This window comes from Ciconia boyciana, chromosome 2 (genome assembly GCF_034638445.1).
Source record: "Ciconia boyciana chromosome 2, ASM3463844v1, whole genome shotgun sequence".
NCBI lineage: Eukaryota > Metazoa > Chordata > Aves > Ciconiiformes > Ciconiidae > Ciconia > Ciconia boyciana.
The window spans coordinates 117,665,662-117,913,816 of NC_132935.1; the positions used below are offsets into that span (position 1 = coordinate 117,665,662).

Consider the following 248,155-nt stretch of genomic DNA (forward strand, 5'->3'; position numbering starts at 1 on the left):
AGCACTACTTAGCAACAACTAAAACCTCCCTGTGTTATCAACACTGTTTTCAGCACAAGTCCAAAACATAGTCCCATACTAGCTACTATACAGAAAATTAACTCTATCCCAGCCAAAACCAGGACAGTATGACAGCAAAACTGTGCCCATTCCTAGTTGTTCAAAACACTGAGCTTCCATGCCATTTCTCCATACCTGTGTGTGCCAGCCAGAGACAGCCACACTGAGCACGACCATATGCCTCTGACACTGCCCCACTCCTATGGGGTAGGTAACTGAGCCTGATCTTTTAAGTGTTTCAGGATTTGGGATCTTGGAGTAGAAGGAAAAATAAGCCATCTAAAACAAGGCTTAATAGGCAAATGCAATAGATCCCCTTTGTCAGGGCAGGCCACCACTTTGGACTTGGTGGGCTTGATTTGCTATGAAAGGACTTCAGTGCAACACACTGAAATCAGGCTGAACCGAGGTGCCACCAGCTGTGCCACAGGTGGATCAGGGTCAGCATGCCTGAAGGTCAGAGCAAGGTCTGGGAGATGGACAGGTTACCAAATTGCTTCTTGAGTTCCCATGAACTTCAGCCTCCTCTTGGATAAATTAGTGATAATATCCATCTTTGTGAAATAGGCTTAGGCCCTTTCTTAGACTGCAATCAATTAACTAACATGTAATTTGCTGCCCAGATAGGGAAGCAAGCCTCTCCCACAGCAAGTGGCTCCCATCACAGCCAGCTTAGCCTGGGTCTGGCTGGTGTGTGTGCCAAGGCAATGCCTGTTTGTTCCTAGTGGCATAATACAGCCCTTTATAGGGCCATATACAAGTTTTTGTTTTTTAAACACTCACACAGAGACCATACATAACAGCATTTCTGCTACGGTTTTCCCAGAAGTATTCTGCAGCCTGTTAGACCTCACTGCTGGGAAATATCAGCCCAATGTTCAACCTAGACTCCATTTCATTCTGTGTTCCCATGTTAGATCTTCTCAAATAATACCCATCCTTGTATTCCCAAGCTGTCACACCTGTAGGCTGCTTGGTCATCAGCTGACAGGCTGTAGGACTTTAATCTCTCTTATGTCAGATCAGCTTGAAAATCTGATAAGAGCCAGCCCTGCTTTATGATAGAAAGGTAAGACGCAGTAAGAAGTTCTTGAAAGGGTCCTGTCTCTTCCTGGGGCAGAACAAAGGGCTGGATGTGACAAACTTGAAGTGTCACTGCCACCCCTACAGTTCTGTGATTAAGTCAAGTTACATGTTTTCAGTCTGTTCCCCTGTTATCCTTTTCTATGCAAAGAGGCTGAAGTAACAGGGAATGCAGCTTACTCTCTTGTAAGGGACTAGGGGGATTATCTAACCTCCCTCTCTTTGTATTAAGACATCATTTAGCCTATGAGTTTGCTTACAAAGTCACAGAAGAATCAGACAGATACTTAGCTGGCTGATTGTTTTGGTCATATAATAAGCATGGACAAAAAAGTCCCATCATCAAGCTGTTATACAATTACTGCTGTGCCACAGATCACATAACCAAGCTACTAAGGGTTAAGGAAATAATTATTGTGGGGCTGAGAGACTTAGTAAACAGCAGAAGTTCAAGGCTGAACCAGATTTGTTGATCCCAGCAGAGAACTACAATTAAGATGTAATATTTCCTTAAGTTCCCCCCCCTTACTGTTTATCAGTATTAAAAAGGCAATTTATACTTTGAGGTTCTTTAGATCAGCCAGTGTATCTTACCAGCAGGCAGGTAAGATTAAACTGTCCATCACAATAAGCTGTCCTTTCCCTGTTCTTATATTATCAAAGCCTATTGAGAGTAAAGCCATAGGAAATGGGAGGAAATGCATTCATTCGCTTCAAGTTCATAGGCTTATGAAGTTCAATTCCTACACACCTGTGGTCATCTTTAATAGAAAAAGCAAAATCCCAGAAGTTCCCTCAACAGTAGTGGAAGAGTTTGAGAAACATTATATGCATTTGCTGAACTCACTCATGAACATCATAAAATATCTTCCCAGGATGCCCTAAAACAGCAGACAGTCAGAAAAGAAATATTTCTGGGGCTGATCTGTTTAAAGAGGAAAAGTACTTACTCCACTTGGCAAGATGGAAAGGAAGTGGATTTGAGCAGCTTTCCCTTCCACAGGACTCTTACCCAGCCTCTCCTGCACATACCAGTCAGCAGAGTGGTCTGAAGGTGAGAGACATTTCAAAATGCTTCACTGCTCCACACATCATCACCCAAAAAAACCCCATTTTTTACTAAGAGTCAATACTACAGCTTTACTATATCAGTTATGCATGATCAATCATACTGATCTCAATAGCACATGTGCAAGGTGCTTCTAGATTCATTATTGGTATGCTCCTTCCTAGGTTTGAAAACCAGAAAAGTCTCTGTATTGTGCAACTGCCTCATGTTTGTTCTCCAGTCTAATACTCTTATTCTCCATTCACTTCATTAACACTCTTCAAACTGCACCTATCATGCCAGCTGTAAATTCTCTAGGACCAGAACACCCACTTGTCCTGTGACATAGCGCTCCTTGTCAATCAGTTGAGCCAATTTATTTGGAAAAAAGTCTTTGTGCTTTCCTTGTGGTTGAACAGAGACTATAAAGCCAGGGATGACCACGCTAGAATTTAAAAAATAAATACATCAGTATTGCCAGCAAGCTCAACATAGCTATTGCCTTTTCACAGGCAAGACCAAGCACTCCAAAGGTATTTGTATCTGTCCAGAAGCAAACTTTTTTGACTTGGTTCCAAGTCGTGTTGAACACCTGGGGTAAATCACAAACACCTGTGACTCAGAGCCTTCAGGTTAGTTAGTCAGCATCAGCTAATTCAAGTGGCAAAACTCGCTGGGGCATCCTGACAGCATAATAGTGGGAACAACCTAAGGGACAAAGTAAAGAATTAGTGGCTGCACAGAGAAAGCTACTGCTGGGAGCTCCTTGTAGAGCTCTGTGCAGAGCCCAGGTACGCACCAGTTTTATTTGTGGTGTAAATGAGATCTCTTTCTTTCTGGAACTGTGCTCAAAAAGCAGAGAAGTGACCCTTCCAAGCTCAGAGCAATACATGGAAAGAAGGCCCTCTAGGATGCCCACATCTTTTTGTGCTGCCTCCACAGACCAAACTCTACCTTCTGGATGCTCACTGACACAAAGCCCTATTAACACACAACTGAAGGAATTTAGGGGACCATTTTTCTTAGAAGCCTTTACTAGATACTCTTTATCATTCCTACTCAAAAACATCTTCCTTCTACTCACTAAAGCCCCCTGCTACTTGAAAAGCAGAACTGCCTCAGGACATATGTGTCCCTATAAAGAAACCGCATAACACAGACTTTGTGTCCATCCCTTTGCTGACGAGTCATGTCCTCAGGGGTGACAGTCAAATGCAGAGAAATTAAAAGCTTTCACAGCTTGGAGAACAGAGTGAAAAGGCAGAAGAGAGAAGGGCTGAAAATATTTGCTCCTCAAAAGGGTTGATTTTTAAATTCTCTGCTTCACCCATATTAAGCAGCAGCATGAAATCTTGTCTATGCAGATGTATGTTTCAGTCAGGAGGAACAGGCTCAATAACTCCAGCAAACAGGAAACTACTGAGGACAGGTAGGCATAATTCTTTTTCCAGCTCCAATGTGCTAACTGATAAAGTATACAACTACTTGTGGTTCATTTTTCTCCCCCTTTTAACAGGGATTGCACTAGCTACACATCCTTATGAAACTTCTCAGCAGCTTTAGACTGCAGGAGCTGGGGACTGAGGGAAACCAAGCCTTCCAGTTTCATGAACAAATTGGAGCTGGGTGAGGATCTAAACCAGTACTATGGTGGCTGTTATTTTTGCAGGATAAGGCCTCTAGACAGGATCTAAATCTAGATGCTTCTGTTTCAGAAATAGGAAAAATTCATGTCCTTTTGCTTTGCCTATCTCCCCTCAGCAGCTTCCCTCCCACTCTTAGGTCTGGTAGTCCACATTGTGGCCTCTGTCTGAGGACCTCTTTGTGGGAACAAGCAGATCTTGTAGCAATCATATTCAAGTTGATTGCTGCTGTTGTACTTAAGCTCAACACTGACCTGAGGTGCCCGAGTATGTGCCCCTCCCCTCCACACAATAAGCATTCCCTGCCTTTTGCAGGATACTCAGCTCTAGATTTCACTGTCCGTGTAGCAGCAGCTTTCCTTTGAAGCTGTGCCCACGTAAATCTCAAACAAGAGCATGTCCCACTGATGATTGATTAGTAGTAATGCAGAAGACCAAAGGTATCAGAAAATGGATTCCTCCGTCCTAGTTGCATTTTCTAAAGGAAGTACTGCTGAAATGCGTGTACCCTTGTCAAGATGAGACTAGCTTTCAGTACTGGTACAGCAAGATGTATTGGTGAAAAACATTTTCAGCAAAGGTTCATTTACCAGAGCAGACAAGGACTGATACTGCAGAAGCTAGCTTATTTAAAAAAAAAACCAAACAAAAAAAACCACCACACACACTAGCTATGAAGAATATGAGACTTTTTTTCTTGGCAGGATACAGCAAATGATACGTTACTTACTGCAATGCACATAATTGCTCACACCAAGCACAAACAGAAACAAGGAGACAAAGCCAAGAAGAGACTCTAGTATAAGTTCATGGGGAGCTTTTACACAGCAGGGGGACATGTGTGAGATTAACAGAGAAGCTGATTAACAGTAAACCACCTCTCTGAATTCACAGCAATGTCAAATCTAATGAGCAGAGGCAATGCCGTAGCAGCAATCCACATCAAATCGCAATAGCCAGAGCACTGGATCCCAGGAAAGACCCCAGACCTCAAGGGACGCATGCTAAGGGTGCACTGAAACCTATTGCTAATCCTGTCTGCCCATCCAACATTTTCCAGCAGCAATCACCACGGCAGTCAGTCTACCTGTTAAAGTACACAGACAACAACAGAAGAACCAAAAAAAGGTTTCCAGGAAGATATAGTCCTAAAAGAAACAAACCTAGCAGTAAGGAAAAAAAAAATAAATCCCCATCCAGCCCTGTTGAGAACCAGTCTCCCTGCATAGATGTTAATGGGCAATAATCAAGAATTTTAATTCCCAGAGACTTCAGGTGTTCAACCCTAATCAAATATACCTACAGAAACATAAGGAATAAGAAAGAAAAACAAACCCTGCGTTGTGACAGACATCCATAGCACTTTCCTGGTCAGGTTAACAGCTGGGCAACCAGCAAAGAAACCATCTGGGAGGTAGCCAGGCTTGTTATCCTGCAGCAAAGCTGCTGTAATTTAGCAGGCACCGAGAGAAATCAGCAAGATTTATGAGACACCTGAGAGACCACAGATATTTTGTGACAAAGGAGGAGAAAAATCCTGATTTTTCAGGTGATGAATGGAAGGGGTAGGAGAGTGGTGCAAACACCTGCAGACATCAGCAGCTCTGCAGTCACCAGCCCTTCATACCTTTTGTGGGAGCCACAAATTAATCCACAAGGAACCCATATGCAGGAGCAGTGAATCCAACCTGAGCTCTCTAGCTCTGAAATGAACTGTAAATGACTAATTAAAGGCCAAATAGTATCATCATTACTCACATTGCCTGGTATCTTACACCATGAATGGTCCCTTTGGCTTCAATTAGTTGCTATCCTGATGGGTGCTGACTAAATAGCAGATAAATGCCCAGTTTGGAAAAATTCTGAAATACTGTCCGAGTGACTTCTCCTACCGGATGCCTGGTTGCATTACAGCTAGTTACCTCACTCGAAGAGCGCGACCCGGAGCTTTGAAAGCTCTCAATGCCACCCTTCTTGCTTGAGAAGTCTGCTTTTTCCTGGAGATGAACCCTATGAACCGTACCTGCACAAGTCTCAGCAGGACCTGGAGGAGCAGCTGGCTGAGGTGCAGCCTCAACAGAGGGGCTGCAAAGTTCATGGAGTGCCTTCCCTCACCTCCTGCAAAGGTGCATTTTTTAAAAGCCCACACTGCTAACCAAGAGTGGCATTTGGACTGTGACCTGGGGGAGTACACTGGAGAAATCATTTTTTATGTTTCAATTTTAACTTGTAAGAGAGGCAGGATAGATGCCATAATGTCAATTACGCCTCAGCGCCGAGCCTGCTCAGAAGCCTCTGAAATGTTCCAAAGAGGCATTTTGGAGCTACTCGTCTTATACATACCTTCTGCATTGGGCTGCATGAATGTCAAACACAGGCCAAAACAAAAATACCCAAGACATTTATAAACCCCCAGGAAGGAAAATTCATAAGAATCAGCTGATTCTTTTTTAATTTTATAGCTTTTTGAGTAACTTTAGTAAAAGGGGAGAGAAATCTTATTTTTTATGGCTTCCTGTAGGGTGTTAAACACAGATTGAATGCTTTGTATTTATTGCACAGCCATTCCAGCTTGCACAGGAATAAGACATTGGTTTGCGTTAATTTTTTTTCCCTAATATCTGTATTTATATATAGCATTGATCTTGCTCCATAGCAAGACCAGATTGATATGATGTTCTAGAAAACTTAATGTCTTTCAATTTCTGGAAAAAAAAAAAAAAAAGACCAATTTCTTTTTAGTTTCTCCTCCTCCTCCACCCCCTCCTCAATAGACAGAGAGGTTTTCCTATGACCCCTGTGACCACAGGCCAACAGAGGGTCATTGGGAGAGCAATCCTGGGAGCAGCAGCATTACAGGAAAAGTTGAATTATTTGATGAGAAGTTCCCCTTTCCAGCTGTAACTTCAAGCTGTATCAATTGCTCAAACTGCTTTTGTCACCTCAGGTGACTTTGCCGAGCAGTGTGGACTTCTTCAGTTCCAGAGTGCCCAGGATGACCCCAGAGGTCCCCACAAAGCTCCAGGCAATACCTGTAAGGCAGGAGAGGGACAAGCACACTCCTGCAGAGACCAGGAGGTCACATACAGCTCGTTTCCAGCTTCCTCACTGCGCTTATTTGACAGTCAGGTAAGAGGATTTGTCTCCCCTGTGGTAAGTAGGGAAGCTACACGGGAGCTCAAATTACAGAAGTTTTAAATATCTCATGAGCTTTTTTCCAGCTTGAGTCTTAACTGGTTGTCAGACAAGCAGCAGGTGCCTTTGCTAGCAAGATACAGGGGAAAGGGGGAAAGCACCCGAGTGAAATAAGAGTAGGACAGGCTTGGCTTACCCTCACGTGTCCCTTCCTCAGATCTTCCCTGTTGCAGGCTCACCATTAGAGGCCAGACTGGCTATAAACTGGGGACAGCAGCCCTGCTAACCAGCCCCATCTTGAAACCAGCACTTTTTTTTTTTTTTTTTAATATGACTAAGCCAGTAGCCAAGAAAGCTGCCAGTGAAGATCTAGAGGTCACATTAGTGACACCACCTGGGGCAAGGAAACACAGCTGATAAAAATGTGAAGTATGTGTAGGTACATCTGCAAAAGATCATCAGAAGCTGAGGGCCTGAAGGAGGGGAAAAACACAAGTTATTCAAAGCATGAACCAGGCACTTCCTAAGCAGCCAGTCATGGAAATAAATGGACCCATTTTGATTCTCAGCCATTTATAATCACGGAGAAGAATGAAAGTCTTGCTACTTTTGAAGCCTGTAGCCATTTAACCGTGCCAAGCCCCATCATTCTTCAAAACAGTTGGCCGACTGGCTCCTTTCCTCAGCTGATCTCTCCCAAAACCCTGAACCTTGGTCTGTGCATGCACAGCTCAGTTCAGAGCAGTGAGACCTGAAACAGCCCCAGCAACAACAGAGCATCCTCCTTATTCACAGAGGACTTTGGATGACCCAGGAAAGCTCGTAAAACAAGACAAACATAGCAAAGATTTTCCTAATTAAATGGAGACCATCAAAAGTAATTTAAGTTTTTAAAGAAATGTTACAGTGTTTATAAAGGGAAGCTGACGCTGTTCAAATGGCTCCTGAGAGGGCCATACAAACAGCAAGTTTGCAGCATCTAGAGTATGTTTGTCCACCAGATACTTAGTAATATATCTATGTACCCTTATTAAAAGTGAAAACATACACAAACCTTGGCAGTCTAGACACCCACTGTGCATTTAACACATACTGTTCCTAAGTCTATTTATTTTCTCACATGCCTAGAGCACCCCCAGTAAAGCCCAGAAGGCTTCAAGCAAAACCTTCTAGGGTGCAATACCACTGTCATAGGCAGAGGTAGAAAATAAATTACTTCAGGTGCTTTGGGAACATTAGTGGTGCTGCAGGCAGAGAGGCAGGCAGTGGAAAATAAATACAGCTAAACAGTAGGAAACAGATTACTTTTGCTCCTTCAGGCTTCCCACTGGGGAAGTGGATTAAAAATACAAGGCTGGAAAGGGCTCCCAGAGTTACCAGCACCCCTAAATGAGGAAACTATCCTCTTTCCTTTTAAATTCTTCAGCTCACCCTGCTAACACTGTGAAAACCAAACAGCAAGCTGTGGTGAAATCCTGCACTGCTGCCACGGCCCACACCTGGGCTGCCTGAGGACAACCAGCTCCAGGGCCAAGATGGCTTGGTCAACAGGGAAAAGTAAGGCATCAGGTTAAGATCTCCTTGAGTTACAAAGCAAATGCAAAGGGGACTGGGGGTTTACAGACCCTTTGTAAGCAGCCAGCCTTGCAGGCACTATCATTCTGTAGGTAAGCGGGAGACAGCACCCATGTCCCCCTCTCCTGCAGGGACCTCTGGACCCTTTTCAGAGGGGGATCTCATTTACCCTGTTAGATTTCATCCACAGAGACCTCCTTGAGAGAGCTCATGAACACAGCTAGTCTCGACTGCTAGCAGCACAACACTTGCTGTTTCAACCTTTCAACCTGAGCAGCACACACTTTTCAGAAGAAGAGACAGCTCCTGCGTAGCCACCACTGAGCGGGCATTCACAGGCTAGATGTAACAGAGCGAGCAGGCTAGCACTGGACATGTAGTCAGAGCAGTGCAAACCCCAGCAAAAGCCTCAAATTACAGTGTACCTGGTCAGGTTTTGCCCCCCATGTTGGGACTAGCCCTAGCACAGACCCAGGCACCCAGTGAGATGGCACGCACACACATACCTGCGTGACCCACAGCAGCAAAAACCAGCTACTCCCAGGGGACAGGCAGTAATCCAGGCTGGGCTGAAATGGGGCTCCTGGGAAGTGGTCAGGGGTGGGGAAAGACCCCAGGTGGGACCAGTTGGGTCCATGAAGGGGCTGAGAGGCTGATGTGGTCCTGGAGGCACTGCCTCCGTCTGGTGCTTGTTTGCTGCCCATGGTCTCCAGTCAGAAAGGTCCAAACAAAGTGGAGTTCATTGCTTTTTAGTTGGACAACAGGAAAATAGGCCACCTCCCTGATCCGTCCACGTGAGCCACTGGCTGTGGGCCTACCCTTGCAGAGGTGGCTGCAGAAGGAGGTCCTGCATTTGCTGTGAGCGCTGATTGGGAACCACCTCATTCGGACAGTTGCAGCCGCATCCCTCCAACCTGCTTTCTTCAGGGATTAAAATTCAAGTCCCAAAAACTGGCCTGGTACTTCTATCTTTTCTGGTGTTTAGAAGCAGCAAATCCTGTTTGCCAAGCCTTTTCTACTTTTTAATCAAACGTATCTTAATGATATTAAGAATGTTTTCCTTTCTTCCATATACACTTTTTGAAATACTTTGGAAATACTTTTTGGAAATACTTGAGTATTTCCAGCTCAGCGAAGATACTACACCTAGGAACAGTTAAACTGCTCTAAGTCAATGTTAATCTGCCAAATTGCCCCATATCAAAGGCTCTATGAGTCCAAATACGTGACCTTTCCTTGATTTCTTCCCGTGCTCCTAAGGTCTTTGGGTGAATCACTGAATCAATGGATGCCAGCAGCTTCTCCATTAAAATCATAAGCAACTTAAAAAGTTATGAGTTGTATTTGATTCTTAGCCTTCTTTATGGAGATATTTTTGAAATAGCACTGTAAAAACACAGCAAGGAATTTTAAAAAGTAGCGGTTTGCATTATTAACATGAATGAATTTTAAAACTGCAGATTTACTTTTAACTTATTTGCTTTTCCATTATTAACTTTCCTGTATGCTGTACTCGGCATAGCCCCATGTAGAAATACGCTGAAGTAATTTAATATGAAGATCGAAAAGGCTTGGATAGTTAGGGCAAGTTCACATCCATCTATAGTAAAAACGGTCTTGCAATCTTTTTGACAACCAGAAATGAAAGAACACCCCTACATCTATTCTCATCCGGAGATTTCGGAGCAACTGAGGATCTAGCAAGGTTCAGGAGGGGCTGTCGGCATGACCCTAAGTCAGAGGAGTGCAGAGCAGTACGGTCCATCCTCCCAGGAGCAGCCAGACCCACCTTTACTCAGAATAAGGCATATCACCCTGTGCAGCAGAATGGGCTTGAAAAATGGGTGTCTGCAAAGGAAAAATGTGAGATATGGAAAGCACCGTGTTTGGGGTTACCACTCGTCTGGGAGCACTCAGGGGTTGCCTGTCCTCACTCCCAAACTGGCTCTGACTCCAGCTGTCCCCTGTCAGTGGGAGGTGCCGGGCTGGCACGCTCCAAAGCTTGGAGGGTCACGTCAGCGCAGCGGTACAAGCCCTGGGGTGAATCATCCCTGGCGTTGTGCTATCGGCACCCATCGCTTCCAGTTCAAAAGCTGCCCCCAGCTCTGGAGCAAGGTCGGCTGCTGGGAGGTTGGGGCTTCCCACATGCAGCATCGCAGCACGGCGCAGGCAGGTGTGCAGAGAGAGCGGGAGGACATCCAGCAGGGTGCAAGTGGAGAAAACCTTCTGTAACTCAGAAAAATAAGGTTTCATTACACCATGCTGCTAACACTCAGCAGTGGTGAGGCTGGAACAAGCTGTATGTATTTAGGGATGAAAGGGGTTTTATTTTTTTATTAAAAAAGGAGGAGATACTCAATTTATTAAAATTTTACTTTTAAAACTGCCTCTCATGTAGAAGTGGAATATTTAGCAAGCCGAGAGGTAGCTGTATTGAAACAACATGGCCGAGAGCAGGCTGAATTCCTCTGCAGCAGCCAGAAATTGTTTGTTTTCTGGGTAAGAGAAGGTTAAAAAAACCTTCATGTGGAAGCGAGAAGACTTTATGGCATTTACAGAATTAGCACAGAGGAGAAATCTATGGTTCAGGATATTTCCAGGACGGACTGCAGCAGAACTGCAGCGAAAAAGAAAAAGGAAAAAACAAAAGCTTTAAAAACATATATAGATAAGGTACCTAAACAGTGAAAAATCAAAACACTTGGAAGGTGTAAAACTCTCCACATTGCAATGGTTTAAACAAAAACAATTAAAAAGAGATTTTATACTGGGTACTATGCCAAAATAGAGCAAACATTAATTAGTGGCTATTCAAGAAGGGTACTCTGAAAATGTTAATTAAAAAGGGCTTTCAATTAACAGAACACAATTTGTAGGGAGATGCCTAGGAAACAGATTAAGCCTTTGCTTTTGGGTTTATGGAAACAGTCATGAGGTCTCATCTGGAAGCCATAATCAGACCATATTGCTCACTTCTGATCTGCTGGAGCTCTTTGGGGGGAAAAGGTGATCCAAGCCTTCCAATACTGGCGAGCTTCTGAAGATCCCTGTTACCAGGAATAAGACACTATTAAACTGAATTTGCAGCCCCAGGTGAGTCACAGAAGAGAGAGATCAGCATTTTCTAGCGTGAGCATTTGATATGAGGCAGAAGTGTAATTTGCTTCACGAGGGGCTGACTCCAATTCGAAATACAACCCTGCCATTCTGCAAAACACGTTCCTCCCTTCAGTCCTGCCTGACACGACTACAGCATGGTCATATTCAGATACCACAAAACTTTATTTAAAAGCAAGTCCATTTGCAGATGAGATGTCATTTGAGAAGCTGCATTCTGCTATATGCAACGCATTAGGGAAAAATACGTTGCAGAGCTAAGCTCAGGCACTGTGAACGTGTTGTAGCTCTAATATGAGGGAAAACAGGGCAGAGGAAGAGAGCAACTCCTCTCGGGGGAAAACCACTCTCACTGATGAATGAGGTAAGACAATTAATAGCTAAAGGAGAGCAGATCAAAGGCTGAAAAGTAAAATCAAAGTATTAACACAAGCTGCCCAGGCAGGTGCCAAAAGCACAGACTGTGGTACGCAGACCAGGGCAGGCAGGAAAGAAAGAAGCAAGCTAGCTTGCTTTTGACCTCTCTTTAAAATGGGAGAAGAAAGAAACCTGAACGTCAGGCTGCCACACAGAGGTGTGTGGGAAGAATCACAAGCCTCAAAGTCTGACCTGAGCATGTTTCATGCAGGTAGCAATAAGGGTCCTGTCTTTGCCATCTCACACAGCCAACCCAAATGAGGGCCCTGGCTTCACTAGCAAAAGGCATTTCATGACCTTTCCTCAGGACAAAGAACACTGGAGCCTCAGGACACTGGCACACACACGTGTGCACGGTCTACTGTCTGAGAGCTGATCACCTCCCAAGACAGGCTTTAGGAAGCTTGAAGACTTACTGGGGAAGGGCAGAAAGTTTGATTTCAAAGCTGTCAACAGAACTTGCACCAGAGCGCTTGAAGTACAAATATCCTTTAAACAATAATGCCGACATGCACTGGACTGTTAATAACAAATATATACCAGAGATAGAAAACACTCATCTCCTCAATGCTGCTGGGGCTAAAGGCTCTATGAACGTCATCGGGTGCAATGATGCTGGCTACAATGAAGTGTGCACCTCAGCAAAGACAAAGTACAGCAGTATTGTCAAAGGAGAAAAAAAAAATCACGTGTGAAACATAAAACTCACATAGGTCTTGGTACTGAAGTTTAACAGCACTGTTTGAGCCAGATGCAGCTGCTCATTGGCCTTGAGTTTTGTACACAAGAGGCACAAAAGCTAGAGAATTGTCTTGCCAGGTAAGCATCCCTGCTAAGTAACCCTGATTAATCCATCAAATTATGACAGTGTTCTGAAAGGATGAGCAATGCTGCGAACTTCACGGTTCAAGGCTTCACAGTTGAAAGAAATGATCTCTTGTCAGCCTTCCGCAGGCTCAGTCAACTCCACAGATACTGTATCACATAGGTTGAAATCCCATTTCAGTTAATAAATGCCCTTGTTGGCTGGGTCTAGAAGAGTGCCTGGGAAAATTTATGAATGAGGTATTGCGTGCTGAATGATGCCCTCATGCACAGGAGTGCCTTTGAGGGATGCACAGAGGACGCGAGAAAAATACTCTATCCATTGAAGAAACAGGAGGTGAAGCTGAAAGGTCTTAAACGTGGTCTAAGTCAGAAGTGTATGACATGGGAATCAAAATGTCTGCTCAAGGGGATTAGAGAACAGAGCAACAGGGCACATGGGGTGTGCTTGCACCGGCTGTCACCGCAGAAAGCACCGGGTGTCACCGCAGTCTTTCCTGGTTGCCAGATTTCCTCACCACCAACAGTAGAGCCCCAAGCTGCAGAACTGCCACATGAGTTGGTGGCTTGGGCTGGGACTGGATACCCAACGCTGGATACCCAGAGCAGACTTAGGAAAAGAAGAAAGCTAACAGGGAAAGGTATGAACAGAGACTATCTAGCCGGACTATGTGAACTACAGAGTTTTGAACGTGCTGATACAGTCAGAAAAATAGTCTCTATTGGTTCTCACCTCCCCTGAAGCCTACACATAGACATTTTCATTAAGGTATTAGGTACAGCTCATTAAAATGGTGTCAGGATGTTTGATCAAGCATTACTGTTTACAGCACGGGAAGAGCACTAACTAACAGGAAAACTGGAGGTTCTTTTTCAAAAACACTGTGACTAGCAAGCCCCATACTCCACAAAAAAACCAAAGCTTTTTTCAGAGGGAACAACATGACCCCATTGTGACAGTACGGATGTTTCCCCATTTTGCCTGGACTGCAGACACCAAAACAGTTTTCAGCGCAACAGCATTTATCTGGGTATCTTTTAGTTCACTGAAGCAAAAGCATCCCAGATTTGTCAGATTCACTGAAGTTCATGTTGAACAGCCAACAAGCTTTGGAGAAAAACAAAACTTTTTTTTTTTTTTCTGGCAAAGCAATGGGGCAAGTTCTTGAGTAACATTGTGGAAGTAAAGCCACAAAAGAAAAGCATGATGTGAGTAAAGGCAAACTTGACCTGTACTTGAAATCTAGTTTTCTGCCAAGGAATTATTTAAGGTTTCTCCAAGACATCTTCTAGCAAAGATACTACTGATGCTAGAGGTATGAGATGCATCAAGATACAGCAAGGTATTCCAATTAGCTGTACCTTTCAGATGTCCCTTAACCGCAACAGGTAAGCATTGGCCAGCTTGAAGGGAGCTGTCTGCCAAAGGAGACCCTGCTATGGACTCTCCCTTGCACTGGTGATACCTGCAGTTTATCAAGGTGACACATTGAAGCTTCAAAGCAGGTCCCGGGTCCCCAGTTTTCCTCCTTTCTCGCTAGTCAGTTTACAGAGGCTGATTGCATTTACAGCTTTGATGAGCTCTGTGCATTTGTGAGACCACAAATTAAATATTGCTTCAGCCCACGTGGGATATAAGAAGCCATTTTGGCACTTTGGCATTTTACACCCACTCTAGCAGGAGGATCACCTTTCCACCTCTCAGACACCTTCTTTCCCAGATCACGTGTTGCATTAGGAACTCACTCCTGGATCTGTAGTAACTTGTAACTTGCATATAATGAGAGATATCTGCTCTGAGAGCTCTCTCAGATTGAACCTGCTTAGGCCCCCCTGCGGTGATCCCTCCACAGTGATCGTGGGACAAAGCAGTACCAGTCCTACACCAGCCCACACGTGCCCCCCAGATGGAGCAAAAAGGATGCTCTCTGCCCTCCCATCCTTTTCTGATGCCATAACCCATATCCCTCCCTCTACAGCCTCACCCACCCAGCCCCTACCTCCTTAGCCACATGCAGACACCTTGCTTGCACTAAAAGCCCACGGACCTGGGCCTTGGGAGCAACATTTCCACCCCAGCTGGTTCATAGGCATCACTTGCTCACGTGGAGAGCATCCTCCTGCAGCCCAATGGCTACAGACAGCTGGGAACTGCCTCCTCTTTTGTTGCAAAGCCCTTTCTAAGAAATATGAGGTCTAATTGCTGCTCTTGTGCTGCTGAAGTAGCAAAACGCTTGGCAGGGTGACTGGCAAACGGGCACTGAACCACTGGACACGACATGCACAGCTTCTCGGAGGTGAGATGCCTGAGGCATTGTCTGGAGAGAGGCATGCTGGCTGAGGAGAATCTCTTATAAAAAGCTATATTAAAAAAACTATTTAAAACCTTATAAAAAAAGGTGAGGGATCTGAAAAGTACAGAAAAGGAGGTGTAACAAGAGGTCTGTGACAAAAAAAATGGATAGCAAGGAACAGAGTAAGTATGTAAGCTCATTGGAGGTTGGTTTTCTTATCACACGAGCCTTGCATGTTTTGTCAGTAGAGCCTGTACCTGCATCCAAGCACAAAGCGAACCCCCACAAATCATCTATAGTGCCACTAGGTAACTTCATCACCTGAGCTTGGGTTAGAAGATGCTTCATATCAAGGGGGAAAAAGAAAAAAAAAAAAAAAGAGAAACACATTTTTGGCACAGCACACCAATGCACTTACATGTCTTGCCTAAAGCCAAAATGTCAAGCAAGACCGTGGTAGGCAACCGCTCAGATTACCTTGTTTTGAAATTTGGTTTCCTGAAAATGATCTGTAGTGCTCTGGAGGGGGCCGAATTTACAAGCAACTTGATCAGAAAGTTGCTGAAAAACAACATCTCACACAACTGTCAACTGCCTACAGATCAAAAGGGTAAGCAGCCAACTCAGCTGGCTATACTGAGAATTTTACTGATTTTTGCATGACTTTGTCCAACGGGAAGTAGGGCTGTACTTATGTTTGGAAGGAGGTGAAGGGATTGTTATGCGTCTGTGTTTCATGTGGAAGAGCCTGAAGCATACTCAGTGACGCTGCATTTCGCTTACCTTTAAACTCCGAATCTGCCTCTGGGGACCATGAAGTTCGTGCTAAGAATTAAAACAGCAGAAGAAAGAATATTCTGAACCCACATCAAAATCTGATGGGGAGGTAGAGAGCACAGGAGCTCGCAGTGCAGCCCTCTTGTCAGGATTCTTTCAGAGAGAGGTGGATCTAGCAAATTAATGTTACTGGGATGGTAAAATTTGTATCACACTGGGAAGGAAAGGGAAATATCCCAGTAGCAAAAACAGAGATGGGAAAAGATGTTGAGTTCTTCACTGAAGCACTTTATCTTCTTGTAATGTTTTCCCCACATCTCTATGTACTGGTGCTTTTTGATCTGTGTCCTCCTTTATGTCAGTTTACAGTGGGCTGTAAAGGGGACACACAGCGCAGAGCAAACCAACTAGCTCACATGCAGACTGGAAGGAGACGGAGATTCAGACTCCAGGGACTGACACAGCAAGAGTAAAAGGTGCCTTGGCCTTTGTCTACTGGCATCCTGATGCTGTCTGTAGCACAAAAACTTTGAACCAAAAAGCATTTTTATCTACATTTCAGGAATGCCTGTGCTATTGTTCTGCCCAACTTAGAAAATGCCAAGTAGACTGATCAGGTATTCATGTCAGCTACTGAAAGGCACATTTGCCAAAATGATAAGGCAGAATCTAAGACTGGTGATGCTTCAGAGAAGAGAGAACAGCAACAACCCACCGACACTAAAAGGCCATCTGGAGAGAGGAAGAGGCGCTCGGAACCCACCGACACTCAGCCATCACAGGGTACTTACACAATGTTTACACCTAATGACTGCACCAGGCTCAGAAAACTCTTTTTTTCCTTTATTTTGTATTTTTTTCTTTCTTTTTTCCTCCTTTCTTCTTCTTTTTTTTCTCCCTTCCCCCCCCCCCCCCCCTTTTTTTTTCTTTTTTAAATCTGGGACAGTAACAAACATATGAAAGTAATTTCCAAGTATGCTGCACAGCCTGACTTCACCTGCCTAACCTTTGCCAACCTGTCAGCCCCACCAGGCTGCATAGACAGTGCTAAGCAAACCATCATTCTCCACTCTTCACCAGCAACCTGTTTCCTGGACTTGTGAGCAACAGGAGGGTCTCCTGGGTGACATGTTGCTCGTGAGCTACAACCAACAAACCACACAACCACCTCCGTCATGAACCTGAACTCCTACCTGACACCCTGCTGGCTAAATATTTAGTACTAGTTAGCACAGATGGCAACCGTTATCACATGTTTGGGAAGGATGAGGAAAATCAGAATTTAAGATTCTTGCACAGAAGGGTCATTTCGTCTCTGACCCCTGGTGGTAAACAGTCACAGTTAGCAGAACTTAAAGACCTTAGAAAATACACAGGTGACTGAAAAAAAAATCCCATCATCTCCTTGTGCAAGCAAGCTGCTGTACCGGTGATCTGACAGGTAACTCGGCAGCATGCCAAGCACTGCCTGAACCTGCTCTGCTGAGGAGCAAGTTTCAGCCGCTTGTCTGCGTATTAACTTTGCCTTCAGCTTTCCACGAAACGGTGCCCTGAATTCTGGTAAAGCTGCTCTAACTAAGTGAAGAAGAAACTTCAGATTTTTGCTCAACCCCTAATGCTCCAAACTGGCCACAGAAGGAACGCTGCGGTTTCGCTCCCAAAGGAGCAAGGCTGGCTGCACGCTCCCCGGGCACCCCCTGCCGCCTGAGCCCCACCAGCATCCCTGCAAGCCTCATCCCTTTGTTTAGGTCTCTTATAACAGTGCTGTAAAGGAAAGACAGACCTTGTCCAAAATGAAATTTTTTTTTTTCTTCTTTTTTAGGAATAAGCTAACCACTTCCATCGAGAAATATTAAAGATTTTTGATAGTCAATAACAAAGGCTGAAATTTGAAATCTCATTGCAGCTTCAAGTGTTTTAGCATCTTGAAGATTAGCTCAGTGTATTCCTCCAAAGGTTTGCTGGTGCAGAATTAACCAGAACATACATCATTTCTTTTCCAGGCAGCATCGTTTCTGATATCTTCGGAGATAACCACACGGATCAGGAGGATTATTGTGGCATTAACTTCTCTGATTACATTCCCTACAGTTTAATAACAAGAGCACTGAGACTGTAGGTGTATCAACAGAGTTTTGGATTTGTGAGCAAAGAAAGTTGGGAGTTATTAGCAGAATGTGAGAAAAGAAAAGGTCACACTCTCAAATGTGCCTCTCAGGATATGGCTGACATAGTCTGTGGGGCAAGAAAAGTGATTTCTTAATACAGCATCGTGAGTTTTGTGATAAGAAGCAATAGGGACTTTGTTAGGAAAGCTGTAGATCCATCTTGTCACATCCAGAGTGCTTTGGCTGTGAACTTAACCCATAAAAAATAAGGCAACTGCATTTTGCAATATCTGCCTTTTAAAAATATTAGCTACAGTGCGTGCAGAGTTTATGTTCCTATTTATCTGCTGGTGTCTACAGTGATAACTGCACTAGCGCCTGGATTTTTTTAATCAATAAGCAGCAGCTTACTTTCATTGGAAATAAAAAGGTAGAAAACGGGGTCTTGGCAGAATGGTGGCTGTTAGCTGCACTGTTGTTCCTTCTGCCTAATGTTTTCCCCAAGGAAGTATCCTGCCCTCTCCATGGAAAGTTTACAGTTGGTACTTCATGGGGGAAAGCACAGGTAGCTGAAGAACCTTACAGCCAAAATTACAAGCTACCAATGAGATTAAACATATTTTTCCCAGGCACATTTACTGAAGATAATACAGAAGAAGTTTACAATTCTATTGTTCCAGCTCCCTGTGCTTGTTAAAGTGCAGAAGACAATCTGTAGTTGCTTATTTTGTATCTAAGCAACTGTCAGACTCTGTATCTACTAATAAGAAAGGGTATAATTATATGCTGCTACTTTAATTAGCAGCAGATGCCTATGTTTATGAAATAAAATGTAAGATTTTCTGAAGTGCAGTCTTGCTTACAAGCAAATTGCAAGAGCACTTTTGTAGGCTCCTACAGGCTTTGTTTTGCTGTGGCAGCTTGCTTGGGGCAGGGCACAGGGCATTCACAGCCAGTTGCTGGTGCACCTTAGACCACGGGCTCAGAGCCCAGCTGTCCTGAACTCCCATTTGGGAGAGCTGCAGGGCAAGGATAAATCAGGGTCTAACGTGCCTTTTTGACACTCCCAGTGCCGGTGTGAAGCCGGTGCTTGCCCCTGATTCAAAGACCAAGAACTGCCAGAGCACAGCCTGCTTCGGGCTACCTATTTCAGTGCCCCAGGAGCTGCTTTCTGCAGGACATGGTCGCAGAGCAACCAACACAGGGGAAGAATCCTTAACATGAACTTCTGATCTTGTCGAAGTGCTTCAGCAGCACATAGGGATGCAATGCAGCATTTTTCTTCAGAAGGAATAACAACAGGGGCTATTGCTGAGGGTCCTTCTTTGCATATAAGAGAGTAGCAACAAAACAAAATAAAATCCACAGTCTTTCAGAAACCCATGAAGACACACGCAGACAGAGCATACAGATGAGAATAACCTTGTCCAGGATAGAAAATACTTGCTAGATGAGTCTCTAATTTCCATTATTCAGTATTTTTAGCCTTGTTTCCATGGAAACAGCACTTGGGCGATGATGCTGTCCTGCAAGGAAGTGAGTGGATGCACACGTGTGTATGTACATCTGTGTATTCTTCTCCTGGCCTTCAGCAACTTTGAACAAATTTGCTGGCAAAGTTGAGGTTCCAAGGATAATTAGATGCAAACAGTTTTGTGAAAGCATCCAGGTAAGGGAGAAGTGATTTTGTAAGTTCTCCAGCCAAAGAAGTCTCATTAGACAGTAGAAAACCTGCATGAGAGGAGAACAAGAGGCGACCCCTGTAGTTGCTGCCATCTCCAGAAGGTGCTTCAGTAGGAAAGCTCGTACTTGCTTGGACATCAAACACCGTGACACGCTGCCTGCCACAAGGCACAGATCCATGGGAAATCTGTTCTTGGTTTTGGAAGTCAAGGCTCCTGTTTAGAAACGGTCAAAATGGAAGACATCCTGCCTGAAGGTTTAGGATGCCGACAGAATAACTACCATCTGTCCTGCCTGTTTGTCCATCTTTTAGGGTGCCTTGCCCTGCCACCTGCACTCTTCAGAAAAAGAAAATGAAGTAGTCACCCAAGTTTGCTCATCTCTTCATTCCTCTAAAATGAGCTACCATGCTGCCTTTCATAGCCATGTGCACAAGAAGAAAGGACAGGTCGGATCATCAAGCTGAATTAAGAAGAAATGCTGAGCATCCATCACTACATTCCTCATTCCAGGAAGATATTAAATCCTTTAGTGTACCTTTATATTCATAGTTTTTATGCCCCTCTGTCACTGTTGCTAATCCAATTGCAAGGACTAAGTCACACAAGACTGCACCCTAGTAGGCTGCAAGAGCATGCAAGCATATAACCCGTACCTTTGTCTTCTTTTACTACACTTTCTAATCTCTAATCCACTCTCTGCAAGAACTGGCAGCCATTTCTCTGCTCGCTGCAGTAGAGGCTGTCAGCAGAGACACACACCAGATGCTTTCCCGCAGAGCCCGATTTTGCTCTCGCCCTTACTCTGTGTCTCTCAATCACGATTCAAGGCCATTCAGATCGCAAATTCCTGTTTGTATTTGGTCTTCCCCACGCACAGCGTTAATGCACAGTATGCAAAGCAATGCTGCTACAACAGGTATTGCTCAGAGCACCTTCGGAGGCAGAAGGATCTGGTTGAACAAGACACCTGCTAGCTGGAGCATTTGCATTTATTCAACAGCTTTAGGGGCTAGTTTATTGTGTAGGGTATTTGTGACAAAGCCCTGTCAGCCTCATCTTGAATATGCTTTAAGAAATCATCCATGCTTAAGGTTAGCTGCATAAAACCACTGTGACCTGTATTAATCAACACTCTAGGAGATGAAAACTCTATTTACACCTACGGTCATTTTCAAAGTGACCTGTATGACTGTTGAGTATTTCAGGATTATCGTCTTCGCAACAGGGGCTTTGTACCTCCTGCTACACACACAGACAGTTTTAATAACCTGTGTGTAGGTAACGTTCAGTAACAGGTAATAATCTACTGAGTGTGCTCCAAACGCCAGCACATTTTCTGTGCTGTGCGATACGAATATTATTGCAGCTGTGCAGGGAACAGATCTCCTCACACCACCCTGAAAGACAGTGAGCACAGCTCCAGGGAACAGTACACCAAGGCACAAGAAGTTTCTACTTATATTACCCTGAGTTTCCAGCTCACATCCTCACGCTCCTCGCCATGGTGGATGAGAGGCCACACGAAATGCAGCCACCACGAAGCCACAAGAGGTAAAAAAATTAGACCAGGTAAATTCACCCAAGGCACACACACTTCCTCTGCCATAACCAGCCTGCTATAGCGTGCACAATATTCAGGGTCCCGCTGTCAGCTCTACATCATGGCAGAAACCAGTAAGCCACCAATAGCACGGTCACCTTCAGGACACTTTGCTTTTGCTACCCAACAGCATAAGCAGTTATCCAAAGTGGTGGCCCTTGTCCAGAAGGGAGGAACAGAGGAATGAGAAGACTCCTACGTCCACTATTACTTCCTCTTTAGAGATTAGGAGAAACATTTTATACTAGCAAGGTTATTAACTGATGATGTAGGTCATTGCTGTCAGTATTTCACACAACCTACTGCCCTTCTGTCCCTTAATTAAAAAAAAAAAAAGGGCATGAGGTGTTATTTCATGGAAAATTGGGGTGGGGCTGGAGGGGCTCCTTTGTTAAGCCCCACTGACAACCCTGTGGTGAAGTACCACATGCTTAACATAGCCGAAGGTGGGAAAAAAAAAATCTCTAAATCCAGAAAACTGTCTTCTAGAGACTTACAGGAAGCATTTCGATTTCTCTAATATCTTCATAACAGCCTCCTTTTGTAGCATAGCAAAACTTTGTCTTCCATCAGCTTGTATCATTTCATCTTGACCCTTAACAATGCTGCTCAAAATTTTCCACACAAACCTGATGGTGCCGTTGCAGGGATTTAGCAGCAGTGCAGTACGTGTGGGACAATCTGGGTTTATGTTATGTCTTTCCATATAATGCCACCTAGTGTGCATTATATAGAAACGGCCAGACATCCTTGGTTAGTTATTTCTTCCTTACATTTGGGGATTGGAAGTGCACTGCAAAGTTTTGTTTACTTCAAAGCAACACAATCACAAAAAAGTGATTCAACGTGGCCATAGGACAACACTGGAAAACAGCAACACACCAGGCAGGGTTGGTTTTTTTTTTTTTCGCTGGATCTACATCTGTTTCTGTGCTAGATCACATACTCCTTTCCTGCTTATGGAAATTAATACTTGCTGGAAACTACTGACTGATGAAAAATTTACTAATAGAATATGAAATGCTCCTTCACTAATGAACTATAACTAGTGGCAGCAAGAGGCTGAAGAGAGAAGAAAGTCAGCTTTCTTACTTAAATAAGAAACTCCATTTGCTTTGAGATAATCCTATCTGCCACCAGCTCTTGGGCTCTTGCACCTTGACCTGCTGTCTCTCCTTTCCTTTATAGGCTGCAGGGTTCACATCACCCCTTTCTGTCTCCAACACTGGAGACTGGCACATAAGCACCTGCCTTGATTCCTCTACTCAGATTAGTCACTCCATGGATGATCCTACTCATTTCTAAGACCTAACTTCCCGTTAACAGCCAGACTGTGCCAACATTGTCAAATCCCCCTGACCTGCTGTCTTCCCTCCTCCCTTTTAAAGACCCTCTCTGCCCATCACCAGTTCCTAGCTTTCACCCAGCTCTCCAGATCTTCAGACCCACTGGAAATCACCTTCTTGATTAACTCCTTTGCTTACCATTACACTTCTCCCCTCACCCAAGGAGGAGGGGAAAAAAATTCATTTCCTTCACCTTTAAATTCCTTTTCTGAACTCTCCCTTGCTGCACAGCTAAAGCTATGTCTTTCTTCCTTATTTTTACTACCATTGCTCTTTCTTCTGTTTCAGTTAATTGTTAAGCCCTTTCAACTTGAATTCTGTTTTCCTTGCACCACCCAAAATGTTACGATTTATGACTTCATGCTGTCAAAATCCTAAGGCCTTTCTTCCATGCTCCCTCCTCTTCCTAAACTCACTTGACAAGCCCCCTCTTTCCTCAGCCATCAGCTGTCCCGCAGCTTTCCTTCCACTTTATCCTGGCTCTTTCTCCTCTCTGACCACTTTGGCACCTTCCCTGGTGCAACATCTGCTGTTAGTGTTGTAGCTGCCCCACAGTGACAGAACTGTTACTGCCAACATGCTTTTCTCCTGCCAGCAACACATGCTCCTTTTCTGCACTCCCACTCTCAGAATGGGTCACGTTAACACCCGCCGTCCACATTACTTCAGTGTCACTTCATCGCAGCAGCTGTTTAAGCCTAATCAGATAACTTTGCACTGCGCCAGGTAAGGAGCGCACGCGTCACCTTTTACTTATCACATCAGATGAGGGGGATGAGTTTAAACCACACTGGGTTGGATTCAGAAAGAGACTGTCCAGGTATGTAGAGTAAGGGTAGAAAATAGCCAAAAGCTACATAACCCTTGCAGAGCAACAAAGAAAGCAGTTTAGGATGACCGTGAAGTCTTACCTACCCCTTCACCTTTGCAGCACAGCACTCCAAGTCCAGTTTGCAGCTGGTCAGGATGGTGGATGCAAGTTGGGCAGCTGACACAGTTGTCCCTGCGCTTGGCTGGTTCTACGGTTCAGGCTCCAGGTCATCGATCAAGGAGTTTTCACAATATCTACATGCACTTAAAATTGGCAATGCTTAATTAAAAGCAATTTGCCTGTCCTTCCACCAACATGAACTCAAACTCTCTTTTTGCATAGTCGCACCAAAAAGATCTGTTAGCAACGTAGAGCATTTCTCAGTTACACGATTTCAGCCTGCCCTCTGCTGCAGGTTCAGCACACAGCACCATGTCGCTGCACATCCCCTTGCCATTTATTTTCTGAGAACGCTACACAAATATACAACCGGCCTTATCTTACATGAATATACAACTCAGAAAAGTTTAGTTTAAATCAGCAAAAATTAAGAGGTCCAACAAGGTGTGACAATGGGGAGACTTAAAGATCCTTAGTAGGAAATACAAAGCAGAGAAACAGGAGTTGTGTAGGCACATCTTCAGACAGACAGCACTGCCGTTAATCCTCCCGTTTGAGGTAGCTTACATTGACACCGCCGTTTCCCCCCAGTATGCTATGTACGCTCACACTGTCACACCATGAAAAGCGGTGTGCAGCTTGGCAACAGGTTTGCCAAGATGGCAAACCCCAATTAAATGCTATAACCGGTAAACACTGTACCACACAAAATATAGGGCAGTCTTCTATTTCAGGCAACCGCTCCGTTCCAGTGGAAGTCAGCATTAGTAAAACCTGGACAATCTAACTCGCACCACACAAGTGACAGCTCTCCTGTCCTCTGCCTTGGCCCTGGGTTTTATCTCCGCAGAGGAACCCGCCACCAACACCGAGGCCAGAGGACACTCCCGCTGCTGGCAGTGGCCCTGAGGTGGGGCGGGAGGAGCTCGAGCTTGGCCACAGCACAGGAAGCCATTTGCCCCATATTCCTCATCCAACAGCCCCACGGTCTTTCCGCCCAGATCATGCAACGCTGCTTCTCCCCAACGGTTTCCAAGGCGGATTTCCAGAGTGAGCCCCATCCAGGCTGTGTCATGGGACAAAGGTTACTTGAGGTCAACGGTGACTTTCTAAGGCAGATTTCCAGAACAAGACCAGTCCTGCCTTTGTCATAGGACAGAGGTTACTTGAGGTCAGAGGGTAGGGGCTCCTCAAGGTCAAATGTTGAGGTCACAGGACAGAGGTTCCTCAAGGTCAAAGGTTCCTCGAGGTTAACAGAGGTTCCTCAAGGTCAAAGGTTCCTCGAGGTCAGAGGACAGAAGTTACTTGAGGATAAAGGTTACTTCAGGTCACAGGACAGAGGTTACTCCAGGTGAAAGGTTACCCTGAGTCAAAGGTTACTTAAGGTCAAATCAGGTTTTGGTGTAAATCTCACGAGTGTCCACACTGGAAACCAGAACCAAGTCTCCAACGTGTTTTTGGCACCCAGATGCTACCAGCTGTCGACATGCAGGACGCATGCAGGAGCGCTTTAATTTAAAATTGTAAATGCAGTCAGACATCACCATGCAGAATCCCTGAATTAATTTAAGGTGAAAGAGCTAAAGGAAGCGATAGCAGTAATTTGCGATGAAGACTTGGTACTGATTTCGCCATGGCAGTCATCTCTTCCCTTTCATGGTTGATAGTAAAGTTTTTTCTTCACATGTAGTTAATAAATTGGTGGCCAGCTTCTCCCAAGGATTAAGAAACATCACCCCATTTTATTAAAGAAAAGAAGAAAAAAGGATACAACAACTGAGACACAGTTGTTACCATCAGGGACTATTACAAAATCGGGAAATTAGATACAAGACTGAAGTCATCATTCAGCATTAACAGTAACTGTATGCTTGCCAGTAAAGGTTACTATAGTTCCAAATTTAGGTCCAAACCAGAAAAATCTCAACCTGAGTATAAAGTTTTTGGCTATTTGTCAGAAGAAAAGCATAAGGGAAAGTACTTAGAATGGTTAAAAAAGTCTTTTTTTTTAAAAAAAAATCTAGCAGTATTTAACTATCATGACAAACAGGATGTCAACTTTTTTAAAATAATAAACAGAGTAAACTTTTGTCTCCACACAGCAATTGCAATAAGCATGATACTATACAGTCTTTTTCTAAAAAAAATAATTAAAAAAAATTAAATCAACTTCTTGGAGTGTCCATGGGGGCCATTTATCTGCTGGGAAAAGTTAACTGCCCTTACAAGCCTTTAATCGCTTTGCCTGGCATACCCATGCTGCTGTGAGTCATACGAAACCCAGCCTAACATGAGTTCATGAAAACAAACTTTGATTCAAAGTTTCTGAAGGCCTTACCATTTCCTCCTCATATAATCAAAGGGGAATACACTACATCAGCTTTGGAAATAAACACAACTACCAGGATTTAAACATGGCTGTTATTACAGAGCAGCAGCTGTACTGTAAAGCACCTGCATATACACAGGCTACTATTTCACGCAGCAGCTGATATGCTGAGTACCTTCACCACAGCACAAACTTACCTGGGGGCCCGTAACTTATTTATTTCCATCCTTTCCAAGGTAACACTTGTCTGAAGCCAAAGGACTCAAGAGAAAAGCCATGAAATCAGGTTTTCTAACTGATTTTTTTTAATAAACTATAGAAGAACAAGATAACATTTCAACCAAAGTCATGACAGCTGCATGCTTAAAAGCTGATACATACATGTCTCTGGATTTTTCTGCTCTCTTTAGGAGAAAAAAAAAAGATAGAAAAACGGTCATGTGAAAGCTGAACATAATGCATAAATTTCTATACATATTCAAATAATAGCAGACTAAAGCCAGCAGTAACACAACTAGAAAAAGTGTTTTAACAGTAATTCCAGATCTACTAAGTTCTAAAAAGGAAATTTCAGTTCTAGGAATCTTTCTTTATGCTGAACAAGTTACATTTTTATACAGCATTAAGATAAGCTTTATGAATTGAGGCACTAGAAACAAACTTACTTACACAATAGCTCAAATGCATCTAATGTGCAAACTGAAAAAAAATCTATAGACCATAGTATACTAGAAACTTAGAACTTAAAAGGTTGCATTAGACTTGCACTTGCTCACATTGACACAGTGAAATTAGTGGAAAACTACTGTTTTTCCAGTTAGAGTAAACTCACGTTCTGATTGTTGGTTCCAAACAGTTATCTTCCTAGCTTTTTCTCATTGTCTTCGCTTGCCTCTTACATACTATCATCAGGGGAAAAAAATTGGAGAGGTTCCTGTGCCACCTCATTCAGCAATGTTTATAAAGAAAGGCAAAGTACCTGTCCTTGTGCACAGTTGTATCTACGGTGCTGTATTCCCCTACTTCATCCTGTTCCCCCACATCACTGAGCTTCTACAGGATTAATAAATTTGTTTAGAATTAGATAGTCATGTTCTACAAGGGATACTTATTTTTACCTTTTGATCCGCATTTTCTATGGGGGTCAGGGAGTATTAAAGTAGTCTTCACAAATTAATCAGAATGATCGCATAGCAAGAAGAACTTGAGACAGAAAGAAAGGAGCTCATATGGATATGTATGCTGCTTTCTTTATGAGGAAGAGTATTCAGGATCCAGTGAGGTTTCCACCCAGATGCTACAATAGCTGGCACCCTCTAAACCCCTACATTAAAATATACCTCAATATTTTAATCAGGCACTTAAATAGAAAAATAAAGCAGTAACATTTAACATAGGTATTGTGATAGCTATTCTGTAAGGCCAGAACATCTTGTATGAAGCACTCAGGAAATTAACTGTCCCACAGAACCAAGTAACTCATGTCAAAGGGCTAAAGGAATGGAGAGTTCCTTACTAGACAAGCATGTTTAAAAAAAAAAAAGAAAAAAGACTGAAAGATGGTTAGCAAATATTTGGTAGAAGCCATTAATCACAATTTTATTCTTCACTATCTAATGCAAAAGGTAGTGCAAGGTTATTAATCCCTTGAGCAGATGGATGCAGAAGTAAACATTCAATGTACTTTAATTTACAAGATACTATTTTTTTTCACCACAAAAAAAAGTTTCTCAACTGATAACAAGATCCCTGAGGGAATACATGAATTTTTTCAAGGGAAAAAAAGCAATAATTTAAAAACATAATCTGAAAAGCTCCAACAATCAATAGTTGCCCTATTTTGAGCCATAACACATTTCTGATCAACATTTCTTTGGAAAACATGGGTTGGACCAAGCAGTCGCTGGTCCTCTAAGAGGGACCCTAGTCTCCCTTCTTTTAAGTAGTATTCTGGAGATGAGAGTAACCATTCTTTTAAAACGGTAATGAACATATTTTAGTCCAATACACTTCAAAGTTATAGGAACATTCTACCTGCAAGACTTCATCTACCAAGATGTAAAATGGTTAATTATAGATTCTGTCACAAAAATACAGAATCAAGGAAAACAGGTGGAAATTCAGTTGTAAGGCTAAACACTTGAGAAGTTATCTTTATATTATGCAAGTCAAGGGACAAATGAAAGAATCTACAGACACACGAAACATTTTTATGGTAATGAGAATGCCAGGTGCTTAAACCATTCTTAAGTAATTTATTTTTTTACTGATGATTTACAAGGCCTTGATTATTAGACAAAATAGCATATTTTAACTAAACTCAAAAAAATACAAACCAATAGAGTATAGAAGGAAATGCTGTATGGTTCCATAGAATATATCACACCCAGTGCACACACTGCTTCATTTTTCTCATCTGAACCCATTTGTTACTTATAAGATTTTTGCAAAGAAATATTTTGGTCTAGCTAAAATGTAGTGTACAGTTTCAGACCACTGAATTAGGCTCTAATTCTGGCATTAGTCTACAGCCTAAACCACTGCAGCAGACCTTTCAAAGTGTTTAGTGTAATCAAAAACTGATGTAGACATTTTTGAGCAGTTAACAATAAACAGGAGTTATAGACTGCATACAGTTCAGTATGGTACATTAACTGAAGCTAAAAGTTTTAGTATGCTTATTGCCAATTTCTCCCAGATTTTCACAAGCAGAACTTCTTTGCAGATGCATTATTGCTGAGGGTAATAAGGCTGTTGAGGAAAAGGGTATCCAGGTTGTTGAAGTGCAGGATATGGTGCTTGTCCAGGGTTTTGATACACAGGTGAGGGTGCATATGGCAGATTATACTGACCATACATGTATGGATTATAGCCCATTGGCATTGGCATCTGGCAATACCTGTCGGGGGGGAAGCATACTTTAGTTGTAAAACACTGATGAAGTTAATTTGCAAATAAGAACTCATCAATAGATACAAAAAGACATGCAATCGCTACAAATGCTTTCCTTTCATTTTCCTTTTTGTGCAGAAGAAAGTATAGTAACTTTCAAGGATCAAACATTAAAAAAATTATAATGCGTGGAACAGAAATGCAGACAGAAGGTAGAGTAAAGGCGAATTGCTGGAACTAGAACTGATCTAAATTGATCTTCTTATGTTTAATATCATTGTACATATTTTAACATTTGCTGAGCCTACTATTGAAGGAGAGAGCAGCTGCCTTCAATTCCTTGTGATGACTCCAGAAAGATGGAAAAAAGCATCAGAAAAGCACACTGCTCAACTGGAATTTTTTCTGTATTTTTTTTATCATCTTCAGCAAGATACCAAGATTTGAAAAATGAGATATGCCAACACTTTTGAGATGAACAACACCAACTGATTATGCAAGGGCTGGCAGTAGTCCACAAAGCACAGTTAAGGAACTGCAGTCCTATCTCCCTTCTCCTTTAAAATAGCCAAACTACAAAAACCTAAAATGAACGCCCCACAAATGGTAGCAGCAAATGATTCCACAAGAATTACATGATTCAAACTATAAAAAAAAAAAACACAAAACAACCAACACCAACCAACCGAACCAAACCCCCCCAAAAAAACCCATCGTGCCTCAAACACTAAACACATCTTCAATTGTAACAATAACCTATTTTAAAGCGTCACATGCAACAAATAAGTGCTTTTAGATAACAGGATAACAAAGAACTGCTTAAGTACTCCCATAGCTTACCCTGGGTAACCTGGATAAGTTGGGTAAGGAGGTCCCTGTGCCTGTGAAGGTGCAGTGCTTGATGCAGGTGCACTGGTTCCTGGAGCTGAAGCAGGAGCAGCAGCAGGAGGTGCAGCTGTTCCAGAGGGTGCTGATGCAGAAGAGGAACTGCTTGCTGCAGAAATCACTGGTGGTGGTGGCCGTGCTGGTGGCTGTGGTTTAGTCCCCTAACAAGAGAAAGTGAATTAAGCTGGAGCTTCTTTCTAGAAGTCTTGGAATCAAAAACTGTGGTTATATGATTGGTTGATTTTTATTTTTATTTTCATTTTAAACAGACATTCTATATTTACTCTAAGCAGATAATAATGCAAAGCATCTAAAAAGCAATAAGCTTTCCATTTCAAATCTATAAATTATGAACAACAGTAGTACATAATACACCTCTCTGCAAAGTCTTTAGACTTTGCCCTCTATTTCACTTCAACACATTTCCAAATACACCAATATATTAAGGAGTGATATACACAAATTACAGATCGGTTTGGAGTTCCAAAGTATGGACCTTCTATTTTCAACCCACTAATTCCATAGCATATATTTACCACCATGGTTCTGGGTGCTGGAGTAGGAGTCGACGATGCAGCAGGTTTACTTCCTCCAGCTGATGTGGTCTGATATGTAGGCAGGGGAATAGAGGGAGCACTGGGTTCCCTAGCAATGCCTTGCTGCAAATCTCTATTAAAAACAAACAAGCAAACACACAGCTTAGTTTAAGAACTGTTTGTTATACGCTTCAGCAAGCTAAGCTAAAGAGATACAACAGAGTAAATCTAGTATTTAAAGCATGATCATTGAGCTAGCTCAAACTAAATTTGGAGTCCAAATCACTTCCACAGAAACAATCCTCTAGCCAATCCTCTGATTAACTGTTACATTTATTTTCTAATAATGTCTTTATGTTCCAACTCAATCCTGACTATAGGTCACTGAATTAGCCAAAAGCTTTGGGATCAGAAATTACAGACTAGTCATAACATTTAGCAACTTGGAAGCTTTCCTGAGAACCTAAGGAAACCTCAAGGCTATGGAAAAGGATAAAAGTAAGTTTCAGTAATTTTGACATGTAAAGAGATGCTCAAATACAGAAGAAAAGCAATGTCATATCACTTGCAGGTTGCCCTAAATTAAATAATATTGCATGCAAATACCACACATCTAACAGAACGGTAAAAAAAAAAGTCTGCTAGGTAGTCTGCAATATCATTTATATCTGGGTAAGCATAACTATCAAAAAAACCCTGGCAAAAATCTGAATGGCTCAGCACATGAGCTTTCAAGTTCTCTGTTCTGCTACCTCTACTGTTGGAATGACTCTTGGTCTTTGGTAAGATACAAGGAGGCTTTGGTGTCATGTTGTACTACAACCTGCCATTAAACAGCATAATTTTACAGTCAGCTTGTCATGAAAACTCCAAGAAAGCAGTTCTAAATTACATATTCAGAGGAATGTACTGCATTTCACTATGCAAAGACTCAATATGTGAGACTGGGCAGATTCTTCAGAGAGACTTTAGGAAGCATTTAAAAGTTCAGACAATTTTGCATAAAAATGATAGGTGAGCAATATGTAACAGCTAGAAGTTGATAGCTGGCATTCTGAAACTGAAGACAAGGGAGACTGACAAAGGTATACAGTCTAGTTAGCAACAAACTACAGGCTCCTCTTACATAGCATGCAACGGTGAGCTCCAAAGGAGGAGAAGAAAACTGACAACTTTTGTAGAAACTTGGTAGAAAAAACAAGACAAACAAAAACTCCAATAAAACTGTCGTTGCAGTTACCCCTGCAGTAAAAAATAATTATGGAGAAAAAGCTGGAAATATTGTCTCGATGCTCCATTACATATGCTTATGTATATCTCAAACTGTTTGTTGCAGATAGAGGAGTAACTATTCAACACTGTATTATACTGAAACTAACAAAACCAAAACTTAACATCATAGAAGATGATATAAGGGATGGAAGTAACAATTTTCTTCTTAAAATTATGCTGCAAAGACTGATGGCTTACAGAACAGTGGTACCATTCAGAGTGAAGTACACTTTTGACCACAAAGCGACCAAACACATTAAATGTGAAGCTTAAAACACTATTAGAACTGATCCTCCAATGGGCGATCTTGGGGGGGTGGGGAATATGTCTAGTTCTAAATGAGAAACCATCTAAACAAATTCATTTTCACTAAGTGAAGATACAGCCCCCAATCAATATGGGGGGGGAGGGGGGCGCCAGGGGCAAAACACATTTTATTCACTCAAACTGTGGGTTGGACACACTGAGAAATACATTTTGTAGACATATACTACAAATAACCCAAATCTGGCCATTGCCCCTAACCTTGACGGAGTTTCATGTCAGCGAACGCGAGGCAGTAAAAGATATCATGGCAAGATTCAGCTGAATGTTGCATCACCACTAAACCTACAGCTTTAACACTGAACGTTAACATATTAGCGATGCGAGATATTCAGACCTAAGCCTTGGTTAGGCAGCCTACAGCTTCCAAATTGCATGAATGTAGAAAGAGGAAAAAAGGTGGAAGAGGTTGCATACAGTTACTAAGAATTAATTTGCAAGCACAATGGCCAACTGAAAAAGAACAGTTCTACAAAGGATGAAGTTAGGAAAGGTAAAATTTGAGGGCTGAGCATCCCATTCACAACATGGTATATGCACACAACAACTGCAGTTTCACCAACTGAAACTTTAGTAACAACTAGCCCTTTTTATAAAAGGCTACATGCTTTGCTAAAGAATACCGATTAAAAAGCAAGTCTTTTCAGTTATGCTTTCTTCTTAAAAGGAGAGCCTAAAAAAAAAAAATCACAGCTGAAGCATACTATACTAGCCTGATCACATGTGGGGGACAACGGCACCATCAGACACTTTCCTTCACGTGAAGGACAAAACCTACTTCTCTCCCCAGCAGTGTAGGCAACCCACATACCTCAACAATGATAAAATATCAGACTAGATCAGACCATGAGCAAAGGTGGAATACCAGTGTTTTTCCCCCCATCACACCGGGCACATGGAAGGCAATCATATGCTGAAGCATTTATCTAATTTCTCAAACCAAAATGACAGAAGCAGCAATGGGCAGAAATCAGAAGTTCAAAGGAAAGAATAAAATGAAACGATTAACAGACACATGCCAAAAAGAACTGAGAGTGAAATCATGGTAAGATGAAACAGATTCATGCTAAACTATATAGAGGAACAGCAGAGCAAATTTCAAAGTAGATTTTTGTATTTCTCCTATCACTTTCTTCTTTTTTCAGGGGAGGGTAGAGTAGGGTTAGCATTAAGGCAAAGAAGAGGTGATAGGCTTAACATACCTATTCTCCCTTTCTCATTTCATCAAGTACCATAATAAACATGTCCCCAAAGATTAATTTCTGATAAATACTTAACCATTTCTACAACTCAAACAAAATATTGAAATCTTACTTGAGCAGTTCATCTCTCTCAGTCTTGCGAGCAAAGACAATGTCACTGCATTTGTTTTGGAATTTCAGCAGAATTTCCGTCAGCTCATTGTAAAACTAGTGAAGAAAAAAAAATGCTCAAATGCTCAATCAATACTTTCAGACTCCATGCTAGCATATTGATCCAGTTATAAGGCATTATATTATTACACTGCCCAGAACCTGCCATTCCAGTAAAGTTTGCTAGTGCATTTTATTCTGCTTTTCAAAAACAAATGTCAGCTGTTGTCCATCCCTGTAATATCATACAATTTTTTTATATATATATGTCTGTGTGTAAATATAAAAACAGTTTAAAACAACTAGAAAATGTATTAAAACCAGAACAAAACTAGATCACTTCTGGTGATTAAAAATAAATAGTTAAATGATAATTTTTTCTTAATTTTATTGCCTTCAGTCAGTTCCATGCATTTCATTTATACAGACATTTCAGAGTTTTATTTTCTTTTTTCCTCTAGTGAGCTATCAATAAACCAGCAAAAAGTACTTAATATAGAAGCAGTAAGACACCTTCCAGAAGCCCAGATCAAAAGCAGCAAGCTAAATAAAGCCCTCCTCACCTCTCCTCATGTATGCAGTACCAGTATATAAAACACAAATTTGATAAGGTGATTAAATACCATGGAAGAACAGATGAAAGAATTCTTCAGATAAAATGACTCATCTGGGTACTTCAGCATCAGTTACTCAGCTGTAATTATATTTTCCTATTTTAATATAAAGCAATGCTCAGAAAAGCTTACTTTTCAAATAGGAACAAACTGTCTAAACAGTCAAACAGCTAAACAGCTGTCTAAATCAAAATTCGAGCAACTCGCTGTCCTCACTTCACTAGTAAAATCCTCAAAAATGTACCTCTCATCTAGCATGTCCGCAAAGTTTATTAGGATTTTGATTCACGTCTTATTGTGCAAATAAATTTTTTTAAAAAGTTCTTCCAATCCCTTAAGCGTTACCATACCTTTGTGCCTTCTTTTAAATTGGCTACAAGTTCCACGAAGTTGTCATTTGCTACAGCTAAGTTCTTCAAAACTTCCTCTCTTAAATTAGATTCATTGTTGGATTGTTTCATCTTTGAAAAATCCTGGTGTGCATTCTTAAAAGAAGGGAAAAAATAAGCAGTGAAAATAATGCAACCGAGGTCCATGTAAGATTCTGTATCTTTGGGGGTTTTTTTTCCTTCTTACTCATTGCTTCTACGCCCTTTTCCCAACACCTGCCTTTCCTCACCTTCTAGCCACACACTGTACTTTCCGATACTTGCTATCTGCCAAGTGTAGTGGCTATTTCAGAACTATACATATATTAACTCACTAGCAGTAGGTACCAGCTAATTATCTGTTCCGTTGTGGGCTGCCTTCAGCTAATTCTCAAGTTCATACTGCAGACTCTCTTTCAGAGGCTATACTAATTAGGATCTCTCTCGTAGTACCCTCCACTGACATTCAAAAATACTAACTTTCAGTATGATTTTATAAGAAGCACTACCTCAAATATGGTTGACGTTGGCAAGCTATTAAAAGGACAGCAAAGTAGAAAACTGACAGAAAGATCACCTACGTCTCATTTCTCTTGGGGAAAATAAACAAACAAGCAAACTTAAAGACCACTTCAGCTGCCAGAGGCAGCCAAACTTGCACTCCAGGACATTCAAACATCAAAGTAATATCCATCAAGATTTTAAAAGTATGTATGTTAAAAGATATCTGAATACAAAATCCTTGATAAACATGAGCCATATGGTCATTTAGAAACTATTTTTTCCCTTTCGGAAAAGTCTCCTATTCTTGCAAACGCAAGTTGCAGTCAGAAGTTGCAAGTAATCTTGTGCACAAATAGGCCCCATCATTACTCAAGTCACTACTGCTACTTGTCCAAGCACTAGGACTTCCTCTTTTGCCAGATGTTTCAGGTACCTGTCTCTGGTGTTACTGACAAATTAAGGCTGAATTTATAAATCAACTTTGGGAAATTCTCATTAATTTTTACTTTGATGAGCTTTGCACATGCTGGAAGTCAAGCACATTGTAAATAGCAATTAGGAATAAACCAAAACGTACTTCGGAGACCCAAAATGTCTTCTAGTAGACAATAAGGACAGGTTTGCTGTTATCCCAGAAACAAGTATTAAGATGGGATTGAGGGGAAAAACCAAAACAAAACCAAAAACTTCTTAACACACCAGTTAAGCTTCTTTCAAGGGCAAAGCCATCTGCAGAACTGGGCCAAGAAAAGGTCCAAGATAATTTACACTTGAGTTCTGGGAGAGTCTGCTAAAAGTTCACATTTCTTTCCAGTGAACAAAAAAAAAAAAAAAAAACACCAAACCTGTCTTTTTCAGTGATCAGAGTAGTAAAGGAGTATCAACTGGCCTATGACAGAGTAACAACCAAAACAGAGTAGAAAGCAAAGTAAGATTTCTAAAGCACTGGAGAGGTAGAGGAATCATTGCTCCTTAGTTTAAGAGGAAGGAAGGAAGACATACAAGGTGTTGTACCTGAATGTTTTTGAGAAGTTCTTCCTGCTTTTTTACAGACTCTTCCACTTTCTGTTTGTAACTTCCATAAATTCTGTCCAACTCAGCCAGAGAGATAGCCTCCTCATTTATAGCACCATCCTGTGCAAGTGCAGTCAGGAATTTGCCTGTCATGTCAAAATTTACAGATTTCAGGTCATTTTCCAGTTGTTCTCTCTCCTTCTTAACTTCATCCAGATCGGCCAGCAAAGTTCTTAAGACATTAACAACCTAGGCAATAAAAATTGTCAGAAGTTAGCATGTTTAGAGGAATTATTGCAGAAGTATACTCTATTACTTGTTTCCTTACATCTTGCACTTCTCACTGATGCTGGTAACACTACTGCATGAGTATTTGTTTATAAGTGTGTTTAAGATGACAAACCAGGACAGAATACAATGAAACAAAGATCTTCAAGCATTTCTTAAGCTATATTCTCCTCTAAAGATTTGCTTCCACTAACAACACTGAATTACTACGATTTTTAATTTATTTTTTTTTAAACTGATCAGATACCTTCCAATAGGTTATTCTAAAAATGGCAGTCAAAAACATTGACTTCAAATCGCTTCTATGAGAAAAATAATCATATTGCTGTAGATGAGCTATGACTTTCTTGGAAAGCAAGTTGGTGCAATTGCCTAATATTTTAAAATACTAGGCCATGTCTTTTACATTGCCTAATTGCCCTAAGAACCTGAGCACTACACCCCACCACCCTACATAAAAATATTCATCAAGGATTGCTCCTTTTATAACAGTCAACCAGTCTTGCTGTCCACGGGGATTGAACTTGCTCACACTAAGCATAACAAAATACACTCAAGCAGATTTTAAACCTAAAGACAACTTCTTTTCCAAATGTTAGTTACCTCCTGTATCAATTGTGACAGCAACAAGAGCAGCTAAGGATCAACTTCCACACCAATTCACACAAGTTTACTTTGTTAGACAAATAGCACTTCTATTCAAAATAGAGACAAATTTCAACACTTTACCTCACTTCCTTGTAAAGTTTTTGCTGGGTTAGCAGAAGGAATGGCTGCGTTGAGTTCTGACTCTGGCTTACACAGAAGTGCAATCGTATCCCGGTGAGACTGATAGCGCTCTTTAACCTGACCATCTGCTTGCACAGCTCTATTCAAAAAATTATGGTAATTGGCTCCCTCTGGTGGTGCGAGGAAAAAAAGGGTGTTTATATCATTTCAAAACCTGTTTCATCCAAGCCTTGCACCAGAAGAGTTTTAATGCTTTTCAGTAAGTCTTCACGCGTTTTTATGAGCCTGCACATTATTACATTATTAAGACTTATAAATAAAACTTAAGCTTCTAAGTTATATTTTAAATAGTGCATAAACTAGGCACCTATATTAATTCTCCAGAGAAGCATTCAAAAGTATATGAATGAACATTGGTTTCAGCTGCTCTCCAGATTTAAACCCCTGTAACTTTGCCAAACTAAGGCAGTGGTATCAGTCCCTTGTTAGCTTCAAAACAATACATATTAAACGCAGAGAAAACATGCTGTAGTGATGGCCCTAAGTAGTTTGACTAACTGCTGGGGGAAAAAAAACCAAAACAAAACACCAAATCAAAGAGAAAACACCACCTTGATGGGAAATAAAGAAAAAGATGTTAATATACAGAGAAAAAAAAACACCACACTAAAGTGTTTAAGAGGTAATTGCAACCAGATTCTTAGGAGGGCAGCCATTTTTCATTGCCTGTGCCCTCCAGGGGTGCAAAAGCAGCAGCAAGTTCTCTGCTATCACATCATCTCTCAACTCCAAATAATGGTGCAGACTGCAATAAGGATGTTTTGGCATAATCTCTCCTAAACAGAAATTTGTATCTTTAAAGATAGTATCAGAGCATTAAAAACTACTTTAATTTACACAATGAGAACAGACATTTTTAGAGCATCCCCAGAATCCAAAGCATGAAACATGAACTTTACCTGCCCTTAAAGGTTTATAGAGCTCGTTGGATGGTGTTCTCTGCCAGCGTTCTTTCAATTTTGTTCGCAGGTCATTGTCCGTAGTTTCTTCTTCATCTAATAATCTTAGTGACTACAAGAGGAAAATGTTACATGCATTACAAGCCGTTCTAAACATGAAATAGCTACAAAATATACAGCTAGCGTAGAAAATAAAGAAAGCTTATACATACTTTATAAATTTAATTTGGCAAATAAAACACGGGCATGAAAGGCACAAATCACCCAAATTTCTTTAGCATCCTTCCCCCTCCCAACAATTTGAAAGACAAAATCCTTGTCAGGGAACATCCACAGTGACAGCACAAGTTTTTGTATAGACTAAACACTTAAATGGCATATTTTTGAAGTGCTACTAAAGTTACAAGCATTTTTGGTAATCGTGCACTTTTTCTATTGCCATTTAAAGACAAAAAGTTCAGTGGTGTTTTTTTTTTTTTTTAAGAATGTTTTAGTGTTAGTAGTTGCTGAGCTTACTTCATCTAAAATTTCTTTGTTCCTTTGTAGCAATTCAGGCAGTTCTTTGATCAGCTGATCAACAGTCTGAATTCCTCCTTGTTCAATCACAGACCTGGACTTGTTCAAAATAGACTGAGGAACAGTATCACCAGACACATCTTCGATAGCAGCAGGAAGATTGAGGGAAGCCAACACACTGAAAAAGTCAACATGTTAAATAGCAACTTGTTTGTACTATTAGATGGTTTTATCCTGTAAATAACATTGCTATCCAAACAAACAATCACACAGTCAATTATAATGGAAACAGAGTATAACATACGCCTGGACAGAAATTTCAGACTGAAAACTCTAAACTTATTCCTAGCGTATATCTCACCAAAAATACGTTTCAAAGCTCTTAAAAAGCTAAACAAATCCTAGTTTTTTAGCACTTACAAAATATAGCAAACATTTTCAGTAGTAACTACCTGGTAAATAAAGAACCAACTGCCTGGAGTTACATTCCTACCTTTCAGCTTGATATAAATTTTATTATTATTTATTTTAAAGAACAAAATTTTGGGGGAAAAAATATCATGTATTGAATCACTGGTACAATCAAGCTGACCACTGGAATGTGAAAATCCTTCTAGATTAATGGTACTGGAACTTTTTCTGAGCAAGTGTCAGACTCCTAAAAAATGAGGACAGACTGAAGAAAATTCAATGCTATTTGTTCTTAATATGCTTTCAGTCTTAACTTCTGCAGAAAAGTAGTTCTAAATACCCCTTCCATGGCTTAAGTTTGCCAGTCTACCACACAGTAATAAAAAAACGCTGCTATAATCTGGGTGTCTGCAGGCTGCAAGGCAGCCAGTGTTTATAGGCTGTTCCATAACTCCTCTTGAGAAATTTAACAAGGACTCATACTTACCCATTTGCCATATTTGTGGCTTCTCTCATCTGGGCTATTAACTTGTTAACTAGATCTGCCTTTCTCTGGTTATAAACACTCACAGATTGCTGAATTTGCAATGGAACCATCTTCTCAAACAGGTCTGCAATTAAAGTAGTATAAATTACTCAAGTTGCACTGAGGAGGTAAAAGGACACACACATCTCCACAGCTCTTTTGTACAGGTTGTACTACAGAGACTGATCTGAACAGTTTAAGATACTCTCCCCCACTTCCCAAGATGTCTTAAAAAAAATTCTATTTCTACAGGTCTTTAGATTAGATTTCAGTTTTTAAGACTGAAATTGAGTTAGACATAATTTAAAGGCATTTTAATTAAAACAACTGTGGAATTACAAATCAGGTTTTCCTTAAGGCTTCATTTCTAATTTTGCTTCTTTAAAGGAAGAAAATGAGAAAGGGAAGAGAGGATTATTTTTCAGGACTCCCCTGTACAGCCAACAAACTGAAATTTTTCAGTTTTATGGAAGTCCAGCAACTAGGTTAGTTAAGATTGTACAATTTGATACCTTTCTCTTATACTAGTGTTCCTTCTGAAATTAAAAAGGTTGGTTTAATATAGAAAATACAGTTGCTGAGAAAATCTTTAAGAGAAGGGCACATTGCAGATAATGATTTTCATTACGTGTGGTTTATTCTTCCAGTACTTTTTATCATCAAGTAGTAGAACAACAAACTGGAAAAGACAAATGGCACTTTCAAAAACACTGCTGTACACTTAATACAATTCAAAAGTAAACATTTACTTTTTCATGGTACAAATGAACTTTGGTGGCCATGTGTTTCACAAGGTAACAAGTACCCTGTGTGCTCCACACACTTCGCTTACCAGTGAATTTCTGACTGAGGGGAACAACAACTGGAGTAGACTTCACAAGACTGGCTTTTCCAATGGATTCCAAATCCTTCAGGTCAGGAACCCGGTCATGGTAAATGAAGTCATTGTCTTTTTTGGCAGCTGTAAGTGCACGGTTGATTTTGTCAACCAGATCTTTAACATTTATATATTCATCATAACGAGATGCCACTGTTTTCACCAAGTCTGCTGCATGCTAAAAAAAATTAAAACACAGTTAAAATTAAAATAATAACTTTTCTTTCTGCCTTTCATATATACCTAAGAAAACAGATGAGCTTCCCGGTTAGCCAAGTAACTACTGCCAATGCATATGATCAATATTATTACTTCCTTAAGAAAATATTCTCCTCTTATGTATCAAAAAGGAAAAAGGAGATTTTACTCATTAAAATAGTTCATTGAAAAAAAAAACCCACAAACCACTAACCAAGTTAATATCTCACAGTAGTCTCACTGTGACTCCCCAAAATCCAAAAGAAGTGATCATGAGTTAGAGGCAATAACACTTCAAACACCCATTCACAAAAAAAAAAAAAGCCACCATGTCATTTTCATGTTGTTTCATGAAACCCACAGCTTGCTTTTGCAGGTACTACAAATTGTTTCTCAAACCTTGCTCACTTGCTTACATTCATGAAGGGAGAGGCCCGAGTCCTGCTCTTCAGATCTGCCACTAACATGCATCTAACCTTGAGCTCAGAAGCTACGGAAATTATGCTGGAACCCTACTGCAAATGAAAATAAAATACAAGGTCTGCTGTCTCTTCAATTCTGTCTGCTCAGCCTACATGCAACCCTGAGGTATCTGGTTTTCCTACATCCAATTTACTGCAGGAGACATGCAAGACAAAACATTGTCCTTTGATCGCATCTGTTCCATCCTGATCACATTTGTGTTGTGAATGTGTAAAACAAAATACTAAGAAGCAGTGTCAGTTGAGGTTTACATAAACTCACAACTCCTCCAAAACTCAAAGTTCTTGGGATTGTGGAGTGGAACCTGAGCTACATTAGAAGTGAAGTATATTTGAAGTTTGCCGAGATTTTTTTGCCACTTTCTATTGTGCCATAAATCACACAACAGTAGTTTTGGTTTGATACAATACTATAGTCTAACTACCATTTGCCAGAAACAGAAAATGAGAGAAGAAACAGGGGTGTGCATATATACTTTAAATTTGGAAGAATTTGCATTAATCTCCCCCCTAATTTAATCCATCTTTGTTCTAGCTTTTTAAAAGGTGAAATAAAAAGAGAGTATTACTTTATAGCAACTGCATTTTTCAAAACTTCATCAAAAAAAGATACCAAACCTCTAATTTAGATTAATTATGGAAGCAGTATTTTAATAACTATGGAGAACAGGATTTAAGTTTCAATGTACTAAATGTATTAAATAAGATGACACAGGATTTTAATTTCTGACTACATGCTGTTAATGAAGCAGTGCTAAAATAAATAATAATGGAGTATTTCCCCTCAGGCTTCACTAAAGAAAAAAAAATCTAACTACTCAGCATGAAGGGATGCTTCCTGTAACACAACATGAAGAAAAATCATGGTCACAAACTAATTTGCTATACAACTTAACAATGATAGTAAATTTGATATAGCCAGACCTGTCAAGGGTGAGCACTTAAAAAAGGCATTAATGTTCTATTTCTAGAGTCCTAGAAAAAGGAGGTCTGCTAGGCAGATTTGAAACTCAAGCATAAACAACAGATAAAACTTCGTCCATCACCTAGTAATGTAGTCATAATGTAACAACTTGGTATTAGAAGTTCATATAGGCACTTCTTTGTCACGCAAGCACAGAAGAAAAGTTTCAAGCTCCATCCCGTACCAAGTCAATAAATGCATAATCAGAACTTTCAAAATGTCAACATGATAGTCTCATATAAGTCCTTCAACTCTCCTGCATATCAATAAAGAGATATTGCACATGGATTCTACAAAGTCAGTCGAAGCGGCACTTTATTTTTTCTTTTTTTTCCCCCAAGGACCAGGGGACTTGAAGAAAGTAGTTATTTTTAGCCTTTTTTTTCCCCTACTGTACTTATAACACAAGAAGACCTTACTCATTACAACATCTATATTTGAGTCCCTCTAGAAACCAGATATAGAGGCAAAAAACTATAAAGACTAAAAATACAACTGTTTGTATGTTTTTCAAAAATGATTCAGATTTAAATCAGGATTGCAGGAAAGGAGTTAGGTATAGACCAGGCAGAATTTTAATGTTTTGGGGATTTTTTCAATAACTTCACTTTGGAAAATTTATTAACAAATCTGTTACATTAGCTATATTGAGATAAGAAGTCTATGCAAACAAAGATACAGGCTTAACATGTCAAGCAGTATCAAACTGCCCAAAACTCATTAAAATACATCTTTATAAAAGCTACAGATATACCCTCTCACCTTTGCAGCTGCTAATAATTTGATTCATGTGATAAACATGCTCTGCAATTTTTTAGTAAGTTTGTTTCTTAGTTATTTGAATTTTAGAACTCTGAGCTAGCTTTTCAGTGTTTAAAGTTTCCCCATATTTTTCAGAGAAGAAAAAAAAGTTACCCACCTGTAACCTCCCAATTTCTTCACCAAATTTCTTCTGCTGTTTTGCCAGGATAGATTGATGATATTCTGCATTGGCCTGCATAATGCAGTGCTTTGCAGCCAGAACAGGAAACACCTCCTGGAAATAAAAATACTGACCAGGGGAAAGTCCAACCACATTAACCACCACAGACAACATGGGATGCAGGAAGAAAAAGGAAGAAGAAAAGGAAATTAGAATCACCCAATTAATGGTTTAGATAGGTTATGTAAATGTCAGAGACCATGTGACTTTCCATGGATTTAATCCAGTCTTTTTTTTTTTTAATCTGTTGTTCCAAAATTCTTAGTGTCTGTTATTTTAGATGAACTACAATTTACATTCAAGCCATGAAGTCACAACATTTACTTCAAGGATCAGAAATGCATGCATATATTAGAAAGGATAGTTGCAAGAACACACCCAAATGCCCCCAAGACAAAGCCAAGACAAAGTATTCTGAAAAGATGGGGAAGGGGGAGAAGACAGGCTTTTTTCTTTTTTCTTTTTTTTTCCTTTCTTAGGTTTAACAAAGCAATTACACTTAAAACAGCAGCAGGCCTACCAAGAAAGTAACTCTGAAGTTATGAAAGCAAAGAACAAGTAAAGAGGACCAATAACTATTGACATGGAAAGCAATTTAAAAGTCATTTTTAGACTTTTATATAAATGCACTTATCTTTGCAGGAGTACCAACCAAGACATGAAGAAAACATTATGCTGCAGCCCACAGTATAGGCAAGGTCTCTGATCAAGGATTTGGCCTTACTGTTTTATTTCTTAAATCAAGGAGCACTGGAAAACCCGAGTGATGTTTTAAAGACCTCAGTATATAAAGACCTGCTTCTTCACATTTGTGCAAACTTGCTGCCTCCACAGAGATGAGGGGAAAAAAAAAAAGACGGTAAATTTGGAAGAAAAAGCTGTCTGTGAGGCCTTGCAACTGGAGTCCGACACATCAAGTCAACCTCTATTTCACACTCCTAAACATGTAACTGCTCTCAGAGCTGGTGTTAATTCATGGAACCAGCAAACCTTATTACGTTCTTTCAAATAATCGATTGACAGATTACTGTGCAACTGGAACAGGGAGCAGATCTATGGCTAAGAAAGGTCCACAACAACAAAAGACAAAGCAATGGCTTTATTACATCTCATTGCCTTGCGGAAATCAATCATAAACATAATAAGTGAGAAATTGTAAAATGCCACAGAATGCGTGAGAAGAAATATGTGCATATATAAAAGAATCTTTCAAGTTGCAGCCAAGCAAGGTATCAACTGAACTTTGAAAAACTTTTTTTTCAAAAATATATATAAAAAGTCACTGACTGGCCTACAAAGACATTTGTATAATTTATTGCTTAAGAATAAAAATGCATGCTTTTACTTTAGTACAGCAGCCCTTACCCCATACAGTTCCTATCATTATCAAGATTCTATTCTGCATTAGAAACCAGAGGGGAAAAAAAATTACCTGATTTTTTTCCCCAGAGGGAATAAAAGTGCCTTCAGCAAATACTTTGGCAATTATTTGACTAAGATTGCATATTAAGTTATAGGACCAGACATCAACCACTTCCATTTATCACTGGTAAAAATATTTTTAGTAAGTTTTCTAGTGTATTTTTAGTAAATCTAGTATATTTCACATTTTATTTGTAAGAAGACTGACCGCTGCAAGCTGGAATAGTTATTTCAGAGTTTTGAAACTATTAATGAATGAAAAATAACTATGAATTAGCAACAACGGATGCTTCCCAGGGACATTCACAAAAAAGCACTATGGAAGACAAATCTCCTACTTCGCTAGATATAAATTTCAAGAGTCCAACCATATCAAAAGTAAATATATCTTATCCAGCTTTCACATTTATAACACTCACAAAAGGTTTTCTACTGTTTTATGATTTGAACATAATTGATATTTGATACATTGAAAACCTGCTAATTTTTAAAGTACCTGTTATACAGTATATATTCAAAGAGCATGAAAAAAAGATCCTTCTGCATCTTCCAAAACCAACAGCACTCAAATGAACAATCAAGACTAAGTTGAGATAATTTACAAGTATCAAGATTGTTTTGGGGTGGATGAAGAGGAGAAGGCAGGCAGAAGGACAGAGGACACACAATGACTTCCAGTCATGTTTTTCATTAACAGGTAAGTGAACAGTACCACTGTATTCATGCTGTCAACACTAAAGCAAATTTCACATGAAAACATTGAGACTAGAAGTCAATTAAGCCCCATTAGAAAGTGTTAGTTTGAAAAACAGATTTAGTAAGGCATTAAGTACTAAGAAGGCTATCATAAATGTCATCATAAACATTTCAAGTTCACTTTAAATGAAATGTGTTGCAAGTAAACACGCTTCATGTAATAAGATTTTACTTATTTAGAAAAGACACACTATCTTTAGCATCCTAGCTTCTTCACTGTTTTTCAAATTACAGGTTCATTTCCCTTAAATGTAGCAAAACATCAGCTTTTCTTGAGGATACGTTAAGTGTATTTCATCAAGTACACTGTAAACAATAACAGTTATTCACAATAACAGCAGATCCCCGATTATTTCCATGAGAGTTACTAACCTTGGGCAAAGTATCTTTATATTGACATTGTTTGTAAGCATCACCATAGTAATCTGCAGCTTGATTAGCTAGTTTAGCTATGATACCATCTTTCATTTTATCTGGGGGGAGGGGGAAAAAAAACAAAGAACAATTATGATTCTCATCAGTTTTTACAAGCGAACAGGTAAATTACTTCATCTCCAAACAGCAGCAACTGCATTCTAAGGGTATAGCTTTACATTATAGCTCAAAGGTGGAATCCCATTCTTCTCTCTTGACATCCAGCAGCAGTTTCCAGATTTTCTACTTCAATCACAACACTGAAGGTTCTGTCAGTTGTACAAGAAATCTTTTGGCAGCTGCTGGCATTTATGCAGGATTAAGGGTCTTTACCTCAGACCAATGGCAAGCTGCCAATAAAAGCCGCAGTCCCACTCTAACTCCAGCAGCTTGTTCCCAGCCCTTCCCTTGTGCCAGCACAAGCATTTGTGCAGCCATAGTCAAAGAATTTAGCTAAAATCTAGTTAGCAAAAAATAGTTAATTTTCCGTAGGATCTGTTCTCTAACTCAACTCCATGTCAGGACTCAAAAAATTTGCAGAAGTGCAACAGAAGAGAAGGGACTGGTCCTTTTCATAGCAGTCCACACCACTGTTAGCTTACAGCGAGTATAGAAACGCCATTCCTAGACACAAATAACCACAGTTCCTCCAAGTGGTATCCACTACTTCATATCAGAGCCGCATGTGCCTAGTGGCAACGATATTCCCTCCCTCACATCCTCACCCTGTTCCTGAAGCCAAAACTGTTAAAATAGAAACATGCTGCATCTATCTTTATCCCCTTCTATAATCACCTCTGGCCTGCACTAGCAATTCAGCCTTCCAAAAGAAGGCAGGCAATCAATGCAAACATTGGCCATCCACTCTAAACAGCTACCCTTACAAACAAGTATCCTCTGATTCAGGTGATTTTTATGTACTGCCAGATTGATAAGCATGAGTGGGGGGTATGGGGAGATTAGGAAGTTCACAGACTTAATTGCCAAAATTAAATCAAAAGAATTCCCAAGTGGGCTGCTCATTCCAGCATATTCACACATTTATCTACAACACTTCAGGCATGAGCTATGATGTAATACATTTACCTTCTATGCAGTAAATGCATTTAAGGTATGCCAGAAAGATCTTTTCACGGTGGAACAGGATTTAGATGATAAATGGACAGAAAGGAGCTTATGAGATCTAGCAACTTCTTTGCTAAAATGTTTCTGTCCAGTGCACTAAATATTTAATAAAACCAAAACAAATAAAATCTAAATAGACTGTCCTTCTAGCCCCACCTAGTGTGTGGTAGTTGCATCTTCCTTCATGGAGCTTAAACTCGAAGAAAAGAAAATAAAAAATATTGGTGTATTAACTACATTTCTATTAAAAAAGGAAATGTTAGGGGAGACTCATTTGTCCATGCAGACAACGCAGAATAGATCTTTCACCATCAGAAGCTTTAGTTTTCACTCATGTATCTTTAAAATATTGCAGTTACCATGCAAGCCTTGAGATGGAGTAGCGAGCACGTGCAGACTTAAAGACACTTAAAGAAAACATTAAGAAAGGGTCAGAAGTTAAAGAACTGATCTGAAGTTATGCAGTGGAGTTAGATTTGACTGACCAATTTGGTTTTTGCCAAACACTTCCACTTTCTTTCAACTTGTGAAAAAATTCAGTTCTATCAGAAGTAACATTATCAGTAGGTAAGCTGATAAATGGACTGTCTCACATGAGAGAAAAACCAGAAAATTGCAAGTAAGGTAAATAGTCAATGCAGCAGGAACCTAAATTTGAGTTTTGAGATCAAACTTTGAAACATTTCCACTTGAAAAATAGGTTTCTGATGTTAATCATGTTGTCAAACGTGATTCTTCACAAAATGTCTTTCCTCCCAGGGAAAGAAACCTCTCTGCATCTGGCAAAATCTACAGCCTCCATAGTCAGGTGATTATTAACCTTACTGCCCTTCTAAAACTGGCAGACTTCTGGTGTTGCGAGTAGTCACAAAAATCTTCAGTTCACTGGGCACATGTGGGTTTTGGATTAGCCTTACTTTATCTTTTTCATGTTTTGAATAACAAGAAATCATGAAGGTGACAGAAAGATCTATTTCCATACAAAATGAGTTAAGTGTCTGCTCCTGCTCTGAAGAAAAGTTTTAGGCATGTTATACAAATTTCTTTCAAAGCAACATCCAAATAACCAGAGACTAAAATAGTGCTACCAGCACGATAAAGAACATAAACATAATTTATCAGTTCACTGAAGGACAATAGTTTCTCATTGAGATTCTCCTAAAGGCAGTAAGGCTACAAGAATTTTCAGGGATCTTCCCTGTGAAGAAACATCCCAGTTAAGATAATCCGCCTTCCCCCATTGCATTCCAAACAACATGGGGAGAGAAAGGAGTTGGTGGGCGATCACATGTGACCCCTATGTCCTTAGTTCTTCTTTTAGGTATCTGTAATTTGTAGATGCACAATTTCTTGTAAATACAGAGAGAAGAGCAGAATAGCAAAGAGTAAGAGATCCTGTACCAAAGATAGTTCTGTTCCACAGGAAAATTCTTTGAAGCATATGTTCTTTAATAGTTTTATTAAAATATGCAGCCTCTGAATCAGTATTTCACAGTCAGCCTTTAACAGTTAGGGATGTAATTCTTTGTTCTACCTGCAGAATTTCACTTCCCGAGATAAACGGGGCATTCTCAAAGTTAGACTGGGTCAAAGAGTTCCTCTCTTAAAAACAGGAGCGATCAAATAGAATTTGTTTCCCCTAAACTCTTATGAAATTTCCTTTGTTTCCTAGCACAGTCATATCTTTCTTTCTAAATTCTCATGAAATCATTCCCCAGACAGCGGAGGAAGGGAGTAATGGTAAAACCCCTATGCACCATTTCTAGTACTCTCAGTTCTTTTAGAGAACATCTTTTGTTCTCAAGGGGGAAAAGGAAAAAATATAAACCAGCAAAATCCTTTGTAAAGATGAAGACTAATGGTTTTGGACATAAAAAGAAAGGAAAGACAAATGGGACAACTGCATTGTCAGGTGAACCTTAGATAAATTCTGAAGTGGCACCTCTAGTTTGTGTTTAATGACCGTCCACCATGGGGGGGGGGGGGGGGGCGGATCAGTAAAGGCAAAAATAAAAACTTCTGAAAGGCCCTTTACAAGCTCTTAATAACTTAAAACACTTCTAAGTTTTTGTGGAAGTTAGTAATAAGTACATAAATATACAAGCCAAAAATTAAGATATACCTCTTGTAGCTTTCAAAAAAAAGACTTCTTGGGCTTGAGCTAACATAATAAGACTGAGGGTTCCAACTGTGTCTGGAGAGATGTCCACTGTAGGTTCTCGATTCAAGGCTGACAAAACTGTGTCTTTAATGTGTTGGAAAGCACCACTCGCAAACTAAGTAAACAAAATAATATATTATCATTCATGTTTCCAAACAGGCTCTCTTACAAATATAATACATACAACAATTAAAAAAAAATAGAGCTTTTTTGGTATATGGTCTCCCACTTATTGTTTAGCCACTGAAAACGATTCCTTGTGACTTCTTGTTCTTGAAGCCACTTACACCGAGACATTTATCAAGATGGACTATAAGTAAAGGTATATTGGCTACACCTAATGACATAAGAACATGGAAATTTTAATGCATTCCACAAAGAAGAAAGAAAGATATTATTCCTGTATAACTTGTTAAAACTAAAATTTATATTAGCTAAAATTATTACATCTTAAGCTGAAGGTTATTAGTTACCAACACACTTGGGGGAAGGGGTATGGGGAACTGTATGTAATTAAATCCTTCAAAGCTGGTGAGTAAATATGAGCCAAGACCAGGTACTTAGCCAATCCACCTCTGTAATTAAGAGGGGGAAAATACGTGTATATATATTTATGTATGTGTATATATAGCTTTAAAATTGAGATACTTATTTGATGTTCCAAGATTAATAATTCTGAATTCCTAAGCATAAGCAGGGAGCCTCTGTACCTGATAGTGCTTAGCTGCAGCTTTCAGTCCTTCATCGTTATCTAGATTCTGTTCTGCTGCAATCTGGCTTGCCAATGCTCCACAGTTGAACAAAACACAGGTCTTCTCATACCCCAAACTTGCCAGAGCTGCAATCAAGACAGACAGTTACCCATACTGTTGAGAAAATAAACTTCAGTACACTAGCATCCTACAGATGAGGCCAACACAACTTATATCTGTACTTAAAGATATCAACAGTTTCAAGCAAAAAAAAAAAGCACACACCACAATCATACTGGACTTTTAAAGTCAGTCATCTTCATTCTGAAGGCTTTACATAGTCTAATTTAGTACTTCCACAAAATGTTTTGATGTGAGGAACTACAGAGTGGCATAAAGCATAAAAGCAGTAGTATGAAAATCTACACAATACACAAAATAATTTGAAAGTCTTTCTAACTAGTGTGCAGCTTTTTGGTTCCCGAAGATATAGAAACACAGGCATTACTGAAGGATAATCTGAAATATGAATTTCCATGCATTAATCACTTTGCAATAACTGCCGAATTACATGCTCTTACTGCATCTTGAATGTAATATTAACTACCCTTCTCTCACTGAGGCCAAAGATTTTTACATGCTCTGTCTTACTATCTATTGAAATGCAGGGAATTTTTCACCTCTCAAAGCTATTGTTTCAGACTGAAAATGCTGACAAATATCTTTGTTATACACGTACTGAAACAGCTAAGGATTTACTTAATTAAAACTTGTGCTCACTAGACAGGAGTGTGGCCTGTCCAGACTCAACTCCTGTAGTACTTCATAGTCCCAGAGGATGGAGCCCGCACTTCTAGAAACAGTAGTATCTGAACAGGAACCATTTTGAATCTATTAATTGCTTTCAAAAGGTTATTGGCCATATGCAAGCGCTGGAAAATCTAAAGACTGCAGATATTAGTTTCCTACTACTGTTAAAAAGCATCTAGACACTCCTCTTGGAGAATACAGAAAACTCAACTAGTGAATTTTCCATTTCACAAACCCAGGTACAACTTCTAAGTTATCCTTAAAACATGAAGGTACTAGAGAGGCACATTTGTTTCATTTCATTAACATCCAGCCTCCTTATACAGCTACATAATTATCTAACATATCTCAAGTTTCTATGTTAGCACTCCCTGACCTGCACTAAATTTTCAGACAAGCAGCCACAAATCTGACATGCCATTTTTCCCATTTTGTTTCCCTGAGTGAAAAGCGAGTTACACAGTCACTGTATTTCATCAATATAATAGTCATTTATCTAGAGCATCTCTCTTCTGTAGTTTATTTTCCAGAATTTTTCTAAAAAGATCTTGTACAACTTCCACATCATTCAAAAGACTAAAACACACACAAGAAAGGAAACAAAATATGGCTTTAAAGTTTCTGAAGTGCAAAATTGCTTTATATGCAGAATTACTTTATACTCTGGACTGCATCTCGAGTGTGATTTACTACAGTGAGAACAGCTGTTTAGCAATATAGATTTTCGTCAGACTCATCTGTTTATAGCTCTACCTATTAACTTAAGCCAACATATTTCAGATTACATGGCATGCCGTGAACTGGGTCACTTTTCAAGCAGCCACAGTATCTGTCAGCTACCCCTGTGATATAGACTTGGGATTTAGGGGAAGACGGGAAGAAAACAGTTTGTCACCACAGCAAGAGCCAGAACTCTCAAGTCACACCCCTGCATCTTGCCCCCATGAAAGTCAAAGGAGTTACACTTTGAACTTCCATCTGGAGACAGGATTGCCTCCTCCTAGAAGTCAACAGAAATTTTGCTCCCTCAGTAACTGAAAACTTTGCTTTACACTGAGAAACCCCACTGCTAATTCTCATCTGAAATAAAGAGATACACACATGCTATAGTTAATCTGGAGAGCAGCATCTGGATAATCTGCAATACGGCACTGTAAAAATATATTCTAAAAGACTCCTTTTGTTAATTTCTTTCCACTAAGATCTGCTTTAAAGTTTCAAAATAAAACTTATTCCATTGTTTGTTAACTGAGCATTACTCACATCTCAGTTAAGAATTTCTTTGATATTTCACATGGACTGCTGCATAAATCTCTGGCCATCTGCCTCACAGACTAGTATATAATTAACCTGCAGACAAGCAAGCTTTCTCAAGCTGCTGTAACATCACATTCATTCATATTCTCAAGGTAATCATCAATGTTATGATTACGGACTCTTTCTCTCACAATTATTACAAATCTCTGGCAATTCACAGACTATGTTTAAATCATAATTAAATATTCTGAACTTTACTATGAAACAGGTTCAATCATCATGAAATGCTAGCCCCAAAGAAGACAGAACGAACCAAATTCTGAGAAAAAACACAGCAACTTCAGGAAGGTCTCCAATTATCCAGAAGGACTTCTTAGAACAGTTAGAAAATAAAGCAAGAAAAGGTGTACACCACCTGCTTATGCATAGGAATGCGGTGTATTGTTACACATATAGTTCACACAAGCACAACTTTAGCACATGTATTCAGAACATGAAAAACTGCAAAGACTTTCAGTATTTGCTAACAGAGAACTATATAAAGGGCACAAAAACTTTAAAAAACCTAAAAAGATAATAAGTACTCTAACATTTTTTCAGGCTCTGTCTGGAGCTTCAAAATTGCAATGGTCATCTTGCAATGCTAGTCATGATGAACACTTAGGTATAAATAGAAACACTAAAGAATGATGACACATGACTGAAGAGCTCCTCACTTAACTCAAAAGGATTTAGTCTTAGTTTCTCTATTGGCAAGTGTTCCAAATCCATTTAATGATCCTGAATTTGCAATGCAGAATTGTCCCTATATGACTGAAACCAATCACAGACTCAAACTCCTTATGTTTGCAGGAAACAAATACAATTTTTTTTTCTTTCCAAGTGTTCAAATCTGTATGAAAATGCTTTAAAAAGAAGTGACAGGAGAATCATTTCAGGGTACGGGCAGATCCTTCTATTCTCTTGAACAAAAGATGACAGACCAGGTTCCTGAAACCAGTTACCATCACTCCCCTTCTATTCTACTGGAGGGGACTCACTCACTCACAAGCATATGTCATGAGGATCTTATTCATTTAGAACACTAAGAGCTGGAATACCAAAAACCAACTACTGAAACTTAACGTTAACTTGAACAATTTTGATTAATGACAGCTGGGATTGCTCCCAGAAACAGTCCAAGGAGCAGAAAGCACAACTATTATCAGACCGCACATGTATTTGTGCTTCTGGAAAACTAATATTAAATCTCAATTTCATAAAAATTCTTTGTATGGTGCCCATTTATTCATTACCAATGCTGAAGTGATTAATCTGTTACCAATGTAGTTGAACTCATTTGAAAGATATGTTGAGAATACTAGAAAGACTATTAACAATTCAGCTATATAAAAATATTCTCAAAATTTAGTATCACTAATACTTGCACTTTTGGTACATTCACATACCCAGTTTGGCAGATCCTCCAAAAAGTGATCCTTTATCAAAAGCATCTTTCCATGTAAATGTTACACAGACCTGAAAGTTGTGAAAAAAAAAAAAATCTTTAAAATTAAATATTAAATCTTCAGAAAATATCCCAAATTCACATATTTATCCTTTTATATTCTAATTGCATAAAACATTTAATTCACTTGTAACATTACAAACATTCTGGAAGTTTCAGAAAATCAACAAGAGTTATTTAAAAAAAATTATTCTACCTTTTCTCCTTCCTGTTAGTTTGGCTCAAAACATTTCAAGCAGACAAGACAGAAATTCTCAAAATAATCTTTCAGCTCTGCTCATATTCTGAGTGACAGATAAATTTATTTCCAAACCAAGATATTCCTCTCCCAAGAAGTCTGACAGTCAGGTAGAGTCACAGTTAAAGGAAACCACCCAACCAGGCAGTTTCCACTGTTCCAAATCACTAGCATATTTGGAACTGTTTTGTAATACTGAAATTCACTCATTTTTATGAGTGAATTCAATAGTGCTATTATCAGGAAATGCACTCAGGAAAGAGAATGCAGGTAAAAGTGTATTTTATATTACACTTCCAGCTTATATTTCACAGACAATGCAAACAGTTCACAGAATCTGCTCTGAAGTTCCACAACTTCATTCCTTATTCAGCTGATCAAACTAGTTGTAGGCAACTAGTATCAGATCAGAAAAGACAGCAAAATTCCTCATTTTAAAGTGGTTGTGGAGAATAACTTAAGAAAGAGCACAGTACTGTTCGTTAATGTATTTTCCTCTAACACCAATGCTAGTTCAGGAAGTTCTGGTCCCCAGCTGTTCATTGCTGCTTCCACTGACAACTACTTCCCTTTGATGGAACAGTTTACAGATCTGCAGAACTTGCTCCTAAAGTTTTCCAGTTTTCCATGTCTCAGGGTTTGCAGATCACCATATCAAAACATTTGCACACTAAAAACCAAAGCACAGTTCTTGGCTACAAGTGAATGCAGCTACATGCAAAACTCAAATCAGCTTGAACTGCATTAAAACTACTCCCTTACTCATAATCTCTAAGTCTGAAAGAAACCTTTTATTTTAATCATAGCGTTACCATTTAAATATTATTTGATCAGGAAAGAAATGGAAATTCTGTCTTCTTTGGATGCGTTTACAAATAGAATCTACATTTTTTCCACCAAAATACAGAAGCCTAAAGATCTATTCCAATCTCCACCTGAGGAAGACTTCAACAGGCAGGAGTTAATCTGAATTTCTCCTTAGAGACAGGATTCTAAAGAAATATGGTAGGAAAAAAAAGCTTAATGAACACCATGTCTATATAAAAATTATGTAATTTGTAGATGCAGAGACAGGAATAAAGTGGTAAACTCTTAAGTGGGCTTACTCTGCTAGCTGTTGTGAATGAAACTTCTGTTCTACTTCAAAAACAAAGATCATATTCCACCCATTCCTAAAGGTTTTCCCATAGAAATTACATTTTTAAAAGCCTTTACAACTTAGTATGAAATTGACTTCTTGGAAAAAGGAGAGTTGAAGAAGAATCAGCACAGCACAACTCCTTCTGACATAGACCACAGCGACCACTAGCCAAAGTCTAAACGTTTCTGAATCTGTAAAACGAAGGCAATTATGGCCATTAGAGGTGACGTTGCAATATAGGCTATGTAAGCACTGACTAGAAAATAAACAGAGAAGAGGAAAATAAGGCTCAAAGACATTAAATGCCTTGCCCAAGAGAAGTACTGTTTAGTGGATTAGGTACAGTGGATTGGAAGTCATACATCGTCGGTGCCATGATTCAGTTTAATGGTTTGATAAGTCGTCTTACCTGATTTTCAGAGAAAGGAAACTTTGGTTCAATTGAACACAGCTGATCATAGTATCTACAAAAAAAAAGGAAGAAACAGCTATTAGATAAATCAAATTAAGAGTTGTGTCTTACACTGGCACATAAGAAAAAGGGTGCAAAAATCCCACACACAAATAAGTTGTGACGCTCATTTGTAACTACGGAGGATTTGCAGGACAGACAGAAATTCTGCCTAAAGGGATTTTTTTCAGTAGAGGAACAAGTTCAATAGGAGGTAGTCTTCCACAGACCATGTGGAAACCCTGTCTTGCTCAGAAATAGAAGAGTATCACAGACAAAGCTGACCCATTCCACTTTCTGATGGAGGGTGGATTAGAAAAGACTGTCATGCGAAGAGGTCCCTGTATACATACAGGAAGACAAAAAGTACATTAGACATTAAGTCACGCTGCAAAAGTAAATTAAGTACAGCACTTAACATAATATTAACAAGCTACACTGCTTTCTCTTGATCTGAACATTATATCCCACTCCCCTACAGTTACTGACTCATCTGTTTAAAATTCAGTGTCTTTGAAATAGGTGCCATTTGCCTTGCACAGTATCAACTGGAGAGCCTAATCCTTGACAAAATTCTTTAGTTGTAAACTTAGTTTTCATTAGAGTATATTGTAGTAGTCACAGTGAATTAAAACCAGAAGTTTCTCTGTGCCAATATTTTGTCTACTCACAGTGGAAGATATTTAGGAAAGAATGCCAGAAAGATAATATAGCAAGTATAACATAGTCCCTCACACAATCTATCCAGGCAACAGTTAGCAATTCAAAGTTTTCCTAAGTTGTACCCTACACTTGTTAAACACAACAGGCTAGATGCAGAACAGAAAACCTTTAAACTGCCAACTGCTGAGAACACACATGTGAAGCCTGTTTCCTATGCTCTTCCTGTAGCACTTGCCACATGGACATAGACCCAACATTATATTGGTCAAATTCTTTTTTTAACCACTTACATTCCCAATATACAAAACACGTTGTAGTAATGAGTTTCACAGTCTGTGAAACAGGGTTAATATTGTTCCTGCTTCCTTATATTACATTATTAAATATTAATCACTATTGATCTAGACATGAAGCAACGTACAAGGCCTATGTTCTGCAGGCAATAAATGTTTGTTTAAAAATTCAAGAAGCATTTTTAAAAGTCATATACAACAATAAAAATAGTGTTAGCATATTCTTCAGTGCATTATATCTGTCAATGTATATCATACTACAGGTTTCTGGCTTCAACTGAGCCACTGCAATTTAAGACACAATATACTAAACCATATTGGAAGCTACATTAATCTGCAACAGTAACCCAGCACTTCCACTTATAATTGAGTTGAGAGAAATTGCTCCTAAGGTAAAAGAAAAAAAAGTCTGCAGATGTCTACTGTGACAGCAGTTTAATCAAGATTAATTCTTACTTTTAACAACTTAACAAGTATGTGAAAGGTATCATTAAAAAAAACAAACCACAAAAAACAAACCTTAATGTGGATTTTAAAGCTAATGACAATTTTTCTGACTATTTCTCATAAATCTATGAATCTCTATTCTATTCTTACCATACTTCAGCCTTAAGGTTGCTAGTACAAAAGCAGCCATTATGAAGTCAGATTTCAAATATATCTCCACTGAGAGACTTAACTTTATAAATCAAAGGTGTTTTTCAGAAAGAACTAAAATATTGGCAAATAACAGAGTCTGATAAATTTAAACTATGTGATAGTACAGTAACTAATATCTTCCAACATTTATGAAACTAGCACATAAAAGGTACTGGCTTTAAAATAATGTATATTTATTTTCTGTAAAAGATTTTCATTTGTCTGTTTTCTTCATCTTTCATTTGATAGCCATACCTTGAAAGCACATACCACTTGAAAGGAAGCAATAGTTAAATATAGTTTAGTTACAATTTTTTTTTTTAAGTTACTTTACATCCAAGGCTTGATCTATAAAAATTGTACAGAACAGCATCCCTTTTGTAGTAAAGAAATTCAGCTTTGCATGTTGATGCTCTCTCATCGTTTTAAGTTTGGTCTGATTTATCACACCATCACACTTCTTTTTTTCCCCCATTTCCTAACCTAATCGGTTTCACTGATACAGATTAATACAAGCAGTACAAAAATTAGTTCAGTACTAGCACTGAAGATCACTTCAACCAATATATTTACATGTACTTCCTTCACTGCCTTCGGCTGGTCTCAACACAGTCGTTTTCACATAGTATCACAAAGACTTTCCACGCTGTCTCCTCCTGCCTCAATTTATTTTGATAGCCAAAAGCCACCAATAAAGCCAAGTTGCCTTCCCACATTCCACGATTACTCTGTCCTCATCTGCCACGAGGGTAGTCAAGAAGCAAAGCATGTTAAATGGCCTTGTGAAGTCTGGCACACTTAAGCATTGGCAGTCTGCAAACAGACTATTCTCTGTACATCAACAGAACCACAAAGAAAAAGAAAATAAACCAAGGAGGTGTATGTTCCTCCCAAATGTGCACATTGCTGCATTTAACATCAATGAATACCAACACCACAGGGCTTTTTGGCTGGTTGGTTTTAAACAAGTTCAGAACTTATGTTACTATTGTCTTTACTATTTTAAGCATGTGGTGTCATTTATTTTTATTAAAGAGTTTGAAATTCTACTCAACATTTAAGAGCTTTTTAAAACTCTGCAAACCAAAAAAACCCCACATAAAATCACTTAGTTTTGTTTAGCAGTAGCTAAACATATAAAAATATAATGGTATATATAAACTAAGCATATATAAATAAAATGGTAAATGAAGATGTTAACCACAGAACAGTGTAAACTAGCAGTACAAAGAAAATAAATATCAAAGGAATGGCTACATCTGATGCACAAGACAGTTACACGTTGAAGGATGAGGGTAAAGATGACAGTGTCATTTAAAACAAAACTCACAGTAATCTCACTATCAAGACACAAGGAACAGAAGCTGCCGCACAACACAGATGAGCGTTGTGTGTCTGGCTGTGCCAGAGTGATGAACTACAGAAAACCATGCAAACATATCAACTGCCTGAGTTCCAACTACAGCAATGAACAGGAGGGCAGATGTCAGCAACACAGATCTAGTTCTCAAAGTACAGCAATCTTTCACCAAAACAGACATTACACACTCCTAAATGCTAGTAAAAATGAGTTACAGCAGTCAAATGAGTTGGAAGTCAAGGTTTAAATTAGAATTAAAATATAAGTATATGTATTGCATTAAGAACCTCAAATCCTGTTCCTCCTTCAAAGAATCATAAAGAAAAGTCTCCTTCAAAAGAACATGAGACCAAGACCTGCCTTCACTATTCTAGATAAGAACTGCAGCTGGAAACCAGAACTGCAACTTTCAGCCCCCAGAGAATTTGACCATTCAAAATAAAACCACGCACCTCTCCCTCCCCCCCCGCCCCCACTTTTCTTTTTTTAAAAGAACTGCAGGAGCTGTTAGAAAAATTAAACCAATTAAACTCGCACCACCACCCCATCCCTCCAGAAAACGGAAATGAAGTCCAGGCTATCTTTAATATTAAGAGAGGAAGCAAGGAACCCCTCGAAGCTATAATTACACTCCGAAGAAAAAAAAGAAAAAAAAACACCACACCAAATCAAATCTGCTATGACAGAATTTAAGGGGAAACATCTGTACCAAGTTCACCTACGTCACCTTCAGAGCACTCAGATTCTCAGAAAACAAAGAAAGCTTGGAAGCAGGCTGGGGTCCTTCCCAGTTACACTGTGCCCCTTTTCAGTGGGTACCTCAAGTACTTCTCTAAGGGAAGCATTTGTGTTCATCAGTCAAACAACAGCGCACCATGCACTTTCAAAGCTTTACTGATCAGTGTTTGCTTAGGAAATAGGGCTGCAACTGAGTTCATTTCTTCCATAAAAGAAAAAATTCTGCAGTAACTACTCAGCAAAACAAGGCTTCTACAGATTACAAAACCGTGGGCAAATCCTAGATTAATTAGCAGAAGATTAAGCCCTCATTTCTTAACAGTTAAACGGTCTACAGTGCTCTACTAGGTATTACGGTCTATAAAAAGCCGCAAAGAAGTAAATGTATGCAAAGGGTATCCACATTGTAATTAGCTCTTCCAACATTACTTCACTAACAAACCAGTTTTAAACTCCAACTTCAACGAAAATCTTGCTAAAGTTGTTACTTAAACGTAAGACTGAGTACAACTCAAATAGCCACAGGAAAATATTGGAAGTTGGAGAGGGAAGTGAATTTTCAGAGGAAATGCAAGGCACTAAGATGGTTGTGCTCTTTCAATCATAAGCTCAGCTGGATACTTCAAACTTCTGGGTGTGCAGACAGTCTGACTTTTTAAAGTAACTGCTCCTTACAGAATATCAACAGAATATATGCCAGAATATTCTTACGGAATAAGAACAAAGTTATTTTCCAGTAACTGTAATGAATATAAATGGTCAGACAGGGACAAACCACTCATAACTTGTTAGGGAGAGAGGAGAACATATATATGATTGTTTTATTTTCTCTAATTTACAGTTAATTCAGACCTTCACCTTATCTCACTTCCTCTGTAAAGGGAACAAATATTCTCAAATGATACAATCTAAAATGCAGGTATTTTATGAGAAGCTTCTGTGTGGCAGGGATATCACTTCTTGTTCACACATAAGGTGACACCAGTGCAGAGCCACATTCAACACCTCGTGACTAAGTGCAACAGCACCTGGGCCAGCCGAAGTCATCTGCTGATCACTGATCAATAGCAAAGAAAACAGATCACTGCATGTGGAATTGACTCAAAAGGAAAACTGGTCATTATGCAATCACAAGTGGTTTCCCTTCATTATTCTGAGAGAAAACCTGAAGTGAAGTTGCATACTATGGCTTGAATTAATTTAATGACCTACTAGCACTAAAAGAGGGAGGTCCTGCTCAGCCCCTTGGCTTTCAAGCAACACTACTTTTATCCTCTTTTGCGCCAGTCCTCATACTCATCTGACCTTCCACTGAACTCATTCAAGTTGCTCACCTGTCAGAACGGCATGTACACCTTTTGCCTTCCAGAAATGGCGTAAGAGAAGGACCAGAACTGAAGAGAGGGCTTTCTTTTGGCAGTGTACAGCTGTTAGATAGGGTGAAGTCATATAACGTGGCTGGGCCAAACAGGGATTTCAGATAGAAACTAATCACAAATCTGATTGGCACCATCAGAAAAGGAAGCTCAATTCCAGCATTCAAGGGAAGATAATACTATGCCTTTCAATTTGGCTAGCAAAGGCCCTCTTTCAGTTCATAGACGCTCATTATTTCCCTGACCTTCAAAAGGTATACACAATAGTACCTTCAAAAGGCATATGCAGTAATAAACAGGAATAGAGCAGGGAACTACAAAGACACTGTAAAACATGATCAGTATAGTCATCACTTGTATAGCCCAAACACCCAGTGAAAGGTTGATAAGCTCAAAAAACACCAGTAACTCATTTTACAAATGCCTTCTTTTTAATAAGTTGCTTGTTTGCTTTCCATTCCTCTTTAAGTAATAAATTCTAGTGAACATCAAATATATTTGTACTTGTTCATGATACTACAGAAATGTGTCATGTCTACAAGTATAATTTCTCCCTACACTAGAAAATCCCTCTATCTTTTTTCCTTCTTTAAAACAAAACAAAACAAAAAACCTTGCTGCCACTATGCAAAAAACTCATATTCTGGTACTGCAAATCTTTGACCCCAGCTTTGCAAAGAGAAGTGTAGAAGTGTGTACCTAGTATTAACCTAGTGAATGAATCACAGTGACTAGATGAGCTACAAATAAATGGGCTCAAAGTGTTTCCAACATAGAGAAACAGAACAACAAGATTACCACAGTAAGTCAATCCTGCAATCCATAAATGTTCTAGAGACAGGAAAGAGTGAGTGGTTTTGTAGGTGATGGAGCAGTTAAAAAGCAAGCTTTATGCAAGCTTGACGCAGTTTACCGGGCAGAAGGCACAGATTAATCTTTTGCTTATCTAACCTATGATAATTCTAGCACAACAGAGGTACCAATAAACTTTCTGATAGCAAACTAAGTGTGTTAAGTAGAAAATAAGGATGTGACTTTGCAAATACATTAAAAAGCTGCTAAACACAGAAAACAGAAGGAAAACATGACAGTAAAAAAAAAAAACAAAACCGAAGAGAAAGCTGTCAGCTGTAACAGCAAAATATAACACTGAAACAAAAGACACACCTGCTCCCTTCTGAGAAGCAAAATAGTCTGTAATTTCTACCTAGATCCAACCGCGACCGGCACGTTACAAACACTCGGAAAGGGAAGTTGATCGGGACAAGGCCTCCTCTCTACACCTCCCCCGCCAGCCTGCCGCACCAGCGGCCCTGCGCTGCTATCATATCACCCCACGACGCCCAACACCCGAGCCGTGCGCTGAGGGAGGGGGACCCCAGGATGCTGCAAGACATCCGAGCGCTGGGACGCCTGCCCCAGACGCAAGCCCGCAACGGGGAGGCGGGCACGCAACCCACAGGCCGCCGGAGCCGGCCCGGCAGCCCGGGCCGCTTCCTGCCGGCGGACCGCCCGCCCCGCCCTGCGCAGGCCGCCCACACCTGGGCCCGCCCGCACCCTGGGCCCGGCTCCGCCGCGCCCAGGGCCTGCGCCCGGAGCTGCCGCTGGGGCCCCTCAGCCGCGCAGGGCACCTGGGGAGAGGGAGGCGCGCGCCCAGCGCCCACCCCGCCGGAAGCGGGAGGAAAGGGGAGGGATGGCGGAGGGGGGGGCTAAGCCCGGCGCGGCGGGCCGCTGAGGGGGCCTGTGCCGGCCCGGCCCTCCCGCCCCTACCTGAGGAGGGTTTCGAGGGCGCTCTCGTGCTTGTCGAGCGGGCGGGCGAGCGCGCTCTTGCGGAGCTTGCTGAGCTCCTCGGCGGCGCGGCAGTGCTCGGCCTGGGCGTCGCCGCCCGGGTAGCTCTGCTGAATGAACTTGCACAGCGGCTTGGCCAAGTCCACCTCCGAGGCCTTCTTCAGCTGCACCGAGATGAAGTTCGTCATGGCCGCCGCGCAGGGGGCGGGCGGCCGCCGCCGTCACCGCAGCTTCGCGCTCCCTTTCCTCTCCGAGCGGCGCCGGCCGGCCGCGCGCTGCCTGCCGCCTGCCCAGACCGCGGCCCTGGCCCCGCACTTCCGGGATCGTCGCGCGCTCCCGACGCAGCGGTGTCCCCGCCCCCCGCTTCCCTCGCGCAGCCTCAGCGCGGCCGTTGCCGCCTCAGGGAGGCGCGGTCGCGGCGCTCCGGCCCGGCTGCCCCAGGGGAGGCGGCCATCGCGCTGCTCGAATAACCGCCCCGGGCGTCGGAGGGTCGGCATAGCCAGCGGGTCCCGCGCGTTTTTACCGAGGGCAGTGGGCCCGGCGGCCGCGGCGAGGGTGGGTGCTGGAGGAGGACGGTAGGGGGAGAAGGGGGACGTTTGGAGCCCGGGGCAGGCAGAGAGCTCGAGTGCTGCCTCTGGAGAAGCGCTCTTTAGCGAAAGATGTGACCGCGGAGCTCAGCTGTGGTAAGGGAAACTTCGCTAGCCGGTAACATAAGCTGTGACACGCCGGTAAAAGTAGTGGCTACTGGAAAGTTAGTGAGATGTTAGGCTTGTAAGGCGTGAGGAGGGAAGCAAAGGGTCCCATACTCAGCGCACCTAAGAATCGATATTGTAAATAAAGTTAAAAGTTACGTCTCCGCTGCAAATGTTTAAATGTCTCTATTGGCAGTAAAAGGCACAGATTCACGTGTTGCTGTAATTATGGGTCTGTCATCCACATCCCACTTGCTTTCTGCTGACTCAGCCCAGCATAACTCAAATAGGCAAAACAGGCAATCTGCAAGGCTGCCTTGTCTGAAGACCGAAAAGGGATATTCAGCCCATGTTCTCATTTCCCCCTTTCTTCTGCCACTTGTTCCAGACAGCTAAGGCTGTCAGCCTCCTGTTTTCTTTATTACGTAAGCCCCGAGGTGATGATACCATAAAAAGGAGTGGTAAAAGTGCTTTTAAAACTATGTAAAAGGGTTTGCTCTCATGTTGTAGCAGACCATGAGTTTTGCTGCAATGTAAAGCCGATGATCCCTTCCTACTGAAAGTGTACTATACTAAGCAGAGCTATCTTCTTTGTCATCTGATGAACATCTAAAGTGGTGGCATAAGAGAAAAAGGGTAGAGCCTGGGAAATCAGTCTTAACTGCTCCTGTCGCCGCTGGGAGGGGCAGCTCCTCCAGTAGTAACTGTCCCTGTACACAATCCAGAGATGCTGTGGCAAGAGCAGCTGGGCCCTCCCGAGCACTGGTGTGGGGAAGGAGGCGATGGAGTTGTCCTCATTCTGCTGCTTCCAGTCACCTTTGGTAGGGGCCAAGTGGTTAGCCTTCAGAGCCTTGCCGTTCTGCTTCTGTTACAAACCTTTGCTATATTCACAAAAAGTGAATATATATGTTAACAATTCCTTGGTGCACTCCTGCCTCCCTGCACTGAGTAAACACCCAGCTAAATTTCTCATAGCTCAATCAAAACAAAGTAATAGTTGACTTAATTTTACATTTGAAAAAAAAAAAGGATTTTTATCACACAATGAATACAGAAAGTAAGCTGTCCTGCCTTACTTGTATCTGGGTATGTATGTGAGTTCCTCACTGCTTTTTTTTTTCCCAGGTTTTATTGCCCACATACACTTGTAAGCATTTGGCCTCTTAGCCTGAGTCAGCCTTGCACTGACTGCACTTTCCTGTCCCAGGGAAAACCTCCACCCTCACAAGCTTAGATTTTGATCAGCCTTAAGATATAGTCAGCTGGGCAGTTGCCTCCCTTTGTTTCCAACATCAAGACTTTATGGGATATAGTTAGCCTACACATCATTACAAGATACATGGCTGTCTATATATGGAAGATGGAAGCCATCAATACTTTCCAGCGTAACAGTCGTAAACACGGAAAGGGTGTGAACAGGGAAGGGCAAAAACTGCAGCTATGAGATCATAGTTCTTCTTTGGAGCCATAGTGACCTTTAGATGGCTGTTGTTTAACAAATGCAATGACTGATCCTTTGGATTCCTAAACCATCCACCAACACAGCACAGAAATTTCACTTTGTCTTCAAACAAGTTACCAGAACCTCAAGCATACAGGTGATTTGCTTCTTTCCCACAGATTTCTTAACAAATCAGTACTCCTCTGGAGGCTTTGTTCTGATTATTACAATTATAATATTATAAGCAGTAATAACTTGTCTCCTTGTTACCTCTGACTAGTTAAGTACTATTTCCCAATTTAGAGATGAGGAAGCCACATAGTCAGTAGTTATCAGTGCAGGGGGCATAATCTACATATTCTGACTCAGAGTCCTGTGCTTTAAACAACAGACCATACTTCCTTCTTCAACAAATTTATGATAGTATCTAAGGGAACCACTTTAAAACAGGTTTACCTAAAATTTTTGAAGTAATGCAGCATAAACAAGTTATAGCCATATTTAAGCTTTACCAAGGTCACTGATCTATTTAATTTTAGTGTAGACAGATCATTAGATGTCCCCAGTTTTCCTCTTTTTCCTAAACAACCATTATGTATATGTAGAGCACCGCAGTTTTGCAAAAGCATTTCTAAAAGTCAGATTTGCTTTCAGTATGCAAACTGTCTTTTCTGCATGCTTCATGGGTTTTGTCTATGAGTTTTAGACAGAAAACTTTTCACTGAACTCTGATGTTCTATTTTATGCTTGCTTTCTGTTCACAAATTCTGTGTACAGATATTTCATTGAAGCAAGATTTTGTCCTGTATTTGCTGTGTTTTATTCTGTAGATTTTGATCATGCTGCTTCATCCATAGCGTAAGAGTTGCCCTGTAGTAGTTGTGCTAATTGGCAAACAGAAGCTATACTAAACAAATCAAAAATTAGCAAAAGGAAGTGATAAGGCAGCTAGTTGTTCATTTCATTAAATCTGATGGTCGTCTTACCTAAGGCTTCATTTAATCACTCAGATCCAACCCCATTTTGATACTCCTAACATAATCTTTTGGTGACATAGGGTAAGGACCAAGCCTTTTATCACCATTATCTTTTGACCATGAGTTTCAGGAGTGATTATCATCAGTTGTCAAAATGAGGGAATGCAGGAAACAAGTTGTATGCCAGAAGAAACTCTGGCTGGATCTAAATAACCCATCTAGTCCTACTGCCCATTTAGAAGAAAATGTAAAATTCTTATGAATGAAATTTCTCCCTAACAGCCCATAATCAAAAGCACAAGGAAGAATTCCTACCATTTCCTTCAAATTTGACACTCCTTTACCTTTTGTTTCAAAGTTTAGAGGAACTATCAATCCTATTTTCCTCAATTTTAATTTGTATTTATTAGAGTTTTATATTTCTCATAGGTGAGGAGGGACCTGAACCAGAAGATACACTGATAGCAAACTCATCTGGGCAGGGGCTGTGCTTATCTTTGTGCTTGTAGAGCCGCATTCACAAGAACGCTCAATATACCGTCCTCCTGCTGTTCCAATGCTAAATAAGAAAAACACGTTTGGTCTAAATTCCAGATATGATACAGGTCAGGATGAAGAAATGAGAGGCTGGAGAAGGGGGAAAACAGGTCTAAATCAATACCCTAAGTAGACACTTGTGTATAGTGGTAATTACAACAAAGGTGCCTTTCAACCACAAGCTAAATAAGGACGGTGATTATGTCTGATTTTTCCTTGAGGAGAGGGTGCTGGCACAATGGTCTAGAATAAGAAGGGCATCACATGCATAGCTAGTGGCACAGGAAAGAACCTTGTAGATGAAATAAATGGCAAGCAAGAGTAGAAGTGGGGATCAGAGAAGGCTAAAGAGAAGATGGGGTGAAGTAATACGAACTTAGATGAGATATGAAAGATGGGGAGATTATGCAAGGCCTGGAAATTGTTGACCTAGGTAAATAATTTTACCTGCTGCATTGTAGATGGACTAGAGCAGAGCAAACAGGGAACCCAACCAGCATTAGTGCAATATTTTCCATAAATGGTTACAAGAATATTAGCTATTAGGCCAGTTAGAGTGCGACCTAGAATTTTCCTCAAGTTTCAGCAGGCTTCAGAAATATGCCATATTGCTGATCACATAATGATAGTGCCTGTGCTTGTTACTCAAATACACCACATAAACAGGAAGAAACAGCTCTTCACTGTCCCACATCATGGTTTGTAGTAAGGGGTCTTCATAACAAGCACCAAAAGCATTGCTAAAGTATTCTCATATATCCTATTAAAAATCTGTGGTAAAATTATGTCCCACTCAAAAGGATTTATAAGATTTTTAGAATGTTATTATTTTTTACTGCTTATACTATTCACATCACTGTGGTTCTAGATTTACAAAGCAGAACAGCTTGTAGAAGACAGCAGCAACTTTCAGTTCAGTAAGAAATAGCTGAGAGACCCTTAAAACATGTTTCCCAAAAGCTGAAGGTCAGGATTAGTGCAAGGTGTATAAATACAAACATATGAAATGCTTTTTTATATGCATTGAATAAAACTGCTTGCTATTTAGCTATATTACCATAGTCCTGTATACCGCATATTAGGGTACAGTCACATGCTGCCTCCAGATACATACTCTCTACTTAAAAAGAGGCAATGTTTACATAGGTAATTATCCTGATACAAAGCAAAGCATAAATGTGCACTGCTATAGATATACTGATACAAGTCAGGTGACTAGTAGCCCCCAAAATGGGCACTTCTACTCTGAATGAGAGTGTTTGTGAGGATATAAATTTACACCCTGTTTCCCGTCTATTGGTTATGAGGCAACTATGCATAAGAAAGGGTGGAGGTAATAGAGAATATCAGTGTCATTTAATCCTGGGCAGATTGCATAGCTATTTACTGATCCAACCTTCCATATAAGTTTCTGAAAAATCCAAAGTCATGCACGAGTATTTTACTTAGATTTTGGCATGCAAACTCTGTAATCAACACATTTTGGTGCAATGTTTATGGTGTGCGGTTTGAAAAAAGTTCAGAGCTGCCTTCAAAAGTTTGTTGAAAGAAGGAAAAGGTTTGTTCTACCTTTGTTCAGTGTTGAACCGTTGATGTTACTTAGTAAATCATTAATTCTACTTTACATATATAAATTATGGAGTTTTAAATAATTTTTACCCTTAGGAATGGAAAACAAAGTACCTGTCATGTTGCATTAAAAGCAGATAAAAAATCAAACGTCTGCTTTTTGTGATAATGGACTAAATTTTGCCTTACACTGCACTTATTCTTGCTATGAACATTTCCTTGAACTGTCATAGGATTTCAGAAGCCCCAACAGGCAATGAGTAGTGTTCTCATGTTATCACATCTTTAATTAAAAGTTAAAAGAAGGGATTAACAACCTTGAAACACAAGTGGTTGGCAATATATCCTTCCCCTAACTATGCTGTGTTTTTACTGCTTCCAATTTTAAAATAATAAACAACTGAAACTTAAGTATGTGATTCTTTATTCATTCCAGAAGAGAGAAGAGTTTTTTATTTTACAAATTGCTCTTACAAGCTTGGCTAATTAAGCTACCCCGTAGGATTTGAAGGTCAGAAAGTTTTCACTTAAATTCTGTATTACTAAATAATGCAAATATATCAATAATGGAAAGTAACAAAAGAGATGAAAGATAACTGAGCAACTTTGAATCTCTCAATTATTGCAATATGGGGTATACCTAAAGCAATGGCTTTATTTTATTCAGCTTAAAACATTGCTTTCTTTATTTAAAGCATTGTATTTCACATTTTATAAATAATTTTGTCCAAACATGTCATCAATTCAATCCAAATACTTTTTGCACCAAAGGACAGAGTAGCCTTCAAAGAAGCAGAAATTAATATTTGTCCTTTGTTGGTATTTTACAATATGTAATTCAATTTTATATTGGTTTTGCCTGTATATTCAATGCAAGAAAAATGCCTTTTCCTGTTTATTACATTACAATTACAAGGCTTGACTAGAAAACTCCATGTATAATTTGAAGACTACTAGGTTTATTACATTGAAGATATGAAAGAAATTAAATCTGGTTAATTGAGGAAGATCCTTTATAAGTCATCATTGACTTAGCATTTATTTCAATATTATTTTCTATTTGGAGTGTTTCTTATCCTGAAATATCTTATAAAATATTCAAATAGAACTAATTTTACATAGCTTGAAAGAAGTCTGGATGGAAGTAGGGAATTAGGTAGTCAGTCATTATACAGCATAATGCTTGCTAGTATAGAGACATCACTTCTTGCTACATGGAACAAGCAGGACGGTAGATAAGATCCCAACAGAAATACCTTCACTTGGTAAATTTCACTAAAAAACACTGCTGAAATTCAGTTCTGTCATTCAACAGACTCTTTTTATAGCAAGTGAGAGGTTTACACCACTAAGCAGTCCTCTCCATTGAGAGTGAAGTATTTTATTTTCAGCATTTCAGGTGGAGAAGAGCCTGCAGTAAGTCGCAGTTCAAATATCTAGAACTCCTTCACCACACAAAGCAGTCTTGTTTTTTGAGAAGACAGTAATAAAATTTGTCCCTCTTGTGGGCTGTGTACATGTGCCCCGACAGAGACAAGCTTGTTGCTCCTGCATGAGGCAGGAAGCATTTGTCCTTTGGCTGTGGGCATGTGCCTCTTACTCGTGTGCCTGTAGCAGTGGCTGCCCAAATGTGCAGTGCAGCTCTTCGCTCGCTGCTAGGTTATTTGCCACCTGCTCACTAATTCAGGCAAACAATGAGACGCTGTGCTCTGCCTACTCAGGAAAGTGACGTTGAGGGGTTTTGAACCAAGGTGAAAGCCAGACATACTTTTGAGCACGCTTGTATGGGCCGATGCTCCGTATCCCCATCTGTGCATATCGCCATTGTCTCTGTGTAGATGGAATCTATTACGGAAAAGCATCTTACAGTCAGGGGGAAGAATTTGCCATTACATGCTGGACAGAGCAGAATCACACTGCTGGAGCGGCATTAGGAGACAACAGCAGGGGCCAAGGCCTAATTTTAGGTCCAAGGGGGATGACAAGCATGTAAGGAGGAAAGCAAGGACCTGATTTAAAAACTGTAAGTTCAAGGTTTCTTCTTCTAATGTGAGAATTGAATTAATTGTTCCCCAGAAACACAGTCCAGGAAGAACAGCTGTGGTCCTCATTCTCTGGAAACAACCCACTGCGGTGAATGACAGTCTGAGATCTTACAAAAAGGGAAAGATCAAACAAAAGATAGAAGACCCTGAGATCAGGGTTGTTCCATGGTCCATGCAGGGAGGGGTTTATGACTTTTCCCAGTTCAAAACATCTCCTGAACACACGCACTGACGAGCTTACAAAGAGCCACCTCTAATAACAATATAGGGAATCCACTTCTGAAAGCAGTGAAGATTGTCGTGTCCTGCTGTTAAACTTGTCTATAATATGAGGTTTTTATTTTACACATTCCAAACATAATGAATCAGAACAAAGTTTCTCTGTTACATAATGTAACAAACACCAGTACAGGCAGCTCTTTTGCAAAGTTTGGTCCGACCACAAAAATTTGGGGATAAAGAAATGGCGACAGGATTTGCCGACAACACTGCCAGAGGATTCCTCTTAAAATGCTTGCTTTGCAATGTTCAAAGGAGAAATGATAGACAAACTTGCACTGGCGCAGTCTACAAAAAGTAAGATGCAAAAAATGTGGTTTAATGTTGTATTTCATCATACTGCTGGCTCTGTATGGCTGTATGTGGTGCAAGCAGGCAACAAAATCCAGCATTAGCAGAGTGCTTTTGCACAAAAAAGGCAAGGGGAGGATGATTTGATCAAAGGCATTTTTACAATACATGCCTTTTTCTATTTTTTTTTCATCAAAGGAGATAACTGTGGCTCAAGTTGCTTCTAATTGTGGTAGGACATCCCTAGGACATCACAGAGTCTGACTCAGACATTAAAGGGGAGAGTTTGAGAGACACTGGATGAGCCAGTTTGTGTTATGAGACTGCACTTCAGTCAACACCTTTGCAAAAGTTATATAAATTAGGGCAGGTTTCAGTGCACTATTTGTCATATACGATTCATCCTGGCATAAAGTATCTGGACATGGCTTGACTAATGCCACTACCTAAAATGTTACAGTAAGCAATTTAGCATGAAAATTATGTTCTACAAGCTCAGGAGATTATCCCTAATACTTACTTCATGAATTCTCAGGTTCCTCTGCCTGACATTCCCTCTGAAGTTCCAGAAGGTTCTTACTGTCATATACACAAACTGAAATTTTTGTGATGAGTCACTTTTAGAAAAAAATCCCTTTTCTTAACTGATATTTTCTTCTGTGGAATCAGACATTCAGCTTATTTGTATATGCAACATTTCTTCCATTCACACTGACTGGTATGAACTGTAATGTTGCGTTCCTTTCAAACTAGTATGCCTAGCAACTTAACGCTGTTTCCTCTCCTTTTGGATACCAAGATGTTGACATACACAAGTAAGGTATTGCAAGGAACACGAGATAGTATATTCCTGCTTCAAATATTATGTTTAAATGAATGCTTAATTACGATCTCCATGGAAGCATTGACATGCTTATTAGCGGTCACTTTTGCAATCAGCTGGCACTACCTACAAACTACTTAGCTAGGAGTTTGATGATGACTAGGCATAACTGACATTAAATTGTCCTTGGAATCACTCTAGGACAGCAAGCAGATTTCACAAAGTAAAAAGCAAAGACTAAACGCTTCTTTACCGATAGAATTCTTCATGCTTCTGTAACTCTGATAACACCAGGTGTGCATGTGTCTGTCCACTTTCAGGCTTGTGTTTTTGTGTATCCTTTCTGTACCCCTATGTCTACATTTGTTTCTAGCATCTGCTTCCTCCACTTTTCACAGGGTTCAAAGAATGCGCTTCGGATGGGTTAGCTAAATGTGAGTCATCATAGCAGGTCAATTCATTTTCCCATGGCATGTTTTGTTCCACCTCATGACTGTCGTTTTTTCCATTTCGATCTTACCAGTATTACCTGCTCAGCATGGCAGTTTATCAGTGACTAATGAGATACCTATTTTCAGGGATGAAGCAGCTAAAGAATTTTTTCTTTACTATGTAGATGATTCAGTATGACTTTTCATTCAACGTACCTAGTGTTTATATGCTAATTATTTAAATGGTCTGTTTTATTGGCCAGAAATGTATGCAGTGATTCAACGGTAACCATCTCCATTTGTATAAAACTCATATAAGTTCTAAATACATGCACATCAAAATACATGTCCAAAAAATAGCTCAGTGAGAGATGGGAAATTTTACTGGTGCTGCATTATTTGTTACGAGCAAAGATAAAAATGAAAGATGAAAACTTAAGGCTCACCAGAAATTTTTTTTTGAAGTGCTATAGTTGTACCCAGTCATTTGGACTCTTGGGCTGTGACAGCATGCTGACACCATATCTCATCACTGACAAGCAAAAAGTTTGCTCCAACTTATTTCCCCTCCTGTTTTCTCATATACTTACACGGAAAAATAAACCATGTTTGAGAATGGCATATTAGCCAGATTATATGCAGGGAAACAGAGGAATTAAGAATGGTAGCTCTTTAGGAAATGGAAAAGGGAATGCTGTAAAGGATGGAGGACTGTGGGCAATTATTGCAAGCTGAGGTGATGACTCAGAATACTTGTGAAAAAGCATCAAGCTCAGGGTGTCCTGATTAAGATGAGTGCAAAATTTTTAGGGCTTTTACGTGTTCAACAAGGAACATAGGGACTGTGGTTTTATTTGCCATAATACCTAGTAAATAACTATAGGTGCATGCAAGGGTCTTTGCAAAGGTTTAGGAACACTTTGTAAATGTTAATTAAGTTAGACAATAATTGAAGCGATTATATATTAATAGACCTATCTTAAATATACCAGAGAAGTTATTTGCCAGAAGAACTCTCATGCCAGGCCCAGGAGAAGAACCAGGGATTTCTGTTTTAGTAGAATTCATTAACATATTGTGGCCATTAGCTGTCCCTGTCTCTCCCCTTTTACTTCTCTTCACATTCCCAAGAACACCTGTACCAGAAGAGGTCTTCCCAAAAAAATGAAGAAATTACTAGACTCATAGTATTTGCTAAAGATCTTTCCGTGTGCAAGCCAGCATGAAAGCAGTCTGAGGTGTGGCTGAGATATTCTTTGTCATGCATAGTGCTGAAAAGTCCTATGGGAAACATAGCAATTATGGTACAAGTTAGGGCAACTCTTAGGGTAGCTGGAATTTTTCCAGGGACCAAACTGGCCTGTGGCAACTTCAGAATGGAGATAGATAAGTACATATTTCTTGCCTTTGCTTTCTGCTCTGTACTACACCTGAAAGGAACTAAGCTGTCTGACATTGTCTCAATTTTCTACTGTTGTCAATATTACTGTACTGCAGAGGAAGAACACAACTGCATGAATTACTATACAAGCAGATAAAAAAATGCTGTCTGAAACAACATACAATTGTAAAGAGCCAACAGATGAAGACAGATGGAAATGTACAAGGTTACAGTGTAGAGATTCCTGATGTAGCCCCACCAGAACTAGTTCTCAAAGCAGAAGCCTCTAGGAGCACTGCCCCAAGCCAATTAGCTCTGTATTACAGTGCAGAGGTAGCCGTCATGCCACACTGTACGACCCACAACATTGTGACCATCAAGGAACAAAATGCTCTTTTTCCCTTCTATCTTAAAAATTCACTTATAGAAGGGAATGAAAAAACTTTTAAAAACAATTACCATGTAAAATCATGTTTCCACCCTTACACTCAGTGCGGCCTAAATAAACAGGGGATACTGACAGAAGTGATAGGGAGCTCATTTTTTCTAGCCACAAAATAAAGCTAAAAGTAATAATATTCATGCCACGCTTTTGACTTATTTCCTGAGAGGACTAGTGTATCTCTTGAATCTACTACCAACTGCAAATGCCATGCTGACAAAATTCATCTCTCACTGTCAAAAGATTACACTGTACAAAGCTATTATATATTAATTTAATATTGGATTTTCTCCTTGTTGCAGGATCAGCTCTCTACTTCATGAATACTGACAAGTGAAATAAAACACAGTGACCAGAACGCATTTGAAATTAAGTCAGATTTTATTGTATAATGGACTTTTATCAGAGTGGGAGAAAAACAGGACTCATAAAACCAACTGCTGGTTAGTGGTTATGGAGAGAAAGTCAATGTGCAATTAAACTATAATGGTGGTACATTAAATAGGAGTGAGTAGCCAAACTTACTTAATTAAATCTGGAAATATTTAAGATATCAGTAACAGTTTTATACTGAAACCATATGATGAGTTTTGGCTTGATTACTCTCAAGTAAGGCCCGCTGCTGTACAACCCTTCAGGCAAAACACCTGCTGAGATCTGTATGCTTATAAAGAGAGATTACAGACACATTTTAAAGCTGATAAAGACTGTCTGGATTCAAGCAATGATTACATAGCCATTGCCCAGTTCTGTGAGATACAGTGTGCATTATCTTTTGATGGGCTGTGCCTCTTTGTGGAAAAATATTGTTTAAATTAAATACTCATTTACATGGACTACTAGATGCAATTATGGCTCAGGAAAACTTTTTGTGGTAGTTGTGTTCTTGGATTTTCATGCAATGATCATGTCTTGGCATGGAAGGTACAGAGTATACTTGAAACTGTGTTCTGTGATCTCAGCTGTACCACCTTATTAGACTGTACACTGCCTGAGGCCAGAAACCCTGACTGTCCACTGTCAATTATTTATGCACACTCCCAGGCACTGAGAGAGTAACCTACTTAAGCTAGCAGAGGATCCTCCTCACATGTCCACCAGTACATGCAACGAGGAGGTCTGGGCTGATCTGCTCTCAAGCACTGCTGCTAGAACAACACATACCCTACGGGGGCACACCACAGCCTGCACCACCTGTGACGTGCTTCTTCAGACATTCTGCAGCACAGGTGGGATATTCAGCCGTCTTGTTTGCTAGGCTGACTACGCCATCACACCAACAGAGCACAAGAGAGGACATCACACCACGCTCCAGCTCCAGAAGGGGTAAGCTCTTAGTGAGTTGGAGCCAGAGTCTGCCTTGCACCTACAATGACAAGCAAAAAACAATGTTGGTAGTAGACAAGCACAGCCACAGCAGCTATACCTGTGTTTTCACTTTGGCTTTCACCTGCAGCTGCAGACCTTCCTCTAGCAATGCCAGCTGAACACTAAACCCTGGGACGCCAAGCACTGCCTAGCAAGACTCTCTGGAGCTGACTGTGACAGACTCTGACTACAACTTATGCTAGTAAGAACAGCAAAAGTATTTTGTATTGAATAACACTCCTTGAATAAAATTCCTGGCCTGACCAGGAATATGGTCATAACCATACAAATACCATGCTTCCTGAAATGGTGTCTTGGAGGCAGCTTTTGGTTTGCACAAACCCACATCTTTAAACACGTAAGGTTGCACAAATACGCACTCAAAAATGCTTTCAAAGCCAAAAGGTCTGGTTTCTTTTTCTGACATAGCTGTAGTGTATCCCTATGTATGGACATCCCTGTAATAGTCTGGAAGCACCCTGCAGTCTGCAGTGTGAACATGGATAGAGTAACCTCAAACGCAGCGTAGACATAGCCAGCGTATCTGCTTCATTCTCTAGGCTCAAGTTAGCATTTCTTGAAGCAGCATCAAGATATCAATTACATTGCGTCGAAGAAGGAAAATGTTGCCGGTCTAATCTGTCCCAGTGAAACCCAGAGAGCATGGTCTTTGTGAAACTTCCAGGATGCCGGGGAAAAGAAAGTAGTGCTACAAAATACCAGGAATGTTGGAACTTCTGTAAAAGGCTTCGCAGTTAGCAAAATCTGATTGATTGAAGTGTTTGCTTGAAGAAATAAAATGGATGATCGGGAAGCACTTTTACATACTTCAGAAAAATGAGATTGGGAGAATAATACATTCTTAGCCTCTGTTGAAGTATGTCTCAATTTTTTTTCCAAAAATACATATAACTGGATGCTAGTTTTGAAAATGTCATCATGCCCCAGGATTGCTTTCATAAATATGAGGAATTGTAGCCATTGCCAAGATGTGCTTCAATCCTATTTTTGGGCATACTTCAGAAGTTCATACTTAAGCAACACTCACTGCACTCAAGGGAAGTTGTGCTTAGGTAAGGACTGACACTAAGCCTCATCATAACAGGATTTTCTGGATTTCTGAATCTCAACCCAAGTCTACAGCTGAAGTTTTGAAACTAGTCCTTAGACTTATAATGGTGCATGACAAAACCACAGAGATTAATAGAAGTGAACTGTGGGTGGAAAATCAAACTCTATGTTGAAATTTTAGATGTTGTCATTCAGGTCCATCTCAAATTTAAATCTGTAGTTCAGATGACTGGTTCTACTGCTCTTACTCCTCCTTTACCACGTAGCTTTGTGACAGAAGTGGGATCCAAGTTCTCCTACATTCAGTACCAGATGTTTAAAGCATTTAAGACAAAAGAACACTGCCATTCTCATGCACATAAAGAAGCATGTATTTTTACACTTCAGAAAATGAAAGAGTATATATGGGGGTAAGAAATTAGTTTATTTTCATCGCAACCAATAAATCTGAGACCACACATATACCTTCAAATGCACAGTATGATGACCCTGGGTGCAGCCCCCCAGCAGAGGTCTGCCTGCCTGTGCTGAAGGCCAGCACCGGTGCGGTGTGGCTGTGTAACCTTGGATCAGATGGCTGTGAAAGATGGTGGGTGAGAAAGAGCTGCGACAAGCCCCGCTGGAAGCCTCCCTGCTTCGTTTGGGAGCTGCATTTAAGCTCCAGCTCTCGCCCTGGGCTCCTGCCTGAGGTACCTTGCGGCTGTGCCCGAGCCCAAGTCGTGTACCTCACTGAGTCAGACACCTGGCTTGACCTGGGACCTGCCTTGTGACTGCAGACCTGTCTGGCAGCCACCGGGCTGCTGGCTGACCCCGGCACTGCCAGGGGACCGCTCTGCTCGCCTTGCTCCGGCACGGGGCACAGTGAGGCCCCTGCCCCGTTGTTGTCACCCTGGGTCAGTGGCTTGCCTCCCCTACGGAGCTGCCTGCTCCGGCTGCGGTCCTCGCTGCAGTGATCCCTGTGCAGTTCACAGGATCCCATGTGAACCTAGAAGAACATCTGCTTGATACCAAGGTCCTTGAGTAAAAGTTACATTGTTGAGACCTAAGAATGAAGAATGTTGTTTTATTAAACACAACAAGCTACTGGTCACTAAATTGATATTATTTTAGCTGATATTTGATATATCAATCAAATATAATTGATATATATTTTAGTCTTTTCCTTCCCAAAGGATCGGGCTATGGATTGGCATTTAGTTTAAAATCAGCCAGCACATTTAACATAACAGGTATCTAAACTGAATGAACTTAAACTCTGGTCATAGATGATGTTTGGCTAATCACGCTCACTTTTAGACATTCTCAATTTCCTATGAGTGTCTGTCGTGACATCCATTAGAGTGAGTGCAGGGGAAGGTTCAGACATCCACCGCAAAGATGGCCGTGTACCGTGCTGGGGGTAGGGCTTTGCGTCTGTTGTCACTTCGAGCACTCATACACTTGCTCACTTATGCACTGGGCTTACGTTCTGGAAAATCCATAGCACAGGATACATTTGTATGCAGAAATACCCGTATGCAGAAATTTTTATTTCAATAGGGATTTACTTCTAAATAGGCTGCTTATTGTCTTTAAATGCTGGCGATGAATACAAGAATGTTTCTGCTATGAGTCATACAATATTAAAAAAAAGGGAATTCATAACTGAGGCATCACAGACACTATGGTTAGTCAGTTAAAAGCAGATTAAAAAGAGTCCGCTTCTGCTGCCACAAATTTGCATGATATTACTTTGGATTTTATAGAAAAAAGTTATATTATATTGTTGCCTATATTATGACATATTTTTCATTATTTGCCTGTAGTGAAATAGTCCCCCAGACCTGCAGTCTGGATAAGTGAGTTCTCTCAGTGGAAGGATAGACGCTCCAAAAGGGGAACAAAACCCCTATTCATCATTTGACTCTAAGAAATTTTGTCTGTTCAAAGTGCCTGTGTATCAAATCTGTACATTCACTTCTCTAACCATTTCCATTCTAGAACATAGAAATGGTGAAGTACCTAAAATTTTTATTGAAATACTGCTAAACTGGCACATAAATGTTGTTTTATGAAAGTCCTAACTGCAACTTTACGGATTAGGGTAAATGAATATCAAATTCCTTATATATGTGTGTCAAAAGGCATCTGCAAACATCAGATAAATTAGTGGCTATAGAATTGGTTGGGATGTAAACTGAAGATCTACATGGGTTCAATAAACACCAAAGAAAAGTTAGAAGTTGTTCTCAATAATTCTTTGAAACAGGTTGGTTTTTTAATTAAATTTGTGCATATATGTTTATATAACAGCTTATCATTTAAGTTCTGACAATTATATTACATTTGAATTATAAGAAACTTTTACTCATTTTTATTACTTCAATTAATTATTGTTTCCACATACTTTCTTTGAAAGATCCCATCAGTACACATCACATCAGTACCTCAACCTCTTCCTGCAAATAAAAAAAAAAGCAAAACAGCAAGCCCAATCCCTGATACTGGTCAGAACCATAGGATCTGAATCCAGCCTTATTTTTCAAAAATTGCCTAAATTTGAGTTGCTTGGATTCATGTGGTTTTGTTACTTTTTTCCCAGTTAGGTAACTATATGTGACTAAATGCTTTATTTTCTTGACAGTGAGCTATCTGTTGATCATTAAAACACTATGAATTAAACTACATTTAATTTAAACAGTCCACTTCAGAACCCACATGATACACATACACAAAACCAACCTCACTGTCTTCCCCCATAATCTACCTTACTTTTCCCACTATTTTACTTTACAGTGCTATTATTTTCCCACTATTTTACTTTACAGTGCTATTATTTTCAGAGCTGTATTTACGGCTATTATCTCATTTCAATTTTCATTTGAAAATGGTATAATTCACTCTTGGCGGGAAGATCTGGACAGGCCATCACTTTAACCATAGGAAAACAGGGAGAATCGGTGCACCCTCTGTATTCTTAGAAGCAACCTTCACACTCCCTTGTATTGGCTGGTGCAGAGGTACCAAAAAGCGTGACTCAGCCTCTCTCACAGGAGACATAAAGAGCCAGTTGCAATGACTCCACCATGTTGCGCAAGAGGTTTGCAGGATTTGTGGCTGCTGCTTTAGTCCCTGACGCTGCAGATCCACATCTTTTCCCAGGTGAGGTCAAGACTTGGGAGGGAGGGAGAATGTCTGAACCTCTTTTTCCAAACCCTTGGTACTCCTCCTGCACAGAGTGGGCGACAGTTCTGAACTGCAAAGCAATTTAGTAAAAACACACCCTTGTACAGCATAGACCCATAATAGTGGGTATTTGGGTCAAAGCTGCTGATGGCTGTAGTAAGTACAGTCTGCTTTAAACTGCATGTTCAGCAGCACCAACCCAGATCCAAGAGATTCTAAATTATTCTAGACAAGGACAGTAATTTATTCTTTTCAGGGTAAAAAATAAAATCATCCATGACTTGGTTGTTTTTTTTTTTTCCTAGAACACAGATGAATACTTACATTTTTTTCATATGCATACTCATTTACAGAAATTCCCCCAAAATACCAAGTGGTATTTGTGTCCATACCAAACCAGTAGGTTTCTATGTGAGAAGGGTGGACAGCCAAGCAGAAAATATGATCTACAACAACTGCTAGTTGGCTTCTTTCTTTTGCGGCCCAGCGTTATCAGTAATAGATACGGTAGGTAAAGTTTCAAGTGCATGCCTTTGGACGGGAATACTTGCGGAGCTGTTCCAGGAAAGTTTACCACAAGAGGGAGCTCTCAAGCAGCCAGACAAGTTTTTCTCGAACTACAGAGGAAAAGCACGTCAAAATTAGGCAACAGCCAAAAAATTCAGCCAGCTTAATCCCAAAATGTAAATGCATACAATTCTTTATGAAAAAAGTATTTTAAGCTTTAAAACCAGACATGAAGTCTGTAACTTTATGTATGCATTAAACTACATGTATGTAAGGAAAACTTCCTCTTTTTTCTGAGGAAGAACCCTGCAGCTTCTTCTTACCTGAGAAAACCTTTCTTGATCAAGACTGATAATGTAGGAGTTACTCAAGTAATAAATGGCTGCTGAATCTGGTCCTATTTATAGCAGGGTTTGCATTACAGAAAAAAAAGCAAGCCAAACCAGAGACTAACAAATCAGATCATACATGTTTTTCCCTTTCCCTTCTAATTCCCATGCAGTGGGAAGTGGGTTGCTTTGTGTAAATGAGTGCAGAGTCTGCCACTGCACTAGTGTCACTAGGAGGAATATCACCACACTGCCTGGCTTGGGAAGTAGTTTCTATGTAATGAGAAGGATACCATTCTGCATGGCTTTTTACATTCTTCAGTGCATTCACTGTCTTGCAAGCTTCCTGCAGATAATGAAAATGCCGTGGCTTGTTTTGCAAGAACAGAGATTTTGCCAGTCCAAGGCCAAAATACACCCAGCTACACGTCCCTTGATACTGCTGTGCAGTACACTGTGTGCTCACTAGTTTTTACTTTTCAGGTCAGATGAATCAAGTATTTTGGCTCCTTTTCTAGTTCTTTCGTACTGCTGTTACAAACAGTAGCATGATGATACAAAGGTAATTGCATCTATATTGAAATAATTCTCATAGGTTTTTTAACTAAAAGTTTAATCAATTTCTTAACAATTCAGAAAATTTTGTATTGATGGACTATTATGTTGAGCTATTGCATCCCAAATTTTTCCAGCATGACACAAAATCATTATACAGCAACATTATACAAAGGTTTTACACAGAACACTGGCATATCATATTCCACCACAGAAATTTAAACATAGAAAAGCATAATTGATCAAGGTCTAGCAAACTAACCTACTGCACAAAACAGATGCAATCATTCGCTTGACAAACCACAGTTAAATACTTCTACCACTAGAGACAAACATCTCTGCCACTGTACAAGAATGACATAAAGGAAACTAAGTTATGTAGCAGTGCTTTGAGTAATTATAGAAGACATGATAGACTAACATGATAAAAGAGATGTGGCCACTTACACGTTAATTCTGACATTATTTTCTTGATCTGTTATTACCATTTTTCATTACCCATAGTTTTTCATTTGTTCTTCCTTCTCTGTAACACACGTATCAAGAAAATTAGCAAATGAATCATAAAAGATTTATCAAGATTAATTATTTAATTGCAGTATCTACATGTTAAAACATATTTGACAGTAAGGAACAAATTAATGCCTCGGAGTAATCTGGTAATCAGGCATCAGTCTGGCCCCTCTCACGCCCCATTTCTGTAATCAAATTGACTCGGTATGTACAAGAAAAGTACCAGACTACTAGTTTCAACTTCTGACTGTTTTATAAATAAGCATATGAAAGCGATCTATATTAAATATGTAATTTCAAGGACATCCATGGCACAAGCCAAAATGTAGCAGAGTTCACTGAGTACATTTTTAATACAGTTACATCTAATTTAATCTTTATGGCCTTGTGAGAAAAATGGGCAATACTTCAACCAGCTTGGTACATATATTGCAACATCATCAGAAGAACTTTCCTTCGTGAATGAATTGATTTATGTTCAGAAGATATTTATTACTTCATTATTCTGATATTCTTCATTTCGGAGGGAGGAATTAGAAACAGTGATAAATTCAGCTTGAAAAGATACACATCATCCTTTTACAATTAATGTAAGAAAAGATGCAAAATAAATACCCATATGACATGACATGGATAACAAAAAAATGCCACATTTCTGCTTAAAATAGCACAATATGACACTATTATACCTCCTGACAGTATTGAGAAAAACCTCGATGTACTGATCTCCAACCTATAAACAAATAAAAGCCTATGGTTATTCCAGAATACGTTAAAAGGAGGTGGTATATGATTGAAGGACACCACATCCAAGACGCAATCCGAACATTTGCTTCAAGCCACCCAGGGTGGAACATGATGTAGAAGTGCTGTCCCGGCTGCTGAGGAATCCAACAGGAATGTAAGGACAACTTTCTCATAGATTTCTTCAGTGTCAACTTAGGCAAGTGTAATTTACGGGAACTGTCTGAGTGACTCATGTTTAAATTCACTCTATTTTTATTATTATGGCCTGTGCTTGCTATTCATGATAAAGAGACCTTTTAATCAGAGGGTTTTTAAGGGATTTTTATGGTTCTTTCAGTGATGGGATTACATATTCTGTATAGGAAGGATTTTTCAGAAGGGGAAGTCAGTCTGTGGAAGGAGCTTTCTGCTGGAATGACTGACAGGCCTGCTACAGAAGATCGATAACTGGCTTGCACGAGGTCTCAGCCTGTTAAAACTACTGCTAGGAAAGGAAAGAGCGTAGAAACAGAGCCTGAAACACAGTACGTGCTTTCTTATCAGCCAAAGGAATGAAGAGCACGGCATTCTCCCTCCCCAGCCTGTTTCTCTGTACGATTCTCTCCTTTTTCAGGACAGGATGTTACATGCGATAATTGTGCAGCACACTTGTATGGGATGGGGGCATAGAAGCAGGTTTGGTGTGCAATTCAGGTTGGAAATGCGCCTCACTGGATTAGTGTCGTTTACCTCAGGTCCTGCAGTAATCGCTCTGGTTGCTAGCAAGTCATATTGAGAAGACTGAAGGAAATTTTGATTCTGCATTCAATTACGGGGCTTAATTGCTCTACAAAATATTATGCATTGTACAAATATTTAAGAGTAGTGGATTTACGATCACATGCCTGCATATCAAAAAGACGACTGCATTCCAAAGGAAGCAATCTCCTTAACTGAGAATAAGAGGCTTTAAAAGATCTTTGGCTTGAATGAAAATGCCTTCTTTTTGGAGCCTAGCCCACATCCCTAGGCATAAAGTCCACCAGGACTTTGTGAGAACATTTAAAAACAAAACCGTGCCCTTTGTTCAAGCTGGAGGACTGCTCTAGATTCAACGTTCGAGTGCTACTCCTGCCTTGCTAAAAAAAGAAACAAGTATCCAGAAGCTCTATTTGCCACATCAAAATGCTGTTTGTTTGCAGAGGAAGAAATGAACTAACGTTTATTGATCCCACGATAAAGATAATTCTGTTCAGTGCTAGGATGTCAAAGGAAATTGCCTTGATCTTTTCAGAACACCTCAGCAATAAAAAGGCTACCAATTTTCTAGTGTTATATCAGTGTCCATACAGTATAAAGGCACTAGTGCTGGCAGGTGCAGGTAGCAACAGGATGAAATACAGTAGTCTAATCCTCTGATTTTACAGCGAGGCAATTATTTTCTCCTGTGTTTTCTAAGAAAACACTTATTGCATGAAATGGAAAAAAAAAAAAAGAAAAGCCACATATCCCAGCATGGCTTTTTGCCCTTAACATAGCTTTGTGATGCCGTCTTTGGGTTGACAAAATAGTTCCAACATTTCAAGTGTGTATCTTATACTTTACCCTTCTCCTCAGCTTCAATGCTATTCACAGCAATTAGATTACCTAATCAGTGTATTTGCTTTGAATCAAGAGAAAGTCAGAAAAGCTAGTGCCACGAGATTTACCCCCTCTTTTTGCTTAGGATTTTCTGTCTTAAGAGATTGACATTAACTGGGACTATAATGAAAGGTGAATTTTAAATTACTTGGTTTTTTTCAGAAAGTTTGGTGGACTGAAACTGTTTACAGTTCTTGATACTGCAAGAGTCCAGTATCATCTACTCAGTTCTTTTCTATTTAGCCAATCTTACTAGATCAACAGTTACTTTTAAAACTTTCACAGCAAGAAATTTGCTTTTTAAACTTACAACACCAGTGAATCAGAGTCTATTGCACTGAAAAAATGTAACAAGGCAGTTTCATTTTTCTGGCATTTATTTTTCCATTTCCAGCAGTTTCTTGAGTCCCATGTTCAATAAAAGCAATTAGTAATTCCATACCAAGTTTTCATAATCTATCTTCGTAAATGGCATTGCACACACAGGACAAGAACTATTCGGCTCCACCCAAAATTACGGCTCTTTATATGTGCACAGGGAAATCCATTGTGAAAACACAATGAGCAGTTCATAATCTTTTTGTAAAATTATAATAAGCTCAAAGTACAATACATATATTTCTATTTTAAAGGCATCTATAATGTTTTTAACCATCTTCATTATTGTAATGCTTAGGGACCGATCAAGCATGGGATCCCAAATTTGCCACATCACACCAAAATCAACAAAAGGCTGCTTGTGGTCTTGCCTTCTGCTATGCCTGTGGACGGAGATCTCTTTTTTTGCCAAATCAATTCCCTGAACTAGCCCTCTGCAAGGTCACACAGATGTCAGTGCACGGGTCAGAAAGGAAGTGCAGAATTCCTGCAAATGGAATTTGTGAGAAGCAGGCAAGTAGGACCACTGTAGCAACGATTTAGTTTGGTTTACACTGCTGTGAAACTGCAATTTGCAGGTGTGGTTCCTCGGTCAGTTTATACTTGTCTAAATCCTGCAGCCAAATGAAGGGAGTACCGCACTTTCCTGCAGACTTGCCCTTCCCCAGTGTTAGGACTAATGAGGCAAGCAAGACAGCCAGACCGTGCTGTCTTGAAAATAAGTTGAGCTTTCATGACACAATGGCTATCATTGAAAGAGGTCCCACCAGCCCTCGTCCCCCCCATCTAGCTTCTAGCTGTCTGCTTCTACTTTCCCTGCTCCAACTCTGGCACTTGCTTAACTCCAGAGTGAGGCAATTGAGGAATCTGAATCAGCAAAAAGCTAATTCTGGGGAAAAAAGGGGAGAAAAATAAAGAAAAAAACCCATCTCCCTAAATTGTTTACATTAAGTCAAATAAACACCAGCTCTGCTGTAAGAAAGGGAAGGATTGTATACATGACAGCAGGGGAAGAAAAGGACCGCCTGTGTCAACAGCAGCTTGCACTTCAGTGTAACATGAATCCTCCCAGTATCAGAAGGACAGCAGGCCGACATCGCTGTCCACTGCCGTTGACAGGGCATGTTACACTTCCCTTCTCCTGAGTCCCTTAGGACGTGTGAGCCAGCCCAACTCACTGATACCAACTCTGTCATTTAGCCCGATAAATCAACCCAAAGCGGTCAGTGAGTGCAGCACCTGGCACAGGGGACAAGATCGGGCCCAAGCAGAGCAGCTTGGGCATGAGGACAGGGAAAGTGACTTCCTTTCCTTTTCCTTTCCTTTCCTTTCCCTTCCTTTCCTTTCCTTTTCCTTTCCCTTTCCCCGCATGTGAAAACCACAGTTGTACTTTCAGGAGCCTGAGAGGCCCCACGAACACGCTGCTAGGACAAGGTGGAAGGAGAGAGTAGGACAGGACCGCCTTTCACTTTTCTAACATCAAGGGGATTTGGACCAGTTTAAACCGACCCTGAAACAACACCTCAAGTCACACTGCCGGCAGTAAAGGGTCTCTGTTTTAAATAAAGTCAGTTCCTGGTAGTCTGCATGTGGGTTAGCTACGGTGCAGAGATAAGCGCACCCTGCGTACTGAGTTGGCTCCCCGGGGGTCTCTCCACCTTAAACCAGGGCAGAGGGTAGGGCGAAAGAGGCTGCAGGGCACCACTTGAAAAAGTCGGGACCGCGCTGGAAAGGCAGCAGCTTCGTCTCCCCCTCCGCACACCTCTCTGCCTGTTCTACCGTCCCACAGAGCTCTGCTTTCCGCACTGTTCATTCTCTCACAGCTTCCTTCCCCCTCCCCTTCGCCGCGGTAAGGAGAAGCAGGCACCAGCCACGCTGAGCCACCTGGCTACCTACACCCTGCGTGAGGGAGGAGGAGAAAAGCACGGCGAGGCGCAGCAGCCAGCCCGGGCTGCCCCCACGCAGCGGCCTCCTCGCCCACCTCCCCTCAGCGCCGCCCCCACCACCTAACGACACGGGCCGCTCGCGCGCCCGCCAGGGGGCGGGCTTGCCCGGGCGCGTGCCGCCCGCCTCGGGCTGGAAGAGAGGGCAGACACTCCCCTCCCTCCCCCCAGGGCAGCCCTCTCAGTGCCGCCGCCGGCAGCCCGCGCTCCCGCCCGCGAGTGAGCCGAGCGGGCCAGAGGGTGGGGGGAACACCCCAGCACCCTTCGCACCGCTTCCCCTGTTTCTCAACACTTCCTCCTCCCGGCCCGCCGCCTGTCCCCAGGGCGCCGGCTGGCACGGCGGGGACGGGCCGCGCACCGCCCTCCCCTCTGCGGGCACCAGTGCGGCGGCCGCGGCCAGCTCGCCGCGCGGGGCGGAGGGCGCATGCGCCTCCCTGCCACAGGGCACGGCCCCGGAACGCTGGCGGGGGAGGGCGGGGGAGCGCGCGCGCGCGCGCGCGCTGCTCGCTCGCTCGCTCGCCCGCCCGCCCGCCCGCCGCAGCGCGGGGCGGGGCGGGGCGGGCCACATGGGCGCGCGCTCGGCGCTGGTAGAGGCGGGGGAAGAGGGAAACGCGGCGGGGGGCGTGGGAGGGGCGGGGCCGCTGAGCGCCACGCCCCGTCTAGCTGGCGCCGGCCGGGGCGGCTCGCGGTGGGGGACGCAACTTCCACGGGACGGAGGCGGCGCCGCAGCCGAGCGGAGGAAGGCGCGGTGGAGCGTGAGCGGCTCCGCGGGGGCTCGCCCGACCCGGCCCGCGGTGGGGCTGACGGGGAAGGGGAGCGAGCGGCGCTGAGACCCGCCGGGGCGAAGTTTCGAAGCTGCCCCGCGGGCGAGCAGGAGGAGCCGGAGGCCGCGGCATTGGGAGCATGAGAGGTTCGCCCCGGCCTCGCCGCTGCTGCGTCCGCGGGAGGACGGGCCGGTGCCCGCGGCGGTGAGAGGCGGCCCGGGGATCGCTCCTCGGCGCCTGCGGGCGGGAGGAGAGAGCGAGAGGCGGCGGCAGCTCCCGCGGGGACCCCCTCAGCCCGCGGCTGCCCGCCCTCCGCCGGGGTGCCTGCGAGCCCCCTCCGCCCCGCAGGGCGAGCTTCAGCGTTTGTTCTCGCTCTCCATTTCCCTTCCCCCGGCGGGGGAAGAGGAGGGGCGGCGGCAAGGAGCCCTCCGGGGATCCCCTAGGACGAGGCGGAGGCGGCTGGAAAGCCCCGAGCCCGAGGAGGCGGCTCCCACCGAGCCCTGCGCCCGCCGGGCCGCCGCAGCCTCCCAAGCGTTGCGTGCGCCCCCGCCTTCCCTTCCTACTTGAGGCTTCACCTTGCGGGCAGGCTCGGGGAGGCGGCCGGAGGAAGCCGCCCGTGCCCCTGTCGGCGGCGCGCGGTGCGTGCGCGCATGGAGGCGCCGGGCGCGGAGCCGGGGCGGAGAGGGCGAGGAGAGGCTTCATGAGCGCCGCGGCCCTGCCGGGGATCGCCGCCTCGCCGGGCGTTTCCCTCCCCCTGCCGCCCGCCCTGCCCTGGCCGCGCTTCCGACCCTGAAGCCGGTCGGCTCGTCTCCGAAAAAACTTTTCCGCAGCGGCCGAGGATGGAGCCTGCCGGTATGGATTATTTCTGCGACCAGGTACAGCAGAAGGACGTGGGCCGCAGGATGCAGGTCGGCCAGGAGCTGCTGGAGTACCTGAGCGACCCGGCGAGGTCCCCCGATCTGGAGCAGGACCAGCAACGCCTTGACAAAGTGATCGACGAATTAACAGGATGGGTCAGCTCCAGTAATTTTAAGGTAAGGCTGGTCGGCGAGGCTTGGTTCAGGAAGACCATGATTCATCATGGTAGGGAGGTACAGAGCTCCGGATAACTTTTTAATCGGATACGAGCAGAAATAAAACTACATTTACACCAGTTTTTACCCCTCCCATCACAAAGGGAAATTCAGAAATTTTGGGAAGGGTTGGTTAACATTTTTTTGTTTCTATTTCTCTGTCCTAAAAGAAGCAGTAATGGGTTTTTTGGTTTTGCTTTTGTCGTTGGTTAAACGTTTTTGTATGTAATATTAAAAAACCCTCACGCAACTATTTTACATACTCGGGTTATGTTTCTTATTCTGAAACAAGATAGGTGGTGATTTTCTTTTTCTTTTCTTTTTTTTTTTTTTTACTACCACTCCCTTTCCATGGTCTCTGTACTTGGGTGTAATGTTCTATGGGATTGCCAATATTTTCTGTAGGCCGTAAAGAGTGCTGTTTCACCGGGTTTGTGTTACACCGTGTGTGTGTGATACGATTTAATGAATAATTTGCTTCTTGGGGTTCCCATTGTAAGTTTAAAGCTGTTTATATCGTCTTCAGGTGACTTTCCTGTACGTGGGAAGTTATATAGTATCTTTATAGCAGCTCAATGATGACTCACGTTTCGCTGCCTTTTTTTTTTTTTTTCTCGTGCGTTTTAGGCTGAGCTACAGGAAAACGGCGATTACTCCTGCACACATCTCTTGCAATATTTGTAAATTTTTTTGACGTTGGTCAGCCGATGACACGATTGACAAGGTAGTTTTACTACCAAGGACAATCGTATTCGCATTAACAATTTTTTTTTTTTTAATTTTTTTTTTTGTGGTGGTGGTGGTGTGTGCGGTCTGTAGCTGGGACAGGTCTGCGCTCCCGTCGTCGGGTGGCGGTGTTGGTCTGCGATGCTGAGCTCGGGTCTGTTCGAGATCCGCCCTTCCCTCTCCACTTACTCCCTTACCTCGCCGTCTTGCCTTGTAAGATGATTGACTTGCACTTTGGGCCTTTGAACTTAATGCAGTGAGGATATTGTAATTTTTCCCCTATTTGCTCAGGCTCAGGAGGCAAACGTAGGAATAACTTGTAAGCACAGCATGTTCATGAAATTTTTTTTCTCCGTTGACTTTACAGTGCTGTGTACTTGCCGGTGTTTGCACATAGCACTTCTGAGTTTGAGGTCTGAGACTAATAAGGCTTAATTCTGTTTGCACGTATGATTTATTTTTTTTGGAAGTGTATTTGTCATTAAAGGTTAGGTTAGCTTGAGGAAACAAGGTTATGTTGGACAAGTATAATTTATGTGTTTTTAAATGCCTAATCTGAGGGCAGTTGTTGGTGATAATTGATTACTGTGAAACCTAGACAGGTCTTTAAAAATACCTTTTTGTGTAAAGAGGACTACATACTTACTTAACAGGGTAATGTAAAAGTTTTTTCCTGCACTTTTAAATTGTCAAAATTGGGCATCAATACTTGAAATTTGCTTTTCAAGATGTATTTTTCGTAATGCAAGATATTCTGCTTGTTGATGTAAGGTGACAACTCCTTGGCTGTTAGGACTGAAGGAAAAATGAGGAATATGCAGTACTCCAGATCACAAGCCTCAGTCATACAAGATGAGGTTGAGTATTACAAATTCTAAGAGTTTTAAAAATAGCTTGCGTAATAATTAATTTTTTTTTTTACCTCTTCTCTATGTCCGCTTACTGGTGGCTCTTTATACATATAACATTCCAGTTCAAAACATATTATGTACGTTATATTAACTGCAACAGCACAAGGTCTTGGATGTTTTGCTCATGATCAGTTCCAGTGTTCCTGGCTGTGGTGGTGACTAGCAGTGTCTGCTGCTTCAGAAAGAAAATTAAAAATATTCTGGAAGACTGTGGTTTGCATCTTACTTGCATATTTTTTCTTATGCAAGCATAGGTGTTACATGTTTAAATGTAGATTTGAGTTTGTTATTAAACTCAGGGCCTGAATGATATCATAAAGTAATGAGTACCACAGGCTTACATATATTCTCAAGAAAAATATTAAAGTAATCTTTATTTTTGATTACTGTATTTTTAATAATTTGTTGGTTACCCTTTCCTCTCCTGAGGAATGGCTATGTAGAGCACTCAGACAATTCTGTTTATCATCTCTTCCTATGTCTTGCTAAAGGTCTTGCAGGTCTTCAAAGTCCCCAAGTAATTAATCCCTCCTTGTTGACATGGCTGTTTAATGGAGCAGTGGTAATGGCTGGCTACTGGCTTATTTATCAGAACTGCTGGGCTGGATGAACTGGAGCGACAAGTGGGGAACGCTGGAGAAAGTTTTGAGGGGGAGTACTATTTCCACTGTAGGTGACCGGTATGGATAATGAGGGAATAACTAATGTAACTTGCCCCTGGATGCGCTCTTTCCTTTGGTGTGAAAACTCAGTTCTTGCATGCAATGCACTCTGCTGACCATACTGAAAGAGAAGATGGATGATGTGGGAGCTCTAGGCTCAACTCTGTGCTGTGCATGAGAAGAGAAAACTTCATATGAAATGCCACTTTGGAAAAGTTTCTGCCTCGCATAACCAGAAAGGAAAGGATCTGGAGGGAATAGGAATGGGAGGGTTGATTTGGCAGACTTGATAATGAGTGGGGGAAGAAGAGAATAGGTGTTCAGTAAACAAGTATGGACTTGTTATCAGCAAAGTTGAATTAACTTGTCTCAAAAAGATTTTGGCCATTTAAATAGTGCTTTTGCCTTTCTGAAGTTTGCAGCTGTTTATAGTGGTTTAATAAACAATCTGGCAGTTCCATGCTGAGAAAACAGATAAGAAGATTTCCGAGTTCATCTGGCTCATTGAAGTGGAAAACACAATTACCAGTTTGAGTTACTGATAAATCAAAAAGGTAGGATTAAGAATGTGTTGACTCATCTGCAAATGGTACGGAGTTCTAGTGAAAGTTGGTTGCAGAACACAGGGAGTGACCTAGAGAGAGAGATGAGTCATCTTTAAAGGCTGACCTTAATGGTGTGTTATGGGGACTTCAGTTACGATGCCTATGTAGTCAGTGATAAATTAGCTTCCAAAGACTGTTGAAAACTGTGCAACAGCAGGGAGTACCCAGATGATGTGCATCTTTTGGGTACAAAATAAGCTTTTATTTTGGATCTCATGAGAATGAAAGAGTTGCTCACTGAACTGAAAATTGTTTGCTTGGTGTCCTGGTACTGTGATCTGGTTCATTTCATATTGGTTGGGACTGACCTCTCTCCTCCTACAATATAGAGCTTTGGTTTTGGGGTGGTTTTTTTCCCAAAATGACTGTTTTCCCAAGGCTGTGAGGAATAGTGGAGAAAAAAAAATAAGGGCAGTGAATTCTGAAATCTTTTTAAGGAGCAGGTAAGTTGCATGCCAGGTATTAAGAGTTGGGTGATGGTATTATTCTGCTGGTATTTGTTCTCAAACTCTGAAATATTTGGCAGTCTCAGAAAATTGGAACAGTACTAATGTTTGAGTTCAGACTCTCAGGTGAACTTCAAGCAGTAAATTAATTCCCCATTCTGAGGGTATCGCTACTGATAGATATTTTCTGACTTTACTGGGTTAACCTGGACGTTCATCTAGGTATACATGAGTTTTAATTAACACATCTCTTGTGTCTCTCTTGTACTTGATAGTCACTTGAAATAATTACAAGATTATCTAACTTTATACAGTCTGGTGGCTCAAACTGTTCTGTGTCTGACTCGGATAGGTAATCTGGAAATCTGCTTTGAACCTCTGCTAAAGACGTGGGATTGAGAAATACTACTTTTCGAGTAGAGCTTTGCAAGTCTACTCTTGGCTGTTAACATGTTGTGTTTTTTTCTAAGTATGCCAAAATTGAATACTTACTCTCATAAAATTTATTTTTTGAACAATAAAGCCACACCTTTTGGTTCTTTATGCAAATCACACCTGATCAGAAGTAATAAAAACCAATGACTAAAATTCTGGTATTTTCTCAAGGTAATTTTATGTGAGGAAAGTAATCAGTAATGTTTGTGACTGTGAGTCATCTTTTGGATTTCTAACCTTTGTAGTCAATATTTTAGGTTGTTTTATTCCTCAACTGCAGTAGGAAAATAATAATCACTGTTTTTATGTCAGAGCAGCAGATTGTTTGCCATGCAAAGAAAAAAAATCAGATTTCAAGCTGTTTCTGATAGTGTGGATAATCTGTTTCTTTTAGGCAAATCCTTGGAGTTATCTTTTATTCTATGCTTCCTGTAGAGTGAGGTTTTTCTTAGCTTTGTTTGTCTCAACACCAAATACTGAAAGATACTAAAATATTAGTAATGTTATTGTTGCATTTTTGTATTTCCTTCCTTTGGCAAGTATTTATTTTGGTTTGTCTTTAGTTCAACAAAAGGCCAGCAGGAGGAGCTTTCAGTTTCCAGAAAAGAAGGGAAGATTTGAACTGTAATTTTGCAAATAGTTAAGACAAGTGGTTAGCATGTTCATCTGAAGTCCTTGCAAAGAGATAGCAGCAGTTATAACTTAGTTGACTGTGTGTGAGGTGGAAGCTAGAATTTAAAATGATGTGAACAAAGTGCAGATACTGAGGTCTGAAAAAAAGGAAAGTTCAGAAATAAAAAAAGTCCTGTACCTGGGTCGGGGCAATCCTTGGTTTCGATACAGGCTGGGGGATGATGTGATCGAGAGCAGCCCTACGAAAAAGGACTTGGGGGTACTGATGGACGAAAAGCTGGACATGAGCTGGCAATGTGCACTTGCAGCCCAGAAGGCCAACCGTATCCTGGGCTGCATCAAAAGAAGCGTGGCCAGCAGGTCGAGGGAGGTGATTCTGCCCCTCTACTCTGCTCTGGTGAGACCTCACCTGGAGTACTGCGTCCAGCTCTGGGGCCCTCAGCACAGGAAGGACATGGAGCTGTTGGAGCAAGTCCAGAGGAGGACCATGAAAATGATCCGAGGGCTGGAGCACCTCTCCTACGAGGACAGGCTGAGAGAGTTGGGGTTGTTCAGCCTGGAGAAGAGAAGGCTGCGGGGGAGTCCTTATAGCAGCCTTCCAGTACTTGAAGGGGGCCTATAGGAAAGACTGGGACAGACTTTTTAGCAAGGCCTGTTGTGACAGGACAAGGAGCAATGGTTTTAAACTAAGGGAGGGCAGATATAGACTGGAATTCAGAAAGAAATTTTTTACAATGAGGGTGGTGAGGCACTGGGACAGGTTGCCCAGAGAGGTAGTGGAGGCCCCATCCCTGGAAACATTCAAGGTCAGGTTGGATGGGGCTCTGAGCAACCTGATCTAGTTAAAGATGGCCCTGCTCTTGCCTGGGGGTTGGACTAGATGACCTGTAAAGGTCCCTTCCAATCCAAAGCATTCTATGATTCTATTAAAAAACAAAAAAGTGAAGTCCTACAATTTCAGTAAGAATAATTGAACATACAAATGCAGGATGTGGGGCATGTGATTTGAGTAGCCATCCTTAGGAAGAAAATGTGTGGGTTATTTTGGATCTGAAGTTGAGCACAAGCCTACATATGCTACACAAAAGGCAAATGCTGTAGTGAGTTGTAGGACTGTAACTTGCCGGACAGAAAAATGGCATAAAAGAGGATCCCCCCTCAACCTTTATTTTTCAGTTACTATATAGATCATGGTATTTCCGTAGTCTTTGTTAGCAAATAGTGGTAATTTAAATGTCTTTGTTGGAGGAGAAATGTTTGACTTTGAGCTCTTTGCTGAATTTCATTATTCCTTTCTTCAAGTTGTTTGTTTGATCTTGGCTATGTGGGATCTACTTCCCTTACTTCTATGTAATGAGAATGTGGTTCGACCTGTCCATGTATGAATCCAGGTTTAGTTTTCAAGCTCAATGATTCGATTCTTTTTCTTGAGTAATAATTATTATTTTTTTCATGTATTATTTGTGTTCTGTTCATAGAATGTTAAATAAACTATTGAATGTTAGCCAAATAATCAAGCAGATCTCCAGAAGGCAAGGGAAACTTGCAAGAAGTTTTAATTATTTGAAGTTTAATTAAAACTTATTTTGTCCAGCCTTTAATTAGGAATGTGGAATATATAGTCTCAAACTCTCAGGCATCTCCTCCAGAGGTGGAATTGACAGTTCTCAATTGCTTTGTAGCTTCAGTTTGTGTAATCCAGCCAAACTGTTGAAATAGCAGCTCTGCTTCTCCTGTGGCCAGGTATTCTCACTGTTGTTCTTGTGGCAATTAACTTTTTGTTGATGTTGGATTCATCTTCCAGTGATTCAACGAGCTGATTTGACTGATGCTACAGGAGATTTAAGTGCACCAGATCAAATATGCCTGCAAGTCGAGAGGGAGAACAGGGCTATCCTTTTTAGCCTGCAGTTTGATTGATTGGGGTGTGAATAGAGACCCTTTCCAAGCTCTGTGCAGTGTGCAAGAGGAGAGGTGCATCCTTCAGAATAGAATTGACAGCAGTCAACACGCGTGAGCCATACATAGCTCAACATGCGTTTTTAGCAGCATTGCTGATTTAAGCAGTTTCTTTCCCTGGCTGCTGAATTGCAATGGTGCGTTGTGCCTTCATTACTCTGATGCAAGTGCTTGTGAGGCTGCACGGTAAACAGGCTGAGGGAAGAGATCTGGCTGAGGGAAGAGATCTGGCTGAGGGAAGAGATCTGGCTGAGGGAAGAGATCTGGCTGAGAAGATGCTTTCTCTTGTTCATTTGTTAGACTGGCTTCCTAAAGCAGGTTACTATTCAGCTGCATGAATACTTGTCTCCTCACAGCAGAGGAGGTGATGCAAGGGTAGGAGTAAGTAGCAGGGAATGGGAATCACTGTACGTGTAATACAATTTAAATTAGAGGAAATAGGAAAGAAAATGAGACCTTGGGCACGAAAAGAATTATATTATTTTGGAAGAACTAAGTCCTAAAATGAAGTGTTTCTTTGTTTTGCTCTATCAACATGCTTAGAAAGGCTTTCAAGTGCAATTTTCTTTGGGGGGGGAAAAAAGAGCTATTTTTTAAAAATTATTTATTCTAAAGAGAAATACCATACATCTCATTTTCTTCCCACTGAGCCCTGCTTTTAAAGAGGCTCTGTCTTCAAACTTTTTCCACTGCTGCACATAAAGTTTAAGCCAGACAATCTCAAAAAGAAAATGTCTTAAAATGTCAGGCATTGCTGTATCATATACTTTTGTTTTATGCTTACTGTCCTTGGAACAATGTCTACGAAAAACTTATGACAGTGGTCAAGGGAGGAACGTTTAATGTACATATGAAGCAAACTGTAGATATTCCTGTAATGGATGAAGCTGGAGGCAGTACATGACATATTTTAGAGTACTGATCACTGAGTTGTTCTGTATTCTGTGGACAATACGGAGATCACGCTTTCAGTCTGAACTCGAGTCAGTTTGAAGATCATGAGAGATTTTGAAATAAATAATTGTAAACATTTTTTCCAGTAACAATTTTGAATGTTAAACTAATGTGTTCTTCAAAATTGTGTAAAAGTTTCTTAATTAATGCAAGGGGGGAGGAATGTTACAGTTCCCATCATGGGGAAAGGGAAGTAAAACAGATTTTTATTTTTTTTATAAGCTTTAAAATTTTTATGACAGTGCTATGCTTGCTTGTTTTGACTGCTACAGAAGAGGTCAAAATAACAAGGACCTCTCAGATCTATGCCTGTCAAGAAGGACCTCTGAAGCAACCAGGCCTTTTCAGTGGTGAACTATACTCATCAGTCTCTGGATAAATATGGGTGATTCATTCAGTAATCCTCTGGTAGTGTGGTTACTTGCACTGTGACGCTGAAATGATTTGTGGTTCGCCATCACAGAAGGATAATGAAAGGAAAATTATCATAAGCAGTTTGGTAGTCTATACCCATTTTGAGACTGTGAGGGTTGCAGCTGATGTATAGTTTTAACAGTAGCAAAGATTTGGTACACTCAGGAGAATCTTAGCTTGTAGTCCAAATTATAGTTGCAAAATACTGGTTTGAAGTCAGTAAACTTGCATTTTTAGATAGAGGAGGCTCTGCATTTGCTAAAGAACTTGCGACTCAAATTGTTGAGCTTGAAGACTTTATGTTAGATTACCAGCAACCTCTCTCTCTTCTTGCAATGTGAAGTGATGTGATATACATTAAAAAAAGAAAAAGTAGACTGTATACATCTTTGGAAGTGCGTAATTTGTACCCTCGAAGATGAAAGAAGCAAGAGAATGGAAATAATGCTTTCTTGTCAGCTAAAATATCTAAAGTATAGATGACGTGTGTTGTAGTTTCAGCAGCTGGGACTGCAATTTTGGCTGCCGTCAGCAGAGGCAGCTGCCCAAGTCATGCTGAGTGGGAGGATTGCAGCAATGCATTTTCTTGTACAAGGGAGAATAGAGTCTGAAGATGACGTGGCTGGGACTGGAGAACCACCTGGGTTGAAGAAATTACCCAGGAAAATGGAAGCTTCCTTCTGCCCATGGAGCCAGGGGCAGTTTTTGATATCTGCAAGCTTTTGGGTTAAGGGAGGGAATGGAGTATGGGGTAGATCTCAGTGAAGTGGGCAATGTGGAGAGAATTGGAGTGGAAAACAGTAAAGGGAGCAAAAAGTAATTGAGTTTCCTGTGAAATAGGGGAGAAGTGTATTCAGGGAGACAAGTAAGGATAACTAGGAATGATAAACTTCAAGACATGAAGCAGAAGAGACTGCACGTACATACATGTTTTTGTTTCATATTTAGCTACTTGCAAGGTGCTTGAGATTATTTGAGAATTGAGAAAGTACACCTTTGGGCTTGCCTGACAATACTTGAAAAAAAAAAAAAATCTCCTGATGTTCTTGCATATGTCTTGTTCCAGCATTGCAGCGCTGGAACAATGCTTGTTCTTGCAGAGTGTAGTTGTTTGGCATGCTGTATTGTGTTTGTCAGTTGATTATTAGTGATACCACAGCTGTCCCCATGGTGACAGGAAGTCCAGTGCCTGAACTTCATTCTTTCAGAGTTCCAGATAGCAACCTCCATAATTCCCCCATTAGATTCTCATGACTAGTTAGCAGATTGTGATCTGCAGAATCCGTATTTCCATATACACTTCAGAGATCCTATGACTAAATCCAAGGACGTTCGTATTAAGGTCATTTGGCAACTTACGTAACTAGAGATGGTTTACTGGTAATGTTCTGCCCCTAGATGTCCCCCACAGGGATGGGACGTTAGAGAATCACTGTGAGAATAATAGTAAGCATGCATGGTTAAACAGGTATGGTTTGAAGAACAGTATTTCTTTTCATAGCAAAGACTTGGATGCCTGGAAGTTGCCCACAGAAGAGCAGTGGCAGTGCTGGAAAGAGTATGTAGAAGGAGACCTGAAAAAGGAACAAGTTGCAGAGCAAGAAATAGGCTCAATTCCTAATCACCGGCTCAATTCATAATCACATTGTGGTTAGAACATCTTGATTTCACTAAAGAGTCTGGTCTTTTCAGAACAGATAAAATATTTCTCAGTTGGGTTGGCAATTTTGTTGTGATTTGAGAAGTCAAGGACGGTCCTGAACACTGGCTTGTTAGAGTAGCTCAACAACTAACCAACTCCAGTACAAATAAGCCTAAATTTCTTTTCCACTGTGAACCTCAAAAGCAGTGTTTAAATGCATCAAACAATAGTGAGCTGATGAATCAGTTCCAACATACAAAGGCTCTTTCTAGGCAGCACACAAAAAGCTTAATGAATGCAGAGTAAGAAACTGATCCAATGATTTTCATCCCAGAAGAAATACATCCCTCACTGAAGCTGATGGGGAAAGAGCCGTGATGCTTGTGAGAGGTTTTTCTGTTGATAGTGGAGAGCCTGTGTTGGTACATGGTCCCACACAGTGTCTGAGAGCTTGGAGCCGTTTTCTTGCAGATCAGTTCTGCCTTGACTTGTGGTTTGTTTGTGTTTTTGGTTTGGTTTTTTTTAATGCTGCTCATGTGACCCCATATCAATTGTTAAGGACTCCTTCCAAAGGGCTGCTTGAATACTGCATGGATGATACCTACCAGGGGATGCTGAAACTCAGAACATTGTGTATCAAAGCAGAGAAATGTTAAGACTGATTTACAAAAACAATAAGAGGTAGTTTATTTGGCATACTCTGTAGTGATATGCTTCGGCTGACTTGTTTTGAAATGTGGAATGAGAGCCAATTTTGTAGCTAGAGCAGTTTCCCATTACTTCCAGCCTGAGGTCACATCGTATTTTCTCACTCTACAGACGTCATGACATTTCATACCTGTTATTTTCTCAAAGTTGCGGACCATAGAGGACCTTGTATGAGCTAAAGAATACCTATCATGTTATAAGTAGAGGATTGCTCCTTTAAGACTGTAGTAACCTGTTCCTTTATGTCTTATCTGTAAAGGTTCTTGTTTAGTAGCTGTTAGAGAGATGAGAATTTCACAGCAGTGTTTGTTACTTTTCCATTTCTTAAAGTCAGGGTTAGTCTCATATCTTATGCTGACTTAGGTCATTTTTGAAAGCTTCATTTCATCCCATGCAGTCTGAACTATATATTTTCATACAATAAGGATGTCACAAGACAAAACTACCGATCAGGATATTTAAATTTATAGTATTTACTGAAGTGGCTTTTGTAGACTAATTATTGAAGGAGAACCCCTACTGCATTCATTAAGCAAATCTTTGACAGACAGTTCCAAAGAGCCAACACCATATTGACAACTGCTTGAATGGTTAATCAAGATAAATGTGACTTGCATTGTAAGAGGTGATTAAACTTTACCCATTCACAGGGAGGGATACAAAAATATGGAATATGTAGACATTATGTCAGGGCGTGCTCTTGATCAAAATAAAACACTCTTACACAAATGAAATACAAGTGATCAGATTCTTCGTTGGCAATAACAGTCATGGTAGGATTAATAGCCATTTCTCTGGAAATTATGAAGCCTCTGACCCTTAGGCATATGGAGATTCAGATAGTCCATATGGCTACTGTTTTTAGCCAGGTGAGACTTTTAAAACAGCAATCCCCCGCCTGCCCGCCCCCAACCAACCAACTGACAAAAAAGACAAAAAATCCCACAGAAACCCCTCCAAACCCTAGAGGCTAAGCACTGGAGGAATTAATCAAGAAAAATGCTCCATGTTACTCAGAAGTCTTCTTTGGGATTAGTAAAGAGTAGATCTCTAGTAAAAAACAGCCATGCATGCTTTACTTTTTTAAATCTCTGAGCTGCTGCTGTTCAGAATGGTAGAAGTCTTCAAGAGAGATTTTAGAAAGGTAATCAGATGTGCGGAGAACAGAGAGACTCTGTAAGTACCTTTACAGAAGGAAAGGCTGCGGTTTGTGCCTTAATAGACCCCAAAATACTTGCACGGTAAAGGTATCTTAAAAGTTGTCACTGGAAGACAAGTCTAAGGTCAGGCTTGTAGTCAGGAAACAGAAGCACAGGAAAACAATGTATATCCAGAATTATTTTATTCTTTCAGGCATCAATTATAAGTTATCAATTATAGTATTTTGTTTTCTCATCCTGAGCTGTATATGCAGTCACTTGTTGGCAATATATTAATTTAAGCCAGTGATGCCATCCACTTATATTTGCTATATTATCTGTTTTAGTATGTGATAAAATTGTGTAAATTTCCAAGTAAGTTGTACTAACTTGGAACTAAGTTTTGTACCTCCTTTTTAAAAGGAATCTATTGTACTAATACTGAATTTATTACAATCCACTTAATTATGCGGTTGCTTCAGATCCTAGATTTTATGGGGACCTTGTCTAGTTTCCTGTAGAAACAAGGCTCACGTGATCCTCTGTGCGTGGGCCATGTGTATTCATATTCATCTCCAGTCCATTTTTTTTGGCCTCTTGTCTAGTGTGGACAATTGTGACAGATAAGGATCTTAAGGAAACAGAGTTGTCCAAGAAAAAGTGGTTCCAAGTTTTATGAAAATAAACAGCTAATAGAGGGGAGTAATTCTGCTCATGTCTTCATGGGGAAAAATTTGCAGTGCCTGTCTTACTAGAAAATAAAGAGGAGGAAAAACTGTTATGAAAGCCCAAGCTTCAGGAGGACCTTCCTTTGGCATTGGCACCTTCATGGGCAGCAAATTGAGCTAACTACAAGATGTGAAAATGCAGGTTCTGGTGTTCATAATGAACTCTTATAGGAAATTAAGAATGAAGTCTTGGAACAGTATGCAGGATAGTTAAGGGTGAAAAAAAGTGTTCTTACTTGTTAAAATAATTTAGTTTAACTGATCACTTCTTGTCATGTTTTTCTTTCTATATTAGCGGATATTGTCCTCTCATCTAGTTTTTGTTCATAGATGGGAACTTCCTCACAATCCCGATAGTATTTTGAATTTCCTTTTGTTTTCTGACTTTTTTTTTTTCCTTTCTTTTAACAAGAGCAAATGAAGAGAAATAAAACTTCCCTCTCTTAACAAACAGTGGACAAATGGTGTGGTCTGAACTGCTAGGGAAGACAGTATGAGCTTCTCTCAGTTGTTTTCTTTTGGGAGTTTGGAAAACGATGTAATGACCTTAGTGGATGAGCCGAGTAGCCAGACTGAAGTAAGCTCTTAGCATCTGGGAAAGTGTTTACACCATGGTGGGTGGTGGGGCATTTTTTGGGTTTTTTTTTGTTTGGTTGGTTTTTGGTCCCGTCCCCCCCCAGTCTGTATTAGTACTTACGTTTGGGGGCTTAGTTAGTTTTGCATTTTGTTTGCTTTTTCTGAGTCTGGTAACTGCAGGCCCTCCCCCCCTTTTGTTGTTGTTGTTAAGGCATTGCTTTGTTTCTTTCAGCAGCTTATAAGGTAGAGGAAGGCCTAAAGCCTTACTGGCACCTGTTTCAAAGGAATTTTGATTTTCAGTTAATCCTGAGTTAGACCTCTAGAGTAATCTTTTAAAGAAAATGAGGGACAGAACTGCAGTCCTAATATATGATCCAGAGAGGAAAAAAGAGCTTCTTCCAACTCCTTAGTCCTCATAATTATTAATTTGAATTTAATAATTTGTAGTTGAAGATACTACAACATTGGATTTCTAATATTTATTTTCTTTCTGTTTTAAGACAAGTACTGAAAAATCTTAACTGCTCTGATATATGTAAATAAGTTTGGAATGGATCAAGTATATTCTGATAATTTTGTCTTCATGAAAGCTTTCAAGGAGTTATCAGCTTTCTAATTGGAACTTTAATTTATCTTTAGGTTAAGGTATAGTCTTTTAGCATGCTTGCATATGTATGTCTAATTTGTTTAAAATATATTCTAAAGAATTCTGTAGTGATCTGTTTTTTATATCTAACACTTTTCTTTCAACAGGTAGCATTACTGGGATTAGATGTTTTAGGTGCCTTTGTCGACAGACTATCAGGACGCTTTAAATCCTATATAGGAACTGGTAAGTGAAATATAACTTTCTTTTTCTTAAGACCAAAAGTAAAAGACACTTCCCCCTCCCCCCCCCCCCCCCCCCAGTAGCTGAAGTGGAATGTGTTGAAAGCTTTCTGAGCCAATTATAATACATTGGTAGGCATCGTATTGCTGTTGTTGGAATTTAAATAATTTTATATTAACTTGTAAATATTCATTTGTCGTGCAATTACTGATTTCTAGGTGGTGTTTGGGATTTTGTAAAGGTTCCAGGAATATCTTTTCAGTAATTAGTTTCTTGCTGTATAGTTGCTTGCCACTCCCATGCTATGTACTTGCTTACCTCTCCCCAAGACAGTCATCTAAAAATTACATTGGAACATAAGTGTTAGCTTTAACTTGTGTTAAAGTTGAAGGTTTTATTTGCAGATTACTTTAATTAGAGCCATATGTATGCTGAAGCCTGTGGTCTCAGAGGAGTATGTGGTCCACCTCCTGTTAGATAACTTGACTGTAGCTTTCAGTAGTCTAAACTTTGTATGGGATGAAAAAAAAGTGCTGTTATTCTTATGTGAAATGTTTACTCAAATGAATTTCAAATTAATGGATCTAAATGTGCCTGAGTACGAAACAGTTGTTCTGGGAAGTATGAGCAAACTATGCTGCTCAACTCATTTTGCTGCTGTCCTTGAAAACAGATAGTGATACTAGGGCATTAACATTGGTGTTGTATCACTGGCTATTTTTAACAGAAGTTTCTAGCTTAATGTCCTTTTCCAAAATTTGTGTGAATTATCTTGCATCTTGTTCCCACATGCCCAGCTATCTCAAACTGTCTGTCAAAATGTTGAGCTTCCTCCTCTTTACATGTCTACTTTTGTATTTAAGAGTTAAGAAATCAGCAAAATTTGAAAGTTCGGGAATACAAAGTATAGTTTATGACAAGTTACGAACTAAATTCATTGAAAGCATATTTCAGGATGCTGTAGAACTACTTGCAATAGTGCACTACAGAATTTAAATCTATTTTGTTGCAGAGGGTTTTTCTTTGGCTGGTTAGTTTTGTATTGGAGCAGTGTAAGGGAACTGGAGGCGTATTGTGCTATGCAGAATATGGATTTCTGAATAGTCTGCGTTTGTAGCTACAAACAGTGCTAGAGTGTTACCCTGTTTTGATTTATATTTTAGTGGTGTGTGTAACTTAAAATTACAGCAGCACCATTAAAGGTTGGAAAGCTTTTTTCATTTCTTTCGGTTTTGGGTTTTTTTTTTTTTAACTGAACTATTTGAGAATAGTTTGAAAACAGTATTTTTTTTTTGTCTCAATATTTGAGTCATTTGAGATTATGAGCAAATTAAAGATTTAAATTTCAGTACTCAGTAGCATTTCTATTTAAAGAAAAAAAAAGAGTACTGGCACTGGGTGACCATGGAACATGTTTAACATCAGTAGACATCTGAAGCTGTGTATTCCAGAAGTACTGTTTAGAAAAGCTGAGTAGTAGTGCCTTCAACTGAAATTGGTTTTCTGAGCATCTCCAGAATCAAGACCTGTAGAGTGCATTATGCTAAATATCCAAGTCACTGTTGTGCATGATCAGCTTTTATGTAAGCTTAACGGACACTGTAATGTTAGTCTCAGTAAAGGCAGAAAATAATCTTTATTTTAGATGACTTTTCAAAAAGAGTGATTTATAGGGTGAGTTCTCTTCAGTTGGTAGCTGTCTCTCCAAGTCTTATAACAAGATTTGGATCATTTTCAGTTTTTGTCAGTGAAGCAGTAATACAAAAACTTTATTGTAAATGTCTGGGAGTGTGGATAGTCTGAGGTTTACGAGAGTAATTAAAAACACACTGGTGAGCAAGAAAACGGCTTCCTTTGACAAAACTTAAAGAACCAGCAGCTTCCCAAATCATGTTCTGTTGACTCTGCAGATTTGGCTTCTGACATAATCTGAGAATGACTCCAGTAAGTCAGACCAAAGACTCGTGTCTGACAGTGATCTGTTTGCAGATGCCTGAGAAGAAAGTAAGGACAGGACAAACATGCAGTGATAACTCCTTCCGTATGACCCCCCTAGCTGTCAGCAGTCTTGCAGCTTAGGGACAGCTGAGGCAGATGGGATCTTCAGTGTCTCCCCTGTCACCCTGTTTTCCTACAGCTTTGGTTGGTTTTTGAACCCACATAGACCTTTGGCTTCTACAGTGTTCTGTAGTAATGCTTAATTATGCAAAACTCTTGCTTTGGACTGGCCGCCTGATAACTTGATGCTTGCTAGACCTTTTGTGTTAGAGAAGTGAGCCATCATTTCTTATCTTCTTTACTACCGGTCTTCATTATATGGATCTCTTCTGTGCCTCTCCTCTGCTATCCTTCCCCCCTCCCCACCCCACCCCACCCTGGGCAAGAGTCCCAGTCTAATTCTTTGTTGTATATACATGGTTCCGCAGCTTTTATTGTTCTTGTTTCCCCTTTCAGTGCCTTTCTGTTGTAGTGCTTTTGAGTTGAGGAAGCCATAGCAGCAGATACAGCATATGTTTATAGTGGCATAATTCTGTTTGGTTTTATTATGTCATGTATTACTTTCATAATTATTGATAACCTATTTCTTTGTTACATCGCTGCTTCCTGAAAATTGACCTAATATATTCATGAGGCTGTCTACTGTAACAACCTGTTTCCTGTGCAGTGATGGTGGATTTAGGGCCCACTGTCCAGGGAGGTGTCTCTTCCTCCCTGCCTTTATCATTATGGTACTTTTCTTCCTGTAATACTTTCCTTCCTTTCTCGAGAACTATGTGAAAATCCAACTGCACTCTGTTAGCTGAGTTACCTTCTGTACAGCTGTTCTGCAGAGAGCTCTTACAAGTTTGTGAGGTACCTCTTCTTTTTATAAAAGCTATTGTCTCTTCTATGCCATAGCTGGCTCTGTGTGTACCGACTCTAACTACGGTGAGTTCTCTACAGATGCCAGAAAAAGATAGAATCATAGAACCATTTAAGTTGGAAAAGACCCTTAAGATCATCAGGTCCAACCATTAACCTAACACTGCCAAATCCACCACTAAACCATGTCCCTAAGCACCACATCTACAGGTCTTTCAAATACCTCCAGGGATGATGACTCAACCACTTTCCTGGGCAGCCTGTTCCAATGCTTGACAACCCTTTCAGTGAAGAAATCTTTCCTAATATCCCATCTAAACCTCCCCTGGTGCAACTTGAGGCCATTTCCTCTTGTCCTATCACTTGTTATTTGGAAGAAGAGACCGACCCCCACCTCACTGCAACCTCCTTTCAGGGAGTTGTAGAGAGCGGTAAGGTCCCCCCTCAGCCTCCTTTTCTCCAGGCTAAACAACCCCAGTTCCCTCAGCTGCTCCTCACAAGACTTGTGCTCTAGACCCTTCACCAGCTTCATTGCCCTTCTCTGGACACGCTCCAGCACCTCAATGTCTCTCTTGTAGTGAGGGGCCCAAAACTGAACACAGTATTTGAGGTGCGGCCTCACCAGTGCCGAGTACAGGGGCACGATCACTTTCCTAGTCCTGCTGGCCACACTATTTCTGATACAAGCCAGGACACCATTAGCTTTCTTGGCCACCTGGGCACACTGCTGGCTCATATTCAGCCAGCTGTCAACCAACACCCCCAGGTCCTTCTCTGCCAGGCAGCTTTCCAGCCACTCTTCCCCAAGCCTGTAGCGTTGCATGGGGTTGTTGTGACCCAAGTGCAGGACCTGGCACTTAGCCTTCTTGAACCTCATACAGCTGGCCCCAGCCCATCGATCCAGCCTGTCCAGGTCCCTCTGCAGAGCCTTCCTACCCTCAAGCAGATCAACGCTCCCGCACCACTTGGTGTCATCTGCAAACTTACTGAAGGTGCACTCGATCCCTTCATCCAGATCATTGATAAAGATATTAAACAGAACTGGCCCCAAAACTGAGCCCTGGGGAACACCGCTTGTGACCGGCTGCCACCTGGAGTAAACTCCATTCACGACCATTCTCTGGACCTGGTCATCCATCCAGTTTTTAACCCAGCAAAGAGTACACCCATCCAAGCCATGAGCAGCCAGTTTCTCCAGGAGAATGCTGTGGGAGTACTTTTAGTTCAGGTTTTAGATGTAACCTCTTTGTTACATCTGGATGATGAAAATTGCTTGGAAATAGGAAAAAATAAGCTTATTTTCCCCCCCGAAACTTTGTAAAAGTTTCCATAGTTATGGATTTGAGAAGAATCAACTATTCTATGCAAACTGCCATTTTAGCATTTTTTTTGTATCTCGGTTGTGTCCAGTTAGGTCATTGTTTGATGTGAACATAGTTAATGAGGTGGGTAATCATGTATTGCAAATTTGCAATTCATACAGGTGATATGAGGAGAAAATAAAGATCATGGTATCAAGCCTGAAAATGTTGGGAAATTTGGAAGCAAAATACTTCAACTAAGTAACAAGGTTCTTATAGCCCCATAGGAAGTCTTGGTAGTATTTTACATGGTAGGCATTTACTTTCTTCTGTTTTGGTCAAATAAGTGTGAGTACATTATTTTTTGAAGACAAGCATAATAGAACTTTTGCAAAGTAATAATTAAATTGCCTGGAATATTCAAAATATAGTTAACTTCTCATTTACTGCAGTAAGTTATTGTAGGTACTTGCATTCTCACTGAAGATCAGGATTGCACCATGAATATAGCGAAGGAAGATGTATATGTAAAATACCGACCTACTGTGTTTTCTGTCTTTTTTTAAAATACAATGAATCCTATTTCCTATGTGAAATTTTACTTTTATAGCTGTATTTTGTCCTAAAATACCTGGAACCTTCAATGTATTTTTGTCTTAAAGAGTGTTACATTTTGGTGACCCTGAGGTGTTTTTATTAATGATTCAGAACTTGATGAATGATGGAAGTATAATAGCGTATTACCCAACTATAACATGGCAAAACACCCTCCCCCCCCCTTTAATTTCCTGTTCAGTTATGATGGGGATAGATTTCTTTAAGTGCAGAGAAAAATAACTTATGTGACTGAATATTCACCCACATAAGCATTACAGGCTTTTTGCTAAGAAGTGAAAAACACAAACACATTATTATTTCCATCTTCACAGCCTACACGTGTGCCGTAAATTAGATTTGAGCAAAATCAATACAACAGTTGTAGGACAGATGCTTTCCGATATTCTGAAGAGCATGTTAGTGATCTTTGTATTGAAGTATAATGCTTGATAAGAGACTTAATTCAGTTTCCTAGGCAACAATCTAATGTTGCAGTAACTTTCTTCCAAAGTATTATCCTTTTATGATTAACCACATTGCACGCTCTCTGCAGCTGGCATCAGTGTTCTGGGAAGTTGGACACACAAATGTGGAATCTCTTTTTTAGTACTTCCAGTGAAGATGCTTGAAAACACTTTGAAAGCAGTAAATACTGGGGTATGTGTTAGTTTATACGACTATGTGGCTATATTCTGGAAAAAATAAAGCAGATTAAGGAGTGTTTGAGTGTTACATCTTTCAGTATTTAACACTACTGCTTGTTCTGTGATTAAGAGATTACGTAAGAGTACATAATTACCCTGTCACAATCTCTTTTCCCAGGTGATGGCATTAATTATTAATACCATATATCAGAAATAAAAGAGAATATCAGAATTATGGGCAAATGTGACTGGGTGAATGCGTTTCTGGGAAAAGTCTCTACTCATACTTGTAGTTTTGTTTTCTTAAAGGAGTGAATGTTATTTTGTCCTCTCGTTGCTGTCAAAGGAATGGGAAAGAAAAAGTGTAATAAAGGTATATGGAATCTGTTTCAGTTTTAAAGGGGTGTTATATCATGACATATTTTTCTGCATATATTGAACTGTCCATTAGTCTATGATAAAATGATTTTGTCATTCATTTTCACATACAACCTTACAAGATGTTGCAAAATATATTTTAGTTACCTGCAGATTAAAGGACAGATACTTGGCACTTAAAGACCAAACATGGATACACGTGTTATATTTAAATATATACATATATGTATAAATCTGAATATAGACACACATTTTACACACAAAAACCCCATATGTAAATGTGTGTATATGTGTAATAGCAGTTTCAAATTCTTCTTACTGTAAAAAGAAATGAGTGGGCAAAAATAATTTTGGAAGATAGTTGTAGTGCTGTATACTAAGATGCAAAACCAATTTGAAGTGTTTAATTTCTTTCCCAGGTGGCTTCTAGAAGTGATGGAAGAACCTTTAAATTAGACTCTTCAGAATAATTTAAATGCTCTTTCAATTTTTTTGTCATAATTAAGTGTGCAAGTATGTTGCCTGATTTATTTTAAAGCAGCTGTAAGGCCTTGTGGTGTGCATTAATTTTTTGAGTGAATTGGGATTAAAAGTATTTGGTACAAGAATTTGGAAATATTTGTTTGAGTAAGACTGCATTTAGATAAGTGACACCCAAGTTCTTAATTTTTGCTTTTTCTCCTGCCTAATGATTGAAATTTTGGGGTTGAAAAGACTTTAATGCATAGTTTAATCAAGATGTGACTCTTCAGTAAGTGGTTTTAATGATGTATGGAGGAATCCTTTCCTCAACACCATGAAAACCAAGAACTGTTTTAGCATGAGCTACTATGGATATATAGCATGTAGAAAAACATTGTATCTTCAAGTTTTAGGGACTGACTGATTTTTATTCTTTTTTTTTTTTTAATTTTTATTAATTTCATTTAAATGTTGAGACTAATGGCATGATCTACTTAGGATTCCAGATTACGAATGCTTGCAGAACATCTAAACATAAAACCTGGAATAATTTAGGGTGGAAGAGACCTTCAAGATCATCTGGCCCATGTCTTTGCTTAAAGTATGGCCAATCTCAGATGTTAGAGAAAACTTTGACATTAAATCAAATAATTCAAGAAATTGAATTGCTCAGATAATGTAAAGCAAGCTTTTCTATTTATGTAAGAGAAGTCTTGTCTCAAAGATACCTTGTGGCATCTAAATGCAAGTCAAGTGTTCTGTCTGACATTGCCTTTTCATTTTACTTCTTACTGACCTCAGGAAAAGCTGTGTTGGATAGGTGTTGTAGGATTTTTTTAAACAATAAAGTGCTGAATATTTCAGACTTTTTTTTGGAAAAGGCTTTTAGAGGAGACTCCAATATTTGTATTTTTTTCTTCAGAATAGATGTTTTGAATAGCTTTTATATTTTCAAATTTAACAAAAAGATGAACTTCCTGCAACATGTCAGAAAATTCTTAAATTTTCTTTGGTTCCCTCTCATGATCATAGCTAATTGTCATAGCTGATTTAAGCTGCGGTTTTTTTCATCTTGATGACAGATTCCCTAAAGAATAATAAATAAAATAAATAAAGTAAAAAAATAAAATAAAAATCTATGCAGCCTTTTAAAGCTCTTTATGTCCTGGCTGGCTAGCACTGGCATTTATTATTAGTGGGAATAAATTTAATCTGAATGATCCATGCTTGAGTGATAGGCTGTGATTTAGAGTACCATCTGCTTGCTGTCTGTGGACATTTCACTGTATGACACCTAGAAATGCAGTGTCATTAAATAAAAGTAGAGAAATCCTAGCCTTCCTTGGTTTCTGTTTGGTTCTAATTAATACTAGTTCTGTAAAAACCTAGCCTAGAGCTAAAAAAATTCTGAAGATGACACGAACATTTGTTCTCTACCTTGTAGTTTTCTTGCTGGTCTAATACACCTCTTGAAACTCTTTGGACTTGAAGGCCCTCTTCCCGTGTTCTTGAGACTGAGACCCTGATAAATTCATAGATGTATCATGTAAAAAAAAAAAAAAAAAAAGTGTTTTTTTTCTTCCACTACTGGTGATGAAGAGTATATATCTCATTAATCCCATTAATGCTTTTCTTAGTTGGCTTCTGGAGAGACCCAAAGAAGCACATGAATGTCTGAGATGGCTTTTGATTAAACTTACTGTGGACTGGACTTTACCTTGAGGAGGGGAGCAGTGAGGCCCTCTCTGAGAGCCTGTTAATGATTCTTTGCTTAGAAGTAGTCCTTGGCCATCTGGGTCTGTCGGACCAGCCCTATTGCTGACCGCCATAGGAGCCTCTGTGGGATTCCTTTTTCTCCCATGCATCTTATCCAGAAGAAGAGACTGCCGTAATTGCAGAGGCAGCTGTTTCCCTCCCTCCTTTCTAATGGCAGCTGTTTAATGCTGTTGCCTGAGCTGGCAAGGTTTCTGAGAAAACTAGGACAATATTGCTGCCTAGGTTTAATCTGTTTCTGTCCTCACAGACTTTTCTTTTAATGTCAAAGACAAGAAGTTAGACTTTTTAGTAACATATTTTTTGCCAGCACTGATGTTGTTTCCTTGGTAAACATTCTTATTTGCTTAATGCTTTTTTGTAAGTCTTTGCAGTAGAGCAGACATGGACTATCGAAAGTTGGTTCACAGAAATGGGTAGGTGTGAGAGGGTATACATAAAATGGGCACTCACAAAGAGCAGGTATAAGTGGTCAAGAGAGAAGGAATAGAGAGGGAGCTGTGAGCGATAATAGAAACTGAAAAGCTCCATATTTGTGTCATAACAGAAGGAACTTTTGTTAAAGTTTAACAAAAGGAAATTGTTTGTGCTACCTATGGCATTCTTTGCTGCAGGGGGTCATACAGTTAAGCTGCTCGGGATTTTGAAAAATACATTGGGTGCCATTCTAGGCACTGACTTCTGTGATTTACTTGTTTGTCATCTTCAGTCCTGGTAGAGGAAATAAATATTTAATCTCTCAAGGCTGTACTCTGACTCTCCAGGCTGGTTTTGGCCTTAACTCTTGCATCTACTGTCCAACTAGTGGTGATAAATTCATTATGTGAATTTGTATAAATGAAAATTTATTTAGGTTAACTGAGCCAAGAGAAGGAAGACAAACAGTGGAGAAGAAACAGATGGGATAATAAGCTCTGTTGGGGATATAATAGAAAGGTAACTATTATGTAATTAGAAAGGAAAAAGGCATAAATAGCAGTTCATATGTAAATAGGTCAGTTTGAGGTAGATCTGGTAGAATTAATGTGTGCTATAGAATATATTTACTAACACTTCTAAGTTTTCTTCAGTAATCAAAACCTGTAAAATTGTGGTATAACAACGTAGAAATCTTAACAGGAAAAACTCAGGAGTGGCTGGTAGTGATAGGAAACTTTGACAGTATGCTAAAATGTGGCGAAAAGGCAAATTGAATGGGATATAGTGCTGCTTGGCTCTGCAAAAAATAACCAGCAACTGCAAAGGGAATCAGTGTCTCCTAAATGTAGTGTAATGTTTCTCTGCATATCAGCAGAAATAAATAAAAGGAAGAAAGTTGTCATGTTATTAGGTTTTCCAAAATCCCCTTGAAATAATTAAAGAAGCTAGGCAACAGAAGGAGTAAGATGGGTAAGGTTAATATAAAACAGTAGGAGTGTGTGAATCCATACTGAATTTGACAAATTATATACTTCACTGGGTAACTTGTTAGGAGACTACCACTTTGAATACTGCCTTCATGCATGGTCCTACTTCTCCTTCCTCACCTTTCTTTTAACTCCAACATCTGTTTGGGATTGTTGCATTTGCAGACTGATGCCAGAAATGACCAAATGCATATATTTGCACTGCAACATAAAGAAGGATGCTAATTTGATAATGCTGATGAGAAAGCATATAAAACTTAAAGGAAAAGTATCAGCCAAAATGATTGTTCAGTTGTATTTGGAATGAAGGTCGGGGGGGGGGGGGGGGGAGCATTATCTGTTGATGTATTTTCTGGTCATCCATTCTTTGGGATGTAGTGGTACTCTAATCTTCTAAAGCAGAGACTTGATTTTTGGTAAAGGGTGCCCTTGTATTGCAAGTGTGACTTCAGCTGTTCCTGCCTAAAGCTGGCCAAGGTAAAAATTTTTTAATAAAATCTTAGTGCACAAACACCCAGCAGATACTTCCTAAGGTGCCAAAACCTCCACAGGCTGTTCCTGTTGGCTCATTTCCAACATACCTCTCTTAGCTCATGCTTCTGATTGACATGCGTGTATCACCTTGAATGTCTGAGTATGTCCTGAGTTCGCCTTGTAAACAGACAAATACTGGTACAAGGGGTGGTACGGGCTGTGAGGGGGAACAGTGGTTGGGGTTGTGAGTAGGCAAAGCTGCTGCTTTCTAGTGGCAGCACTGGCTTATCCTGATGTAGAGCAAAAGCCTGTGTTGTACTGTCATCTCTGACGCTCCGCTGTTATTGCTGCTTTGGGTTCAGGTGAGGTTTCTTAGAGAATTCAAAGTTTCTGGTGGTCTTGTGATTTTTGTCTGGGCGGGACTAGAGAGGAGCAAGGAGAGGCCAGGAGGCTTGGAGTAGGGAAAAGAGAAGGGTGATCAGCAAAACAAGATGCTGGGATGGACCTGAGTGTCTCAAATGTTGTCAGAATTTTTGGGTAGAGAGATGTGTTTCCTACTCATTCATAGAAAGGACAGCCAACACAATTCAGCTATTTTTCACTGTAGCTCTCCCTAGACATGTCTAACATTTGGAGAAAAAGTGATGAAGGCATTAGGAGTTCAAATTGAAATATGTTTGGTGGAGATCCCTTTCTGGTTGAGCGTTCTGAAACTTCATCAATAGGCAACCAACTTCAGATAATTTCCTATTGGAGCTTATTCTGAATTACCAAACTGAAAACCAGCTGGTGGTTGCCAGCATTCAGCAGCCTAATTTCACTTGTCTTAGGCAAACAGAATTTATCATGCCTTATATGGGGTCTTACAGAAACTTGAGATTTAGGGTGGAAAAAGTCAAGCCTGCAGACATTTGGGCCCTTTAACAGCTCCCACAGCAGGTTGTCCCTCTGTCAGAGCTCCACGAGTAACAAAGGCTGGCATGTTCAGTAGCTACGCACGCTGAAATCTGCAGGCTGTGACATAGTTTAACTCGATGACCTCACCTCTGTTCAGCGGCTTCTAGTAGCTGTTCTCTGTGCTTGCCTTAGTGATCTGAGCGGAGCCCTGGTATCTGCAGCTCTGTCAACTGACTCGGCGTGCTAATTAGTCACAAAGGAGCCGTGTTCCCGCAGGACTGGCACGCGCTGTGTTTCCCTCCGCTGGAACAGCTTCTCAGTGGCTGTGTTTGTTGCCCTCTCTGTAAAGCAAGAGTTGCCTTCAGCTGCCCAGCAGTCAGGTTAGTTCACCAGTAACGTATGGTACGGGTAAAAGGACAGTTTAGAAGTGCTGAAAATAGTAATGAAAAATACTGTTGGGAAGAAAAACGTAATCACTAAGTATATAAATGATTTGGAAATTTAGGGGAGAGGTCAGCTGTGTACTCCCAAAATTCACTTCTTGAGTTCTGGATGTTTCTTCTGTGTTCACAAAATGGAAAAAAAAAACCCAAAAACCACCAAACAAAACAAAACCCCAAAACAAAACAAAAAAACCTCCACCCCACACCAACAAAACAACAACAGAAAACCCAAACCAAAACAAAAACCCCAAACCTTTCTCTTCAAACTGTAAAGTGAAGGTGGCTGTAATAATCTATTCGGAGGAGAAAGGGAAGAGAAGATAGATGAAAAATGCAAGAACTTGGTAATGGTAGCTAAAGATGTCAGTGGAATATCCAGAGCCAGTAGAATTAAATATTCAGATTAGGACAATTAGAAAGTGCTCAGATATAGCAGGAGGGGAAATTCAAACTTCAGCAGTGTATTTGTCCAATAATAATCATGGTACAGAAATGGCTGTTTTTAATGTGGGAACAGAGGACTGAGGAGACCTCCTGAGTTACTGATTCTTTTCCCTTTCTTTTGCTGGCAACACTGTTGTTTAGTTATTACTATAAAATCATTAAGTACTGTTAAAATTCTTTCAGATCTCCCTTTTGAAAAATAGGGTGATACAGTTATCTGTTCTCTGAGTAGAATAGGAAGATTAATTTTATAGCAGTCAGCAGCTGAGAGAGATCAGGCAGCAACTGTAAAATACTCTCAGGTGTTGAGAGATATAACACCAAATGCATGATTTTAGCTGTTACTGTATCTTTTTTGTTGGAATATGAGCAGTCTCCAAAAGACTTAAGGTAAACATTATGCTAGTTTTAGAAGTTTGGAATAAATGGCATGGTAATTGCAAACTTAGCCCCAGCTTAACTAGAGTGCAGGAGCAGAAGGATGGGCTGGGGTTGTTGTGGTCTGAGTAAGTTCCACCTAGGTTACGTGACTGATACTTGCAGCTCTTAGAAAACTGTGGATCAGATCAGAAACAAAAGTTAATGCAGAAGGTTGAGCTGCTGACAGGTGAATCTTACTGTTGGCATGTGACACTGCTTTTTCTAAATGTGGTGTTTCGCATGCTTATACTAACTTTAAAAGCACTGTCCCGTGGGAGATGACATCTCTGCCAATTCCATGTCAGTTGTACTTCCTGCGGGAAGACGGTGCACTCGGTGTCGTCACCCCTCGTTTTGAAGAACTGGTACCAAAAGTGCTGGGGGGGGGGGGGGGGGGGAGAGAATCTCCCAAAGCGTCTGTGTAGGCCCCAGATGGAGGACTGGGAACCAGTATAGCAGGATGTCTTGCACAATGCTGATCTAAGCCTTCATTCGGATAACTTTTCTAAATATCATAACAGTAATTGGTCTATCAGATGTAATGAGAAACTTCTCTCTGGATAAGCAAATGAAAAGAATTGGCGAGTCCTTTCCTTTTGAGTGAGTTCTGATTTTTAGGATGTGAAATCATCAGCTATCATGCAATTTTAGTTAAGTAATATTTGAGGACGCTCGTTTTAAAATAGTAACTTTTACTGATACTTTTGCTGAAGTAAGGCCGAGTTTCCAGAAGATACACTGTGTGAATAGGAGGATTTAAAACTTTTAAAGTTTTTGTAATTAAACAGCAAAATTCCACTGATTGGAAAATAGTCCTTTTTCCTGTCCCAATTCTTTCTCATGCCCCACGGCCTAGCATTATTTTTCAGAAAAGCCAGGCGTTCAGAAGCTACTAGCATACTTTTTGCAGATAAAATTTAAGTCATTCTTACAGTTTTTAAGATGGGAAGCTTTCTTTTTAGCCTGTTGGAAGACACTATTTTCTTCAATTTCAGTCCAATGCATTTGTTGTTAGTTTTGTAACATACTCAGAAATACATTTGAGACTTTAAAATATTTTGATCAACTTAAAATCAGATTTTATTTTTGAATGAGGTGTATCTTAAATCTGTTTCAGGAAATATCCTTAAGTATTAGAAAATCTTCATTGGGTGTTTAATCTTTTTTCTTTTTCCTTTTTTCCCCTCTCCTGTAGTTCTCCTGCCTTTGATAGATCGTATGGGAGATGCCAAAGATCAAGTTCGCGAGCAAGCACAGAATCTTATATTGAAACTGATGGACGAAGCAGCACCGCCCATGGTACGATTACTTAATGTAGATTCAGATGTAGGCCTCCAGTGAGCTTATGACTTATGCATGAGCTTGACTTTGAATATGTCACAATGTTATGGCTACTATTAATGGCATAAATGTTAAAGATATTCTTAATGGATTGGCACTGATGCATTGTTCAGCTAAAGGTAAAAATCTGGCACAGTGCAATTCTGCAGTTTTTGCATATCATAGCTAAATTCTGAGTAGATGTTTTCATATCATGTGGCAGGACTTCGTTAATTAAAGCATGTTTGAAGCAATCTCCTGGGTTTAAGTTTGCATAATGAGATTAAATAAGTTTATTTAGCTCTGAATTTATTTTAAAATTAGCTTTGTACTTTAACACGTAGGAGTAGTCCCTCAGTTGAGATGGTGCATTCTAACTTAGAAAATCTGGCTTTCTAGATGTATGACAAACATGCTGTGTGAACCTTTGACAAACTGAGGCAGGGATAAGTTTCCCTCTGCCTTGTCGTCTTAGGTTGAAGTTTGAGTTGAGCAAACCTTTTTACAGTTCTTAGCACTATGTGGCTTCCAAGTGCTAAATCTTGTATTTCTACTGCGTGAGTCTGAAAAATGTAGGATTGTTTAACAGGATTATATTGTTTGAGCAATGATGTTATTTGGAACTCTGGAGACCCTGGTTGTCAGTAGGAACTGTTATTTGAGCTTTTAATTTCCGAAGAAAATCTGTTTGAGTTTTCAGTGCAGAAGTTAATAGGGAACATCTCATTTTTTGTGAACAAAAATGAGGTTCTTTAGTATCCTAATTCCTGGCTTTGTTTCTTCATAGATACAGGTTTGAATGTTTGTGCACAGGGAATAAGATTTTGCAGACTTCATCTGCAATGAGAAAATTGTTCTCAATTGCTTTGTTTGCCTGATAGGAAAAACAGGTAACATGTTAGGCAACTATAGAAACATTTATCTCTCTTCAAGCTTGAGGTATTTTCTCACACGATTTGGTCACAGATCTGAGTGGGATTTAGGCATCAAATTCTAGTAGTGTCAACCACAAAGACATGCCTTTACCTTTTCCCAAGATCTAGTTTTGATCGTATTCATTGACAGGAGACATCGCAGCATTTTTTCGTGCCTAAGTGCAAGTACTTCGTGAGTGACATGTTCCTGTGTCCAAGATGCTCTGAAGTACCTGGCATGCAGACCTGAAAGTACATCTGCTTGTACAGTAGTAGGATTTGGATAAATGCACAGCAGAGCATCTTGGCAACATGTTCATTTGAACAATCACTGATAAAGAATGTGGTGATAGTTGCTTCATGCTAGGCCCTCATCATGAAAGAGTTTTAGATTACGGGTCCATCTTTCAGTTTCTGAAGAGTTGTTAGGTTGTACACTGAGGTGATGGAAGGAAGCTTCCATACCCTTTGAAGGTTACCCCCAGTATAGGAAAGAATACAAGGTTCACAAGGTCCAAGGAACAGCATGTGTAAATAAGTGAAGGTATGGCTCTTCTGGTAGCTCCCCTCGGGTGGGAGAAACCTGGCTTCAGGTGTCTGCTCCCAGGACAGCTTATGTGTCATTAAAAATTTGGATGAAAAGCATCAATCATCCTCACAGCAGGGACCAGAACAGAGAAGTCTTTCCGGTGCCTCCAACACTGAAATACAGAGTTTTAGGCTCCCTTTGCTGCAGAGAAACATCCCTTTGGAAGAGCTGGGTGGAATCCTTTTTTAGGGATAAGACCCGTAAGTTTCTTCCTAATGAACTCATCTTGTCTGTTCTAGTGTGTTGTTGAGTAATATTTAATTTGTACTGTTGTCAATTCCCTTTTCTTGTTTTCAATGCGTTTGGGGTTTTTGTTTTTTATTTGGGTTTTTTTTGCTTTGTTTTTTTATGAGAGAGAACTAGATGTAGCTTGTTATGGGCAGGAAAGCATAAAAATAACAATATAGGTGGTATATATGCATGAATGGGACAAAGGGAGATTGGCACCAACTATTGCTAGCAAGTCGTGAGAGTTGAAATTTCTAAGCAACCCTTTGAATTTCTGTTTAGAAGAATTCAGTTCTTAAAGTAGGGTTAATTTAGTGAAAGCCTAAATTTCTCTTCAGTCTGGTTTGTTTGTTTCGGTACTCTACAGTTACCTTTCTACCTGTATTTTTTACACCTAGCAAGATTTCCTTTTTTCCATGTTTGTCCAGGACAGTGGGTTAACTGGAAGGATGTTTTCTTCCATAAAATCCTGTTCTTTGTTGTTAAGCTGTGCCTTTTTGGCAAGCCATATCCTGCTTGTCTAAGGTTTGTTTTCTCTAAGTGTGATGAAGTATAAAACAAACAAACAAACAAGAAACCACATATGGGACAAAATGATCAAGCAAGGCTCTAACTGGAAAATTTTACATCTGCTATGAAGTCTGCTACCTCATTGATAAAGAAGATGCAGTATTCCCTGCTCTTACGCTGTCTGGTTTTGTTGATCCATAGCTGTTAGTGAGGGTTTTTTTTCCAGCAGGCTGAATACGATTGCAGTAATTTGTATCTAATAGGTTTTAGCAGATTTGTATGGCATCGTTACAGGCTGCAATTGCACCACTCCGGGGTTAGGAACGAGGGTGGTGCCCAGGCTGCAAAATGTGCTATTGCCAGTGTGCAGCCATCACTAGGCAACGCTCCCCGTGGATGCTGGCTGAGGCTGTCATGGCAGCGCTGCAGCTGGGGCAGTTGCAGTTGGAGTCTGTGCATCTGCTCCGAAATACCGCTGAGAATCCCAAGTCTCGTAAGCTTCATGTTTTACACTTTTTACACCGTAACGCACAGCTAGAGAACGGCAAGGAGATGGAAAGGTAAAAAGATAAACCGAGGAGGGAACGAGTCAAGGCAGGCAATGAAAAACGAGTGCGCAAGAAGGTAAATGAGGGTTTAGTGAGCTAGAGAATCGGACTACAGGAAGCGGCACCAGCACAAAAGGAGAAACGAAAGCAGAACAAAAATGGAAGCAAAGAAATTGGAATGAATGGGCAAGAAATAATGGAAAAATGAAGAAATAAATTTAAAGCAGAAGTAGGGGAGAAGTGGACAGCAGGAGTATGGATAAGAAAGAGCTAACATGGATGAGAGGAAATGTTGGCAGGGAAACAGAATATGAAGCAAAAAGAATATAGCAACTTCTGCTTGAGTCAGTAGTTTGTAATTTTAATGTTTGTTTCGTGTTTTTGTGTTAACTGTAACAATTCTGCATGTTTTTAAGACCTGTTTCTCAAACAATAAAAATACTCAGCTAGATTTCTGAAGGATGTTTTTTAGAAATTGTTTTTGGCATAGGAATAATCTGTGTCGTGCTCCATACTGTGCATTTTATAACTTAATTTTTTCTGAGAAGTGCCTTTACTTTTCCAGTGGACCTGTCTTCTGTTATTTTTTTGCAACTGTTATGAACGTAATTATGAAATATGGATAGAATTACATCGTATTGTGCTCTTAGTAATCAAAGACAATTATTTCTGTTTTTATAGTACATTTGGGAACGTCTTGCTGTTGGTTTTAAACACAAGAATTACCGATCCCGAGAAGGAGTGTGTCTGTGTCTTATTGGTACCTTAAACATGTAAGCTTTTTGTTTCTATGGAGATGTAACAGTTCTATCCTTCTTCTGAATGTCATTTTTCTCTGAAACTAATACTTTAGGAAGTCAGATTCAATTAGTAAATGGGAAAAATCAAACAACTTATGAGCTTTCTGAAAGAAAGACTAAAGGTGTAGTATTTTTGTCTTATTTAAAAGTAGACAAGGGACTAGTAAGAGAGAGAGGAAGCTTAATTGATGTAAGTTTGTATTTTATCAATGCTAAACTAAAAGTTCACTTCTGCATAAAGTATTTTCTGTTCTTCTCTAAAAAAATACATTTAACTGATGTTTTTTGGGTTTTGGGTTTTTTTTTTTAGTTATGGTGCACAACCATTAATCCTCAGCAAGTTGGTACCACATCTGTGTACAGCATTTGGTGACTCAAATAGTCAGGTAAGGATTTCATTACTTACTGGTGCTTCAACAACTATACTTTGACAGACGAATGAAAGCAAAATAAATGTAGGCATTTAAGAAAAGATGATGGGCTTGCTTGTATACAACAGGTCATTATTTTCTACCATGAGAAACAATAAACCCATTTTCTTCTGAAGCAGTCCATCCATTGGAAGATGAAAGGAGAGTTGCAAAGGCAGCAGTGTTGCGATATACTGGCCCCTTTAGTTTTGTCTTCAGAGGTTAAAACTAGTCATTACTGAAAACAGTTGTTTCTTACAGAGCATGTTGAAAGAAAATAAAAAATAATACATTGACAGGAAGAATTGCCTCCGGAAGGAGCCCTTACATGAGACCTGTAATAGTCTGCCAAATTTGCTAAAGATAACATTATCATGTGCAGGACAGGTAATAATTTCCGAAATGGAACCTAAATGGCATTTGAGCACATGCAAGGACTGTAGTTAAAATCAGTTAATTAAGCAAAAACAACTGCAGTGACAATCAAGATGTAGTTCATAATGGTAATATCTAAACTTCAGAAAACCTTCACATGGAAATGGTTAAGATCTCTCTTGATTTATTTGAAGTTGTGTCTGAGAGAAAAGACTAAGAATGCAGTAAGGAAGAAGGTAGCATTGGTAGGAGATGGGCAAATAAACAGGATAGGTCTTTATGCTTATTTTCTGGGTGCAGCAAAATCTTTGTCTTCTCCGTATAGCGTAGCATTGTTCTATTCTAGAGAAACTGTTAAGAATTTGTCTTGTTTGTTGATCATTACTAAAGATGTAGTTCATATCTTGATAGAGCAATTGTGGGTTTAGTTCGAACTGTTACAAAGAACAATACTAAAGCCATTCCAGTAATTCTTTATAGAGAATAATGGCATTTACTAACACGCATTTTTGGCAGTTTTTATTGTGATGACTATGGTTTAAATTTTTTAAAGAGGCACTCTGTCTCCTTGCTTTAACTGTTCTTTCCCCTTCCCCTATCTTGTCTTACTCCCTTTCTTGTGCTTATGTGATGCCATGTAATTCCTGTTGAAGGAAGTAAAGAAAACACTGATCACTTTGGCCCATTGTTGTGGGCAGTCAGGTCCTTAGTTTTCCAGAAGGGCCCCGCTGCATGTAGAAACAGATGAAAGCAAGATGAAGTGTCAAGACTGAGTGCAGGGACTAACTTTTGGAAGTATTGCCTACTGTGATATAGTCCTAAATAAACCACATTTTTTCCACAAATATTATTCTTATGTCAGTCCCAGAAATTCCCTCTAGAGCTGTTATTTCTAGGATTTTTTCATTTACCATCTGGAGATGCTCTAACTTGGATCAAATACCATCTTGAAATAACAGTTGTATTTCCTTTCCCTTCCATCCTCACTGTTTCAACTGTTTTGTGAAATGAGTTGGCATGCAGGTCGATAGAAACTAGAAGATTAGTGGGTTGTCAGCAAATGTTGTTTTGGTTTCTGCAACCCTGAAATTAACAATTTAAACTCTGCATTCACAGGTGAGAGATGCTGCCATACTAGCCATTGTAGAGGTTTATAGACATGTGGGAGAGAAAGTACGAGTAGATCTTACGAAGAGAGGAATTCCTCCTGGAAGGTGAGTTAGCTGTTTTAATTTTCTGATCCTGAGCCGTTCTGTGTTACTGTTCTTTATCAGAACTTTAAACTCACTAAAAACTTTGTTTTAAAAATATTACAATTTTTATGTTGTCTTTTTGTTAGTTTTGCTTCCATCGTGATGTTGCTGGTGGTCCTGACTTTCTTTTGCTGTTGTCTTTTCTGCTTGGAAGAGGCATACAGGTGTTTGCTGAAAAGCAGCCTTACACTCACCAGTTAAAATCCCCTGACTTTAAGAGAAGCTGAGAGCTGGATGGTAGTAGAAAAATGTTTCAAAATTAAGCAAATACATACTGAGTGCAGTGGTGAAATAATTAGAAAATACTTGTATATATACATCTTGTTCCTTATTCTGGAGTTGCTGTTTAGTCTTAGTGTAGAAGAGTCTCCACTGAAGCGCTTAAATCAATACTTTTCATGTATTGTGCATGTGTGAGAGAGAACAAGTGTGTGCGTATGTGTGTAAGTGTGCAATGAAAGTATGGCAAATCAACAAGCTACTACTTTCTTGAAGATAGTTATAATGGAAAAATTGTCCTCCCTTGCTCCTTGCTAATTACATCAGACCAATCCTTTCCACCCTAGATACTTGCTTATGGGCTACAGTTAGATGAGAGAGAGGTGCTTTTCAAAATAACTGCTTCCCAGTTCTGAGGTTGGAATTCTGGTGTTCAATGAGAAAGGAGTATTCAAAAGGAGTGTTCATTGGTCTAACTGTTACACATGCCATCACAGGACACTGGATGTTTCTTGCAAAAGGTGCAAGGAAGTTTTGAAAATGCGTACTTCATTGGTCGTTTCTCTTTCTGAAAAGCAATTCCGATCTTTCAAGGCTGGTCTGTGTTGTGTGTAGATTAGTTTATATGAAATTAGCCATTGTTTTGTTGCTACCTTGCTAAGGATTTGTTTAATTAAGAAAGCTAGACAGAGCTTGAAATTGTACTTAGTGGGAAAGAGTGTTTATACAGTAATATCTTTCAAATTCCTTATCAAAACAATTTACACTTTTAAAAATGTGTTAACCTCTTATCAATTAACATACCGCTTTACCCTGAGTCTTCATCTCACTTCTTGATTTTGATAAAGCTGAATGTATCTACTACATGGTGTCAGAGAGAATATCAGAACGTATACTGTGCCTCATCAGACCCTTCTAAAAAACTATTAGCCCTAGTTTTTAACGATGGTTTGTAAGGTATCAAAATATCATAGGAGAATGCTGTTGAACTTACTGTTTCACATTCCAGGCAGAGCTCAGCCTGCTTGGACAAAAGCTTACACTGCCTATGGGAATGGGAAGTTGTAGACATTCTCTTCTTTTTAATGGCTGTCACAATTTTAGACTATTCAGAGATTATATGGTTACCATAGAATTTTAAGCCATATTATTACTACAGTTCCAAAAATTGAATTTCATAGCAGATAATTGGAACATGCCAGAGAAGATCCTTCTTGCATTAAGATAGGGTCTTGGACATCTTTTGGAACAGAGAGTAAGAGCAAAAGAGTGAAGATAACAGCCTTTGTTTGTGCTATGAGTGTTGGATGTGACCATAAGTTTAGGTTCAGCACTCATCCCTTTCACATTTCCATGTGATACAAACTGAGTAAATCTTGAGATCCAAATAGGATTAAACACCATAGGAGCTTTGTATCCTCAAGGCAATCAACAGCTTCTAATTCAGTTTCAGTAGGTGCCAGATTGTTATTTCATCTGAATCAGTTGAATACAAAACTCCCCCAATCTGAAAGCAAGGATAGTTGTACCATTTGCATGTACATAAAGAAGCAAGGCTCTACTTGGTGCATGTTAAATGGGTTGTTGCCACTGAATCTCAACAGTTTTGCACCTGACAGTCAAGGCTAGTGTAAAATAATTACATGAGCTGAGTCTCAGTGTGGTGTCCTCTGCAGTAGTTTTCAGGTTGGGATGAAGGGGGGAGATATTTACTTGAGTTGAGCATGAGGCTAGTAGTCTCTGTACCATCCATCGCTGACAGAAAGCAGAGTTCCTGTAGTCTCTTCTTACTCCTTCGCACAAGTAACAAGGTGGTTGACAAAGCTCAGGAAAGACAGATTAGCTCTCTGGTAGCTCAGACTGTTGTTCCTTCAGAGGCAGACCTAATTTAAGATGCTTCTTCCCCAGTGCCTGTCAGAAGTTTCCCTTCGCTTAGATGCATTAAAATTTTCATGTGGTTATGCAGAAGTTATGATCCATGGAAAAAACCCTTTGATGTAGAGTATCATCGTATCATTGTTTTGAGGGGAATCTGTGTTCATATTTGTGTGTCTGGGTAGGTTTTAAGGGTCTTAAGTATTATGGATAATCTGTGGTTCAGACACAGCTGCTTTTAGTTGTTGAGTTCAGCCTTAAAGAACTGCACTGCAGCTCCTTCACTGTATGATGGTGCATTAAAAATTGTGTGTAAACATGATATTAGCAGAAAACCCCATTACTTCAGCATTTGGTGCACATGTGATTTAATGGAATGTAGGCTTGTTTAGTTTACATAATTACACATTAGAGATCTGTGTGTTGCTGCTTGAATGCACTCTGCCCTAAAGCACTGAAAATAAGAGCTCATGTCTGTTGAAAGGAAGGCAGGAAAGTTAATCAAGCATTGTTTTGAGAAATTGTTCAACTTCCTTAAATATGCAAATGGTATATACATGTTGTGTCTATATAAAGCCAAATGTAGTTAATAATTTAATAATAGTAGGCTTAAAAGGTTTTGCAGTCTGCGCCTGGTAGGTTTGCCTTTGTGGAAAATACTGGATTTTCTAGAGAAGGTTATTGGACCTGTTGGAGTCTAGGTAGTCTATAAAAGAAGATGGGATCTTACTTTTGTAGTTCAACTCTACTTGCTACTACTGTATTTTTCTTCAGTGCATTTTTATTCTTTACAGAGATGAATTTGTGAGTTTGTTTATAAATAAAATCAGTGAGTTCCTCTTTCTATTTGTTTTCAACTTACAAATCCCAAAATAATATCATGCTTTTTGCCTGAAGCAGACTCCTTTTTCAGAAAAATCAGTATCAAGTCAGTGGTTGGAAATCTGGATGTTGTTTTCCCTTTTGTTAAAGTTGCTGCCAAAGAGGTTTGACAGTCTTTGGTATTGGGCCTGTAAGAATTAATGTTAATACATTTGTGAATACTGAAAGTGGATGTTATATTTCTTGTTCTGTGAGCCAAGAATAGTGAACGGGATTTGTTCTATATGGGCCAAATTGAATTTGTTACAGAATGGAATCTGTGTGGCTCATCTTCCCTGAATGGCAATAGGATATGTGGCTCTGGATAGCAGTTGCTTAGTCTAAGTGTTAATAGCTTTTAAAGATCTTTCAGGAAGTCATCTGACAACTTTTCCCACTGTTACTTGAGAAACATAAATGTATAAAACCAGTTGTTTGTTTAGTTCTTATGTCTAGGGCCACAACTTCACATACTGAAATGTTGAAGCATTTTGCAGTATGCATTTCTGAATACCACATTTTATGTGGTATGCACATTCTCTGCTTATTTGTCTAGTTCATGTTGTAGATGAGGTCCATCTGTGTGTCCAGATGTGGACACATGTCTATGCACAAGAATTTTTTTTCTTTTGGAAGGGGGAAGTAAGGGGAAGTAAGTGCAAGGCTTCATATGGGCCATTTCCTGCTTTAGACTCACTTTGGACACAAAGAACAGACTAGTTACCACCCTTTCTTCTTCTTTATCCTCCTGCTGTTGACAAGGGAGTGGTACTTTTTTGCCTCTTCATCACAAGGTCCAAACTTTAGGTATTCCGCTCTGCCAGTCACGCAAACAGTTGAACTCCATCGAGCATGGTCATAAATGACAGCTTTTCAGTCTAGAAGGGTAGTGCATGTTCTTTGCTACCATCTGCGTTTCCATGTGTGTGCGTGTCAGCTCATGCTGTGTCTTAGAAGTATATGTACTCCTCTCATTGAACGTAATCACCATAATATGTTAATCCTTTGATAGAGACCTGTCACCTGCCATAGGAGAGGGTTTAGCAGGTTGCCAAGAGCCCTCATTTAAAGTGCTACAACCTCATACATTCATTCATTCACTGAGACAGCAATAATCGTCTAGCCCATGCAGAAGTGGCCTGCTGTCTTGAACATGTGTTTTTCATCAGTGGGGATTTTTCCTTCCATATGTGAACTTGTAGAAGGCCTTCCTGTGCCTTTTTGGAGAAAGAAGATAATATTTCTGTTCACTGGTGACATAGTATTTCTGTTGACTGATGACTTCACTGATTGATTATGCATGTCATATCCAGACTTGGGCTTGCAGATAGGAGATAAAGGAGTAATAATGCTGTTCTCAAAGAACGTTCCTCATTGCTGATGACGGTGAAACCAGTCTTCACCCAGCCTTGTAAACTTTCTTGGATTCCTCTTGGCCAGGCTCTCTTTTGCCAGGAGCTGAACACCAGTAAACATTCTTAAATTGATGGTGGTTGCAATAATTTTAGAGACCTCAGCCCATACTGCCTTGCTGCCTGTGGCTGTGTGAAGAAATATGAGGAGACACAATGGTAGCATGAAGAGCTGGGTGGGAGGAGGGGGAGGAATAAACTTGTTGTGAGAGTCGTTGCAAAATAGTAGTTACAGTTCCTGTAAGCTGTACTAAAGAGAGGGTTCAATCTACAGTAGTGCTTGACCATTTTGTCAGCTGTTTGTTACTGGATGTTACTGGATTATTTTTTTTTTTTTTTAAATTATGACAAAATGCTGTAGAGGGTGTCTCTTGGTCATAAAGACATGCTTTGAAAGCTTTAGGAGTGGCAGTACTATGTTGCTCTCTAGCCTGCACCACTGACTACATAGCATCCAGTGCTGAAAAACACATTTTTTAATGTTCAGAGTAAGTACTTTATCAGATATTTTGCCCAGAGTGAGAGGCAACGTGTGTATTATTATAAGGTATTTATAAGGAAGCATTTCGGTTTTGTCTTCTGTTTTAAATGCTCAGGAAACCATTTTTGAAAACTAAGTTCAAAAGAGCAGGAAATATTTTTTTTTCCTTTTGAATTCTCTAAAATATGTGTGCCAAATGCATAACATCAGCCTAATGGGATATAAAAATTAAAGTGAAATTTTAAAGGAAATGTTAATCTCTCTAGTCTTCATTTTCAGTTTCTCTCAGGATAACAGTTTCAGCCTTTCAGATGTAGTGTTATGTCCTCCTCATTAACTAGGCAGACTGTTAATGCAGTGTTTAGTATGGAATCCAGCAGTGTTGAGGGGAATTTGCAGTCACTGGTAAACAGTAAAAATACTTCCTACCGTACATACGAAGCAAATGCATTAACTTCCTTTTATGAAAGCAAGATGGCATAATGCGTTACTATGTGTATTGATTCTTGTGTGAACTTTTCACTTTGTATGTTTGAAAGCACATAGCATGTTAATGGGATTCCATGTGTTACTAGTAAATGCTAGTACCTGAAAAGCATTTCATATAATAACTGTAGTTTTACTTTTTCAAGTCTAAGTGCAAAAAAAACCCATTTTGGTATAAATTGTCTTTGATTTGCAAATTGACCTTTTCATTAAAAGACTGAGGTTTAATATTAAAGCAGTGTAGCCTGACATTTGTGAATTGCTGCCATTTCAGACATTTTGCTGTGGCTGCAATGGTTGTAAATGCAATGGTGGCGCAAAAGGGAGAGGATAACGGGTTCCAGAGAGAAGACTGACAAGTACGTTAGGGGAAGATTATGCAAACTACTACTGAGCTACATATAGTTTTGAGATAAGTTGAGATGGTAGAATAATTGCTGGGTTTGTGTTATGGGTTATTGTCTTAGACAATTAAGGGGTTTTTTGGTTTTGGTATTTTAGATGCAGCAGGGTAGGCCTTTTTGTGGAATTCTCCGCTAAATCTGTGTAGTTCTCATTGTGGGCCTGTTAAGTACAAGACACATTTGCTCTGTAGCAGATTGCTTTGAAGTATTTGGAAAGTAAAAATAATGCATTGTGAGAGTCCTAAAACATTAGAAAGTGTGGGGAAAGGTTCAGGCTTTTTATACTGTTGTCTGGCTGTGTTTCATGATTTTATCACATTCTTCATTATTAGATAAATGAGGTACCAGTGAATAAAAGGGGTATGCAGTGTGTCAGAGAAGGTAGACTGTGCACAGCCTTTCTACACAGATTATTGAGTAAAAGTGATGTGTGGTTAAGGAAGTGTTGAAGTCTTTGTGTGTCCTTGACTTTGCTCCTTTATGTATTGTGAGAATTTTCATACCCAAGTACTGTTCTTATCCATTTTTCTTGATTTGTCTTAAAATAGTTTGGAATGTGAGTTGTAAACAGAGCCTTTCAGTATTTGCTCTTTTAGCAAATTTTGAATTGGGTAATATAGTCTCTAGTACTGCTAATGTAGCTGAACTGTACCTGTTTGGAGAGTTGCAGACTATCAGGAGATTTGTAGTTCATAACTCTCTGCATTTAGGTCAGGATTCAGTCCTGCTAGTCTTGCAGCTAAAACTTCACGTGCATGTTAGATATTACTGTATTCCGAGTAGTCTAAAATGCAGAAAAGTCTTTGGAGAAATGCAAGAAAATGTTCTCAATTGTTTGCAGTTGAACAGTGTATTATGTCAGTACAAACCCATTGCTAGCCTGTGGGTCACATTTTTTCTGTGAGATAGTTCCACTCCTTTTATTGACTTTCCTGCAGAAGCGGTGAGAAATGGCTGTTTAAGTGTTTTGTCAGCTTTCTTGCTTGAATAGCATTTTCTGCCTTGTGGGACTAGATTGCAAATCTAGAGGGGTTTTTTATTGGTTTTTGGTGGCATTTTTTTGCTATTTACATGTAGCTGAACACTTGCAGTGTGTTTTCTATTGTGAGGGTTTAAATTAGTGGTATGTGTGTTGAACATAACTAAAGTGTGTTTAGTGTACCTTAAGTTAAGAAAGAAGTATTTCCTTTTTGTTTTTTATAAATAGGGTAGTATCACAGTCATCTGAACACTAGTATATACTATTACTGAACCTGAACTTTAGAATTTTTGTTATTTTTAATCATGCTAATAACGATGCTCAGTTTTGTTCTTTGCTAAGTTGATTTAGTTCTCTGTGCATTTGTGTGAAGATGCTCAACTAACTGAAGAGGAGTCCTTTGGGAATTGTTTCTAGCTACTCTTAATCCCTTGTATATTCTGTATTACTGCTTTATATGCTATAATAAACTAAATTAGTTTATTACTGTTTTTACCAGTAACCTGGGGGATTTCAGAGATGTAAAAATATTTTTGTTGTTGTTCTTTACAGGTTGCAAACAATCTTTGCAAAATTTGATGAAGTAAGAAACTCTGGAAATATGATTTTAAGTAGCATCAGTGGTGAGTATGAAAGATCATGTATTTATAATCAGCTTTAGATTAATACAGGATAAGTATTTAAATGCTAGCATTATCAGTGTGAGATGGATGACTAGAAATGTGTGTAAGTACTAAGAAAATGGGACACTTAGTGAAACAGACTTATACTGTGTTACTGAAAGTATTTTCAGAATACAGTTGGAAAAGGTGTTGAAACTGCATGGAAACAAGCAGTGAATCTTTAACAAGTTACATGTGTGCTCAGCAGAGGATATAAGAATCCTGCAAAGTATTCATGCATGGGAAAAAAAAATCAAATGAACCTTTATCCTATCTTACAGTATATTTCTAAAAGAAAAAGGCAATTTAGTGATGAATGTGTTTGATTTCTTCTCAGTTAAAATGATGAATAATGATTATAATACATAGTTTTAAATTACAGAAACGTGATCTCAGCATTCAAAGACACTTAAATGTTGAAGTTAAGACTTTACTGTGCTGAGTTTGAGCTCTTTATTTTTGGTATATTTCATGAAAAGAAAACCTGTTGTGCAAAGAATCCTTGTTGCTTCCTACTGCATTCTTGATATAGTATTTTATAGTATAAAAGAGTAAAACCATAATTCTTTCTTACTTAAAACCATAATTTAAGAAAAGACTGTTAGGTAACAGCACAAGGGAGGTGGTGTGGCAGTGGCTCTAATATAGTTGCTATTGAAAGCTTCGTTCTCTGCTGCAAGGAATCAGTAGATCTTGTTTTATAGGGGAGGGTTCTCTGTTCATTTTCCTTTCAGAGCAACTATGTTGACTGAAAAGGAGGTTCTGCTAGATCTAAAAAGTGTAACTATGCAAGAGTAGAAATATTTTGAGGAATGCATATGATTTGTTAATGTACTCAAATATACCTTTTCATTTTAAATATTCTCACCGTTTTCTTGTTAGTGTGAAAACAGAAGAGACTGTAGGTTCAAAGGAATGTGTTTTTACAACCTTTTCTTTGAGGTAGTAAGAGTTTCTATGCTGCATTCTGCTTTGAAATAAAACACTGCTATTATTGAACACTTAAAAGAATACAAAAATAGATTTGTAAGGAGTGCTATAAAAAAAACCCAAAAGAAAACATACTAATTTTGGGGAAAAATATTTTACATAAACGTTATGTTAGATTGTAAATTTACTCACTGTGGAAGAGTAAACCATTATCTTTTGCATTTAAAGTTAATACTGCTGCATAGGTTTGAGAGGTTCAAAGATGCATTTTACATGTATTTTCTTCTGTTGGTAGTTCTCAGGAGGATGGATAAAGCTACATGGAATAAAAATGCATTGAAATAATTTAAATATATATGAAAATAGGTATACAACATAGCTGGACTAGTTTACATAGCTTTTCTGAGCTTTTTGTCTCTATTTTGAGAGTTGATTAACTATATTTTTCTTTAAGCTGTTTTTATCTCATCTGTAAAATGCAGATATTAATGCTGATCTCCAGCGGTATAAACCATTTATTTTGTCTTGTAGGTGGCAATTTCTATCCAAATTTACTGTGATTCTGTTTTGGTACCATAGAGACACAATCCCTCTAATATGTTGGTTTCAGTATTTTTGCTTGACCCTAGTTAATCTGTTGCATCCATCTAGACAATTTTCAAATATTATTTAAAAGATACTGTTCCATTGTTAGTACTTTATCTTTGTCCTTCATTATTCTCTGAAGGACAATTTGTATTTACTGCTTGCACGTGTAGATTGAAAAGTTATTGTTCAATTCCTGTAGCCTTGTTACCAACTTTTCTTTTAGGGGCTTTATCAAACATCTCTGGATAAAGGCCAAATTTTAATGTCTAAATACATCTGTTACAGTGTTGAGGATGTTTTTCGTGCTTTGGATATTTTGGAGTAGGCTTTGGGAAGGTAGAGGGAAATAGGGTTATGTTTCCAAAGCGGGGGGGGGAGGGGGCAAAAAACTGGTCAACAGGCTTTAATATAATTAGGCTAGCGCAGCTCTGTAGTGAACCTTTTTACCAGCGAAAGGAATGGCTTTTTGCCAAATTGAGTTACTTTCCCAAATAAGTTAACTGTACTGATGAGGGTTCTCGTCAGTCTGTGATGGATAGGGAAGGGCTTGCTAATACAACTGTGGAAGATGTCAGCTTCTTCATAGTCCTGAGTGACGCTGCTGTGGTAGTAAATCTTTGTTGTGTTGACCTAGTTTCTGAGAATCCAGAGATGTGACTTAGGATTCTTTTATCGAATATCGTCAGTTGTTCAGTTTCTTTATTCAGCATGTACTTAGGAGGAAAAAAAAAAAAAACAGGGAAAAAAACCCCAACCCCCAAAACTCGCAGCTTTAAACAATCTGAATACAAGAATGTTTTCCATAGTATTTTAGTAATCAAAACAAATACATATATATATAAAATGTTTGTACTAACATGATTAAACACGACAGCTTTTAAAACCATTGTATTGGTATGCTTAGGTATGTGGGAGAAATACAGGGAGGAGAGGAAAAGATGTCATACCTGCAGTCTTACGCACACTGGTAGATTTAATATCTTGTTATCCCTGTGACTGTGTTAGAGTGGACCTAGCATGAACAGTCCCTTCAGTCTTGTTACCATCTTCCTTTATCGAATCTGATCCCTGATGAAACTGTAAAGAGGAGGAGGGCAGTGAGTCACTGTTAGAGACTGACGGATTCTCTTGGAGGGTGGACAAGGTAAAAAGCATATTGAAACCAAGTATGGATGGAATAATAGGGGCAGGATATGTAGCAAGGAGTTTCAAAAGCCAACAGATGAGAAGGGACTGTGTCTAACAAGGGGACTGGGCAAGAGTCTTAGTGCTTTTGCTTGATGTGGGAGACTTACAGGCTTAAATAATATCATACTGCTAACTTGCCTCTCCAACTGACCTTTGATTTTTTTTTTTTAATTATTTTTCCCCCCTTCCCCCATCTTCCCTTACCCTTGGTAGTAAAAACAGACATCATTTCTTTAGTTTGAATTATGTGAATGAATTAGCTGCTATGAAAACCTTGGGGTTTATTTACATTCATAATGATGTTGCATATTAAGAGAATCATGTCAGGATGTTTGCCTGTTAAGCAAAATCTTAGGTGTGCTGCTAGTTTTGCTCTTTCACTCCATCAGAAATATATGTATCCCTGCAAACTGGAGAAGGTTCTTTAAAGCACCTCCCCATTTTTCAGCAAATGAATGTTCATTTCTATGGAAACAGAACTGGCAGCCAGTCTCAAAGCTGCAAAAGCACTTGTTTCTGCTGCCTGAGATTTGTAAATACTGTTTTCTCTCAGAGAATTTAAACAGAATCCTATATCAGGTAGTCGTGTAAATTTTGAGACAGGGAATTAAAAGAAAAGTAGGGAAAATAGTAATACTGAGCTCTCTACTTTGCCTCGTTCAGCAGACAGAATGATTTGAGCTGAATATGAATTGTGCATGTCTATTCAACCCGTACAATTTTCCCATTTTAATGGTATGCCTCATAGCATTAGCTTTCTAAACATAAAATGTGACAGGTAGGATACAGTGATGTTAGTGTCACGGTTGTGGGGGAGCTGTGTTATGGATGATAAAGATACAGTTGAGTGTTCTCCTAAAAGGGGGGGGGCAAAAATTAATAGCACAAATGTGTGTCTTTTTTTCCACATTACGCTCTTGTTTTTTATTTCCCTTTGCTGTTTTCCTTATGGAAATATAGTTACTATGGAGACAATGACGACATGCTCTGACAGAGCTCACCAGTGTGGCACAATATGAATGTATATAGTTCGGGAAATACGGAAACTGGTGGTAGCTGCCATGATTATTTTATAAGGTTTTGAGCTACATGTATTTCTTTTGCTTGCTCAATGCGAATGGTCAGAATGTAGCCACATTACTTTAAATTTCAGCTGTTACTCTTGGTGGTTTATAATTTTAAACAGGAAAATTTACTGACTGGTGAAGCGTAATGGTCAGTTGAAGTCCATTTGGAAGTAAAGGGCCTCAGCAGGCTGGTGCTTCCACTGGTTTTTAAGGAACTTGCACGAGTTTTTGAACTATTACTGCCAGGAACTGTGTGCCGGCTCCTGCAAACGCGTGGTTTACAAGCGCTGCGCAGCTCAGCGTGTTAAGGTTATGTGTCCGTCTGCATTTTAAACTTTTCCTTAGGCAAGAGGAAGTAAATGGGAAGTACTTTTTTTTTTTTTTAATCACTTTATGGGATTGCAGTCTTTCTACCTTCAGTATGTCACTTAAAGCATTGATTTGGGAATAAACTGTAAACAGAAGTTCGCGTTTTGGGCAGGTTTTCGTTATAATTTCCATACCCCTGCAAAATGCTCTCCAGCATCTGTTGCATGCCTACTTTTAAAAAGCTGTTTCTCTTAAAGTTTTGAGGGGATTTCCAAAAAGTCTTGGTCAAAGAGCAGCACCTTTCTTCAACGAGCTAATCTTCTGCTTCCTGCGTTTTTTCTGTATTCTATTTTATTTATTTTGATTGATTTCTTTTTGTGGTCTGCCTATCCTAATAAAGGCAGCTACGCAGGAGGCAGTAAGGCTCTTGCATCGTTTTCCGCGGGGGAAAACTTGGCCTTGGGGCTGAGATTTCGCCTCACGGGCCTTAGGGTTGGCCTGCCCGTCGCTGCTTGCTGGGGCCGGGACGGCGGGGGCAGCCGCTGCCCGGCGGCGGGGGCGGGCAGGAGGGGACCCCGCGGGGCACGTGACCGCCGTGGCGGGGGCGGGCGTGGGGAGGAGCGCAGTAAAAGTCCCCGGTGGGACGGGGCCGGGCCAGGCGCGGTGGCGGGAGCCGCGGAGCGGTTTCCCGCGTGAGGCGGGACTGCTATTTTGAAGCGGGGCGGCGGCGGCTGTTGCGGCAGGGAGCCGGCAGCCGCCGCGCCCGCCCTCCCGCGGAACCGCCGCGGCATGATGGCTGTGGGGGACGGTGAGTGCGCGCCTCTGGGGAGCGGCGCTGCCCCGTCCGGCGGCTGGGGGGCCTGGGGAGGGGGTATGTGGGGGGGTGTTTGCAGCCCTGTGGAGGCGCGGGGCTGCCCGGCGAGCGGTGCCGTATCGCCGGCGAGGCGCGCAGGTCGGTCAGGGCGCTCGGTGGCCGGAGGGGCCCGCCGCGGCCGGGCGATGCCCTCCGGTGAGGGGGAAGGCGGGCCGCCGGGCTCCGCTCCTCTTCTTCCGCCTCCCAGGGCAAGGTTTGACTGTGTTAAGTCTGCCGTGTGGCAGGTTAACATCTTGCCCTGATGTGGTTCGCTTCCGCTGGAGTCCGTCGCTCCAGGGTGGTACGTGCAGCTGGAGGGTACCCGGGGCACTGAGCATAGCAGCTCTAGTTTCTTTTTAAATTTTAACCACGCATAGATTTTTGGAATGGTCCGTGATCTTAATTGTTTACAACACTGGCAGTTTCCACTCTGCATTTTTATGTCGGTATTCTGTTTACCCTTCTTGTCTCAGTGTTACTTGTGTTAGCCCGCTCTGTAAGATAAGACTGAATTTACTATACCGCTTTGTAAACAAGCATATGTTAACCTGCGCTGTTTTGTGAAGAAATTTATGGTAATTCAGTATAGCCATAAAAGAAGTGCCTTGCTTCTAGGGCTAGGAATACATATTTAATAAAGACATGGGATATTACTACGTTTCCTTCACTGCACAGTGTGTTGTTACACAAACCGATGGAAAGTAGGTCAGTAAAGCAATACAGACTATATTGCTATGTTTTGATTAAAAACTGGACATATGTTTTATCTTTATCACATCTCTTGGTTTTGTGTGACAGCCAGGTTCTTTGAGCTTAATAACTTGATGACTTTCACTATATGATTATTATTTTCAGAGAAACTTGAAAAGTCTTCATTTGACTTGCAGCAAGTTTAGGAATGTAGTAGGAGGGCTGTGCTTTTACAAATGGTTATATATAGAGTTTTAAATAACATTAAAGAAGATGGTCTTGTAAAGATCACATACCAAGATTAAGGTGAATCGTTTATCTGAATTTGCTAAAACATCAGTAGTAAGAGTCCTGAGAAAGACCTTTTCTTAAGGTGTCCTGAAATGTATGTTTTTTCACTTCGTTCTTTGATATGTTAGAGGCTGAAAGAGATAATCAGTGTGACCAGAGCAGTGAAATTAAGGCTGGACTATGTAGTTTAAAAAAAATTCGTGCAGTTCTCTGATGTTTGTATTTTTGTTTGTCATCTGCAAGATGCAAGGGAAGTCATGGTCTTTGTACAACTGAACGTGTAGTAAGCTCTTTCTTGGTGAGATTTTGTTCTAGGAATGTTTTTCTTCATCTTTGTTTCCTTCCTGTGAAGCAACATAGTTCTCCATGGTGTAAACATGGATTGTGGTAACTTGCAGATTAAGGATGCAAGTTGTAGCATGTTAAGAAATAACTATTCCCTAGGCAAAGCCATAGGATTTTTGTGGTTCTGTAATGGTCGAGGTTTATAAAGCGAGGGTGGTTGTGGAGCTCTCTTCTGTATAATTTAATTCATCATTAACAAAGGCACTAAGAACAAAGTACTGTTCAGGCAGTCAGCTGATGTTCTGTGTAGGAGCTTTGAGCAATAATGCCAGATACAATTAGCAGTGTATAGGATGATTATGTAGCTGTTGGTGTCTCTTAAAACTACTGCTTACCACATTTACAAGGAATTCAGTCTTCTGACGTGTTATGAAACTGCTAGGGAAAACAAAACCTTAGTTACTATTAAGAAAACTTTTTGATCTTTTCTGAATTTAATGTAGGTTTTGCTACGGTCTTTTGTTTTGCAAATATCTGTATGTCCTCCTAATATATGCAACACAGAAGAAACAATCTGTTTTAAGGTTAGTGATTCTGTAGCCTTTGAGAAATGTATTTTCTTGACAAAATGTCACTTCTTTGTGGCCAGTTTGTAAGTTTAACTTAATATTTGCGAGACTATGCTGATTTTCTGGAAGGTGTTGTGCAGATACTTCAGAGAACAGATTTTTTTAATTTATTTTATTTGGTTTGCTCACTTAATCAGCCTAAATATGTTAGAAAATTGCACAGAGTATGTTTGGAAATGATATATAGAGGTGGTAATTTCAACATTTTATCTTGAATGTAAGACACTGGCTTACTGTAAACTTTTGGAATTTTTTTCAGTTTTCTTGAGCACAAGCAGAGATGTAAATAAAACATGGTCCTTAACAGTTGAATCTTAATCTGATTTCTCAAGTAAAGATTAAAGAGCCAGATTTTCTGTTTGCCTCCATGTTAACTGTCTCAAGCTCTCCAATCTTTTGTTGGAAGAATGTAGAGGGGAAAAAAATAGTACTGTGTTTGTGGCCCAGCAAACAATTGGACCGTTACTTCTGCTGTACTGAATGCGTGCCAGTGGGAAAGCATGCACTATCTCAGTCTTAAAGGCATTTCACGTATTTGTGTGAATGTGTTTGACCTGCAAGTTGTGTTCTGAGGCTGCTGAGGAAAACCAGTCAGGAACCGTTCCTCACTCTGGATTTCTTGTTCCTTGGAGAGGATAATGAATTTCTGCCCCTATCCGTTGATAACCAGATTAGGGTGTTTAGGAGGTTGCTAACAGAGTTGCAGCGTGGCACATCCCGTTGTGCGTTCTCTTCAGGGTTTGCAATTCAGGCTTCCATCAGTGGTTTATCACCTTGTTGTCAGTCTGTGCTCTGCTACTTTGTTATTTCATAGGCAAGGGACTGTCTTGCTCCCAGTTGAACAAGGTAGTTAGAATAAGGGCAAAACTATCTGCCTAAAACCATGAGGGGCCATGAAGGGAAGATTACACATAGGTTTTCTTAAGATGTACTAAACTTATTGCAGTACCAGACATAAGGTATTTGAGGGCTATCTAAAAGCATATAATCAGCTTTGTAAGAGGACATATTTGGTGCACACATTAGTTGCACTAGTATATACTAGGTACGCTATTTTGAATCATATAATGAATGAGATAAATCTACTTCTTTATTTATTAGTGGATTTTTGTTTAAATGGCATACAATGTAATGATGTTTCATGACTTTAAGCACTTGTCAGATTTCAGATGGTAAAGCATATGTGACTGGTTTATGAATAGGAATTATCCTTATATCTTACTACATATGCATATCAAATTAAGGGTTTTGTCTTCTTTCAGAATACTTCATTAATGTATGCGTGGTCCTAGAGCACAAGAACAATTATCTTCCATTCCCTGATGTTCTTCTGAGGGAAGGCTGTCTTCCTAAGTCTTTAATCTGATTACTAGTTTCTGTGAAATGTGGGTGCTGTACAGCTTTAATGTTTTACTTTGATTGAAAAAAAAGATTGGACATATTAAAGGTACAGAGGCTATAGTGATGTTTGAGACATTAGCTTGATTTAAAAAAAATATATATATATAATTGTAGTGCATATGCATTTCTGATGTGTATTTCCGATTTTCCTTTCCTCTGGTAGGAAGGAGGAGGCTTTTTAAACCAGCAGAGTCCTGTGAATGATGGTAATAAAGCAATTACTACACTGGCTTAGAAGTTGGGCAGGATGTAACTGTGGTGCTTTGTACCATTCAGAGCTGTTTCCTGGAGAAAAAAAAAAAAGTAGGTAGTAGCAGAAGTTTTTTCTGGGGAATAGAAATACATCACTTGTTCCCTTTTCTGTTCTTCTTTGGGCCTGGTTTTTTTTTACATGCTGACTGCACCTACACTGGCTCCTTTCCCTGTAATTGCTTCGCACCCCTCCTCTTCCATTGTTAGCAGTTGGGCACACTGGTTTGGGAAATGGCTTTACTCACTGTGCCTGAGAGAGGAAGGATAGATACCGTGAGTTGGAATTCGATTGCTGTTCTGAACCAAACCAGTGCAAAGCTTCTTTTCATGGTAAGGTCATATGCTACTCCCAGTGATTAACATAGATTCTGAGTAGTGTTTTGTCTACAAAGTGCACATACCATTGCTAATAGCAGTAAAAGAACAGTGGGACAGTGAAACAACTGAGTGGGAGAGGGAGGGAATATGTAAACAAGCCAAGGGCTATATGAAAAGACACAGTTTCTACTCAGAGAACGGATGAATACAGCAAGGTTCAACACTGATGTGAATAAAAAAAAATAATTCAAGGAAGAAGTATGCAACTTGGAGCATTTCTTACTTAAAAAACAAAGCTGCAGACATATGACAAACACAGTTATTTTCTCAAAACCAGCATAGATTCTAGTGTGATAACTGCACTTGATTTTTTTATATTGTAGAATAATAACTACAAGTAAGTTTTGTCTTCCTGTTTCTAAATGATATTTTTAAAGTGTCAAGGAATTTTTGGTGTTGAGTTCTGCGGAACTTGTGGGGGGTGGTGGTGGTTGTGGTTGTTTTCATTAAATGTAAAACACCAGTCCACTAAAAAGATTTCCAGATATGTTTAATCTGGCATCCAAAAGTGTTGATTCCTTTTGGAGTCTGTTTCCATTTGTTTTTAAGAACAAGTTACATAAGAAAAAAAACCCTTTGGTGTTTCATTTGATATTCTTATTTATTATGAAACATCTTTGATTATTCCAGACTATTGCTAATATTATGGGGTTTTTCTTTCTTTAAAAAAGGTGCGTTTTGAAATAAGCATTAGAATTGCCAGCAGCCCAAGGAGAAATTTAAAGCCTGGTAAGGATTTTCTTTGACAGATGTTGCAAGACTCTTTCACATGACTAATTGGATAGTTGCCTTGCAGGGTTAATTTTCATCTTTGTTACCTATTAAATACGAGGAGTTTTTCCTTCCTGTTATATGTTATCTTTAATAAAGTCTCACTGTAGTAAATACTGATGAGCAAGTTAGCTATAATTGGATCATTTCAGGTGTCTGAAATGCCTTCAAAGGTGAAGGTTCTGCTGTAGCATTCACCTGAATCAGAAATTCCACTCTGTATATTGTGTTTATGGAAGTACCTTAGTTTTAAAGAATTGTGTTTTGGGTTTTGTGCGTTCTTTCCTTTCCCAACTCCTTCATCAAAATACACTTTTGTAGCGACGGCAGGAAAGAACAGTACTTAACTTGAAAAAGCCTTTTGAAAACCAACTATGCCTGTAGATTCTTACAAGAAGTAACTACAATTTAAAACTCAAAGGGGTTTCACAGCTATATGGAGTATGGGCAACAAGATTTTCATGGTTACTGGTTTAAAATTTCTCTGGTACAGTTTTGCATGTATTTAATGGATGTGAAAATTCTTCTCTTCAACTGAGAAACACTTAAAAGCCCTCAAAATTCTGGATAATTGGAGCCTGAGGAAAGGTGAGGAGAAGGGATGAGTATGTAGAACAAAGCTCTTACCAGCCTGCAGAAGAAACTTACTCTCTTCAAATTAGATTTTTTTGCTTTCATCAAATATCAAGAGCTCCATGATGTTCCATGGTCACCTAAACAATTAACATAAGTAGATTTATATTTGACTAAATATCCTTTTATAATTACAGATTGTTTTGTGTGTTGACCTGATAAAAGTTCTTTGGTCAATCAACTTATATAATATGAGGTTTGCTATTGAACTTAAGGATCGAAAGCATTTCTGCGTAGATTGTTTCTGTCTAAAATCTCTTTGACGTGTTGAGTTGATTTTTGCAAACTATTTAGAAACACTGAGGGAAGCAGGCAGTATGTATTATTTTGAGATTGGATGATGTTCTCATAAAAGAAGAGGAGAAATGGCAGCTACTAAAACTGCCTAGCTATATACCAGACACTTCAGATTTTCCAGATCTTATGTGAGTTTTTTAGCTTCTTATAAGGCCAGTTTGAGGAGAGTCTATCCTCTCAAAACCACAGGTTTTGTCACCTACAGTGAAGTTGCAGCATTGAGAGTAAGTCAAAGATAACTTGCCATTGTTTCTTAATCTCCACTTCTGAATATGTGAGGTAGAGAACAGGTTGGTCAGTGAGCTCAAAGACCATTAACAACCCCTTTTATTCTGTGCTTTGGTGTGTACGTTTTTGTGTACAGAGATAAATATTGTAGTCTAATTCCTGAACTACAGGGATTGAAAGTAAATTTAGAAAAATAAATCTCTCTACATCTTATCTGCTGTGTGTTCATATTACACTTTCTGCTTCTAGGACCTAAGTTTTATTTGTGAATCTGCCTTGCCGTTTTACATTTTCAACGTACAAATTGAGTTTAACATACAGATATTGACCACACTAAAAAGTAACGTGAGTGTTTGCTACTAAAATAATTTCTCTGATGATAGAAGTAGATTTGTCACTGTCAGTCTCTAATAGTAAATCACAATTTAAGCTCACTGTTTGTAAACCTTCTTATTAATATTATACAATACATATCACATGGCCCTTCGCTATCACATGCACATGTGATATATGTTAAAGGTGAATGAACATGGTCCTTATGTCTGCCTCTCTTACCTTTGCTGTGATGTAATTGATAGTTTGAAAAATCGAATCATTAAACTCTTTAAGTGTTTCTGTGTGAATGAATTAAGTAGTGGAAATGCCACGAACGGTTTCTTCCTCAATGGATGTCAGTTGTTTGATTGACTTAGCTACAGATACTAAAATGATGGTCACTTCTTCTCACTTTTCTGAACTTAAATACATAGATAATGCTAGTCATATTATTGCAATTTATGGATAGTGGATTCTAAATATAATGTGTTTTCATATTAAAAATATTGGTTTTAAAATAGGTCATTAGATTCACTGAAGAAAATACTGGTGCTATCGAGAGTAGATACTTGATGTACAAGCAAAGGAAATTTGTGAAGAAAGAAATAAAATGACCTCTGGAGCTTAGGTAATGAAGACAGTAATGAAACCAGTGCTACTGAGCAAAGGCTAGCTGTTGAGTTACAGAATATTTTAAAGGTGAATGGCAGTGTTTATACGTCAAGAAAATATTTGAAGTGGTAGCTTTTTTAGAGGGCAACTTAAGCAACAGAGTGAAGTGTTAGGCCAAAAATGATGTCTGAATTCAGACAGGCTACAACAGTTAAATAAACCATAACTTTTGATACAAATGATGAGTCTCTTTTGTGGCTCACAGATTTACCAGGCATCAAGTAAAATTTCTCTTCAAGCCTTTAATTTTTTTTCTGGTTTTTACTATTTTAAGTGAACTACCTAATTTCATTTTAATCAGTGTCTGGATAGGGAGACTTTCTACAGGAGTACTCACTCATTTACCAGAGGTCTTGATTGCTTCAGAAGTTACTGCCCTTCTCAGCTTTACTTCTAACATTTCATAGGAGAGCAAAAACACTTGTGCTGAGGTAGGCATATTTTACTTTATGCTAAAACAGAGGAGTATTCCCATCAGTTTCTGTGTTACAGCTACTGACTCAACCTATAATGTGTTTAAATTGTCAGAAATTATCAGTGTTTAATTTCTTCTGCAAAGCATGTTTGTTTCCTTTCTGCACTTTTTTCCTTCCCCTTGCCCAAAAGACACATTACTTGTTAACGTTTCAGTGCTGGGCATAGTGCAGTGTGGCCCAAACAGTGTGGCTTGAAGCAATAATATAGTACAAATGTTAAAGAACAATAACAGTAGGTATGTACTTTTTCTTAATCTTGCTATTTATCCTTGAATCCTATTTTAGGTGTTGCCTTGTCATGAATTCTAGAGACCCTGGCTATCTTTCTCTTCGCCCTTTACTGATAAAATTGTGCTTTGGGGTTTACCCAAAACCCCAACACCTAATATAGACTATTAGGTGTTGATTCAGAAGGCTATTGAACATGCCTGAGGAAAGCTGTAAATAAAGTGAAATTGATGATTTCTAAAGTACAGTAATATTGACTGCATCTCCAGTTTCCAGGAAGTTGCTCAGAGTAGTATTTGGGAAATGTATAAGAAAGGAAAGTCCAATTGCAGGATTTAAAACTGACTAAAGGATTTTTTTATTTATTTACTTTAACAAATTTAACTGGAATGTGGAAATAATTTTACAGATGTTGCAAAGGTAAAAAATGTAGCAAGATTTACAGAAAGTGTCTTCAACTCCAAAAGTAAAAATGAGAAAATAACTTACTTAGGTTTAAAGGAGATATTCCAGAACTAGAAATTGGGATGAAGCTTTGCTTGGGAGCGAAATTAGCTCAGTTGCTTATTCTGGCTTCTTGCAACTTTGTTTGAAATCTATATTTAAATCTTGTCTTTCAGCCAGACACTAGTAAGATGAACTGTAAGACTAGCTTTTCTTTAGGATCAGGAAAATACTACTGGAATATGTTATATTTTTTCTGAACTAAATCTTTTCTGAACTTATTCCTTCATGAAACTATTGAGGGAAATGGATAAATTATTAGTATCATTAGATAAGCCTGTAAGAAATGTGGATAATTATTGTGGCAAGTGCCATTGCCACTCCTAAATACTTCTTTTCTAAATGTCTCTGTCAGGTCTAGTCTCTTCTTTCCAGTTTTCCCTTATTCTCTTTTGCCCTATTGGTTTAGATTCATGTTTTAAAAATAGAAAAATAAAAAAAAAAAACAGAACAAAAAAAAAAGCACATCTGGTGTGAACCTCTTTCAGTGTGCTGTAGCTGATCGATGTGTAGGAGAGCTGTACTCCGCTCTGCTCATTGAAAAGTTAGGGGAACTTTATTGGAACTTGAGATTGGATCAACAGCATAAATTTAACTCATAAATGTTTGCCTCATTCCTGTTACTGACTGCTGCTCCCTGTGCTTGCTGCCTTTTTTATTCTCTTTTTTTTTTTTTCACTGGAACTACCTGAAAAACTAGCATGTGAAGGAGTACATTTGGCTTTGCAATTGGCTTTAGTACATTGGGATTCTTTGAACCAAGCTGTATTATTTAGCTACTTTTGTCATTGGTATTTTTTATGGCCTCCCCCGTGAGGTTACAGTGGAAAAAGGAGTCTCTTTCGGTAAGAGTTTGAGATTTTGCTGTTGAGCATCAGGATATGTTGCACAGAACATGAGAACCGTTTGCCAGCACTGAATCATAGGTACAGTTGCCTCCTTCAGGAATACAAAGAGAAACAGAGGAGGTACCATGAAGTAAAGTTAAATCTAAGTTAAATCTATCAGTAAGTGGCCTCATGTTACTTCTGTCACTACACTCTATTGTCTTCTGGAGAATCATGCTCCATCACTGTGGGAAGCAGATTTTTGAATGAGAATTTATGTCCTAATGGTTCAGGATCCCTCTACCTGCTGTGGCACAGGGACAGTGCCCAGGAATTATGCTTTTACGGTAGATCTGAAGCATCTTCGTTGCGATTCAGCTGCCCACATAGGCATCTAATGCCACTTGAGGTGCTGTGCAGTATCCACACTAACCACACGGAGCAAACAAGCATGACACGAGACCCACAAGAGATCTGTGCCCTTCCGGAATGTCAGCTGGCGGCCAGACAGGATACCCAGGACTGTCTAAACTGGTTTTAGATGACTGTGCTTAGGCAAATGAATCCTGTCCTTTGTGTCAGGACAAACAGATTCGAGCTGTATGGAATGCCTGATGTGTAAGGGATAAAGTGCTCACTAAACGATGTGGGGCATTGGCTTGAAGTATGGATTAGAAGGATCAACTAACCTGATGCATCTGTAGTGCTCGCGGCTTCATTTTCATGCTTGACAGAAATTGTTGTAGGCTGCACCAGTTCATCTAGAATTGAGCTAACGATCCAGTCCCAGATGTTCCAAGTAATTGATGCAGTCTATGTTTGTAAATCTCTGAAGAGAGACTGGCAGTTGGTGTCTTGGTAGGCGCAGGATGTGGGAGTGACTTGGGAAATGTAAGGAGTTCATCTTCTTGTCATTGTTTTGTTTGGGCACGATTTTGCAATCATGTCATTATAAACAGTTTGTGGTGTGAGAGAGGAACTGTTAGCAGTAGTTCAAAAACATTTAGTATTTGTTAGCAATACTTGAAAATGGATATAGGAAGGGCACGTTTTTAACAAAAGTCAAAGTTTGAAAGCAGTTTTATTAAAGATACTATGTTCTCTGGTTTGACTATTGTCAATCTACTGTAAAATACTGCAAGTTGGTATTTACAACTAGTCGTGTTAGATATGTAAGATCTCGACACTGATACAGTATTGAGATTTGCCTTTATGGACAGCTTTAGTTCAGTGTTACTGCAGGGGATCCAGGTTCCTCCTCCCCCCCCCCCCCCCGTGTTACGTGGGGATCTGTTTTAAGATCAGTTAACTTCTGATTGGCTGCTTCTGAGTAGCACGAGTATAATATATATCTTCTATTCTACAGCTGTGTAGATGATACTATATTTCTTTCTTCTGTTATTGACTGTGACTTACAAAATGTTAGATATTAAATGTCACATTAATTCTATGACTCTTAAGACCAGCTAGGTCTTAACGCTTGAGTTGCAGTAACAATAAATATACTTTAATTTAATTTTCTTTAAAGAGAAAATATTTTTCTCTGTAGATATGAAAAGTTTTAAAGTCTCCTTTGTCCCTGGGATACATCTGTAATTACCCTTGTTGCTCCATAGCCAAATCGCAGTAAATAGATTGTTTAGAAGTTTTTAGCATTGGGAGTACTTGAATGTTATTTGAGTCTCAAGTTTGATTGTAAATGCTTATCCTTTGAATACTTTAAAATGCTTATCCTCTGAATACTTTAAAAAACAGATACTACATATTTGTAATCTAGCCCCCAAGAGGAATGCTACAAGGCACAAAGATTTCACATATCTTTTAGTTATTTGTGGTACAAATTGCATAGTTTGTTTCTTAAGAATTTTAGTATTTAAACCTTTGTGATGGTTCAGAGTTTTGGTCTGTGTTTCTAACTTAACAGCTGTGTCTGTATTTAATCTTAGAATAACTTTGGTAAACCCCAAGTTTTGAAAGTGTGGTAAACCCTAGGGTCTGGTGGGTTTTTTACTAGAAACATTCCTTTGACTCCCCTGAAGCGTTTTGTAGAAATGTACAGCAGTTCATTGATACCAATTCACTTTCTGCATAGTACCTGCAGAACACTCCTCTGCGGTACAGATCTCTTTCCTCTATTAAGAGGAGAAAAATTCTAATGCTTGGAAGTTGAATCTTGTGTTTCTAGCTTTCTGAATATAAGAACAACCTTTTCTTGAATTGTTTTTTTTGTGTCCCCCCCCCCCGCTTTGAAGTTGTTCATTTGGAAGAGAACTTGTACCAGAGTGAGAACATTTGCTGCTCATCAGGTTTTTTCAGGAGCTTTTGGCAATACTAGATTCCAAGCTCTTCTCTGTGGGGTGTGCTTACCTCCAAAACTCTTCTTGCCCATTGTGACTTAAAATGAAGATACTGAGTACAAGAGCAGTCTTCTGAGATTTAACTGAGCTTCAGTGTCTTTCATTAATTGTGTTTTTCATTTAAGATGTTCTAGTGATTCACATTGCTAGTGATTCATACAGCTTTTTATTCCTGTTTTTAGTAGCTTAGAGCTTTGTTTGGATATGAAAATGCTGTTTGGATAGTGCGTTCTCAGCTGTCAGGTGTATTTGTGTATGTAAAATTTGATACGCTGAAAGTGTTGTTTGGCCTTTAAAATAACCTAGAATGAAAATTATCTAGCCCTTCTAGAATGAAGAAGTGTTTGCATCCTTCAGACAGATTTGTTTTGAAATACCAATTATATTTAGGCTTTTATGACTTCTGTTGTAGACATCAGTTTTGTTTGTAGACTGCATGAAACTAATGTTACGGTCACAGCTTGATACTGGCAGTACTGCTGTCATCACGCTCTGCACGTTGGCAGTGAGGAGCACCAGCCCTGGTCCATTGGCTATCCAAAGGCACGTAGTAAAACAGTTAGGCTCAGCTGGCTTGAGCAGAACTGCACCTTGATTATACCCTGCGGAGTAACGGATATACCTTGAGCTGGGGTTCTGTATGCTGAAGTATATGGAGATACTCTTATAAGAGATACAAACAAGTATATTGTTGCGCATGAGTGACAGTACATGAGAAGCAGATCATACTGGAAGCAAATATAATGCTTTCGTTTCATTAACTGCTCTAAATACAGACTTCAGGTTTCAGATCTTCACAAACACTGCTAAGCATCTTTCTGAAAATGGAATGTCCCTAAAGATCAATTGGGGTTATGTTGTTAATAGAGCCTAGGGAAATAAAAGCGTAAAGACACAAAAGGGTGGAGAAAACTTCTGGTTTCTGTAAAAGGCAGTACAAAATTTTCCTGCTCGTGTTTGTTTAAAAACAAACAAAAACCCCCACAACAAAAGAAACTCAGCTGCGTTATCACTTTAGCCTTAAAAGAATTAAAAAAGATCCTTTTCACCCATTAAATTTATACATTTATGGTACTGTGCTATAATTTTGGGACGCTTTTAGTGACTGTACTTTAATTTTTAATTTAACATAAATCATGAAGAGTCCAGTTAAGAATGCCCATATATCAGTGGTTAAGATCAGTTCTATGTTTCTCAAAAATACTTACGCATTTTAAAATAAAAATAATTTATTTTAAAAGCTAGGTGTTATGTGGAATAAGAAACTGTATAGAACTATTTCATGGTGTATTTTTTAAATCCACTGTTATCAATGTTTTAAACATATGAAAAAAATATTCTTTAGCTAGGCAAAGTAATTTGACAGTATTACCAAGACCGCTGTTTAATATATCGTCCTTTAAGTTACACAACATGCCAGTAGCTGGGAATGTTTGGGTTTCCATTTTTCTGAAATTCTATTTTGGGGTTGAGCAGTAACTTCTACAATTCTTCATCTTCAGTACTCCATAATGAATAGCTTGCTAAGAGTAAAATTAATGTATCTGAGCCTTTGGTTCCCAAAGTACACTGCTGTTTGGGGTTGTTTAGGTTTTTCTGGATTAGGTGTTTTTGCATAAATGAACAAAATGCTCACTTAGTGTTTTTAAAATTGTGCTGCAAATAACTTTATTTTTTCAAAGGCTTCTTCTGCAATATTTGCATATCAATGCTGCATTGTAGTGCTGTTGGATAGTAGCATGAAAGTGTAGCCTGTTTCACTATCAAACCAAAAAAAATGCAGCAACAAAACCATTTTTATTTGAAAAGCATGTTTTCACTTTTAATCAGTTTTTATGATGGCATATTCATGTGTCAATGTTGATGTCTTCATGCTGTTTGAAAATCTGCAAGATATTTCTTATCGCTATTTTAAAATTACCTGTAATGTTGCAGGTATCCTAGATATTAACCATTACTATTTATATTTCTATTACAGTCTTGAGTTCATTGCACTTAGTCTGCCATTTGGATTAGTGGTTTTCCCTGCTCAAAAATCTTGATGTCTGGTGCTATTTAAGATACTAAGAGTGAAAGCATCAGGAATCAAAATGTATTCTGCTTCAGCCCCTGTGCTGAGCGGGAGTGCTGTTTCCATGGCAATGCACAGGCTAGTGGGGGGGGAGGCTGATGCCTTTTCCCCGATTCTGAGAGTTTACATATCCAAACATGACTATTCTTAGGAAGATTCTCTTAAAAATCAGTGTTTGTAGGAGAGAAGGAAATAACGGTAGTGAAAATGGTCAATATACATCCAGCTGTTTCTTGTGGTGGTTTGTTTCTTCTTTAATTGTGAAGGTTTGTTAGTGCACCACACAGCTTTTCGCTAATGCTAGAAAAATGTACTAACTATAGCAGCAGTGATCTCGGGCATGTTAAATGTGGGCTGTTCTAACGTTTAATGGTGCTGCAAATGCTATTGGAAAAAACCTTGCTTTACCCTTTTAATGAAAGCTGCCTTCCTTTGGGAGGCTACATTATTAAATATAGTTGACATTTCACTGGGAGCAAGTTCTGAATAAGCAAAGGGTAAATAGTCACCGTTCCAGAGATAACAAAGCTTTGCAATTAGTTTTATTTTTTTTAGAAAGGGCAGGTTTTAGAGCAGGTAGTATGCTAAATTGGTCTTCCATTACTGTAGTGCAGCTGTGTCTCAGCCTCGCCCATTTTATTTATTATAGGAACCATAGGCTGATGCGTTTTCTGTGCTCAAGCTTATAGATAAATCCTTCTTCCCTAAGTGGATTGTGAAACCGTTACGTTTTACTGTTGGAATATGTTGGGGTTTGGTTTTTTTTTTTTTTGAAGGCTGAATATTTTGTATTGAGACTATTTTATTTAGTCACTAGAGATAAATTTCTTTCTTGATTTAAAAAAAATACACAAACCTGAAATTACAGGGAAGAGGAGTGCAAACCGCAGAGTATTGTCTGCCTGTCTAGTTTTTTTAATGAGGGATTGGAATAGTGGCAAATACCGTGTGTGGGAATGAATTTATTTGCATGGAGAATTTTCACCTTTTCCTCTGGCGGTGGCTCCCAGAAGATGATGTCACCTTGCAGCTCATTGGTTGTGTGGCATCTAGTGCGGGGAAGGGAGAGAAAAATGCCGGCACAAATCTCAGTGGTGGATCTAGGGTGTTTGCGAGCAGTTTTTGATAGAATCTTTGATTAGTATTGAGAATTTACTGCGTGTGGCCATGTGAGGTGCTGGGTTCGTCCTAGGGTGAGGGGATTGAAGAGCTATCAGAGGAATGAGGCGGCTGATCTGCAAGAGGATCTGTGATTGTAAGTTGAAAAATCTGGGTGGAAGGAAAGAGACAGGGAGTGCTGGTTAGACTCATTGTGGGAGGATGTGTAGCAGAAAATGCATGCATGAGTAAAAGAAGAAAAGGGAGAAGCGTTTGTCTTTAGTAGACTGGAATGATAAAAATTATATTAAGGGCTTTCCTGTGGGGATAATATTAAAAAATGGGCAAAAATATTAAATCTCTGCACAGATATTTTCCCTTTGTGGGAATGAATGTGTAGGATTCATTTTTATGTTCAGTTTTACAGTGGTTAATTATGAAGGCAAAATAATATTTTATAAGAACTTAACATATAGGAAATGCTGTTTATTTCTCATTGTCATTTTATTCCTAGGTCAGAGACAGAGGACAAAGTGATAAATATTTGTTTTTATTTATACATTTTGCGACTTTCTATGAAATGTGAAGCAGAATAGTTGATTAGGAAATAAATATACATCCATTCTAATAGTTGTATTTTTATTTAATGTATCCTTTTCTAGACAAAAGCTTTGATGATGAAGAGTCAGTGGATGGAAATAGGCCATCATCAGCTGCTTCAGCCTTCAAGGTTCCGGCACCTAAAAAGCCAGGAAATCCTTCAAACAGTGCAAGAAAGCCAGGATCAGCTGGTGGGCCTAAGGTTGGAGGTAATGTAAAGCTATTCAGATTCTAATCGGTGTTCCCAGAAACCTTGCCAGAGCAGGCACAAAACAGAGAACTTTGGAAGGTGATGTTTAATTCATGACTGCAGTATTTTTGCAGAGCTGAAAACAGTAAGGGACCCTGTTTTACGTAATTATTCATACGTAAAGGTGTGTGCATGTCTGTCTATTTTTGTGAATGTACATTTAGCTTATTAAGGCCTCTCACATTATGAATAAAATTAACATCTGGAGATAACAATTGTGTTGGTAAAATGAATATATGGGTGCCTCTGATGGAATCCACGCATCACTTACTGTATATATAAATATACTGTGAAATTCTGTAGTAGGTCTGTGTAGATGAAATTTTTAGTGTAGGTCTGCACTGTTTCACATGGCTAGAAAGGACTAGCCAGCAGCCATATACCTCAACAGAGCTGTATATTACACCTCAATGACTTTTATTATTATTCCTTAAACTGTAAGAGTATTGTGAAATTGGTTGTGAAAGATAAAAAATGAGGGTCAAAACCCTTGCCAGGATTTTTTTGCATGGTAGGCTTCAAAGCAGTATAATGAGGATGCTTACTAATTATAATCATTGAACGTGGAAATCCGCATTTTTTTAGGGTGGGGGTAATCTAACAAAAGCAACTGTTTACTGCTAAAGAAGTGATAGCTTTCTTGATGGTTCATGCACACATTCAGAAAAATATATAATTAAGTGGAAATATACCATGCTTCAGGTATGCCTTTTTTATGAATAAATGATTCTTTCAGTAAGGGATTTTTGTAAGAGTAAGTAATTTTTTCATGCTCCTATTCATGTAACATTCCCTTATGTGAACTGCAAAGCAAAGATAAAATTTGAAAGAAGATACACATGCCAAACAAGCTGCCTTAAGTATTTTCATGTTAATAAGATACAGCTAATGTTTTGACAATTTATTGTTTTTCTGATGTGATCTTCAGAATTCCTAATAAATTGAAAAGATTCCCATAGGGCGGGATCAACACTGTCATAGTATAACTCAAAATTGATAGCAGTGTGAATCAGAAAGTGCCATCTAAAAGACTTCCTAAAGGAAGTTATCTCTTGAAATTGACTCTTAGTATTTATTCGTTACACAAATTAATAATACTATCATCTCCTTTAACCTGAAATATGGTGGTTTTTGCATGTAAGACTAAAATATGTAGTAGCAGAACGGAATGCTCAGTATTCCTGTTTCTTTCAGTATGTGCTTCTTTTAACAATATTTTATTAAAATATAGATGTGTTTTAGTGTAAAATTGTTTTTACATGTAGACTTCCACTTTACATGCTCTGCAGTAAAAACATGGAGATAGGAGAGCAGGGGAAGGGAAATAAGAACAGAATAACTGCTCGACTGATTTGTTCAGTTTATCTAAAAATTGAGGAGTAAAGGAGACTAAAAAAACCAAAAATTATTACATTGTCTTTCCTCCTTTTTGTATATTGTCAAACTTTAAAAAAATTAAAATGAAAAAATATATGGAATAAGGACAAAATTTAGGCATGCCAAAACCGGAGAGCTTCAGTGCCTTGCTTTATACCATCCCCTTTCAACTCTGGAAAATACTGTTGAGTGTTCACATGTGCATCTTTCCCCTCTTTTTTTATTCTGTCGATATGTCTGTAGTCAGAAATTTGAAAATTTAGGATTAAATGTTTGGCTGGCCTTTATAATGTTGATTAAATTGTTCTTTGAATGCTTGTCTGTATGTGCATCTATGGTGTGGTTGTGCAGACTGCTCAGGTGCTTGGCCATGGAGCATTTTTGCCTTAATATTTTGTAGGAAATATGTTATGCCTTGTATTCTTCACCAAATGGCTAGAAGGTGGAAATTTGTCTTTCAGTCTTCAGTTGTTCTCGACTACCTCTACATTTTTCTCTTGCTGTCTACCACGGACAAACTTTTACAGGTCTATTAATCTGCTTGTGCCCAGATTTCTTTCATTACATATAACGATATGCTTCCTAGTTTAATTCTTCTTTGATGTTTTTTCCCTTCAAGTTTTCCTTGAGTTGACCCTCAGTCTTTTCTTTTTAGCATTTTCCATATGTCATCACTGATCAGCAAGGCTATTATCGCTGTTTTCATTTTTAGCAGCTAGTCTTCATTTTACTCCTGCTGCTCATTATTTGTATCTCTCAATGTTTTTCTCCATCTTCATACTTCTTTTTTTTTGAGGTTACCAGTGTTTAAACTAGTTCTGTCTAGTAACAAGCTTGCTAGCAGATAGAAATGTTAAATGTCTGTGCTACCTGAGAGCGCCTTACTCTTCTGCATAGTATTTACAAATCCTGCATCTCCTAGCCTAATAAAGAACATTAGTGTAGATGCCAAATATATTTCTTAAACAAGTCATTCAAGTCATAGTCTCTTCCAGAAGTGAGGAGTTTCCCACAACATTATTCATATGAACAATGATACTAGGTCAGACAAGAAGTCTGTATAGTCCACTGTCCCATCTGACAGCAGTCAGAAGTGGCTACTAGAGAAATGTATGTGAACAGGGCAAGCGTCTAGAAGCACATGGTCATTACAGGACAAAGTGCTGGGTTGAGAGACCCAGAGATCAGATTCCACAGAGAACCATGGTCTTTGAAGCATCCAGTTAGAGCATCCTGTTCTGCTTATCTTGAGACTTCATGGATCTTTATGCCTACAAACAAACCTTGATGCTCTCTCGCGTCCACTTTCTGTAGGGTCTGCTTTGCAGATGCCTGCAGGTACAGGACACCTGAGATTTTTCTCCAGCCTCAAAGCTGCCATCTTCATGGAGCAAATCTGTGGTTCTGGAAGTTGTCTGCTCTTGCTGATTTATTAAGGCTCTGCCATATCCTGCAGTCCCAAACCCTTCTGCTCACCACTGCATTCCAAGCCATTAATCGGTGGGTATGTCATTTCTCACCTTTCCCTCATAAGCACTGGCTAACAGGTATTTCAGGCTCATAACTGCTCACCTCATGGTTCTGCCACCTGTTGGTCCTGCTTGCCTAAATTTTCTCTGACTTTTTTATATATACATGTATACATAGTAAGAAGTTGCAGTTCAGCCTTGGAGGAAAAAGTAGCAGCAGCTCCATTAACTGTGTTGTTTTTTCTTTCCTTTTCACAAAAATCTCTAAAGTCATGTCAGTGACCCACAGCTGAAGTAGTCCTTTGCTGCAGTTTCTTCTCTTCAGGCTTCTGTGACCAGGCAGAACTGCTAGTGCAGGTAGAAGTTGTTCTGAGTGTAGGCTGAGATTACTGCAAGTTCCATTCATTTAAAGTGCCTTTTACATTCTGGAGATCCTTTTCCTAGGATATTGCTTTAGAAAGATGTCTTTTCCTATCAGCTGTAGATGACAATAAAGAAAGTGCAGCTTTTTCCTGTTTCCAAAAGGGAGTGGAGGCTATCCTGTCATGAGGCTAAGAAAATTAAACCTCTAGCCATGCTGCTCACTTTCTTTTACACTGATATCTGCTGAATTATACCTCAGGTGCATGTGTGCTTGGCTTTTCATTATATACTCCATGGAGATGTTTCTTATTGAAGAAACTGATAATTCCACCACTGACCAGATACTCTGTTCAAGTGAAAGGACCCATCCAATATGCAAAAAGACTTTTTTTTTTTTTACTGTGTTGGGCACTTTCCATTTAATGTAGGAAATGTATTTTGGTGGCACTGGAAATGCAAAGTCACTGTCCAGGAAGGCAGGTGAAACAGCTATGTACATCAGCAATAGCAGTGTCCTGCTTAGGCTGGAATTCGCTCTCCTTGTGCTGGGAATGACTGTGCAAGATCTTTTCCTGTTGGCTGTAGGGATGGGAGAGCTTGTAGAACTTGTGCATTTGCTGACAGGTGTGATTAAGTCTGTAGAAGACAGCTTGCCAGAAGAGTATCAGAGCAGGCAGCCTCAGCAGGGTACTGCCCTGAGAGTAAGAAATCCAGCAGTCTGTTTCTCATCTGACTTTACTGCTGGGAGGTGTTCAGACACTGACCGTCTTGCTTGTGATGAATGAGAAGTGATAGGTCTTCAACTTAATGGGGCGGTGCTTTGTTTGGCATATTTCTTATTCTGTGGTCAATACACTTTCCCGAGTTAGTCTTTTGCCAGGAAATGCACAGCTGATCTACTTACTTCTGACACACTTGCTTTCAGCTCTTCATTCAAGTGGCAGAGCCTCTGGAAATACCCCTTTGCTCTAAGGCCTTGCTTAGAACGGACACAGTGTGTGTTCTGCCCTTCCAGAAATGGATACTCATGGGCTCTTTCTTGGCAGTATGGCAGGCAGCTTTTCAATTGTAAGGGACACCATAATTTACAGTAGAAAAAGACATAAGTTGAGTATGTTAGCCAAATGAGCTATATTCTTGTCCCTGCGCTGTTCAGGATCTCTTACAGGGCTTTGGCGGGCTCTCTTGCAAATGTGGGCTCCCTGTTGCAAGTCTTCTAGGGAATTGTTTGCTTGTATACTATTCAGAAGCTTTATGTAGTCTAGATACTAGTAAGAAACTTCAGTCTGTACCTCAACAAGATGACTGGCCTCCTTTCTTTTCCCAAAATGTCAATTTAAGTCTGTAGTCTTTAAAATGGATTAAATGTAGGAATAATGATACTTCAATAGAGCCATGTGGCATTTGGAAGAAAAGCTTGCTGATGAAACCCAATCATGACAAAAGTTCGTATTAACTTTCTGTTGTATGTTTTACGAGAAGCTCTGTAGGGCTGGAACATCATTTTTAATGTTGTAATTTGAAACAATGTGGACTTTCTACTTTTTGCAGTTGTCTTCAATGGGAAGATACTGCATCATGTATTTTTACCTGCGGTTCATTGGCTTTTTTAATGTATAGTGTATTGGCCTACTAGCGTTATTACATGTTGCTTACTGTTTAACACTAATAAGGATGTTACACTTTTTGAAACAACCTATGTAGCTTTAGGATGAATCATCCAGTGACAAAACAGCAGAGGGGATGTTATCAATTCAAATGTCAGAATTATTGTAACTGCTGTTTAAAAAGATATTTTGAAGTAAGAATGTTGTTGATGCCAAGTGTGAAGAATATGTAGTGAAAACCCTAGGACATAGAGTTTTGGGTTTTTTTCTGTTAAAACAAAAATGTGTGCATGCAACAAGTATTTTTTTTTCCAACACAAAAATTGTGATGTTGCCTTCTTTTCTTAAACTGTTCAGAGGATCTGGTCCTCAATGAAAACTGCAACTGTGCCACTTTGAGGTTTGATGCTGCATTATTTGAAACAACCCTCAGTTTTAGGATGATCTTAATCGTTAAAGTTAAAAAAGGCCTCCTAAAGTTTGATGATTGCTCAAAAAAACATTAAAAATACCTCCTTTTAGGTAGAAATTAAGTAACTGGAAAACTTGGGTGAACCAGGTGAACAGTTTTGGCAAAAGAAGGCTGTGAGAACTATAACAACACCATGCATGTTTTTATTGGCTACAGGGACAGATTCTTAGCTGTAGGAAGCTATTCCCAACTTTAGGAAATTTAAGTATAGCTTGTGTATCTGTCTATAGTGTGTTCTGTCAGCATCATAATGCTTTTTTTTTCCTTCTCAGTAATAGCAATACAGCTCTTTGCTGAGAAGTATTAAAATGGTGTTGACTTGCTTCTTTAGCCTCTATTTCCTAGTAGAAGACATTTCAAAGTGTTTAGAGGCTTTAGTAGGAAACAGTCTAAATGGAAAAGCTCTGCATAAAACAAATGTGGTACTGAAAAATGGATACTTGCCTTCTGAAATCTTAGCCAGGTGAAGTTAACCTCATTAAAACTACATACTGTAGTTAAACATTTTTGTTAAAAGGGCTTCATTAATTGTGGAATTGTAAATACAAATTGTTAGTGAATGGACTTGAAACAGAGTAAACTCGTGCTTGCTGTATTGATTGTCTTCAGACTCACGAAGACAGTTCTGTGTACTTGCACAAAAAAAGCTTCATAGTAATCAGTGCCCAAGTTTGGGTGGTTTGTTTTGTTTTATTTTGTTTTTTTTAACTTTTGAGTTCCGCAGAAAATAAGTTCAGGGGTCTTTCCTCTATTATTTGTTTAGCCCTCATTAAGTGATTTCCAAAGTGCTGTATTCATCATGTAAAATAAATTAGGATTTATTTTTTTTTCTTTCCATTATTCTGTATTGGCCATTTGTATGACATAAAACTGCTCTGAGATAATCTTGGTCAGCAAAACATCCTTGACATTCTGTGGCCCTTGCTTCCCTTGTTGGTTTCCAGGTTGTTGTGAAATTCAAGGATTTTTCTGCAAGTTCCCAGCTGAAATCAGCCTTTTTGTCTTTCTGAGCAGCCTTTGAGATCAGCCTGGTGTATCAGAGTCTGAATCGGAGAATTTGTTTACAGAATACCTGTTTGCTTCCTTGTCCCTGCAGTGAATGTCAATTAACTTCCTTCCTGAGAGATCCTTGCCCATGGAATTGCTGGGTAGCAATCCTGCAGTCGTGAACTGCTGCTATTTTAACCTAACCCAGTATTCGGGGAAGTAGGTGGTCTTCCAACTTTACAGGTTCTCTGAGAGTTGTTGGATTTTGTTGTTGTTTATTCCCCTGAAAGGCACTTCAGGAGAGAGTTTCCTTGCACATGATCAGTGGTCTGTTTTCCTTGGCTATTGTCAGTGCTTGTCCATTCCTCTAACAGATACTTTCCTTTGCAGCTAGCCTCAGCACATGGATTGGAAGATCAACCTTAATGAGGAATCTGAATGAAAATAAATAAACATGATAAATTATAAATATAGAATCACAGAATCGTTTAGGTTGGAAGACACCTTTAAGATCATCAAGTCCAACCGTTAACCTAGCACTGCCAAGTCCACCACTAAACCATGTCCCTAAGCACCACATCTGCACCTCTTTCAAATACCTCCAGGGATGGTGACTCAACCACGCCCCAGGCAGCCTGTTCCAGTGCTTGACAAGCCTTTCAGTGAAGAAATTTTTCCTAATATCCAATCTAAACCTCCCCGGCACAACTTGAGGCTATTTCCTCTTGTCCTATCGCTTGTTACCTGGGAGAAGAGACCGACGCCCACCTCGCTGCAACCTCCTTTCAGGTAGTTGTAGAGAGTGGGAAGGTCTCCCCTGAGCCTCCTTTCCTCCAGACTAAACCACCCCAGTTCCCTCAGCTGCTCCTCATCAGACTTCTGCTCTAGACCCTTCACCAGGTTCATTGCCCTTCTTTGCCTACACACATATGTGTACACATACCTATACATAACACCTTTGGAGAATATGTATTCATAATTACTGTTCATTAGTCTCTCTGTTTTCTGCGCGTCACCCAAGGACAGTTGGCAGATAGTTCGTACTACTTTAGTTTATTTCGCACTGATTTCTAGAAGCTTCAATTAGATTGTAGGATTTATTATGTTGGTATAAGCATGATACTGTATCTGATAGTCTTCTCTCAAAAGGCTCATAGACTAGAAGGTGGCTTACAAATGGATAAAATTGGAAAAGAGTAACAGTGGAGCAGAAATTAAGAGGTCTGGGGAGAAGAGCTTATCGTGCTGTGTAACCTTTTTTTGACATCTCCCTGTGTTGTAGTCCCAAAAGTCCTACTAGCGATCATGGTAGTACCAGGCAGTGATGAGAATAAGGAAGACAACCTACCCCTTGTTTAGTTTGATAACATTGAATACTGATTTTTTTTCAAGCAGTAAGAAAGGGAAGCAATTTGTTTATATTTTTGTATGGGTGAATCCAGAAGGAAAAAGAGGGAGGAGGAAGCTGGGGCTGCAATCAGCTGACCGTGCTGCTTTGAGTCCTTATGGACTGTGGCTGTGTTCCAGAGTAAGCAAAGACAACCATTCCAAAACATTCCTGCGTTGCTGCTTTGCAAAGTAGCAGGTGTGATTCCTCTTTGTAGGGCTGGGGGGAGGAGAAGTGTCTTGGAGAAACCTGTTTCATTTCTTTGGACAATTGTATATGCTCTCAAATGGAGAAGCAGGGAATGTAGAAGCATAAGATGCAAATCATTTTTATAATTTGAGTAGAGAATTTTCATGAAAGGTGCAAATATTGCTTGCAACAAATAAATGAAATGTTCTTAAAAATATAAAAGAAAACAATACATTAAAATCAAATCACTTCAACCTTCTGTCTTGTACTAGTGAACTTTTAGGAGTAAAGATAAAAATGTGTTGTCTAAAACATGTAAAAACTGTAATTGTGTAGCTTGCAATGAAAGGCAATGTTAGTTCTAACTGCTCTTAATATAGTATCTGTTTAAATCGTTTCAGAAAAGAATGCACAGTTGAAGAGAACTGACAACAGTAACGAAAATACTATTTTTCTGAAACTATCACAGCACAACAACTCCAAAAAAATCACAGTATCACAAACCAGTCTGTTTTGCGAAACAAATTATAGATGATACAAATTACCTGTTTGTGTTCCTGGTTGTTCTCAGTAATTTCTGTAATGTAAAATAATCAGTGCGATTTTCCCTATTCAGGTGTAAACTAGGAACAAATTAAAGTAAAATGCAAGTATTAGGGTAGTAGAAAGCAATATTAAAAACTGAAAATAAGACTAATACTGTCATGCTCATAAAATTAGCATAATTTTAAAGCTCACTTCTTGAAACTGGACGAATGATCCAGGGTCTCAAATGTATGTTCTTTTAAGTATTTGTGAAAAATGAGTGCCAATAGAGAAAAGTAGTACGTGAGTGCTTTGAAAGATTACTGTGTGAGCACGAACATTGTGCCTGAGTTCAAAGATGATTGTATGAGCTTCCAGTTGAGTAGAAACAGACATTAATCAATGGTGAGATAAGCATAAAAGAAATCAGGTATCTGTATTTGTGCTGCTCATGAACTTCTTGTTTTTCTCCACACCCAGGGTTTGGTCTTATCTAATGTATGCTGTCCAAACCTCATACTAAGTAAAACACTATTAATTTCTTTGTTGTATAGTTGTCATATTTTCTTTATGCTTCACAAATGCTTGTGAATTTAATTGATCTCCATAGCATGCCTGTGAAAATAAGAGGTAGTATTATTAATCTTTCATACCTGTGAAACTGTGCTACATAGGAATTGAGGCTGAAGTTGTTGAAACTGTGCATTCAGTATTAGGAATCAGCTTCAAATACTACAGACTAAATTTCTCAGATAATGTAATTTTCAGTACACAATTCCAAAGGAATTTTCATGCTTAAGAGCAGCTCCAGACTTTAAGGTATGCATGCTAGTGCAGTGATCTTCAGTCCACATAAGAATTATTTTGTGCTTCCTCTTAGTACATGAGTCCTGTATTTGCTCCTGACTAATGTGGCACACTTCAAGGATTGAGATGTGCTATCCTAATAAACACCTTCCACCACCTTCTTCCTTGTAAGCATAGTTCACTCCTAATTTCTTCTTGTCCCTTCTGCCCCTGTTCTTTCCTGAGCGAGTAATCGTATGGAGAGATCTGCTTAGCATCTTGGTCCTCAGAGACAGCACACTTGCTGGGTGGAAACTTCTGTTCATATGCAATGTCTGTGGCATGTAGGAGGAATGTTTTAATGAATGACGCGCAATACAGGTGGGATCTCTGGGGAAGTTCTCTAACTATGTCCACCAAGTTTCTAATGGAGGCAATAAAGTAAGGAATAGAAGGTATTATGAAGGTATTTTAAAGTGTTTTGCTATTTTGTTCAGTTTGTGCAGCTGTTTCAGCTTGAATGATTTTCTGGGTGCCTCAGGGACAATGACTTTTGGCATTGGAGGAGCTGAGGTGGACAAGTCAGTTCAGAATGAATGTCAGTCACTGGGGCTGAACATGACAGAATTCATCTGTCAGTTTTCCTTAAAGTGGGCTTTCTAGCGAAGGCTTTTCTACTCCACTAAGTTACTTGGTTATAACTTGAATTGTCTTCTAAGCTGGTTTAAACCAATGTGAAGGCTTTGTCAGTTAAGGTTCTGCCAAAAAAAGGCTTATTTGGGTTTAATGTTGTATCTGATGATTTAAAAACATATTTTATTTCTGAAACTTACTTCGAAAAACTCTGGTGACTTGTGTTGGAGCAACTGATTACTGATCCTAACTGTCTGCCTGGTGACTTTGTCAAAGGCAGTTCAGCTTAACTCAGAGGCATTTTAGCTTAAGTTAATAAATAATGAACTGCAATGGCTTAAGAGAGTGGTACATGTTCCTTCTGCTGTTCCTCTTCTCTCTTCTCTCCCCCTCCTCTCTCCCCTCCCAATAAGGTAATCTCCCAGTGGTTTCCCATGTTTTATTTGTGAGGTTTCTCTGGTAGGCAAGGCATGTGCTTGCAAAAGCACTGGGAATATAGACAAGTTTATAATAACAGAGAGATTTTTGAGGATGGGGAGTTATTTGTTTCCAGATGCAATTGTTGTTTCTTTTTTCCTCAGAAAACAGACACAAGGCAGCTAGATTTCTGCCGATTTAAAATTTTTGTCTAAACTAAGATCACTACAGCTCTTTATGGTTTGGTCTTCCCCTAAGTTTTATTGGCAGAGCTGTGGCAATTAGCAGCATGATCTGTTTCTTAACTTGTATAGCAAAGCCAGTAAATGACGCTAACGGTTACGCCAGGACAATTATGCATTGTCTGATACAATTTATGCTGTGAGTAGAACTTGGTATAAGTTATTACACCAACATAATTTTATTTAAATTAGTCGATTATATCCATCCTAGAGGATTTACCAGTGTAACTATATAAAAGTAAATCTGCCTTGTTTACAAAAAAAATCCACCTTGTCTAATGTTGATCAAAGTGGTTTTTATAAGAGCAAGTGCTACGTCTTCGTTGCTTTCAAATGTTTTCCTAACTTAAGCAGGCAAGCTGAAGGCATCCATGTTCAGTGACTCTTCATCACCTGATGAAAGAACACCTTTGTGCTTTATCCAGATATTTGAGACTGAAGAATAGTTCTTTGCTTGTCTTATGGGAGTTTTTCTTATTCAAGTTTTTCAGTTAAAATAGAAAGATTATTCTTTCAAACATGGAAATAAGAACATTTAGAACGTTGACAGAATTGAGGTAAGACTACCAGTTTTCCTGTATTCTGTTAATATGTCAAAGTGTGTATACAGTATATCAAATTGCTTTAGATGACCCAGTAAGTTAAAACATGGAGGGAATTTCCGGAGACGCTCAATCTTCAGCTACTTATTCCAAACATTTGGTTCATCTTGACTGTTGTATTAACTGCAGTAGTAATCTTACGATACCTGGAAAGATAGAGATTCCTTACTGAGCCACTGAAATTTAGTCTATACATAGGACTTTATCAGAATCATAATCTTAAAATTCACCTTTGCTATCTCAGAGGTGGTAATTCAGATCATGAAGCACTGGTAACTTCCTCACCCCCCAACATATACCATTTTAAAAGTATGCTGTCAGTTTTATCAAATAGTAATAAGGGCTAATCCAAGGCTAAATAAGTAGATTTTGCAAAGACTATCTGAGAACTGCAGAAGATTCAGGAAAAATCCTAGTTTCAGCAACTAACAAACAGCAGAATGTATATTCAAAGAAAGGATTAAATATGACCTTTGCAACATCTGTCCATTAGGGCTAGGAACAGAATTTGGTTATTGCGCACTGTCTCTGTCAATGGTCCATTGCAAGGACCACACTAAAGAACTCTGTTCACAAACAATTAGATTTTGTGTCTTTGTTGTTGATAGGGATTGCAAAAATTGGTCGCTGTAAAGTATTAATTTATTTGTAGCGTGTGTGGGTGTGTTTGCCTTTTTTTTTTTTTTGGTATCAAAATTTTCTTTAGATTTCCCCCCCACACACCTCCTTGCATTTAGTGAGATAGGCTGTCCATTCCACTAGGTTGCCTTTGCGCTTGTCCTTGCTTGAGTTCATTTTGTTTGAGTATTGCTCTACTCCCTTCAGCCTATACTTAGGCTTTCAGCAGCTGTACTGTTCAAGCTACCTGGAGTAATTTCCTTCCCTGTCTCTAACTTATTTGTATCCTGTCATCCACTGGATTGTGCTAGCACAGTGTTTATACGGCCCCGCACTGAAGCAGGCCAGGGAACTTGCCTCATTGAAACCATGCTTCTTGGCCAGTTTATTTTATTCTCAGTTTAGCCACTCCCCATCATGATTTACTATTCAGCTGTACTAGTGCTAGAATGAGGGGGGTCAGTAGGAGTGAGTGGGAGTTGCCAGTCAGCCTGTTATACAAAAAGCTGAGTAAGTACTTGAGCTTATCCTGTCCACTTGTCCTATGCTGAGCTGAAGCTGCTGTCAGTTCCTAATGTACAGCTGATTGTTCATTATCCTACAAAGCCAAAAGGGTAACAGTACTTTTTTTTTTTTTCCTTTTAATCCAGAACGATCTGCATTTTCTTCTGCTTCAGTGTCTGGTAGATAAGAAGTGAAGCTTTTGAATTAGTTGAGATGTGGGTGTACCTTTAGGGTTTGGGTTTTTTTGTTTCTTTCAGAAAAAAATTGTAATCCACATCATCTTACTCTGGATGTGTTGCTTAGTAAGATACTGTTACTGCATGCAATTAGAGAATTCTGAGGGATAAAAAACATTTGTATAACAGTACTCTTTTCAAAGTTTACTAACACTTAATTTGTGATGCGCGTTGTGTCAGAAAATAGTAATTTTTTTATAGGGAAGTGTGTTGAGAAAAGCATTTATGAACAAAAAGTGAAACAAAGTTTTAGAGTTTGTGTTACTCCTAAGTTTCTGTACCGGTTTTGAAATGCCCTTTTTTCACAGGGAAATTTTTGTTCTGTAATTTTAGTCAAAAGACCCACAGAAGCAGAAAAAACTGAATCAGAGTAGTAAAGAGTGGCTACCAAATACAAGTTGAGCAATTTTTTATTTTTAGACTACTGCTTGTATGCTTTATTAAACAGTTAAGCATGCTTTGATTAAACAGTTCTTTGTTTCAAAACAAAAATACTAGTCTGGTATCACTCTCATGATATCTTTATTCTCCCATATAGTGTTGTCCCATTGTTTTGTCATCCCATCATGCACAGCTTTGTAGATAATAGTGGGGAGAACATCAAGGTGGTAGAGCAAGTGAGCAGTCCAAAGTCATTGTGATATGATGGAAAGATTTCAGATGTTTCAGTCGGAAGAGGGAAAGAACTCAACCGCAGGAATTAATTCCTGGGTGAGAAAACTGATTCTGCAAAAGACTGGGTAATTTCTTCACTTGCATACAGTACCGTTTCTGGTGTTGAGCTATTCACAATGCCTTGTGACTGGAAAAAACTTTATTCAAAAAAAAGACTCCTAGGGCCTCACAAAATGTTAGAAATCCTTAAATTTAACTTTTGAAGATGTCATCTCTCTTAGTAGTCTGCAGGAAGCAAGGGGTTTGTTTCCTTTGTCTCCATCCCCATACTCATTGAACTTAAGTATACAAAAAACCAAAAAAACAAAAAAAAAAAACAAAAAACCAAAAAAACCCCAAAAAAAACCACCCCAAAACAAACCAAAACCACAAACCCACCGTAAGACTCAGAGGTGCTTCAGCTGCTGTGATTTACTTCCATATCAAGTCTGTTTGTTATGTTTGGTAGATTCTCGCCAGCTTCCTGAAGTGTAACTTAGGCTTGCAGATGTCTCTCTCAGTCTGTCTAACCGGGGTGCTTGAAGGACAAGAATAAGTAAAGGTTATGAATGAAAACTAACAAGTAATGTAGATAAATGTCTTGTGTGGATTGTTCTCCCTCTCCTTCAGATGCGTTTCTCTTCTGGGTCTTAGCGGAGGGAGGCCCAGTTGGATTCAGTGGGCTGAGTCCAAAGGTAGGGTAATGTAAATTTAAGAAAAAGCTGGTTGATGAGGCTCTGTATTTTAGTTACCTGCTGAGCACTTAAAGATGTTAAATGCATTGCGGTTACAGCCCCTGAGAATTTTTTATAGTGTCCTTGCCATTAGGAATGCAATAGTTGAACTTGTCTGTACTTGGTCAAAGGATTGTGTGTTCTATGGGTAAGGCTAAGAACATGCATTATTCAGTGGAAAGCATTAACACTCAAGAGATACTTCTAAGAAATTTATAATCACTGCTTGGTCTGAGAAGGTAAGCAACAACAAAACAGTTCATCAAAATATGTCAGATATGTCAATTTTGAGTCTGTAGGCAGTACTGAAATGAGAATTTTGTAAAGCTCTGCTGTGGCTTTTGTGAAGTAGTCAAGCCTTACAAAAGCATGAGAAGTTCTTTGAAGGCATCTACATGTCTGTGACTATTATGTATCTTGTTAGCATAGTAAAAGACTTTCTCCTGAATTGGGAAACAGCAGATTGAGTTCTGTCACTTTTTGGTTAGTCTCTACAGAAACAGTGACTGAGTGAATTGGTAAACATACCTACCAGGACATCAGGAAGGGAAGGGAAAGGTTGAACAATGTTTTTCCTCCTCATGCAGTATAGACTTTTGACAGTTACTTCACACTTTATTTTGGTATGCATATGTGATCATGCAGTAGAGGAGGAGAAAGATTAGTGAAATAGAAGTGAATGTGCTTTTAGAGATAACTTTAAAAAAGTGTCACCTGCCAAAAAAAAAAAGCACTTTTTAAAAAAAGTTTTTTTAAAAAAAAATTTCTTTTATTACCAGGCAAAGAGGCAATAAAACAATTTTCTGGGAGTAGTAGTTTCAATGAAAAGTGGTCTGTAGAAGTGAGCTAGTTATTGAGACTAGGGAAGGTGGGAAATTCTGTGTGCCTGGACTATGTCAAATGGATTTAAATAGTAGTCTGTCCTTCCTCTTTCTGTCTTTAAAGTAATAAATAGTTATTCGTTAGATAAAGGATGTTCTCTTATTCCTCAAGATGCATTATTGGATTATGTTAAGGTGCTAGAAAATCTGTTACGTAGTCCATGCTATTTTCTGATTTTAAAAGCGATACTTTAAGGCAGGCTAAAGATGACAACATATACTTATTTAGCAGAGGCAACTTCATCCCCTTTTAATCTCAACTTTATAGTGTACAGGAGTGCACTATGAATACTTGAGATCCAAACATTTCCTATGGTTTTTATGTTCATGGCCTGTATGTGTCAATTTTTAATGTTTGATTTCTGTAAGTTTATTCTCTTGGCAGAAAATTGGTAAGTAACCAATGGGAATGCAAAATACCTTCCCCCCCAAATTTAACAGTAGTGTGTGGGTATTTATGTAGCTGAATAATAATACAGGACTTGTATAAAATGTTAAGTGCAGGTTTTTTTTTCTTCTAGTATCACAGGATCACTGTAGTCTTACATAATATTCTATCAGGTTGTAAAGAAACAGGTAGTATGAACTTCATAGGGGTTTACTGTTTTGTGACTAATGCAGTGAGTTAGCTTTGACTACAACAATTTTGATGATAAGAACAGAAACTTTTTATGAACTGTTCATAATTTTAAACATTTTTAAAAAGAGTAAGTTCTTTAACCGTGTGAAAACCATATTTCAGCCTTTAAAAATTAGGTAATGTTCTGGCTACTCAAGCTTTCTTTTCCATTTACTTTTCTCGAGTACTGCATATTGATTGTGATTATTTCAGTACTATGAGACTTTCTTAAATGTTGGAGTAATTTGGTAGGGATGAATGAGGTTATGAATTGAGCGGCTGTTTATACCACCCAGTTTAGCATGGTGCCCCTGTGCCAAATTCTTTCTTTTCAAGGTTTCTTTCCACAAAATTCTGCTCTGACCAGGGCATCCTCCCTTTAGGAGCTGTACAAGTTTGTGTGGCAGAAGGGTGTGTTCTGGGTGTAAACGGGATCTTTCCCTCTTCCGGTTAGGTACTTGTTCTCTTTGTGGGAAGGACTTGTTCCCTCTACTGTCTGGAGGGAGAAGAAATAGGTAGTTATAATTTCTTCTTTCCCTTCTGGCTGCCATTGGCAATTATGACAGATGGTGTTGGAGATACACATGTAGAAGTGCGTTATGTACAGCATCTCTTTACAACATCCTTGAGCTCAGGCTGTCAAATTTTGTTAGATGTTCCTATATCACACTGCAGGCACCACGTCCAAATTTTGCTAGATATCACTTCACTGTTTTTATACTAAGCAGCCACAAAGGCATGTGAGAGATCTTGTTCTGCATAGAAGTGTTGAGATCTGATAAGTTTGCCATCAAATTTGTAGTGGTAGTGAACCCTCATGTTTCCAAACTGCACAAGTATACAGACACAGCAGACATAATTCCCTGCACTATAAATAGGAGATCAGGGACTGTAAACTGTGAAACATTTTTGAAGAGTGCAGCCACCAAGAGTTTCATTTGTCAAGAAGTCCTAGCTTTTTTGTTTTAGTTGACCACTCAGCCTCAACTGCTTTTTCCTTATGTTTTTTATTTGTTCTGTAGTTAGTAAAATACATGTCTCCTCTGCCAGATGCCTCCATTTCAGTTGTGCTCTGCAAGTTAGGGAGGACATTCTGCCATCTATCCTGTTGGCCTCACTCTGAAAGAGTTGAGACAAGACCCTTGTTCCTGAGTGCTCATTTGCTCTAAGAGATTCCCCCCCCTCCGCCTCCTCTCCAGAAGGAAATGCTCTACTGGACTGATTGTCTCCATGCAGTTAACCTGTCTTGTCATATTATCTGCCTGATTCAGTTATTAAAGATACTTAAGGATTCTGCCAAGCTTCACCTTGTACTCGGAGTTTTAGGCTTGTAGCACAGCCTGGATCTGATAACCTTGTTCTTTGATTTGATAGCAAACTTGAGTTCATTCCTTTAAAAAAAGGGCTTTCTTGGTAACCCTAGTATTTGTAAGAAAGTGAAATCCAGACACTGTTTTCAAATTATTTTCTTTTTTAGAGTTGCCTTAGTTTCTACACAAGATTTTCATGAAATTTGGCAACCATATGCTAATGTGAAACCAGCAGGTTACCTGTTAGTTTTCTTCCCTGATCCTTTTGCTTGGGATTTGGGGTATCTTTGCCTGTTATGTGAGAATAATTCCATCATTTACCTTGCACAGAAGTAACTGCCCTACTACTTGCATAGCTGTCATGGAAGCTTTTGGAGAGAAAGCATTCTTGGTATGATAGTTTTTTAGTAATGTGTCTGGAACATTCTTGGGAGCTTCCTCCAGGTGATACAATCCTGGAGCCCCACTGTGGAACACCCATGGGGATGAGCGCTCTGAGGAGGCTGCCAGTTGGTGGAATTCAGATTTTGCTCCAACACAACATTCCCTTCATCATGTCCTTGCTTTCTTTGTTGAAGTTCTTGGAGCTTTGAGACTGAGACATGCACCTCACTTCTTAGCTCCTCGTGAGAATGTTGGGAAGCACAAGGTAAACTAATTGTGTAGGGCTACTCTGTAAGATCAAAAAAAAATAATAATAATAAAAGACCCCCAAACTTCCAGGGCTGATCGCTTGCGGCACATGTGTTAAGGTGAAAATTCATCCTGAGGAATTCAATTTAATGACAAATAACTCTTGCTTTGGCAAATAATTTAAAATGCTATGCTTTATTTGGGAACATTTGTATTATCAGGGTGCAGGTCTCAGAATTCTATGCAAACAGCTACTAGAGGATTGTTGTACTAAACAAGTTTCCAATTAAAACACAAAAATAAAAATAATAAAATGAAACCATTAACTTTGTCAAATTGGAAACTGCTCAGAATTGTTCATTTTTGGAAAAAAAGTAGTTTAACTTTTTTCTTACGGTGAAATCAGAGTTCAGGGTCTTGCAATTTGCAGGATGAATGTTCAGGATTTTTGTAAGTTATATTAAATATTTGAAAATAGGTATTGTGAAAGATGCTTATGTCACTTTGAAAACCTTGACATACATTACATACTGTTTAACAGTATTTTACATTTATGTAGGTTCCTCTAAAGAAGGAGGAGCTGGAGCTGTGGATGAGGATGATTTTATTAAGGCATTTACAGATGTTCCTACTGTACAGGTAAGATGCTGCGTACACTCATGTTTGTTTCCAGAAATATGCTATTTGCAATACTATGTGTTAGCCTACTTTAAAAAATTATTTAATTTTACGGTCTTCTAAGCAAGTGTCGTTACTTTTCTTTCTTTCTGAATTTACAGTCTCCATGGAAAGCTCTTTACTTTTTCCAGTTAGTTACCAAAATAACCACCTTTTTTTTACTGTCCTACTAATTATCATCACATTGTGTTTCAGTTAAATCCATTATTGCTTTTCTTAATCTTTTCCAGGGAGCTACTGAAAATAATTGTATGTTTTAATTTTAATAAGAAAAAGATTTCCATAATGTTTGGAAAATTTAGAACTGCAATTTCATGGGATAATCAAGTACTAATAATACAGGCAAATAATTTAAAAACCAAGAATTGTATTTTCTAATGTGTCTGAATTGTAATGATGCGTGTCTGGCATACATGTCCTCATCTCTAGCAATACTTAAAAAAAAAAAAATCTAGTGCCTTATTTGAATACTAATGAACCTGATGGATTCTGAGTTCTTAGTTGAAAGATCAGATTTTAATTTCTATTCTTTAAGTGTGGGAATTGCATATCCTTGGTACTTTCACACGGTGGAGTCATTTAACATGCTGTATCTTCCTAGACCTGTTTTGAGTAAGTTTTCCTTGAGCAGCTGAGGTGTGGAAGGCAACCAAAAACTCAGTCAGCCGTAGTTCCCAAACACCAGAAGGATTTTGTATGACTCCCTTTTCTTGATGTGTACTTTTGTTCTATTTTTATTTCCCAAGATGATAGCATAGTTATTTGTTAGATCTCCTTCTGTAGGCAGAAATACTGTCTGTTTTTATGAAGGAACGCTCTATCTCCATGATCTCTGTCACATCAAGGAAATCTTTGTCTTACACTGTAAGAGCTTTATGTTTCTTTGCCTCTCCAAAGTGTGTTAAGAATTCTTTGGAAGGCAAAAACATGGAGCTCTTAATATTATTTATCCCCATTATGTTGAACAGAGCCATATTCTACAGCACAGAAAATGTGCTGCCTGTGGTTCAATGCCTTAGTATTTGCAGTCCCAAGCAGTTCTCTAATCACTCAAGTTGCTTAATAACATTGCGAGAACAAAAGTGGGGTAACTGTATGTTGTTGACCAGCACATGTGATTTTCTGTCTGACTGCTGGATGACCTAGGAAGGTAGGTCGTTCCTAAACTGCAAGAGGTGGAGGAGAAAGACACACTTGTCATTGCTAATCTCAGCCAGGTTGAGGTGACAAGGCAGGGGAGAAATGTGTAACTGACCCCAAAATAACCTATTTGTTTCACAGATGAGAATGTAAGAAAGACCTGTTGACCAGACAAAAAAAAAAAGGGGGGGGGGGGGGGCGTATCGTATCGTATCCTTAGGAATAATGACTTCCTGCTGTCCAACTTCATGGTTCTGGTTGTGGACAATCCCTGATCTTTCCAAAAAAGGAGACCATGGTAATTACTAAGGAAGAGAAGAGAGAAGTTTCTGTACTAGACCCTGTGAAGAAAGAATGTTTATGACCTGTAGTTTGCCACGTTATTGTAAAAACAAAGGAAATTTGTTAGATAGAATGGGGAGAGGGAGTTGTTTGTACATTATTGGGCCCTTTCCTGTGTCTTTCTGTTTTCATTACTTTAATGGGTTTCAGTAGTGGCTTCACTGAAAGTAAGGAAGGGAACTATATTGTGAAAACAGATCCAACTCTGAATCAAGATTAAGTGCATCTGGATTAATTGAGTAAATTGAGGTTACTTACAGTGTGTGTATGTTTCATTCATTCTTAAAAGCCTCCAATGGTAGATCTGTCTTTCCAGTAACCTGTTCCAATGACTGCTCATCACTAATTTTTTAGGAATATCATATTGTTTACTCATATCTAGTTTGTAATCGCCATATTGGAAATAAGTCCCATCTGCATAGTTATTACTCTGATTTGTGTTTGTGCTTTTAATTTTTCTGTCTTTGATGTTGCACTTACCTTTAATGATATGCGTGTGTGTTGCCCTCTAATGGATAACAGCAGTTTATGAAGAAAATGGGTGATTTTGAGATATAGTCTGATGGATCTGTGTGCCCAAAAGAGAAGTGGTGAGAGGACTGTGCCTTCATATTTAAGATTACAACCATAATGTTTTTACAACTCTGTTTATTTGCCTTTGCTTAAATTGAAGAAAATTCTGTTTTCAGGTTATTAGGAGTAACTCCCATTAATAGCTAGAACTTGTTTCAAAACAAATTTAATTACTTTTATAAAAGTCTGATGTGGGAACTTAGGAACAAGAAATGTATTATGTCATTGACTGAACACAGAATTTCATCTTGGCCTTCTAAAAGCGTAATTAATCAAGGGTAGGGAGAAAATAAATTACTAAATATTACCTTTTATTCCTCTGAAACTAATGTAGGTATGGACAACCTTGACAATTTGGGATTTTTCAGTGGAATTAGTTTTAATTTCATGACAAGATAAAATTATGCCATTTATTAAATTCTTCATTACAATGCCAGTTTGAATAGCAGAAATTGCATACATCCAATTCTGTTTGTGCCAGGTAATTAAAGAAAAAAATAAATTTTTTGCCTAGGCGTGCAAGTAGGGCAGACAAACCCATTGTACATTTTGCTTCTGTGCTTGTCTATTGCCTAGCATGTTTTAATCCTGTGGCCGTAACTACAGCACATGGTCTCTGATAACACATAGGCTGACAATAAAAAAATGTCCTGTTTTTCAGGATCTACTCAATGAGACAACTTACAAAAGTTATTTGTACCTTGACCAGAACCTCAGACTAAGTTTTGAGTGTGTGCTAAACAGATGTCAGTTAGCTGCTACCAAAAGGCATGATCCTGCTTCCCTTGTTGTGCTTTGCTTCTTTGTGATAAGTTGGCATAGGCTGCTGAGTTGGCAGAGAAATTTTTGCCTTTCCTCTTGTAGGGTTAGCTTTTGTATGTTAAAGCCCTGAATTGGGAAGGAGACAGGGCAAGGTGGGTGGTGGTAAAGGGCGGAGCCTGAGGAGGTTGAATCATGTCATGAATTCTGATGGCATTAGGGTCACCATACTAGGAAATTGCATCTTTAGTTAGCCATTGACTAGTCCCTTCCATTTTTAAAAGGAAAATAAGAATTTTCTTTGATAATGGAAATTTGATTTGATGTAAATATTACATGTGCCTCAGTAACCAGTTTTTCTTAATGGTATGGTACCTATAGAATTAGTGTAAACTAATGTTGTGTAAAAAGTATTATACGCTACAAGTATACACAAGTATATTAAATGGTGATACAAAACTCATGTTCAATTTTGCGGGTAGTGGAGTAGAAAGTCTGTTACGCTTGGACCCACTGTTTTAATTAAATCATTTACTCTTTTAAAATAAGTTATGCATCAGGTGTTTATTGACTTCTAATGAAGAAGAAAACAGCAATCGTGAGGAATAGCTTTTTGGTTTTTATGGATGCAGTCATGTCTGCTGTATAGAACTGCAAAGCTGCTTCCACAATGTACCCTGGAAAAGCTTACAAAGCTGTGTAGTAATAAAAATTTCAATTTTGTTCGTAAAGCATATTAAAAAATTGTTTTCCACGTGATAGTGAAGCTGGCCTGGGTGTACTAATTCATGTTTCTGAAGTGATTCCTACCCTGTTTATCCTACAAACCAGATATGCAGGTGTTTTAGAGCTTGGATGTCTTCCACCTCCTCAATATTCCAGCATGAAATAGAGGCCTCCATAACCATGTTCTGTTAAAGCATTGGAACAAAACTAGATGTCAGTAGAGTCAAGGTCCCATACCTACTATAAGTTAAATTCATTTGATATGCTCAGGAAATTGGAAAACTAGACGACATTTGGAATAACTCTTGTAGTAATTTCAAGTTGCCCAGGAAAATAAGATATTTTGTAGAAAATACACATTCAGCTTAACTGTAGAACAGAAGAAAGATGTTCCTAAATCTTTTTAGAATAAAATAAGATGCATGTATACATACAGAACAGTGTGTGCAAGAGACCAGTGTCAAAGCTCTTCAGCAGTTCATGCAAAGCAAGGTGTCCTAACCATTGGTCCTTGTTTCCTCTACATGCTTTGTGCTCTTGCACATACAAAAATTATGTCGTGGGCTTAAATAAAGAATGAGAGCATCAGGCCTTACTATTTAGGTGCTATGTAAGTTATCATGCTGGCCTCCAGCTTTCACTCTAGAAGGATATGAGTTTCCTTGAAGTCCTGAATCGTATCTGCCAGCCCCATGTGGATGTCTTGGATGTGTCTCAGATGGCACCAGATGCTTGTGTGTGGGCAACTGAATTTAGCCCAATGTGTTTATGTAAACAACTTTTGATCCAAAAAAATTTAAAATCTTTAGCTGAAAATACGGTTTTGGAAAAATTCTGGCCAGATCAATTTTAGGGTTAGTAATTTGCTTCATATCCTCTTCAACTTGTTCCAATCTGGGAGAAAAAAAAAAAAAGTTTAAATTTTGCATATTCAGTGGAAGCAGAAAAGTGGCTTATGTTTAGGAGAATAGAAGGCAAGTCAGTTTTTCTGATGTTAATAACATGTTTTCATGACTAGTTTTTTTTATTTTCTTTAGAAATCCACTGTTGTACATGTACTGTTATCAATAAATGCATTAATTCATGTGTTACCAAATAGTGACTGATGTATGATTAGATTGGTCAGGCATCAATTTTGCTGGAATTACTGTGTAGAGAATAGAGAACTCTGACTGGAGGCTGCTCCTTGCATTGACTGCATAAGTTAATAAAAGATAGGCTTGGAGTCGTAATACATATAGAAGCTATTGAAGCTTTTAATTTATTTTTTCAGACAAATTTTTAATTTTAGTGTTGACTAGCAGCCTAGTTAGGCCCTCATAGAGCCATGCACTCTTGTAATGTGGAGGAGAGTCCCTTCCCCAAAAGAGTTGCATGGGGTTAAAATCTGTTGATTCACTACCATTGTAATAGTGGGTATGAAAATGAAATTGAATTGCAATAGTATTGCAACAGATAATCTAAAATCTCTGCTCATATTGAATTATATTTTTTTAAAATGGAGTTAATGAAAATCTAGATATGATTAGATCATGGCAAAGGTGAAATCTTGAGGAAAATGTTGATTCTTCAGCTTTTCTTTTAACGAATATTCACTACTCAGTGATATCCTCTAAGTTTTGCCTTAAAGTGCCCATTTGTACCTCTTACACAGTTCTCTGGAACTTTTGGGGCAAGATTTCAGAATTATAATTGTGTTTTCAGGTCTTCTCAAGCAGGTTACCTGGGATATTAATAGTATAAATTTTCTGGTTTTTTTAATACTTCAGATCTATTCCAGTCGAGAACTTGAAGAAACGTTGAACAAAATCAGGGAAATTCTCTCAGATGACAAACACGATTGGGATCAACGAACTAACGCGGTAAACTTTTTATCTGGTTTCAGGTTTGGGTGGGTGTATTTCATAAAGCACAGACAGCTAGATATTTTAAAAATCTTTTTATTAAAGTAGTTACACTCCAGATAATCAAAGTAGTTTTCATTTTAATTTTTAAAGAGTGAATTTCCATATACCAAATAAGTTTGAGCAAGTATTTTAAAAAGGCCGAAATAAATGTTCGCTGACATTTAAGTGGAAGCTTTTCTAAAAGCCATCACGTATGTTTCAGTTGGCATTTATGCAAAATTATATATTCTGCAGGTAAACTGCTAGCATTAGTACCTCTTATGTGTGGCTATGATAAGTTTCACTTGCAGGATTAAAATGTTTGTGTGTATGTAACTTTTTTTTTTTTTAAGATGCCAGTTTCTGGCATCTTAGTGTTTGGAAACAGGTATGTGAACAGGATTATGTATTTGTGTATTTGTAGACTGGAATCTGAGTTTTTAGCTCCAGAATTTAAGTAATAGAATTTTTTTTTACAGTTTTTAAAATTACTGCCATATATTTCAAAATTATGCTTTGCTTTAAAGACATGCCTACGTAAATTTTTGCAGTGAAGTTATTACTTTTTTATTTTGAAATGCATATTGGTAGTGTCCTAAACTAAATGCCTTACATTTTTTAGCTGAAGAAAGTTCGGTCATTGCTAGTTGCTGGAGCTGCACAGTATGATGGATTTTTCCAGCATTTACGGTTGTTGGATGGTGCTTTCAAGCTGTCGGCCAAGGATCTCAGATCCCAGGTGGTTAGAGAAGCATGCATTACTGTAGCGTAAGTATAGTTTATGTGCTTTTGTGTACGTTGTTAGATTTTAGTATGAATTTGCCTTAAAGATGCTTTATCAGTGTTGCAGGAAAGATTATCTTGTTGGACTGCTGTACACTATGACTAATAGAGTCAAGTCAGCATCTGAAGCCACAGAGAAAAAGAAACATTTAAAGGAATTTGTTCTTTTAGTGGCGATATATGTGGTTGATAATCCTGTAACAGATTGTATGTGGAGAGCAAATTACCATCATTACATTGAGTTCTTAGTGCAAGTTAATACAAACTGCTCTAAGTACTATAATTGTAATATTGGGGAGTAGTCTTAGAAGCACTTACGCTTGAGTGATTGGCACAGGACTTTACTGTGACTACTTGTAATAACAAAGTGAGCTGCCCTATAGTGTTTTGAGCCCTTCTGCTTGGCTGTTGAATTGTCTGAGATGAAATTTAAAAAGATAAAACTCAAGTGAAAGCTTTAGTAAAACACTGTACACTTTGGTGAGGTAGTATCTTTCATGTCCATGATAATTTTAGAAGCTGTGGGTAAACAGAAGTAAGATCTTCACCCTCATCGTCTTGGGGACTCTCATTAAATTCAAGAGGGGTTAGGGGAAGCCTTATTTTTACACCAGAGGAGTCTTTCCCACTTCCATGTTTTCCATGGCTTTTTTTCCTTTGGAAAGGCATCAATGTAACCACTGATTTTCAGTGGCCATGTGGAATAGATACGCCCCAGAGTTCGCCCTTGCTATTCTGGTCTCCTGATTGAACAGAGCATGGGGACCTGTTGAAGCGTGCAACTGTCCTTGCCAGGGAAATTCAGGCTTTGAGAAAATAATGCTAACGTTTCCTAACATGAAGTCAGGAGTAGCATAAAAGTACTGTGTAAATGTCCTCATCCAGGCCTAAAAGCCTGGAATTTTTCTTGATTCCTGAAACTTAGATATATTTGATGTGTCATTTGCTGCTGATTGCAAATTTTTTTAATAGTCTCTCTGCATAGAAGAAACATTTATTGTCACCACTGGACAGTTAAATTGCTGTGTGTTGTGTATGCTTGTATATTTGTTAAAATTGAAACCATAACCTTTAATAAACAAGGGACTGAATTTTTATGGTTGGCTAATTATGATAAATTCAGCAGTTTTGCCTGCATTCAAAAGGAAAAAAAATCTCAAACAATAATTTCCATAAGAAAACAATAATTTCCATACTCTCAAAATGTGTTTAAAAAAAAGAAAGACTATGATATTTTATGTGGGTATGAGAATTTTAGCCTTTCAAATTGTGGTATTTTTTTTTCATTATGAAATAAAGTTATTAGTGTTCAACCTCTTAATGTGTCTGCTAAGTTACAAAAATGTACCACAAATCCTACATTTCTAATGAAGCAAGGACTTGGAAGTCATGAAATTAAGCAATTCTGTTGTTTGGAAAGATAAATCTTTAAAATGTACAATGAACTTTGTTATTTTAAGACTAAGAAATTAATTTTTGTTAACAAGTTTTATTTCTTTGTCCTAAATAGACATCTTTCAACTGTTTTGGGAAACAAGTTTGATCATGGCGCTGAAGCTATTGTGCCTACTCTTTTTAATCTGGTTCCCAACAGCGCCAAAGTCATGGCAACTTCTGGGTGCGCAGCCATTAGATTCATTATTCGGGTAGGTGTTCCTCTCTCACTTTGCTTGCTAGAAATATTCAGGTAGTGGCTCTTAGCAGAGATAATAACAATTCTCAAATATAAGATTATAAATCATTCTTTAATGGAGAAGTAATTTTTCTCACAGATGGACAAATATTATTTATCATTGAAACCAATCGGCAGCATTACCATAGTAAAGATGGAGGAATAGGTATGAAAAGCAAGTCTGTTTTCTTTCTTTTTTTTTTTTTTTTTTTTTTTTTGGTAATGTGTTAATTGTAAAAAGGCAAGTGTATTTCAAAGGTTGACTGTGTTTAACTGCCTTTTCAGAAAAGACAAAGTTAAGCTGGTATTTAAGAAGCTAGTAAGAATTTTTTTAAAAAATACAACAAAATGAAACTACTTTAAAAAAAAAAAAACCACACAACAACAACAAAAAAAACCAACATTAAAAAAAAATTGGAACCATGGAGTAATGATAAAATGTTGAAGAGCCCAGAGATATGTGGATCAGTTCAGAAAGCAGAAGTTCATGGAATAAAAGCCCAATAGAGATTTTAATCCTGGGGTTTAAGAACTTTCTAAGCTGTGTCCTTAAAACTATAGCATATAGAAGAGGGGAATGCTGTATACTAGCTGTTTTTTATTGTTTATTCCTTAAGCATCTGCTGCTGACTGGTATCTGAAGCTAGATTTTTGGGACTTGCGCTGGTAGTTTTGTGTTTCAAATAGAAGTGGGAGGTTGCCTGTAGTTTCTACATTAAAAGCTGTGGTGTTCTTAATGCTAGGCACTTACTGCCATTCACTATGATCTCATCCGTGGTTTTAATTTTGTAAGTTGTTGGAAACCTAAGTGGTTTAATCACTCACACCTTTTATTGCCATTCTCAGTATATTTTGGAATCTATACTTACTCTGTCTAACCATGCCTCTGAGAATGCTCTGAGACTTCTGCGTTACCTTTGCGTCAGCACTTGGGCTAAGTACCATTGGAATTTTTCCCCCAGACTTTTACAATGTACTGTGAGCTGGTTAATGGCACAGAGTTGAGAGTGGAGGAAGGAATACACCTTACACAGGATGATTAAAGTTGTGAGAGAAGAATACCATTTGCGGTAGTATTAGACGAGCTCAGGCATGTAAGAAACTAACCATGTCTGTACAGGAGCCAAATCAAGCACCAGAAAAACAGCATGAAATAAAAATTCACCGATTATATTAAATTGGCTTTATTGGTTCAGTTCAGTTGGAGACAAGCCTACACATCGGCTATAACTGCCCTGATTTTGCTTAAACTTCTGTTATTCTTAGCTGTAGTTTAACATACTAGATTGCAGGCACAGAAGAAGGAAAATCTATCCATAGTGTTCAAATACCCAACCAATAAATGGCTTATGCAAGGTGTTCTGACAGAAAATTCAGGTTTCAGTGGAAAAAGAAAAGAGAGTCAAACGAAGTGCACCTCAGCTCTCCTTTGGACTTCTATGCTTTGGATTAAATGAGAGTTGGTGAGGGAGCGTGTGATCAGTTGAATATTTAGAGCCCAAGCCATTACAGCTTTTGGAGTCAGCGTTTTGCTCAAAAACTCCTACCAGAATCCACTGACAGCCAGTTCAGATCCAGGTGCTTTAGTATTTAATCGCTGTGAGGGTGAGTCTACATAAAAAAAGGGAGGCTGTATTATGCCAGTGATCTTGAGCTTCATCTCATCTTTGCCCCTTTATTGGATTTCATATTTCTTCTCCAGATTGTTCCTATGTAGTCTGATTTATCTTTCTTGACTCTTAGTAAATCAGGAAACCAATTAAAAAAAAAACAACGGGGGGTGGGGGGGAGCAGGTCATGATGAGCTGGCACGATGGCAGAAAATCTTTTCCAGAGGGAGATGGGATTCAGGTTGGGCAATTGAGCTGAGAGGTGGGTTGGGAGGAAGCATGCATCGCTACAGCTTCAAAGGGGTAACAGATGAAATGTGCAGTCTTAAAGCTGAATGAAAGCAAGTCTGAGGCTTTGATTTCTTTTCAAAACACTTTCTAGAAATTACCATGTCGATAGCTCCAAAGACTTGGAACAGACAGGTTTCTTCATCTATAAAAATGTTTTATTCTTTCCCCTGATACTGCTTCCTGTTCCCTTTTTGGCAGTCATGTGACATTTTTCAACTTGAAAACTACGCAAAACACAAACAAAACCCCTAAAACCTGTTTAAAAGTATATCAGTACGAACAAATGCAACTGTTAGGCTCTTCCAGATTTTTTTGATTAATTCTCTCCTAATTCTGAAGTTGGCAGTACTCTGAGAGCTGGTAATTATCTCTCTGCTTTTTTGGTGATTTGTGTGTTTATATCCTGCAACAATGACCTAAGGAGACAGTATACATGAGATACTAAGAATTGTTCAGTACTGCACTTTTAAAGCAGGTTTTTTATAGGCTACAGTTTCACACTGCATTGGGGATTCTTTTAGAAGTTATCTTATGTATTTAATCAAGAAAGGAATAAAGAAATGAGCTGAAAATGGATTTGTTGAACCGTGTTGCTCTTACTTGGAATTAAAATGTTAATACTTCGTGTCTACAATGAGTTAAGATAAGCTGAAGTAAGGCTGCTTTAATTCTGAATTGAAGTATTGCATTTGGATTTAATGCAGTTTATCTTGTCCACTTTAAATGGTAGTTCAAGGGTTTTCTTTTCCCATGAGGATATTAGGTGTTTCCATATAGATTATATACATAAGCTTGCATGTCATGCTTTTATTATTTTATCGACATATTTTGCATTAAAAGGAATTTGGTCTTTGTAGCACTAATTGTATTGATTGGTCATACCCATAGATCAGATTGCCTATAGTTTCAGATTGATTGATTTGCTTTTTGCTCCATAACTATGATTTTTAAGACTGCTATGTCTATTGTTTTTTTTCTGTGGCAAAAATAAAATAACATCAGCTTACAACTCTTTGAGGAGGTAGTTACGTTTGAGCCTTCATATATGACTTCTGACAGCTAAATATTGCGTATCATCATGTGATTGTTGATGGCATGGGAAGTGCTTTTTGCTTGACCTTCTGGAAAAAAATAGGTTTTTATGAATTCACGTGCTAGCAGCAGTCTCTTATTTAATAGTATTCGACATTTAGTTTCAGTAAGCATTTTGAATGATTGCAATTTTTATTACATTGCTAATTCTGCTTGACTTAATTAGTACAGTACAAATTCAGGACTGCTTTTGTCATTAACTGCTTTATCCTTTTTTTTTTTTCCCCCAGCATACCCATGTGCCCCGACTCATACCTTTAATAACAAGCAACTGTACCTCAAAATCAGTTGCTGTTAGAAGGTGAGTACATTATAAATAGCAAATTATTACAGCTGTTGCTTTTCTAAATATGATGATCATATGTTGAAAATAAACAGATTTGAAGGTTTATGGCTGTTATCTCTGAATACAAAAAACTGCGTTATGCAGTAAACTACAAAAATTAATTTCAGCAAAGCTACATTGGATGATGTTGAGGAGTGGTACATTCTGTCATATTGGGGGATGTACACTGTATCCTTCTGCAGAATTTATTCTCATTTAAAATGTTCCTAACACTTGTTGAAAAAGTACATTCTGATTTAAAACCAGAGGAAAAAAAAAAGCTGTAGTTGAGTCTGTGTTACTCAGTCTCATGAGAATAAACAGCACAGGTATTGAGAGGCATTGGGGGAGTATGAAGCAGATATGCACATCTTTGCCAAGAACCAGCCTGAGCCTATTAGTTACTGTTAGGGCCAGATCTGACAGGCCTAGTGAGGTTAGCTCTTGTCAAAGCACTACAGTGTACTGCATGCAGTGTGTGCCAGCACCTTACTCTCCTGATGCCAGGAGGACTTCGTAACTTTTGTGCGATGTGGTTTGAATGTGTGGAGCTAGGCTGTCTGATGCTGTGCCCAAAATAATAAACTTAGCACGTTGGGAACTGTGGGATTGAGACAGTGGCTGCTACCTTACATAGGATGTGGTGGATCAATGTGTTGTCACGTTTAACAATTGAGGTGCATCTTCAGCATGTTGCTTTTTCCAGGAGCACGATACTTGAACACTTGGATTGGCTCTTGACAAAATTAATTGGTTTCTGACAGAGTGTCATTTTCTGCACAGAATCTCACGAAGGGTCCAGAAGTTAATGCTGTTTCTGGACCCACACTAGCTCTGAAAGTGATGTAGCTATGTGTATGCAAGAAATAGCTTGAGCATCTAAACTATTTGCTCTGAATCTAAGCTGTCTTTGCATCCAAAGCAAGTATTATTTCAACCCAGATTATACTGACCTGTCATAACTTCTGGTTGGACTGCAAAACAATTCACAGGGCTTCAGTGCCTCCACTTGCCACAGGAACATTAGACGGTAGGTGGCTTTGGTACTGCAGTTCACGATCCAGTGAGCATCAGTGAAGGTGGCCAAAATTGCGTTGTTTTCATACTGACTTCATTCCTTTGGAAAGACAAAGGAAAACTAGATTGGTTATAATAGTGAAAAGCCTTTCAGGGTTTCTTGCCATGTCTTGTAGGCGTCCAAAGCATTTGAGAAGAATAAAAATGAAATCTGTCCCTCCAGAACAGGTCAAAGATGCAACATAATCAGAAAAAGTGCTAGTTCCAGACAGTAGAGTCCACTACCTTTTTGAAGACTTGTTATATATGCCTTCCTAATACATGTTGCTTTGATTTGTTCACCAGGATCTAGCTTCAGACATATTTTAAAGTATGCCTTTTGCTAATGGCTGTCTGCTAAATTGTCAAGAATTCTGAATTAATAATGAATAAGGTTACATAACTTAGTTTGTACAGTGCCAGCAAATCTTTAGGAGTGCTTTCTATATGCAGGGCCCTGTACTAATGGTCTCATGTTTTCCTTTATGCTACATACTCAATAATGACAGCTGAAAGAATGGGAATAGTGTTTGGGACAGAAGTACACTGCCATAGAAACATTATGTTGTGACGTAATAGCTGAATTTTTAAAGTATGAATTTTTTTTAATATTAAGTTTTTATAGTTTGTACAATTTTTAAACTTTATTGATTTTTGTCTGTTATTTTGGGGCTAATAAAACTAACATAGCATATGTGTAATAACATGACAGATGGTTAATTGAACCACATCTATTTTTTTTAAGTTTAGGATTAGTTAGCCTGTATGTTTGCTTTCTATACAGAATATTTTAACTTTGCAATAAGGCGACCAATGTCCCTATTTGACAGATAAATGTACTTTTATTTTATGTATTTGTTTCCCTCAGGGGGAAAGAATATAGTTATTGTTTATTCCACAAGCACATTAGAGAAATGAGTATTAATTATAACTTTTTGTTCTGTCTTTTTAGGCGCTCCTTTGAATTTTTAGACCTGTTGTTACAAGAGTGGCAAACACATTCGTTGGAAAGGTATGGGCCAATATACTTTTTCCCGAAGAATAAACTGCTAATGAATTTTAAGACAGAAATCTTTTCACTGAATCCTTTAATTGGATTATGTTGTTCAGTGTTGGCCAACCTTGCTAGCATAGATGACCTTTCTAGTACAGCAGGTCATGTGGCTCAGTCAAGTGCCAGGGAGAAGGAGAGCTGTATGCTCCAGCCTTGACTTCGTGTTGCCTCCTCTCCTTACCCTCTGCCTCTTCTCTTATACCGCGTGTGAGCAATGTGTACCATGCTTTCTCAGAGTTTCACTTACAACATGTATCCTGTGCAGCAGAGATGCACAGATAAGCATCTCTCTTCTCCTAAAAGGATAAAATTTGTGTGTTCACCATAAAAGAGGGCAAGTGGGATTAGGTTGGAGGACTTTTTCTGGTAATGATTAAGAGTACACTGTAGCCTCTCTGGGTAGGAAGGAAAATAATAGGAAAATAGTACATGCACCAGCTCTGCAGAATGTATACTGTAAGCACAGAGTAAGAGCAAAGGAACTAGAGGGCCTCCAGAGAAGGATCTGAAGAGCTCATCCAGTTCCATTGTCACCTTTTAACCCCTCAAGGTGCTCATGAGAAAGAGAGCAATGAAGAGATCACTTAATTTATGTCAGAGTGTGTATGTGTGTATTTAAAACAAAACAAAAACAAACAAACAAAACAGCAAAAAAAACCCCACAAAAACCCAAAACAACACCCCGCCCTGCCCCCCGCCCCCGTCTTGAATTAGGATCTGTTTATGATCACAATTTTTGGTGGTTCTGATGGGCACTTTGCTGTTCTTTGGGCATGTGTTGAGGTTTAGAACTCACACGCCAAAAGCTTTCAGAGGTGAATTTCCAGGAAAGCAAACTTAGTAATCTTAACTTTTTCCTTTTTCTTACTGTTAATATAGTAGGGAAAATAGTTTTTCCCTTTCAGGAAAGTGGGTGTTTTTAAAATGGTATTTTTAAATAACTTAAGTGTGATAGGTGGATGTGTGTTTGAAAAGTAGATTATAATTCTTTGAAAGAGGAAGTTTACCTAAACCTTTACAGAAGGTGCAATTATGTTATCAGTGTGCTTAAGCATTTGTTTATTTCATATCTTAGAACTACTATCTCAGCTGTTTTTTACTGAAATGTTAATTAAAGTGTAAAACTTTACTACTTAAAATAGAATTTGGAGTAGCAAAATAGCATGAAGAATGTCTTTCTTCTAGGCACGCAGCTGTCTTGGTTGAAACAATCAAGAAGGGCATTCATGATGCTGATGCAGAAGCAAGAGTGGAGGCAAGAAAGTGAGTTCTGACTACATTTTTCTCTCAAAAATTGTGTGTTTTACAGGAGCGATAGAAGGCTCTAATTGGAGGTGGGTGGCTAAGTATGGCTGAAGAAAAGGACACAAGTTAGGTTGAAAATTGATGTTTCTGTTCTCAGAGTCCTGAATTAATAACTAGTTTCTTTTGCAAAAGACATTCTGAAAGTTGAGGCAATTAATACTGTTATGCAGCATTTGAGGATTCTACTGAAACAGGAGTCATAAAGGTTGATATTGCTGCATAATCATTCTTTTTTTTTTTTTCCACCCCCATTAAGTCATTAAACGACTGCAGCACTTTGACTAGTGAGTAGGCCAGGAAAGAATTTCTCTTGCTTCCCCACAGAATCGGTAAGTGAATGTGAGAATTTCAGAGGATAGAATAAGTTATTTTGAAAAGATTAATTCAGTCCATGTAGCTGGTTTCTTTTATGATTTGATGAGCAGTTTTGTATGCATTACATCTTTTCAGTCTGAGTTCCTTTCCCTCCCATCCCTGGTTCATTCTGTAATCTTTACTTCCTGACTCCACACTTTGAAGAAAATATAGAGCAATTACATGTGGTTATTCTCTTATTTTGCAGGGCTTATCTGGGTCTTAGAAATCACTTTCCTAGTGAAGCTGAGACTCTGTACAATTCTCTTGAGCCACCCTATCAAAGAAGCCTCCAGACCTACTTGAAGAATTCTGGCAGTATAGCATCTCTCCCTCAGTCAGACAGGTCATCCTCCAGCTCACAGGAGAGCCTCAAGTAAGGGTCACTTAACTGTTTCTGAGCCTATAAACAAATAAAAACTGTTTCTCAAAAGCAAATGAGCCAGACTTCCATGGTGTACGAAAAAGCTGCAATTGTATTTTGTCACTTTAGATTTTTTTAATAAAAAAATCTTTTATTGTGTTTTGCTATATGACAGTATTACCCCAGCAAGGTGAAAAATAAGGGCAGTCATTAACTGGATTTTAGCAGGCTGTTCTTATTCATATATTTATTCCTTAGCAGCCTCTGTTACACCAAAATATCTTCAAGGTTCACATCTCGATGTCGAGCATTTTGGTGCAATGAATAAGCCTAGGAAAAAAATAATGATGTTACTCCTTTTTTTTATCCCTCTTTGCTGGGAAGTATGAGAAAGAGACATTAACAGCGAGATTCATTCAGATCAGAGATTGTTTTTTTTCCTGTCTTCACAGTATTGAATATGTATTAGCAGTATTTTGCAGCTATGCTAATTACTAGAGCGTGGGTCAGTGCTGCAGTCAGTGGTGTATTAAAATGTATAGACAGTCATGAGCTGAATTGATTAAAGTTTGCTTAGGTACCGATAGCAAAAGAAATTTACTGGCTTTTTAGTAGAAATGTAAAATAGTAGTAGTAGTAGTATGTGGTGATTTTTAATCTAAATTCTAGAAAGCTTCTTCAAAGTATTTAAACCTGTTAAGATTTCAGTTCAGATACTTCATTTCCAAAGCCAGATAACTTGTCTGCTCACTTTTGACTTGAAAGCAAAGACGGCTTCCAGCATATTAGAAATTAATTTTTTTCTCTTTTTTTTGGCTGCTGCCTTAAATACGAGAAGCTTTCCCTCTTCTATGTCAAATCTTATCTTTCCTATGATACTTGTAATTATAAAAAACATTTTAAAAATAATTGTTGGTAATGTAGGCTATTGCTAACACTTCCGTCTTCCACAAAAAAAATGTTTATTCAAAGATTAATTACTCTTGTTTAAATTAATCTATATTCCCTGTCTGAAAATCAAAGTGCTGTTAATGAGTTACTAGTAATAAAATGTTAAAAACTAAATTACAGAGAAATTAGAATTTTAAAATACTCTTAAATCCTTAAGTGAGTGTTACTTCCTGTATTGCAAGATATGTAAGTACTACAGCACAGAAAGGGAGGAGTAAAATAAGAGATGAACAGAAGAGATCATGATATTGGAAATTAAGTAGTTTTTAATTGATTTTTCACTTATTTTGCATTTAGATGCATGTTGTTTTCCCTGTGTTACCCAAAATTATATTTCTGGCTTCTAACATAGATGCTGAGTTCTCCCTGTAAAGACTAACTTAGGAAATATGGGTATGGTTTTCCTAAAAGTCTGATCCTCCATGATTTTTGACCCTCTGAACTTAGAGCTCTTACAGATCATTGATCAAAAATGGTTTTAAAGTGGATGGTGGAATGAGAGAAGTGTGGTGACTTGTGCCTATCTATATGAAACTGCTTAAATGAAATGTCAATTGCAATAGATTGTGCAAGTGATGAAATTTTAACAGTTGTCTGGGCCTTCTGTTTGGAGCAACTTGTAAGGTCAGGGTGCAGCCAGGAGCTCTGCCTGGGCCTCCTCAACTTAGTTACAGCAAATACCTCCAAAACAGTAGTTAGTAATGTCAGAAAAGCAGGTATTATTCATAATAAGCTGCAAATACATGATCTTCTGTGAGGAGTTGGGTAACTGTGCTGACCTCTATATTATCGTTGAGCACCTGGGCTAATAACTCAGATAAATACACAATGTTATGCATCTCTTTTCTCTCTGCTTTTTGGTTTAAAATTAGAGGGATTATTTTCACTAAAGCTGAAACTCTAGACTCAGACTGTAATTTGACAGTTGATGAAATAGTCAACTATTTTAGCAAATATAAACCTTCCCAGTCAGATAAATATTTAGATTACTAGATACGAATCAATGGATAAAGTATCATGCTTTCTTCTACCAGTCTTTTGCTTTTCCCTGGTCCCTCTGACTGCATTTTACCCTTCTGAACCAGGCAGAAGGAAGGGCTCACAGTTAAACTTGAGTAGAGAGAAAGATTTTGCTTCAGCAACTACTCATTTTTGCAGTAAGAGTAAGGGAAAATGGAGAGAAAACATAGAGGAAAAGACATGGGATTTTTCTCTTTTTGTAAGTTGTGGGAGCCTCAAACATTCAACCAGGGTAATTCAGTCTAGCTGCTTGGAAGTTCCAGCATTTTCCTTTCTAATTTGTAATTCGATTCTTGGGAGATACAGGACTGGTGGAGGCTTATGAATTGTACACCTGTTTTCCTTGTTACTACAGACACCACTTCATAATTTCTGTCATAAATCAAGCTTTTTGTGTAGCTCCTGCTATTTTTGTTTGACGGCTGATTTAAAAGATCAGTCCTGTGGTTAAAACCTTGTACTGACCACCTTAAATGTTTCTGTGACCAAGTCTGGGATGCCTGAACTTTGTGTTAGCAAAGTGTGCCTATTGGTAACCTAAGAATTAATGCTTTGTGATGAAGATATAATTTTATAAAATACAAAAGGTAACATGATTGTGTTTCCCTTATAATTCCATATTTAATCATTCTGTGTTTATCTAAAATATGCTGAGAAAGTTGAAGGGGAGAAAAGAACAGAAGATTTTCTTTTTTCTACTCTCTGTTATTGTTGCCTTTTGGCAACATGAGATGGATAGGTCTCATGGATACATGAGACTTACTTATTGGGTTTACTGATCTTTTTTTTTCTGTTTGTTTTTTTTTTTGTTTGTTTGTTTTGTTTTTTTCCAGTCGGCCTCTATCTTCTAAATGGTCTGCAGCCAGCCCAGCAAGCCTTGCAGGCAGAGGTAAGGTGGTTGCTATATAGTGCAGTGCACAATGATTGTTCTTTATGTTCTTTGAATTAAAAGTTTTAAATGTGGCTTAAAATCTTACTGTCTTAAGCATTTATCCTGTTTCCAAGTTGAATAATGGTATGTGTCACTACAAACTGCACCTGGAGCTAAGATTGCCTCATACTTGCTTCACATTTTATGTATTTTCACTTGTTGCAAGTATAAGACATAATTTGCTATGTATTGGTACTGTTGATCATCTGTCTTGGAGTTTTGTCATGGAACAGTCATGCTCAAAGAAGCAAAACATTATTCTGTGGTCTATTCATGATTATTAGGCTTATGGCAATTGGAAATGAAGGACTCATAACTTTCATCTATTCCCATGTAGCTGCTGCTCTTTATAAAAAAACAAAAAACAAACCCACAGATTTGTAATTCAAAGAGTTTAATTTTGTCTTGCATTTTCAGAAATTAATCTTCTCTTTTCACATAGTATGTTTAACTCTTGCGGAGTAAATGAACTCCTTTAAAAAGTGAATTCCTAAAAAAAGTGAACTCCTTTTTACAGATGGCTAGTAATTGAGAGTGCTTGTTTTCTGTACACTGAAATTGTTAAGGGGGAATCAAGTTTTGAAGACATAAACCAATGGTCAAAATTAACTGAAGCGAATAGTTAATATTCAGTAAATAATAGGAGGTGAATATAAAAATACTTTACAGAACATTAGATCCTAAAGCAATTCAAGGTATGCATTCAGCTTGCCTGTGGCTTTATCTTAGCTGAAGTGTGGGAATATTATCTTCCTTCCATATCACAAGGGTTGGTGTGAATTTCCTTACATTTGTGAAGCATTCAACAATGTAATAAATCACATAAACATTCAGAATTATGCAATTTGTACTAGGGTGGGAGCACATAGTTTGTATTGAATAATGGTAAAATTTCATGCTGAATGAAGACAAATACTACTGTAAAATAAACTGTTCTTTATCTGAATTTCATGGCAACACCAGGTCTAGTTTGCTTCTTAACCTCAATAATCCTTTGTTTAATATTAACTTTACTTACACTATTTTACATAGTTTTCTGTACTTTTTGCAGGTATGCTGCAGTAGTAGAAAATGTTAACCTTTCAAATATAACTTATTTTATTAATTACCAACGAATTTCCTAATTCTTTTTTTTGCTAGTTTCAGGCAGCAGCAAGAGTGTTCCAAGCCCAGGAACTCTGCAAAGGTCTCGCAGTGACATTGATGTTAATGCTGCCGCAGGTGCAAAGGCCCGCCATGCTGCTGGACAGACAGCTGGAGCTGGGCGCTTGTCAGCAGCTGGTCTACCTCCAGGATCTTACGCTTCGCTAGGTAAGGGAAACATCATTACAATACTGTGAAATATTTTTTGAGGTTTTTGATCAAAAAGTTACGGGAAAAATACTTCTTTATTTGAAAAATTCTCATCGTTTTTAGTAGTATTGGAATATTGCAGAAGAGCAGGTGTTCTGAAGTAAGTTACCAACTTTGCTAGATGTTTTATTTTTCTTATGCTGGAAGAATGCCAACGCAAAGAATGCATCCATACTATGCTCTTTAAATGTGTTAATCTGGAATTAATATTAAGTATTGGAAGGAGTGGTACCTTCACTTAACAGCAGATGGTGATCATGGCTATTTTGTTTCTAGAAGTAATAGGGAAATGAGTGTTAGGACTCTTGATTTTCCATTTTTCTTAACTCTTTAGCTGACTATTTTACAACAATGCTAAAGAGACATCCTGGCAGTAAGTGGTGGCTTCTTCACATAATACAGAAGTGGTTTACACAATAATATACAACATTGATTTCATAGATTTCTTCCTAAGCATGTTGATGGAACTATGTGTATATTGTTATTTAGGTGACAATCTGAATTGATAGGAATACTTGCTGTTAGACATAAAGTGCTACAAATGATAGGAGTGCAGAAGAGTATTTGATAGTGGTGTTGGTGGTAGATGCTAGAACCTCTGCTAAGTGGGGAGGGTAAAGGAATATGGGCATGTGTTTATTCTTTTTAGGTTATCCATACTGCAGGGGTAGCAATGAGGGAAGTGAGGTTCAGTGTTCACCAAACTGTTAGTTTTTTCGTCTCGGCTTGTGTGCCAGCTAGATCACCAAGGAGGCATCTCCTAATGTCAGTATTGCTGAAGATGATCTCAAGAGAGGCAGAGAAACTATATAGTTCTTCTGATTTACCTGGTGTTTGGGGAGATGTTAGGATACACTTAGGCTATGGTTTTCAAAGTTTTGGGCTGTGCTTTTTTAAATTAAAATTTAAGTTAAAAACTATTTTAAATGAGTTGATTCCTTTGTCATCAGGTCCTACTTGAAATGGTTTGAACACCATTGATTTTAGGATTAAGTTCATGAGTGAGCAATGCTGACTAGGAGTACTTGCTACTTGAAATAGTAATTTCGGGCATGGGCTCCCTCTAGTGCCCACGGCGGGGGAAATCAGAGAACCTACTGGATAGCAGGGGGACACCAAAGTTAGGCTGCTCGGTTTGCTCGGAGGAGATATGCTTGTGGTTATCACTTGAGGAATTCTCAGTTCCTTCTAACTTAATGCCTAAAAGCCTGAAATAGGTGGGATGATTATTCTCTGAGATCAGAGCATTGCCTGGTCTGTTTTGGTGTGCAACAGGACATATTCTGAATCTCAGACAAAGCTGGAGTTCAGCTCTTATGAGAAGTAAAAGTGACACAGAGCATGGTGGTAGAAGAAAAAAATGTCAAACGCAAAAACAAAGAGAGAGATCTCTGTTTATCTTCTTCATGCTGCTGAAATGAAGGGACTACTTTGGTCTTAAGAGTTTCACAGAAAATTAGCTCTTGGAGTACTGGTTTGCTTTCAGAACCTTTTAAGCAATATGTGATTCATGCCCAGAATTTTGTAAGCAAGAGTTGAGAAGGGCATACAGGTTTTCAGGGAAGTAAATAGTGATGGTTTTATGCAGGAAAATAACAGAAATAAATAAATAGCTTATTCTCTTAGTAGTATATAGATTTGGTGAGTGGGGGTGGGGGAGAGGAATAAATAGGTGGTAAGTCCAGGTCATATTCTTTTGAAGGATTTGAGTAGCTGGAAAGCTTTGCCTCACTAGCAGATGCAATCACTTGTGGAGAAGAATACAATGGTGGTTTGAAATGGCAAAATAATGTGGTACTAGCAATGTGTAGTAAAGTCAAATCCTATTACAGATGGTATAAGGGCAGTGATAGTCAAGGAGACCTAGGTTTGTTTACAGTCACACAAAAGCAGTACTGCTTGATTGATCTTGGCTCATTCTCCTAACAGTTTTTTAATAGTGGTAAGGTAATTTACATAACACATACCTGTCCTCTCTTACTTACGTAGAGAGTGTGACTGTTGTGTGTTTGGCTATGGATTAACCATGGAATCCACCTCAAAATATTATTTGCTCTTAGTTTACGAAAGGTAACCTTAAAATGAAGAATGTGAATCCAAGCAAGTGCCATGTTTTAGAAAATGGGCTAATTTGTAAACTTCTCCCCTCCGTTCATTTTAAGGGGGCTGTTTATACTGAATCCAAATATGGCAACTTAAATGACAGAATTGTCAAGTTAATGCTGACCATGGTACTAAAATGCCTAGAAAATGTTACTGTATATCCATAATGCTTTCCACATCTTCTCATGTGTTGCAGTCAATACCAAAATAAATAACATTGTCTCCTCTGAAGCCTGAATTTATTTTAATTTTCACACTTACTTACAGAGAAATATCCACCTTTTGCTTAAACAGCTGCCAAATTTAGAGACTCAGAGGACCACAAGTTCAAGAGCATAGTAATCTAGAATTGTCTCCACCTTTCTCTTCCCTTTTTATTATTACTAGAAGAACTCTTGCTTATTTATTTTTGTTTGGGTTTTTTGTTTTTAAAGACTGTTCTAGAAACATGAGGACATTCTCTACTTTAGTTATTCTAAATGTTGACTATCTTAAGTCTCCTCAAAAAGGACATTAATACTTGAGCTGTAATTATATGTCTCACACCAAATATTTTAATTTTGATTGTTACTGTCAAAATATGTATGCACTACTTTCCAGCTGAACTGGTAAATCTTTAATGCTTTTAAACCAGAGTGGAACTTTGTCCCATTTGTCCTCTGTCTTTATTGTGATGTCTTTTTCCCTCCTGTCCCTTACCCCAGGTGGGGCTTCATGCTTATTAGCAAATTTTGTAAGAAATAGAAATATTGTGGTTCAGTAATGATACAAATAATGTACTGATGCTTCAATAACTGTTGACACCAAGCACGAAACAGTTTATAAATATTTCAGTGTAAGGGTTTGCTCAAATCTGGGTAATATGGAGGGATTCAACATCCCTGTGCAGGATACTTGTACCCTGTTCTGTAATTTTGTACCTTGGTCTGAGAGAAACCAACTTTACTTAAGGTAGTTTATACATGCATGAATTAGATAAACATGTCTGCTGTATTTAATATTAATGTATTTTCCTTAATTAATGTTTTATGACTGCTGTGAACACCTTTATTCTAACACACTAAGTTTTCCATGTTTCTTTGCCCGCTTTTTCAACAAAGAGGATACTTCTGACAAGATGGATGGTAAGAAATTGTTTAGTCTGTCCTCTAATTCTATTAAATATTTAATAAAGTGTCTTTTATGTACAATTATTGATGTTTAATATATTTGTCTGTTCATAACAAAATACTATGCTGTTTTCATTAACCTCTATGTAATCTTGATGTCTTAATATATGTGTTGTGTTATTGCTGTATTTGTCAATGTTTTTGATGATTGGTCTGTATCAGCAACAGAAACTTTATCAGAAATTGGATGTTACTCCTGTTTTTTAAAAAAAAACTCTATTAATTACAGAGTAATTGCATAATCAATACATGCTTTTTTAGCTGGCTCTAGTTCCATTGTGTTTCATAGTTTTACTTATGAAGTCACATTTTTTGACTTCTTGGCAGAACAGCAATGGGAGAGCAGAAGATACTTGACCACATTGTTAAGGATTTTTTTTTTTAAATAAAACTAAAATCTTATCTTTCAAAAGTACTCTGTCAAAATCTAGTCTAGCTACATAACTTTAAGTGCCTGTAAATCCTGTAATACAATGTAATTCTGTTAAAGAATAGTTTGTTAAGAAGACCTACTTGGTAAAATAGCTTACCAAGTATTCCAGCTAACTTTTAGCGCTTACTTTTTCTTAATTCACTGTATTAAACACATGGAGGGAGTTGTCATATATTTTTATCTTAACTGCAAAGCAGTTGAGCATCAGGCTTTGCATAGCAGTTGTCTGTTTCAGGTGTGTGTAACTAATGCTTCCCATATAATAAGAGACAGAGTCCCAGCTTGATGCTTGATAATTCTAGTCCTAATTTATTGCTGGGGAACACTTAACAAGTCAGTTATGTTTGCTACTTACTTAATAATTCTTGTCACATGTGTTTATTAGCAGTACATGTTGTGAAGAATGAGTAGTACTGGAAGCAAAGCAGGCAATGTTTTTCATAGAAATGAAAACAGTAAGAAGGTAGATCTCTAAAACCCAGAATCCTGAATCATTTTAAAGCACAGATAATCAGTTTCATGAGAGAGACTTTTTGGAAGAATTTGAGCCATTTTTTAGTATTGCAGATGGCAAGCCTACTTTAATAAAATGAGGGGGCTTTGTACAGGGTAGTAGTGTCTGTCTCGCTTATTTCCATATCACATTTCCTTACCTTGCATATAATGGGATTTATTTATCACTGTCTGTGCTAAACACTTAATCTTGAGCTTTTGCACTTTGTCACCAGCAATGAAGGTTCTTAGGGCCTTGAGTACAGGCTTTTTCTCTTGTTCAGACCAGTAGTCACAACTAATGGTGCCCCACACATCTGTTTAAAAATAGTAGGGGAAGTGCTACACAATTCATCAGAATAACAGGGCTTTTTTCTATAGGATATCTGTAGGGATGATGTGTGAGACAGAATGAACACAGCTTAGCTCTCCAGCTGTAGTTGTATGATATAGCTACTCTGATTTAACTGCCACCAGGAGGAACTAATCATTTTTCTTTTTCCTACTAATCTTGGCCACATGTTTTTACCACTTCTTTCACTAGTGCCTTGTAATACTCCATTACCAATCGCTGTAGGTGAACAAACTCCAGAAAACTGATTTTGTAAAACAAAAGTGAATAGTATTCTGTTATTTAGCTTTTGGAGATGGCAGTGAACCTTTAGCCATCCAAACCAGGTGGTAGCACAAGGAAGGAGAAGCAGAATCACCCCTTTTAGGAGCCGCTAGCTGTTAGCCTGACTTAGGTGTTGCATAGAATCTGCCTTCCAAGATCCAGCTCTGGAAGAATTTTGGATTGGGGGAGGCGGGGGGGAGTTTGGGGGTTTTTGTACAGACTGGCAAATTTGATCGGGAAAACTTTGAGGCACTCCTACATACATGTTACTGTAACTGATTTTTGTGAAGAAGCATTGAAATTTACACTGAATGAATCTTTTAGAGGGAGTTTTTAAAAATAGTGCCTTGAAGATAGTATAATATGAGAAAGCCATAGCCAGATTTGCTGAGAAGGTTAAGTTCAGGCTATCCAAAGACACTAACACATTTTAATCATTGTAGTTCTCTTACAAGGCAGAAACGGCAGAAAGTGAAACCAAAAATGGAAATACACTCTGATTTTTTTTTTTGAGGCATTTAACATTTTTATCACTACTAATATATATTTTATTCCATAGTCAGATTTGTTGCAAAGGAACTTCAAGGAAGGAATGCTGTTTAGATAGCTTCCCATCAATTCCTAGGTAGTGATGTCAGTAAAAAGATTTGTCCGATTCTTTTTGTCATAATCAAGCCTTGTTAAGCTTGGCATACTTGTTAAAGTGTGATGTGGTTTCAGCAAGCTCATATTACTTCCGGTTCTCTAAGCAAAACTTGATCTTGTGCACGTAGATCTTCAGAGTAATCATGGATTAAATTCAGAGAAGTCCTTCTTGCTGGCAGTTCCTATCAAATTTTCACTGTCCAGTGTGGGAAACACTGTCCCTGTGTTTTTCTCTGAGATTATTTATAGTAGTATGTTTTATATTTTCAGAAGAGCTTGCACTAAAGTATTTTTAATGTCTGTTTTGATCTGTACATGTAATTTTATTGACTTATCTCATAGATGTATTTTTACTTTTTTGGGGGGTTTTGTAACTGGTTTGGAAGCCAGTGCTATATATTGTGTTCGTGTAAATCACTAACAGTATAGTATGGATCTTTCTCGATAATTTTGCTTCAGTTCAATAATGGAGTTGCAACACACAAGCTTTAGACCTCTTGACTTGGTAAAATTTGTCAAGATTCATAAGATTAATCTCAAAAAGGAATTTGAGAGACACAGTGTTGTTTGGAATATCATGTATTTTATTATTTTTTCTGTTTAGGAACAGCTTCTGAAGATGGTAAGAAAATATTTTGTTAGAATAGCTAATATTTTCAGCTTCATATTTTCATTGATACAAATTAAGCTTTAAAAGCAGAATTTGGTCTTTCTGGGGCTTTGTGGAGGTTCATAACTCCAGATAGCTTATGCATCTAATACTTGGTTGTCATGTAGTATTTTTAAAATTCTTTTGCTTTTATTTTAATTCTCAAGTACTCATCTGCAGTAGAAATGTCATTGCTTAACATTTTTAGTGTGAAAATATAGGAGCTTTATAATTTTGCATTTGTTTTTTAAAGCAAATCTTGTCACAGAGTGTTTCATCAAATGTGTTCACGCTCTGGGAAGCAGGTGCTACTATTACTCATCTCTTTGAGACTTGGGAATTCATTTTCAATATGTTATTAACATTTAAACCTGTCATTAGTGAATGGATGTAGAGACTCCAAGTGAGTTAACAGTTCATTTGCCTCACAAATGCAAACTGTTTTTTTTTACTTTGATAAAATTGAACCAGGTTCCAAGTGATAATTAAACAGTATAAAAATAGTGGCACTCTGTATTCCTAAGTTTTTGGGCCAAATTCTGAACGCAGTTACATGCCTTGCAGTCTCACAGCACTCAGTGGGAAAACATTGCCATTGCACGGGGATAACTAGTAGAGTTTGGACTAGTTAATCTAACCGTTCTTGCTAGCATATTGTTTTCTAGTAGTTTAGTGAATAACCTCCTTTATCCTGATTCTCTTCTTATAGACTCTCATCTATGGCTATTCCCTCTACTTGGATGAATAATATTAACTTGGTTGGTCTCCAAATTCTGCTGTGGAAAGCCTAAAGAGGCTAGAACTAAATAACAGTCTGTGTACCTAATTCTTCTGGGTCAAATATTGACTCTACATGTCTAGAAAATATTTTAATTATGCTGGTTTTAAAAGTGGATTACTTGTTGAGCTAGATCCACTCTGTACAAGCTTTTTGGGTTTTGGTCTTGCAACTTATAAGAATTATGCTTAGCATGGGTTTGGTTTTTGTTTCATTTTTCTGTTGTTTGAGAGGTTGGCTTAGGAAATGTAGTACACAACTCTACTATTTTCTTTTATGAATAATCTTTCAGTTACCTATAATTCATCCAACTGGGGTCTTCCTTTCTTTTGTAATTTCATTGTGTACTCTGGACGTTATGAGGAACATGGCTAATAATGCTGAAAAGTTTAACCCAAAACCAAGGTGGTGTGGCATTCTAGAGAGAAGTGAATCTATTGTTTTAGTTGTAGATACTCAGTTTAATCTGTGTCTTCCTCAGTTGTTCTATCTGTTGAGAAGAGTAGTATTTCCTTATATCATGTTGTCACTGAGAAGTGCTTAAGTGTACTTAGTCTTTGCAAAATGCTGTAAAAGGCTTTGGAAGTCCTGTAGTAGTCGATATGACTGGGGCCAGGAAAACAGTAGAATCTTCAGTAATAGGAAAGCTAGTATTTAGATTTCTAAAAAGAGGAGTGAAGTTAGGAAGAAACCTCAGAACCCTATTCAAAAAATAGTCAACATAATTTTTTGTGGTTTTACAACAACAAAAGTAGAATTACAACCACAAGTAATCATGAGAAGACCGTACCTGATACAGCAACATTAGCGTATGCATTGCCTATTATATTTAATAAACTTCCCTTTTTTTAATATAATCAACCTATTTATGTAGGAAGCAAGAACTAGCTAGCTAGTTCAGGGTGTTTAAATGATCGTGTGCAAATTGTTTACTGAAACATCAGAGGAGAAGTATTTTGATTCCTCAACTATTAAGTCCTTTGAGGTGTTCAAATTTCTACTAATTATCCCAAGCGAATTTTTGCCAGTTGAGTTACGTTATGCTTCTTTTTTATCTACAGAAACTTAAGAAAATACTAGTAAATGCTACTGATGCTTTGCTTTCTACATTACTGTGAAAAAATTATTTAATGCCATTTTTCTTTTATAGGTCGTGTACGAACAAAGCTTTCAACGCCTTCTGTTGGCATTGGAAATTCTAAAACAGATTCCAGAGGACGGAGTAGAACCAAAGTGGTGTCACAGTCTCAGCGTATGTATTTTCTGTTTGTCAGTTATACCTGATAAAGAGGCCAAATGCTTAAGCATATATTCATTGACCAATGGCTACAGTCAAAGTTAATTTTTAAAAAAAGGTACATACTGAGTTGTTGTTCTGTGCCTTAGGTTCATCATCGCCAGACAAAAATGAAGGTATTTTTTTCAGTGTTTTGGGTCAGTGGTATTTGCATGCTTTTCTAATTCATGTTGTTTTTCTCTGGACAAAATACTAGGTTAGGTCTTAGTTTGCCAATTAAATTAGATAATGTAATAGGAAGTGAAATCTACCCTTAAATTCTGTCTTCAATTATAACTTCTCAACATTCTTTTCCCCCCCTTTCTGACCTCTCCAACACGAAACACCAGTAAACTTCTGTGTCAGTTACATATGACACGTGGACAAGTAATACAGAAGAATGGGTAGACTGAATGGTGTCCTTAGCATTACCTGCAAAACCTAATTTTTCATTTTTCAGAAGGTCTTATTTTTCAGCCAGAAATACCGATTTTCATTTTAAGCTAGGCAGTAGTCTAGCTCTTGGGTATATACTCCTTTTTTTTTCCTATTACAGCTGTTACCTTTACTTAACTCTTCTTTGGAGTAAAAATACTAAACCCTAACTTTATAATCAGTTACTGAGCTTATATTGAATCAAAGGGTTAAAGCAAGCAATTTACTGTACATCAGCTAATCCACAGTAATTTTCTATGTGTGTTTAGAAACCAAAGCAAATGCAACCAAAGCAAATGCAGAATTCCCGATCTAGCTGAGCACTCTGTCATTAATTAAAAAGACCTAATTACCTTGCATTCTTTGGCACTGCCTGACCTACAGCAATTTGTTCACACATCTGATGTCTCCAACAGACATCTTCTAAGCTCTGTAGTGTTTTCAGATTCTCATCTTTGTCTAATTAAGTGAAATGCAGTGGAATTAATGAAAGGAAGACAAATTAACAATAAAATTAGAATAAACTAACCAGTCCTATAGTTTGTCAGGTCTGATTTTATAAACCCAGTAAATTATACAGGTTTTGAATTTTCCAGTACAGTTATTTTGTTATCAGTAACTATATCCACTTTCTTTTAATAAAAACTCTTAATTCTGTGTTTAATGGCAGAAACACTTATCTTCATAGCAATTACTGCATTTATCATAAATAGAATGAGGTTTAAAAAGCAGGTAAAAGAGTTTTGGGATTTTCTTTCCTGTTAGAGTAATGCAAAACTTCCCATTCAGTTTTGCATTACTTCATTTCCTAACAAATACAGTTGGATTAAACCTGATCCAATGCTTGCAGATATTGTGAAATAGCTTCCAAAAAATCTGAACAGATAAATGTAAAATAATACAATCCAATAACAGAAGTTCTCTTAAGTAATTTTTTTTGCTTTGACAGTGCTCTAATCCCACAAGTGTTTTTGGGAGGAGAGCTTGAAAATAAAGTCTAGTTATTGGCTGTGACAAAGGTTGTGCAAAACCTGGTTTACGTTTTCAGTGACTATACTATATCATAAGCAAAGGATATTTGGATTTAATAATTTAAGGGGGAGAGGAGGTAACAGTCAAATCACTTTTTCCCTTTATGAAAAGCTGTAAGCAGTAGCTACAACACTTTTCATTAGTATTAGGAAAGTTCTGAAAGAAGCTTTTTGAAAATACCTTTGTACGTTGAATAGATTTGGTAAATTCTTAAAAAGTTAAGGTGTTTGATAAACTGTATGGGAAGGGGTTAAATTTAGGTAGCAATATAAGACTTTTGTGATTATCATTGTCATATAATATTAATTAAACTGTATATTCAGGGAAACAAACTGAAGCTTTTTCAGTTTCTATTTACTAATAATGACAATTTTTTTCTAAGAGAATTCATTTTTGAACAGTATTAGTGTCTAAAGAGATAAGTTGAATTGATATTGAAATAACTAGATTTGTCTACGTGTGATGATGTGTGAAAATTAAATGCATGAGTGCATCTTTACAGCCTTTTATTACTACTTCTGTTCAGAACTGATGGCTTCAGATAGCTCATTATAACCTGTCAGTGGGGGAGAACAAGAATTCTGAGATGTTTTAAGGAAGATAAACAGGGCAAATACAAATGGACAGGCAAAGGAGAATTGTTGGGCCCTGTATGCCAGCTATTTGGGTGATGCTTCTTTATGTGATTAAAAATTTCCACAGTATTGTGGGGAGCAAGATGCTTGATGTTTCCATACCGGGGATTGTTTTAGTTCCCCATCTTATAGTGGGAAAATAGCTTCATATTAGATTTAAGCTTTTATTTTTTAAAAACCACTGTAACGCAGATGCTTTTGTAATTTTAGGGTTACTACTATTTAGCACTTTTGTTCAAAGATCATTTTATGAAAGACTTGCAAATTTGAATGCTTTTACAAAAGATACTTTTTCAGGGTTTTAGAAGCCCTTTACTCTTCCTCTTCTGTTTTTAAATTGTAATATAAAATAAATGAATATACAATCTATAGCTCATTATTTTATTCTTATCTATGGAAAAAAATGTTCCATTTTTTTCCTCTCCCTTCCTGTTTGGTTGTCAGGTAATTCAGCAAGGTGTGCTAAAATTACATTACAATCTTCATTCAGAGAAAAAGAATTAAATTTCTGAATGGAAACAAATTCTTACTTCTATACTTCAGATTAATTTTGAAGAGGAAAACCTGAAATTCTATGCAAGTCTTTTCAGTTGTGCCATTGTGAGTTTGTTTTTGTCATCCACCGCACCTGCAGCTCAGTTCCTTTACTGTCTGTGTCCAAAAAAAAAAAAAAAAAGTTTTGACCTTGTGTGTAATTTTTGTTCAGCTGCTGAACTTCTTGAACGTTTTTGGCAACGTAATATTCTTTTAAAGTAATGTGAAGGCTACAGTTTCATGTTTAACTGAAATTTAATTCTTCAGTATTATCCAGTTGTTGATTAGAAAGCTGAAGAATTGTAACTTGCTTGTGCAGCTTTGCTTCATCTGCTTTGTACATAGCATCTGAGTTTAGTTCTTCAACTGTGGAAGCTACTTAAAAGCACTGCTTTAGCATAACCCCCTTGTGGCTTTTTTTCCTGTGTGAAATGACTAAAGCTTTCTTATTTCCATTTGCCATCCATTTTTTAATCTGCTCTGCTCCTTCCCTCTTCATGGATTATAAACCCCTACCCTAATCCTGCCTTTACACTTGTTCAGGATCACAGTCTGCTAACCCCATTGGTGGTAAGAGTCTACAAGAATTTGTGTATACATCATTGTTTGATCACCTGTTTGACATATCTCATTTAAGGACCCTATTCAGCAGAAATTCTGGCTCGCTTTTTTCAATATGCTGCACTTACCTAATTGGATGTAATCCTTATTTAGAAGGTAGTAGAGATGGGAGGGTTTTGTCATTTTGGAATACTGTTTTAGTAATCCTTCTTTCATCACTGAGTTCGCTTAGATCTACTACTGGTGGTAGTACTGACAACAGTATGCCAATGCTGTTGTTAGCATAATATTTTCAGGATATTAAGCTTCATTTGGTTTATTTATGCTACAGTGGTACACTTTGCAGGTCAGACAATAGAAATATAAAGTATTAGAATGAGAGGTTGCATTTCTTCTGTATATTCTGAGAATAGTAAATTTTTTAGGTTTCTGACCTATTGAAGAAAATCTTCCAAAAGTCTCCGGCACAGTGAAAACTTGTACAATATTTTTGTTGTTTTAAAGAGATATAAAATATTGGAGGCTAGGAAGAAGGCATAGTAAATATCAGGTCTAAGTTGAAAAGCCCTGATATGAAGAAACAGCCAAACCCTTAATTTTTGCAGACCACAGCAATTTTATAGATTTGCCTATTCTTTTTTTGCTATAGAAGTTATGCTTGGTTTTTTTCAGGCTGTATAATATTTTATTTATCATTTCTGCTGAATAGGTCCATAGTTTGGTAAAGGGATTTTGCTAAATAATCATTTCAAGTTTGTATTCAAACAATGAATCTGAAAGTATATGCATGGTACGTTGTTTCAGTTTTCTCCCTTCCACCCAGCATATGTTTTATTTTGTTTGGGATTTTGTTTCTTTTCCCATATAGTCAAGCTTTAATCAATTTGTATCTTTTTTAAATGTGCCTCATAAGAAGTAACCCATGAAACTCACTTGAGATGTTGCATGTTAAGTCTATAGACCTGATAGCATAGCTGTGGTCATACAGTTACCTGATTATTTTTAAAAGATTTATGAAAGGTTTGTATCTGTATGTAATTAACCTTTGGTTAAAATTATGTTTTGCTCTTTATTTGGTCAGACTTCTTGAATTCTGCAGCTGGAAACTATATTTATATCAACTGGTGGTATAAATTGGTTATAACTAGAGAAGAATGGATTCTTTACTAGGGCCTAGAACTTAAATTTTCTGAACTGAACTAGAAAATTTTCTAGAACTGAAATATCAAAATTAGGGATCAGTGACCAGTTTCTGATAGTGAGTACAGTGTGTTGAAATGAACATTTATAGCACTTTCTAATGTGCAGTTTTGATTAATAAAAATATAAGATGCTTAAATATGTCTTGATCAATTTTTTAGCTTGTTTAATTGAAGATTTTCTTCGAATTTGTGGGGTAATCTCCACAGAAATGAACACAAGTATTTTAATTGTCTTCAGTGACATTTAACTTCTCTGAGAGTAGTGCTTGAAGACTCCATGCTTTTAAAAGCAAGGGAGAATTATGAAACCACTAGTTTAAAGTTGCTCCCTATAGCTTTCTAGCAGTTCTTTTCTTCTTTTTTTTTTTTAATAGAAAATGTGATTAATGAGACCATGTAACTTAAAAAATGAATGCTCATTTTTAACATTAACATTTAATGTCACACCAGTGTTCATGTTAGGGACATTGGAACTGTTGATGAAGACTAGAAAGAGTATTTATGGTTTCTTAAGTGTATCTAGTGCTAAATACCATGCCAACTGCTTCCTTGCATTGATAAATTTATCTGCCTTGTATGAAGTGCTATAAGAACTCGGACCAGGGTTTTCTATTTCACATTTTTACCTTGTAAGTTTTTCCAGACCATTTCAATCTACCACCACTTCCCTACTAACTAAGCATTTTTTTCTTTTTAACCATGGTTGTTTATCTTCTACGCTGTGACTTATATTTACTCATTTTGCCTTCAGCTGGCAGTAGATCTGGGTCTCCTGGAAGAGTTTTGACAACAACCACACTTTCCACTATGAACACAGGAGTTCAGAGAGTCTTAGTGAATCCTGCAACTGCACAAAAACGAAGCAAAATCCCACGAAGTCAGGGATGCAGTAGAGAAGCTAGTCCTTCTAGATTGTCAGTAGGTAAGACTCACTGAATAACTCTTGGTTTCTTTATAGCCGTTCTTTAAGTGTTGGATATCTACAGCTTGCCTTTAGTTATAGGTGGATGATAAAATTAGAATACATATCAATAAAAATCTAAAACATGCCTGTTTTCTGAGGCTAGTCTTTGATATACAAGACAGTTTTAAATTCAAGTTGAAACTTTTTTTGCTGTCAGAGTGCACTAATTTTTCTTTTCCTCACCTCCCTTTCTTCTTTCTTTCACTTAACTTCTTATCCCCACCCCCAAAATACCCACATCCATTGAATGAAAGTGTGATACCATTTTGAAAAGATTATTTTCTTCGTTACTTTTGTGTGTCTTCTGCATATGTGTGCCTGCATGTGTATACTTCTGTGATACAAAAATGAATGTTATATGTCTTAAACCTCATGGTATAACCTGATTATACTTTGTTACAAACAATATTATTGAAAAATATCAGTTGGTTTTAACGGTATTGCTAATGTTCTTTGTTTTGTATTTTTTATTTTTACCTTAGCTGCATTAACTTCTTATTATCCTTCTTTAGAAAGCTGTGGGGTTTTTTCATTTGTGTTACTGTTGATTAACTTGATCTTGAGCACAAATTTTGAATCAATGCTCTGTTCATATTTTTTCTTTGCTTGTTTCCTCTCCATCCTTTTCAAGAGTTTTTTCAACCATTCTCTAAAGAGTTGGTAAATCCCCATTTTTAGCTGTGTGAAGAAATAATTTCATTGAACTGGCTACACTTACTATAATCCAGCACAACCAAGAAAATATGTGGAAACAGTTATGACTTATAATACAACATAATTGTCAGTGTCTTTTCTTAGAAATACGTCTTTGATCTTACTGCAAAACAGAATTGCATTAAAACTGCAATTTTTCTTATGTCTTCTCCCTTCTGTGCTGCTGTTTGTCTGTACCCTGAATCATACTAGCACGAGGCAGCCGCATTCCTCGGCCTAGTGTGAGTCAGGGGTGCAGTCGGGAGGCCAGCCGTGAAAGTAGCAGGGACACAAGCCCTGTCCGCTCTTTTCCACCCCTTGGTAAGTACTCAGAGCCCCTTGTTGTGCATGGCTGTCTTTGCCCTTCATTATTTGCACCTAACGAATCCGTGCCTCCTTCATTTAGCTTGTAGCCGGCCACCGTTATTTTCCCTTCCTTTGGCTCACTCACCACTTACTTCGATGGAGAATTGACCAATGTGTGAATGGATTGCACACTTGAAAAATAAATGCTTTGCCTAGTGTAGTCTCATCTTAAATACCAAGTCTGGAAAGGTGTGTGATACACAGCGCCTAGAGACTTTTTTTTTTGAAAGGGCAATTCTGCTTTTGTAAAGTTTTTTGAAATTACGTGTTTCTCTTTTTATTACAGCGCTCATTGCTTGGGTGCAGTTAGATAATCCATTTCTCACTGACCAGCTAGAGCAAAGAATAGTGTGGCTGTCATCCTCTGCTTTTCCCTGCATCAACAGCTAGGGTCTGCTAGTATTCAAAACTGCTCCCTAGTCAATGAATATCTACAGAAGCAGAACTGTATTCTGAGGCTGCTTTCCATTTTCTAAAAATGAATCGGGCAAATAGTGAAGTCCTTATCCAAGTAGATGAACCAAAGTACAGTTCTGAAGTTTACTTTTAGTCTGTGTAGAACAAGTGAAAAGTAATTGAAGTAGCAGCTGTTGTTACATAGGGAAGAAGAGAGGAATTGAAAACTTGAACAGTCACACATGCATAGCCACATTCAGTCCTCATTCCTAGAGTTGCTATAAGAAAAAGTTTTGTTTTCACTTAGTATTTAAGTTTATTGGCCTGACACTTAAAAGATTTTTGCAAGATTGTCAAGCTGTTGTCTGTTTCTGCAATGTCACTAAGACATAGGAACATCAGCTTATAATTATTTTAACATGTTGTTGGTTAAGGATTAGGGAAGCTTCTCGTCTCCATGTATCCTTGTCAAGGTTACTATGAAGTTGATAGTAAATTTTGATAGAAGTCTTTTTACATGTTGAGGGGGTTTTTGATTGTTTAGTAATGCAAAACTGTCTCTGTAAGATTGTATCTGATCTTTTTTGGTGTTACCTTTGTCTGAGTTAGTCTTCAGTATGTATGCCTCTTCTTTTGTTTGTTCAAGTGTAGCTTACAGTTAAGGACTTTGTAATACTAGCTGTTAAACATAGTCTGAAAACAGTAATTCTCTGGTTTCTGTCTCAAATTGAGGCACCTGACTGTACTCCTAAATAGCACTGGAAGTCTATTATAGTCTGTTAAGGCAGTATGCTTACTGTCAGCCATGGTTTTTTTGGAAAAGTACAGATTAATTGAATGAAAGCTGTTTCGATAACTAATGCTCATTTGCCCAGATGCTGTTTAATTGGGAAATTAAATTAAAAGCAGGCATTATGCAGGATCCATTAGTAAACTTGTATCTTTTACTAAAACACAACTGGCAGATTGTGTTGTAGTACACGTATCTTCTTTTCCTTTAAAAATTAGGGTATTTTCCGGATATTTTTGAGCTGCTTTTGCTGCCTTACAGCTTGACTTCAATTGCATGCATGCGAGATGTGATTTACATTTTATATTTGGTCAAATACTTGTTATCTTAAGAAATCTGTATTCAATTAATACCATAAGATGGGTCATTGGGACAGATGCTACTTGAGGTTTTACTTTTATTGATGGAGTTTAATTTTTGTATTCAGATATCAAAACAAGTACCTATGCAGATAAAATAGATTGAATTGTCTGATAGCACAGAGGATACAAAGTAGTGCGTATAGGAATCCAGTGTTGTTTAAAAAAAAAAAAGCAGCTATACATGGAATAAATGAGCATTCCTAGGATTCCTTCTAGTATGACTTCTTATTTGAATGATTTCGAATGTCATTCAGTGTTTTGTTGGACCAGTTTTGTCTTATGGGATGCTATTAACTTCTATCAAAAGTATTAAATTTAATGTTTTTCAAGGGTACAAGTGGAAGACGAAATAAGGCAAATTCAGCTCTGTTTGTAGCTAGAGACAGTTATACATGGGGCTGGGGGAGGAATGTAATCTGTATTGCATCTGATTCTCAGCACAGAAATTTTTGCTTACAAGTGCTAAGCCCTTTGGGGCATAAAATGACCCACATGCTACATAATTGCTTCTCTGTACATATTGGTATGAAGTGTTTATGTAATCTCACTTCTCAGTATAAGATTATAAACTGAGAGTTAACAGTCACTCTAAGCAAGTGATTTGTAATTTATACGGAAGTGCCTATTTTCCTGTTACATATAGTTAATATTAAATATCAGACTAGTATAATTTGCATATTGTAGCTAAGAAATTATGTTATTTTGAGTCCATTTAAAATCTTATCTTGATTCATCTTTTAAAAAATGAAACAAACAAAGTAAATACTTGCACAATTACTGCAATTTGAGGGGTACAAAGAATATTCCTGAAAATATGCTTTGGAATGAGGTATGTTTGATCCGATATAGTGCTTCCTTTCACTGTCTTAAAAACTTGTCCAGCATATTTAAATGTATATGGGGGCAGGATCATCTTGAATTATATGCCTAAAGTTTCAATTTTTGATTGTACTTTTAATTTTCAGGGCTTGTTGATGGAAAGCAATAGAAAGGTTTATCCCGTTACTGCTTGTGTTTAAAGCTCTATCAGCCTTGATGCCTATGTTTTGACATCCTCTGTCCTGTCTCCTTTTCCATGCTGAGGCATACTTTCTAAAGAACCAAGTATTCCACAAAGCATTATTTGCAAAATAAAATTCCCTAGCTAAATGGCTTCATGCAGGTTTAGTTTGAAATAAAATACATTGCTGTGCCTTATGTAAGGGGTAGAGAACTTTACGTGGAAAAAACAGTGTTGTTTCTGAGACCTTTACAGGACTTAGGGTCATTTTGGAGTTCACTCGGGTTAAAAGAGGTGTGCTTCCCCAAATGTGATTTGGTCCTTGTCAGGGTTATTTGATTCAAATCTGACTCTTAAATTGTGTATGTTAATCAGAGCAAAGGATGATTCATTTGATTCCTGGTTTCTATTTATACTATTTTATGTATCCAAAAGGTATAAAATACTTGCGTTTACAGTTATTTATTAAATCATAAGATTATATCTGGGGCTTATGTCACTATAGGTGGACATTTAAATTCAAGTTAAAATTGGCAAAACCAGTTTCATTCACGCCTCTAACTTAAGTGAACTGAGGAAAGAAGATGAATTGTTTAATAACACATTTAATTTAGAATTACTTGGTTTAAGAAAGAAAATATAGCAATGGTGAGTTAACTTCTTTAGAATCTCTAAAAGACCAGTTTTATACAAGTGCCAGAAGGAGGAGAGTACTCAGTTTTATTCAAAAGTCCTTAAGGATCTTTGGTTCCCACTTTCCATAACTTTAAAGAATCGTAATGAGCTACAGTAACTAACATAAATGTTTCAGTTTCACATTTTATTTATTTAAAGAAAACAATACAAATGTGAACCATTAATTGCATTAAATTATTTTAAACTTTTAATTAAAATTGAGTAATTTTAACTTTCATCTACATAGTGGTGAGTTTTAACTGAGGTTGACTTATCTGCACATAGGCAAGAACTCAAGTTTATACAAATTGTCAGCTGCTAACACAGTAAGTTCGTGCAGGAGTCACTCTTTGCAGATAATGTTTGGTACGTGAGCTCTGGCTCTGACTTGAGCGTGTAGCATTCAGTTAACTCTACAATGGAAGACCAGTATCAGTGGAACTTTTTAGATATTTCTGAGGACTCTGTGTGTGTGTGTGTGTGTGCGCGCGTGCACATGTGTGTCTACGCATTTTTTCTTCTTTGAACTTAAACATACTTGCTTTTAATCTGCTCTTAATCTTTTAAATTAAAAAAAATTACGCATGAAATGTCCAGTGTACATAAACCTATATAATTTATATAATCATAATCTATATAATCAAATAAGTTCTCTGAAGCTTTTTCCTTCTGTGTAATACTCAGTTTCTTGTGCTAAAGCTGAATCATTTTGATAAATACTCTCTTGTTCATCTAAGCAACTGTTGCAGCACTTTGATTCCATGGTAATAGATAGGGTTTATATGATCCTGTTATTGCAGCTTCCAGACATCACTCCAGATCCACTGGTGCCCTCTACACTCCTGATGTTTATGGGGCTACAGGTGAAGGATGAGTACACTTTGCTGTCATCTGTGCAGTCATCCTGGATTTTTTTTTTTCCCCACCCACTTGGTTATTCTCATAGTTCAGTTTTAAAAAGCATTATTTATATTAATTTGAGTTTTGTGGTTTTAATAATCCAGATAGATGTGTTTATGTTGCTAGATTTCGTCTCCACCCCCACCCTCCAATGTTAATCCTTTTCTTCCTTAACAACAATCATTTTATTTTTACTTGCAGAAGAACTTTTTTAGTTTTCCATTTTTCAGTGTTTGTAGAGCATTCTTTATGCATGTAGTTTTCTAATCAGCACTCTCAATAGCCTTCCTATTGTATTTGCTTTCTTTTTAAATGAAAACAAAAACCCAAAATGAAGAAGACATTAATTTAAAAAAAAAAAAAGGAAAAGTTCTTTGAGTTAAAACCATTGTTTTGTTTTGTTTTTTCCCTGTGATATTGGAATAGGATTTTTGTATATGACTCTGTTTTTTTACTTCATTTCTTAATTTTCGCTGCACCACTGAAGACTTCAGAATGAAAATAACCAGTATTTTAGCCACTACTTAATTTATGAGAAATGTTAAGCAAATGCTTTTCTTCTGCTTGGGTTTTTTTAAGTGAGTGTGGTATTAATGTCCCACGTTGATATTCTGACTGAATTCTTTATATTCGTTTTTGTTGTTGTTATAACAGGTACCGGCTTTGGAATTAGTCAGTCGAGTAGATTGTCGTCATCAGTTAGTGCTATGCGAGTTCTGAACACAGGTTCTGACGTGGAAGAGGCAGTAGCAGATGCTTTGGTAAGAATCTCGCACTTATCTTGTGTAAGACACAGACTCTTAAAATGTTTGGTACCCATACATTAAAGTATGCAACAGAACTTGTGATTCATTATTTTACTGGCTTCTACGTGGTGAAAAAACCCCTGAATTGCTAGAGCTGCAAAGTATTGGAATTTTTGTTCCCTTAACTTTTGAGAAACGTACATTTTTCCATGGCAGACAGGAAATAGTCTTGGACTGTTCTTTTGGAGTGGCCCAAGGAGCCACTTGAGCGGGCAGCACTAACCAGCAGTTTCCCACAACAGCCAGACAAACTTCTGGATATGTTGAAGTCTTGTGGAGCTGGGAATGATGACAGCTAAAACACTCTGCTTATCATAAGCCTGGGTTCCTTTTAAAGTTGTCCTCTCTGACAACATGTGAGATTGATGCTGAAGAGATGAACTGATGACTTGTCAGGCAACACTTCATAAGTTTAGGTTTTGTTTTCTTTTGTTTTCAAAATGTTACTCTGAATTTAAAACTGGTTATGCCATTTGCTTTGGTAACCTTTACTGTTCTTTAAAAGGGTGGGTTTGGCTCCTCTACCTCCCTGCCCCAGTTAGGCAAACTGAACTCATCATGTATTTTGCTATTCTGTCATTTGCATCACCAAGCTGACATCTTAAATTAATTTAAAATACTGACACTATGCGTCAGATACGTTTTTATCAGGTATTGTCTAATATTTGCATATAATTAAATATTTGTAAGTACCTGTTACCTAGTTATTGGAATGCTTTAAAGAGTTTGTTATTACTCTGTTTTAACAAAAACATTATTTGGAACATTGGTAAAAAAACTACAAATTACACTCTAAAAAATTTAATTATAGCTAGATATGATTGGATAGAGAGAAACAAAATTTCAAAGGAAAAAAAATCTGAAGAACTCTGTCACGTTCTAAGTCTGGCAATTTATTGATTTATTGGTTAATACTGCCCTCTTGGCACATTAGTTTAAAATTTGTGTGCCTTCACTGGCATAGAGATCAGGATATCTGTGAAATCTTGCCTAAGAGGTCATGGTGAGATTGAGTGTGTTTTCCCCCTTTCTGATATTGTAAACTTGCAAAAAGTTTTCAGCGTTGATGGGGAATGCTAGTTAGTAAACTGGAAATCAGTCTGGATTTTGGAATAGGGAACAATGGAAAAACAGTTTGTGGAACATGAAAAGTTTCTGGCTATAATTGGAAAGCCTGTGCTATAGATTTATCCACACTGGTGCTACACAAAGAATATCTTTAGTACTTTTAGCAGCTTCATAACTTACACAAATTTAGCTGGGCAAAGTATGTAGTAAGGATATAAATTGAGGAGAAACTCACGCTTCCAATGACTGCTCATGAGGCTTGAATGTGTCCTGCTTTGTAGAAAACTTTAAGTTTGTTCGTAGAAACTGGTTTGTATTACCTGAATCCTAAATAGCATGATGCTTCTAGAAATGTTAGAGGAAAATTAGTTCGTATATTTTAGCTAGAATCTGTCATTACAAAGAAGGATCAAGAACAGCAACACTTTATTACTGTAGTATTTGCATGCCTGGTTGCTTGCCATGCTCTAAAGGTACAGGTTGTCCTGTACAAATGGCTCCATTTAGATGGAAATCTGGTTATGAACACCCTTCTTGTTTTATCATAGACTGAAGCCCCCCCCCAACAGTGTTTTTAAAAGGTAGAATGTAGAGTCCTGACAGATGTAATATAAAAATCGAAAATACTCTGGATTGTATTACTATTTTTATGGTATGAAAAATACTTGGCCAGTTATAATACCGCTCAAGCCAAAGGGCTGTCAGTCTTCTGGCTGAGATCTGGTTTGAATATAAGACACAGGAAATGCAGCAATGTGGTGATCTTTACATATTTTTATACCTTTTACTTTAACACAGTCCTTGGCATTTCAGATTCTATTTCTCTAAATTTTTTTTTTTTTTTTACTTATGGTGACCCTTTTCAAAAATGTTCATGTCTATGTGATTTTTCCCTTCCTTTATTCTCTTACACGTGTATGTATGCTTGTTCTGTTGACAATAAGCTTGCTTGTTACATGATGTATTGACTAGTTTGTATTGTGATATCCTTTAAGTTATTCCACAGTCAAAAATGAACCCTGTGCAAATGGCAATGGTAATTAAGGGGAAAACAATCACTTATACTACTGCTTCTTTGAGTATGTAATGAAACCGAATTTTTAACTACTAGAGTCAACTCCAAAATTTGAATGGCAGAGTTATTTTGCAGAGGTGCGTGTTTTTCCTTTTAGGATAAATAGCATATTTTTTTTTCCTCTGGCCTTTGACATGTTGTGTTTTGTTGTCTTGGTTTTGTTTTTAGGGGATTTGGGATTTTACATTATGTAATAAATTTTTTTGTAGGACATTGCTGTAGTAATTGTTGCAATGACAAAATGTAGATATTGAAATGAAGTTAAACAAAGAGATGGAGAAGTTGATAGGAAAATAAAGTTTAAATGAAGGTTTCATGCTTAGACAGCAATTGACTGCATGTGTTAAGTCTTCATGCTCAAGTATCACTGCATAAGACACAAAGATTTTGACAGAGAAGTCTTTGTGACCAACCAGCAGATGATATGTAATATTTCCCTGAAAATGGAACCTTAGCAAACTACTTCTTGGCAATGCATGATATGCTGATCAGATACAGAGAGCTAAGAACGAAATTTACAGTAAGACTGTACGTTTTCCAGTGGCAGGTAGTTCAATAGTCACAATGCTGCTATGCCTTACCTTCCTGTTCTCAATTTCTGTTTCTTTTCAATAATTTACTGCTAACAGCTCTTAGGAGACATACGGACTAAGGTATAGAAACTATTTTCCTACTTCAGTAGTTTAATATTTTGCTATTAACATGCTTGATACAAAGTAAGTTAAAATGACAGAATATGTGGGTTTAGACCTGATTCTTATATTCTGTAACATATATAGAATTATTAAGTGAAATAACTAACTTTCAATACAGTCTTTATGTCACCCTATAATGCTATTTTATGGATTTTTATAAGTAAACTTCAAGTTAAACGTTTCATCAAACGTATGTCTTCTCTGCATTTGCTTTGCTCTTTTATATTTGGAATACTACCCAAGTCATACTTTAAAATATTTTTATTAACTTGGTTTGACCTGTTGAATAGTTGGAGCCGTTTGTCACTGCAGGGAGTAGGGTCACACCAATTATTTGAACTGTTGTCTTTCTACTGATTATGGATATGTATACTACCTCTTTGAAAATCAGTACTAATGCGGGGTGTTTCTGTACAATAGAAGAAGCCTGTGCGAAGAAGATATGAGTCCTATGGGATGTACTCAGATGATGATGCCAACAGTGATGCATCAAGTGCCTGTTCAGAAAGGTCCTATAGCTCTAGGAATGGAAGCATACCAACGTATATGAGACAGACAGAAGATGTGGCTGAAGTCCTAAATCGCTGTGCCAGCTCCAACTGGTCAGAGAGAAAAGAAGGCCTTCTAGGCCTGCAAAACTTATTAAAGAACCAGAGAACTTTAAGGTAAGAAGACATGTTGAGAGAAAAACATTTTATTTCAGAGCTGAAGTGAGGCAAGGGAGGTAGGAAAGGAGGCTAATGTTCTAAAGAATGCAGAAAGTTGGGGGGAGGGAAAGCAAGGTGTGTGTCTGTGAGGGTAAGATGGGGGAAGGAATGAGGAAGCTATTGTCACGTCTGGCCACTAGTGTATAGGATCTGTTTAAAAAGCTCAGTTTAAGAAATTGAGTTTAAAATCAAGAGCATTCTTGCAATACAAAAGATTCCTGAAGTGCTTGCATTTAATATTGATGGAAGGCCTTTATTTTTATTTATCTTACAATATTTTTTTTAAAATTATAATTATTTTTATTTATTGGGTATTTATTCAGAAGAAACTGTTTACTACTGGCTACTAAGAATACCTTTTTCATTACCTGCTCTATTAAAACAGTCGGGAATGGTTTAATATATGAATTAGTTTAAAGAGATATTTCTAGGTTGAAAGTCTCCTTTTAGACAAAATCCATTACATTTTTATCCATGTCTTAAAATGCTTCTTTCTGCTTCGTTTACTAGATTGAGTCAATATTTACAGTTGATTTCACTGATTGCTATGCTTTAGTGTTCCAGTAGTACTAGCAGGGGAGTTGACTAATGTATTGTTGTCACTTTGACAGTCGTGTTGAGTTGAAAAGGTTGTGTGAAATCTTCACAAGAATGTTTGCTGATCCTCACAGTAAGGTATGTTTAGGTTTTTCTTACTTGCAGTAAATGTTTGAAAATATATATTAATAGAAAGCCAGATGCAGTAAAATATGTCAGTGGTATTTGCACATGTAAAAATTTCACAAACTGTATTCTATAAGTAGTTAATGGTGTCAGATTTCAATCTATTTAATTTGCAGTTTCGAACAAAATAATTTTCCACCTTTTTCGCAGGATAATTGAAATAAAGTAAAGGTTAGTTTCATCTAAAATGCACTGAAGTAGTTCCAACAGTTTGGGCTCAGAATATGTAAGTATTTTTAAGAAGTCATGTTGATTACATAGGCCACTTCAACATGAATAAAGGTTTTATCTCAATTAGAAACAAAAGGCTGTGGTGCAGTAATTCAAATCGTAAAGAAAGTGGTCTGACTAGATTGTACATGATGAGTCTGAACTATACCAAATGTGTACTTACTTATTTTCCAGGGTATTTTGTATTATCTTATGATGTCTTGCTCAAATTTCATAGCTAGGGCTGGCAGTTGAGACTGTTGAATAATTTTTACATCATTGTTAGTATTTAGTAAATAAGGTGAAGACTATACTTTGGTATAAAAGAAAATGTGATGTTTTATTCACTTTTACCTAGGTAAATACCCAGTTATAGATGATGTAACAAGGAGAATAATCCTTCTGTTTTCTAAGACCATTAAAATCTTTTTAACTGAGTTACCTTACTTGACAATATTTTTACAGTTTTTGTGGGAGGTGGGTTATTAGTACAGCTTCATATATGCAGTAATTTCACATAGCAAAAGGACTGCAGGTTAATAAGGACCTGAATAAAGTTATAATGGTATCATGTAAAAAAGATGTAACTTCATATTTTGTTTGAATTATAGGCTTGTTTGGAAGAAATCTTATCTTTTATGTTGACTATAACATGTCCCACTTTGTGTCCATATTTCAGAATCGATAAAATAACCCAGAAAAATTCAGAGCAAATTCATTATTTCAGAAGTATTGGCTTTTCCCAGCAGAATTCTGAAAAACTACTTTAATTATGCAATACAGTTAACATATTTTTAAGTCTTCCTTATTGCTGCAATAGAAAATTAAATTCTGAGTGATGAGAAGTCTTGACAGGTTACCTTAGTGTTCATCTGTCCTCCTTATTTTTCCTGCTGGGAAAAGTGACTTAGCTGCTATCTGTGACACCATGTATTTTGGAAGAAACTTGCATTGCACATGGCAACATGATATTAAAGTTGCTCACATACTGCAGGAATCCAGAAGAGAAGACTAAAGCCAAGCAGTTAAAGAGAAACTGAAGAAAACATTCCATAAAAAGAACAATTAAGTCAGCGGAGAGAAAAGAAAATTAAATGTTGAAATATTACTAGTTTTTAAATGAAGTAATGACAAAATTGTGAATAGCAGCTTGGTTTAATTTTGCTTGTTCTTCTGTTAATTAGTATTGCAGCTATGCATATATCAGAACTACCGTGGAGATTTTTTTGTAGTGAGGGAGCCAGGGAAGGATAATGAAAATGTTCCAAAATTTAGTTGCATGTGTCAGAAGAACATTTTATCTTTCCATTAAACCTTTAGGAATGTTACATTGAATTATTCTAGTTGATTGTTTTCTTTTGTTTACTGGGCATTCTGACTTAAAAGAATGTTGCTTTGATTTTGAGAATTTGGCCTGTGTTATAGCACATGTGGTACACCTGTTCCAGTCACTGAAACCTGGACTGCTTTTTGGTGTTGCAAAACTATTAATAGTTATCAATATATTATCAGGAGGATCCTTTAAGTATTAAGAGTTCATAAGCTGTGAATTTTTTATCTCACACATATGGCTACACATATCTCATCTTAGACTCTTTTCAAGTGTCTGTAGGAATTAATTCTGTCATCACTTTGGGGTTTTGGCTTTTTGTTGTTGTTGTTTTTAAGGTTTACTTTAACATGATAGCTGGATGTAGGGAATTGCTTAGAAAAAGAGTAGTAGTATCATTTGGAGGAGAAAATGGGAGAATGATTTGAAGGACATGCCAAGTGCTTACTTCTAAAATCCATTGGGTATCCCAATAAAATTACTAAATTTATCATAAAAGTTTTGAAATACCTTTTTTGTTTTATTTTGTTTTATATTCCATACAGGAACTTTGTATTGATGGCCACTAATTTGTGTGTTTTTATCTTTTTCCCTTTTTTGTTGTTTGTTTTGTTTTATTTTGTTTTTATTTTGTTTTGCATGCTGTCCCCTGTGTTGGAACTCTCTTTAGAGAGTAAGTTGGTTCAATATTTGTTGGAAGCCTAACCTTACTTGCATGAATGTGCAATTAACCCTTTTTCTCTATTTTTCTTCCCCAAAGATTTCATGCAGTGTCAAGCCTTTTGCAATCATAAAATGCTATATACAATTATGTAACCTGTGTGGTAAAGTTTCGAGATGTGCTTTATCTACTAATTAACTGACATTGTTTGGTTATGCATTCCTGCTTTATATTGTGGTGGTTGGCACATCTGAAATAATTCACTTTAAAGGTAGATCACTTATAGTTACTTTCATATCTGTTTATTTTTTTCCACTATCAAATTATTAAAAACTCCAACTTTAGATGCTTGATTTCAGAATTGTAATTTACATCATAAAAATGGAAACTGCAAAAATGGCAGTACCCACATACATTGTTCAGCATATAGGTGGTTGAGTTCCATTTTCCATTCCAAAGTCATGCTTTACCTTAAATGCTCTTACAGCCTTCTTAAATTCTTCATGCTTTGTCCTAAGACAAAATGGTATGATTCGTATTTTTTTTAAATACAACAAAATGACTCGACTTATTTGAGTTTCCTCCAGACATTCACTGTGGTAAACCTAAAATCAAACAAAGCTTGAAAACAAAATTGAGACCTCAGTTATGTGTATTTTTAACAGCTAAAACATTGGCACAGGATCTTTAGAGTACTTTTGCCATAGTGATTCATAATTCACTTCATCATGTTTTCAATTTAAACCTCTTTATGTGTTTAAAGTGTCATAAGAAGTCCACGTTACTCCATCAAATAAGAGGTTGTAATCAGTTTGTTCAGCTTGCACACTTTAATGAAAAAGATGTGTGTGTCAGTGTCTGCAAATTCAAAGAAACAGGTAGAGTTTTTAAATTCTGCTGAGCTGTATAGTTTAATTTGAAGGGGTTTAAATACAATTGTAAGACCCCCAGTGTAATCTTTATAGCACCAGAATTTTTTTTTGTTGCTTGCCTAATTCCAATATATTTTTCCCTTATTTTAGGGCTGTGAAATCCAAAGACTGTCATATTACAATACAGAAAGTACTTTATGGTTTGCTTTTGCCTAGGTCTTATAATTGTGCCCACTACTTGTGTATCCACAAAGTGGTATATTGTTTCAGTTCAGCCAAATACAGAAGACCTTATTCCCAATCCCAAGCATAAAAATTTCTTCCTAATACTAGGAGGGTAAGTTTTAAAACTCAGACTTGAATACGAATCTAGACAGATAGCAGAGGAGTTAGCAATTTTTTTTCTTACAATTTTCAGTGTAGTTTGCCCCAAAAGGAAAGTTAATTAAAGTAGCTCATCCCGATGGGCTTTATGTTGAGTAGGATTTGTATCATTTTGTTTCTAACACAGCTTTTCAGTATTTCAGATGTCTGTTAAAAGATTCTTGCTGGTCTTTATTAGATCCTGAAAGAATCTGAATTTATTTTTTATTTCTAATGTAAATTTTGAGGCACTTCTTTTAAAGATATCTGTATGGATTTTTTCACTTTATGGTGTAAATTTGCTTACCCTGGCTTGATTATCAACATGAAAAGAGATCTGATTTCCTCAGCAATGAAGGCATGCAGCAGCATGCGTCAACTCCTCTGTGCTCAGTCAGTGCTGTGGAAGAAAGTCCACTTCCATGGACTGGTTTCAGCAGCCGTGTGAGGTATGATCACAGTTTGGGATCATCTGCTCTCACAGACAGCAGCAGAATTTGGCCTTAGGACAAGCCAGGTCAGCCGCAGGAGGATATGGGGTTCCAGCCCTTCCTCTGAAGTAGCTATTTCCAACCTTGTACCCATGTCATAAATACTCAGGAGGCAATATCTCTCCAGCCCTCTTTGCATCACAGCAATACTTCTGTTTCTGTACCCAGCTATGTGCTGGAGCTGGAGTGCGTATCAGTTGTGAAGGTAGCATTTTCAGCCCAAACACCCATTTTTCTTATCAGGGAAATGGGAAACCTGTGGGCCACACTGGTATAGAGCATATACATCCTGATTTCACCCTAAGTCTTGAAAAAACGTAAGATTAGTGAGATCCTAAAAAGGCTGTTTAAACAAAGTTACCTATTTGTCATGCCCTGCTTTACCCTTTCCCTCCAAAAAGCCCTTCTTCCTGGTCTGAGTGCTGAGATTACTATAAATACAATAATATATGTCAATTTTTTTTACTGAATGCAGTCTTTTCAGCATTATTTGTATTTATTGTATTCAACATTATTTGTTGAAAAGAACACAACGGATAACATGTTTTTGAAAAGACAAAAGTACTTCTGTGTTTTAAACACCTGCCAATCTGAAATGTATTGTGGCTTTTTTCTCTACTCTGGTGAATAATTTTGTGTTTGGATACCTGCAATAGCAGGAGAATCTTGTTCTGTTCCACAAATATTTTATGTAAAGAAATTGGACAGCTTTCATGACTTTGCAGTATTTAGTAATGCAGATACTTGCAATTAATATTTTGCTAAAGAATTGTAGCAGCTTTTTTGGTTCTAGAGAGAAAGTGTTTTTGTAATGTTCAAGGAATATGTCAAATCAACTTAATGATAAAGCTTGAAAGGGTAAAAAATTAAGTTTTACTGAAAAAATTGAGGTTGCGCCAGCCATCACAGTAAGCATTTCTCTTCTTGACGAAACTGCATGGAATACCTAATTGTCAAACTTCTACAGAAGTCGGCTAACATTTCCAATGTACTCCTGTATCAAAATCCAATGAAAAAGCAAGACAGATTTCTTTTTTTTTTCTTTTTTTCTTTTTTTTTTTTCCTGCTTGGCTGCAAAACACTGCCTTTCTCTGCCTCTGATTCCCTTACTGCTTTCTTCTTTGTTTGTAAGTTCAGCATACGTCAGTGTTGTTTCCTCTTTTGCCCCATCCTACCCTCTTTCCATCTTCTTCTGCCTTTTAGGTGTTCAGTATGTTTTTGGAGACACTGGTGGACTTCATCCAGGTCCATAAAGAAGACCTGCAGGACTGGCTGTTTGTACTGCTGACACAGCTGTTGAAAAAAATGGGTGCTGATTTGCTTGGGTCTGTACAAGCAAAAGTTCAGAAGGCACTTGATGTCACAAGGTAATGAGTTCTTTAAAAAATAGTAACAAAAAACCCCACTTAAAAAGAAAATTAAAAAAAAAAAAAAATCCAAACCCTCGTGCTACTTCCAAGTTACTGGGTTTTTTTAGTGTGCTGTGAGATTCTTGGAAAAATGTAGAGCTAATAACAGATCATGCAGTAAACCTCACTGCTTAAACATTTTGGTTTCCTAAATGACTCTTAGTTGAAAGGGTTTGAGTCCTTAATGCTGAACAATTAATATGATGCTACTTATCTGATTCCAAAATGTGCATCTGAGCCATGTATGTTTGTAGTCTTGCCTTGCGTTCAGTGATGCAGTGCTTGTGTTTGAACTTCTTTATTCTGATATAAAAATATTGTTGCAATATTCATTTCTCAGTGCCAGCAGGCTTTTAAGGAGTTATGGCAATAATGGATTTGCTTTCTGTCTTCCCTCCACTTCCCCAAACTTCACTAATAGCCTGATTCCAAAATGATCTTATGTGATTTTGGGGGCCATCAGAGCTGCCCATCCCTGGGCAGTTTTATCTTGAAATGAAAGCTAGATTTTTAAGTAGAGTTGGAGGGGCTCTGGGACCTACTTCTCATCTTCCATTCTGTGAAGTACAGGACAGTCTAAACGGTCTAGGCCTCTGCTGAACCCATTCATGTGGCATATCTGCTGTGAAATCTGAGGAAGGGTATGGTGTGTGTTGCAGGGAGAGAGGGAATATGATCTGCTACACCTCTTTTTTGCTGCTGCAGCAGAGCTCTTGAGGGCCGTACCTGGAGCGTGGCATGTGGGAGAGCAGAGGCAGACAGAGTGGAACAGGATGGTTCAGAGAAGCATGCAGGAGGGGTGTGGTGTATACGTTTAGCAGTACCACTGCATAATAATTTGGGGATTGCATAGACTGAGAATCAGAATACTACCATATCATTATTATATCATTCCTTATTACTTGCATTATTTATTCTAGCTATAATTGTTTCAAAGCAGAAATTTCTTAAATTTTGTCCTTCATATGCTAGGTGACTGTTTCTGAAGGTCAGATACAATATCAACAAAACTAGTAGAAACTTTTTTTCTTTTAGAGGTACTAAAGCTTGTCTTTACTGAAAAGTGTGAGGGCTTATTTAGTGCCTCTCAACAGGTATTAAAAGAAAATTTCATGTAACTTAACACGATTTGATTTGTTTGTTTTACAGGGAATCTTTTCCAAATGACCTCCAGTTCAGTATTTTAATGAGATTTACTGTTGACCAGACCCAAACACCTAGCCTGAAGGTAAGAATTTTCAGGCTTGCATTGCAAACAAAAATCTTCATTGATAGACGTTTGCTTGTCTTAATATTTGAATTTGGATTGTTATTTTTGTTTTGTTTTAAAAAAAAAAAAAAGGTTTTCAATTAGTGGATTTTGTTTTTGTAAACTTTCAGACAGTCAAGCCAGCACTACAGGACCAGCTTCGCTCTTTTTGGAGCTCAAAGGTTTTTGTCTGAATTATTGTCTTTATTCTTAACCCTATGTCAAACTCTTACAGTGTTTCCAATAATTTTTATTTGAATGCATTTGTATGCTGCTACTAACCTTTGCGAGAAACTTAAAGCATGCAGATGTTCAATTTTAAACATCACACTAGTATGAAAATGTTTGCTGCATAAAACCACAGTACAGTAAAAATGAGCAACAAAAATGTGGCCGCCTAACATCAAGCTGGTTATGCAAACTCACTCTATCAAGTCTTTTCTAATTTTATGTTTGTGATTTCCCAGTCGTGTTTTCCTAGTTCATATATATTTTTTTCCTGTGTTCAGCCTGAGAGGTCTTGAATTAATTTAAATTATTTTAATATTAATATGAACTTGAGTTACTATATTAAAAATCAGCTCTCTTTGTGGCACACTTACTTTTCTGATAGCAGTGTGTAGCTTTATAATTACACATTTTTACATAAGAATCAGTAGTTGATAGACTTGCCAGTATAACCAAAAAGTAAAAACATATTCTGTAGTACATTTACAGTTCCACAGAGAGTTGATTTTAGGATAAATGCATCGAATCCTAAGAAGATTTACAAGTTCTATAAATGGGGAAATAACAAGCATATGATAACCGGCATTTTCTGCTCTATCCTGCACGAAATATTTTTACATAGTTTGATACTGTACAAGAATATGACTTTCCCAAGTTATGTTGAACCTAAAGTCACATGAATATGCCTTTTTTGTCTACAATACAGTAAAACTTACATTTTTAAGCTTTTGAGGACAGTTGATACGTTGACCACTGTTGCTTCGTAGAGCTGTGTTAAAAAGGGACTGCTGTCATTTATTGAAGACAGCAAATGAGGTAGTAAAAATCAGTTTGTTGTTTAAATAAATCCTTGGAACAAATTGGGCTTGGTTTTGTTTTACTTGGTTTTCCTCCCCAGGAAGGTGAATTTGATGGTTGAGATGTACTTTTTTTCCGTACAGTAGTATAGCTGGTAAACACATATCGATCATGTTTGAAAGTTGAGAGTGTAGATTTGGAATGAGATGTGGACTCCTACTAGGCTGAGTTGGGGCTAAGTTCAAAAATATTCACTATGCGACCTAGAAGGATTTAAGAAATCTGAAACACTTAATGGGAAGACATTCTGCAAATAATTTCCAGTATTTGAGAGAGACTTCTGAAATCAAGATGTTAGTAAAACGACCTCCACAGAAGAACACCTGTTAGTTTGAAATAAAATCAAGAGTATTTAAAATGAATTTTGGGGACAGTAAAGTACGTAACTGTTTAAGAGAAGGTAAGCTTTTTTCAGAAGAAATTGGTGTCTACCCCATACTTCCATCTTTATGAGGTAACTACAACTTCAGGATCCAGACAGTAAAGTTATCGAACATAAGTTGCAGAAGTATCTGTTTAATATCCACATTCTTGAATATTTTGTCTAAATCCCATCCTCAGTGCACCCAGATGTCTAACAGATTAAGTGATAATCCTAGGGCACTACTCCATTTTTTGAAGTCTTCAGCTTTTGTTTGTACTGATAAATGATTATTTTGTTGCAGAGTGTGCCTTTGGGCTAGATATACTGAGAAATAGCATTCACTGTGACAGGAAAAATCAGAGAAAGGATTTTCAGCATCCTTAAAGATGGTCAGATGTAAGAAGGGATGATAGATCAGAAATTTGCTCTGTGGAAGGATTTCCTTCTAGAAATTACTTTTCCCTCTGTTTTTGATGTCGTAGTAGTAAATAATTATGATCCTTTAGAGTAAACTGTTATTGTCATTCTTACACTTACAAACACAGCTAAGTCTTGGACAATAAAAGTCAAGCTTTTAGAGTGGCCACAGAGGTGGATTTGGATAGCTATCCAGTGAGAGGACCAAACATAGAGAAGACGTAATTCTACTGACCTGATCCATGGAGGATGCAGCACAGTGTATTGTGCTGTATCTATCTTACTTTCTTTTGCTATAATTTTACATGTAGGTGTGGTGAACTGCTGAAACATAGCTTGGAGGTACCAGGTGCATGTATCTATTTTGGTCAAATGTATGGATGGGCACAGGAGTTAAATTTTCTAGATGGGATATAATCTATTAAGCTTATTTTCACAGGTGCAGAACATATGCTTTCCAAAGGATGGGTGTTGTCCTGAAATACACTCCAAATCATCACTTTCATTTTTTTCAGGTTGAATATCAAATGGCTCACAGTTAGTGAGGAATTGATTTAAGCATAGTGACCAAAGTTCATTACAAGTTTCTGAGCCCTTCTTTGCTTTGAAAATACTGATTTGTTGACAAAGGTTTTTGCTGCAGTTGATCAGAAGATTTCTTTTTTTTCCTAAGTCCATATTAAAATTTCTGGATTAAAAAAAAACCCAACCAACCAATGACACAGATTCACAGAGATGAGAGAGCCCTTCAAAATTCATCTTTAGTGTATATTTTAGTCATTTGATTAAATAATGGCAGAGGCAGTCACTCCTAAGTATCCAGTAACAGGGGCAGACACCTGGGATGCGGCACTCTGAAAGTCACTTTGCGTGACGGCTTGTATTCAGTCTGAGTAAGGCAGACTAGAGATGGACTTCTTTCTGGTTTAAGTAAAGCAGCTTCTCTACATTCCTCTTTCCTTTTTCTTTTTTCCTGCTACGTGAAATGTTTCTTTTGTCTTACACTGATGCAGCAAATGAAACTCTGTAAATCTCAAGTTTTTCACAGGACAGGAAAACAATTTGCCTTCTGACACTGACTGTGTAGCATCCTTACAGTATTTCCTGAATCTCTGGAGGTAGTGGCACATATTTTTGTGCCAGAATTTGTCATTTCATTATCTGTGAAAGATGTTTATGAAGCACTTCAGTTCCATTTATGTCTAATTCTTTTTTGTGAGTAGTAGTGCTAATTGTGGCTTGATCTGTTTCAGCTCACTTACTAGAGCAGTGCTATTCTTAAACAAAATGTCTGTTTGTGTTATATGCTGTACAGGAAAAAGTCTGGATTTATAGTCCAGCAAAAGTACAATAAATTCAACCTAGAAGGGTACAAAGAAAGTCAAGACAGTATTAAACAACTTCATAGAGAGTGTTTTCAGATTAACGGCAAATATTCAGTGTAAGAATTCCTGGAGCTGCTTTCATTGCAGTCAAAAATGTTTATCTCCTCCCTTGGAGAGATTAAATGGATTTATTGAAAAGGACTACATTAGACCTTTTATTTCTAAATCTCAACTCTGCTCATACTTACTGGAAATACTGACAAAATACGTAAGTAGATTTGCTGCTATTATGGAGTTTACTTGAAGGTGGGGTTTTTTATCCGTAATAATAGTCTTATTATATTTGAGCATAGAAAGGTAGCCCCTCTAGAATTTCTTCTCTCAAAAGCAATTCGTGAAAAACACTCTCTTTCAAAATAGCTGTCAAACTTAGCTTTGGGTATCTTATCGCACTGTGAAAAGCTTTATTAATGCCAACTCTCTCCATCTTCTGTTCAGTGTTCTTCTGTCTCCTGAGAGCCTCCACCTTTCCAGAATCCTGTGCGATTTACTCTGTGGGAGTAGTTTAAACACTAAATAATACTGCTCTCTCAGATACAGTACTCCAGAATTTTTTATTCGGGAGAAATGCTTCTCGATCTTTTAAGTGTTACAGTTCTTAACAGTAGGTTTTTTTTAAGGTGTGATATTATATATATTTAAATTGCGAACAGTGAAACATAGTGCTGTCGTAATGGTTTCACTTGGTAATCTAGAAATTTTAACTATTACTTCGTATTTGGAAAACTGTGTAGCCTAAGGTTTCTTGCTGTGGAGATGTTTGTGGGGGTTTTTTCCTTGGAAAGAATCTAGCAAATAGTGTGGGTTTTACTGCGTGCGTTTGATCTTGATCTGCATAAGATGAAAGCCTCCAGCTGTTGCTTGTTGTATAACTTTGGAGAAGTTGAGCTTTAACAGCTGCTTTGAAAATGAAGTATTCATTATTAATCTACACATATCAGCTATCACTAATGTGTGTGTCACTTGAGTTTTTAATAGCTTGCAAGTTTTCATGACCAAGGGAAATTTATAAATAGCTTTGCTTGGAACAGTTGCACTACAAGCCATGAACAATTAAAATACACTCAGAACTCTTTTTCTTTCTGGTTATGATGGACATAGGTGTCTCCCTCCTGGTAGGTATTTCTGGTTCACTATAATTATTAGTAGAAATAAAAGCAGCCAAGTCAAATAGGTGGCCTAAATAAATGTTCACCATTTTTGTTGACGGCTTGCATGACAAATTTCTGGGGCAGCAGGAGCTGAGGAGAGAAATACTTAAGGGAGATACAGGCATAATAGCCCTTTACCCAAAGCTGTGTAGTGGTGCAGTTTTGGAGAAACTAGAGAGAGGCTGCAGTCTGGGATGTATGAAACAGATTCTGCATAAGGAGTAGAGGGAGTTGGTGGAGTAGGAGAACGATGCTCAGATAAGTTAGGGAGTAAAGCAGCTTTTCTGTGCTCCTGGTAAATCCATGTCTCTATCTTCTAAATATCTTCAAAAGAAAAGTGTGCATGTGACCCCTTCTAAGTCTTTTGTAAAAATTCTATTCTATACCTTTTTAGTATTTAATGGGAAGATTAATGTGGCTTATCCCTGAAGTCAGTGACTGCTCAACTCTGGTGTTTTATAAAAGAATGCTGAGTGTTAACTACATAGTAGGAACTAAGAGGAACTGGTTATTGGTTCATCAGATGATGTTCATTTTTCTTTTTAGTACCTGAAAAAAGTTCTTAATGATTCTGCATAATTCTTTTAAATCCTGATTATTCTCAAATACTCTGCGTACTTTGGTTTTCTTTTTGTTAAATATAAGCTTCTGCGTATCCAATGATTTGTGTATCTTTTAGTTGCTACCAGTGAAATCTAAGATTTTTATTAATATTTGAATTTCTGTGGAATAACTCCCTTCTTGAAATGTTTTATCCATTTGTAAATTGATTTATTATATAGAGTTTTATATCAATGATGAAAAGATGTTTAGTTTAATTGGAAAAAAAAATCATCTTTATTTTAGGGAATGAACACTACTCTGTGAGCACACTTGTTCTTGCAGCCAACCATTTTTATTGTCCACCTGACTCTGTTTCTCTTTGCAGGTCAAAGTTGCAATCCTTAAATACATAGAGACTCTTGCGCAACAGATGGATCCAGGAGATTTTGTAAATTCAAGTGAAACTAGGTTAGCAGTGTCTCGAATCATCACCTGGACCACAGAACCTAAAAGCTCAGATGTTAGGAAGGTATGTTTGTTAATGTGTGCTTAAAATTGCAGCATGTTCCAAGTATCTTGGCAAATTAGAGAAGCTACTATTTCTTGCTTAAACAAAAAAAATTATTTTTCTTTAAAAACAAATTCAAAAAAAATTCTTTAAAAACAAAGTTATTCTTTCCTGGAGAAAAGATACTTTTATATCCTTCTCAGCAAACGCACCTAATTTTTCTGTATAAAGTATCAGAATTGATAAAGTAGAACGTTGCAAAAAATTCAATGTTTAAGAATATTTAAGTAAAAATTTAAAATTAACACATCTTGAAACTCTCCGTTAGGGTTGTATTTTTATGTATGTTAATATGTTGAGATTATCTTCCATAATACGAGGAATAACTTTGTTTCAGGCACTCTCTGGTATTAAAATCTCTTCAGTGGGCATTTTCTATACAGTTTTAATACTACTTCAGAGACCTCCCTCTCTGATACTAATAGCATATTTGTAACAGGAATGGTAAGCTTGGTAGCAAACTCAGTTCAATCTCTGTTGGATTTTCTCGAATCCTTTCTGTTTAACAAAAGATATAAACAATTGTTGACCCTTTGACAAAAGAAAGTTTGTGCTTTAATAAGGTAGTATCAAAGGTTTGTTCTTGTAATGCTGCAGTTCCAGTGCAAAACTCCCGAATTTTCCACATAACTGTTGTGAAGTGAAAATTAATATCTGTGAGCTATGTAGATATACCACGGATATAGAATAACCATGAGAAATGTACTAATGCAGTCTTTGGAAAGGGTTTCTAAATAGTCTTTCCAATTATAGAAAGCAAAAATAGTTTAATTTTGTCTGCAGTTTGATGGAATAGTTTTCGTGGTGTTCCGATCATCACCAGCCATTCTGTCTTAGCTGCTGTTATCAGCATGCTAACACTTTTTGAATGCTAAATAAACATACTTACTTTATGGCTCATAAGTGCAAGCATCTTTGATACAGAGAACTAACTCTTCTGTTCCATTTTATCTGTTTATTTCTGCAGTTTGAAGAGTTTGAACAATTTATTTGTTTAGATTTCCTTTGCTATTTTCAGTTAGGTTTGAGTTTTGGCAACTTGGTCATTTCTGGAAACAGTACCAAAACTTCCTTTCTTTAAGAGGGATGTTTTGTGGGAGAGAATTGAGGGAAAATATTGGGAGCTGTCTCACAAAGTGTGTTATGCGAAGAGAACAAAAATAAAAATAACTTTCACAACTTCTTGGTATCTGGAATGTTTGTATTATGTAATAAAAAATCAGAGGAGAGCTCATATTGGAGATAATGTTTCTGTCTTTCAGTTCTTATATAACTTCATGAGTATGAGAAAGCAGTAACAGATTATATCCTACGGACTTTTCTTGCCTAGTACCATGTTCTAGTGACATATATAAGACCATAAAACAGGAGGAGAATTGAAGCAGCACTATCTTCTAAATCAGTAAAGTTTTAGTACTAAGACACGTGGCAAGCTGTTTAATCTGATGGTTCATATCTCTAATAAGCATTTTTATGTCAATAAGTAACTGAATCACGGAAAGAATCGCCAGTGAGTTTAATCATCTGGAACACCTTAATTATATGAATTTTTCTCATTTTATTTTTTCTTTCCATAACACAGCTGTTAGAGGCCACTAACTGCAAAAAGCCTTTAATAACTCTTGAAAAGAAAATTTCACCAATAACTAATCGAAAGAGTTATTCTGATAGTATAAAATGTTTTGTTCTCTTAACAGGCTTCACAGCCTGCTACCACAGGCTTTTTCACTTTATTTATTTTAATAAGCTTAAAGCATTTAGTATGATTTCTTTAAATTAAAAGTTTTTGCCAAGTGTATTTGTGTGTAATTTATGGGTTTGGGGTTTTTTTAGTAAAAACATTTCCAGTACTAAATATTATGAAAAATCCTTTTTTCTGTTATTAGTCTGAAGTTGGGCGCTCTTAGTGCAGTTCAGTGACATGAGACTTCTTTCTGGCAGGTAAAATTCTGTGTTTCAGAACTTAGATTTCTTCTAAGATTAGAATTCTTCTGAAAATAATTAGAATCTTCTTAGGGTTCTTCTAAGAACAAAACAAAACCAAAAAAATACTTCTCATCCTTATTGCAGACTTTTAAAGGTGTTATCTGTATGACTGGACTTAAATCTCAAGGGAGAGAGCTTATGCTGAGGAGAAGAAAAACCTCCAAATACTCTAAAATTCCCTTCCCCCCGCCCAAGGAAGAGAGAGAGAGAAAATAGATAATTGCATAATTGAAAACCTTCTGTGACTCGGTATCAGTTTTGATACTTTAGGTTGAGCTTCATTCTGGGCAGACATCATGGTATCGGTTCCTTTTGTGATATGACCCTGGACTGTCTACTGTGTTATTTTATTGGCAGCTTAAAATAGACACAGTGTTACAGAGTGGAGACACTGAATAACAGGACAGAAAAAGGGAAGTGGTAATTCCCAAGCCTTTGCTCCATTGCAGGATTTGGTTTGGTTTCGCTTTGTATCAATTTCTGTTAAAAGGCTGACCATAAGAAATAAGGGAAAGAGAAACATCAAAGACATTGTAGAGGGCATTCTGGGTGTTCACTTGAAGGGAAGGCCATCAGAGGGAGAAGGGAATAAAAGTTAAAGAAAACAGCCAGTCACGAGTGTGCAAAGATAATTTGTGGCCATCTAACATGTTAGTATTTTTGTCATTAAACTTAATACTAAGATGTGTGCTGGTATGTGTGCTCATACCTTGGCTTTCCACTTTTAATTAAAAAATGCTACAGTTCATTGCTCTGGAAGCAAAAGGAGGGAAATAAATGTCTGAAAGAATTTTCTAAACTACTTGCTTGAAGTATATTGCTGCTTAAGCAAGCTGCCTATCATTCTGTCTAGCATGAGGCACTGGTTCTCTCCAGCGCATGGCAGACCTTCGTGGTGAGCTGTATAAACTAGACGTAGTTGGTTAATCTTAAAATCAGAGTATCGTACTACGAAGAAACTATTAAACAATTCTGGAGAACTTAATCCCTAGCCCTTCATTGTGTGTGTTAGTTTAGTTGCTATGTTGACAGGTTTGTTAGCCTGTCCAGTGACTGTTCATCAAACTGTATAAACATGACTCAGTCATGTAGTCAACATTCCTTTACTAGAGGGAACCCAACCATTGTGTAACTTACCGTGTTACTTTGTCAGTGAAGGGCTCTGATTTTTGATTCAGATTAAAATATATATAATAAAACGTGCTGTAGGATGAGGATGACGTTAAAGATGAACTAATAAAATTGAGGGTGTGGGAGGTGACATCCAGTAGACTACAAACTCCAATACTTAACAGTTTTCATCTTTAGAATATGTGGTCAGCTAAATTATTCCTCATGTTGTTTGCCTATCTAAAAAGATGAAGGAAGTGGGGCGGGAAGCGGGGAGGGTTAACTAACTAGTTTGGCTGTAGGATAAGTTATAAAGAATATAAAGTGCTGCGATCACAACTCAAACTCAAGACTGTCTCATTCCAAATTAGGGTATCTGTTTGGGGTTTTGTTTTTTGGGTTTGGTTTTTTTTATTATTTCTAAAGTGATAACTGTTCCTTTTCAAACTAATGTGTTGACTATCCATCGTCTGTAATTACCACTTGCAGAATGCAGGAGAAGGAATTGCAGGTTTATTTCTGCCTGGTCTGTTCCATTCCTGTCTTTAAATTTGTTCAATTTGCCAAACCCTTTAATAGCCATTTTGCGAATTCCTTCAGTACTTTTTTTAGTAAGTAGGGATCTGGGGTTGGGGGGGGGTTGAGGAGCATGTTTCTGAAAGACTGCTTGTTAGAATGATTGTGCAAAGTGTAAGCTGCTTGTTGTGTGCCTGGATTTATCAATATCTGAACTTCCAGCTTACCAGCAAATATGAATTGCTTTTGTTCACATCCATTAACATCTTTATTCAAGCTTGATCAAGACTTAAGTCATGTTTTGTGATTAATACTTATTATAGCATCTCTTGCTGATAAAATTACTTTAGAAAGTCGAATTAATGTCTTCAACCTGTATTGTCGTCTTCTAGGCTGCACAGTCAGTGCTGATTTCCCTTTTTGAACTCAACACTCCAGAGTTTACAATGCTATTGGGTGCTTTACCAAAAACGTTTCAGGATGGAGCCACAAAGCTTCTCCATAATCATCTCCGGAATACAGGCAACAGTGGTCAGGTATCTATACCTCTCTTATTCTTTCTGAAGTTACTGGTGTTTTGAACATAAGTCCATTTCAGTATAGTTACTTGTGAGAGCAAGAAAGTTGGTAGAGGAGGGGAGGCAACCCAAATACTATGTAGAAGTCTGTCTTAGTAGTAGATATCACTCTTTATGGAAGGCCTTTTCTTTTTCCTCTGGAGAATGATACTTTCTAAGTCTATGTTGCTTCCAAGTGACTTAATAAGTTTGAATGTGCTTTTTCAGAGTAGTTTATCTTTTACTTCACTCATTTCAAAGTTATACCTGATTGAAGTTACTAGTAATTGGTTAGCCAATCCAAGAAATTAAATAGAAGCTCTTTAAATGTTTCTGGGCACTAGAAAATAAATAAATACAATAATAAGTTAAAAGGGAAGCTGAAGTCCTACTGGAGTATCTCTTCTCACCTCTCCTCCTCCAGGGATCAATGGGAAGTCCTTTAACAAGACCTACTCCACGCTCCCCAGCAAGTTGGTCAAGTCCTCTCACTTCCCCAACCAATACTTCGCAGAACACTTTGTCACCAAGGTAATGTAGGCTGGTGTTGCTACAGTTCTGCATCTAAGGCTTCATTACATGTTATCCAAAATTATAACCCCAACAGTGAAAGGGTGGAGCAAATTTTGCACAGTGGCAGATGCTGAAAAATAATTCTACTCCCTCCACAGAATGACAGTACAGTGAACTGCTTAGCCTCCCTGAAGGGTCTGATAAGTGCCAGGGCTGGCCTGAGGTGGGAAGGGCTGTGCACCTTGGAGTGCAAATGGATTAGCAAGAGAAAGGAACAGAAGTGTTCATCTCTAGCAAATGTTAGAATAGGTCAGCTAGGTCATCAAACCAGACTTAATACTGGGGAGACTAAAAATGTAGTAGTTCATAACTGTTCTGGTCTTTAATTTTGTGGTATTGACGTTGCCAGCGAAGTGGTTTTTGTAATTTTGCTTTTAGCCATCAACTTACTGTGAAAACTGTTGACTTTTATCAGTCCTCCTTACTTTGGAACGTTTTTCAGAAAGAGAGAATGGTGTAAAAATCCCAGTTGTTTCAGACTTAGAAGAGTAAAACAGAGCAAAAGTTTGTTTCTTCAGGCAGATGCTGCTACATAATGTAGCCCTTCCCTTAGCTAGCTACTCCCAGAGCTTTCTCTGTCAGTGGCAGTACACTTACTAAGATGTACCATAGTACAGTTTTGTTATGTGGAGAGCCAGCTTTCTTCCTTAATGTGTTTCAAGAAAAATAATAATTTTACTAATATTTCTTGGGTCTCTGTAGTTGCATGCTAATGTTATTTAAAAATATGGGGTCACAAAATAAATCCATCTTAATTCCTATGTCCTTCTCCATGGCCCACAGTGCATTTGACTATGACACTGAAAATATGAATTCTGAAGATATTTACAGCTCTCTTCGTGGAGTCACTGAAGCCATTCAGAATTTCAGCTTTCGTAGTCAGGAAGATATGAATGAGCCTGTAAAACGAGATTCCAAAAAAGATGATGGTGATTCAGTGAGTATTTAAACTCAGTGCATCTTGGTATCAGCAAACCAAGGCAATGACTAATTTATTACAGATGATAAAGCATCTTTTTCAGTAGGTTTATGTGTTACGACTTCTGAAATGGGACCTTTCTCCTAAATTACTTCAGAGCTTTAGAAAAATATGTTCCTAGTCTTGAACTGCATTTTGGAAATGTAAATGCTAATTCTAAGTAGCGCTAGCTGTTTGTGTATTTAAAATGTTAGCAATTTAAAAATATATTATCTTGCAAAACAGCTGGAGTTCGGTTTTTGAGAGGTATTTTATTCCATGCAAAACCTGTGGGCTTTTCAGTCCTACATGCAGTGTTTTAAATTTTTGTTTCTATGGGACTTCGGCTTTCAGATTTGTTGTGCTTACCAAATATGTATATACTTAAACATGTTTTTAATTACTTAGCATCAAACTTCTGAGATAAAATACTGACAGCTGCTTCTAGTTCATTAATTTTTTGGGGCTATGTACACTTTCCTTTTTTTTTTTTTTTTTGGAAGGAAAGCAAAGTTTAGGGAACTGTTTCCTATGATATCTTATTTGAAGGCTAGTTTGAAATTTTTGAAATTGGTAAACTTTTTGAAATTTGTACGTTTTTGCTACATAGATGAATTAGTAGTGTAGTTAATTCAAAAGTGTAAGTGTGTATTTCATATGCTTGTATGATATTTCTTTTCCTCCAGATTTGCAGTGCTTCTGGCATAGTAGACCTACGAGCAGGGAGCGGTGTGAGTGATACAGGCCGAACAGCTCTTGATAACAAAACATCATTACTCAACACAATGCCTCCCCACTCTTCGCCACGTTCACGAGATTATAACCCATACAATTATTCTGATGGTATCAGCTCATTTAATAAATCTGCTTTGAAAGAAGCTATGTTTGATGATGATGCAGAGCAATTTCCTGATGGTAAGCTTCAGATTGTGTTCTGTGCTATAAGAAAAATGGTGAGATTTTCCATCTTTTAGTTCAGTTTCTGAATTTATTATTAGCAATATGTGTATCACCAGTGCTGCTTCTTTGAGAGGTTTTTACAAATACTGTATTTCAAATTAGTTTCTTTGTTAGTAATCCTTTTGAGTAACATTGTTGGATTACTTGGTATTTATAGACATTAAGGGTAAAAATGAGATAAATACTGAACTATATAGTATAATTCTGGTAGCACATTGTGTAGCGGTATTGTCAATATAAATTTACTCCCAGATTGCTTTATGATTGAAATTTAAAGGGAAAAAAGAAAAGATTTACAGCAAGGAAGTAGAACTGGATCAAACCAGTTTGGGAATTAGGTGAAAGATTAAGTATTTTGTTAGTAATATATTTGTATTTGAAACATGACATGGGCACATTGGCATTTTCTATTGACTAAACACTCTTTAAAAAAAAAAAAAAAAAAAGGCAGCCCAAAACCCCCCAGCTGTTACCAGGCAGGTGGTTCATTTAGCCCATGCAAATCTAAGAACTTGGGCTGTTGTTTTGTAGGCTTCTAGAGCTTCTTTTCAATATTTCTCAGTATATCTTTAGGTAATTTTTTATATCTAAATGTTGGGAAGGTTCCAAAGTATCACTACTATTGTTATTTTAAAAAGTAGTAGGTGGTTTTCATAATCTGGTATTCATTGTTGTTGATATTTCATATTCAGCTATAAATTAAAATCAGTCTTTAAGTAAACAATTTTTTTACTAGTGAGAGACAAATTAATTTTCCGCCTTCTGACTGTTTTGCTTTTGTCATCCAGCAAAGATGTGGTATAGAAACTGTTGAAAAACAAAACTGTTTCCTGACATGGTGTTTTATTCAGCTATTCTATAAATTGGCTTTAAGTTTACATTAAATTAAAAACAAATCCAAGTAAGCTGCATTTCTCTTTGTTTTCTCTTCTGTTTAGTGAAGAGACATATGGCCAGTTCTTATCTTCTGAAAATGTTTGAGGGGAAAGTAAATTTTTACAAATCATGTCATGTAAATATCAATAATTAAATACCTTTGTCATCCACATACAGAGGCAGTTTATGATCGAGATTCTGTATTACAGGGATCCTGTTGTTACATGGAATAAGCCTCTTTATGCCTTCTGACAACATATTTCTGTATATTGCATTAAGCCAAATGCAATCTGTGCTGCGCCAGCATGTTCTGGTTTTGTAAAAACTCGTGACTGGCTGGAGTGAAGCATCCCCATCCAGTATTAGTTTGTCCTGGCTGGAAGAGTAATGCAATGCATTATTTCGGTCTGCTCTTTAATAGATCTTAACAGAGTACTTGCATTCATTCCTGTGTTCACCCTTAGTATTTAGTTATACCACGTGCATTCTGTCATTTGTGTGTTACTTTTAGAACTTAATCTAAGATAACTTTGAAAAAGTCTGCATGAAAAAAGATAGACTCAGCAAAATACAATTCCTCAATTAGGAGTTGCATGCTTTTCCCATAAACCTGAAGCGCTCGTTGGATGTTAGACTTTAATTTTCAGAAATTCTACAGAATTGCTGCCTGTTCATGACACAAAGTCCTGTTTTTACTGGACTCCCAGCTATCCTCTCATGTGTTACTGGGAGAAAGATGCGGAAATACAGGACTAGATGGGAAAACCTTAGCTGCTCATACAGTCCCATCAACAGCACTGAGGCATGAATGTGTATTCTGCAGACGGTTTGTCTAACAGTTAAAAACTTCCAGTGGAGGAGATGCCACAGTGTACCCCACATGGCCATTTGAGTGTTTTGCCTCTCTTACAGTAAAAAGCTTTTCAGAGTAACAGCCTAACTCATCCAACCACAAGCACTTTTTTTTTTTTCCCCAAGGGAGATGCTCTTTATCCAGAGCATAGGGAAACCTGGCTTTCTAAGTCACTTCCAGACTCCTTAAAAGCAGTCCACAGTCTCTGGCTGAAAAACAGTGTTCCTCTTCAAGTAGCTTATTTATTTCAGCTTACTTCCATGGACTGTGTTTTCCAAACATCTTCCTTTTTACCTGCCACTTTGTATATGGGCTTACGATTTCTGCTTCTGTGTCTTGCCTTACACTTAACCATCTTTTTTCTTTCATACCATTCCTCTGATTTATCATGATAATTTTCAGTTTTTATCCTGTTCTCCAGAATGTTTGCAACTGTCCTTAAATTGATGTCATCTGCAGATTTTATAAGTAGTCTCCACATTCCTTCGATAGCATTAACAAAAGCATCAAACAGAACCAGGCTCTGCACAGACCTGAGCAGGGACATCACTCGTATCCTCCTAGATTAATAGAAATCCATTTATAGTCCAGTCACCCTGCAAATGATTCATCCCGTTTTGCACCCACTTCATTGGCTTTTTTGGCTGCCATATTTGCATAGCTTCTGTATTAAGAAGCTGTGGGTGACAGTAGGAAAATCTTTACTAAATTCAGGACATACCTACATTTTCCCTTTTAACTCCTACACTGTTTATCCTGTCAAAAGGATATTATTTGATCAGTTTGAGAAGAGCTGTTCTTCATCAAATATTTCTATCTCTAATGCATATTTTAATTCATTCAAATGAAGGAGTTGCATCTGCTCCTCCTCATTCATGTTTTGTTTTCTTTCTGAAAAGGAAATTTTGAGAGTAGACTTTGAATATGACTTCTTTTATGCTTCTCCATTCTTATCTGGAGAATGTTTGGAAATGAAACGCTGGGTGCTAAGTCATACAGAGGAATGGAAAATACAGGCTGTGAAGGCACATCCCTCTTAGTTGTCTTCATGTTTTTCAGGAATTCCAGCTATTTCCTCGACTAATGGAGCTTCTTTCCTCCCCTTATTCCTGCACAGACATGGCTGCTACCTTCTCCTCTCTTTACCCCTTCCCTCCATACATTCAAGTTGCCATTTCTTTGATTCTGATACATCCACAGTGAAAATAACTCTATTCAAACAGATGTGGATAGTTTTGCTAATTATATGTCAATATGCATTCCCCAAAATAGGGTTTACTATAGCTGTAATCCTCACAGTTTGGTAGAAAAAGTGTAATAGTTCTGGTAATAAAAGTAATGATCTTTCTTCTGTAAAAGTGATTGTCTGTTCTGCACATCTGTACTAATTAATAACCCGCCTAATGCAATTTCAGTCTGTCCTTTAAGCAAACATTAATGATGCATTCAGAGAGTCTGCAAAGCATGCATTAATACAGAGACAGACGAAGTGCTTGCAGAAAAAAGTTTCTGCTTTCAAGTGCTCATGCTCCTGATTACTCATGCAAAACAAGATGCAAATAGGAACGTTGGGTACAAAAACAGTGTGATTTTTAAAGGTAACTGATGTGTGATTTTAAGATATTTGATACATGGTATTTAGCTTCTCCTTGTTTCTTTGTACAGGTGCTTTGTACAGCATTTGTAAGTTACAAGACTGAATACAGTAATAGAAGATGTTCAAGGGTGGTGGTTTCTCAGTATATGACCTAATAAATTTATTATGGAGAATATATTTTGTGTGATAATAAATGAAATAATTTTAGGAAAGACGCAATGCGGTAACATTTGCATTTTATGCCAATACTTCCAACCTTAAAAAGGTTGAAAGCTTTTAAGAAACCTAAAAAAGCCTTTAAGAAACCTTTTCTTTCTTAAAGGCTAAATGGGTCTTGATGATGGAATAAAGGCAATAATTTGATAGTTAATTTTCATTAAGATCATTTTTAAGCGTCTTGACTGTTCGCAGATCTCTCCGTTTGCAGTCCAGTGTTTACAGATATGGGTCATGTTACTAATGCATTTTTCCATCATCATGGAATCCTCTCTAGTCAAAACGAAAATCCAGAGCCATCTTGTAATGACTGCTATTGGGAATCTCTGTGGGACTAATGGCCTTGGTTTGCTTCTATTTCAGCTGTTTTGTGCCAAGCACCATTCTTGTGCATTTTTTTCCCCTGTTTGTGTTAACAGCCTAGCTATTGCTGTGGAACCATGGCTTACAAAAGTCTAAACAATTCTGTAATACTAACAGAGAAAAGACAAATTTATCATCTTGGATGGAAGGGTCATATGGAAAAGGTAGCACTTTATGTATAGATCAGTTTTAAAAGGATGCAGAGTACTTATCACTTTGGGTATTGCAAGCATAAAAACTTGCAGTAAACTAGCTTCCAGGGGGTTTTTTTGCAATATCATTGTAGAGTTTTTTTGGTGATTGTAAGCTTGTTCAGCAATGTTGGCTGCACTGAAAATGTAGTAGCCAAATTGCAATTTTTGCAGACAAATTTGGGGGAAAAAAATAAAAGCATGCTAGAAAGCTAGCTAGCCATCCTAGAAAATATTCTTCAGTTGTACAGCAGGCACTAATATTTATTTGCAATGATCTGAGAACTGTGTTTGTGTATTCCTTTTTGACAGAGCCTCCCATGGACCACTCTGATCTGGTTGCAGAGTTACTGAAAGAGTTATCAAACCATAATGAGAGAGTGGAGGAAAGAAAGGCTGCCCTGTACGAGCTCATGAAGTTAACTCAGGAAGAGTCTTTTGGTGTTTGGGATGAGCACTTCAAAACAATACTACTTTTGCTGCTTGAAACACTTGGAGATAAAGAGGTAAATTCAGATTAATCCAGTAAAGAATGTTAACAAAGCACATGGTTTACTTTCAGTATCTTTTAAATTTGTATGGGTTGTAGGGAGGGCACAAATTCCAGTTAGTCTTGAAAACCAAAAAACTGTGAAAATACAAAAATGTCATGATGTCTGAATGCCCTGATCGTGAAAAGGGCATCAGTAATACTTACCTTCTCAAGTATTCTTATTTGTCGATTCCCACACGATAGATTAAATGAAACATTCTTCACTGGGATTCAAAGTTTATCTGTTAATAGCCCCTGGTGGAATCTAGAATATCAAAACATCATGTGTGTTTTGTGATGTGTGATGTTTTTTCAAAACATCATGAATATCAAAACATAATGCTCATTGTGAGGAGACTGAGTTCTATGTAATTGTTCTGTACAAGGGCCATGTTACTTGTTCTTTACTTTAAAAAAAATTATTATTTGTAAAAAATTTTCAAAATATATTTGCATGGTGTGATGCTAAAGGTTTTATCAGCACCTGTGAAGAGTAAAATTGTTTGCAGCTTAACTTCTGGGTAGTGTAGATAACTCCATTAGGTTAGCAACATGTTTATGATATGCCACCTGAATTATCTGCAAAAAGAGAGATTGAGAAGAATGAGTAACAAGATTTTTTTTCTGGCTTTATTTGTTAACACTAGGTTCATACTGTATATATGCGTAGAGCATAATCTGATATTTTTCCATTATCAAAGACTTTTCCAGCTGCTAAACAAATGTTAAAATGTATGTTTGTTTAAAGATACATAACTCATTTATTTTAATATTAAATCTTTAGCATGCAATTAGAGCTTTGGCATTGAAAGTTCTAAGAGAAATTCTAAGAAACCAGCCAGCAAGGTTTAAGAATTATGCAGAGCTCACAATCATGAAGACATTAGAAGCGCATAAGGATCCTCATAAGGAGGTTAGTAATCAGTTATTCTGTTTGTTTGAGGTTATGACAAATTATTACAAAATGAAACAGCTGTTCAAAAAAATGTTTGAGAAATTAGTCAGATCTTCCTGAGGAAGTAATTTGTTTAATAAGCATTCAGCTGTTATTAGTTAACATGGGTATGCAAGGAAAAAAAAAGAACTGAAGTTTTATAAGCTCTCAAATGCTTAATATCAGCCCTAATAACAATTGCCTTGGGTGCTGTCCAAGAAAACATAGTAATCAATGACGTGTCATTATAGCTCTTCAAGGAGTAACTGAAGGGAGTTTTTTCCTTGTGTGACACCTTAAGCCACATATGGGTGTCCTGGAGCTCTACAACAAGCTTTTGGATTTCATTGAGGTTTACGGTTGAGAGATGGGACTGAACATGGCAAGGAATTGTCAACCCTTTCCATTTTTAGCCAGCTCTGCACCATTCAAGAGCATGACTTTGAATGTTGTTAGGGGAGAACGCACAGGAACATATCAAAGGGAGGAGTTGGTTGTGGCCAAGAATAGTGAGGGGATTCAGAAGTAGAAAGATAACTGTAATCTTGCTCAGAACTATTTGTGATGCATGCATACACAATAAAGGGTAATGCATGTAGATATAAGAATCACAAATACAGTAACCACCCCAGTATTAAACGATTCGCATCAGTGTCACTGATGCTATGGAAAGAATCCAGGTTTATTATTAAATGAGTACATCTTCTCCCTGCCCTCCCCTTGCAAGGGCACTTACTCTATATGGGAACTTACCGTGGAGTTCCAGGTTTTGAAGTTTGACTGCAGTTCCTCCCATACCAATGACTTTTGTCACTCATCTGGTACTCATTTCTCTTTTCCCTGCACCGTCTTGATTTGTTTCATATACTGTATTTATTACAGTGTTTTGTCCCCATCTTTCCTTCTCTGTTACTGTGCTTTTTCTCTCTCTTGGTTTCGTGTATATGAGTGAGAGAGTAAAGGGGACAAGGATGGAGAGAAACAGTTATGGAGGTTTTTGTACATTATCGATGTACAAACTGCTGATTTCGTGCAGCTATTTGTCTTGTTAGATGGCAGACGCCACAGCTGCACTAATATGAAGATCAGATGTGAGTTTTCTGTTGTGCCCATGTTGTATCCTGAGGTTCTGTACCTATTGATTTCCTACCTAACTACTCGTTCTGCATATTCTTCAGGCTTAAAGTACTCTCTTGTCATAGTTTCTTTCAAACTTAGAGGGGAGGAAAAACAGCTAGATTGGCTTCTAGAAGTAGCAATCTAGGCATGTCATTAAACGTGGTTTTGAGATGAATGTGAAAACATGTCTTGTCAGTGATCACTGACCTAACAAGCAATAACAAATGACAACACAAGAAATTACAGATTTACAAAGGTGGTGATATTTCAATATGTAGTTGGGAGGGTATTGCAGAATAAATCTCAGATCTGATTCAACAGTCAGGTTTGAAAACCTGATATGCATATTGCCGAGGACATAGATTAACCACAGAATACTGGGAAGAGTGTTGTTTTTAGGAAAGCATGTCCAACAGTTGGAATCTTGTAAACAGATTTTCAGAGAGCTCTTCACTCACATATTTCCAGAATATTGTAGAGCTCTTGGTAGGAAATTTTTATGCTCAAGACCATTGCTGCCAGATAACAGGCCATAGTAACAGTCTCTTGTAAATAATTTTTCCATGTCTTTTACTTATTCTTTCAACAGGTGGTGAGATCTGCTGAAGAAGCTGCTTCCATGCTGGCCACTTCCATTAGCCCGGATCAGTGCATCAAAGTTCTTTGTCCAATTATCCAAACTGCAGATTACCCCATTAATCTGGCTGCAATCAAAATGCAGACAAAAGTCATAGAAAGAGTATCTAAAGAAACCCTTACTCAGCTTTTACCAGAGATTGTGCCAGGTCTAATACAGGTAAGGAGAGAAGAAAGAAAAGGGGAAGGGGAAAAAAGCAAAAAAAACAAACAAACAAAAAAAAAAAAAAACTGAAAAAAACCAACACCCCCCCCCCCCCCCCCAACTATATATAAGAATTGCAAAGACTTTTAAAAATAATATCCCCTGACTCTCATGAAGGATTTTATTTGTCTGATAGCTGATGGCTGCTTTGTCCCAAAATAACTCAGACAGTGGGAACAAACTCTTTGATTGGCAGGTAGCTAAATTATAACTGTGGTTAGGACTCGATGGAAATCTTAGTAGGATATAAAGTACTGGTTATAGTTAAGCTTGGTAGATACTTTTCGTTATAAGAGAGTTTTTTGTTGTTTGTATCTTTTTCGAAGTTGTAACCATTTGGTCTGAAATTGTCCATGTTGTATTTGTGTAGAATTGTAGGGTTTTATCACTTGAGGTTTGGGCGAGGCAAGAGGAAAGAAGCAGTTGATTGGGGAAAGTTTAATAAAACAAAAAGGATAGCAGAGGTTTATCTTCCTTTATCTTTAAAAATAAATTCTTTCCCACCTTATCAAGAGCCAAGATACATTAATTTGCATGTGATTGGTAAAGACTTTTCAGAGTTTGACAGCTGCATTCTGCAGATTTCTGTCTTTAGTGTGTGTGATCCAACTGTACATCTGCAGGAAGGTAGAGGCAGAGAAGGGGCCCTCTCAGAAGGGGGTGTGAGTGAGGCAGCCAGGCATGGGGTACTAGCAAAGTGGCGAAAGGAAAAAAAATCATTAAGGAATGAGGTGGAAGTTAACAAAAGAATCTTTAGCTGTTAAGAGAATACTTCTTTCAGAGTAAGGAAGCTCTAAATGGAGTGGTCTTCTGCTTTAAGTAAATATCTGTATAATCTAGAACAATTTCTCTTATGTACTACCCTATTGCATGACAGCAACTCTGTTTTCAGTGTAACTTATGAACAGGATTGTGTGGGTTTTAATTTCAGTCTGGAAAATGATTATCAAGGGTGATTAATAAGCAGCCTGCTTTTTAAGTGCATGCTCTGTATTTGCGTGTTTGGGTTTTTGTTGGAATGCTTCATTGGGCTACACTAGCATTCATTTGCTGTAGACTTCAATGTATTTATTATAGTAAATAAGTAAATAGCTTTCTGAGGCTTTTAATCATTAACTGATAAGGTATTAATGTTAATTTTATTGCTTTCTAGGGTTATGATAATTCAGAGAGCAGTGTTCGTAAGGCGTGTGTTTTCTGCCTTGTAGCCATTCATGCAGTAATTGGTGATGAACTAAAACCACATCTCAGTCAACTCACTGGCAGTAAAGTAAGTAAAAGATACCATTTAAAGAAATCTTGGTTCATAATTGCATGTATGCATTTGCATTTTGGTTGCAATTGCCAGAAAGTTTCATAAAAGTATATACTTGAAGGAGGAGGATATCAGAGCTACAGAAACCCTCCAAGGTTTAATATAACTTTGTCATAAAAATGTTCAAAACTGAAAATGCATAGATCTTTATTTATGCAAGTGTACGAACTTTAGCATTAAGATAAATAGTAAATTATGTTTCTTACCACTGTTTAATTGATTTAGTTACTGGTTGTATCCCCAGTAGTAGTGATAATGGCTATACTCAGCAGGGCTTTTCCTATCAGTATTTCTTGTCTTGTTTTTCATGCAAGTTCTGATTGGAAAGCAATAAATATAATATGTAGATGTTACATACAGCAGTTTTATTTATTCTCCCTCCTTGTTGTTTTGCTTTCATTAGTCCTTTCAGTACGTCTAATTTGAAATAATAATAATAGTAATCAGTCTGTGGTCCTTTTTGGCTCATTATATTTATGATTTTATTGACATTTCTTACATACAGTTTTTTGCATGCAAACAGTTGTATGTTAACTGTGAATCTCTTTGTCCTTGGGAATAAACAATTAATTTTGTATATCTTTTGAATAAGACAGTTGTATCTTAAAAATACTCTCTGGCAGTGATTGTGTTGAATGTGATTCTAGACAGTATTGGAAGCTTTAGTAAGTACCAGCATCAACGACTCTAACTAGAGGCTTAAAACCTCAACATTAACTTAAAAGAAAAAAAAACCTACCTTATTTAGAACAGCATTGTAATTTGAGGGAAATATTCCATCTATCTTAATCTAGCTACCTTAGATCATTCTGTTCTTTACATCCTTAAAGAAGCTTGAGCAGTTTTCCTTGTGACAGATTTTGCTGTTTGATGTTTTCATTGGCAAGTATGTTACCTTGGAATCAACTGTGTAAAATACAATTTCGCTTTTGGGGAAAAGAAATTATTTAATGTCTCCTTTGTTGTAGCATTCCTGTAGTCTGTAGAGTTTGCAAATACTAAACAAAGTGAATTTCTGGCTTAAATTTGCAGATGAAATTATTGAACCTTTACATCAAACGTGCACAAACAGGCTCTGGACCAGGGGATACAACAGCAGATATGTCTGGACAAAGCTAATGAAGCTGACAAGAGTTAACCAGGTCTCCTAAAGCAAGGGCAAGGCCCTCTTCAGTGAAAGGAAAATTCTTACATACAACTTTTGGAACTTTTCTTGGTTTTTTTTTTTCCCTTTCTTGTGTTTTTGGGGTTATTTTGTTTGTTTGTTTGTTTTTTGTTTTTTGTTTGGTTTTTTTTTCTTTAACCAATGGCTGTCCTCAGCCTGCATGTGACTGTTGCAATAGAATTATTCCAAATCCAAGGAAAAACAGTATTAACATCAGTTGATCAAAGCAGAATAAAATTTAAAACTCTAATCCATCAGTTATCCTGTTCGCAATCCTCTGTGTCTTCCCATTAACTTTTGCCAGTGTTATTGTATTAAAAAAAAAGATTTTTTTTTTAATGCTAATTAAAAAAATATGCTTTAAGCTTCGGAAGTTAAAATATAAATTCTGTTGCTTTTATTCAGCTGCAGATAACATTACTTTTTTATTGCTGTTTTGTTTGAGTATCATGTCCTTTGCTAGAAACAAGAAGTGATGTGAACCAAGGCTAAACTAGTCTGAACTGCAGTGAGACTTGTTCACTATGTTGGTGGTTCATCATCTTATTTACAGCTTGTTTGGGATATTCTGGAGATTGAGAAACATGCCTATAAAAAAAAGCTGGATTGATCCAGTTCTGTAAAAGTGATATTGTTCATTGGTTGTATGTTTGTTGCATAAATAAGAATTTAGTGTGTGCAGTAGAGGACTGGTACAACCAGTACCTCTTAATTTGGAAGACAGCCCTTTCAGGGTAGCATTGCCGACCTGGTGATAGTGTGGCAGTCTGCTTTTTAGCAGCAGAGTTAATGGTCACTTGATGGACGTGAACCATCCTTGTCACCTTTCGTTCTTCAAGCAGGATGCTTCAGAATGGAGTGCTCTGCCCAAGCATGCTCAGTATGTATTTATCTTTATCACTAGAATGTTTCCTCTCAACCTAATTGCTGGAACAAGTAGTCTTGTATTGTAACTCACATGGGATTGTATGACAACAGTGCAGAAAACTATTTATTAGTTACCTTCCTAAAAGCACCAAGATTTTCTGCATTGAATTTAAATGGGGGGGAGGGGGAATAGTCACAAATGCTATGGATCTTGCCACCTTTTAATTTAAAAAAAAATATATATATTTTGGATGAGTTGGGAAAGCTGCACCAAATTATTTGCATGGTTTTCTTGAATAGCATCCTCAAGACCCATCTGGATTAAGGTGTGGAAACGTTTCCAGGGTTTGTTTTTCCATTTTTGAAAAAAGAGTTAGTTTATTGTGAATAATGGTTCTTTGTATTTATGAACTTGATAATGGAAAGAGAACAAAGATCAAGTAAATGTGTCCCTAAATGTTGTCTTTTTCTTTTTTCTTTTTTCTTTTTTTTTTTTTTGGTCTTGGATATAAGCAGCAAGCTAATTAACCGAGAACTGGGATGAAACAGTGCCCTTCCCAGGAATGGTGGAACTTTTGTTTTCCTGACTTTTTTTTCCCCTTTGACTGTGATGTTGTCTAGTTGTAGGAAGTGTATCCTGATAAGAGAGAAAATAGCGGTGCCAAGGATGATGATCTATGCTAGGCTAAAATTCTCTCTACCTCTTCAGGGTGACTAATTTTTGACTGAGCTGCTGCATATAGCACCCGATGGAAGAACTATCTACAGAAAATCTTTTTTCTTCTTTTTCCCCCCCCCCCCAAATTATCACAATGTGTATTCAAAACTCTATTCTTCAACATTGCAGCCAAATATTATAAGAAACTACTTAAACACTTTACTTGCCTAGGAACCCTGAAAAGCAAAACTGAATACAAATGAAGTCAGATGCTTGTAGTTACATGAAAGGTTGTTTTCACTTTAGTTTGAAGTGAATCCAATAGAAAGAGCTAAGATGTGGTTGTTAAAGAAGCAATGCTGTTGCAGAGATTTATTTGGAGGAAAAGTTGTAGAAATATATGTAAAGACTTAAAACCAAGACTGTCATAACTCATCGCTAGCCCTTTTTAGCAGCTACATCAAGAAAATAGTATCTCCTCTTTCCTTCCTTTGTTACGTGTAACATCCTTGTTGTTTTCTACTGTTTAATTACATTGTGTATTTATAGTTCTATGCTTACCATTGTGCATATACTGGCAATAAAATGTACATAACATTACTTTAAAAATTAGCAATGTATACATTCTGGTTTTCTGTTTTATTTGATCACATGCTATAAGAAAAATTATAAAGGTGATTGATACAACATTGGTTAAAAAAAAAAAAAATAATCTCAATCTTCATGTTTTGTGTGTCCAAATGATGTTTCTTTATATACTCTTGTTACTAAATCTGACTTGGCATTTGAGAACATGCTGTGAATATAGGTATGCTAGACAAAAATGCTTTTTGGAAATTGAATAGAATCTTTATGAACACCCAGTTTCCTTCATCTAGATAGGTTTCTTGTTTACCCTTTCATTTATTTGTACATTATACGTTGTTTGCATTTTATTTTTTTAATATTTCAAAAATATTTTTCAGTCTACAGTCTTGTAGTTTACATTTTGATTATACAAAAGATCACTTTAAAAAAATGCACAAATTCTAAGCTTAATAGTCCCATATGTTATTCCTACTTTTTCTACAGGTAATATTTATTTTCAGAGTATCATTTCAAGATGACTGCTGTTTGTCATCTTTTTGAAAACGTTATTTCATACTGAAAAAATAAGTTATTGAAACATACAGTATATATTATGGATGAACCTAATTTTTTTTGTGTAAACAAGAGTTGGTAAGAAAGAAATGTTTTTATCCCCTATATGACTGAAAAATTTTGCTCCAGGTAGAGGGGGAGGAAGATATTTACACAAAGTTTGTCCCTCAGTTTTGCTTTTAAGCCATCTTTAAATGTTCTAAGTGTGGATATGCCATGTATTAAAAATCTAAATGCAATATATTTAAATGAATATTTTACTTTTGATATGACTAGTTCTGTTCCCAACAAAGATAGAGCTTCTATAGTGGATAGAATGTGTTTATATTACATGGAGCCATCAGAATGTAAGAATTTGCAACAAAATTATTTCCACTGCAGCCAGCTGTCAGATTCACTGCATTGCTTTTTGCCTTCTTTTCCTGTGTTAAAATAGACATTAGCTCAGTTAAATTCAAGCAATGATTAGTCATGCCTTATGTTCCTGCTGGAGGTGGTTTCTCTAATGGATTAGCATAAAGACCTGGGAAAAATTAGGACAATTATAAGTTGCTCTTCTTTCAGAAAGGGTTTCTTTATGTTCTTTCTAATATTCTGTAAAGATAGGTCATTGTAATCATTTGAATACTGAAATGTAATTCTTAAAGGTTGAGTTTGGGCTTAAAAAAAGAGGAAGAAGGAAAGAAAGCTACATGCAGAATCAGGATAGGTAATGCATGTCTTGGATGTCTCTGACTTGAATGTCATTTGCTTTAAAGAATTTTGAGTAACACATTATGTCCAGCCGTTCTTAGCAAGGAAGTTGGGATAGTAAATGTAAATTGAAAGGAGAGCCGATCATGTAAATTTTCCTGAGTTTGGTTGCTTGCTTGTTTTTTGAAGATAAAGGTTGGAACAGATTGAGTTGTGTTTATTATTTGTGGTCTGATTCCCAGAGCAAAAAGAACAAACATTTGTATCCTGAAACACTTACATATTCTTAGTAGTTTCTATGAATGTTTAAATGTTTGCGTAAGTTCACAAACATACCCATGTAAAAAGCCTGTTGAGAATGCAGGCCAGAACTGCTCACAGTTTAATTTTCAGCAAAAGAATTCATATTCTGAATATGACGTTGTCCCTTTGAAAATAATCATAAAAGAGAAAATAATCTTGAGGAATAAATTTGTTGAGTTATGCTACAGTTAATCCCTATGATAGGATAGTGAGAATGGTTCACCTGGTTGTGGTAACTTTCACTTTGTCAGGTTGGGACTTGGCAAACACAAACATAGAACACAATAAGCATAAATATCATGGGGATAAATGGGCAGTTTGGGAGCTGGAGGATTATTGGCAGAAAGAAAACTGATGTTTTCTCTCAATTAAAACAGTAAACTGATCAGTTTTGTAGTTTAAGTCTACTTCCAGGTAAGATGAAAGTCAATATTCGTATTACATTCTCTAAAGAAAACTTCTTATGTTTTTGCCCCTACATTTTGTAATTAAGTCTTCCAGTTCTTTAGAAGCATATACTTTAAAGGTTTGCTTCATATATTATAAATGTTCTTTAAACAAATTAAAAGTTTTCTTTCTTTTTTGTTAAAACATGGAAGATTTTCAGTAATGTGGGAAGTTTGAGAAACTAATTGTGCTAGTCTGGCAAGTGGAAAAAAACCTTAATTTCCTTTTTTTTTTCTTTGTTGTGTATATGTTTGTATATTTAAGTATATTTTAAGACCTCAGGCATCCCAAGCTGTGCAGCTTGGATTATCCCAGTTAAAGAAGTTTCTCCATTTGCTGATAGGATTTTAGGATGATGAGCGCATTTACTGAGAAGTTCCCTACTGAGGAAAGTTTGCTAATAGGTAATTTCTGCTCAGACAGAATCACAAATGTGTTTGTAAATTGCTGTTAAACAGTAACTTTTGGAAACTTTGAAATGGTATTTTGCAAGCAGTTTTGAATACTGTATGATTCCTATCAAATCTAAAAATTCTGTGACTCTTGATATATTTTAGGTAGATATAAGTGATGCTAAAGAAGCATATTTTGAGGGAGTAAGATTGGAAATAATGCTGCATAGTGAAACATGGAAAATATCTTTTTTCAGGGGAAAAAAATAACATACCCGCATATAACTGTTTGATTTCCAGACTTGTTACCATTGGCAGGAGGTAAAAATGTAACTAAACTTTATCTTGGGCATCACAGTTTTACAGGTGTTCCATTTTTATTGTGCTTCCTGTCCTAGATCGTGCTATTGCCCACCGATGCAAATCTTCGGACCTCTATAAACTCATATTGAAATCAGTACTGGAGTCAGTTCTGTTAACTATATTAGGCTAGATTCAAAGGTAGTGCATGTCTGTCCAAGGAAGGTTTATACCAGTAAAAAAAAACATGTAGATTTAAGTTAGGCAGTAGACAGACATTCTCAAAAGTCAGCTAGACTGGTTAGTTATTCCCTCACCATCTGTTCATCTCTGCCCATGGCAGAGCCAACAGAGTACCTTGTGGGAGCTCCCTTAATCTATTCCAGGCAAATCACATAGGGGAACAATCTCAGGCTGGTCTTCCAGCAACACCCTGGGATCAGAAACTTCTGCCAGAGATGCTGGCAAAAGTGAATCTGTCCTGGGCTTTGATGGTCTGCCTGTATTGGGTGGGGGATACAAAAAAACATTTCTTAGCACAGTTTGTTTAGCCTGAGCATATGTAGTTCATGTTAAAATACCAGGGAACACAAGGAAACTGTGATTTCAACTTGGTTTAAACAGCTGAAGTGCAAGCCTGTGGGGCGAACTGGATGTCTCTGTTTCAATTAGAATTGCAGATTAGCATGTTTTTAAATGCTTAATTAATCTATCTGCTAATCTGAAAGAATACACTTGAAATGTAACTCTAATGGTATACAAGTGCAAAAAGCCTCTAATCTAGTAAAATAGTAATTTCTGGCTTGTTATTTTTTGTACTTTCAGCACAACTTGAACTGACGTGGATAAAACATTTTTACACTATACTATATGTCATTATAGATGGTTGTATTTTATGTAGAGAAATTCTGAGGTGTTTGATAAGGTTTTTGATCTTTCAGATGACAGCTGTGGCCATGTTGGCCAACTAATCAATTGAACTATTTTACCTGGATGAAGTTATCTGCTTTCCCTAGGGAGTTTTCATGCATCACTATTTATATAGCCGGTATTTGCTTAAGAAGAGAAATCTTAATTGGATGTTATCTGACTATTCAGAAATTGTCAGATGAAACTTTTTAAAACCTTGCTCAGAAGTAACTGCTGGTATCATCAGAGGCTGCCCTTTCTCAGAAGTCTGTTAATGAGACATTGCTTCTTGAACCATGTAAGAAAGGAGATTTTTGCCCTGTTAGGAAGTAGAAAACAACAGGGTTGTTACAGAACATGAGGAGAGACACATGGTATATACACTTAATTTAACCCCCTGGAAGTTGTAGCTGCTGTTCTTGAAAACGGTAAAAATCCCATGTGGTTTGTCATGTTTTTAGGAAGGGGATTTTCTTGGAATACAGAATGTCTTGCTTTCTGCATTGGGAATCAAGAGGAAAACACTGATCTTGGAGGATTTTGTCCACAAAGCCAAGACAGCCCAATGCTAGAAATTGTTAGACCTGGCAGAGCACCAAAGCTGCCTCAGAGCCTCAGGTAAAAGGGGCTTTGTGCATTAGGAATGAGAAGGAACTGAGCTGTCTTTTCTGTGTCAGAACATGCAGGAAGCCTACATTGCCACAGCAGTTTGTGAGTCCAAATACTGATATTTTTAGGCTACCAAGTAGGCGCACAGCAAGCATAGAATAGCAGAATAACAAACACTTGAACTTGTCCACCTTTACAGACTTCTGACTCTTCTACAAAAAAACTGACTCCTTGTTGCCACAGCCATAAAAACCTGCTAACTTAAGTTTTCATTCGGGTATGATGTGATGGGTTAAATGAAAATTTTCTCTGGGCAGTGTTGCTGTCTAAATCTCTTTATGCCTACAAATGATCTCCATATGATAGGTTCCTTTGCAGGCCTTAAAGCCTTCCTAAGAGGCAGACAAAGAAACAGAGGAAAGCAAAGGTGATACCTACCATGCCTCCATCTCATAAGATGTGAAGTCAGTAAGACATTTATTCCTCAGTTCATACCTCAGCACCTTCATCGCATCCTCTTAGATTCAGAAGTAGGTTATGTGAGGAATATGACTACAGAGGAATAAATTACAGAGCAGTAACACCCTGGAATGGAGACTTTCAGACTTTTTTAAAAGAGGATAGATCCCACGAGGAAAGGAGCGTAGCCTGCATTCTTCAGAAAAAGCCAAACCTATGGTTTTTGTAAACTGACACTCGAGGCATTGGAAGCAATCCGTATTTCTCCTTTACGTACAAAGTTAGTTTTCTGAGTGCCTCTTATCAAGGAGACACTGAAGCAAGTCTGAGCACAGGGTCTGCTACATATCTAATGTATCTCATCAAATTGATCAGAAGGAGTTGCTGAAGTATTTAGTGTCTTAGCGCTGTTATGCATGCCATTCTGGTCAGACACCCCGTGATGTGTTGCCTTATCTCTGTGCTCTTAACGTCTTAAGATTTCTATTGGAATTTAGGAGGTCTACCAAAAATGTTCTTTATGGTTTTTCCCATTTCCACTTTCTTTTTTTTGGCAGCCCCACTTCTCAAGAGTTCTTATGTATCACAGAGGAAGGACTGGTAAATGCAGCAGTCCTTAAAATGCTTCAACATTAAGCAGGCCCAGATTAGGATGTCTAAAACCATCCAGCAATCCAGAATAAAGGGGGCAGGTGGACATGGAGAATATGGGGGCATTGCTACTTACCCTTTACTGCACTGAACATAGTGTGTTGCTGTTCACAGACTGTTAGCACTAATTGCCACCTTCAGATGACCAGACATAGCAATAAGACTGGTCTGGGTCAGTTCTTAATGTGTCAGGAGATGTGTGGTGAGAACTGCAAGTCAATGCAGCAATGGATCACATGCAGAAGTTTTTCTTGCTTCTGATTGTTACCTGTCAGTGTTTTTTAAGTTCATTATAGTAGTGGCAATGAATATAGTCCCACTACCAATATATAGAGGAGACAGAGAGGTGGTGTATTCAAAAGTGCATACAAGGAAGGGCTAGAAATATGTTTCAGCACCTTTCACATACATGTATGATGGATGCACAGCCCATCCAAGTGGGGAGTATCATCTAGACGTGAATACCTCACTGTTACGTAGTGATTTAGGTGAACAGGGTCACTGATGTCTGGTTTGACAGGTGTTTTCATTCCAAAGTTACCCTGCATTTGGTAGCAACTGTTACACAACGAAAAAGAGTCCAAAGACCAAACAGGATGTTCAAAATAGCACTATTTTCTCCTCTGTTTTGGGGCTGAAGTATGTAGGGATTGCTCCTGCATACATACAAACCTCTCTTCTAATTTTAAACTGACCTGGCATTTTAAGCACAACTAAAAATCCTCACTGGGCAGCAAAAACTTCCTTTACATAATTTTTTCAGAATACATATTGAATTTACAATGTCTTATATGGTACCTGATTAAGTTTTTCTATGTGTTGTTTCTAGAATAATTTTTACTTGCTAAAAACAGAGCAAATATTACATTCTGTGTATATAACCAATTATAATACCAATATTTAATGTCATTTGCTGTAGTTCTCAGATGGGCAATCAGAAAATGAAGTGAGGAGTCTGATCACTATGAAAAAGATTAGCAAATTGAATGATGCCTTAGAGGACCTCATCATTTTGGATGCTGCTCATGGAAAAATCCAACAATTAAAGTTTTCAGGCACCATATGCTAAAGTACTTACCTTCAGTGGAGATCCAACCCTTAGCAAAACATTAGCCTCCCCACCTTAAATTTCAGGTTGGACTTTGTATGCCATACATAAGCCTTAGCAAGAGATGTTTTAAATAAATAATGTCTTGTTGTTTGTGTATACAATGCTCCTTTGCTGAGATCTGTTTTAGTACTTACTGGGCAGATTATAAAGCAAGAAACAAAACAGCCCCATAACAATAAACAGTACAAGGTAAAAAACTCACCTTATTTGTCCCCAAACTTGCAAGACCGTGTAACCACATACTTTTATGTCTAGAGGTTAGTCAAGGGCAGCAGGTGTGGGTGTGGGGAATATACAGTGCTTCACGAGGCAAAATACCAGAATTAAACATAACCTGGGAAGTTTATCCTGATTTGAAAAATGAAGCTATACTGTACTTGAAGTTTTACCCATATACTGTTTGCAACAGAGATCAGTCAAAACACAAGACTGTAAAGAGAAGAAAGGAAAGAAATACTGATTGGGGGGGGGGGGGGTTGGTAGTGTTTAATTTCAGTTTGAATAATAACACTTCCTACATGTTCTGTCTAGTACTTTCCATACAAGGAACTCAAAGCTTCTATGAGTGGTAAGTCAAGCGTCTTGTCAACCCTTAGAGGGGGAAAAAAAGAGGCAAATTTTCCTCTTCCACAGTGCTTTTGCATGGAAGTCCACAAGATTTGGTTCTGCTTTGCTTCTCTACGCCATCAGGAACAGTGGTCGCAGTGGGATATGATGGTTTGTAGCGGCAGCTTTTGTGGCCGCACTCTCTCAAGTGTGAAATAGTTTGCATACCATGAGGGGTAGCCGTAACACAGGCATTGAACTTCTGCCTTTTATAACAAGCAGGCACTTAGAAACTGAGATCAGAATAGCCTTCATCATTTCACCCTAATGATAATAGGGTGCTCTACTAATAAATGCTCTACTAATAAACACCCAACCTCCTTGAGGCAGTAGCTTTTTGGATATAACCAATGACTCAGTTATTTTTAGTCTGCATAAGCGTAATTCTTGAAAAATCAAATGAAGGTAAGGGACTGAATGGGCACATTTGCTGTGATGCTCCTGTGTTTTATTATTGCCTACTTGTGTAGTCGGTAGAGTCAAAGCTTTGTTAACAGCTGGGCAAGCTAATGACAGGACTGAAACCAGAGAACTGAAGTACCTATGCCTAACAGCTCTCACTCACTATCCACACTCAAAATGTAGGGGCTAAACCCAGGCCAGTAGCCTAATCTGCAACTGCTTGCCTGGGCTCCCTGGGGTGGTTATTTTCAACAACAGCGAGTAGTCTGTCTTGACATAAGCACAAATCTAGGACTTCTGATATGTTGTGTTTGTGTTATTTGAAAATATCAGAATTAATTTTAAAAGGGCTAGTAACAAAGTCTACTGTGCTAAAGATGAAAAATAGGAGTGCAGTTGTTTAGTATACATACATAGATGTATGCGCATGCATGCGTGTGTGTAGGCTACTGATTAGTTTGGGAATCTCAGTTGCTTTTGGTCACAAGTTCTCTCCTGGACTTCACAAAAAAAAGACTGATCAAAACTGCAGTGTTCCCACCTGCATTTTGACAAACCAGCATCTGTCAAAAGCAACAGGCTACTTGGGGCGGAGCGGGGGGGGGGAGTGCCTGACAATTTAAAGCCACATGAGCTCTGTGGGATACGCATCGAGGTGTGAGCCATTCTGTGCTAGGGACTGAAAGCTTTTCAAGTTAAGGGGAATCTGTGGTATTACTCTTTCCATTTAATAGAAATACAAGTCACAGAACAAAACAGACGCCTACCCTCTGTGTGGGAAGCTCATGTCAGCCCCAGGGGAAGATTGTGAAAGTGGTTTGAGGGATGTGTAGTCCTTTCTTGAGCATAATCAGTGCAAAGGGAAATGAGGCTTCCAAATACAACACACTGTACACGTTTAACACCTTTGCCTAAATCTAGGGCTGGAAACAGAGTGATTTTATTTTGCAACTTGCCAGTAGATGGAGCAAACTGGTTAGCAGGATACATATTCTTTTTCTACAGAATTAGTATTATTATTAAATTAATTATTTAAAAAAATGCAGCCGTGATCGCTGGGACTCATGCAGCCCTTTACATCGGCTAGGAGGGTGCTTGTTAAGAGTATGCAGTTACATATAGACATCTAAGTGGAAAAACTAACCTTGAAAAGACTCCTCTAGCTCTCATCCTTGCTGGAGCAAAGATCAATTTGTGTACACAAGCAGGTCTGCGTTACGACAGCCCTCCTTCAGGTACCTAAGTGTCTCTTGGAAGAGAATAACCTCTTGGAATCACTAAGCCAGCAATCCCAATTCCTGTCTGCTTTTCTGGACAGTGTTACATGTGGATGTTTCTTTCTCTTCCAATATTTACAGTTCCTCCTCTTTTATTATTCTGGCCTTTGTTTTTTGTTTGTGGTGTTTGATGTTGAATAAGAACAGTAAGTTAAAGGAGAACTGCCTCATGCTATGAAAAAAACCCAACCAACAGTGTTGTTCGTTTGAAGTTTTTTTTGACTGATGGATATTACTATCACTCTAATAAGAAAGAATTCATTTTTGTTTTCCAGAACCTTGCTCTTTGATATTCTTATTTTCATAGCCTGAGTGTTGTCACAATATTGCATTACCTTTTTAAAAGTATCTTTTTATAGCATTAACTGCAAGGAACAAGCAATGCGTGCTTGTGTGGGGGTGATATTTTAAAAAAAAAACAAAACAAAACCCCAGCGAACTACTACTACTTGTCAGTAGTCCTTCCTATTTCAAGCAGAATGGGTGCCCTCTGCAGGTAACTATTTTCAGATGATGTTTTTGGATGTGTGCCCCCTTTTATTTCTGAGCGTCAAGGCCTCAGCCAGGTCGACCAGTACTATTTTGTGTGTTTTAAAGTAGATGTTGCAAACCCAGGCAAGCAAATGGCACTGAGACACGAGTGAGCCAAGCAGCTGGTTTGCATCCGAATATGATTTTTCCCCCAAGTGAGTGTTTGAGGGATGGGGTGGGTGGGTGTTGGAGTAAATATTTTTCCTGCAGTTTGACAGTGTTTTCACTGGGTTTTTTTAAATCTTTTTTAATGGGAAGAAGGTAACTATAAAGTTGTACTCTGTAGTAGCCTGCCACTTGAACTTGTACAGAATGAACAGGCAAAAGGG

The 248,155-nt window shown here is 38.3% G+C and overlaps 2 protein-coding genes and 1 long non-coding RNA gene across 14 annotated transcripts; 1 reads left to right on the top strand and 2 right to left on the bottom strand.

Annotated features, from left to right (window-relative positions):
• Positions 1-26,308: 26,308 nt before the first annotated feature.
• On the bottom strand, positions 26,309-61,825 carry PDCD6IP (programmed cell death 6 interacting protein). Of its 4 annotated transcripts, none has more exons than XM_072853716.1 (18): positions 61,480-61,825; positions 54,599-54,653; positions 52,752-52,821; positions 49,255-49,382; positions 48,506-48,659; positions 45,217-45,317; positions 42,604-42,735; positions 39,996-40,218; positions 39,125-39,248; positions 38,227-38,404; positions 37,711-37,822; positions 36,752-36,921; positions 35,735-35,983; positions 34,199-34,333; positions 33,197-33,291; positions 30,290-30,419; positions 29,706-29,911; positions 26,309-28,872 (listed from the first exon to the last, which is right to left on the bottom strand). In XM_072853716.1, the coding sequence occupies exons 1-18, from the start codon at positions 61,683-61,685 to the stop codon at positions 28,704-28,706; spliced, it is 2,637 nt and encodes an 878-aa protein (XP_072709817.1). In that variant the 5' UTR covers positions 61,686-61,825; the 3' UTR covers positions 26,309-28,703. The 4 variants fall into 4 exon arrangements, with proteins under 4 accessions (XP_072709817.1, XP_072709819.1, XP_072709816.1 ...); XM_072853718.1 differs by having other exon boundaries at positions 26,310-28,872; positions 42,604-42,720; positions 61,480-61,824; XM_072853715.1 differs by having other exon boundaries at positions 26,311-28,872; positions 30,287-30,419; positions 61,480-61,824.
• Positions 61,826-78,444: 16,619 nt separating this feature from the next.
• LOC140647056 (uncharacterized) lies at positions 78,445-80,700 on the bottom strand. Its single transcript, XR_012040646.1, has 3 exons — positions 80,603-80,700; positions 79,848-79,926; positions 78,445-78,626 (listed from the first exon to the last, which is right to left on the bottom strand). It is a non-coding gene; the product is annotated as an uncharacterized lncRNA (long non-coding RNA).
• Positions 80,701-85,280: 4,580 nt separating this feature from the next.
• CLASP2 (cytoplasmic linker associated protein 2) lies at positions 85,281-238,608 on the top strand. 9 transcript variants are annotated; one of them, XM_072853719.1, is made up of 39 exons: positions 85,281-85,511; positions 86,196-86,399; positions 99,730-99,808; positions 113,102-113,205; positions 116,697-116,788; positions 117,126-117,201; positions 118,717-118,814; positions 126,123-126,193; positions 146,233-146,379; positions 164,225-164,304; positions 169,653-169,745; positions 170,392-170,537; positions 172,063-172,198; positions 175,448-175,518; positions 177,551-177,610; positions 178,838-178,915; positions 179,520-179,687; positions 182,480-182,535; positions 183,718-183,888; positions 187,134-187,157; positions 191,966-192,067; positions 197,242-197,412; positions 198,361-198,468; positions 203,291-203,397; positions 206,701-206,945; positions 207,599-207,662; positions 212,841-213,004; positions 214,196-214,274; positions 214,427-214,477; positions 219,627-219,770; positions 223,814-223,957; positions 224,403-224,509; positions 225,335-225,488; positions 226,196-226,424; positions 230,878-231,071; positions 231,882-232,010; positions 233,740-233,946; positions 235,145-235,261; positions 236,339-238,608. In XM_072853719.1, the coding sequence occupies exons 2-39, from the start codon at positions 86,205-86,207 to the stop codon at positions 236,423-236,425; spliced, it is 4,548 nt and encodes a 1,515-aa protein (XP_072709820.1). In that variant the 5' UTR covers positions 85,281-85,511; positions 86,196-86,204; the 3' UTR covers positions 236,426-238,608. The 9 variants fall into 9 exon arrangements, with proteins under 9 accessions (XP_072709820.1, XP_072709822.1, XP_072709824.1 ...); XM_072853721.1 differs by lacking the exon at positions 214,427-214,477 and having other exon boundaries at positions 85,281-86,399; XM_072853723.1 differs by lacking the exon at positions 198,361-198,468 and having other exon boundaries at positions 85,281-86,399.
• Positions 238,609-248,155: the final 9,547 nt, after the last annotated feature.

What these genes read in the sequence shown, in the direction of transcription:
- PDCD6IP (XM_072853715.1), bottom strand. Translation starts at nt 61,685, where the DNA reads ATGACGAACTTCATCTCGGTGCAGCTGAAGAAGGCCTCGGAGGTGGAC. An exon ending in AAGAAATTGGGAGGTTACAG is followed by an intron (nt 40,219 to 42,603) that starts GTGGGTAACTTT and finishes AATTTTTTTTAG; the next exon opens with CATGCAGCAGACTTGGTGAA. An exon ending in ATTTAAAAGAAGGCACAAAG is followed by an intron (nt 33,292 to 34,198) that starts GTATGGTAACGC and finishes TTTCTTCACTAG; the next exon opens with TTTTACAATGAGCTGACGGA.
- CLASP2 (XM_072853719.1), top strand. Translation starts at nt 86,205, where the DNA reads ATGGAGCCTGCCGGTATGGATTATTTCTGCGACCAGGTACAGCAGAAG. An exon ending in ACGAAGCAGCACCGCCCATG is followed by an intron (nt 113,206 to 116,696) that starts GTACGATTACTT and finishes CTGTTTTTATAG; the next exon opens with TACATTTGGGAACGTCTTGC. An exon ending in AAACACTTGGAGATAAAGAG is followed by an intron (nt 231,072 to 231,881) that starts GTAAATTCAGAT and finishes TTAAATCTTTAG; the next exon opens with CATGCAATTAGAGCTTTGGC.